Here is a 239,903-nt window from a genome sequence, read left to right on the forward strand (position 1 = left end):
AATGGCGCTGCGTTGCACTGCGAGTCGTCATGTGTGCATGAAGCACTCTCTGGTCTGACATGATTGACTTGACTGTCCATGATTCCACAAAGATGAGTTTCATTTTTATCCATTGCCAGATCAACTGCAGCTTCGTTTGTCTATTGAAAACAACTTAGACCAGGGGTCACCAAACTATGGCCCGCGGGCCGGATCAGGCCCACCTCCACATTTGGTCCGGCCCCCCTGAACAATACCAGAGAGTCTTTTGATTTATTTTTCATTTATGTATATTTGTATTTTATCATAAAATTTGGCTTTTGCAATAAAATATTCCTTAGTTATGAACTATTTTCATGATTAACTATTAGCTAGTAACAATTTCATAAACACATATAACGTGACATTTGTTCCATCCTTCTGCGGTCTGTGCCGTTATCTGGCAACCCCAGAAAAAAAAAATCCTAAACCCGTCCGTCTCAAAGAGTACATAATCATGGCGAAAAGGTGAGGTAAGAGAAAAAAAAATTCAAAATACAGGGAATTTAACCAAAAATTGAGAAACAATTTTTTTTTCAATGCAAAGAAAAGATTGTCTGTCTCATCTGTTGGTGGCAGTATTCAAAGAATACAATCTGCGGAGACACTATGAATCCCGTCACAACAAGTACGATTTTTTGCATGGGCAAATGAGCAGACAAAATGTCAACGCTAAAAAGAGGAACTTTAGCTCAGCAAAATACATTTGTACGCCAAGCTCAGCTGAACCAGCCATCTGTACGGGCTAGCTTTCTGTTTGCTCAACTGATAGCAAGCAGCGGTAAGGAGAGTTTGTCAAGAAATGCATGAATGCTGTCACGGAGGTGGTGTGTCCCGAGAAGAAAGATGTCTTTAATACCGCGAGTGTATCAAAAAAAGTTATTTGATTTTGTTCGGGTTTCTGGGAAACAATACATTTTTACGTCTAGGTACTCTTGCAGTCACACTTTCGCTGTTACAAAAGCAAAAGAGAAGCGAAAAGTTATGTGGCCCTCACAGGAAAACCACTGACTTAGACGAAGAGTAAACTGGGCGGTGGTGATTCAATGGTTAGCATTCCGGCCTCGACCTCGTGTAGAGGTGCTGGGTTCAATTCTGGCTCCGGCTTTCCCGTTTGCATGTTCTTACCGTGCCTGCGCGGGTTTTCTCCGGGTATTCCGGTTTCCTTCCACATTCCAAAAACATGCATGGCAGGCTATTGGAACACTCTAAATTGGCTACTCTGCAGTCTGTCTAGTCAGTCTGTATTGCAGTCTGATGCCCCACATTGTGATTATTGCCGTGACAGACTCTTAGTATGCATTTAACTGGTTAAAAAGCCAAGTAGTTTCACCTCTGCTTCCTCTGCAAAGTCTTTCAAGTGTCCATCCTTTATTGATCTATGCTGACTTTCCCCATTTGTTTCATCTTGCAATGTCCCCAGGTGAGGCGGGACAGATAACAGTCCTCTCTTATTCATGGACCTGTCGGACACGCTGACTGGTGACCTCGGTAGCTTGCCACAGGAACTGAAAAAGAAAACGGGCTGAGTCAAGCACACAAGATGGGACCTAGCCGTTTTCATTCCACTAGGCTCACCATTGCGTCAGTCTTTTCAAAAGCATATATTGTAACCTGTACAGCCCAAAAAATTAATATACCTTCACAATCAAATCATTTTGAATTTTAGAAGCATGTCATCCTCATGTGTTTAAATAAGACGGACATGACATAGAAGGACGGGGGGAATATTGTGAACACAATTTAGCAATAACACACACACAAAATGCTAACTTGTGACCACGAAATTTGTATAACGCGTGCACAAAATACTCATTTTTGGCAATCAATTCTACTTTCATTCCCACTCACACACGGCTCGAGCTCTGGACCCAGACTCGTGTCTCCGAGCGGCATGAATGTCTGGGCCGCTGCATCCTTCCACACCTCCATGTGAGGCCCAGATGACTTTGTCTATGATAGCGTGTGAGGTGAATGCAAATATCAATTTGCGCTTTCATGTTGTGGCTCTGAACTCTGCAGTGTGCGTGCAGGTGGTGTAATGAAGCCTCAGTGTGTGAGAGTGAATGTATTTTTGAAGACAGACTGGGTGAAAAACACAAACATAAGTGTGTGCAACAATATTATTGTGGACTTATGACATATTGAGCCATCTGCAAAAATTCTCCAATGGATTGCGTATTCTGCACCTTCCGAATGTACATCTTGTGTGTGTGCGCGCTCATCACTGGCTGGAACTAACTAACTAGTCACAGTTTCATCTTCTTCAGCATGTTCATAGTCCAACTGCCAACAGCTCAATAAGTTCCCAAATTCTGCATTCAAATCAACTTTCAATTTAATGGATAAAAAACACACAGGCGTTGTGCCTTTGGAGAAGATGGGCAGTCTTCTCCAAAACTATCCCAATTCTTCATTTTAGCTCCGCCCACCTAAGAGCGCAGCCTTACCGAAACGTGTTGGTATCTTTCTATATATGACTCCGTGGTCTGAACTGGTTTCAACTGGTAATGTGCAAGGGTGCAGATCTATAGGAATGACGGCAGGAGAAAGATGATGGCGACAACGACCTAGCTCAAGTCACCTAACTACTTATGTGCCAGAGAGATTTACTCTTACAGTGTTGACACATTTTCCGAATCGCAGACTTCGAAGAGTTACATAATCATACTAAATCGGCGCCATTGACCGTCAGTGCTGGACAGACCTGGGGCGCTTGTGTTTTTTGCGCCTGTAATGGGGAGCATTTTTCACTACCCCGTTTTGTTCAGTGGAGATGTCGGCGCTGTTGGACAGTCAGCGTTGGTGCGGCTGGATGGATGGTGATGGTGATGACTGCACGACTGTCCGTGTTTTATGTTATGTGTTGTGTTTATTATTTTACTTTATGTTAACTGTTTTGTTAAGCGCTTTGTTACAGCTGCCGCTGTTGTGAAAGCGCTATATAAATCAGCATGTATTGTATTGTATTGTAAAGACTTGCGCTAGCCACTTAAATACGGCCCTCTTCGTAAGTCTTTTGTCTTTGTCACTCACACATTTTGCTTTCCAAATGCCATTTTTGGATACAGTGGTTAAGAACAGATCTTGGGTGTGTGGGGGGGGGGGGACGTGTTCTGTAAAGTGACCATACAAATACATTTGGTGCGTTCTCATTATGAATTCAGTGTGGGCCACTCGCAGCTGTGTTCCCAGAGACATTTGGTGCTGAGGAGAGTGACCAGGCTTCCGTGAGTCCACACTGCGCTCTTCGGTGCCTGCTAATTATTCTTCACACCTAATCGGAGAAGGAGAGCAAGGCAGATGATGGAAGGAAGAGCAGAGCGGGAGATGGAGGAGTGATTTGTGGCCAATGCGGTTTTGAGCGTCCTTACAGGAACAATTAATCACATGTCACCACCACCTGTCTTGTGTTGTCCCTTCTGTTGCCCCCCGCATTGCCTACAGGATGACAGTGTTTGTACAGTATGCGGCCAGCTGGGTTACGAGTTGACTGGCATCTTCACTGGGCATCAGGTATGAATAATAAATTGAGAGGGCCGAAAGCAGAACGCCGTCTCCGTTGACTTTTTCTTGTTAGTTGTGATCTCGTTCTGGATAATCTTTAGGTTATTTCGATAATTGTAGTTTTGTAAATTTTTTTTTTATTCCACCTTCACATTTCACAGCGGTCCCTGTAAATTAAAGCAATTGCTGTTGTGGAGTTCCTGTTACCGTCATTAAACGTGGTTCAGTCCAAAATGGTAGTATAGAATTGTAAATGGTTATTTCACCCCCCCCCCCCCTTTTTGTCACACAACCTGTGCTTTAAAGGTGTAGCTTTAAAAAGGTACTTTTGGAACTACTTTTGGAAAGACATCGTCTCACCATCGTGTTCAGTATGTAAGTTGTGTAACTAGTTGAGAATTACACTGGAAAAAAAATGTGCTGCATTTATTCAATTTTATTGAGTGGTTGAACAAAATAAAATCATCTGAATCCAGATACATTTTTGAGTTGTTTTCTTCCAAACAGTATGGTTCAAGATGTGAAACAGAAAAAAAAAGCAAAAATTGCGATCCATGAACTGCATGGATTCAAATTTGGACATCAACTTTCTCTGTCAACTGAAGTTTGGAAAGTGGTTATGATTCTGACATTCAGTAAAAACGTGTGAGTGAGCGGAACAATGTGAATGCAAAACAATCGGATGGTCTCGCTCTGAAATGGGAGAGCGTTGGATTTATAATGATACTGTATGACCAAATAAGCGGCCCGGTAAGTCCAGTGGTTAGCACGTCGGCTTCACAGTGCAGAGGTACCGGGTTCGATTCCAGCTCCGGCCTCCCTGTGTGGAGTTTGCATGTTCTCCCCGGGCCTGCGTGGGTTTTCTCCGGGTGCTCCGGTTTCCTCCCACATTCCAAAAACATGCGTGGCAGGCTGATTGAACACTCTAAATTGTCCCTAGGTGTGAGTGTGAGTGCGAATGGTTGTTCGTCTCTGTGTGCCCTGCGATTGGCTGGCAACCGATTTAGGGTGTCCCCCGCCTGCTGCCCGGAGACAGCTGGGATAGGCTCCAGCACCCCCCGCGGCCCTAGTGAGGATCAAGCAGTTAGGAAGATGAATGAATGAATGAATGAATGTATGACCAAATCATTTGTGCTTGTTCGATTAGCGATGCCTGCCCACAGCGCACAGCGCTGCACTGAGCAGAAGTTGGATTGTTCAACAAACCCGTTCGCACAAAGTGTCACAGGTTTCACAGTAAATGAAGAAAAATGTGAAAAATAAGAGTTTTTGCAGTGACATTTTCACTCGAAATAACAACCGTATTAGAAGCCTGAACTCCAAAAGCTAGTCTATTAGCAGGATACGTTGGAACACGGGCGTATCTGTTTCCACAGCCTTTTATCTTCATCTAATGTCATTGAAAGTGGTATTGACTCAAACATAAAGCACCTTGTCACTTGATTCATTGAAGAAAATGTCAAGTGTGTTTTGGGAGGTCCAAATACTTAAATCCCCAACTCGTGACACATTCAAATGTCACCGGTTCGCTGTTGTTCCCATCTGAGGCATTAGCGCTACTGGGCAACGCGTATCATTGAGTGCTTAATGGGGTCCTCATATTTGTGTCGATAATTAGATGTGCTTGTGATTCAGGATGAGACAGAGTTATGTGATCCCTCCCACTTGTTTTTGTTTTTTTTTTCTTTCGCTCTTCTCAACCTTGGACAGCATCCTGAGGCATCAGCGCGACATGGCCAAGGTGAAAATTCCATTTGCAAATTCCCACCATCCCTGCAGCATATGGACACAGACTTGCACTCCGCCTTTCCCATCATCCCTCATTCTGCCCCATCCTCAATCAAAGCCCACACCCCTCTTACATCCATCCCGTGACTCTCGAGAAGGCGTCAAAGAGCGACTATAATTACAATCAAAGGCAAACCCTTTGTGTTGTCACTCTCCAACCTCTTCACAAAGCCAAATTCCCCATGCAGGCATCACCGTTCATTTCCTCGCTGCCTGAGATTGATCTTGACCTGCAGCACATTAAAAACTCAATAACATGCTCACCACATGCAGCCGTGCCAACGAGAACCGTATGTCAGGTAAAAAGCAACTCCAAAGAGGGAAAGAATGTGCATTGACATGAGAACCATTTCATTCTGTAAACATTTTTCAGGTCGTCACTATCAAATATTTTTAGAATCGATGCATCCATTTTCCCATTCCCATAATCGGCTGCAGTTTTATCTTGCATTAAAAAACATTTTTCTCAATTTTGGTTTGTTAACCATTAAAAAAAATGTAAAAAAGAAATATTCAATTTTGATGTGCGTATTCAAAAGTTTGCTAGGGAGCCACCGTATTAGCAGTTCCTTCTGTGATTTGAGGTCAACATTTCCTGGAAAAGTCTTGGAGAGCCTCGATTGCTTATTATAGCGTCACCATGTGCAGACCTGAGTCAACAGTTAAGCTGAATGACGTGAGCTGAATGAGATCAGACTATGAACAAGATATGGAAAAAAAACCCTACTTACAAGACTGTGGTTACATTCACGGTAAAACGAAAACAACTTGACACAGTGATCGGAAATTAATAACAGGCCAAAAGGCTTTGGCATTTATCAAACGTCATTTAAATTCCAATGGAGCCAGATGGTATGCACTTGAAGTCGGTGTGTATTTGTGTGTGTGTGTGTGTGTGCCATCTGAAATCTGTAAGGCTGTTACACTGTGCATCTGTGTGCATGCTTCCCACCCCTCGAGTCCGACTACGAGAGAGAAGGCGACAGATACAGTAACTTTTACTTTTCCAGTCTCGACAATAACCTTGTCTTCATGCAAAGCATGTACTTCTCACGGGCTTGCGGGATATGTTGCAATATTCAGTTAGCACCACATTCTATTTTGAAAAATTCTCGTTTCTTTCTCCGAGGGCTCTGTCTTACCATAACTTGCACAACTAGTGGCCGTGTGATTGATGCACAGCTGGCTTTGTGGATACGAGGTAGGAGTGCACACGTGAATCCAATCTCGTATACTGTAGATCAAACTGACATCACGCCTGCCCGAAGCGTTTAATATTGTTTCAGAGTTTCAGGTTGGAGAACAATTACAGGCAGGTTAAATATATCATTAAACTGCTGTTTCCTGATGTGACTCTTGCTCCCTGTCAAAATAACTTATGACACATTGACAGGATTTATTTTCAATGGAAGTGCCTGGAAAAACCTGGATGCAGGCATCTGTTTTCATCATGCATCACATCGAGTCCAGCGTATCTTTCTCCCTCCTTGGACGAAACCTCGGCTGATTGGTCATTGGGACTTTTTCCCTCTCATCGCTAATTATGTGCAGCGTATTACAGCGGTGACATTAGTATCTTGGTAGCATGCTATACGGGTGCAACGGATTGTGGACTCCCGTTCGTGTTTGGCAAAATTGTAGCGGATGGTTAAATAGAAGTCATAAGAAAAAACTCCCAGAGACAAACGTTTCGGACTATAAACTGTTCATGAAACCGGTTTATACTACAGTTAGATTCATTCAGCTAAATTCATTGCAATAAATACCCGTGAGCGGCCGTGTTCTTGAACAATTTAGTTGCTCCTTTTTTCTCCCGTTATGCAGTGCAGCTGAAATCATTCACTGTGCGTGGCAGTGCAGACTGGGAGCGGTTCTGATGGCAAACATTGATCCTTGACTGCGCGTATCTTAATGAATTCACGGAACAAAGTGACTGAGATTAGAGCGCGGAACAGAAGAGAACCAGAAAGACAGTAACAGGCGGACAAAAATGGGCGGGGGTGAGTCAGAGTGCAGAAAAAAATAGGGCTATTAAAGAGAGGGGATGAAATGGTATTGTTCCTCTTCGCCTTCCGGGAGTTTTCGTGTCTATGTGAAGCTTTGCCAGTTCGCTGAGCTCAACTGTGTGCTGCAGGGTGCGAGTGCAGCCTGGATGCTTATTTGTGTCTGTTGGGGGATTTAAAAAAAAAAAAAGACACAAAGAATGCATGCAGTAAAATGTGAGACATTTAGGGGATGAACAGTTTCCACAGTGTCAAAGACGAGCCTTAATTACAATTGCATAGCAGTTCAAGCAACAGACAAGCCATGCTTAACTAGACCGCACCAAGTTTGGACCAAGTCTGCTATAAGCCTCGGCTAATTGGGCCCAAGGAAAGGAAAATCCCCACCCCAACTGTGACGGGCACCGGATGGATGTGGAAAAAGAGAGAAGAGACAGAGGGAGATGAGTTCCATGAGCACTTGCTGGATCAATATCATTTTGGGTTCCATCTTTTTTGACAGCCTGTGCAACCTTCTTTATTGGCCGAGCCGTTGACCACCTCGGATGCCGCATTGGCCAGTTGAGTTAAAAGTGATGTTTGCACACGATCAACATCCAGGCAATCTGGCCGACTAAATGGGAGGACGGCGTGGAGAGGCTCCCACTGGTTATTGCAGCATGTATTTCTGCCAGTCTGACAATATAAGGACTGGAGTTCCCAAGTCCACCTCCCAGCTGCCTGGAGCAGTAGGGGGCTCCCCAAAAAGATGGCAGGGTATAAAATGATCAATAATTGCACGGCTGCCCTGCAGATCCAAAGATTTCATCGTCTTGTCGGCTGTTTGAATCAGTAGTTGGGCTTGATTAGTGATGTTTGAGCTTTGGCTATTAGACATTTTTCAGTTTTTATGCAGCTGTGCCATAATGTATGCTAACAGTGCACGGAAACCCAACCGGACTTGAACCCTAACCCCCAAACCCTAACCGACTAACCCTTACTGCTACCACTAACCCTCTAACCCCTAACCCCAACCCTAACCCTAAACACAACCATAACCTATTTCCTTACCCAGGGGTCACCAAACTACATTTGACCCGGCCCTCTAATTCTCCTCTTGTCCTCGGGTCAAAATGACCCGTCACTGTGTTAAAACGCCCAAAAACCCCCTAAATGATTTTTTTTTTAACTTGAAAATTTATGACTTTTCCTAGATTGTCCCCAACTGCAGAAAAATTGTTTTTATTCACATTTCCATGGAAGCTGTACAAATAAAAGTACAAAGGTGGTCTTCGGGGCAAAATGACCCATGACGTAAATAGGGTTGAAATCATGGTCACAAAGTTATTTACACACCATAGAATATTTCTGTGTTTTAGTTGTGTCTCATATCAATTAGTAGAACACGTGAACAAGACGGTAGCAGACATAATCAAGACAAGATAGGTGGCGTTCTCGTAGATGGCAGAACTCTTTTTGTGGATTTCAAGGGGCTATAAAGAGAGAGAGTTGTTTAGTTATTATTTATTTCCTGTTTTTTCTGTAAAGAACTCAGAGAGGGGTATTTAGTTGTTATTGATTTCATTAATAGTGTTATTATTTGTTTCATGACTTTTTTTTCCTGGAAATAACCTGGGAAAAAAAATGGAAAGGGTTATTTGGTTATGTGGGGCTTTCTGGGAAACAATCATTTTTTTTAAGCTCCCCTACGATCGTTGATGTTACAAACTGACACCGGCCCCCCATCAGAGAAGGGAAAAGTTATGTGGCCCTCACAGGAAAAAGTTTGAGGACCCCTGCCCTAACCCCTAAATCCTAACCATAACCCTAACCCTAAACCCTAACGCCTAACCCCTATCCCTAACCCCAACCCCCAACCCTAGCCCTAACCGATAGCATGAAGTGTGCATGGTTGTCGCCTCGAGGCTAATAGCAAAGACGCAGACACGCATGCATTTCACACAAAGCCACATATGTATTCCCCGCAGGCCCCGTGCATTTGGCTGGCTGAGTGACAGCATGACTACTGCATGCAGTTTCTCCATTATTCAACAGCATTAGCGGGCAGATGAGAAGCAATAGAAAAAGAGCCGAAGAATGGGCTGTTTGTGCTCACCCATTATGTCTGATGCCAGAAACGGTTTTCAAAAATAATGGAGTCTGTTGATGATGGCTGAAGATGTAATTTGCCCAGCAAAAAAACTCCAAAACAAAACAAAAAACAACAACAACAACAAACGAGAGCCGGCATTACAACACGAAATAAACAAGGATGAAGACACAACACAAAGATCAAAATAAGTCACAAAGATTATCAGTCAGACTTGACAGACCATATCAATATATGGTCCAGGAAGGTTTTGTTTGAATCTTTAAAAAGTGCAAGGTTTTAGTTATGTCAGACCATAACGCAGGATATTTTATTCGATCCGAAAAGCCGTGATGAAAAAAAATAGGTTGTATCTTTCTACCTTTTATATCCTGCCTCAAATGAAGGATGAGCTTAGGTGATATCCTCTGCTGCTGATCCGTGTGATTAAAAGGTCATTTTGATGAAACGCCTGGAGATAAACCTTTGCATTTCCAAGCCCAGGGCCAACATTGACCGTGTCGTTACGAGCATTGCCCAGGGCTGTTTTTTTTTGTTTGTAATGACTGATTGAAAGATGAAAAAGATCTGGCTGACCTGAACAAAGTCCAAATTCCAAAATGTTTCCAATTTCCATCATATACAAATCTCCCACCTCGACAAAGTTCGAGGGGTTGTGAAGGTGGGGCGGCTGGTCGAATTCTGTCACAACCCTGCACGTAACGCTCGCTTTAATCATAACAGATTAAAAGGGTGTCATAAAAATTGTGGACGCATTTCTAAGGGGATAAAATGTCACATCTACAAAAGCAATGCAACATTCAAGGAAAAAGTGACAAGCCGTGATGAAAACTTTTCTTAAAATGTTTCTTTTTTCGCTCAGTCTAAATTGCCGCCTTCACCATTCCCTTTGTTGCCAATGTTATTCTCCCGTTTAATATGATAAAAACAAGTGCAAATCATTTCTGGTGAAATGAAATCGGCTTTTGTGCCTCTGAAAGGCCAGACTGTGATTGTGAATAATTGAGAACATCGTACACAATACATTTGTGTGATTTCATATTGGTCGCCTCCACTAAACAATGCTTGCAGTCTGAGTGGGTTCGATTGGATCGCAACGTTAAGCCCCACGCAACAGTGCTGTAATTATGCAAATGTGATGCACGTTTCAATCGAATTGTGTTCATAAAGCTCGCTCATAATGACTTTAATTAATCACCGGGTATTTACAAAGTTGGAGAAATGATTGAGTGCAAAGAGGAATGGGACGCCATTGTGTTTTAGGACAATACTAACCAGCAGTCATTTTTTGCCATGGTTCGGTCCAGGTTGGGTTCGAACTGATCACCCGACGGGCCCTTTTAGTGTTCTTGGGAAGAAAAAAAAACGCACAAGCAACAAAGATAAATAAACACTTGCACAACTATTATTTGTCGTTCTTTGTATTTCTGTTCAACTTTATTCCTCGTGCAGTTCATTGTCAAGAATGTTGCATAACACTGTAATTTCTCATATGTAACTTATTGTTTGTATTATTAATACTTGGGCACTTGCATTTTTTCATCTTCTTTGGCTCATTTGTTTTTAAATCAACAATGTTTTGTTTTGTAGTAATTTTTTTATACGTTGATTTTTTTTTTTTTGTAAAATAAATTAACATGTGTTACCACATACAAGAGAAAAAAAGTACCGGTACTGAAACTTGGTCCCGTTGGTTAGCGGTCTCGATTCCCAAGTACTGGGGAATCGAGCAAAAACAGTCAGCAAAAACAGACAGGAATTGTCAGCAAAAACAATACTCTCTTTAGTTTATAGCACAAAAATGAAAAAGACCCCAAATTCACATTGGTGAGTATCGGGGGAGGAACCCAAAACAAAACGTGGCCTCCCAATCTTTCTATTTGCCTGTTGAAATGAAGGCCCCCGGTCCATCCCTGATATATTGCTTTTACATGTGCTGGTTTCATGTTCAGAACAAAATTTTTGGTAAATGGTTTATGAAGCACGACGTTCATTTCTTCTACCAGAGTAAAATGTATTCCCAATTTATTCATAAGTGCCTGAGTCACATTCATTCAATCCTAAAATAATGAAAAACCCAATCCAAACAAGTATTGAAGAGTGGATCCTTTGATGCATTTTCTTTTCTTTTGAGAGGATACCTTGAATTAACAAAGGGCACCGTACCACTCACAGGCCCCGTGCTGAGTATACAAAGAAGTGAACACAGCCGAGGATAGCCAGCTGTCGTTACAAATCCTCAGAGGAAACTGTAAATCACCTGCGTGGCCATTAAAGTGTGAGGATGAGGAATTCTGATCCAGAAGTCTCCTTTGTGGATGAGGCTAATATGCCTTCCCACAAGGGACCTCAGCAAAAAAAGATCAGGCTGATAAAAGATGCATTCATATTCATCTCTGGTAGATGTTATGGTGGCGGAGACCAGCTGCTGGGTTGCAAGTGTGTTTGGGTTTCTTGTAGTCCGCATAACTCATCAACTATAGAAGAGGAAATCATTGAATCCTTAATACTTGTCCCGTAAAGAAACAGAAACATACTTGATTTAACACACGGTGGTAAATCTAAAATTTATTTCAGTAGACGCGTGTCAAATTTGACCCCAATCAGACGCAATGCACACCAACTTTGTATCGCCTGTACAAAGGAATTTTAAAGTATTTGAGTGTTTGTGTATTTTGGGTCAATTTAGAAAAAGTAATGGCAATGGCTCTGGCTACGGAGACCACGGCTTATTGAAATCATTTGAAAATTCTTATTTTCAAATCCAGATTGCTCACTGAAGTATTCCACAGTTATTTTGCATGTGGCTCTGTCAAGTTTTACTTTGGCTAAATTTGTCACCGGCTAATTATACTTGATGATAATTAAATATGATTATAATATTTATCATTCATTATAACTAATGATATCTCACTCAAGCCCTATGATTGAGCGGCAATCACTCCAGGGTGTGCCCCATGGTATGCCCAAAATGTAAATGCAATAGGATCAAAACCTGCAGAAAAGCAGTATGGATATGTGATGTCAGGTTATTTTATTATATTTCTTTTTTCAGGGTTGGAACGCTGCGGTCTCTTTTGCTGGATAGGTGACACCGCGGCTCCATTTTCAACCACAAAATACGGCTTTGTCCGATTTCACGTACAGCGTGCAATGATAGAGTTCCTCTATTGAGGAGCAACTCGGTTGCACGTGGCTGTCTTTCACACATCTTATAGAAGGCAATTCCGATTTTTATGACAAGCTGTGTTAGTCGTAACATTTCCATGACTTTTGAATAACGTGATATGAGTAAACTCCTTTGAAGTTCGAATGCCATAAGAGCGTATCAGAAGTGGAGGAAACATGTCAATAAACGGCCCCGGACTGAATCCGCATTCTGGTCTTCTTAACTAATCACTGGTTTTCCACGCTAATTCCGTGGAGTTATCGCATTCGGTGTGATGGAAAATAACACCTGACATCATCGCAGAACATTCCATTTGAAATCACGTCGTGAAAAGAGCATCACCGTAATCATCGATAACGTATCTGTTGTTGGATGTTAAAGCTTCCAAGTCACAACTCGCACCGGCAAGGTTGGTTCGGCCTGTTCTGAATTCTCAGGCAAAAAGAAAAAAAAAAAACGTTAACAAAAAACTAAAGACTAGAATACGAATCCTGGCAGCCATTAATTCCTGTTTGTCTTTGTTCCTAATGAGAAGTACAGCAGTGCATTTAAACACCAATCCACCGATCAGCTAACACACCGAGTAAGTAAGCAGAATAAGGAATATGAGACGCAGAAATTCATTATCTATGTGCGGGATACATCCACAGAATTTTGGAAGGGAATATATTTTTTAAGACAAAATTCTGTCCATTCCGACAATTCTTTACCAAGTTTACCATGATGACCGATTATGCGCTGCTCAGTGCTTTTTAACAGTCACTGAAAAAGAAGCCATATGATGCATTGATTTTTCTTGGTACATATGTCAACAAGGGTGCTTTTGCTTTTTAATTAAGTCTCACGCGGAGTATTTCTTGTCGCCGTGGGAGAACATGTAATGAGAATAAGAGTTGGAGTCGAGCTACCCGACTGTGTTATTTATCTCCCCGTTGCTCACAGCCGGATCCATCTGGATGGAACCATTTAGCTTCAATTAAAGTCAGCACTTCAACACCCCGTTTTTATCATTCAACATTTGTCTCCGCCCATATTTGATAAGCACGCCACCCACGCAAACGTGTCCAACCCTTGGGACACATCTCAAGGTCCTCTCTGTGTTCCTCTGACTCCATGTCACCACAATTTCTCAATTCCAAGAAGCAGTTACCAGGCAACAACTCTTTTATTAACCTAACAGCCTCGACATATTACATTCCTCTATCGGAACCATGCCTGAGGACAATGTTGGCTTCGGTTTGACTTAATCCGGCACAGGAAACAGAACGCACCCTTGTAGACACGAACAGTTGAGCTCCCATGACCACACGCAGTTCGTAAATTTGCTAGTCGAAAAGCCTGACCTCCAAGGCGTCAGTGATGACAATTGGAAGGGTAATCTTGACATCATCAGTGCACGGCATCTCAGAGAGATTGAACCAGAGCAGCGGGGGAAATGGAAAGTGAAGACAATGGGTTAGTTATGGGTTATTATACTGAGGTCTTTTGGGGTTCAGGGGTCACTCCTTAAGACGTTCTATAACTCGGTGGTGGCCTCGGCCATCCATTATGGCATTGTCTGCTGGTCAGGCAGCATCTCGGCCCGGGACAGAAAGAGACTGGAGCGACTGGTCAGGAAGGCCAGTTCTGTCCTGGGTTGCTCCCTTGACACTCTGGAGGAGGTGGGCAACAGAAGGATGCTAACTAAGCTAAAAGCTATGATGGCCAGTCCCTCCCACCCCCTCCAGCCCGCCCTGACAGCACTTGGTAGCTCCTTCAGCCAGAGACTGTTACACCCGCGCTGCAAGAAGGAGAGATACCGACGCTCGTTCCTACCGACTGCTGTCAGGCTGATGAATAAAAAATAACAATCATAATAATAATAATAATTTTTATCCATTTGTGTTCATATTGTATTTAATTGAAAGATGTTTGTTGTTTTTTTTTCTCTTCCTCCTTTCTTCTTTCTACATACATTCTTGCTGCTGGAGGCTGTAAATTTCCCCAGTGTGGGACGAATAAAGGATATCTTATCTTATCTTATCTTATTTGGTGAAATTACCTACAAAAGAAAAAAAAGATAAACGGTTGTATCCCTGTTTTGGATTAAATTTGTTTGTCACCTTTTCACAAGTCCCGCTGAGATTCAGAATCTCTGTATTGGCCAAGACAGCAGCGGGTACTCCTGAATTTTAGTTGTGAACAGCTTTAAACGCGGAAGATAATCCAATTGAAGAAGACATGGAAAGAAATTGCGCGGTTCTGTTTGGTGCTGGTCATTGGGCTTGTTCGGTTAATTATGGTCTTTGCACAGTGCAGCGACAAATTCATTCATTTCAATGAATGAATTACAGTTTGAACAACGTGTTGGGAAAAAAAAAAAAAAAAACGAATGCATTTAGTTGAACTTTTCTACTTCCGTGTTCCAAGCAACACTGATGCACTTCAGTTTTAGAAGAGATGCCCGAGGGACTTAGAAATGTTGCAGAAGACTTTTTGCCTATCTATCGAGCTGCCGCCTACTTTACCTATCATACGAACCATGTAAGCGGTCTCAACAGGATTCTTTTCACTTCACACTTCAGCCTCGGTGTAATTTCAGCCTGCGATTTTCATTCGACAACGCTATTCTTTAATTTACACACGTGCTCACGCATGCACGCGTGCACAGCGGGAATCTCTTCATTATTAAAATGTCTCGGAGTGCCCTTCGGGCCATCAAATCAACTAGCAGCTCTCGTGCACCTCCAACACTCTGACAGCTACCGTTAGTTGGATTAATAGAATGCACATACGCACATAGAATAATGTCGAACGACTGCATATTGCACTAATGCCTCTGTGTACAACCTGCTGATTGATATGCTAACTGTTTTGCCGCTAAAAGCTCAGAGGCAGAACATTAATGACACCCAAGGGACCAATGTCCACATCATATTTCTTTGCATGGTCTGCCATGACATGACTGCTGTGTGGCTCAAAGTAGCTGACCGTCAAACAACATCAGCGTGCCGCACAAAGTTTGCGGACTCAAATGAGTCTTTGTATATTTTGTACTATTCCTTGTTCAAGAAGCACAAGATGATTTTAACTTGTCACGTGTCTATTGTTATTCAGTGTATCGATCAGCCTTTTTATGACTTCAACCTTTGTGCATGTGAGGATTTGGAAACGGGTCTGTTGGAGTCAACCAGCAGTTGCACCTCATGTCACCAATTAGCAACGGCCTGTCTTCGTTCGTTTGTGTCCTAATGTGCGCACTATTCCCTAAGTAGTGCACTAGTAAGCTGTTACGTTGCTTTGTAGGGGTGTCCAAACATCCAGGGAAAGAGAAATGTAGGGCACACAAAATTACCCACAATGCCCTTGGAAAGGTAATCAACATCAATGTTGACTCAACAGGTTACGAGCAGGGAAACGCTCATTATACACCACAGAAATAATGAATTCATTTGCTGGGATTGAAACTCTATACATTCATTCATTCATCTTCCGAGCCGCTTGATCCTCACTAGGGTCGCGGGGGGTGCTGGAGCCTATCCCAGCTGTCTTCGGGCAGTAGGCGGGGGACACCCTGAATCGGTTGCCAGCCAATCGCAGGGCACACAGAAACGAACAACCATTCGCACTGACACTCACACCTAGGGACAATTTAGAGTGTTCAATCAGCCTGCCACGCATGTTTTTGGAATGTGGGAGGAAACCGGAGCACCCGGAGAAAACCCACGCAGGCCCGGGGAGAACATGCAAACTCCACACAGGGAGGCCGGAGCTGGAATCGAACCCGGTACCTCTGCACTGTGAAGCCGACGTGCTAACCACTGGACTGCCGGGCCACCCAACTCTATACAATGAAAGAAATAAAATACAGTTTCAAAGAAATATTTTTTATTGACAATAAATAGTTAGGGACCTTTATGCGGTGGTGCATCATGATAGCGACAGCGCTCGCGTGATATGCGAGGAGTCGCGAATTGCTTGCTCGTCAAACAGAATTAGGCACGACGATATACTACTGTTCAACACAAACACTAAATAGTCGTCACGAAACGCAAACGTATGACAATGTTCGTCTGTAAAAAGCTCATTAAAAAAAAACACTTTACTTTATCATCTTCCGCAATACCTGCAGCGATCACATAAGTTTCAGTTGGCTCCCTCTCACACCCCTTTTGGCAAATTAGACCGTTTAATTAGGAAAACCTCATTTGTATCAAATCATTTACATAGATCAACCAGCCCTTGCCAGGATCTTCTAATTGATTATTGTTGCCCGAGGATTTGTGTGTGTGTGTGTGTGTGTGTGTGTGTGTGTGCGTGCACGCACCTGTGTAAATATTGCTTCATGGTGAATAAGGAATCTTTATCACTGTGCAAATTATGCACCCATGACAATGTTCACATCTTGTATTGCACTGTGTTTTACCCATTCAGGAAAATATTTGCAGTTTTTGCTGCCCATTCTGTTTTAAATCTCTCTTTTGATCAAAATCAAGGTTTTTGTGTGCTCTGAAGTGCCTCTTAGCACACTCTTGTGGCGACACACCATTCAAAAACCTCTGTGTGGCAGCGACAGGCAACAATGCTCCTTGATTCTTTTCATAAAGCTCCATTTAGGGATTTAAAAAAAAAATCTATTTTTGTATCCCATTTGAAACTACTAAATGACCATTTTATCGGGTCTCTCATTCAGCCTTTGCACAAAGCTAAGTGAACAAGAGTGAGCCGAGTATGTGGAGCTTTTGGAGGATATGTGATAAAGAGTGCAGAGAAAGAGACCGACGATTAGAGTTCACCCGGTGGTGCGACACCGAGCCTTTCAGCTGCAAGTTCCGCTTTCCGTTCCTAATCGCCAGCTGCTCAGCAAAAAAAAAAATACATTAAGTATTGTTTTGTGTTTTTTGTTATTGTAAAGTGTCCTTGGGTGTCTTGAAAGGCGCTTATAAATAAAATGTCTTATTAAAGACTTGATGGTTACCATGGCACCGCATGTGTAAATGTTTCCAATCACTTCTTTCATTGCACATCTGACGCCTGTTCACGGCCTTTTTAATAATCATGACAGAGAGCGTTTCAAAAGAAACTGATTTGTGAGAGGTGTGAATTCAAAGCAGACTTCAGCAGCCCTCCCAAAAACAAAAATATACATCAAGCCATTTCAATATAAGGCTTGAGCATCTGCACTATGCCAAGAAATGGATGAGCAGGCTTTTTATGTTTGCCTGGTTGGCCACCCCTGATCGATGTCTTGGACAATCTGTAAAATGAAATTGAAAGACTCAAGTTGTCATATTTAGCAAATACAGCTAGGTATCAAGTGGGTAACAAGCGTCATGGGTTCAAGTATTTTCTAGGAGAAAAGAGGAGCTAACTGACCACATAATCAGGATGCACTTTTTCAGATTCTCACTTGCACGTTGATGAAGTGGGCCTGAGGAGATCAGTGAAGCTGACAAGTCAGGCTCACCGGTTGGAAGAAGAGAAAGGAGCAAGTCAATAATGTCTCTGACTGCTCTGTGATCGCCCAGGGAAACAGAGCAGAAGTTAAGAAAAAAATAAACAGAATAGGAGATAGTAAAACACCTGCAGAGGCGTACATTCATGTACCGTACACTGCGGATGTCCAACACTCAGACTCAGACTGTGCTCAACCACAAACTGTTGCGGTTTTGGAGCATCTCTGCAAGATGATTCAAGAACTTGGAGAAACTGGAATCCGTGCTCAAATATTGACTGAAATCACGGTTTTGGCTGATCGATGCCACTAAAGAGACATAAGCCACGGACTCAAGGCTGTCTTAAATTCTCGGGCAGCCTGCTACCAAAACAACATCTGCTATCTCGACCTTCCCCTGATGAAAGTATGCACTGAAGCTATTTCCTCACCGTCACGCCCTCCCTCATTCCCTTGTTTCACCGTCTTCATTGTTTACGTCTTGTGACCTGTTGTAACTGTCATATGCTTGTGCAGGAGTTTTTTGCCTAACTCAAATGATCCTCAAAATGAGGGTAGTTCGAGCGTGTTTTTTTTCTCCCCCTCTCCCTCCCTTGTGGTTTCTTTCTGACTTGAGTGAACGCTGGCACGTTTTGGCTGTCGCTGCTCAACTCGTATTGTCTCATTTTTTTTGTTATTGTAAAGTGTCCTTGGGTGTCTTGAAAGGCGCTTATAAATATAAGGTATTATTATTATTCTTATTACTTTGACATGGCATACATAATCAATAATTGTGTCCAAATGAAACGCCGGTTTAAAACTGTACAGGACGTGCTATGGATGTAGTCACAATTGTACGCAAAATACCACACAAAATAAAATAATTTGGGTCCAGATACATTTTATATACTATAATAATACATTTTATTTATAAGCGCCTTTCAAGACACCCAAGGACACTTTACAATAACAAAAAACACAAATCAATACGGGTTGAGCAGCGGCAGCCAAAACTATATAGACTACTGTTCAATTTAAATAACCCAGATGCTTTTTATTGCATGCAGTCACTTCATGCAATAAAATTTAATAAATTCGACACCACTTTTTTGTCTGATCACATCATTAAAAACGTGTGTGCTCAATTTTGAGTAGTTTTGTGAAAAACATGACAGAGGCGCTTGAGTTGTGTTCACATTGGGCAGGATAAAATCCATTTCAGAATGCACATATGGCACATGGGCTTCCATCTTTTTTTTGTTTGTTACTGAGCCAACTATTTTCATACTATGTAGGGGTCCCAAAAATATAGGGCTGAGAAAACTGTCTAATCTGTCTGCGGTGATCGCCGTAATTAGTCCTTAAATTAATACAAATCACTTTATGAAAATGATTCATCAACATCATTTAAAATGTAAATGTGCGTGCTCTTTATTCAGAAAACCCACATCTCATTTACATTTCAGAATCCTATTGTAGACACAGATTAATTACTCTATTAAACATTTCAATCTTGATCATTACAGCAAAAGTACGACATATATTCATCGTGCGTGTGTGTGCGTGTGTGTGTGCATTGGTGAGAGAGCGGGAGGGTGGGGGAGCACAAAAAAAGTCAAGTCAACAGTATTTCTAGAGCACTTTCAAACAGCCATCGCTGCATACAAAGTGCTGTCCATGGAGCAATTTAACATGTACAATAAACAGTAAGACAAATCGGTAATAAAGGCGGTAGAAAGCACCAAACAGTAAAACCAAGAACAAAACTAAGTCAGGCTGAGTCGAATGCCAAAGAATACAAGTGAGTTTTGAGGATGGGCAGCGAGGAGGCTTGCCGAATGTTCAGTGGGAGGTCATTCCAGAGAGAGGGACCAGCAACAGAAAAGGCTCGATCCCCTCTGAGCCTCAGTTTAGTCCTTGGTACTTCTAATAATGTCTGGTCCACAGATCTGAGGCGCCTGGCAGGTGTGTAGGGGCGGATGAGCTCAGAGAGGTAAAGTGGCGCGAGATTATTTAGAGATTTGAAAACAAAGAGGAGGATCTTGAAAATAACTCTAAAAGGAATGGGGAGCCAATGAAGGTATGCCAGAGTAGGAGTTATATGCTCCCTCTTACGAGTACCAGTCAAGAGGCGAGCAGCGGCATTCTGGACCAGCTCAAGACCATTCTGCTGCAATAGGGGAGGCATCTCCTTTTATATGTCTATCTATACCTATCTATTTCATTCAATTAGATTGGGTTGTCAAAATCTAATAATTGACTCTTCATTTTATGTAGCAAAAGTGAAGACAAACACGTACGTATGTAATGTAATGTGAGCAGACTGTATTCCAGTCAGGACAAATGAGATTGGGAATAGTTTGTGGATTATTCATCTGTTCTTGACCTCGTCAATCATGTGACCTCAGCATGGCCCTAACAGTTCCCCCGTTTCTGGAGCTAACATGCAACAGGTGTGATTTCTCCGAATCTCTCTGTCACAATCTTCTGTCTTAGTCATTCGCTGACAGCGGGACAGGTGACAGACAGTCTCCTCATTGTCATTCAAGCAGTCAGATGCTCAATGAAGGTCAATACTATGAAGGAGGAGGGCATGAGAGGGACAAGCCAATAGGAAGGCAGAGATGAGACCAAACTGTGATTGATTGGCATCGTGGGGTGGAGGGGTAAGTATGTCTAATAGAATATGCATACCAATGAGGAGCCGAGAAAGGAAAGGTCTTTGTTGCCACAGCAACACACCTGCTGTTGCAGAGTATCGTTGCGCTTCATTGATTTGAGGACTTTGTGTTTTTTTTACGGTGAGGGTGAGGTGAGTGAATGCTTATCAAATATTTTCGGGGGGGTTTTTTTATCCATATTCGTGTCTCCAGTTTCATTTTTCATCCGAATTGCTGATCATTTACCTGATGTTGTCTGATGTGATCAGACAAGCCAATTTTATTTATATAGCAATTGTCACCGAGGACTCACAAAGTGCTTCACAAAGTTAAAATAGATATCAAATCCAAAAGCACCGTATTCCACAGCTGATAAAAGAAAACTGCAAAGCAATAATAAATAAATAAATAAATAAATAAATAAATAAATACCAGAAAACAAATGAACAAACTATACTGCAATGCCCGTTCTTGACTGCTTTAAAAAAAAAAAAGTCCACTTAAGAGGCAGGTCAATAGGAAGTGCAGTCTGCAATATGGTCAAGGATGTCGAACTTTCTTTCTTTACTCCTATTGCACTTCATGGCACGTAGAACCATAGCTACCAGGTCTCTCCATTCGGGTCTGTTATGGGCAACATGTTGAGCTTGTGTGAGGGTCACATTGCAGGCCCTAAGGTCCAGGGATATTATGTCCAGCCAGCGAGTGCGGGAAGGCACCTCTGGGTCGTCTCCAGCCAGTTTGCTGGGGGTTGAAGGCCAAGATTGTCCTAATTGGGTGTTCCTGGAGGAGGCGGATGATATGGCCATGTCATCGCACTCGCCGCATTGCTGCGAGACGGGAGGCTGGCGGCTGTTTGGTTTTGTCTCTTAAAAACTGTAGTATGTTGAACACACAGGGAATTCGTCTATGGTGTATAGGCTAGTATTGCAATAACAAGAAACTATGATCAAGGCATGACATACAAGTTTCAAAAGACTTTCCGTTATGTAAGGGTGCAATTGAGCAGTAGTCCCGCCCAATGACAGCTGTGCGACAATGTGCAGAGTCATCAAGTGATGAGTGGTGCAATACAATACTATGACGGTTGTGATAATTGTGACACCATTTTGCAGTAGCATTGTAGTACAACTTTAGGTCTGCAACTATACGGAGAGTCCTTGAGCACTTTCAAGTGTCTGGTGCTGTGGAATCTTGATCAGCGCCAATTGTTCAAGTATGAAGAGAGTTGGAGCTACAGTGATCAGTGCGCTAATACTGCTCCAAAAGTATTAACGTATTAAAAAAGAAGTTTAAAGTATTCCGTTACCTGCTTTGCATGAGAAAATATCCATATTTTGGGTCATGTTTGTCACAAAATTCTATTTTTATCCAATTCCAGTCTCTTGATGAAAGTATCAGCAGAAGTGATAGTGATCGTCTGGTCAGTCCTAATATAGATGGATAAAAAAATGTTTTAAAAAACTGAGGAAAGGGGTGGAAGGTTTTCGATTGCCAGGAGATAGAAACAGAGATATTAAGAAAAATACTCCCCTTGCACAAGCATATGGAGAAAAGGCCTCATCGTCCTGCTCCCCCGTTTGCGTCTCTTCTCCTCTCTTCGTCTCTCATTTATTTCAATTTGTCATGCTTTACTTTTCCCTCAAGAGAGCACGCTAGCTGGTGAGCGACCCCATATAGGCCGCGAAATTGTGTCTGCGCTCAGGCTGTAATGAAACATTTAGATGCAGCAGAGAGTGATGGTTACGCATTAATGCGAGCATTGGTGTCACCGATGGGGGGGAAAAAAAAAACAGCTCCAAGCAAACGACGTAGCTTGCCACTCCAAACAGCGTGCGGGAGTGAGAGGCTTCCCATCAACTCCCATCTTTTTGCGCCACCTTTGGGTCAAGTGGCTTCCACTGGTGCGTGATAAATGCTCATGAACATTTGTTGATGTCTAATGGCAACTCAAAACAGACATGGGAGGGAATAATAATATCTGTATAGTAAATATCAATTTTTTTAAAGTACAAACATGGCACTATGTGTGTATACATATAGTACGTATATAATGCCATTCACCTGTGTTACAAATTTTGAATAGCAGCATCACTTGTGGCTGAGTGTCAGCCACTCATAAAAACACGTTAACTTGAGTGACAGTGCAGTCACGTTCGGTCGCATCACTCTGTGCAACAGGCCTAAGACTGAGCTTCAGGAACAATCTTTTACTTCGGTGTTTAAAAGTGAAACACGGAATGCATGTTTTTGTAGAAGACTTCTCCATAATAAAGGAATGGTCGCGTAAATTGATTGTGAGGTAACATTATCAATGAAAATGCAGAGCACATTTTGCATCACACAGAGTTTCTATTTTGAGCCAATAGGTGTAGAATTAAATCAATGTGTTACATTGCACATGCTAAATACCGTATGGTGCTAGCTGTAGGTGTTTCAAAGCAATCCATAATTGGGACATAAATAGAAAGCAAGGCCCTTGCCTTAGGTTGCTCACGCAAAACAAAGAAAACGAAGGCACTCACTCACTCACATGGTGAGTGCAGTGTCGATTTTGCCATATGCAAATTGGCACCCGTGATGTGGATCAAAGGGAGCAGCACTGTCAATACATTAATTGAATTGTTAATTTGTTTTTCTTGCACATTAGAATAAATCCAACGCTGCAACTAGTAACATATTTAAACCTTGATTTTTGTACACTTGAACAGCTGCTAGGAAATCATTACGATTCATGTATTGAAATTCAGATTTGTGCACATTGTCATTCAGAGCTCCCTTTGAATCTATTCCAGTTTCCCCCTTTTGCTGTTCTTCATTCAACATGACTACCCGTCTCTTTTTTCTTCTTCTTTTTTTTTAATTCAGTGCCAGTTGTGGCTTCCGGCACGAGTGAGTGTGCATTTGTGTGTGTGTGTACTGTGCATGTGTGTCATTGAAAGACAAGGATACTTGCGATTTTGAGAGATCAAAGAAAGGCATGTCAAATGGCACTTTGCTATTGGGAGCAAAAGCAGACCGAAACGAGCACAAACTGGTTTAGTGTGTGTCACTTCTAAGTTTGCATGTGTGACACGAATGCTAAAGCAAACTTGAAGAACGGGTCATCGTGGCAAGGAATTTCTCAAAAAAGTTTTTTTTATTCTTGTTTTGTTGTTGGGAGGGTGTGGGGGGGTTCTTATATTTCGATCCCTGCCAAAACCTGCAGCCTCTGGTCTTCTGCAGGAAATATGTGTAGGAAGTTCTACATCACTGCAGTCCAATGAGAATCCACCAATATATATATACTAGCTGGTTCGCCGCCCTCCGGGCGGCTCATCAGCTAGTTCCTGCGGAAGGCTGGTAAAGTGGGCCTTCGGCCCACAAAAGTGTTGTTGCTTGGTTCAACTTTTTGTTCATCTTCATTGCTTATCGCGAAAATAAAGAGATGTTTAGCTCTACTAAATAACTATATAACTAATTTCATTGCAATGCTTGTGGGTAGACAACATTTTTTCGCTAAGATGCCCGCGCGATCGTAGTGAGCCACTGCCTGAGCGGCGCAGTGGCGGCGCGCAGCGGCGCGGTGAAGTAGGTACGTTTTGAAAAGGGACAGACGGAAGGACAGACCGCGTGCGGGACGACGCGCAATATATATATATATAAATATATATATATATATATAATTTGAGATATGCAGAATTATTTACATGGCTTTTGTCATGGATTGCTCCTGAATTTTTTTCAATTGCACCTCTCAGTGTAGCCATTGAGTGTAAACTGAATTTAGTGCAAGCAGGCAAAATTTCACCTGTGCAATTCCAAAAGGATAGGAGGCAAGAACAAAAAAAAAATCTTTGACTGTGGTTAAATTAGCATTTGATTAAAGACAGCAGAAATGAGCTTGTCAGACATTTTTCCACCCCAAATGACTAATGTCCGGCGAGTGACACCATCCTGCAGGATCATTGCTTGTGTCAGCACCATGACCTCGAGCTATTGTAGGAGCTCTGCTCCACAGCCTTATAAATTGCCTTCCCGCTTCGCCGAATCACTTTAAGTCCATTCATTTACACTATGCACCCAGCGCAGCAGTCTTATGACATCATGGCTAATATAATTAGTCTATAGTTATAAAAAGAAAGCCGGGAATGAATTGTTTAATTCCGGAGCGGGCGGAAAATCCAATTTTTACAACATCAAATGGTCTATTCTCTTATTGTATCGAGTAGTGATGTTACACTTGCATGTCAAGTACTGCAAGTGCGACGGACAAATCCGACATAAGCGCATGAGCTTGCTGCGGTAATGACAAGCGTGAGCACATCTGGAGATATAACTCTCTGTCCTGTTGGCCCTGTCAGTCTTCGCCGGCCCTCAGGCAGCCGGGGGAGCGCCGGTGTGGGTGGGAGCGCCTCGGGTCTTTCACTGAGGGGGCCCATATAGACTCTCCTGTCTGCTGGAGGGTGAAATGAGCCCAGGTAGAGCATACTGAGTAGTAGTTGATGTAGTGAGACCAGATGGAAACCTCTTCCACCTTAACCCCCGCTACATGTTTTCCTGATGATAAATTGTATATCTTGTATGGAAGCTAGGACAGCCTGTCTTTTTTGTAGTTGATTGGTCCTCAGTTTGTGAGTGTGTCAGAAGGCAACTGGAAATTTGCATGCGGTTGATTTGTGAGGCGGAGAGGATCCAAATTCATAACACTGGTCGACACACATTTTGGTGCCAAGAATGTTTCAACGGTTTCAGCATATTTTTACGGTGTTGAATCTATAAATGGATATTGTTTCTTTTCTGAGTTGGCTCCTTTATTGTTTTGAGAGTTTCTATATTTTCACGTAAAAATTGCTAGTAACACAGAAGTTATGATATTGGTATTCTTGTTATGCTACAACTTTGATAAGGCTGTATCTGTCTTTTCGAGCACAATATTCGTTTATTTTTAATGCAATTTGGTGATAGACAGCAATCATTATGGCAGTTATCATTTTTCATTTGAAAAATGAGGGGTAAACCCTGAACTGGTTGCCAGCCAATCGCAGGGCACATTTAGACAAACGGCCATTCACGCTCAAAATCACACCTCGGGCCAATTTAGAGTGTTCAATCAGCCTGCATGCATGTTTTTGGAATGTGGGAGGAAACCGGAGTACCCGGAGAAAACCCACATCAGCACGGGGAGAATAGCAAATTCAACACATGAAGGCCAGAGCCGGAATCGAACCCTGCATCTCTGCACTGTGAGGCAGACGTGCTAAGCAGTTGACCATCGTGCCACCACATATTTATTACTTTTCAATTAATTGTCAAAAATATCTATCTGAAAAAATGGCTTGGTGTGAATGGAACTTGTTTCTTACTTTCTTATTACTGTTCTCTGAATACAATGGCCCCATCGCTCCCACACTCTCCGACCAACACACACCAACACCCCCGCACCCCTCCAATGAGCGCTACTTTGCAAATTAAGCAGAGTGTTTGTGACAGCTTGATGCTAGCGGAAGCAACGGCGAGTGGAGCTTTAGATTGCAAATGTCCCCTGAGGGAGTCGACTCCGGTTTGATATACTTAATAAACTTCAAACCCAACAGACTGGCAGAGGCGGCGTGCTGATGCGATTTTTTTTTCCTTTCCCTTTCTCGCTATGAGATACAGAACCATGGAGAAATTGGCATGCCCAAAGTTGCGAGTTTGTTTTTATGACGTCACCTCTTGAATTGGACGACTAAAAGGAATAGACCCTGTTTTATTAAAACTTAGACACTTACATGAACCACTCGTCATAAAAATTTGAAAAAATATGTGTCAAAACTTTGCCTACGTGTGACAGACATAGTGGCGTGCATGAAGAAGCATCCGCGTTTCCTAACAGACATCCGGTTCAGCGTCGAGTATGTTGCCTTTTTCATCGCGCAGTATCAGCTCCGTTTGGCAAGTGAGGCTTCGCTATGGTTAGGGGGTGCTGTACATTTTATCTGCTACTAATACTAAAGTACAAAATTCTAGAACACAAACCAAAGATTGATTTATATTGCGGTGACCAGCACAGAGGATAGTCGACGTGGTTATTTACATGCTACTGTTGTACCATGTTGTTTTGGAGACTGAAAAGAAAAACTTTTGGCAACCTATATAAGTTAATATGCAGAAAATATTACAGATATTTTTGATTGAATTGCAAATGGACTGACCTTTAGAGAGTTCGACTTGCACCACAACTGTAGTGCTTGACCTTTTAATAGCTGTTAAGTTCAAGCTGGTCTCAATTGCCCCTGTAAGAAGACAAATTGCAATGAAGTCCTCCAGACTCACTATTGTGTTCTCATTAAGTCTCTGATAATTAGCGGCTCAAAGCATGGGGTCCGCAAGTGGAAATAAAATGGCTATTTGTAAAATCTCCCTTTGCAAATTAAAGTGAGAAATGGAATTAAAAGCCTTTCTTGGCCAACAATGAAGTATCTAATGGTGGGGGGGGGGGGCAGTAGGCTGGACTGTGATGACGTATGCTCATAATTCTCATCTCATACATGCTGTATATGCTATTTTTGATGTCCAATTAACCAGAATGCACACCAAATCCCATTATCCAGACAAGGGAAATGGCTTACAGTAACTAGGAACTTTACTGCCAAAATTCCCATGAGCTCCCCCCCCTGTGACGTCACCTTATTGTGGTGGCGGGTTTTATGTGTCCCAACGATCCCAGGAGCTAAACTGTCTGGGCCTTTATACCCCTGCCAAGATCGTCCATGGTAAACAGGTGTGAGATGAGGGACCAGACTAAGCATGATTCAATGACCGCTATTATGACAAAGAAAAGATTTGAATGGTGCCTGGATGCTGGTCATCATTGCTGCCTTCTGTTCTAAATGTATAAAGAAGGTGGGAAAAAAAGTTCTATCAATGCAGCCCACCGACCATTCGTAATTGCAAGCTAACAAGGTTAACAAAAGCATTTGTTACTTGTTCGGGGCTCTAAATTTACAGCGTACATATAATACATAACATTTTAAATCTTATTGATAATTCCTTTCTTTGAAATCTGTTTTTCACACAAACAGCACAGAATCTGCTGCAGAGCCACTGCGGTGTGTGTCTAAGGGAGGCAACACGAGCCTGGTAATTGTGAATTGCTCTCCCATTTTCTCCATTGGTTTTTATGTTGTATAGAAGGTATGGTAGTGTGCTGAGGTAGTAGGAAGTCAAACCATTCCCTCTAATAAGCCCCTGTGGGAGCACGATGAACGCTGCTCCAAGTAGATGCAAGCCGTCTGGAGAATGAGAGCACTACATACTTTGAGCAAGGTGCATATCAAGGCAAGTGTGAACAGTAACTGTTATAGAAGAAGCTCCTCTGTAGGAGCTTATTGCTCAACAGAGATGGGCACTTTACCCTATTTTGCCGGTCCCCTTCCGTCATTGTCCCTCCGCCATTATTCAGATGATAATCATCTTCCGTCCCCGTCCTTTTTTTTAGCACCGAGAGACATAGATCAAAGCCAATTTTCTTCACCGGCTGGATTGATTATTAGTGCAACGGGTGCCCCGTAGCTACTTCGTTATGTTCTCTGACTGTTGGTATTAAAATCCTGCGAAGATGAAAAACAGAAGGTTCTGTAAAGCTGACTAAGTGAGTCGTCCGAACTAGTGTTGTGCTGTTAAGAAAATACAGTGTTTGGCAACATTCTGGCCTTGTTATTGTGCCTTCCAACTCCATTTACATAACCCGGTTAGGGACGGACAAAAAACCTACTTGGGTCATTGCTTAGTCTGGCCTTTTTAAAAAAAAACTTATTGTCTTCTGCCCCCAAAATGGGCCCACGAACTGAACATTCCCTCCCAGGGTCGGAATGGCCATCTCTGTTGCTCAACACATCGAATGTTATTCTGGTATGAAGAGCAACACCTAATGTAAGACTTGACTGCTCAGAGCATTCTGAAACAGTGGCATTTTCATATGGAAAAGATTGTTATAATACAATCTACGAGGGTAACAGGTAACTACAGTTCAATCTCATTCTCTCAATGCTATCCATAATTCAATATTACGGAAGCATGCAACTGCCAATATGGAGTAAATGTGAAGTACAAAATGACTCGTCTCTTGTGAGGGTTTGCCGAGCACGCCTGGTAGAGGCCAAAGGCAGAAGGAGCTGGAATTTCCACCTCCATTGTTGTGGAGGGCTACCAGGACAGTTGCCATTAAGGTAGCTGCTGTCTGTTGTGGCAAAAATGCCCGAACTTGTCGGTGGACACGTGAGCCTTCAAGGTAAAGAAAGAGTCCTATGGGGCCTCTTTGGCATGAGCCACTGATGAGCACCGGCAGGCATTTTCCATTGTATTGAAGCGCTCCCATTGCAGTTACGTCATTTCTTCAAAACATGATGTCAGAGGGTAGCACATCAGCGTCAAGTTTATGGAGAGCAAAGGGACAAAGTGGTGTGAATAAAAGATGAAGAGGGATTTGCTGTGGCACCTTCTAACATGTGGCTTCTATTTAACCCTTTTTTGTTGACACACAACCCCTCTTGTCACAATCACCATCCAAGGATGTCCTCCGCTGCCGGGAAAGATGTAATACGGGCCTCGACGTGATTAATTTTCCTGGAGTCTTGGCCCCAGAGCTGCGGAACCTTTCATTTTCTATCAGGACCACAGATCTCCCACCTTTTATAGCTTGTGATTCTGCTTCTGGGGTCTCGGGTCTTATCTGTGTCCCAGTCTTATCTCCCAACTTATCCCTGCAACCTGACTGCAGGAGGATTAGCTCTGGACCTTTTGGTCATTTCAAAATTTCCCTTTAGTGAAGATGGAAAGGAGCCCAACGTAAGCCAAGATTAATCTGGTTCTGAGGGGGCTCTAACCATCTTTTTCCACCGCTGCGGTAGATATGGTAAAGGTCACTCCATTTTTTTTTTAATCCTTGTCATTTTACAAAGACAGGGAGTAAATTCCACTTTCAAAAGATACACAACTTTGACAATTAGTTTAGTCAATGTATAATACTTCAGTGTTTCAAATAAAAGGATGGAAAATGAATCGTGTTCAACTGGTTTGGATGACACACGCAGTGTATCAGGGTCAGTCAGTGGCTACACCAGCCGTGACCAGAAGAAGACAAAAGACGGAAAGTTGAAGACTAATGAGAAGATCTTCTGGGAAGAATCTCAAGCTCAGCCAATTAGCTACTGAAAGGCCAGTGTTGAACTCTGACCTTGTCTGCTCTCCGTCCATTCTACAGAGAGCACTAATTAAGTTTGACGTGGAATACTGTAGTTCCTCCTGTCGACAGCCGAGAATTATACACTCGCATCAGAGGCCACAAATGGTCCAATTTCTAAGCAGTACTTGGACATTTCTAAGAGAGAGGGAAGAAGAAGAGAGATGCTGCTGATATTGGAAGAGCCGAAGAGATGCAATGCATTGCCAGATATGAATTCAGACTGAGTGCAAACCTTTTCACCTCACTCTTCTGCACGAGAATAATTCCAAAGTTCACGAAAGAACGTTAAGTCTACAAATATATAGCTTTAACGTGATGAGGTTTAATTGTTTGAAGGTTCAGAGCAAAATGACGCTGAGAATGGGAATAGGTGCACACAGGTATCAGACAGTATATCCAAACGACAGTACCATCTACGAGGTGAACTGAAGAATCCGGTGCACACGCCGTCTCTCGCGCAAGTCGGCTGGGATAGGCTCGAGCGAGTGAGGATAAGCAGTATAGAAAATGGCTGGATGGAGGCATTTCTTTGAAATGCTTGACCATCTGCAGGTTCTTCTTTTGGCCTTCACTACAGACATTTGGACAGCACGGCAGAGTTTGCACAGGAGCACAGTTGGAAATCTGTCACAGATTCTGTTTGCGCGAGGCTGCTGCACTCGTGCCTCACCTCGCTCACAAGTGTGTGTCTCAGTCTGGACTTGTCCTGTTCTCATGGGAACTGAGTAAGACATCAGAACAAGAGTTAAGCACTGTATTATGTTGGGCAACATGAGAGTCATATGCTCGCCATCACAAATGGTAGAACACATAGAAGTTGCGTCTTGAAAATATTGTAATGTAGCATAACCTCAGAACAGCATAATGTTAGGGTGAATACATATTTTTACCAAATTTTCATTCAAAGTACAAATAATGACGCAGGTAACGACATCGGGATAAAACAAGAGAAACACCACCCCGCCCCCCCCCCCCCTCTCTCGAAGTTCAAGCTCAACGGAATTTGAAATACCCAGAATTATGCAAAATGCATCATTACAACCCCCTACTAAGTCTTCGATGCAATTTCTCAGTGTCAAAGTGATTAACCTAAATAAAAATGAACATAATTTATTGGTCATTTTTGCATGGCGGGTCAGTCGAGGCATGAGGTTCTATTTTGAGACACTGAGGCAAGAAAAAAAACATGATTGACAAGCAACAGCTGGGAAGGAGGATAATACAAGGGTGGAACGCAGAAACACAGGTGTCAGTCACGATGCTTCATTAAAACAAAGGCTGCATCTTCCTCAAGATGTGACACTCTCGTGTCTTCTGACAACTTTTTACCAAACTAAGAATTAGTTCAGTATGAAGAAGACAATAAAGTCAACAAACACACGCATGCACGCACACACACAGTGTTGTATTCGTGTACTTCACAACTGTATATTATTGACAGAAACGTCACATGGACTTGAATATACCCATGAGTTAAAGTTGACATGTGGAAAAATGACTTTTAAAAGGTTTGTACACGAATAGTTGGGATGCGATTTATGCACTACCCAATATCAAGAGTTCCTCCCGGGGGAGTTGAGGCAAAGAATAAGACAGCTGTCATATCTGCAGCCCATCAAAGGAAAATCTTATCATTCCTAATTAAAATTTCAATTGGGACGCATGATAAGGATACCATTGCCACTTGCATATAAATGGTTCCATGGGGGGGGGGGGGGGGGGAGAAGACTTCTGGGGCCATACCACATAATTTCATTAGGTCACATATATTGGTATTATAATGGCAATTGAGTGTTGTAGCTTTTGTATCAGGTCTCAGGAATTCTTGCCTAGGCGCAATGTTGTTGACTGCTGCTGAAAGATGTCCGTTAGTCCAAGAGAGCCTCCTTTGCCATCACACTAAGAGCTCAAAATCCTTTTTGCTGTGGAACGCACTGTGTAAGAAAGATGTTAAATCAGACTTGAACTCTAAGCGAAAGTGACATCAGCGATTGGTAATGGGAGTGGTGCTGTTGTAGCCTGACAAGTGACACTAACGAAATGAGACCGCTAAAAATAATATGATGACATTGGATTACGTGTGTTTAAAAGATCGACGTATATATGAAGACATTAAAATGTTACTTATGGCCAAGTGACTATCTACGCAGAAAAAAATAAATAAAAATCTGAAATAGACTCGCATACAGTGCATGAAAAAAGGAAAAAGAGAGGGGGGAAAAAATACCGCCATTCATGCAGACTGCGCTATTCCATATCACGCACGCTTGCACAAACATTCACATTCAATCACAAGAACAGGGAAGCACTCATCTGAAAAGGAACACGCCAAAGTCCACCTGCACTTACAGGGATTTTCATTTGTTTATATGGGCATGCACATGTAAGGACTTGGCATGTGAATAACATTCATAATTCGGAAGAGGAAAACTAAAGTCAATGGCGTTCATATATGTGGACGGCTCGTCTGCTAAGACTACTCTGAATGAAGTGCAAAACAAAAAGGGAGCAATGTAGGACGGTGTTGTCTTGATTGCGATGTAGCTTGCATCTCCCTTTAAAATAAAATGCTGGTGCGTGAATGACATCTTGTATTAGCGCTCATCTTAGCGGCATGGCGAGGGGAAAAACAACATCAAAGCACTTGTCAGTTTTGTGACAGTTCTTCAAATTATTGTGCAAAAGCAATGAAGGAGGGAATATGGTGTATGGGGGGAACAAAAAAAAACATGCAAGTCACAATGAGAAAGAGTGTGCATGGAACAGATGCACAATAAATCTGTTTATTCTGCACAATTTGGCATCAAACACAAGACTGCTGGGGGACATGCAAGTGATTGTGGTCCACCATTAAAACGGGATTTATTGCTGCCTTAAGAGCAAGCCCTCATTTGTGCTCCTTACTTTCTCCCAGACTGTAGTAATGGGCGTGCTATGAGCCCCCCCCCCTTCCCCCCCACACACACCACTACCACTACTTCTATCGGCAAGTGACACACACGTCGTCGGAAGCGCTCATTAAAAACCCAAATGGCCTCGCTTGTGTGCCCACATAGCCGTCAGCCATTCCTGGCATCGCTGCCATCTCTCCTGTCACCTGAAGGAACGGCGCCCAAACATCACATTTTAAAAGCCTGCTCTGCCTACGAACGCAGCGGTGGCATTTCACACAAGTGCCACTCACTTTGGAGCACAGCCGAAGTGATGTCAAAGGATTTTTTTGTGCTTTATTGTCCATCACTTCCCCCGCACAGGCCAGTAATTTTTGCTTCAGTTGGCTTTTGTCATCGCAAATAAATAAATAAAATTTGGGGCGTGTGAGGCCAGCCAATGCCATGGTGACACTCTGTAGAAAACATGAGATTTAAATATACAGCAAATTCTATGGTCAAAGTCCTTGGTAATGTGCTTTTTCCTAATTTATTCTAACCTGTCCTGTTTGACTGCTTGGGCATGCACAATGGATATGTAGGCCTACACCTTTTCATGATTAACCCTTTTTGTGTGCAACAAGGGAGTTTAATATAGTTCCTTCTTTGGTGATGTATAGTGTGGGTATTTTTTGGAAACCGCAGTTGCACAGGTTTGAGAGGGGGCAGAGAAATGGGAAAAATATGTTAGAAGACTTCAATATATTAGGAGTCACATTTTAATGTTTAAAACAATTCTTAGATCTTATTTAATATCATGTCTGTGATATACATTTATCAAGCCCAAAGTCTATCAAAACATAGTATACTTTATACATTACAGAACACCCTGCCACTGTGCTGACAACTAAGAATCAAGCGTATGCCGCTTTTCTGAAGCTATCGCTAATCTGTGTGTGCATCCAACTAAACTCAACGCAGCTTTGCTTACCATGATAACATGGGGACTTAGCCGTTTTCCGCATGGTGGTGTTTCAGATAGTGTAGTCTGGCATCCGAACAGTTGCTTCAAAATAGCTCTGGATCATTGTCACCAGGGTCCAAGAAACTGTGAGGGGAAGCCATGTGTGAAAGTGTTATGTAATCAGGGCAGGTGTGGAGAATTTTTTTTTTTTTTAGGAATGGGCAGATAAAAGATTTACTAGTTTAATTTCACACATGATGGGTGGGCATTCATGTCAGAGACCCAACTACAGTAAAGCCCCCTCTATTGTGGAGGTTATGTTCCAGTCCAACAATAAATTAAATCTGCTTGATAGAAATACGATATTCAAACACTCCCTCGGCATGTTCTTAGCATTTATTGCACTTATATTTTAAAAATATTTAATATATTCAGAGAGGAAAAGAGGAATGGATAAAATTAAAACATTGTACAAACATTACTGTCTCAATCCTCATAATTACAGGAAACAAATCATGTTTTTCAAAGTAACAAGTTTAAATTATCTCACAACAAACATCAAAAAGCATTCTCAAATATGTAAATTATAAAATGAACTTACACCCATTGATTTCTGTCGATGTCAAAAAGAGGACTGAAAGGGATTGATTCATTCGAAAATTTTCAAATCTCTTCAGCAAAAAAAAAAATTAGGCCAACTTCCTGTTTTCTCTTCTTCTTTCACAATGACAGTGTTCAACAGTCGTGTGCCTTTACCTAGCGGTCAAATGGGATATTACATCTTCGACGAAAGAACAAAGAGCACCCCCGCCCCCCTGCCCCCAAATTTAAAATACATAGAAATATTGTAAAGGGTTTTTTTTGTTTACTTGACTTTACTTTTAATACGTGCTATTCATTATTCATGTGTTAGCTAGTGTGGCCACATAAAATAAGTATATGACTGGAGGCGATAACAGCACGTGGCTCCCGGTCTACAGGGCTTCATTTCTTTACCCAGTAAAAATATTTGTTACTACAGTACTACGATACAATAGTAGTTAATATACCAGCTGGCCACATTACAATCATCCTAACAACCCAATACAGCGATTTTTGTTTCATATTCTGCCTTCAAGTGCCACATGTTGGGCCTAATGGTTAAAATGTCCGCCGCACAATTCTGACATTCGAATCTCAAGGTGTTCTCTTCGGTGCTTGTGTAGAATTTTCCCTCCCACATTCCGTATGTCAGCTGGGATAAGTTGGAACACATTGTTCTAGCATTGAAAAGATGGCATCATTTTACTTCCCTCATCAATTTTCAGTCCTGTTTTGGGCACACATCATGATCACCATGATGATCATGATGCGTTTCCCTTAGTTACTTATAGTTTACACTTGTAGCCAGAGAGCATCAACTCAAGGCCCCATAAATCTCATCAGCCAATGATAAATTCATATTTAATGACCATGGTCATTGTCTGGAAAGTAGGAACATTCTCTCATTATTGCCGCTGACGCCTGCTGCTTGGTCAAGATAATTGATTTCTCTGTGGTAACAAGGTATCGACCACGCATGGTAGCCGACTAAGATGGCAGTTTGATTCAAAGGCGTGGAGAAGGAGTGTTATGTGTTTTTGTTTTTGTGCGGGGGAGGGGGGGGGGGGGCAAGAGATTGTGAGAGAGTACTGAAAGGCAAACAAGCCACACATTTATTTGCAGTTAGCGTGTCAAGTATCGTTTGGTTTTTCAGCATTTTCTACATTTAACTCACCAAGTGGAAAGAGTATTGATTTCATAATTTACTGAAAGGAGAAAAATAAAATCTGCTGGAGCACTCTTCAGACACATGCCTCGCCTGCAAAGGATGCAACATCTTGGTAGTGCTGCTCATGTTTATACATACATGTGCGACTCATTTGAACTACATAGGCCACACATTTGAGTTGTAAGGTAGCGGTTGATACGTTTAACCGTGTCTTTTCTGCAAGAATTTCAAATCCAACACTTGGTGAACACAAAACGTTTGTCGTGTTCGTGTCTTAAAATGGCTTTTTGCTGTAGCAGACCACATTGGACCACACGGGCCTATAAGGTCTACAAAGCTGGAGGATGAAGAACGTGAACTCAATCTGCAAAACAGTCAATAAGCGAAGTTTAGGAATACAATCATGCAGCAATCGTGTTCATCTCAAAGAAACTGTAATCATACAGTGGCATCCTCCTACACCGCTTCTAATACTTCATTTTATAAATAGAGGACTTTGATACCGTTGTTGTTGTTGTTGTGTTTACAAGCTTACAATGTAATTTAGCTAAGCACTCTTAATTGGACTAGTTACTCATTTGGCCCCTGCAGTCCCACAGCAGTGTGGAACTCTAACAGTGCGCACTCTGGCTCGAAGGAGGGAGCTCCACGCACACATACACAGCCAGCTGTTTGATGCCTGCAGCAGGCGAGCTTATGCTGCACGGTACACCGTAAATAAACACAGCATTCCCACACGAGGGGGCACATTGACACACAGGAGGCCTCATTTCAGGCTAATGAACTATTAATGTTCATTTGAAATGCAAACATTTTGGAAGAGTCTCCTCCGCAAAGAACGAACATAAATAGATAAACTGGCACATATTTTCATATTTCTGCGGCCCAGCTGTCTCAAGGCCAGAAATGTAGTCTTCAATGAGATCTGAAAAAATGCCCATCAGGCTCAATCCATTTAATCACCTGAAATGAATGAGCACCAAGAAGAGAGAGGAAATGACATTTAATGCTTTGTTTCGACATCAACCGTGGACTGTTCTTTCTTGAGAGTTCCACTGGATTCCAGTTTGGGTTTGCAGAAATGGGTACAGATCAGATTTTTGACAAAAAAAGCAAAACCTGTTGGATGACCATTTCTCTCACGCGCTTTCCCAAATCTCCAAAGAATGACAACTCGTTTGAATCAAAGGTTTTGTTGTCGGTTGATTTTTTTTTTAGACTAAAAGATAAAAAAGGTACCACTGGCATTTAAATGTATTAAGCTTAAAATGCATATATGAATCCAGTAGTTAAGTTATTGGTACACAAAGCTTGGTTGGAGTTCTTTCGGTATTAAGAGCAAATATCCCGTGATACCTGGTGTGCTCTTATCAGTTCAAGGGCAATCACAGAAGTTAGTTACAATTGCACGAGCATAATGTAAGCATAATAGTAATACAATAGCAGCCTCTAGTGGTGCGTACAACCATTCTGTTTGTTGCATAGATACAGTGCAAAATACTGCATAATTCCCATTCAGTATCAGTGTTAGTAGTGTTATTTGGCCATATACAGTAGTCTGATTGCGAATCGGCCTTACCACACAACATAAACATAAAATACAGTGTTTAAAGCAAGCTTTAAAGTAGGCGTCAGCTCAATGCCACAAGATACTCAAACACAACTACCGGTAATCATTCTTTTTTTTTTTCCTCCCTTTGGCCCAGTTTCATATTCTGCTCCATCCCCCGACGCTGCGGTTATAACCACAGAGTGAGCAATGGATGATTGAACACCCAAAAGAAAAAGGTCCTTCAAACAGGTTAGCTGGAGTTGCTTGGTCATTAAAGCCTCGTAACCTCATTAGTACAGTTTTTGGTAAGTCAGGACGTACTTATAAATCAAAGATATAAAAATTCTTCATGTGTACGCTACTTCATCTGATTAGAAAGAAAATGAGATGTGGATAAAATGCATTCTTAAGATAAAACTGCACCTTAGTTTGACTCACATTCTTGTGGAAATGGAGCTTGTTATTGCAGCAAGTAATACAGAAGCCATTGTCTGCTTTTTTGTAAACTCCAGTGGGCCGTTACTTCAGATGTGGAGACTCGAAGAAGTTGACCCGGGGGCTAGCAGCTGCTTTGTTCTTGCCTGCAAATCTAAAGATGGTTGTGGATAGATGAAATAAACTTTAACACATACAAACTAAAATCCTGTTTCATAAAAATCCTGAAAGGCATTTAAACAAAGTTAGGTGTTGGGATTTGTATGATTCCAAATTTTGAATAATTTTCGTTGAATATCGATTCATATTTTCAACATTAAGAATAAAAAATGTAAAACTGGTGCAAAAAAATAATAAATTGGGCAATTCTTGATCACTTTGTGGACCCAGTCTGCAAACATTTTATTCCTAAATGTAACTAGTATACAAATACTTTGAAGTACAGAACATCAAGCTTACAGGGCCAAGTGAAAATTCGGATGCTTTAATATTTTTGTGGCGATTGATGCACCCTACAACACAAGCGAGCGTGTGCGTGGATGAACTTACATGGTGGTGCTGGAGAAGGTCTGCATCATCCGCTTCGACAGCGAGCTGGAGGAGGGCGTCTTTGCAATCAACTGGCGCTCAGGAGTGGTCAGTGGTCCAAGTATGCTGACTGCAAAAAAAAAAAACACACAATTGACAGAGGTGCAGTTTTGTTTCGTACATAATCATCACTGTCCTGTAGAACCTTGATGCTGCGATTTACCATTGTGACTAGGAGTCCCAGTGAAGTCAGCACTCTCCACGTCTATATTATCCGGATACGCATACTGACTCCAGTAGCTTGCCGGGATACTAAACAAGCGCTCAATTACCTGGGAGGAGAAAAAAAATGAATCAAACGATAACACTTATAGTAGGTAAATAATATACTTTACCCGTGGTTGTCTGCTTGTGTCACTCAGGACAGTCATAGTGTCTGGATTTGGAACAGCGTGGCCGACAAGGGTAGGGCCGAACACCCTGGCCAGGTTTGTCACATCCATCTTTGTATCCACGCTCTTTGACACTCTGGAGGAAAGTATGACATATGTGCTCACCATCCGGGCAAAATAGTTAAACTCAGGAAATCGTACAGCTGAAGATGTTACTCTTCAAAACTTTGTGAAAGTTACTTCTGCAAATGAATCATGACGCAGGCTAGAGTGTCTCGGTTGGGTTGAGGCAGCTCGCTGATGGTTTGGTACAACAATGCAAGACTGTTCCCCTCATCCTGGATTTCTACAACATTACCAGAGACAGATAACGTAAACTTTCTATTTTATTTTTTGGTGGGATTTTTTTTTTACACCCATTTTGTCTTTTGTAGATTAAGAGAGGAAACTGACCAGCTGCCTCCATAAAGGTTTTGTTGAGGCGGAAGGTGAGAATTGGCTCAGGAAGGTTCCTGAGAAAGTCTTTCAGAACACCAGTGATGACGTTGATGTCCTCAACTTTGTTTAGCGATGGCAGTGTCTTTCCTCGAATCAGCTTCTCCTTCAGTGCTTTGACCTGACGCTCCTGGCCAGAAATTCTGTACAGTCCAACCTGGGAAAAGATTAAGAAATACGGTGTTGTGATACAGTGAAACTGAGAATGGATCTAAATATGAATTAAAATTCACACACAACTTCTAGAAGGGTCACAAGAAAGAGGCTCACTCACCTCTTGCAGGCCTCTGTGTTCAATCTCCTTGATACAATAGATAACTAAAGCTGGGATCTTTGGAGAGGTTGTTGGCGCAAAGTCAGCCAGGGTGCTCTGCAAGCACACGTGAATCCAGATTATTTTTCTGAGTCATGTTATATGAAAAATGCCATGTAGAGGTATTGTGGGAATCAATGAGAAAGACATGCCGCACCTCTGCAGTCCTGATGGGAGTACTGATGGACACGGGGTTGCAGGGCAGTGGGCAGCAGTCACGGCACTCGGGATGAGTCACAATCCTGCAGTCCTGACAGCGAAGGTACATCTTGCCAAACTTTGTTCTTCTTCCACATGGTGCACAGAACTCGGATTTGATCACCTTTGTGAGAGTGTGGTGAAAAACAGCCATTACGCAAAGCTCGTGGTTACAACAGCCACAATACTATGACCACTTCCACAATGTGATTATTGCACATGTATTTAAATGGCATTTCCTTCCAATTTTATGCAGACAACATCCACATATCTACATAGCGCTGCCACCAAATGGCCAAAGTTGTGTATTACCTTCACTGATTGCCTGAATGACATTAAAGCCTGGCTGGGTCTGAGCTTTTTAAACACCGTGCTGTCTCTAAATCTCATCTCCTCTCAACCAAGGTTCCCTAATATTCCCTTTTAACAAACATATTTTAAATAATCTACGGTTAAAAGTAAATGTGATTTTTAAATGGATCAAACCTGGCATGAGTAGTAGTACGTATGACGCTGTACACTTCAGAGACAGTAATATTGATTGAATGGAACCAAAGCAATTAGCTTGGTGGAAACTAAGTTTGAGTAATGGCTCACTGTTTTGGGGACAAAGATATGCTGCTTTTCCCCTCCTCTCTTGAGTCTGGGAGTTTGGAGGTGAGGGGGAAAATCCGAGAGTGGTGTGCTGGGTGCTTCACTGTTGGTTTCGGACACCTCAATAGAGGTTGATTCGGCCCAGGACGGGGCAACTGTCAGCACAATAAAATCACATGATATTGATAAAATGACAATAATTTACAACAACAAACTGTATTTAAATTCACAGTTACCATGAGTGAAATTTGTCATTAAGAATTTCTCACCACTCTTCTTGCTACTGCGTGTCCCATAAGGGACAGCCTCGATAGTGGAGACAGCCTCCACAGCACAGCCATTTCCTGGCACGGTGATGGTGGTTTTGGCAACTATGGAGTCATTTATCTGTATGCAATGAGAGTTTCAGAAAATGTGTGCTCAAAGGATTGTTTCTGTTATCAAAGCATACTTACTCGATTAGATGTGCGGCCCGTGGAGCGAGGTTTCTTCATTGCTTGCGGAGGAACCTCAAGTTTTCGAGAAGAGCGCTGTGGATAACAAAGGAACTATGTTTCCTCATATCTACTTTTGGTACATTGCATACTTTCAAGGTTTACTATTTGCTTTATTTTGCATCTGTTAAGAGTAGAGTTTGGTTTTTAAACTGAATACCATATGAACAGTTTCAGTGTGTGTTGGTGTCATTTTGGTATTTTGATTTCAAATTAGAATAAATTTATGACTCACTCGTTTTGGACGTTTCCGCAGTCTCACTGTCTTCATGACAGAAGAATCACAGGCCTAAAGGAAATGGGATTAAGTTGCAGCATGTCAACTTTAAGGAGTGCAGAAGGGTGAAACAATATATAGAAAAATGTACCATGGAGTCATCTGTTTGATCAAAGCTGATGTCTGACATTATGGAGGTTGATTCATCAATGGCCATCAACCTGCACGAAAATGAGGGTCATTATTTTAAACTTCTTGTGGGAAGGACTTCATGCAATGCAACGGATATTGAACACATGAACACTTTTCATACATTGTGATACGTCTCGGCATTTAAAATGAAACACAAATTTGTCTCTTAAAAAAAAAACAACACTTAATGGCAAACCACAGATAGAAAATCAAACCTTCTGCTGGAGTTAAGGTTGGACTTAGCAGCCTGAGAGTGCGCACTGAGAAAGGCCAGGGCAGAGCGCTGCTCCTCACTTAGGTGCATGCTACTACTATTCTCTGTTATCAGCATGTCCCGGATCAGCTGTAGCTGACGCTCCTGGTGGCAAGACGATGATGGACAAAACCACATTTTTGTGATTAACTCATTTAATACCAGCCAATTCTGGATCAAGTGTGAAAATGTCTTTGGGAGTGAATGAGTTAACAGCAGCCAGTATCTGACTTTGGAGGTTCCACTGTAAATGAGCTTCATGAGAAAAAAAAGTCACAAACCAGCTTCTCATGTACGGCTTCAGCCTTCTGCCGCCGACGGATCTCCACGTCTACTTGATTGCGTGCATGCTTCAGTTTAACCTCCAAAGCTCCCTTCTCTGTTTCAGCTTTAGCCAGCATCTCTTTGCAGGATAGCAGCTCCTCGCCTGACTGAAGCCACTTCTTTCGGCAGTCCTCGAAGTTTATGGCCATCTGAAGAAATTCTAATGAAACAACAGAAGAAAATAGCTGCCGTCTGCGGTGATTGTCACAACCATTGTGCGAGAAGCAGTGGTTCTGATCGTGCTTTACTCATGTTATGTACATATTAAAAATGTAAAACTAAGAATGACATTATACAAATTTCCTGATTTATACATATAAGAAACTGTGGACAAATAGTTTGAAAGCAACCAAGTACATACCATTAAGACACTCTTCTTCAAGTGGTAATAACAGAAACCACAAGAGAATACTTCAGTAATATAGTGTAAAGTTAAAAATGTATAAATGACAAGCATACATGGACGTGTTAATACTATGTACTGTATTACGAATATTGAAAGTGTTTTTTTTGTTGTTGGTGGTGTTGCTACAAACACTGGAGAAGAGTGGGATCAACTTACGTGGTTCAACGCTCTCATTCAGACCGTCCACCAGGGTCCGTAAACTCAGGAACTGATTGTATAGATTCACCACGGCCGACTCCATTGTGTCGTTCTGGGGCTAGCAACGTCAGCGTACATGGAAATGAACGTTAGCTATGGAAGCTAAATTGGTCACTCGTTGATCACTTCACCAGAGGAGTGAAAAATCACTACACTGGCGTACATACATGAGGCAAAGTAAAACGTGCATTGTGTTAAGCACGAGATTCAGAAAAGTATGTATGGTATTCAGACAGTTTTGCACTATGAGCTAAATCACCTTCATGTTACCCGCAACGAAATTGTCGGTATGCCGTTGACTTGAACGTCGTCCATTTACAAAAATAAATAGATACATAAATCAAAGCGGTTACCTCTGCAACGTATTCCTTGTAGTGATGTGACTGACATGTAACGACACAGTCAACGCGAACACAAAATGATTAATTCCAACTCCGGCGCTGCGGAAACACACCCTCGCACATTCTTCTACAAAGTTCAAAACCAGCGCCGTTTATTTTTTTTCTACTTCGTTTTATAAACTCGAACTTGCACACTCTACTGCCACGTCAGGTTCATAAGTGTAACTGCAGAAAAAGGATCGCTTTGGACCAGTAACTCGTACGCATGCGCAAAAATCATCTCTGGGTGCTCTGGCTTCTTTCCGCATTCCACAAACATGAACGAATGTTTGATTGTTCGTTTTGTCGGATTCACTGGACTCTTGCCATGTGAAGTACCGCCTATGAAATATTTTTTAGCAAAGTACACCCGAATCAGCGCAAAGTATTTTTGGATGGGAAAATAAGACTTAAAAGAGTCTTCTGCCATCTGTGTCTGATTTATTACATTTTGGAACTCCATTTCTCGTGGTACCCTATCCCAACAACCATTTGGAAATAAAGTGGTACTATTAAAAAGAAAGAAAATAATAATTAACTAAAATATAAATAAAGTTTTGTGCAAACCAAAATAATTATCAACATAAAGTTTCTTCCTTTGGGATCATAGTGCAGATCTGTTCTCAAAAAATAAATCATTCACTTCCTTTTAAATAAAAACAGAAAGTCATTTACAAAAATTCTCTTCAAATAACTATAATTATAAAGAAGACTGAATGTGGTCAACATTAAACATAACTGCATTGTTGTTGAATTCGTTCAGCATTTAGTGAGACACTTGGACTTGTGCTTCGATGAGGATATTTGTTATTTTTGGTGGCAGTGAGGTAACTGCAGTGATCAAACTTTTTTAGTTTTTTTTGCATGGATGCTATTTTTAAAATATATTATAAAATCTCACATAACCCACGATGTGCCTTCACAGAGCCCGGGGGTACGCATACCCCCATTTGAGAATCACTGGTACAGACAATGGATGGATAGGGGTTGAATAAAATCTTTAATACATGTAGCCTTGTCTTTCATCACATTTGTTCTTTCAACAATGTTTTATTGTTCATATAAATCATCTCATTTAATGCTATGCAAAGGCATCGCCCCACTTTGCTGTTGTGAACGAATATGTGCCATTTTCACCAAGTGCTGCCACCCACTAACTTGTGCTGCAATATTCTATTTATCGTATTTTTCATTTACAAGAAGTGCCCATTTACCTGAGAATGCAACAACAATGTCTAAAATTCATGAAAGCATCTCAGGGGGAGAAAGGGTAATAAGAGGCTCTAATGCACACAAGTTTTAGAGAAAGCACCTGCATATTGTGCTGACTACACAGTTCGACTTCTTTAGTGGCAACATTGGTAATGGATCCACAAACACTCTCGTGAGGAACACACGGCAGATGTATATCCACTTAGGAGGATGCACTGAAGCAAAACACACTCTCATTAATACAATCTGTGTATATTTGTGCACTCAAGGCAAGAGGCAACTTTTTTAGGTCTGGAAAGAACGAACATGTTTTGGAAATGTAACCTCAGTGATTCTATCAAAAATATCAGAATTCAGAAAGGAAGCAAGTCCATTATATCAAATGATGAACATGGGGTGAACATACAGTATAATTCACATAACATTAATAATTGTAGATTTCATTGACTTTCTAAGAGTGAATGATGCAAAATAAGTCATACAAACACACATACCGCAGCTTCTAATCACAAAGCAATTAGAAAAGGTGTACTGTTATTAAAATCAGTTACACATGTATTTGCTGAACACATTTGACCACTATTAACAGCCTGGCACCAAAAGCCAGTCTATACCTCTTGGTTGAACAGGAACTTTTAACAAAATGGAATTTCACACCACAGTGGAAACCACATTCGTCACTGTGAGGGGAGGAGAAATGAAATTGTTATTGAGTCGACATGTTGGGTAAAACCTTGGCTGACTGAGTAGAGGGAAAAGCTAATGTTCTAGGATGCACTCCAAACAGCCCATCAATCGAATTACAAGTGGAAACTCCCTCTAAGAGAGAGTTTGCTGGATAATGTTTCCGCTTCCTTATCACCAACCTTAGCAGCAGCAAGACATTCTCTTCTTGAAAACCGACCCTAAAATGCAAATACATTCCTTGTGCAGATATACCACATGCATTCTGTAGTTTTGATAGCTGAGATGAGGTTTCAGAAGGCAAAAACAAAGAGAAAATTGTATATTTGAAACTCGTGCTGATGAGACATATACGGTATATGTCATATGTCATTTTTCAAGGGAAAGCCAAAACAATGATGATTACAGAGAGCCAGAGAGCTTTCGGGAGTGACTTGTCAAGGCATTTATATATCTGCGATAATGGCTCAGTTTTAAATAGCATTAAGTAGCATTCACAGATGGAGGCCCCAATTCCAAAGTTAAAGAGAGTATCTGAATTGAATTTGAATTTGACTTTGATTTGGTCTCCAATAGGAGAAACTTGACAGTAGATGTGCAAAATGTCACAAAGCAACCGCTCATGATCGAACGGTAAAAATGGGAATCACAATAATGAGAATGATAGCTAGTGCAACAGCAATGAGTGCCAACAACTTGCAAACTTTGGCCCGGCGGAGGTCGGCCTCTTTCCGTCTGAGTAGGGCGTCATAGCCCGGAGTGTAAATATCATCCATCCAGAACTCCACATTGTTAGGGTTCAGAGAATCACGGGCCTGCATGACACAATCATTTTATTTTACAAAACAGTCTAGAAACCGCGACAATTAAGAATCATTTCAATGTACCTGTAAATCAAAAGGGGAGACTCGTGCCTCTAGGTCGTCTACAGTCCAGACGGATCTTCCTCTCCCTTCAGCCAGTCTGGGGTCCATAATCTTCCCTGCAGTGAGGCCACCAGTCAGGCTGTTTTCTTTGTTGCCAAACAAGGACGAGCTAAACATTTGCTCCACCAAGCTGGACGACTTCTGGGAGAGAAGTTTTCCGGTTCTGCTTGATTGGTCTTCCTAGAAAGAGAAATATACAAAAAATAGATATACTAGAAGACTGCAGACTTGACAACTCGTAATTTCCAAATAATAATAACATGCAAGACCTTGCAAAGTCAGCAACAGACAATTAAATCTGAGCTAATCTTGTCTCCGTTTTTTGTTTTTTTAGCACTTTTAGTCAGTGCGACCAGGAGCTTCTTTGTCATAAAGCGGAAATTTCTGTTGTTTCTTACATTTTCAGAAGTCAATTTTTTAACACTTGTAAGAATGTTAAAATAATACTGTGGCCTAAAATACCTTCAAATTGCACCATTGTCATTACTACTTTATAGATGATAAATATTTACACTTGTAGGAATTAACAATGTTGCACTAAAACAAACAATCATTCAGGCTCACATTCACACCTATGAACAATTTAGAGTCTTCACTTCACTGATGATGCGTGTTTTGGGACCGTGGGAGGATGCGGCAGTAATCGAGGGGAACCGATAAAATCACAGGGAGAAAATGCAAGATTCACACAGGAAGGCCAAAGCCAACATTCTAACCCAGAATCTTTCAACTGTGAGGCAGACATGATACCCCCCCCCCCCCCGGCCCCTTACGACGTTTCTTTAAAATTACCCAATTTTACGCATGGAATATATCATAGTACATAACATATTAGATGCAGACCAGCATCCCTGAAAAACCTCTGAGGTTACTTTCTAATTCTCTGTGATCATGCACACCAAGTAGCGTAAGTTAGAGTAATACTCCACCTGCCCAGATTTTCCTTGTGAAGGCTTGCCACCTTTAATTTTGGAGAAAGACACCATCCAGTCTTTTGCCGTGCTTGACACGTTTGCTTGCTTAAATTCACATGGCCCTCTCTCCCCAGTCTCGTTTGTCGAGGTATGACGAGATTTTGTGTCTTTCACCATTTTTGGGTCACCTTGACATTTGCCACTTTCTGTTTGCTCCCCAGGAGTGTTCCATCGGTTCCAGTCCAGACTATCGGTGCTGGTTGCGGGATAGAGATGCTCTGATACAGAGAGAGGTTGAGGCTCAGATGACTCAGAGGGGGTAATAGGATGGCTCATGAAGGAGGAGATGCCGCTGAGGGGCTCCAGCCATCGTCCACCGCTGCTTTGTCCACTACCAACAGCAGGCTGCGGAATCTTTTCATCCAGTCGCTGCAAAGCCGATAACACCTGGGAAATCTCCGCTTTGACATCATTCAGTGATTCCAACTGTCGCTCAATCTGGCTCATACGGAGCAGCAGTTTACACACACTGGCTTTTAGTCCATCATCACTGCTTTCCAGAGAATGGAAAAGCCTCTGGAGTTGGCCGAGGCGGCCCCGTCTGGCTTCTGGGGTATCCTGGTTGAGACCCCCTGATCCATCGAGAGGATGCAGGACTCCTGTGGAGCCGCACATGCTTATGTCATCTAAAAAGCGGAAGATGGCACTAATGTCATCATCAGCAAAGTCTGGGTCATCTAAAGAAGTCATGAAGGACAGCCGGTCGGCGTGCACTAGGCTACGGAGACGCCTGGTGTCCGGAGGGTCAGTCTGGGTTCCTTGAGCCTTCATCCCATCATAATCAACGTCCCCAATCTCACCCCCCAAAGAACCGCCAAGTTTGCTTATCGCAGGCCTTGATCGCCTCGGCAGTTTTACACCACGGGTTTCAGGTCCCATACCGGCATGAGCCGGGCTGACCCGGTCCTCCAGACTGTGACTTTTGTTACTCCAGAGGGGTCGTTGACTTCTGGTAGGGTGCAAGTGTTTCGGGGACCGCTCTGGGATCGAACCAGGTCCGAAATAAGTGGAGTCCTGCAGGTCATCCTGACTCTCATGTTTTGTCTGCTGCTCCAGAGCCTGCTGGACTGTGGTGGGTGAAGGGTAAGGGTTAGGGATCGTTTCAAAGCTGTGATTGTCCAAGCCTTTCTCCCCCTTAGGACTAGGAGACTCACTGTTGACGGTCACCTGTGGTACGAGAGGCGGCTGATTGTGGAAGTCCTTCTTGAAGATGTTTCTCTTTTGGTCGATTGCCGATTCCTGTTCGGTTTCAAACACCTCAAGTGGAGCTGAATCGCCACTCGATTCACTGTCCGTTTCCAAAGGCAAGTAAATATCCTTCATGGCCTTGCCGGGGCTCTGCCCGCTGCAGTACAAAAGTGTGGTGTGAGGCAAGTCAAAAGATACCGCCCGTGTCCTGACGGGAAGGGGCGATACAAATGAGATAGGATCGGGAGGAAGACTGCCCCGCTTGCGTACTGAGTAATTGGAATGTGGAAAGAGCAAATGGTTGTCAATTAGGCTTGCACTGGAATCAGAGCGAGTGCGGGCTCTCTCCTTGCGAGGAACGTTCAGCTGGTGGATCCCGGGCAGACTGGGATGTGGGGACTGGTCCGCAGGCAGGACCGCCTGAGCTCTCATTGGTTGACTGTCGTCAGTGGCTCCACCCGTCATCTGAATAAGATTAAAGATTGTGACAATGTCAGCAGCGACACCTATTGGTGACAGCCCCTTTCCCCTGGTGGAAACCCGATCCCTAAAAAGAGTGGCTGGAAAACAGGGGTCCCGACTAGCTGCAGCAAACAACAAACTCCTGAGCTCTATGAGGTGTTCCAGGTCAAAGCGGGTGCTGACCATACGACAAAGGTCCTGAAAGGTCAACGACTGACGCAGGTTGTCCAGTTCTTCAAGGATCCCCAAGAGGACTCCGGGGTATTCCTGCTGCAGGTTAGCCATGGCTGCCCTCCTGAGAAGTAAATTGCAAGCATGGCATAGGCATTTAATCACAGCAATGTAAAAAAATAAAATAAAATAGTCCGACAAATGCAGTATTATCCACTACATTTATAGAATTATCCCTCTCTTAAAAATTATGATAGACTTTCCTTGGTGTGTACTAATTTTTGCAAAATTCATTTGTTAGCATGACAATACATGTTTGTATTGACAAATCTCATTTACAGTCTGTGAATATTTGCAGTTGGCTATTATGCCAAAGAAAATATTGATTGTGGAAGATGAGTCAAAATAGATTGATACGACTGTTCTGGAATTTAGTTGAGGAGCTGAGAAACTACAAAATAAAAAGACATAAATGAATAATTACTCATTTTATTATTATTTAAAATACAGGCAATTTTACATTATACTGTATATGGTAATGAAAGTATTGAGACACTGCTTTCGATTTTTGTTGTTTTTTTATTTGGAGGTGGGTGAGTGCAACAAACGGAAAAAAAAAGAATACTTCGAAGGTGAATTTAGAAAGCGACCTTATTTTGGGGTCCTAAAATAACTCGTTAGTGACGCGTTACTCCGTGCAGTCCCCTTTCATTTGACAATTATTTTAGTAACAGCTCGAGTATGGCAGCGAAATTATGTGCAGCAGTATCAGAAATGGTCCCACAGAGAATTCACATCGAGGCTACAGTGAAGGACACTGAGACTATATTCACTCACCTGAATGTTTTGAATACCAGCTTCAGCCACTCATGCCTCTTTCAAAAGTGGAAAATAAAATCCAATTAGATCCAGTCCAAATCATACTGCCATCCTTCTTTGCCGTGTCTCTTGTGTTTGTAGCTGTAGAAAAGAGTCCGCAGCTCAAGCAGGAGAGAAAATTAGAAATCAGGTCATCTATCCACAAGTCGCTGCAGTCCCCCCGGGGACCTCAGTATATATCCAAAATGGGTTCCCCCGCCCCGTCACTGTTGAGTGTCATTAACTACAAAGTCAGTGCAGCCACTCTGAACAACTGTGGATGACTTAATAGTGACACCCCCTCTGAATGGATGGATCTTACTAGACTCCTCGAAAGAATCTTTCTTCAAGGTGCCATACTGGTCATGCGAACAGTTTGCGAATGTGAAAAGACCAGACTCAAATTGCATGTCTGCTAATTGACACGCCTTGAAGGCCAAGCAACCATCAATCTGAGCTAGATTGCCTGCTGGATTGCAGTCTACTAACACAAGCGTCTGCCTTGCTCCAGCCCTCCCAGACTTCACCATTACTCTACATTATAAACCATAAAGTGTTGTACTTAAAAGCCCATTAAGACAAGGGAGGGTCAAGGTTTTTTTTTTTCCTCTGAGTGGCTGCACTCAGCTGGAATCAGAATTGACGTGTCTAATTTGCCTGGCAAGTCAAGAGAAGTACTGTGCCTCCATAGTGTAGTGGACCAGTGGTGGGGTAGTGGGGGAAACAATGCGGAAAACAAGCTGTGCAATAAGGCTAATGTTGATATGCAGTTGCAATGTGTAGTAAGTATATGTAAGTACATACAATATTTGATTCCTTTTGGATGAATACCAGTAACAAATAACTCCCCCAACCTACGTACTACCTCTGTCAGTGTCATTGAATGTAAGGGAACCCGACTTGAACACCAACATTTCCGGCCAGAGTGACTATAAATGAAGAATGTTTGTTGGCTTTGTCTCACAAAAAAACACATGGAAAAATACAGTGGTACCTCTACTTACGAAATTAATATGTTCTGGAAGAAATTTCTTCACTAGAAAATTTTTGTAAGTAGAGACGCGTTTACCATGTAAATGCCCTAATCTGTTCCAAGCTTCCCAAATTTCAGACATAAATGTTTTATGAAGCATAAACATGCATCAAAATATGTAACAAATACATGTTACAATTACTTCACAATAAATGAGACTTATGCAAATGATGGTCATTTAACGTTTAACTACGCCCTCGTAGTTTTTTGCCCTCTTTCGTTCATGTTCTCTCTCAGAAGTGGTTTTTGCCTGGTGTTTTGCAAAGAACTGATGCAAGGACGTTTGCTTTTGTCGGCTTGTAACAATCCTTCGAAAATATCCAAGGCAAACATCAGCATAGTGAGTGATCACTTGACTGGTGAACACTACTGGTGAATTAATGCACGGACTTTGTTTTTGTCACTCAATTTCAAAACAGCACTTAAAAGTAAGGTGGACCTTTTAGCCATCTATATTCACAGTATGTACACGTGAGGCAGAAACTTAGTGGTTAGCACATTTGCCTCAGTTCTAAAGTTTTTAGTCACAAACATTCCTCGTTGAAGACTCTAAATTGGCCACATTTGTGATTGTGAATGCCACTATATGAACACCTAAACAGTGAGGTAGAAAAAAAATAAAACATGGAAAAATACCCTCCAAAAATTAGTTCATCTTTTTTTTAAATATATAAAACCCTATATCTAGTCCCAAATGTATAAAAATATATTTGCATTCAACTGTTCTGAGCTTCTTGCCGTCTTCTTTTCTTTTTTGTCGGTTTTGATGTGGCTGGAGTGACAACTGTTGGAGTCAGTAAAGGATTCAAGGCTGGATCTAGAGCTGGGTTCCGAGCAAGGAGGTCCATTATCGAGGTCATCTCTTCCCCTGTGGAATATGAAATCATGAAAGCCAACCAAAGACAGAGCAGTATAAGCGTGCTTTCACCCACCAGAGAACACGGGCTTCCCTGCGTCGTCATCTTCATCGCCGTCTTCTGCATCCGGACTGTGGAGGGAAACCCGAGCCAATGCTGCCAAATCACTCATGAACTTTCTTTCAGCTTCCTAATGGACACAACAACACAGGGCTCACCGGAAACTGATGAACATCTTTTTACTGACCTGCTCTATATTGACTAACCTGCAGTCGAACATTGATCCTTTCAAAGTCCTGGTCCTGGGCTACTTTTCTTCGTCTCAGGTCCTCGCACTTCATCTCCTGTTCCAGATTACACTGCTCTAAAATCTTCCTTTTGTGGAATTCAACCCTGAAAAAGAAAAGAAGCCATCAAATCGACTTCAAGCACTTTCAAAAACAGTGTTTTGTGTTGTACCTCTGTTGCAACTTAGCAGAGGCGGGTTTCCTCCCCCAGTTATCCAGCTCCCTCAGCAAAGCTTTGTTCAACTGATTGCCACTCGAGTCTTCCAAAGTCACATCTGTATGGACGTTATATGACAAAAAAAGGTGATGTCAATTTGGTGTACTGCACATTTTTAATACGATTATTGAAATACGTGCTCAAAACTGAGCATTAATTTGTTAGTACAGACAATTGTGATTCGTTATGGATGGTGAGGGAATTGGGTCAATCGCAAGCATGAAACAATTGCTTTGGTCTCTGGCTTTGCTGGCGATTGCGGAGTGTAGCAAAATACATTTGAAACGTCTGTTGGTTCAACAACAACAGAGATACGGTTTGGAGTAAAAGAAACTAATACGGCGCATTCAAAAAAAACGTCCAATTATCTTGGTGTACAGCAAAGTTTCAACAAGCTCAGCACCAATTGCTGGGCAATGAAGTTGGCGGTGAGTCTGCAGAAATTGTGGAATGTTTTTTTTTTCCCACTATGACACATTTTTCTGTCACTAGAAATAAAGCTAATGTCGAATAATAGTAAGAGTGGCGTGATAGTCTCACCAAGGTTTGTGTTTGACTGATGTGGCCGTAGTTTTTGAGCGATATCTTGTAAATGAGAATAGTAGGTTTGGACGAGAGCAGTTAGAGAATCTTTGGTCACGTATACGCTCTCAGAAGCAGCCTCTGTGAGATGGCGCTAAAGGGAAAACAAGAGTGAGAAATTCACAGTTAGTATGACAGGACTGAAAAGAAAGAATATCTGCAGTTCCCTGAGACGCAACACCTTCGAGGCGTCATCACGCCTGGAGCAGCTTTGTGATTCAGACAGCCGACCTTCCATCAACCGTAAGACGGCGAAGCTGAGGGCGTTGCCGAGCACCAACTGCGAATGATTTATAAGAATCTCCGTCCCCGTTTCCAGCTCAGACAGGAACTCCTGATGGAAACTGTGGCTCACCAGCTGACTCTCTGGACCCAGATGCTTTTCTGCTAGGCTAGCGCTGCTTTCCTATATTGTTAGTCAGGTCACAAAAACAAAAATTCAAACAATTCAAGATGCCCAATGAGGAATAGGTAATTGATTTAATAACGCGCCCGCCACCTTGACAGCTGAATCAACGCACGGCGGGACTGTGGCGGGGTCTTGCATCAGCAGAGCTCGAAAGTCTCTCCGAGACAGAACCTTCAGTTTGGACAGCCTCATCTCTTTGAGCAAGTGCAGACAAAAGTGTCTGGCCATGAATTGGCGCTGCACGCTTGCCAGCAGATGCTCGTGTTTCTTGTCCAGCAACTTCCCAACATGACTGAGAAAAGGACAGATTTGACAATAACATGATCGAGGTGGAGTCTTTGATGAAACGTCAGGTATCACAAAATTGTCACTTATTTTTTGTTAATCGGTGTGATGGTTCTTATGGATGCAATTTAACCCCATTCATTCATTCATTCATCTTCCGAACCGCTTGATCCTCACTAGGGTCACGGGGGGTGCTGGAGCCTATCCCAGCTGTCTCCGGGCAGTAGGCGGGGGACACCCTGAATCCGTTGCCAGCCAATCACAGGGCACACAGAGACGAACAACCATCCACGTTCACACTCACACCTAGGGACAATTTAGAGTGTTCAATCAGCCTGCCACGCATATTTTTGGAATGTGGGAGGAAACCGGAGCACCCGGAGAAAACCCACGCAAGCCCAAGGAGAACATGCAAACTCCACACAGGGAGGCCGGAGCTGGCACCTCTGCACTGTGAAGCCGACGTGCTAACCACTGGACTACCGGGCCGCCCTTAACCCGATTCAGCATTCCAGATGATTAGCCGACATGATTGGAAGGATTGGCCCCCAGAACATGCCAAAATCACCTCTCTCTGTATCTTACTGATCACTCAGTGTCACCTGTTCAGTGTGTAGCTCTGACTGACCACCATGGCCCGCAGGATTTCCGTCTGCTGGTTCTTTAGATCCTTGAGGCTTGCATGCATCAGAGCTCGTGACTCAGTCCAGACCTAGAAGAAAGAAGAGTCGATGAAACCTATTTAGAACAGACTAGAGTACTTAAATGCTTTCAGGGACAGCGGTTACTACAGCGGACAGCTGATCGTGTGATCACGTTACAGGTTATTATGTTGAATTTCCCCCACAAAAGAGAGACCGAATGAAAGTACATTATGGTCTGTAACCTGCCGATCTTGTTCAATTTGAGTGTGTATCTGGTCCATTTGCAGTGCGATCGTTCTCTCCGCCTGCTGCTGCTGCGCGGCAAACTGCTGTTCTACGTCCAACCACAGCGTTTGACAGCGTTCGTGAGACAGCTTGCACTGGGTGGTAACGGACATGCAAAAGATGTCCTTGGCTCCTTCTTCAAGCCTCTTTGACCAGGTGCTGCGGAGTTTCTGAACAGAAGACATGTTGCGGTCAAAGTAATGGTTGTGTACATGAAACAGGGTGCATGAAGAGAAATACTGGAGCGTATTGAAAAGACCGACTGTCCAAACGTTGCAGAGGCTTTCAGCCATCCGGTCGTCCTGTTGTAGTTCCAGATCGTAAAGCTTTTGCCTTTGTTTTAACGATAGCTCTTGGTACTCCTACGGGTAATGAATAAAGAAGAGATATTTTTACAATTATTAGCCCCAGCTGAGGCACTGCAGACCTCCGCAGCCAGGCGCTTCGCATGCATATCATGTAGCAGTTAAGTGACATCCCAATATGTGCTCACCTTTGACAGCTGCTCTGGGTCACCGTGAGTTTGTCGTAGCTCCAGTAAACGACTCCTCTCTTTGTCCTGGCTCGTCCAAAGTTTTTTTCGCTTTGCCTCCATTTTGTTACACTTTTCAACCAGCAACTCCTTTGTTCTCCTCATGTAATCTGGATTGTGACCACAAAAAAAAAAAATTAAACTGAGCATGACTGTTTGTAAAGATGACTGTAAACCATTTCCGGTATTAATATTTGAATGGCAATGTATGATGGTTCAAAACACAAGTTAAACAGCCCGCCCCCCCTTTTTTTTGCAGGTAATTAAGGGAAAGCGTTTCTGGTTTTATTTTGTAATCCACAATGTTTTTTAAAAAACCTTTTGTTGGACTTATTTAGTTAAAATTTGTTATCTATGATAAATTTGGCTGTCACACATTTTTATGATAACACACGCTATTCATGACAAGCACACGAGACGATTCATCCCACCCTCTCTGCATTGTCGAAGGCCCTCTGCATGCGCATGCTGCACTTGCGAAAGTATCGTTTCCATGCAGCTGAAAGTCAAAACATTCTCGCTGTTCAGCTGCTCCAGGGCCGTAGCCATCAAGGCCTGCCTCAGAGACGCTTCCTGCTGTACTAGGGCCGGTTGGGATTGGAGAAGCCCCGTCAGCTCCTCCCACCATAAGAGCTTCTGGTGGATTTGCTTGAAAAGAAGGGCACCAAGGTGTTTATGTCAATCCAACCACTTGCTCCCCAAAAAAAAATTAAATTACACAATCGAGAAAGCCAACCAGCTAACCATAATTTGCGCCTCTTGAGCTTTCATGAGGTGATTCTCAACCAAGACAAGAGTCTGGTTGAGAGAGAGTGTACAATCATGTGCTTCATCCACAGTGAAACTGCTGGTTCTCTTCATCACATGCTGGCAGAGCTCCTCCACCATTTTGCTGAAACGTTTAGACTGCAAAGACGATTGCCTTTTACTTTCAGAATCGACAACCAATGTGGTTTTAATCAGAGGCTCTCAATGAATCCCTACCATTTGAAGGCTGCCTTCAAGAAAATCTTTTTGCGATCTTTCCATTTCCTCCAAAGTGCAAGGAGCATCAACACCGTCATCGCTGACAGCATGGCCCGTCGGCAGCTGTTTCGTTAGCTCTTCCACTTCCTAAAATAAAAGTGCATGCATTCATACAGATTTACGGTGTCATGCAAAAAATATAGATTTATAACTTTCCATCACCTTAATCAGTACATGAAGAAATATATTTTCCAAATACCAACAATTCTGAAATAATTACAGTATCGATGGACTTTACTTCAAATAAAAAGTTTACCTTTTGCTGCATTTGAAGAAGGCGCTTGGTGAACTCTGCATCTTTTTTGTCTCTTGGAAAATGGCTGCAAAATATTTTTTTCACCATTTGAAGGAAAATCTAAGGCAGGAACATGCAATAGATTAGAGAAAACAAAAACATTCTACCATACACTTAGCATCCGTAAAACATAATGTGGTGACCTGCCACTCCGGTATATCATGTTCTTATTGGACTGCATGTCTTGCGTTATATAATTGTGCAACATAAGTCCTGGCTCCCAAATTTACATTTGACAGATGCTTTTCCATGTATCACCCATACTGAGATTAGTTTGCGAAATGTGGTGGCGCCTCTTAATTGATGCAAGGGGAATAAAATGACAAACACTCACGAAATATTTTTCTTCCAGAAGTTGAGAGCAAAACTGTTGTACATCCTTCAGGGCTAAACAATGGAGGTTGATCTTTGCTTCAAAACTGCAGCAAAAACATTCACTTAGCAAGCTAAATGGATTCATACTCAAAGTTACATTCTGTAAATGTTAAGACTTTTTTTCTGAAAGCCCAGCAACACCTACCCTGTTTGTGTCAGAGTGTAAGAGTAATGGGAGACCCTGACAAAGCTCTGGTTCTGCAGGTTCTTGGGGACTGATGAGGAGGAGATGAACTGGCTGCCGTCATCGTTGTCCAGCTCTTGGCTTAAGGACTCTCCTTCTGTGAAGGAGGATGACGAATCGTCCTTTGGCATTGTTGGCAACTTGGAGCATTCATGAAGAGACGGGTTGGATGCTCCATCTGCTAAAGGCTGCCACAAACATTGGAGGAAGCATTACTGTGTCACTTCAATGCTTAACATTGCCACAATAAGACACTGTTGATGTGATTCGGACAGTTAAATTTCCGCTTGAGGGGATAATTATAATCAGTCAAAAATACGTTTAAAAACAAGAATAAAGGATGCAAATGATTTGTTACTTTTACAACATATACATTTGGGCTTTATTCTGCATTCCAGTAATAAACTTACTCTATATTTTTGGTTGATGGGGTACACCACTTTTGCTCTTGATGCAAATGCCGCAACGTCATTATTCGTGGGTTCCTGCTTCTTCTCCTGTTCCATATATCATGAGAAGAAAAAAACACACAAACACATGGTTAATCAAATGCCAGTCCACTGAAGAATAGAAGTAAAATACTTTGTCACTAGCTGTGGCAGGCGGAGCCTCTTTTCTGTCGTTGCGGGCATGATCGCTGGTGTTGTTTTCCAATTCTCCATCATGAGATTCAAGAAGCCTCCTTGCATTGTTCCCCTGACGGAAAACAACAAACGCGCAGAAAGTTGTAATCTGTTAAATAAATGTAAAAAGTAGTGTGCTGGCGGTTGCTTACCTGTCTGGTGAAAATTAAAGTCTTCAGGCAGAACACATACAAAAGGGCAGCAGCTAATATTCCCGACAGTCCACCACAAACTGTAGCCACTGTTAACAGCCCTGTGTAGACGTGCAGCGACTCAACATAATTGACTAAAACGTTAGCACTGCATTTAACGACTAAATCCTGGTCGGACATGTCTCGAGGGTCGCAGTTCCACACAAGTTTTCCCCAATAAAATCGGGATGTTGATGAAAACCTCACAACAAAGCGATGGTTACCATTGTTACCATGAACACATTCCTGAGATTATCTGTCTTTAACCGCACCCGGGCCTTGCTAAATCTTTACATGTTCGAACTAACATAAAATACAGTTCTTTTTTAATGAAAAATTTGACCAGTTTAAAGTTTTTGACCAATCGGCGACAACAACATTGTTGCCTTCAAAATAAAATCTTTTGGTTGGTTTCGCGTCAAAAGAAGACACTACCTCACGGGATAGCGCTAGTGTGAATAAAGAAAACAAGAAAGTTAAACTTTTACTTTTGTATGTAGACTGGTATTTATCCCTTTAAGCCTTAGTTAGCGCAGAATGTGGGTCGTGGCATTTTAATTTGAAAAAGACAACGGGAACAGATGCTGATCTCGATTGTTTTGAAAACACGTCCTTTACTTCCCAACTTTTGGAACAGTTTGGGAAATCGATGATTGGGAAATGGAGTGTCGCTGGATGTGCGGGGATTCCCTTAGCCTGGATGTTGACCAGCATGTATCATCTCTTCATCGGTTATCCGTTTAAGCCACCTAAAAATATGGATTTTTCTTGTTGTATTTCAACAGCAGAACCGACGCAATCACTGCCTTGCGGCTCTCCCGCGTGAGAGCCAAAACGGATGCTTCTGGTACAGTTGATGGCAGAAAAGGTGACAATATGGTCTATCTTAGTCAACCTCCAAGTGTCGTGTTTTTATCCGCCAAGTCCATCGTCAAGCGGGTGTCCCAACGCCATCCCAAGTCGGGGGCCAGGCGTTGCTTGCCCTGAACTTCTATGCAACGGAACACTTCACGATACATGCTGGTGCTCCTCATTGCCTACAAGAAATCCGTGCAACAAGTATGGAGTGAGTAGCCCCTTGCCGAATACTGTATTTGATTGTTTGTGTCTGAAAAACAACGTCGATCTAACTTGTCTAATTTGCATTATTTTTTGTGCCTTTTACATGGGGGCAGAGCATTTCCAGCTACTCTGAAACCAAACACATTGGAGGGAACCCACCAGGATTGCAGCTGCATGCACACTGTATGTAAACAAATGCTCAATAAATGTACAAAATGTATAACCTAGGTCATGTTTTGTGATCTGTCTATTTCTGAAAATGTGTCCGTGAGCGAGCTGGCATGTAGGTATTTTTACAAGCGCATCTTAAAAACATATTAAGACACCCGGTAACTGTTTCTCATTGCGGAAAGAAACAATTTATGCCTCCTTTTAATTGCTCAAGCACCTTAATGTTAAAAAAAAATCTTGCACAATGTGACATCATAGGTAAAATGGATTTCCAACATGCATATTCTGCTGAGAGGCCCGTTTTTTCATCTGCTTCTCCCGACCCGTGGGCGCACTCCGTCTACACACCCTTCAGCCACATGAAAGCCATTTTCCAACTTCGGGATCGCAGAAGCTCACTCACCAGATACGATCCTGGCCACACTCTACCTCAGGTGATGCTTTGTATCATTTCTCACTCAAGGCTGTTCCTGTCCATTCTAAAAGAAATTTGTATTGATCATAATTCTATGTTGTGAATGTTTCTGCAGCTTCAGAGTTTGACACCTCCAGCCTCCTTTAAGGTCAAGTTCCTCAAGTGTGCACAGGTATAAATGTATAATATATAACCGTACCAGTCTGCTCCTGAGAGTCTGCATCAACTCATGTGACAACACCCCAGGTGCTGGCTGAAGCGGACCCTCCACAGCTGACATTCTTCTTGCTGATTCACAACCTGAGCCCAGAGGGTGGCACCAACCTCTCTCAAGTGGCCATCCGGGACTCCATATTTGGGATAGTACCCCTAAAAACTGAAGGCCGGGTTGTGGAGAGAGGATACCAAGTGTTTGCTATTGATTCTTTATCTGGTATGTCTGACGTTTGGTTCAGAACTATACATACATGTCATTTTTAACATTTTATCGGTGCAGCAATTTTTTGAAGCTTATTATTTAAACTTTTCAGCTGGATCCCAAATGATTCTGAATTATACAGCTCAAATAAGAAGTCATAAGAGGGGAGTTCTGGACCTTCCAGCATTTCTCACCTTTTCAAATCTATCACAGGTAGTTTCGAGTGTGCCATTTCTGTTGCCGTATCGTGAGACAGTCCTGCTCTTCCGCAAATGATTATGGAATAACGACAATCACACTTTCTTTTGCCGCTCGTTCCACAGAACGATGTCAGCATGTTTGGCCCATTGACAGCCAATCTGACACTGCGGGTTAATTCCACAGACAGGGTAAATTGTACTCCTTCGTGGTAAATAAGCGGCTATTTTTATGATACAGTACAGTACATGCTGTATTTTAAACTTGCATGCACTGTTGTTTTGTCTTGTTTTAGATTTATCCGAACCATGGTGTGCACTTTGCTGGATTTATTGGTGGGTTTTTTGTTGCTTTGGTGCTGCTGTTGCTGGGCTTTCTAGCCATGAACCTGATTGGTCCAAGAACCAGACTGCACTTTCTTCAGCAAAGGGTGAGCATTGACAGTCCTCATAAAATGAGTAGAAACCATCAAAAGTACTTTTATTTTAACTTCCGTGAGCTTGCGTGATCGTATCCTTTGAGACAGCAAAGAGGAATTTCAAATCAAATTCACGTTTCTATAACAGACCCCTGAGAAGTCACGAATTAAGCCAGTAAATAACTATATTTTGATATCTTGGGTGTACTTAATATTTTTTAATTGTTTTTTTTGTATGATAATACATTTGCAAATTTATTGAACAGCCCTGTGATTGGCTGTCAACCAGTCATGGATGTGCAGCGCCAGTTGACCAAATTATATATATTTACCGGTACATGAAAAATGAATTTCGGTTAAAGTACTGTTGTCAATTTAACCGTTACAGAAGCATACAAAACGAGTTTGGTCATTTCTAATGCTGTTAATTTAGGGCATCTTACAATGGGTGGTGCTTTATTACATTTGTTAAACTATGTCTGAATCTAACATTTTCACAGAGTTAAAAAATATATATATATTTGTAACGTTCTGTGCATGAGTATTTGTTGTATTTTCGTACCTCAGAAAAACAGAGGTGATCCAGACCCGGAGTATGCAGACTGCGACATGACAGAGACCGTTAAAGATGAGGCAACTTTTGAAGACAGGATTGTTGACATTATGGTGCTGGAGGAACCGCAGAACATGAACCAGGCACTGGAAAAGTAAGGGAATAAATCATTCACATGTGTTTACATTTTAAAGCAATTTTCTCATAAAAATATGGAACTGGAATAAATGAAATAGGAGGTCACTTAAAAGATGTATTTGATCCCCTGATGTGACAAGCGTGTTGGCCACTGCTACCCAGGAGACAACCCATTTCCTTCAGGGAATCTGTGTCACCCCCCCACCCTTAATTTTTTGTGAAACATATTTTTCTGTTCATTTTACCCACGTTAGCCTGGAAATGTCCACACTCCTGCACGCCACCAACAACTTGGAGGCCACTCGGATTCAGATCTACAAAGACGTTCTGTCTCTCCTGTTGGGAGGCCTGCGGTACGGCGGCCAGGTCAGCCTCCAGGCTCAGCAGAGACTTCTCAGCGTGCTCCATGGGCAGTTGCTGGGTATGGAGGGTCGGCTGAAGGAGGAGCGAGGTGCCCGCATGGCTACGCTGGCGGCCAAATGTAACCTGGAGACCCGGGAGGAGATGGAATCAGAGCATCGCAGGGCAGCTGCAGAGAAGGCCCAGGCTGAGCTGCTATGTCAACATGCAGAACAACAGGTTGTGACAATGGATGCCGTAGTGTGTAGATGGTTCATTTGGTTTTAATTCATTTTATTGTTGACTTCACTAGGAGCTCCTACAATGTAGCGTCCTCCTGGAGAAGCTTCACAAGCTGAGCCAGGCTCACCTGCAGCGCAGCTTGTTGGTCCGCCACGAAGAAGCCTCGGCGAAGCTCCAGAGGCAGATCATTGAGTGGCGTCGGGTGGAGCTTCATAAAATCTTCTCTGAGGAGCTGGAGGAGGCCACAAAGATGGGCGAGTTGGAGAAGACCGCTGCCGGTAGTCTTCAGCACAGTTACTTTCAGTGTCAGGTGAGCAACCTATGTGTGTTCACTATGGTCATCGATAATCATACAATGTAGATCACAAACGGATTCATATTCTGGCCAAATATTTTCCATTGTATGTTCACTTTAACTGCATAACTCAAGGTTCAAAGAGACTAGTATGTTTTAGAATAGTCCAAACGATTACGTGAATTCCTAGAAGATGAGGCATACATGAATCATTTTCATCATGTAAAAAACAAAAAAAACAAAAACAATGTGCAGAACCATCGACTCAGACTTAATTGCAGATACTGTCACAGAATGAAATGTCAAATGCACAACATGAAATAAAAACCGAATAGATTCTAAAACGCAGATGAAAAAAAAACCCATATGTATAGTAAAATAAAAGCACTCAATTACATTACTTTTTACTTTAGTAAACGTATGGATTGTTTGTAGTCTGTTTTTAAAAATACATCTACATCATTAAAGCCTGCAGTAATTCTGGCTTTCATTTAAACACCAGTCTATGTTCATCTTTTGCAAGTACATGATCCATCTGTGTCCAGGATCTGTTGGAGGAGACTCTGGATGTGATCCTTGCCAATTGGCGTTTTGTGCTTGCTGAACGCCATGCACAGCGGAAGTTCCTGTTACACAGCCTGCACAGCCTCAACAGTCTCCTTTCTGACACCTTCGCCAGCACCTCCAGCAATTTGGACAGCATGTTCGCACACATCAGAAGGTCGGACGGATTATTACAATATTACCATCTGTTAAGACGCATAATTGTGTTGCGTTGAGATTGTGCCACGGTTAGCAGAAGCTAATGCATAATATTGAAAAAAAAAAACAAATTCCACCAGAGGGAGCACGGTGTCTGCTGAAAAGCTGACTCAGCTCCAGGAGAAAGCCCAGAAGGACCTGGTGATGGTGAGGCAAAGACTAGATGATGCCTTGAGCCAAGAGAAGCGAGCAATGCGCTGCGGACTTGTCAGGAAGCGGAGGGAGCTCATCTCTGACATGGTTTGGAACATTATGTTTTATTTTCATTCATCCCCTGTCTTGCAAGTACTACACTTTAGTGTCAGCGTCCACACGTATGCATTGTATTCTAAGGTGATCAAAGTAAAGATCTGTCCCAAAAAAATTTATATTATGTTATTTAGTTCCATGAGAGATCTTTTAACGTTACAGTGTACGGTATGCGGTGCACTTAGATGAGAAGACTTCACAATCTCACACTCAACATTATAAACTGCTGTTAGTGTGGCAACTGAATCACAAGTGACTATGAGAAGTTTTTAAATCCACACATCCACGTTTTCATTCCTGTTGGTTTGCGTTCATTTAATTTTGCGGCCGGTCAGTAGACAATAGCTTGGGACTGCTATTGCTTCCTTTCTGAGTATACTATACAGTTGTAATTTGGTGTTTGTTTTTTGTTTATTTGTTTGTTTGTTTTATTGAGCATATATAGTACACACAATAACAGGTTGACAAAGGTCAAACAAAAATTTTAAAAGGAAAATTAGAAATAGTTAAAAGGAAAAAAAACACACATCATCACAGTTGTATGCTCAAAAGAGTACAAAGAAGTACCGGTAAATAACTTATCGAGTCCTACCCCTTATTATGTAACTGAATTGTTCATTTTTCAAAACAAAGAAGAAATGAAAAACTACATATCATTAAATATTTTTACCCTTGTGTATACTATACTATTCTATTTCTACACCTTTTGCTTTGTGTGTATATGTATATATATATATATATATATATATATATATATATATATATATAGGTATTCTTTCTTCTTTTGTATTTCAATTTTCTGATATTCATTATAATTAGCATTCCTTGAATACAATTGTTAAATTGTCCTCCATTCTTCAGCTCAGGGTCCACATGCAGAGACAGAAGGATTTGTCTGCTCTGTCAAAGAATCAAGATGGCGGCATAGAAATAGCCCAGCATCTTCACTGTTGGCGGGATTTACTAACAACTCACAGCTTGGAGCTTGCTGAACTCATCAATAACTTAGACGAGGAGGCTGCAGCTGACATTCGCAAGGTACAGTAAAACTACGGTACTCGACGCGCACACAAAATCGTCCCAATAAAATATACAGTGGGCGCATTCAGTAGATTGTGGCTTACCCTGTGTCTGTTGTCAAGGTGACCATGCGTGTAATCCAGAGCTCCATGGCAGATGTCAAAGCCATTCAACCCTCGACGATGCAAGCCCTGCTCACAATCCTGCCGCCAAGCATGCAGCACTCACTGCTGCAAGTAGAACCGGAAGCAGGCCAAGGAGGCAGCACTCTCCTGCAAGGCCAAGAGATGCTGCACCAGGAAGGCAAAGTAGCCTTGCACACTCTCAGCACCACGAGGGAGAGTCTGAACAGAGCCATGGAGAGGGAGCTGCAAGAACAGAAGGAGCTCAGGGCTCACTGCAGAGAGTTCTTCAGGTTAGGGTCGCAAATGAGGCGATATGGCGCCAATTACGATGGAACGTTTCTGGAAAACCTGAATTTTGGGAACGTTCCATGAGAATTGTGGATAATGAAATGAGCTTTTGACCTGAAGTAGCTTACATTGCCCACATGTAGGGACATTACAGTAAATTTCTACTTCTGTCAATTGCAAGCACACGCATCATGCAGTGTACCGTAAATCCGGCCTTCATCACCTTTAGCCCGATTGTCCTCGTCTGTCTTCTTGTCAGATCTTTGTGCTCATCCCAGCTGACTCTCTCTGGCGACGAGCGACTGGCGATGAAACTTGAGTTCCAGAAGTGTCTCTCTGTGATGGATCGATGCCTAATGCTGCCTCATGCTGTGTCCAGAACCAAAATCCACACCTGGCTCGCAAATTGGAGGAAGGACAGTGAGCAACAAGTGGTGAGGACATCATAAGCACGATAAACTCGCTTCGGTGTGTTACTTCTGAAGTCCAGTAGTTTAGATTTGACATTTTCTCCTGTTTGCCCCCTTAAGTATGAGGTTGCTGGACAAAAGTGCACACAGAATGCTTTCATTTCTGACATCAGCCCAGGATTCCTTTCTAAACTGCAAGTTGGCCATTTTGTTCTTTTATTGCAGATAAATCCACATTTGAACGGGAAAGCCGGTAAGAAAAAACAAGACGCATCCAACCTAGTTCACTTCCGGAAAACGCTTCATGACCAGATCCAAATGTTGGAAAAGGAGATGGATAGCGGTATTATAAACAAGGTAAGAGAGAAAAGATTATTAATGTGCGCTTTCTTTGGTGTGGTGATGCTTTTATTTTATGACCCGTCAACACTGGCTCAAGCAGAGAGACAACTGGAACGCTACCATACGGACCAAAGTTCCAGAGGAAGTACCAGACCCGTTTGTACAGTTTTGGGAAACCTCTTGAGAAAATTTTGGAGTGTGACATCATTTGTGAGGTCCGCCTCGTTCACGATCTGCATTACTGTTCTGGTTACGTTGTCACATTCTCTCACGCCAAAGTGATCCGCATCAAGAGCAAAGCGTGGGTGATTATTAAGAAGTATGTCAAAATGTCTGTTAGTGTCGCATGGTGAGTGTTCTGAGATTTCTGGTCTGAATGGATCACGAGTTAATCTGAGGTGAAGCTTGCTGAACTGTACCCCGCAGGTAGAGGAGGAGATGAAAGAGGAGAGAGAGGACTACTTGCATTCTCAGGCCGACAGTCTGGCGATGCAGATGGCTGCCGTTCACTACCAAAAGGCCGAGAGGAGGAACAAAGTCTTGGAGACGTCCAGAGCGCTGCACGCACTGCACGGGCTGCTAATTCATCACCTTCGAGAGACGAAGAATCTGGCGAGACAAGAAATGGCCCAAAGTATACAGAAGCACTGCCTGGTAAGGGGGGGGTTGATGTCAAGTTTAATTGGGGGCATTTTATTGCTTTGGCCAGAGGCTTCCTCCGAAATTGTAGTTGGTTAACCGAAATATCAGAAACGGCATGATGCAGTGTACCAGTGAAAACATGTAAACGAATCTCTCTCGCCCTCTCTCGGTGAATATCCTGTTTCAATAAGATAAGATATCCTTTATTCGTCCCACAATGGGGAAATTTACAGCCTCCAGCAGCAAGAATGTATGTAGAAAGAAGAAAGGAGAAAGAGAAAAAAAAAATATCCTCCTTTCCCAATTACAAAACGTCCAAACATCTTACATTTTTGAGAATTTTTTTTTATGCAATTAGTTGACAATTAACAACAATTGAACATCCATCCATCCATTTTCCGGACCGCTTGATCCTCACTAGGGTCGCGGGGGGTGCTGGAGCCTATCCCAGCCGTCTTCGGGCAGTAGGCAGGGGACACCCTGAATCAGTTGCCAGCCAATCGCAGGGCACACAGAGACGAACAATCATCCACACCCACACTCACACCTTGGGACAATTTAGAGCATCCAATCAGCCTGCCACGCATGTTTTTGGAATGCGGGAGGAAACCAGAGCACCCAGAGAAAACCCACGCAAGCCCGGGGAGAACATGCAAACTCCACACAGGTAGGCCGGAGCTGGAATTGAACCCGGTACCTCTGCACTGTGAAGCCGACGTGCTAACCACTGGACTACCGGGCCGATTAAACAATTAATTAATTGAACAATTAACTCAATTGACTCTTTCAAACCGGGAGATTCTGTCGACAAAGTATTGGATGCGTGACGTGATTTATCTTTTGTTTTGCCTTTCAGCAGTTGCTATATTTAGCTCATATTGGAAATAAGAGCGTTATTATATTTACCATGACACCGTTTTAATACAGCCGTTTATGGGGTTGTTTCCTGAAGGGCCTTGAGGAAGCAGAACGTCGTCTCCAGGAGGAGACTGGTGAGCTGGACCGTCTGGAAACGGTTCATTGGTCAAATCAACCACACACAGAGGACGCCGATGCGACAGAGGAAGGCCGCGAGGAGGAGCAGGAGCTGTTCGGGCTGAAACAGGAGAGCCGGATGACATCCATCCTCCAGGAGGCTCTCGATAGGTGTGATCAAGTAATCGCAGCATTGACTCTCAGGTGGGTCTTCGGCGGTCTTCTGGGACACTACATCCTTTTGTTAATTCCGTTTTTAAACATTTTAAAAACGGATGTATCAGATTACAGGAGATGACGACAGGCAATCAGACGATGGAAGATCTGAGAGAGCAAATGGCGCTCAAGAGACTTTATTCCAACTGCGACCAGGTTCAAACGCTTTTCATAGGACGGCAGCAAAAAAGGGTGTGCGTTTAACGGCAAAGTTCTTCTCTGTGCTCACTTCTGTATTTCAGGACCTGCTTTTCGCATCCGAACTGGTAAAACAGTGTCGCGTGCCTGTTGAGGTTCTCCTTGAGCTCCTGCGCCTGCTGGTCCCCACCATCCCCGAGAGTGAACTTCTTTCTATCACCGATGCCCTCTGTCCAAAACAGAATCTTGGTTCCTCATCCTCAGAGCACGAGCATTCTGGGTGAGCATTAAGGATAATCATCAGAATCTGTTATTACACTCGCATTGAACTGATATTAGAACGCATTACATATCAATTGTGAATATTACTTTTGAATGCATGTCCGAAAATGTCAACACACGTTTTCGGCCGGTGCAACATAAATTCAAAAGGAAATAGGTCTGCGGTCAACTCTGCCCATTGGCTGAAATGCAAACAAAAAATGCTGTGTGTCATTTTCCGAGAACCAAGGTGAAGGGATGAACCAAGAGAAATTGTTTGAGTTGTCATTCGGTCAAGTTTGGCCCCCGCCTGAGTTGGGATTAAATTACTGCTGACTAATGTCTCGTGGATATTATGTTTTGGATCTGAGAAGTAAAAGCAATCAAGGGATGAATAAAAAAGCAGTCTAGTCTTTCCCACGCTTATACTTTTCACACGTCAGTTACTTTTTTGGAAGTGCTAACATTTTACGATAAAGTTGTAAAACCATTGTTTTGGTTATATTAAAGGGGAGTTTGTAAGTTTAAAAAAAACTTAAAACTCCCCTTTCCACTTTGGGGGAAAAAAAAAAATCGGCCATCTCTGGCCCCACCTTTTGCCACTTGACTTGATAGACAAGAACAACCAATCGGAGACACAAGACTTGATTCACAATGTGTCAATCATTTGTCACACCCCAGTGTCCTCAATCTGATGACATTTTGTGCTATATTAACACTCCATTACAAACAAGGCGCTTTTCTGGGGTAACAGGCCGGCAATGTAAAATGACCGGCAGTGTCATTCAAAAGCTAGCCACATTTAACATGGTGGCAAAATTGGTTAGAATGAATCGGCTTTATCCAGTTCCAGCGCATGACTGACATAATGACTCTCTGACCAGGGCTAATCTGCATCTTCCTGTCAGACTGAAGGAGGACCTTGTACACAGAAGTATGCCGAACATGCCACATGCGGAAAGGGAAAGGTGAGTAAGCAGCTGCCAGATTAAGACAGCTCCACATCAAGGCTAGTTATCAGCTCCGGGGGTCACGAACGCCGACATCCGTGATTCTTTTATGCGGCGAAATATGCATGTCGTCAAGCGGCGCCTATGTCCGAGTTGAACGCATGTACGCCGCACCCTTTAAAACAGCAGCTCCTTTGTACTCTAGATCTCAGAGACTCCAGGAAAAGAGGGAAAGCCTGATGGAAAGACTTCTGCCCAGATCTCGTCTGGCACTTGCGGAAAAAGGAAAAGAGGATAACTTTATGAAGGAAAAGCTGCCCGGGTATAAATCAGCCATCGGTGAAAACACACGGCGGCACAGTGAGGCTCCCAGCCAAGGCGACGCGGAGAAAGGGAATGAAACGCGCCACAGCTCAGCAGAAGAAGATGTGCTTCCAACCTCTGCAAATGGGGAAGTGATCTGTCAGGCCTCTGGTGAAAGGCTGTTTGTCTTTCGGGATCCACCTCAATCCCACATTAGTATTTGCTCTCCAAGGAGAAAAAAGAAAAGGAACTTTCTCAATTTGAAGAAAGGCTGTGTGGCTCCAACAACCCAAACTTGACATTTACTGGACAGTATGTCATCATTCATTGTAAGAATTAACATCATAATAAACCGTCCCAGCCAAAGGTTTTGGCACTACATTGAATTTGATTCACTGCCTTAGCATTTTTAAAGAAGACATTTTAAATGTTTTCTTTATTTGACTTGAACAGTGCTAATAAATAGATAACATTGGCACCTTTCTAAAGTAATGATCTAGATCATTTTGCCATCAAAATGATGCTGGCCAACTCTTTAAAACCCCTTCCATTATTTTTAGGAAGGTGTATGACGCGACGATATATTTTACAGAAACAAAAGTGTCATGGCAATTTCGGAAAAAAAAAACTCATTCCTCCAAAATGCAACCGATGTCACAATCCTTATAATTTGAAGTAGTACGGTTTGTGACAAACAAGATTAGAGTCATTTATGATGTTGCCATTTTGTATCTCGTGTACCATTGCTGTCTTATCACTCCACTTTGTATATCTTTTGTATAAAAGCAGATGATTTGAACCGTTTCCATCATCCAGTGGGTTTGTTTTGTATTTTTTTTTTTTTTTGCATTGTTAAAAGCAGCGTGATAAACAACAGACGGGTGAAACGTTGTAACTATCATTTCCAACGCCTTACAAATAGATCTCGAGTGAAAAGAACAAATTACCAACAGCCAAGTGGCAGGCCGATGCCAAATGCTCCAGTATAACAACGCTTGCCGACTTTAAATTTGAGGTTTTGTGGTTTGGGTGGAACACCTACGCAAGGGTGCCTGCATGTCTGCGAATCCAGACCCAAAAAAATTTGGAACTTAAAATAAAGAAATAAATAAATTCCTGGATCATAATAGTGTTTACTGTACTGTGATAGGTTAGAGGCATGCCACATGCAGATGTTCTCAAGAAATAAATCACTCCTTTAAAAACTTTGTGATTTAAAAAAATAATTTCAGAAAATTTGTTGATGGCTTGCCTCAACCATGATTAAAGTCTTCTTTTTTTATGTTGATTTAGCTTTGCTAGACTTTCACTGGCGCGTACTCATACAGTTCGAAGTCTTATCTGCTATCATTGGCACAAAGTATTACCAGAATTAAACACAGATCTGATCGGTCATCGGTTATAATATCGTAATTTCCTGATCGATCAATGACGTCATTGATCGATCCGCAAACCAGAGTAAGATGCTCCACTCAACACAATCTCGTTCACGATTCATATAAATGATTTTACATAACCTACATATTTTTCCCACCTCATCTCTGAATGACTTGGTTCATCTGTCCGTTTCAACAATCAAAGATGAAAGTTTATCCACTCCTAGACAGGAAACTTTTTCTCGGCACTGTAAAATGACTTTTTCATTTTTCAGTTTGACTTCTCTCAGTTTGCAGATGATATTATTTTTTTAAATAAATAAATAAATAACGAGCTGTTTTGGGGAATTGATGAACATGACTCCAAGCGTGTGTCCACTCCAAGTTAGACCATTTGCGTGCACTCGGTCAAAATATTTTCCTTGGCATCGCTACGCCTCTACGTCATACCCCACATCCTCTTTTTTTTCTCAATTCCGCCATTTAAAGTGCCGCAAGTCGCCCTCCGCTTTGTTACCGAGCGTCCAAGCGTTGCGCACACATTTGGAGCAACCAGCGAAAGTGCAAACGGAGTTAGATCGTGGCGAACATGAGAGCCGGATCGGCCATCGCGTTGTGTGTCTTCAGCTTTGTGTGTCTGTCTGACTGCGCGCCTCCGACATGTTACTCCAGGTCGCTGAGCCTGAGCAAGGAAGTGATGAACCTGTTGGATAAGATCCACACTTACCATCGAACGGTACGCGCACCCGACTGTGTGGCCTTGTCACTTTCTGTGTGTGTGTGTGTGTGTGTGTGTGTGTGTGGTTCTCATTTGTGTTGTCTTCGGTTGTTTTGCCAGAAAACTTGTGCTGAGGTGCTACCAACCATCTTCCTTGATGTTCATGTAAGTTGTATTACTTGTATGTACACCTGCGCCATCTCTTACAGAGGTTATCGAACTTTGTGGGTACAGCCACCTTTGCAAGGGAGAAAATAAATGCTGCCTTATATTGCCTAAAGCAAATTCAATCAAATTTTATTCTGTATTTATCGAGGCAGCGACCGGTTAGCACGTCCCCCTCACAATGCGGAGGTGCAGGGTTCGATTCCGACTCTGGCCTTCCAGTGTGGAGTTTGCATGTTCTCCCTGTCCCTGCGTGGGTTTTCTCCGGGTATTCCAGTTTCCTCCCACATTTCAAAAACATGCGTGGCATGTCAATGGAACACGCTAAATTCTCCCTAGACCACAGGTGTCAAATTCAAGGCCCGGGGGCCAGATCAGGCCCGCCAGATCATTTTATATGGCTCGCGAAAGCAAATCATGTGTGTCAACTTGCTAGAATCTGGACCAACATGTCAAATATTTATCTGTAATAACGTTGAGATTATGCAATAATTATAATACCCTCTTTACACTCACTTGAACAATAATTGAACAAACTATTACAGTGGACTTGACTGATTTCAAAACTAGTAATTTATTAATTTGTTGTGTACAAGTAATAATTTTGTGGTTTCACGGTCATAACATCCCTCTGATGCAACTCCAAATTGGCCCACGACTAAAATGAGTTTGATACCCCTCCCCTCGATGTCATTATGAGCGCGAATGGTTGTTCATATATGTGTGCCGTGCGATTGGCTGGCAACCAGTTCAGGGTGTCCCCCACCTACTACCCGAAGACAGCTGGTAATTTTGAAGTCTATTGTTTAGGTTTTACAATTTTGATGATTGTATGTTACAGCTGAATTTTCTTCTGTGAATCTGCATAATATTGAGTTTCACTTTTGGAATTGAACGACTGAAATAAGGAAAATGAACATTTTGTAAAATCATCTCATTTGAGTTGGGCCGGTCCAGTTTTTGTATTTTGGTGGTTATGGGTTCATAATTAAGTGAAGTCAAGTGTGAACATGCCTTAGTTGACACCATTGAAAGACTGCGCTGGCTTTATCCTTGTAGAACTCCTGCATCACAACCAAACTCCGCGACTTCCTCTATGTGCTTCTGAACCATCCCAGCCAGTATTGCAGAGAGCGACCCAGGATGGTGCTGCTGAAAACAAAAATCCAGAACTTGTATGCCATCATTACAAGAATTTGCTATCGGGTGAGAGCGTCTCAAACTTCTGCAGGAGACTCTTGACTCACCGCAAGACTGTTTTGCCGCTTGGACGCGACCTCACGTCTTTATTGCTTTTGGCAGGACTTGGTGTTTTTCACAGACGACTGCGAGGCCATCGACACTGGACACAGCAGGTCTCACTATGCCGAGGACAGACTTCAGCTTCTGCAGGAGGAGAGCTAAGCAACACGAGGAATCGCCCGAAAGCAGCCCCCCGGAAGAAGCGATTATGTACATAAACATCACGCCCTACATTGTATTCACTCGGAAGCGCCGCGGCACGCCGCGCTGACTCGCTCGCGCACACTCGCGTTTAGAAGAACATGCGTGCAGGTTACATTCCTGCAAGAACGGCAGAACTTTCCACAGGAAATTTGCCGAATGCCAACCGCGCCGACGCAAACCTTGAAATAATAAACCAGTAAGAGATGCTTGTGAGTGGGGCCCAAGCCTCTTGTTTACGTAGCGCGGCTGATCAAAGCTCTGTGTGTCATTAAACGAAATGGGCTGTGTTGCCATAACGCTCTTTCTGACTGAACACGTCTTGAACGAGCACGACCTGCAACATTTTGGCGACATTTGTAAAGTTGTCGCAGTCCAGCACTGCTTCAAAGCAAGCCACGACTCTTTGTACTTATTCAACTATCGCATAATATTGCAGATAATGACATCGTAGTTTATCCCAACGATTTTGTCTTTTGCCTTTGTGTTGAATATATACAGTATATCTCTTCTCCCATAAACAACAGAATAAACTTTTAGTTTTACCATTAAAGCCTGGTTGATTACCTACCTTAGCTAGCATTACATTTTGCGGGATGGAGGGCTAGAACTAAATCATCATGGCACATCTTCAGGGTTCCCACGGGTCCTTAAAGTTCATAAATATCCACAAAAAAGAAGTTGTAAAATTATTTTCTTAATTGTCCTACATTTTCAGGGAAAGTTTCTAAAATCCATAAAAATATATTTTTATTTGAAAATAAATTGAAGTTTTATATTTTCTAAATTAGGCATAAATAAGGCACCGAACGCCATACATGGCTCTCCCCATTGCTCCCTTGTTGCTCAACGATTAATTAAAAAAAAAATGCATGAAGGGTTACAGGCAAGAATCGTAAAATCACAATACCGTTACATGCCACAAGATGGTGATGCTTGTCAGCATTTGTCAACTGAGGTTTGGTCCAAATTGTGCTTTTCACTTTGACATGGACTTTCAAATCATCTCATGAATTAGTGGGATCCTAAGTCATTGCAGTTTCACAACATCTCCAAGAACTATTTTAAATAATGATGAAATTACACACGATGTTTTGAACGTTTATTAAAAACGCCGCTTCGTTTTTCTTATGAGTAATCTGCCACAATAAATCCAATCCCAATTTGATTCAGTGTGTGTAAAAAAAAAAACGTTCACACAACAACATTCACACCAGTTTTTTAAGAATGTGTTTAATGCTATGACACTTGTCTCTATAAATATTTCTCATGTAACTTGAAGTCCTGTTAACTGTCTGTGTCCTATGTGTTGTGTTATTTTGACTTCAAAATGGCGCGGCTAGAGTGGCTGCCTTTCCAGCAGCTCCTATATTTTGTTGTTCTGCTTCTTCCTTTCATAACTTTGCTGCTGTGAATTGGGAATTTCTCCATTGCGAGACTAATAAAGGTTCTTATCTTATCTTAAAACAGGCACGTGAGTTGCTCATAGTCTTACAAATCGGATTTAAATGTGCCTTTTAACCACATGAAACCGGTGAACTCCTCTAATGAAGGAACCCTGCTAACACCAAAATGTTAGTGAGAAGCATGAGGCTTGTGAAACAAAACCAAAAATAAATAAATAGCGGCAATAAAATGTAATTGCTGTACTTATTGATCATCATTACAGGGCTGCAGAACCCACATTGTTTTGTATCATTAGAGCAAAATGAGACTAAAACGTTCAGTCAGCGGGCGTCCGGATAACTTCCAAATTTAATGTTCTGTGACCCTGCACCAAAAATGTTAAACGCTGGATCATAAAACATTAAAAACTTTGCCCGGGGGGGGGGGAGGTCACAGTAATCATTCTCTACATTGTTGAAATAAATGAGCTTATAAAGTACAGATCAGAAACCTATTTACATTAAAGGATCAGTGATGCACTTTGTGATTCACTTGTGCTTTATAGGGCTTTCAGGCAATTTTCCATCACATTAGGCACTTTTTATTGCATCTTAAAAAAGACGCGTTGCCTCATTAGTCGACTTAAGAAAATATTTCCCCTTAAAAGAGATGTTTGGAAACGATGCACTCGAGTTATAATTACGTTGCACGGTAAAATGTTTAAACCACAGACGCTAGAGTAGTCGACTGAAGCTGTGCCTCCTGTCGACTGTAAAAGATGTCTCCCAAACGCTATAATAATCAACGGGAGAGCTCTGTTATTTGTATGTGTTTTTGTGTCAACTTGACATTCTGGCAGTCTTTAAATATTCTCACGGTGGTGACGGCCGTGGCTAGGAAAGTCAAGTGGAAATAAAAAGTCTACACACCCCTGTTCAAATGCCTGTTTTTTGTGCTACAAAAGAAATGAGATCATGATAATTCAGTTTTGAACGTTTTCCACCATTATACCTATAGCTTGATCAACTCAGTGTTTTATTGTTGGTTTGTTTGTTTTTTCAGCCTTCTTGAGAAAGGAAGTCAAAATAAACAACTGAGATAATGTTGCAAAAGTGTGTGAAATAGCAGTCCTTAATAGGTGGTATGCTCCCATTTAACATGATTTTAAAATGAATGTGATTGGTTAGTTTAAAAGACCGACCCTGCAGTTTTAAGAGGGTGTGCATACTTGTGCTATCTTTTCAAACTTTTAATTTTTTTCAAATCCAGTCGTACTGGTTGCAGGTGGCAAAAAAAAAAGTTATGAAATTACAAACACATTTGAAGAGGGGTGTGTAAACTTTTTTTTAAAATCCACTATGTTATACAGCAACGTGGTAAACAATTGAAGTTCAATCCAATCCGAACACTTCAGGCTTTTACTGCTCTCTTGTGGACACTATAGGCCACAGCAAAACAAAAAAGACCGGGGTGAAGGGGGGGGGGGGTCGTTTTCCACCTTCATTCCTCCAATACACCAATCAAAAGTAAGCTTGTGGTATTATTTTTATATTTAATGTACAGAGAATCAAGTTACTCACCGTTTGGAATATCTCATGCTGATGAATAAACATTGTGAAAGCATAGCTTTTATCAAGAGCAAATATTGATTATTCAATGCATTCATTCCATAACCATGTACAGACGAATCCATTTTTTGTTTTGAGTGCTGCATTACAACGTGATGTTTTGCTGCTGTCAATGAGAGTTAGGAACAGCTAATTTTCCTCAGCGTTGTGCTTTTTTTTAAGATGATATTTTAGAAATGTGCAGCAGCAAATCATACTCGCTGATGTCTTTATTAGCAGATAGCTAAAGAGTGATTTTGAACCTAACGGCATCATTAATAACGATAGTTTAGCCAAGTTTGATGTGACATGGCAGGGCTCAAGTGCAGGCCTGCCTGGGAAGGAAAAAAAAGAAAACATACGCCTCAAAGATTTGATTTATGGTCTTTAAGATATGTGATTATTTTTTTTAATGAACCGACATTGTGAAAGACAAATCCAAATAGGCTGTTTTAGTGCACCTCTTCTGCTTCATAATACAACATTATGAAGCCCTCGAAATAATGTAGTAAAATACAGTCCCTATGTGTCAGGCGAATGAATCATAAAATGTTATGCCGGTCAGAAAACTGTAGCTGTGTCACTTGAAACCAAAAATGCTAAACCACCATGATGCGCAGACAATTATTCATTTGGTGTTTTTTTTTTTAAACTAGAAATGTGGAATTTGCAAGTGCCATAGTAATTGAAAATGACATGTTTTCAAGTTTAAAGCTTTGAAATTGCAGATTTGCACGTGTCCACAATGTGTGTTCTATAGTTTAAACACTTGCCAACTTTGAAATGCAGTAAGAGTTGCATGATTGTGACTTTGAACTAAAAAATTGGCCGGCGGTTCAAATAAACAGCAGTTATTTGTGGCTTTTAGGATGATTGCTTACCTGAAGGTGTAAGGTCACTTAATTATAATCATAAGTACCTCACATACAGTATACACCAATACTGAATAACGGTGGGGAAAAATACAGTCAAATAAATGGAGAATGTTCCCACACGTCCTAAAAAAAAGTTTACCAAAGCTACTGTACATGCTACCGACTGCTGTCAGGCTGCTGAATAAAAATAATAATTAAATGATGTTAAAGACCATTGTAAATAGCACTGCGATTTATCCAATTTGTGTTTATATTGAACTTAATTGAACGATGTTTGTTTTTTTCCCCCTCTTCTTTCTACCTACATTCTTGCTGCTGGAGGCTGTAAATTTCCCCAGTGTGGGACTAATAAAGGATATCTCTCCCTCTCTCTCATAATAATTCTCTATATTAAAATGTTTTTTCCCCTCTCAGCTATTCATTTCCATGATGATAGCAAAATACGATAGTCTAAATATTCCTGCGTTACTAAATGAACGCACATACAACTGATCCACTGTTCATCACATTACCCGTCTGTGGCTCATTTCAGATTAGTCCATACCATTTGATGCACGACGCATCTACAATAGTTTGACGGGCACTTGTAGTTTCTAATCCAATCGTAGGTCGACATTTGACGGTTTTTCGAGCACGTCTCATAACCACGGATGATTTCCAACCTACCAGTCAGTCACAAGGAACGATTAATGACATCTAATGAGCACCTGTGACAAACAGCAGCCGGCTGTGATCGTTTAGCTGATTGTCATTACTGGTCGAGAAAGAGCGGGACAAAAGGGAGAGAGAGAGGGGAAAAAAAACAAGCATTTTACAAAATAGACGCATCCCGGTCACGTCGCGCCAATCCGTGTGATTAATTTACAATTAAAATGTGATTTTTTTTGGTGCAACAAGCAACGTTGCACCGTAGATTTAAAATAACTTAAATAATGTTTAGTTAAGATGCACAAGCAGAAAAACTTCCTGTTGCGCAAGCCTGCTTTCATGAACTCTTGTCATCGCGCAAGGGGAGGAGGAAATCACCGCAACGGAGCGTCCCAGTCCCTCGTTGATATTTTAGGAATGATAAAAGTTCCTTCTTGCCTGCAGCTACAGCCTCTCTGGAGCCGGGCCGGGCCTCCATCCGCCAGCGCTCATTACAAACAATTATTTTACTCCGTTCCTGTTCGGCTCAGGGGGGAGGGCAGGGTGTGTGTGTGTGTGGGGGGGGGGGGGGGGTGTATTGCGAGTACATGCTCTGTAATTTGCAACAATCCGATCACGCCGTTTTTTTTTTGGGGGGGGGGGCAAGGATGACTCCGTGAGAGGTTACCTTTTAGGTGCTGCACGAGGAATGCCCCCCCCCCCGTCCGCAAAACAAGATGTGCTACCCCTTAATGGCCCGTCATTTGGCCCGTTTTAAAACCCCTTAACCCGCGTTAATGACACACGTGGGCCAGTTAAAGCTCCATTATTTATCAGTGTGTTTTGAAGTGGGTTCGTCATCGTGCACCCCCGCCCACCTCCACCCCCCCCCCCCCCCCACATGATCCCCACCCCTAAACTCTGCTGGCGCCAAAAGAATCTAGGTTAGTCGTCTCAAAGCAATGGGCAACAGCTGTAGCAATACATTCCTGCAAATAACATGTGACAAGTTGACATTGCCTGCACAAAAGCAGACATTAAAGTTTAAAAAAAAGTGCGCTGCAAAAAACTTGCGCGCAAATCTAAAACATGCCAACGTCATCCTTTTCTTCCTGCTTGCCAATAATTATGACATCATGCCAATCAAGACAAATGGAATGAAAAAAGAATAAACAATTTATTAAGTTATGTCACAAATATATTCATAATATAAATGAGGATACTTTTCCAAATATACATTATTTTACAGTACACGTATCCCTTGCGAAGGGAATCATTCCAACAACAGACACTAGTGCTGTTTTTTTTAAATGCTGTTGTTTTTCATCTTTACAAAAGGCATTGACACTGTTATCCGGTTTAGAAAAAAAAATGCTTCCACAAAACTATTGCAGCAGGCCGACAATACTGCAACACAATTGTGTTTTGCGTCCATACTTGAGTGTCCTATTACGAGTAGTTGTCTTTTGTTTAAAAAAAATAAAATCTGATGCATCGCTATGAGCACAAGATTAAACATCTTTTTGTAGGACTTACTCATGGCGAGATCAGACATCGGGTCCTCGAAAGAAGAAAAACTGCAGGAAAAAAAACTCCTTCAACAAGGGGTCTTACCCCATGATAATGATTTTTTTTTTAAGCGTCCACGATCTTGAGTCCGTCATCAGGTGAGGTGGTACATGCTGTATCCGACGTGGGCGGCGTATAGTCCCACGGGGGACACCGGCAGCGAGTGCCTCTGGAAGGCGTGCGAGCCCGCGTAGGACCCCGCGACGTGGGCGCTTAGAGGGAAGGAAATCCCAAAGGCGGGAGGCAACATGGGTTTAGCTGCCATTTTCAGTTTCTCTAATTCTGCCTCCTGTAGTCGTTTGGCTTTGGCTCTCCTGTTCTGAAACCAGATCTTGACCTGGGTCTCTGTCAAGCTTAGGGAACTGGAGAACTCTGCGCGCTCTGCGATGGACAGGTACTGCTTCTGACGGAACTTTCTCTCCAAGGCCAGCAGCTGGGATGTCGTGAAAGGGGTCCGAGGCTTCCTGTTGGTCTTGTGTTTCCTCAGAGGACACGCTGGAGGACTCAGCCTCCCTAGATAAGAAAAAAAAGAAGCCACCACGCTTTATAATAGGACACGGACGACCCTTTTGGCCGCAAACCGTAGCCGATACTGCAGTGTGCCATTTCAAGTTCTCTTTTTTTTTCCGACCGGGTCTTGACAGCAATTCCTGTAGTAATAAATATTTACCTTTTTGTTTTATCCAGTCAATTTATTCGCACTATACGTAAACTAACAGTTTTAAATGTTAATTAGAATAAACACCATTGTACCCCAAATCGTATGATCCAATCCAATATCATAGATGTAAAAAAATGTTCGTGCTTTTCAACGGGTCAAAAGGCGCAACACTCGATCCAAAAACTAGTATTAGGTATAAACTGTGGGTCTGTATTTTATTCATAATTCAAAATAATAGAGAAAAAAAGTCACACCGGTTGGAGTTTCGTAATATTTGCATTCACACGGCTAAAATAGTTCAGTGGGGAAAAAAAATCAATTTGGACACAATTGTCTATCTATTGTTCATTTTATGACTGCGCATCGTGCGTCAAGGCGCATCAGGACGCGAAAACAAGAAAATCGACTTACGTGGAGGTGTGGGAGAAAAACGAGGACTCTGGATCCAGGAAGTTCTCTCTTGGCTGTCTGGACTCTCTGGTTTAATCAACACGTCCTCTTGCATGTTCATGAACTCGCCCACTGAAAAAGAGGAGCCCATCGGGATAGCAGGCACGGAAGTATCCAGACCTCCAAAAGGTCCCATCCGAACGCCCTTCCCCAGAGACTGGGACGTCCCGGCCACGGAGGGGCCATCGGGGGAAGAAGACGCCTCTCTGCTCGGTTTGCGATCAGCCATCAGAGCCTCGACGCTGAAGGGCAGGATGGCCACTTTGGGCTTCCCGGCGTCCTCTGTGGGGCTCAGGCTGGTCTGCATGTCGCCTCTCGTGACGAGCGCCGAGCGTGGGGGGAGATCTTCACTTTTTAAACCCGCGGCGGCGGCCAAAACTGACATCGACACCGACGATGGGGCCATACAGGTCCGACTGACACCGTGGGGCTGTGCTGGTGACTCTCGTGGTGAACTCTGACGGATTGTTAAAAAAAAAGAAGTTTAAAAAAAAGTTGCTGTGTCAAGGTGTCGACATCCTCATGTTTGTGCTAGCCGAGTGGAGAGCGGAGCTATAAAACAGGCGTGGAGTTGGATGCAACCAATCACAGACTACATGGGCTGGACAAAAAAAAAAAAGGAAAATTAACATTGTTGCCCCCCCCCCCCCCCACTACCACCCTATCCGCTACCCCGCGAAGCCGCTTCAAATAAACACAACAAACCGTTCATGGGCTATCTCGACCATGTACAACTCATATCTTTCCGTTGCGTCACTTGATGTGTTAATTTATTCCTGACATCAAATAGCGCTGATGAAAATAAGATGTTATTGATGCAAATGGTCCCGTTTCACAAAGTGAGTTGTAAATAAGAAAAACAGCAGCCCCCCCCCAAAAAAAAAACTCGACAGAAAAGGTGATACTGAACAGTTTTGATCACGTGATCACTTTTATTATCGCATCAATAATATTGTGGCACATCCTAACTTGATCATGCGTAATATCGGTTATAATTTTATCGTAAATATTACGGTAGGTGTAATATGTCATCGTGTTTAAAGAAAACACTTGACGATATGGTGACAAGCTCTGTGGTGCCTCAAAGTGCTGAGTGGCGTTTGTTGGCTTATTGCCTTATAAGGGCTTCCGGTCCCTCTGTTTTAATGGGGCCAGCCCCCTTGCAGCGTGCTGTTTATTGATAGCTGCAGGGCTCTAATCAGATTGCAGCACGCTGCCCTTTGCAGTCGTTTAGGGCTAATTATCGGCCTTGAGGGAGGCATCTCTGGGATTCTTTCCCTTTGACTATAAGTCCATTAAAATTGATGGCGAGTACAAAAGTGGGGGGAGGGGTGGGGAGGGTCAACCCGGGTTGTACATGAGTTTACCTGCCATACTCTCCTGTACAGTAAACGCATTCAACGTCATAGTTTGGACTAATAAGATGTGGCATTGGCAGAGAAAGCGAGTTCAGTTTTGAGTGACACGGTTACGTTTAACAATAAGTTATTGGTCATTTTAAAAACAAATGTATGTTGAAATGCATTGTGGAAACTCTTACTCAATGCAACAGGTACCACAATGCATATGGGATTCAAAACCATGCCAATGTGAGGTATTGATTTGACAAAACGTTTAATATTGTCTCTGTTGCATCATGCTGAAATGTATTTCTTCTTCTTCTTTTTGCATTTCACGTGACAATAAAATGATTAGAAACAGGAGACTATAATATATAATCATGATAATGAGCATTTTTGATGACATGCATTGAAATTCGCCACTGACTATTTCTGAGCTGTTGTATCGCCAGATTTTGTTTATATTTTACGCAACGTTTGTGCCGCTTTACATTTGAAATGGACTTGATATGATATCCTGAATATTTCGTTGCATTAAATGTTTTTTTTTTCATTTTGGGAAAAGTTTTCTTTCACATTGTCTGCAGCAAAGCGTCTGCGTCCTCACTAATTGCCAAGTCTAAACAATCTGTCACGATTTGTCAGTCACTCTAATGGGCAGACAAGTTATGTTGTTCTTAGGCGCCAGCAGGCCTGATCAAAGCGTTCGACTCAGCGAGACGCGTTCAAGCCGCACAGAGAGAGCAGCGCCTCCTCCTCCTCATCTCCATCTTCCTCTTTTCTCCTCCTCCTCCTCCTCCTCACGCCCAGGGACACTGAACCATTCAGGCTGAAAATTTTGCCTTTTCTCAGCCCATCGCACGCCACTTGAATCTATTCAAATACGCGCCTCAGAAGTGTCATATCGAGCGGCGGAAAGGAAAAAAAAACCCTCTCTCGCTCAGTTTCCCAAGAGGGACACGAACGGTTATATGATTATATAATGCAGTATACAGTACGTGTAAATGGCATATGTGCGTGATGGTGGCTCATGGGTGCAGTCGTCTCATTTGCACCTTTTTGAGGAATGCAGGCCTACGCTTCAAGTCGCTCCAACAGGGCTTAACGTGATTATGCATCGTGACGCCATGACTGGGAATCAGCAAAATGCCGCATAAAAATGACGCAACGTGTAAAAAAATTATATTAAATTACATTAATTTTGTTAAATTAATTGTATTTAATTAAATTAAATACAGTATTTTTTTATTTTTTATTTTTGCTCTGAGTTGATCATTTCCTGCTTGTGTGCATGCGTTTAAAACCCTTATTAAAGTCCCCTAAAAGGTGGGTCGTGGAGCAGCCTTTTGAAGCTTGTGGGCTCCCACGGCCGCCTGAAAGCTCTTTTGCGCTTCATGGAGTGTGCGTAAAAACAAACCGGAAAACGCATTCGAGTGATGACAAGGAGGAACAGACAAGAGAATGAGTTGAATTCATGTCTTTATTAAGACTATTTTTTCCCCCTAAATTATTTTTGAAGAATACAAAGGAGGTCGTAAACAACTGTTGCTGACAACGAGCATCCCAAACAGCGGTTCTTCAAGAAGCCCGATGCTCCATCCACGACAATAATATGCGTTTTAGTTCAATCCTCGGGGGCGAGGCACGAGGGAGAAAACAACTGTAAGGCTCATCGGGCTTTTATTTGACTTTATAAACTGGCTTTGATTTCCAGTCAAGAGGCAGGGCTCCACACAAAGGCCCATTGTTGCTTCCCCTCCGAGTTGTCTTAAGCCTCTTTCATGCAGCCGCTGTCGGTGCGCACGAGAAAAGAGGCAACCTCGGCCCTCAAAGGGCATCCGCAGGCTAAATGTTTGCACTTGGTGCAAGCCAAAGGCTTCCCTCCGCACACAATGACTGCCGGCCCCCACCGCTTGCATTGATGGAACAAACCGCGGCTATGCCGGAGGCAAATGCATCTGCTCGCTGCAGGATGGATCTTTTCATTTACTTGATTTAATGTTCCAGCTAAACTCGCTTTGTATATTCGAAACGAGGCTACTCTTGCTGTCTTTTAAAAGGAACGTAAATCACAGTTATAATTTAATTAGACTTCCCGTTTTTACGCTTTCTTTTACATCTTTCCAATGCTCACGGACGGGGTCTGTCTTGAATAAAATGACGCATTTCTCACATCTGCGCTCCCGAGCGATACATTTTAGCATCTCATCCCTCCAAACGATGATCGGTACGTTTTTTTCCCGTCATGAATAGAGTGACGATAGAGTAATCACAATAATAAAAATAATAATAATCATAATAATGTTTTACTTTTGGCAATGCCGTCGTTTCTCGACAGCTTGGTCACATGACAACGTCATTATAAACCAGCTGCACTAGCTTGCTAGCATAATATTAGTTCAAGTCGAACTTCATTCATTAAAAACGTCATTTTAAGGAAAACTGTCTTTTTTTCCTGCTCGATGGCACCAAAAGGCTTTTCATGAATGTAAAACAGTAAAAATGCAAATGCAAAAAAAAAGTAGTTTCTGCTCACATTGATGACAATGATAACTAAACAATGAATTTTGTAATTATTCTAATTATTATTATCGTCAATGTTAATGAATAAAATCGATAATTTCTGCTCAAGAGCGCGACACGCGATCACACACACGCGCGCGCTCACACACACACACACACACACTCCCACCCTGACCTCTGCATGACTCTATGAAATAATAATTAGAAAAATATCATGGCGTGAGAGGCTTTGGGAAGGGGGGGGGGGCTTCCTCTGTAAAGTGGCGAGATAAAAAAAGGGGGCACCTTTTACAAGATTTCCATCGAGAAGGGGCCGCCTTAGTTGCTGTGAATTTGAATGATCGCCCTCCCATTTGCTTGCATCATTAAACAAGAAGCAGACTCAAATCATTTGCTCATCGCCGGCCAATAAAAAGATATACAGGCTCTTCCGAGGGGATTGATTGTCCGATGATTTATGTCGATAAAAACATCATTTGCCTGAGTGGGCTTGTTGATTAGAAATGAAATGGAGTTGTGAATGAAATGCTTAATAAGCGCGTAACAAGCAATCATTTTGGTCACACATCATTTCAGTGAACAGGAGGCAATTAAGAGAAGACACAGAAGTGATCGAAGAAATTAATCACTAATAACACCATATTAATATCACAACAAAACCTCAATAATAATGACTAAGTATTAATTGGTGATATGTGACCAACCTATTTGAGTTATTGAACTATACCTGCTAATAATCGCATAAAAAACATTTGCTTTTTCTTTTTAGCAGAGACAATTTCTTCAAAATATACGAGAGTAAGGAATAATAAAGACATGAATTCACTGTAATGGTTATTTATTAGGTGGGAATTGTCTGGACAAGAAGGGATTTCTGCACTGCTGTGAGGCGGAGCCATTAAAAATATCATCCGAGACACATTTGCCTTGACCTTCCGATGACAATGCCCTTCCTTTTCTTTCCAATTTTAAGCCCATCATTTTCCATTCCTTGCCCCGCGTCTTTGTGACCCCAGCAAAGAAAAGCAAACCGAAGCCGCGAAAGAAGGGGGGAGACTGCGCTGTGGGAAGCCACTACATGCGCGGATGGCGAGCTGCTTCACATCCATGGATCGTGCTGGCTCCATGTTAATCTCGCCATGTCTACAGCCCAAGTTTATCCAAAGGGGGCTTCATACGGCTGTCCTCCTCCCGCCCAGAGCAACAGTCTGTCAGTGACCCTTGAATGACTCCGGCTGCCTAATCCTTTAACCGTTAGGCAAAGTCTGAAATGATGAGGAGCTACGGTTTTTATTATTTTTTTATTTTTATTATTATTTGAAGTAAATATACCTGATGCTCTTTCGTTTCTACCGTGTTCCCCGGTGGTAAGACGGACACCAACAGGGGCCCCGCATTGTTACGTTTGCGAGGTGGTGGTGGACCCCAAAAAGCAGGCAAGAGGGAGGAGCGGCAAATTGTATTAAAATACTAAGGAAACGAAATCCAGAACACACAAAGTCTGGAAAACAAAACAAATCCAAGGTAGCAAACAAAACCATGGCATAAGCAAAAAACATAGTGATAAACACAAAGCAACATAAAACCGTGACAGCAACTAACATGACAGAAGCAAACAATGACCCGACACCGAGTGGTCGTGCCGGGAGTCCTTTCAAAGAAATAACGACATAACGACCAACAGGTGTGCAGCTGCAGGGAGAGCCCTACAGTGCCACCTGTTGGTCACAAACCGAAACATGACAGGCATGCATCATGTGGACCGTGTTCTGACAGGATTTGACACCACAAAAATCCACTATAATTAGTATAGACAAAAAAAATAATAATAATCAAAATCAACGGATAACAAAAATATAAAATGGCCCGACACGAACCTTCTTTACTCTAAATCAGTGGTTCTTATCCTTGTTCGAGGTACCGAACCCAACCAGTTCATATGCACATTCACCGAACCCTTCATTAGTGAAAAATAAAAATATGATTTTTATTTATTTTTTTATTTATTTATGTTACAAATTCAAGACAAATTCAAAAGTAAACACAATTCATATAAGTATATTTCAATTGTGCACAAAATGAACCAGCCAGTAATGGCCAAGCGGGCGTGTCATAACTAATTGACATGTCGTAACCTCCATGGCAGAGGCTCTGTCGAACCCCTTCACTGAACCCCTGGGGTTCGATCGAACCCGGGTTAAGAACCAATGCTCTAAACTCTTTGAAATCACCACGCCAGATGTTTGTTGGGCCTATTTTTTTTAATAGTAAAAAAAATAGGCCCAAAAAAGGACTGTCCATAGTTTTGTGGATATACATACCCACGCACAGGTGGCCCGTTGCTACAGCGGTCAGTAATACAATGCGCAAGTGTATGGCATGACATCATCATCATCATGGTTTCTGACGTGAAGAAAGAATCTATTTAAAAGGACAGTGTGAGAATCCGCCTCCCCGTCATGACGTAAAGGCGCCGATTTCAGGCCAAAAAAAGGGTGTTGTCGAACCTGCCTGATGCGTTCGCTGCAGTGAGAGCGCCTCATACAGTGAGCTCACTTGAGCATCCGCGCATTTGCTCGCACCCACCCACATCTAACCAAAAGTCCAGCCCTTTCCTTTGGGAGACATATTTAATTTAATTAAGGCCTGTCAGCGCTATTGATTTTGGCACTTTCAATTATGGCCCAGCGGTTTATGGGCTCCAAGGCCTGTGGATCTACTGATCTGTGATGAGAGGGGGGGGGGCCCTATCAGCGCGGCAGCACATGGACGAGGAGCCTCTTTGTCTTCCTTATGGGCCTGTGCTGTCTGCGGGAGACGCAGACGTATGGCCCCAGCCTCAGCTCCGCTCCCCTCCCTCTCGCCATAATTAATCCCTCATTAGACAGCTCTTTATTGTTTAATTTGTGCACTTCATAATCAAATTGGGCAGATTAATTGCTACAGAATTCAGAAAACGGAGTGAAAAATAACCTTTTTTTAATTACCTTGAGGTTTTATGGCGCCCGGGGATATTTGGCGGGGAAATATTTCACAGCCTCAAGAATTTCCTCTATCACTTTTTGAATGATGAACTGCTCTCGGGATGCTCTCTTTAGACCGCGCGACTGCCAAGTGGAAGCTGATTAAAATGTTTCTTGCCGCTATATTTCCCCCCTCGCCGTCCTAATTGCAAAAGTCGACCTTACAAATTCTCGCGGTGGCCTTTTGCCTGCGCCCGTGTTAGTCACCACTCGTTGGTCAGTGCTGTAATTCAAGCAGTACTACAAGCGTGCATGAGACTGATAAAAAAAAAAAACAACGACAAAAAAAAACATTAAAAAAGTGGGAGTAATAGAAAGAAAGCCCATTCTTGTGTCTAGTATTTATTACCGCCTGCTTTTAAGTTTGTCCATGAGTGACCCAAAAGTGGTTTGGACGAAACGTGTCTGGTGTGACAATAAAACTGTAACAAGCGATTTGCTTAACACATTTTTTACTACTTATATTTAAGTGACGACTAAAACACTGGTAGCCTCTGACACTTACTAAAAAAATATCGTGTACGCTTCGCACGGGCACCTTGTAAATTGGCTTCCGAGCCAGATTTAAGTGGAAACAGAAATGACGACAGCAGTCACTTTCCATGGCTCGCAGGCAGCAAAGGAGACACGCTTCGCTTTATCAATGCCTTGCAATTTTTGAAGACAAATCAACCCAATTAAATGAAGGTGCTTTCTTCTTCTCTCTTATGGGCTGCATATGTGCATGAGCGAAAACAAAAAACCCAAGGCCGCCTTGGGTGTGAGCGCAATGAGTCACTTTTCAATTACATCATTTGAGGAGAGAATTGTTGTCAAAAGGAGGGTAATTGCGCTGACTGTCGTGTCACCGTACACCTTTGCAATTACCGCGTCACTCACCGATTAAGGCTCATTATCTTTCCGAGAGCCTGGCAGTCTAGCACACACACACACCCAGACCGACACACACACACACACACACACACAAAATGGATTCACACTAACCTTTATGCTAATTGCTAACAGGCACACTAGCGGCTGAAGTGCAATAGATGCAGCTTCTGTTGCGTGGATGGGAACGATGAGGGTGAGTTACACAAATATGATGATTGAGTTTCACTTGATGGACACATGAGCATAGTGAAAAGTACATTGAGCCATGGGCCGGGGCTGGTAAACGAAAGAGCGGCGGCGCAGGATTGGACGGCCGGTTGGAAAAATACAGAGCGCAACTTGAATGGCGGAATTAGGGGCAATTCAGTGTTGGAGATGGGCTTCGGCGTAGCCCCCTCTTGAGGGATCAAAAGGTGGAAAATTTGAAGCAACATTGGCTCTAATGTGACTCGTTAAATCTCGAGTATGACATGATGGAATTCGCGTGAGTTCGCCCACTCTCGCTGTAGTTTTCACATTCTTTTATGGAACCTGAGCAAAGATGAAGTGTCCCCCTCACTATCAACTTCTCTCTCCCGCCCTCCCCATTCACCTCCAGCTGCCTTATTTGGCAGCACGAATCCCTCTCGTCTTGAAGGCTTCATATTATCTCCACCATCTCTTATTCAATATTGCCGATGACTTTCTCTGTTGACACAAAGCCATGGCCGGCAGCCGCGGTCCTTTTATGAACAACTGGGACTCATTTTGTGCTTTTGATTTCAGAGTTTAACAGATTTCATTTGGCTTGTTTCCAACAGGTGATCCTAATTGACTCATTAATAAGATTCAAGTCATGTGTGAAGTAGCATACGGGAAGGACTTTATCCTACCAGCTAACATCACGTCAGACAATTTACTTCGCCTGAAATACTTGGGAAATACAATCATGCTTTTGCACTGAACTGTACCAAACACTTTAAATTCCATCAACCGTTAAAAATATATAATATTTAATATTTAATATTTAATATATAATATAGGGCGGCCCGGTAGTCCAGTGGTTAGCACGTCGGCTTCACAATGCAGAGGTACCAGGTTCGATTCCAGCTCCGGCCTCCCTGTGTGGAGTTTGCATGTTCTCCCCGGGCCTGCGTGGGTTTTCTCCGGGTGCTCCAGTTTCCTCCCACATTCCAAAAACATGCGTGGCAGGCTGATTGAACACTCTAAATTGTCCCTACGTGTGAGTGTGTGCGTGGATGGTTGTTCGTCTATGTGTGCCCTGCGATTGGCTGGCAACCGATTCAGGGTGTCCCCCGCCTACTGCCCGGAGACGGCTGGGATGGGCTCCAGCACCCCCCGCGACCCTAATGAGGATCAAGCGGTACGGAAGATGAATGAATGAATGAATATATAATATAATAATTACTTTTAGAAAGCTTAGAAAGCCTCAAAAGTGGATTCCTTGGGACGCCACCACAGAACGATACGAGAAATGGGAAAGAAGGAAAACAGTGATGATGACCATGCAACTGGAATTATTGCCATCGACAAAAGGACTGAAGCAAGCCCTTGTGTTAGGGAGGGGCCAGCCAGGCAGGCTCCTCAGCCAGGGTGCTCTACACCTCACACCTGAGACTCGTTAGCTCACCACCCACCTGTTGCCAATCTGCTGATTTGGACTGGTGTAAATTGACTCACAGACCATTCCTCAGTGCAAGTTTGTGCCGTCATCACACCGGTGGGCTCTGTTGGAATCACCTGCAGTTTTCTTGTTCCATGTGTGGAAATCCCCTTGTGGACTCCTTGTGCTCCCCCCCCCCCCCCCCCCCCCCCCCCGAGTGTTTAAGTAAGTCCCAGTTGTCTCCCTGAGTAAGGGTTTCGTTTCCTGTGGACATTTTCCCTGTGTCTTCTTCGTGCTTCTTCCTGAGTGACTATTCTAAGACTCTTTAATAAACTACACCAAGTGTTTAGTTCAACTATACCTGCCTGTTGTCGTGCTATTGGGGTCACATCCAAACCCTAACACCTTGACTTTTAATTTACTCCACCTTTCTCACAAATCATGAGGAATTTTAGGATTACTGTTCGCGTTTGTGGACTGTTATAGATGACCTCTATTTGATTTGCGGATGGTCGTTTTAAAATATTTTTGTTGAGGCTTTACTGCATCCTCATGAAATATGTAATTATAACAACTAATCCTGAAACAAATAAAAACTAAAATACAAATAAAATCTGAAAACTAATCAAACCAAAAAAAACCCCTCAAAATAAAAACTGAGGAAAATTCCTAAACCATTGTATTATAACCCCGATGCCTGAAATTTTAAATCATCAATAATTGGCCCATTTATTTTGAATGTCTATTAGCAGTTTTGAAATAATTTTTGCATAAAAAAAATTAAAGGCTTTTTTTTTCGCCAAAAAATTAACCAGAGTACTGTATAATCACCAGAATGTAGATTTGATCAGATTCTGCATTCACTTGGAAAAAACCAAGACGGTAGATGCGCAAGCGCCACCCAAAATTTAGTGAAAATCTTCTGTGTAGTATTAGCTGAAATGCACACACTATCTCTTGCCTTTTTCATTTGAGTCTGTCAGAGGGGGTACAAATTAACGACCGTAAAATCGTATTATTATCGCTGTAATGGTGTCGAAATTCTTGATAAGGAGGCTTGTGTATGTATACCTGTTTCAACTCCTTGATAAACATTGAAGAAAAAAAACGTGTGTGTGCTTGAGATTCATGATCAATTTTGGTCGCTTTGCTAATTACAAGAGCGTCCTGCTGCAGCGGTGTCCGCTCTCGCTGTGCGGTGGAGCCACGGAGGCTGCACAAACATCTCGGAGGCCCCTGCTTCTCGTTTAATGAAACATTGCAGGGGCCCGCTCAACGTGCAGAGAGCCAGCTCGCAATCTGACAGACAGTGTCACGGGGAGGGGGGAAGGCCAATTATGTTTTCAGCGAAAAGTTCACCAAGCCCACTCATGCCTCCTTCATCTAAAGCCCCCGCCCCATCCGCCCCCCTACTCCAAGCCTAGACATAGAATAACAGGACAGAGATATGATTACTAATCTGCCCCCTCCCCACCCCTCCAAGCCAAACACGAAAATGTTCGGATTTGTTAGTTCAGCCATCAAGAAGTGTTTCAAACTGAAGTGGGGGTCTTGGGCTATGATGGTTTAATGAGAGTTTGCCGCTTCAGATGTTTGTTTTTGTTCTGATTGCGCCGCGTAAAAGCTTGATGCGTCTCTGAGTGCTCTCTTGTCTTGTGCTCTGCAATCTACTTTAAACGGCCGTCATTTGTCGGGCCGTGCGCGACGTGGGTAAAAACACGAAGAGCGCGTTTACGTGCGTTGTTTGGACATAAATCCCACAAGGAGGGTTAGTGATGATCTGTCTTGGGAACTCTACACGCCGCTCCTTGCGAGTCTCTATTGAGACGCCGCTGCTCATTACCAATTAGGGACGGATGTGATGGAGCACCGTTTCTTGCGGGTGTATTCTGTTTCCGAGCGCAGGTACTGCATCCGCCAGACGCGGAGGGATGAAGTTTACATTTATCGACTTGCCAGACAATCACGTGGAGCTGAATAGGGAGCAAGAGGCAGGGGAATCGAGGAGAATAGAGGGAAGGCTGAAGGTACAGCTCTGATTGAGAGCATCATCAGAGGAATTAATGTCGAGCGTCGCCGTCTGACAAAACGCCTTCCGTCAGCGCCACTAATTGTCTTTCCTGATGAATGTTGTTACAAAGCAAGCCTTTTTGTTGTCTTTTCAGAAATAAATCATCTTTTTTTGGGGGTGAAGGGGGGGTTAGCCAAAGCACAAAAGAATAAAAATAGACCTTGTCCATTAAAGCTGGGTTCTCATCTGGAATTGGAGATCTCGATGCAGAAGCCATTCTTGCATACGTCCGAATGGTGTCATTAAGATTATGGATGGAAATGCTCAGAAAATCGGTCGACGGTTGTTTGGTGATTCACATTGCTGGGGATGGAGCCAGAAGAAGATGAGTTGGTATGATCGTGAATATGAATTGTTGTTTTGTTTGTGTGAATGACTGCCTTTATTCAAAGGTAAAGAAAATCATTTGATTCCTCCCTAGAGCATTCATTCATTCATCTTCCGAGCCGCTTGATCCTCACTAGGGTCGCGGGGGGTACTGGAGCCTATCCCAGCTGTCTTCGGGCAGTAGGCGGGGGACACCCTGAATCGGTTGCCAGCCAATCACAGGGCACACAGAGACGAACAACCATTCGCACTCACACTCACACCTAGGGACAATTTAGAGTGTTCAATCAGCCTGCCATGCATGTTTTTGGAATGTGGGAGGAAACCGGAGCACCCGGAGAAAACCCACGCAAGCCCGGGGAGAACATGCAAACTCCACACAGGGAGGCCGGAGCTGGAATCGAACCCGGTACCTCTGCACTGTGAAGCCCACGTGCTAACCACTGGGCTACCGGGCCGCCTCCTCCCTAGAGCAGTCTTCTCATTTTTTCCTATTCTTGAATATTTTTTTTCTACTTCCGCTCGATTGAAATCCAAATAAATCGAATAATCCAATCACAGAGATTAAATGTCGCTCTTGTAAAACGTGAACTGAACAGGCAATGCTTGAATAAAATGAAACGATTACTCAAATGTAAAAAAGTTAAGGAGCACACCTCAATGCGCTCGTTGAAAATGCTTCACTTCACAAGATGTGCATTGACACCGCCCGGTAGTTTCTGAGTATACGTTCCAAATTCGGCAATGAAAGGATGCCTTCTTCTGTCTTCCAATTCGGCAGGAGCCCCCCACTGAGGCAACAATGGCAGCCGGAGCTTCGTGTATACAAAGCCGGCACGGCCTGTAAAAGCAACAGCGTGAGATGCGGTCATGTCTTCATTTTGAGCGGTAAGAGGATTATGATGTCATTGTAAAGAGGCGGCATGCAAAGTGACACGGTTACGGGCGCGCTGGCTTTCCATTTACAGTTTGAAGAGTTTTTCGCAGTGTCAATCGCGTTCTGCCTCAACCTCGAAGAGGAGTTCGTCTCGGGAACCTTTTAAGAATGGCTCCGCCAAGCACCTCCCGCGCCCATGTACCACCCCCCGCAGCACAAATCTATTTGGGCATAAGGAATACAATTAAATTCAGCTAAAGCGAGACCCAGGCCTGCTCGGCTGCGGCCTAATAGGCTTAGGATTGGAAAATAAATGTAATTGCGTGTTATTGGTCTGAAGTTAATCCTCCATGCCTTGATAATAGTCCAGCTCAGTGAGATGGGTCGGGCAGCAAGAAAAGCCAAGGCGTGGGTTGCACTTGACTCTTTTGCACTTGACTCTTGACGAGCGCCCAAAACGCCTCCCAAGTGGTCCGTGACTCTTGTCAAGTGGATGCTCTTCTGTGAAGAGAGCGCCCTGGAGTGGCATGATGATTTCAGGACCACAGTGCGGAGTCATATCAGGTTTCATAAAAGTAACGGCGGCCGTGTGAGCGGAGCGATGATTATTTTGTAGCGAGTTCTGAGACGTATTAGACGGGATTAATATGCGATTACGCCGTCCGCCGATGACACCGGATCTGATTTCTAAGGTTGTGTTCAACTAGGCGAGGCGACTTAAAACACACCACTTGCCGTTTGCGAAAGGGCTTCCAGTTGCAAAGGCACCCTGTGAACAGATTGCATTTTCCCTCCTTTTCCCACCATAATATGAATCCCATTTTTTGCCCTTTTGTACATATTATTAAGTTGTTAGGGCAATCAAGTCAGAGGTTGGCCGTTCAACCGCATTCAGCCACACGCATTGTTAATCCATTGGCTGTTATTCCAAGTCGACAAGCTTTGGCCTCGCTCAAGGTTGTCCAATACCTTGCAGCTGTGCACATGGTCATGGATGTGCCGCTGCGAGATGGCTAAATTGCTCACGGTGTAAATAGGACCCAGATCATCCCGCCTCAAAGTGGATGGAAACGGTTTTCTAACTTATTTAGTTTGGAAGCGTCAGGGAAACCACGCACTCAATTTGAAGTCTCTCCTCTTAGCGAGATTTGAATCTGCCTTTAATTTAGCAAGCACTTACTTTTCCGACGCGCTTTTCCGAATGAGTACAAATAACCTCGGACGGAGGCGTCATTTGACGTCTGCGGCGTCGTGACTGCTTCCGTTGCTACACCTTTTGCTCCATGGCCTTCAGTTGTTCCGAAGCTTAGACACACAGGAATGGAACAGGAAATCCAATACACAACATAGGCAATCTGGCATTTAAAAAAATATTCGACATACAGTATGTTGAAAGCATTTGTTTTCTTTAAAGAAATATATATTTAAAACATCTTTTCATTGTTTTGACAGTTACTGGTGTTTGTCTGAACTCGATGGCGGGTTTTCTCCTGGGCCGCAATATGAAAAATTACACTGTTTATGCGCATTGCAACACCACCAACAAAAACAATAACATCTGAATGATTTCCAATAATTTTGGGAAAGCATTCCAAGGACTAATGAGATGAAAGTTGACGCACACCTTTTTGGAAGGCACGTGTCTCATTACAATTGGCGCGAAGGTAACGCACCATTTCAGAAATAGAAAATGATACCAACAGTCAAACATGGTGGCGGTAGTGTGGGGCTGCTTTGCAACTTCAGGACCTAGACGAATTGGAACCGTGAATTCAGCAAATTAAATTCAGAAAATCCTGTTGAATGATCGGCCATCAGGTCATGATCGTCATGGATTATGCAGCAGGACAACAATCTCAAACACACCTGCAAGTCAACTTTTGAAAGGCTTAAAATAATAATATTCATTCATTCATTCATCTTCCGAGCCGCTTGATCCTCACTAGGGTCGCGGGGGTGCTGGAGCCTATCCCAACTGTCTTCGGGCAGTAGGCGGGGGACACCATGAGTCGGTTGCCAGCCAATCGCAGGGTACACAGAAACGAACAACCATTCGCACTCACACTCACACCTAGAGACAATTTAGAGTGTTCAATCAGCCTGCTACGCATGTTTTTGGAATGTGGGAGGAAACCGGAGCACCCGGAGAAAAACCACGCAGGCCCAGGGAGAACATGCAAACTCCACACAGGGAGGCCGGAGCTGGAATCGAACCCGGTACCTTTGCACTGTGAAGCCGACGTGCTAACCACTGGACTACCGGGCCGCCTAAAATAATAATAATATAATAATAATAAAAATCACGATATATACACATTCCAAATAATAAATAAACCCCTCACATGTTTCTCTTGTCACCAATTACTTCTGTGAGGAATGCTGATACCATACTTTTTCTGAGAAGAGACAACGATTCCACTTGCTCGTACTGACCTATTCTTCAATAGGTGGACAGACAGGAAATGGATGGAAAATATGGAACGCGTTTTTCTGCTATGAAGTCAGTGCCGTTTGGAAAAACATCAGACAAGGCTTCAACTTCCTCAAAGATGTTTGACGTCAAAATAAGGGCTTGCTTATCTTGTTGAACGAGGGCTGGCAGACAGTAATTAGCGCAATCAGTTGTGTTGTTTTAAAGGGAAAGAATCTCCTTGGAAGCATTGTTGGCTCTTTGATCACATGCTGATCACCTGTCCACTTATCTGGAATGCTGCACACGCAAAGGCCTCTGTTTAGTGTTGAGATTGTGTGGTCAAGCGTGCAGCAGATGAGTCTGAAGAGCGAGAGAGGAGTCGAACGTCTAGAAAAACTGATAAAAGCCAGATTTAGTGGCACTCATAAAACACAAGGCGGGGGGGATCTAATTGTGCACTTATATCTACTGCAGACTCCGGTAATAGGACCACTAAATTTCCATCTCAAATACCACAGCCAAGTGACGGTGATTCTTTCTGCCCTTTTAACTCTGTATGCGGGGTGACATTTACATCTTTAATATTCTTTGCCGAGGTACAAAACCGTCGCGAGGATTTATGGAAAGGAGCAGAGCACCGAGTGACCCTATGGTAGGATATTCTCCTTCAATGTATTCAATTTATCCGTTTTAGAAGGACACCAAATATTTCCACAGCATGACGATAGACGATAATGCGTATTGCTGAAATACAGACGCGCTCACAAAAAGGATTCAGCAAGCGTAGTGGTCATTACATCATTAACTGGGTCAAAAGTACCTTTCAGCTCTTAAATTCGGCGGGGAAGTCCTTTCAAGTGTAAGTGACCTGAAAGTGAAAATAATTTTAAAGTAGAACAATCAAGTGCGCCACTTTTCTCATTATCTGGATGTGTGTGTGTGGGGGGGGGGGGGAATAAAAAAAACCACTTTGGTTGACTTGAATGTACTGACGTTAACGTGGTGTTTTGGTTGAACATTGCAATTGCACATTTTTTTCTTTATGTCCTGGTTATTTAAGTCGATAATTGCCGACAACCACTGCGCTTCGTCATGACCTTTTGAAAACGACTTTGATCGTAAAGCGTAGTCCGACGCACAATAATAAAATAAATGTCATTGTGGAAGTGTCCTTGTGCACGCATGGGAAGTGGAGAAATGAGAAAAGCACAGCAGACAGGTCTATCTAAATGATTACAATGAGTTCCTTTCAAGTCGGAGTGGCCAGCACTGTGACTTGATATGATTTTTATCAGATGCTGAAATGCCACATTACCAAGTGGGCAGTAAATTATGTCTAAACCAATTACATTGGGTCCCGGTGCAGCCCAGCGGTCACAGAAGGCCAAAATGAGGGGAGGGAAGATGGAAGAGGGGAGGGGATGGTTTGGAGGTTGGGGGGGGAGATGAGGGGGTTGGGACATGGCTGGAGTTTGTCTTGATTAGTGAGGTCTGGGGGCGCATGAGAGTCTGGCGATAAGCTCCATCATAACGACTGTGTACGTGTGTGTGTGTGTGTGTGTGTGTGTGTGTAGATGAAATAAACAATGGTATGTATGCATGTCTGACCAAATCCAAGGAGAGGAAAAATATGCTCGAAAGCTGCCCCCAATAGATGGTAAAGCTACAAATCACCCGTCCTCAGTTCGCAAATTCTCATTAAATGAAACGGCTGAACTGCTTTCATATCGCGGGCCAACAACGTTTTTCATTGTCAACGTTTATCTGAGGCAAGAAGCGATTGCAGTGCGTTGGAAAACGCTTCCAAGGGGTTATTTACTGGACAAGAATGAGATTTTCCTCACGACAAATGACTCTCGTTGACTGCAAAATCCCACTTCATTGAATACATTGAACCGCCGAGAAACGTGCGCGTCCGAGTGTGTGTGCGCCTTATCGTGTCCATCTGCTCTAATTTGTTTATTCCGGTGTCTTTTTACGCACCCCATTAGACTCTAAATTGGTGACTATAATCACATAATTAAGATAAAATGAAGAGCTCCGTTTTTAGACTCGTGGAATCGTTTTACCTTCCGTGAATTATGGATCGCCTGGATGTTTATTTCAATTCCCTTTCGGTGATGATAAAAGACTTAAAAACGAAGACAAATGAAATGTAACGATGAGGCTGTGATGATGAAAACATTTCCAATAATAACAGCAAATATATTTTGCCGACAGAGATCCTTTACTGTATCATAAAAACGGTCATACAATTGTCAAGTGATTGTCCGATAAATATCAAAACAATAAAACCTTGATGGGGGGGGCAAAAAGAAACAGTTGGCGCATGCTTCCTATCCCACTTTTTTAAAGTTTACAGAGGGGAGCCAAAGAAAAATGGAGGCTCTCGAATCCTTTTGATGTTGGCTGAGCAAGATCTGGTTTGAGTGACATAATGCACAACACCGGAGTCATTTTTCCAAGATCGGTTATTTGGCAGATCGGACAATTTGTGGCGCATTCCCCCGCATTCCACTGTATTGTCCTGACAACAAGAATAATCCAACCACCTAATCGACAACAACGTATCATCCAACTACTTCTGAATATCTTCTTTCCATTCGGGGCAACCTTTACAGTCATTGGAGAGGCTTTAAAAGTGATACCAAAATCCCCCTTCTCGTTAAGGGTGTTTATTTTGCCGATTCCCATATCCGTTTGTAGTCTCCCAGCCTCCAAGCCTTCCCCCCCCCTAGCCCATATTCCCGGATGCGAGCGACGTGGAGCCAGCAACAAACCGCAGATGAAAGCGGAGACTGGGGAGGAGGGAGATGGTAATGAAGTAGAGGGCAGAGACAAGAGGTCTCGGCGGGGACTCTGACGGCCCTCGGGACTTGTTTCGCTGTCAGACCGCGCTGGCCCCCACGTCCACAGCTCCCTGCGGAGAAGATGTGTCAGAGGATGTTGTGGGTCAAGCATGGGAAGAGGCCCAGCCTGCTCAGATAACGGCTTTCTGCTAAATTAGCCAATGGTACTTTTTGATGTTTGCAAGTAAATAAAAGGGGAGATTTCTCTATGGAACAGTTTCCGCTGGACTGTTTTGAAAGTCTTTTAGCCCACTTATTCACATGACGGCAGTTAGACTAAAACGCCACATTTTTTTGAAAATATCTCAAACTTGAGCTTTGTTTTTTTTTGTTCCTTTTAAGATTTTTTTTCAGTGAAGAGCAGACACATTCTACAGCTCAAGAAGGCACGCCAGATTTGTTTATATGTAGAATAAGACATTGTCACGTTCCAACTTATGTACAGTACAAATTCTGCGACTGTTCAACTGGACCTCCATCATAAACCGAGGACACTCTGTAGTCAAAAGACTGTTATGGATAATAAAAAAAAACAGCAAGGACAAGCAGTTCGTGCACATTCCACACAGTGATTCATAATCAAGTCAAGAGCAGTGGAAGTCATTTATGCTGCTCCGCATGAACGCCGATGTCGATGTTTTCGTCTCCATGTGTGACAAAAACAACATTGTCGCTGTGCAAATGTACAGCGAAATTATAGACCTGTCGCTCGCATTTACACACACACACACAAAGAAAAGGAGCTCACATGTACGCTCAAAAAGACATTGCAAATAAGGAAAAGGAAACCCATGCAATGATGTTAAACAATACAAAGATCCTTGAACGTCATTTGGCCTCCCCTCCCCCCAGTGGTGTGATCCCGACAGCTCCCATGAGTGGCAGGCGGGTCCATAGCGACATCATCCTGCATGCACTTCTGCTTTAGCTCAACAATTTACCACTTTAAAAGGCCCGATGGCCAATCTGCAGACAATCGTCCCCTGTAACACTATCTGGGCTCTGCTGATAAAATGCAGATGTGGCTCCTCTCAATGTGAATTTGCGACCCATTAAGAGGAGCCCCTCCTTTTTGCCTCACGACTCCATCCGTCGCCCTGGCACAGACTGCGGGCCGCCTTTTCAAATGCATCCCCCCCCCCCCACCCAAGCAGAGCAGGTATGTGGATAGTATCGGGCTAACTCGCCACAATGGTGAATTTGTTCAACAAGGAGCAGCGCATTACTTCAATCCAAGTGTGGCTCTCCCTCGCTCGGAGATCGGCGGGCTAGATTGGCGCTGCCTCCCCAGCGACTCGTTGAGGGCTGGACAAAAGGTGAATTCAAGCTCTCCCTTTGAGCTTCGGGAGACTTGAGCTGTCTATTGATGCCCCCTCACTCCCCCCCCCCCCCCCCCCCCCCATGTCTCCATCGGGCCGCTGACACCGTTGGGTCTTGGAACAACCATCGCGGGTGTTTCGCTGGACGGACTTTTTAATTTTAAAGCCGAGTCATCATGATCGAGTGATCCAGGCGTTATGTTCCCATGACTCATCATCTGAACTTTCCCACAGCAGTCGAGCGGCATTAATTTTATGGGGTGGTTGTTTTGGATAATGGCGCAGTTTTAATTGCGCAGCCGTTGGGGGCAAGTCACAGAACCAGTTCGTCAAGGTTATCAAATGAACAAGCTCCCATTATGTGCTGGCAGCAAAATTTGTGCTAATTTGCATTGCAAAATGTTAATCATTTGAACAATGTCGGGATTAATTGGTGCAGTACGATGCAGTAATAGGAAGAAGCCACACAGCACAGTTTTGATCTTTCGGTTTTGACACCGGATGGGTCAGCCACTGAGCTGTTTTTCTCTTTTGACAGTGGAAAATAACCGCATAATGTCGCTCATGTTCATGTCACCAGGAACTCGCTGAACTCTAACTCTTAATTCCTTCAAAGGAAAGACGAGTAAAAATAAATAATCGCTTCAATGAGATATTCGATGTCCCCCCCCAAGCTAGTCTCAACACGGCATTCTCGGAATAGCAACAAGTGCAGCTCTGGAGGGAACCCCCCCACCCCCACCCCCTCTACTTCTGCTTACAAAAAAAAGACCAAACAAAAAGGACAGGATCATGACACGAACCCCAAGATGAATAAAAGCGGTATTTTGCTGCTTGATTCATATTCCGGGCAAGTCTTGGTCTCGGGAAAGTGCGGTCTCGATCACAGCACGGCAAGTGATGCTAGGTGATATTGCAAATTGTTCTTGAGTGTGTATTTTTACCCATGCGGGTGGGTCTGGAACGTAATCCTGCAATAAACATAGGTTCACTGTTTACCAAATTGCACATGTGCAGGAAAGGAGAAACGGGAGAGTGACAGGGTTGCGCGGACATTGCCATTGGGGATCTGCTCAAGGGCACCTTGGCAATAATCACCCTGTGATGTTGACTGAGTTAATAGTGTTTTTTTTCCCTTCATCAGGCCCACAATCGTAACTGTTGATGAGGTTTATCATTTACGACTGTAAATTATTAGATGCATTCTAATATACATCAATAATTGATGCATGAGAAAAATGCAGACAGACATGTTTAGTCAAGTGAGCGGTGAGTTTCATGGGCACGTTACACGCTTAAAACATCGATACTCATGGCGAATTATAGTGTTTCACCTTGTGTAAAGTGACACACAACATGATTTATGCAAACCAAGTTAGCCATGACAACCCCCCCGAGATGATAAATCACTGTCAGCTGCACTTCTGCCTCTAAATTACGTGTATACTCGGGAGTAAACAACCTGGATTACCTATGCGTACCTACGCAGGTCAAAAGTTGAAGTCAGCCACATCAGTGAGAGGTTAATATTGTTTGACTACACTCTGTATATGTATTGACAAAACAAAATTCAACCCGTATCATTCGCGTTTCAAGGTCCAAGTCTGAAGCCATAACTACAAACGATGTAGCCTTTGAAGCCTTACAGAGTTGTTGGGGTTTATTTTTCGACAGTTTATTCATTAGAATACAGTCAGAATACAAGAAATGGTGAAGCTACACCAAAATAATATTTGGAGCATACATAGTAAAATTTGCATGCCGCAAAGTCATTTCGCAAACAGGAATGTTAGGTAAAAGGTAAAAATGTAAATAAATAAAAGAAGAGCAACTCAATGCTGGGTGGTTTTTTTTTTCACTACGTGCAATGCTGCCGACGATTCTTGCATACATTGCATGCATTCATTCATTCATCTTCCTAACCGCTTGATCCTCACTAGGGTCGCGGGAGGGTGCTGGAGCCTATCCCAGCTGTCTCCGGGCAGTAGGCGGGGGACAACCTGAATCGGTTGCCAACCAATCGCAGGGCACACAGAGACGAACAACCATCCACGCTCACACTCACACCTAGGGACAATTCAGAGTGACATTGCATGCATGCTTGAATTATTTATTCACGTGCAGTTTGACATCTACAAACTTAGCATTGTGTTTATGACTCCTGTACTGTTGCCACACGCTGTACTCCGCTCCCCTTGTTCTGTTCACTTCAACTGCCTCACGTTGTTTGTGCGTAGCGGTGGTCATTATCTGGTGCGGTCTTGCCTGAGGCTCCCGCGCACGTGAGCGCCGTTCCTCGGGTTAAGAGTCAGATGCACTCCAACTGGTGGGCTTAGCGCACGGGCCTCGACTCCAACAAGCAGCCTCTGTGAGGTTCATTTGCACAACGTGAGCTGGCACCAGTACATTTGCAAAAAGATATTTGGAGGTTTTGGTGATTAAGTGCTGTACGTTTTTACTGGTCAGAGCTGCTAGTATTGACTCGCTGCTGGAAAGTAAAAATAATTTGAACTGAATTTAAAAAAATAATAATAATTTAACCCGTTCCATTGTCTTGTATTGCAGGAGCCTCTCTGAAATGCAGGGGTGTCAAATTCATTTTTGTCCCGGGCCATTTTGGAGTTGTGTTCCCTCAGAGGGCTGTTCTATAACAGTTGAACCCGCAAACATGTTTAATCGTCTTATCGCATTATTATTTGTACACAACAAATTAATGGATGACTAGTTTTGTCATCAGTCAACAATAATAGTTTGCTCGGTTATTGTTCAACTGAGTGTAAACAGGAGAACAGAATGTTAGCTCATTTCTTATTTATTGCGTGTGACAATTTGACATTTTGGTGCACATTTTTAGCAAGGATCATGCAAGTTGACACACATGATTTGCTTATGCGGGCCACATAAAATGATGTGGTGGTCCAAGTCTGACCCTCGGGCCTTGTGTTTGACACCATGCTCTAACGAATGCAATTGAGAGCACCTGAACGTGTCTTACCATTTCCTGTTTTACGACAAAAAACGGCTACTGTGAAAAAAAAGGCCGTTAAAACAAGAACGTGAGGGGCGTCCCACGCGCTGTATCCACAATATAAAATGCATGAAGGGTGAAAAGATGCTATGCTGTGTCAATATGATGTCATTGTATTCAATAGTTTGGATTTGACTTTCATGGCTTTGACACCTCTTTTGATTTACGAGCAGTGAAGAGCGTCTTCAAGCATTTGGACGGACATTTTATGTTCCACTTGTATGGCTGTCCCTTCATTTGTGGCATGAGCCCAGCAGTGGCTCTGACTATGCTTTTACCTTCCCTGTGATCCCCGCTTCACTGTGAATGGAGTGAATTAAAGTCAAAGCCCGGGGCAACAGAGGCGAGCATTATGGATGAGCAGCCTGTGAAAAAGGCCCATTGAAAACAGGCCTGTGACAGTTTAATTGGTCGAATTAGTCACGATATTCAAATGGCCTCTGTTGACCAGCCAATGAGTGGAGTGTGTGCTACTGCGGCCTGGGCCCCGACCGCAAAACTATGCAAAGCGGGAGACGCATTAAGCTTTCCCTTTCTTTGCCAGCAAAACCCCCGAGTCCGGCGGCAAAGCGCTTTTTCCTGCAAACCGTTTCATGACCACTTTCTGGCGACATTGAAAACTTCTTTAGAATATCTGTCAGTTCGCTCCTTCTCCAACATAAACAGGTGTTACACCCAAAGCGCCGTGTTTGCTTATGTCAAGGCTACGCTTACATATACAGACACTCAACACACTTTTAACGTTCTCCTCAATGTTACAGTCGAGCGGAACTTGGCTGTTTCAAGAAGACAAATTAAAGCCATATAATTTTGCTGCTGAAAGACCCTCACTGTATCGCAGGTGTCGGCAGGCGTTCACGCCATCCGCGCGTACGTTGGGGACACGCACGCACGCACGCACGCGGGCGGGCGTGTGAGCCGACTGAGGTATACATGTGAGACGGCCACAAAACATACTTGATGGCGTCACTTCAGCACCAGGAGTGCACGGCTAGCGCGGTTGTAAAACACGCTGGCCCTGCACGTGGCCTGCAGCGTGTCATAACTGGTGATGACAGCAGTATGACTTTAGCTGAGCGTGTCTCCATGGAGATGGAGATGGCGTGTGTGTGTGTGTGTGTGAAGGAGCGGGGGGGGTGGAGACACTTGAAGACACTTTCAAGTGTCACAAATAATGCGCTTTTGTCTTTTTGTAGGAGCTAAATTTATACTCAAAAAGCAAATCGTGTGCATTTGAACTGATTTGTTCCGCCTCTGGCTTGGTCACGCCCATGGGAGTAAACCTGAAAGTCGATTCGGAGAGGATCTTGCTGCCCCGACGTCGCCTGAGGTGTCCAAGCCTCAAAGTGGGCATTTTAACTGGTGCCTCGATTTGAATTTTAGAAGGAGGATGGGGGGCAGTGAAGCAACAACGCGTTACCTGGATCAGTTTTGCCTTTAGTATCATAATGCACAAACAGAATTATTTTTTGGATGATTGAGATGATAATCTACTTTGAAAAAATGTTGATAGAAAATTATTGATGTTCAATCGTTTTCTATTGCCTCAACAAGTCTCCATCCATGTATTTTCTGTAGCGTTTTTCCTCATTAGGGTCACGGGAGAGCTGGAGTTTTTCGCAGTTAATCAGCAACGTGACCGGAACTAATCAATAAAAATGTAAGTCGGGAGATAGTGGCATGCCATCTGAAAGTGGAATGATTCTGTGACTCGTCAGTTTTGAAACCGCCAGAACTAAATAGATTGATGAATTTGCTTCATTGAGTCTTGTTCAGAAGTTCATACTTGTATTTTTATTTTTTGTGACTAATTAGGTTGTTGTTGTAAGTGTACATGGATGATACTGACATTTTAAAAAAACTGCTTCTGTGCAGTGAATGATTTTAATTTTTTTATTTTTTCATCATGAGCAATCTTCAGAGAGGGGCTTGAATATTAAAAAAAAAAAATGATGTCAACCTTCGGTGTCCAAAACTCACCTACTTCAAAACCTATTTGGTATAAAGTACCTCTCTGGACAAATATTTACTCTTATGTGTATATATATATATTTTTGCCTGTTACCTCAATTGTTCAAGTGTAAATACAGTACATGGTATATTCTGCAAATGGGAGGCGCCCATTCCAGGGTGTACTGCTTGCCCAAAGTCAGCTGGGCTCGGCTCCAGCTCACCTTTGACCCCAGTGAGAATAAGCTAAAATGGAAAATGCATGATTAGATTAAAACTGTTTTTCATGGTGCATTTTTTGCTGCTGTAGGAACCCTGTGGTTGCTATCTTTTCGTCTCACCCATAAAGTCAAGTAGCACACAACTAATGTTAAGCGAGTGTATTGACGAGGGACGCTGTAATAGAGACTGTAAGCTCTGGGGTGTCGGTATATATTGGTACATGTGTGACTTGGCCTCGAGCCACTTGACACAGTCCAAGCTCCTCCAGAGGAGAACAGAGGCTGTCCCGTCCACTTTCCTCCTCCCGCCCCTCTCCGACTCTCTCTATATAATGCTTGGCAGTTTTACGCATGGCTGGGAGCAATTTCCCACAATGTGTAAATTAGTCAATCTCCCAAGTCAGTAAAGTGGCCTTTGATGGGGAGGACATTAATGAAGTGTACCATTAGGCCTCACATTTGTATTCTTAGGGGCTCTCCGAGCTTTTGATGTCGCGGGGGCCCCACGGCTGATTATCCACATGCCAGCTCTGCATGCCTCTGTTACTTAGAAGGCGAGGCGGGAGGGGAGTCAGAGAGAGGGGAGAGAATGCAAAGGTGCTGGATGCTTAATGCCCTCGCTCTTCTTTCGCTGCCCCGCGGGACTGTCCGTGCTGGATATTAGCAATTGGCAGGCGTATGAAAGAAAGTTGGAAAGGGAGAGACGGAACACTCAAAAGAGTGTTCAGACGACTCTGAACCCGAGTTGGACTTCTCCCTGGCACTTCAAAGTGCTGTCTGGGCTAAATTGCTGTGGACCGCTTCATTCAGCGTCGAAAGTCTTTCCCTGCGCGGATGACAGTTGCATGGTGACAAAGTTCAATTGGCACTGGTCGGAGTGGAGTGGGAGGGGGGGTGGCTGGGCGAGATCAAAGAGGAACCATTGTAATGGTTTTGTTCCGTGGAAAATTGCTTTTTGTCCGAGGCCTTTTCAAGCCAACTCTTGGCTCCGGTCAGAGTAAATGGGATTTTCAACTCCCTTGTGTGGGTGGAAGAGCGGAGGGAGGGGCAATTCTTAGCCTTAGGCTGAGGAACTCAAGCACCCCACCACTCCTCCACACCCTTACTCACACACCCTCCAAAGATACCCCCCCACCCCCTCCTTCGCTCTCTCTGCCCCTGACAATACAAGTCCAACTAATGTTGATGTTATTGCGCCTTTCATCTGAACCCGGCATCAAATAATCTTCAGAGAGAACGTTTAGCTGAGTAATTGTGCAATTATGTTGATGCCGGTGACCAGAATAGTGTTCTGCTTATACGTCTGACAGGGGCGGTGCAATGTTTAAATCTGTTTGCACAAAGCCGTATCCACACTTTTCCTCTCTTCACGTGAGCTCCACCTCCTTTGGGACAATTGGAATCGCTAAGAGGGCTGAGTTTTGCCACTCGTGAACAAATAAACTCATGAATTCAATTTATTCTGCTAAATAATTGGAAGGCGTTTGCGTTTTTCCATTACAGTGGGATTACACAGTGAAGTTTTGATTGACTGCATCGTAAATGCGTGTCTGCCTTCATCAATACACACACAGACACACACACACCCGCGCACGCTCGCACAAACACTCGCAAACATTCACACATACACAGCGAGGCAAATTAAGTTACAAGTTACGGGAGTATTTTAGCAGCCAAGTGCGTCAGACAGAACTTGAGGTTGGACCCGTGTGATTGACTGTGCGAGCCGTGGGCCAAATGTCTCCTTTTTTTTTTTTGGTGTGTTTTTTTCCCCCTTGAGCTGAGGGAGAAAAGTGTTATTTCTTCAAAAGCCCCATTTGAGAAAGCCTGCAAGCCTGTAATTGCTAAGGAAAAGGCCGCGCAACCTGCCAAGCCAAACACTTGAGAGGGAATTTGAAATATTGTAAACAGTAGAGTAACCCACTCACTGTGGAGAGCGGGCTGGTGAGAGGACAGCTGGATGAAACGTGGAGTGTAAAAGAGACATCATTTTAGATTTAGAACCGTTTCACTAGTGCGAGAACGGTTTGGCAGCTCTTCTGAAATGGAATAGAATGAGCCTTTATGAGATCGGCAATGTGGATTTTTTTTATTTTTATTTTACAGCAGCCAAGTGCACAAGAATCACACCATAAAACAATGAAAGCTCTGAAAATAAAAATGCGATGGGAGTAAAGTCTCGATGAAGGCCTTTGACACTCCACGTTTACCTCATGTGATACGTTCACCTTGACAGCTTCAAGCGATATAGTGTAACCCCCATAATGTGCTGGTTAATATTTTTTTTGTGCTTTCAAATAAGATCTTTGTTTATTATTAATGATGCAAACAAACTAAGCACCCCGAGACTAGGGAAACATCAGATTCCAGTTTTGGAGCAACTTGGCAGTTTTGTGGGTTTAACCCCCTCCAACCTCACAGTCTCCTTAATGCTTTTTTTTGTAATGATTTAACTCCTCCTCCCCTTAAAAAAAACCCCAATCCCCCCAGTGCCAATTAGAAGGCAAAAAAAGGAAACCGTCAACCAAACATGACATTTACAGGCTCCAACATAACACTTGAACCCCCCCACACACACACACCCACCCCCTCTTCAGGACTTACTGTAGCCACGCATTTTCATTTCAGTACACATTTACGCACCCTTGCTTTAACTTTCATTGTTCCAGCAGTTGCAGTAGGTTGAAACCTCCTAACAAAGCCACCGGTAATACCTCCCGTTTCATTTCCCAACAGTTGTACAAATTAACTCTCCTTTCGCTCATTTCATGTCGTGTCAGACGGCCACCCTCCGCGTCCAACTGTGTCAGTCTCCGGCAAATGACTTCTGCATGCGTCTGAAGTCCGCCTCCGCTCGAAGCAGCGCGGACCGCAACATTAATTAAGATGGAAACACATCATTAACTCGGATCCCGTCTGCTCCCCGAATGGGGTCTGCTGTACCCAGTCCGCAGCAAAACTGCGGAGTAATCGCTGGCAATTAAACCGATTACAGAGCCCCGCTGCCTTGCCGGGACTGGTTGCTGGTGGCCAAGAAAGTTCAAATATTTGAACTGCAACAATCCAAATAGGTTTCGTACCCCCGAGTTGTTTTGCCTTCGGAGCAAGTCATGCGCTTTGGCGAGAGCAGGCGGTGTGGCCGCGTGGACAGCGCCGGCGGGCCACGATGAGCCGCTCACATTTAACGGTGAGGTAATTAGTTAGCTTTTCCGGCCTGCGGAAGAAGGTCAGCAAATGCATCCTTCAAACTGGTTTTGCACAACTGTGTGGAAAAAAAAAATCGCAATTAAATTGTTTTCGCTGGGGTTTTTTTCCACCCTCCCCAGATGATTATCTGGTGCTGTTGCGGTTATGGTTGACAGCAAAGAGATAAAATGGGCCATTTACTGCACTCATTTGGGGGCGGGCCACTGCAGACCAGAGGAGCCAGAGCAACAGGCTGCTTTGCAATACTTTCATAATCATACTCTAGTTCAAGTTGTGTTTTGGGCACTATTGTCTTTGGATGCTGCGGTGGCGATAGCTGCATCACAAAACGGAGGCCCGGTTAGTGATTTATCTTTTATCTTGTAACAAGTCAGGCAAGGTCAAGACTGTGGTGTTAGTGAAAGCAGCTTTTTAACACTTTAAACCGGTTCTGTGTGTGATGTGGGGCTGCAGTGGGAGTTGGGGAGAGGAGTGGGGGTGGGGGGGTCGAGGGAGTATTATCAGATGCAGATTTGCCGGCTAATGGGAGTGGTCCAGCTGTGCGGTTTTGATCAAATTTGAGATTTATGCTCCTCCAGCCTTTCTGGTGCTGGACCAATGCGGTAGCGGTGACTTGTGTCGCCACCTCTGTCTCGACAAGAAGTGCGGCCAACCTCTTTGGTCCCGCCTCTTCCGCGCTATCAACGCCATCACGCCGAGTTGTGACCGAGCTCCAATCGACTCTGGTGGCTTTGTGACTTTGGTCTCGTAGGGGCACATGAATAGCGACGGGGGTGATCATGATCATAATTTAATTTTGCCTTTACTTTTTTTTTTTTATTCTGTTACTTTTAATTCGTTTTTAGAGCAGGATTGTTACTTCTTACTTTTTTGACAATGATTTGTTATAGTTTAGTTTTTATTAGTATTAATTTTAGTTTTAGTATATTTTATATATATGGTATATCTGTGTTCGGTGGTTAGCGCGTCGACCTCAGAGTGCAGAGGTCAATCTTTTGTATGTTTGTATGTTCTCCCCGGGCCTGCATGGGTTTTCTCCGGGTACTCCGGTTTCCTCCCACATTCCAAAAACATGCTTGGTAGGCTGATTGAACACTCCAAATTGTCGCTCGGTGTGAGTGTGAGCGCGGATGGTTGTTCGTCTCTGTGTGGCCTGCAATTGGCTGGTTACCGGTTCAGAGTGTCCTCCGCCGACTGTCCAAAGACGGCTCGGATAGGCTCCAGCACGCCCTGTGGCCCTTGTGAGGATAAAGCGGCTCGGAAAAATGGAGTGTGTATTTAAATTTTTTTTAATTCGTCTTATTCACTTGAATTTACAGTAGGATTATTTTTTTGTATTGCTCATACTCTATTCAGAAGCCGGGTCGTGCTGGTCATTGAGAATTTGGGGATTTTCTCAAAAGGCTAGACTATTCCCGTGCTGTTGGAATACCCTCCCAGTAACCACCAAAGCTCCCAAACTCCCCTTCCTCACCCGACTCCCTTTGACGGTAACTTTGTGTTGATTGACAGATATTGCCCTCAGCTCCAATACACACACACACACACACACACACACAAAACTCACCGCAGTTGTAGTTGCCGCAAATGCGAGTGTGTGGAATAGTCAGTTTTCTTTGACATTTGAAGCACCAGAACAATTTGGTTGACCCCGCTACTTTTGGGGTGTTTAACTCGAGGCTCCACAAGTGGCCTCATGCCGAGTTTCCTTCGCCAAGGCCTTCCATACATTAGTCTGGACTGGAGGGCAAATCTGTGGTGGACTACTACACTTGTTGTCCACATGTGTGCAAAAAAGCTTTCCTGTGAATCAGAATCAGAGAGCTGGGCTAGCCCCGATACCATTTCTGCATTTTTTTGCAAATCATCATCTCATTTAGGGATGTGACAGTAATGCGACATGTGTTTGTGGTCAAAGCATAGAACTGGAGAGGAGCATCTGCGATCATGATTTCCTTGTTGGCGGACGCAGCTTCCACATTTGTTGCAGACGGTCCGCAGAGATTTCATTCGGAAGAGAGGGGGCTCACAAGGTAGTGGGGGTTGAGGGGGGTGGCGGGCGGCAGTGCCTCGTTGTTCCTGTCCCCTCTGGCTTATTGAATTACCTAAATGAGCAGAGGAGCCAAGGCTGGAGCTCTTTAGTCGTTTGAAGTTTACAAATCATCCTGGCTGCTAGGGGGCTCGGGGTGGGATGTTGGAAGGGATGGAGTGTGTGGGTTGCTGGTGGGGTGGGGGGGGGGGGGTAGAGGGTGGCGGGGTGTCTTTTGATGCCTTAAATAAAAACATCAGGGGCACAAACAAACAAGACAGGAAAAGATGAAAATGTGAAGAGGTGGTCAGCAGACACCATGTTACCCAAGCATGTCGACTCGGTATTGGTTGGGGGTTCGCAGATCACTTCCTGCGTATGTTGGGAAAATTGGGCTGGTGCACGGCGTCATGCACGACGTCACCATTCACTATTCCGGGGGCATTGCGGCGAATGTAAACAAAGGCTTATTGTCTTGCTGCTCGCAGCTGTGGATTTGTCGTGTTGCTTTGCGAGTCAAAAAGATTGCGAGAAAGGACTTGCCGCACATGACGCTTGACTCTTGAAGTTTGGTTTTCCCACAAGATTTTGGTTACATTTTTAAATTGATTGACTTCAGTCCACTTTGCTCCGGTTCACCCTTTTTAGTCGGTTGCTGCCGGGAATCAGACGCGCATTCTTCAGTTTTACGATTGATGCTTCCTGACGATTCAAAGCTCCTCCCAAGAAATTATCTAGTCAATTCCAAATAGTTGTCTGCGGAAATCAAAGACATTTCACCAAACCGCAACGTGAAATTTGTCTTCATGGTGACAACTCCAGCCATGTAATTTTTTTAGACAAGGAGAGGATTGTTTTGGCGACCAATCAGTAATTGATTGCGTGTGGATTTGATAGCTGCGTTACAGCATGTTGATGGTACAATCAAGGCCTTGCCAAGCTATTATGTGGAACAAATTAATTATGCCATGAAAATGGGTTAAAATGTCTCTCTCCTGCCGAAGACAACATTCATTTCGCAAACAGGAAAGCTTGAAATGTCATTAGTTACACAATCACAGCAAAAAGAGGGTTGCGTTTTATTCAAACCACATTGTCCCCCCAATCCCTAAAACCAACTTTGAATTGAGTTTAGAAATCCATCCGTGTTATTCTGGTCCGGCTCCGTAAAGCAGATGGACACACTCATGGCTCAATGAAAACAGAAATAAGTCTTTGATTGAATGAGTGGAGTAAACAGATGACCGAAAAGTCAATCAACAACTGTCTGTGGATGACAGGCCTCCATTTCCACTTGAACGTGAACATTGGCCGCGGAGGCACGAGACGGCGCTCTAATTGGACGACACAATGTCTGGGCTGTTGTGAGACTGGACAGGACCCATGGCAAATTACGGCTAACTTCCTGTTCAATCTGAGCAGCCACTCCGGTCGTCAAGGGAGCTGTTGGACTTTGAAATGTGTTTGCTTAGCTTGGCATCTCATGACCCTTTTATAATGAAGAATAATTTACCCCAAACTCCTTTTGGTGCATGCCTTATTTGCCACAGCTACACTTGAGTGGTTGTGTTGTTGGATTGGCTAGCTAGAACGGTAATTAGCATCTTACACGTCACATTTAAAAGGTAAAGGCTTTATAAAGGATTTAATTTTAGTTTTGTTTTTTAAAGGGGACCAATCCTGTACAAAACAAGTATCAACAAGGCACATCATCAGGTTATTGTTATTAGTTTGTGGCCGTGAATTCATCGAAGGAATACATTTTAAACTTGTAGTGCTGTACAAGTCAAGTTAATCCATTTCAATTAACTACAACGGCAAAAAGAAACAAATTGATGAATTACTATCAGTCAGTAATATTGTGGCATTTTTATTGTTGTCGTGGAAGCCGATTTCCTGTACGGCTCTTTCACTTGATTTCACGTGTTCCGTTTTTTTTTTGTTGAATTCACCGGCTGAAAAGTTCAGTTCAAAACAACAGTGATCCGAACGTGCTCGCTACAAGCCGTTGCTTGTTTAACATGCAAATGAAATGCAACGCGGTGCATGAAAGCGAGGCAGTGGACATCCATTTAGAATGTCAAGAAGTGCCATGCCGTGGCTGCCTGCTGAACGTAGCGTCCAGCGGAAAAGGATTGGAAATGACATCTGGCAGTTTGATAAAGTGGATTTGGTTTCTTAGGGCTGCTTTCCTTGGGCGCCAGGCCTTCTCCGCTTAGTATATGACTTACATGTGTAGGCCACTGAGAGAGAGAGAGAGAGAGGTGTGTGTGTGTTTTTGTGTGTGTGTGTGTGAGACAAGTCAGCGTGGACAGTATAAAGAACATTAGTGCAGGTATGTGTGCGTGAGTGTGCATGTCGTGCATGCTGAGAAAGAAAGCGATTTGAACAAATGAAAAACAGCAATGCCCTCCATGTACTTTCAGGCGAGTCTTTCATCACCAGTTGCCCTAAAGCTTGGCTTCTCCCACTTCTAATTGACTTTAAACACACACATTAGATTCATCAATGAACACCCAATGAACAGACCTCCACATCTCGTGTTTTCCAACGACGAGCCTCTAAATTTAATCCAATGAGGCAATAACAAAAACAACACTGGAAAGAGAAAACCTTTGCGTCGCCAATGTAACAATAACAAAACAAAACAAAAAGAACACCCCACCCCAAAAAAAAATCAATGTCACGTTTATTCATGCGATAATCAAAAGCAGAATCACAAATTATCCGTTAAGATGCGTTGCGGCGATAACTTTCGAGATGAAAGCCATTTTGAAGTGCATTTTGATGCACATATGTGCAAAAATGTGATTTAAACAGCAAAACATCTTACAGAATGTCCGTTTTCTGGCCCATATTTTATTCTTTATGTGGCTTTAAAACTGAACAATTATTTCTGCGTATGTAGTGAGCGTGTGATTTATGAGCATGTTGCGGCTTTTGCGGGCGGCTTTGGATGTGGCCACATGAAAGTGGAAGTCGGGGTCAATGGTGGGCTTGTGAGGCCATTTTCTCACGACAGCATTTTATGTCCACAATAACCTGTTGGTTATTAAAAAAATTATACAAATATATTCATATATAATTATTTTTAAAATTATATTATTATTAGCTTTTTTTTGTTGACAGTTCAATATCACGAGGCAGGTTGTGTGAATTAAAAATGGCTTGAATTTTGACAACCTTTGATGTGAGAATAAATATTTTGGTGATTTGGGTCATTACTGCATGAAACACAAAATCTATTATTAAAGAAATTGGAGGAAATCACATCGGTATTTTGTTTGAATTTAAATTTTTATATGTATAGCATTAGTCATCGATTTAAATACTCACTTGAATCCATACGTTGCTGTTTGCCTGTGTGTTTTAAATTGAAAGACAAATTGATTTCCATGAAAAATTGGTCCTCTCTCCAGTTTACGGTTGATACCGTCGATTATCGCACTTCATATACTCCATCCATCCTACTGCATTTGTCCTCCGTCTCCCTCGTGCTTCTCCCTGGCTTTTGTGTCCTTCTCTCGCCCTCACAGCGTTGCAGAGTCGGGCCTTACCTCACCCGCAGCATTGCAGCGGGAATTACGGAGCTTAGTTCTCTCAACTTGACCCCGCTCCTAATTACTTGTCGGCTAAGTCTTTCGACTCCTACAGGAGTGTTGTCCTAACCTCCACTTGTCTGCTGTGTGTCCAAACATGGAGAAAGGAAAACACGTTCTAGCGGAGCAGGGAGCTTAGCCTCCGTGCCGCGTTCTCACAGAGACCCCCGAATGGACCCTTCGCAGACGCTTGCTTACCTACGCGCTTAAAGTGGAAGACGGTGAAAGAACATGTTTCGTCCTCTGACGGAAAAATGATCTTCAAGGGAGTACGGTGGAACCTCTGTGGTCAAACGGGTCTTGCGTGGGACAGTGCAACTTGGGAAAACTGACGTCGTACGAACTGCTGTCACGCATGATGTCAATCAAGATGTCAGTTGAGTTAGTGGATGCTTTTGTTGTGCTTTTCTTTCTTTTTTTTGTAATACTTCTAAAAGAAAGGAGGAGCCTCACTAAAATCAGGAATCGTTGAAAGTGAAAAAGGTCACTTAAAACATGCAGGAGTTGACAAAACTTTTACGGCGCTAGGCTAATTTTCTTTCATTTTGGATCGGAAAATTTGTTTTGGGAGGTTGACTAAAAATTCAAACGGCAGCATCTTCCTCTGGTAGTCACAAATTTAAATAACGTCATAGCACAACGTTCTGTGCGGTTATTGTTGTAGATACAGTATGATATTTGCTCCATGTACAGCACTTTATATACAGTGATGGCTGTTTTAAAGTGCCCTATAGTTGAGTTGAGTACAGAGTGAAGAAAGGAGTCGAGTTACAGATAAGGTGCAGGTAGTTTAAAAAAAAAAAGAAAAAAAAGAAATAACAGGCTGGAGGGAACGAAGACTAATTTGTTTTCGTCAGAACATATTGTCTCAGATGCTTCTAAACCTTTCTTGGCAAGATCCCCTGTAATTATGGCCTCTTCCGAGACGATGATCAGTCCAACAACTTGGTGAGTAATAGACGTTAATGACGGATAATTGCTGCGGTGTTGCAAGAAAGACGGAACGCTCACAATCATCACGGCTTTAAAAACGTTTTTGATATGACTTTATTCTCAGCTGGGCCTTATTGTTTGCTTTTGATGGCAACCGTTGACCCACTTAGAAGTTAGTTTCCTTGAGGATTGAAACACAAACATGCGCCGCAAATACCATTTGATGAAGGAAGAGATGATTTTGAAGATATTTAATTAATTTATAATTACCCTCATAAATTAGCTGCAGATCATATTCCGTCCTTCCTGGTGCTTGTATTCTGGGAACGTTTTTTTTGCGGTGCGTGCCAGACTCGGGAGATGACCTTATAAATGCGAGCTCCCCAAAATTTTCAAGGTATCTCATTAATTTGGTCTCAGTGCTCGCAAATAAGGAACTCCAGTGAAAAGCGACGAGCCTCCAAGGAGCAAATAAGTTCAAGGGGAGAGTTTATTCCATTATTGCCTAATAGCTTCCATAACCGTCACCCTTTACCCCCAGTAAAGTCTCATTGGCCCGAGGATTGTGTCTGGATTACATGGTAGCTCTGCTAATAATGTCAAACACATGAAGCGACCTGACCCCGAAAGTCTGCCATCGCCGCACCAAGCTCTCGCTGAGTGAAGTGTAACATGATGTTTACACGTGATCGCAAAGGGCAAAAACGTTCGGCTTGGTGCCGGAACTCACATGATCCAACTTACTGTAAGTTATTAGTAACCATCATCATAATAAGCATTACTTTGCATGCATTTGAGTTTGTTTGTTGATTTTTTTAACAAGGACAACAGAAGGGTGTGTGTGTGTGTGTGTGTGTGCGTGAGCATGTGTGTGTGTGTGTGTGTGTGTGTGTGGTGTGCTTACATACCTCAGTTAGCAGGCTGCAGCACTGTACACCTCCCCTCAGGGCAGCATAGGGAGGCTGGTGCCAGAGAGTCTCACCTAGTCAGGTTCGCCTGGGAAAAAAACCACACGCATTTACTTCACTGACTCCCGCACGCACACACACACACATACACACATACACACACATACAGAGCCGCATACACACAATACGTGCCATGTGCTAATGCCCCATTAGATTGCCATTAGTGTTTGATTTGCACCACCCTGCCTCATGACTAAGAGACGGGGCCACTGCGGCATTGTGCGTGTGTGTTTGATTCCGCTCTTGTGCGCAATTGCTCGCTTTTGTGCAGCCGAGCCACTCGGTGATTGAAGACTTCTGTCTGTCTTTTCGGTCATTGTATTTAATTAAAAGCCACTCCAGAATAAATCTTGCAGCCCTGTGATCTCCTTTGTGAATCACACAGGCATCGGAGTCGACACACCACATATGATTGAAGTGGACTTTGTTTGGGAATGTTCTCTGCGCGGAACGTGTGTTTGTGCACAGATCGCGTCAATAACGCGCTGTTGTGTTTGCATCTTGATTAGATTTGGTGTGTTTGCACATATAAATGAGACGGCGAGGCTAAGACCTCCCAAGGAGAAAAACCACAAAAGACAGTAAATTGCAGTATTGTTCAAAATGGATTTTAAAAATGTCAGTATTGCACTGCTTAATTCAGAACAACGTCTCGTGAAAAAAAGTGATCTTGTTTTTTTTTCTCTATGCGCACATTAAGTAAGGGACGTTGCAACTGCCACATACCTTAATGACAACGTGAGGAAAATAAACACGGTGCAGCTCAGCTTCTGGCTAGATATACGTAAAAAAATAATAATAATAATAAAGCATTCAAACATAACAGCTTCTACATGACTCTGCCATTAAATTGTTTTGCTACAGGCACCAAACAGGAGCAGTTTTGCATTCGGTTCTCTGTCTGTATCCAATGTGAACTGAGCCATCATCGTAAAACCAACATACATACCCAGCATTCGTTTTTATCAGATTACATGTCGGGCAAACATCCACCAAAGTTGCTAAAGCGTTCGGAGAGACTCCCTGAGGGGATGTGGCCCGTGATGAAACGAGCTTTGATGGCCTTTTGGCTGCCCACCCACGTATTGGTGGCAGACGGGTCATAAATAAGGTCGTCAATATCGTATCTTATTATCTGTCTCTGCAGAAACATGACAACATGACACTAAAATGCTGACTCTATAACTTACAGCACCATAACTCATATACTAAATATTTTATGGTGAAGCAAAAAATAAGAACAGGAGTGGCTAACAAAGCCATTGTGTTTTGATTGATTTTTTTTAAATCTCACTCTTTAAAGCCTCTAGTTTCTAGATTTTACGCCCTATGAGGACGCCATAATTCCTGGTTTTATAAAACACTATGATCACTAATGATTGTGGGCTTCTGCAAACAGAGGGGGAGGGGCATCTAGAGGGCGGAGCCAACAGCCCTGGGCATCCACCCGGGGAACATCCACCGCACCCCAAAATAATAATCATATAATCATCACCACGAAATACTTTGCAACTTAATCAGTGTAGCATAGGCAAAAAAAAAATAAGAAATGCTGAGAGAGTGCAAGGATCCTCCACGCGGATGTCATGGCAAAATTGTGTTCAATTTTCTTTGAAATAGCTGATCAGAGAAATTACCCACCAGAGGACACTAACACAATATATATGAGAAAGAATGTGAATTTTAACCCGTGCCCAGCCCCCCCCCCACACACACACACACATTTGTGTCGCGAGAACAATGATGTGTCATCATGTGGAAGAGAATTCCAACAAGGAAATAACTCGATGATTAAGTGTGAAAATGAGCCTCTAAGTTAATTGTTGCTGATTGCTCACAATTAAAACCATTAAAAGGGTTTGACCTGGTAATTTAAGACTCATGTTTAAACAAACCACAATGTGGACGATGAGTGATGGAAAGCGGTGTCCATGTGCCAGGCAGTCACAAGTGAAGCAATACATAATCAATAATCACGCACACGGCATGCACAACTTTTTCAATGATCAACCTCCAAAATTGCATTCACTCAGAAAAACAATGCTCTAAATGAAATTCATTACTTTCGTTGGATTTATTTTATATTCAGTGGCCCCCCGCTATTTGCAGGGGATAAGGATCAGGCCAGCCAATGAATAATGAAAATTCATGTATAATTCACACCCTAATCCCCTAACCCTACACTGAACCCCAACTCTTAACCCCAGCCTTAACCTCCCAAACCCTAAACCTAACCCCAACACCACTAACTCCCCTAACCCCGCTAATCCTAAACATAGACCTCACCCTAACCCAACCTGAACCCTAACCCCTTGAAACCTAACCCTAACCCCTAACATAACATTCACGCTAAACCCTAAACCTTAAACCTTAACCCTAACCCTCTAACCCTAACACAGTAACCCAAACAACCTAACCCTAACCCCCTGTAACCCTCACCCTAACCCCAAATAAACATTAACACTAACCCTAACCCTCTAACATTAACCACCCTAACCCCCAACAGCAAGCCCCATCCCTAACCTTCTAACCATGATCCTAACGCCTAACTGTAACCCAAACCCTCTAAAGCAAGGTGACAAACTCAAGGCCCGGGGGCCAGATCTGGCCCGCCACATCATTTTATGTGGCCCGCGAATGCAGATAAAACATGTCAACTTCCATGATGCTTTCTAAAATGTCTACCAAATATTGTAATTCTCAGAAATTCTTCTCAGCATTTTCATGTTAACGAACCCCTTATGATAGTAACTTCAACAGGAGTTGAATCAACCATTATTCTTGACATTTCTCATCGATATGGTTTCAGTCATAACGGCCCTCCAAGGGAAACGGTAACTAAAATGTGGCCTGAGACAAAAGTTAGTTTGACACCCCTGCTCTAACGCTAACCCTAACCCCTAACCACAAATCACTAACTACAAACCCCTAACCCTAAACCCTAACCTTTAACCCCTGAAGCCGATCCAATCTGTCCCAGGGCAGTAAGGGGAGGTCGTGGTGATGTGTGTGGTGGGGGGGGGGGGGGGGGGACGGGGGGGGGTACAACCCAAACTGATTGACAGCCAATCACAGGGTACACAAAGACAACCAACCATGGCCACCCCTCGCCAGCTCTCACTGAGAATTTGTGTCACCCGAGCCACCCCACTCAAAAAATTCCTGGCTGTGAGGTGCTCTGAAATTTAACGTGTGCTTTATCTTTTTCACAGATTTCAATGACATGACGAGTTTCAGGAAAAACTTCATGTTATGCGATTTCCATATCGCCCCCCCTCCAGTATGGATCAGTCATGCCTCTTAAGGCTGCTTTCATTCACAACGAAAATGGTAAAGCCAGACCCCACAATCTAACGCGAAAATCAAAGCCTTTGAGAGTGCACCTCATACTTTCGGCTGGAATTAAACGGGAATCTTTTCTAACAACACGCCACAATACCTCCGAGTCCCCGTTCCATTTGGCACGAATATTAATGCAATTTACTAGCTGCATTGTACATTTTTTTTATCATACCACAAGAAAGCAAGAAACAATTTAAAAGGCATGTTTAAAAAAATAGACTGGAAAACGGCACACACTTATTTTAATTAGTTCTAAACCACAAGCATAGCAGCAAGTGTTCAACTTTTGCCTTGAGAACAGCGTAAAGCAGTTGTTTGAAGATCAATGTTTCATTTTAGTTTCTTAGTTGGGGGTTAACCTTTCATTAACTTTGCGAGGCACAAGAGTGTTGTTAAGCGGGACAGAATTGGGTTATGGTTTTTACTGTTTAAAAAAAAAAACAGGACAAAGTGTCTTGTTAAAAAAATATACTGGGTTTATACAGCAACCCCTCTGAAATATTTTATGAAGGCCTTTTACCGCTCATGGCCTTGCAAAAAAAATAAAAGATATATCTTTGGCATGGCTACTTAGTGAGTGTTGGAAAATTTAAAAAAAAAGGCCAGTCACTCCCCATGGGTTTGAACAATTATGGTTTGAATGCATGACAATGGTGTTCAAAGCGAATGTGAATAAAAATTCCCAAGCTAAGTGTTCTAACATCAAAATGCCAGGAGGAAAATGAAGGTAATTAGGCCAACAAATACCGCCGGCTGTCGTAACAAAGCTGTTTTATTGCTTTTCGCAGCATGCAAACGCTTTTCACATGAGCGTTGCGTGAAAAATCACTTCATTTGTTTGCGTACAATGGCGCCGGTTTGCTGTTGTTGTTGTGTGTGTGTGTTGTTGTTTTCCATGAAGAATTTGAGTGCACCGTTTTATCTTGATTGTTTGATGAGCAGCACATGATACTGGACAGAATGACTTTTTTTTTTATGATGGCGCCCCCTGAGTGGCTGCCTCTCCAGCAGCTCATATCTTATCTTAAAAAAAAAGGCTTCTGGTCATAGTGAAGGCAACGTCTTTAAGTGTCATCATTGTCAACCGACCAAAGAGAAAATTCCTGGATTTTATTAAATTTTTTTAATACCATGTTTTTGTGTCTTTGGTTGGAAGAATCTCTCTGTGAATGTTCTGAACTCCCTTTTCACAAAGCCAATGTTGTGTTGAAATTAAATTATACGACCAAAAGATTGTCAAAGCAATTTTTTTTTAAATCAATTTGGTGTAGGGGAATTAATGTGGTTTCAAGATCATAATTGCATATCTCGTGAGGACAATACTGTCTGAGTCCATGTAACAAATCCACCATGAATAAGTAATGTGTAGGCTTGTTTCCATTTCGGCTGAAATATTAAAAGCGTGGGTTTTTTTGCTTTTGGGTTTTTGTTTTTTTTGTAACTCCATGTGGACTAAGTTATCCTATCAAAGCCTGTCTAGTGTGTGTCTTCTGACGTGAGCTCGACATTTCCCCCATTTGAATGATCTTTATTGAGAGACATAAACACATTGTTAAATCCTACTTTTCCAAGGCTTGCGAGTTGACCATACGTCTTTGATGTCGCTTTCATATGCATCCTCCCCCTTGCCTACATGTGTCCCTCGTTACATCACGTCACGCCAATGAAACAATCGGCACGTCAAAAGAGATCTTCTGGCCCGCAGAGAGACAGAGCGAGAATCCGCACTATTATTAAAGCCGTAACAGATAGCCGCATTGAGCGTGCGAGGGCCTCGCGGCTCCGAGGCCTCGCCCCCTGGCGCCTCCTCCTTGATGTTCAAACCGGGTCACTGTGGGATCGGTGTGAGTGACAGCTTCAATAGGGCTAATTGCAGTGAGCTGCAGGGCCCCGGTTATGGTGTCTGAGGATTCCACCCACTGTGGAGCCACCGTGGCTCTGTTAGCCCGATGCTAAGCTAGGTCTCGGACAGTCGGTAAACGGAGATGTGATGGTACTCGCAGGAAAGAGAACACGTTATTGTTTCCAAAATATGTCTCTTTCTTCTTGGGATTCGGTGGGGGCGTCGACACATGGCAAGTATTCAGTGTGACCTCCTCCAAAGCAAAAACAACAGAAGGCCTCTTTCACAGCTAAATGGAATACGGCCCTAATACACCCGTGCGACTATTGGCGCGTACTGTTTACTGTCACAATAACGTCTGTGGAATAAGCAAACAGCTAAGCTAGTAATGGCTCACGGTGTTTGTGCTGTACGCTTAAAACTATGAAGCTGTAATTTTACAAATTCAGAAATTAATTGGTTCCAATTTTAAAATGCACTACTATTCGAATTGACGAAAAAGGTGATCCTTTCTCAGTCTCGTGGCATTTTACACCACATATGCATTAATATAATTCACATTTTAGTGCTCTACATAGTTATTATTATTATTGTTATTATTATTTCATAGCAAAAATCTGCAAACTGATTTAGCAAATTCGGGAAAACGTGACATTTGTGACATGAGTGTCTAAGTAAACATGTGTGTGTATGTGTGTGTGTGTGTGTGTGAGATGAAGGTTATTTAACAAATGTTACTTTCGTATTACATTAAAAAAAATGATTACAAAACAACCAGCAACTCCTGCATTGCCTGTTGGTGAGGAAAGTATACGCTTACGGTTACGTAAACAGAGTTATTGCGTTTTCTAGTACGGCCCACACAATCGTAATTAGCGACTGTGGGAGAGTGTTTTTCAACTGTACACAGTTTGACTTTGTGTAACCCTTCAAAAGACCGGGAACTTTATTTGCTAAATTTAACTTTAAAAGTACCACCTAGAACCAGACGATAGAATACTTTAATTGCTGTTCATAAATAAATATTATGAAAGCAAGCCATCTGATTCAGATATAGAATTATTATGAACGCATTTCTAAATAATCAACACGAGCGAGGTTAAGTAGATGAGTGAATGATTTTGTAGCAGACTTTTTTTTCGGGTTCCAATCACTAAATTCCGCCTCGATTTTCAAGCCTGTCTGAGGCGACCCTTTCCGCAGTGGAGACAGCACAGTTTAGAGCTTGTTGTGTCTGGAGCCTCCCGGGTCACTTTAATAGGAGCCCAAGGTCTTCCGTCGGCTCCCATGTTGCTTTACGCTCATTAACGGAGGATCGCCACTCGTCTCCTTATCCTTCCTTCTGCCCTCTGCCTCTTTTGTCAATATATTGTTCGGGCTATCACTGATTTTGCAGTCCTACTTACTTCCCGTCTGTGTACTTTTGTGTTTAGGCGTGCGCAAGCCATCGCCGATGGCTTGCATGTATACAATATTGCTCTGAGGGGGATTAGGGCCCTCGCTGGGCCTTTTAACTTCAGTCCAGGCTGCATCCTGATACCCCGGTGTGACTGGTTGGAGGGGGTAATTCCCTCAGCCAGATACACAAGCTTTTAGAGGTTCCACATGTGCGCTGGCACCAGACAGAAGAGAGGCCGGTAAGTTTCATTAATTGTGGCAACATTCCTTGTGCCGTTGTCAGAGGCTTTTATGAGTATTCGCCTTGCCCGTAGGTTGTCATTATGCCTCATTTGGAGGCTGAACCCTTCTCGTGGCTGTCAAGCTGTAAATGGGAGGTGGGGGGGGGGGGGGGGGGGGCTTGCCGGGAGATGAGCAACGCTCCAAAGTATAAACAACATATTATCTGTAATGAATTTGCATTGAATTGCATTCCTAATCCCGCCTGAATTAAATTGTCACATTTTAGAACAAACACGGTAGGTGTTTTTAACTTCTTAATATGTTCTTTTAACTGACTGGGAGGGACCCAAATATTTGCACTTTCCCCGGAGTCTCGACAGTCTGCCTGAATGGGGAAACTCATTGGGGTAGATTTAGTGCAGCAATCACTCTAATAACAGTAAATCCAAAGTAATTGACATGTCAAAATGTCTTGCGTGGGGGGGAGAAAAAAGAGACTTTGTTTTCTGACAGAGACCTTTAAACATGGAGAGATGATCCAGCAGGTTGAAAATGAGAAGCAGACTGATTGTCGCTGCAGGCATTAACCCTACCTCGGCTCGGGTCGGGCCGGGCCGAGCTACTGAAACACTTGTGCTCCCGTTGACGGGCTTGACGGGAACTTGCCGACAAGGTCAGCAGTACCTGGCTCGGATCACGTCAGGACTGACGGCACAAGCATCTCACTCATCGTTTGTCAGCCAAACACGGAGCTCCTAGTGCGGAAAAAAAAAAGGGTTTGAATTGAAATGGATAATGGAACGTGGGTTCGTGATAAATAAATGTCGTCGCATTTTCCAACAGATTATATCGGTCAACAGCAAATTATAAATTACAGATAGCTGGGTGTGTCCCTCGAGGTATTTTTGACTACCACAATTCGGATTTTACCATGCGTTGTAATTCATGCCCATGTCGTTTCAGTGAAAGAAATTGCACCTGTTGCTGAACTTAAGCCTTAATTCATGAATAACTGAATATATCACATATTTATATATTCTAGTATTATTTGTTAAGGAAAAAAAATCAGGATAAATTTGTGATCAGCGCAAAAAAAAATCTTAAAGTTTAACTGGCATCTCTGAGTAAAGAAAAAAAAGGGTAAGGCGTGTTGGTTTTTACTTCTGCCTTTGATCTTAGAATTGACTGCCATTTGTTTGTTGACTGGATTACACAAAAGGATTAATGAGAGGGGTGCGGTTCAGGATGAATTAACGGCTCCATTTTGTTCCCGCTGTAACCGCGCAATTATGAACTAATAATATCGAGGCCTGTAACGTGTAAGCTGAGGACTGCACTCTCGCCGACTATAGCTTAGAAATGGCCATTTCTCTTTTCAGTTCATTTTTTATTTCAATGTGTTAGTTATTGACTTTACATTCAACCCATTTTCTTCCAAGCATTGAAGAACTTTGGCCCAGATGGTCTGTGGCCGATCCAAGCTGGGAAATTTGTCACAATAGCCTGAGATGTCTGGATGTGATTTGTTTATGCCATTATAAATGCACACCAGTTGTTTGCTTTTTACTGGCCGTGCATGCTGTCCACCACGAGGGCATAAAATTTTAAGACCTTTTTCCACTTGAACTTTTCATTACAATCAGATGATGAGATCAAATGACATTCTATTACAAATTTGTTGAGTTGTTTCGGTCAGATGACGTTGAGCGAGGTGTTTCCGTGCACATTGCATGCAAACATATTCATGGTTCTTTTTTTTTTTTTTTTTTTTCCCACAAAGCCATAAAATGCTGCTTTGTCTCTCATTTGGTGAGTGGATGACCACAGCAAAGAAAAAGTCTGCTTCATCCTCCGAGTGCTCGTTAATTTACCAGTGCGTGCATGTGTGTCCTGCTCAGCCGGTGGTTTGCAGTCTCTCTGCGTGGAGCGGAGATGTGAAGAGTGAATAAGGGGCACGGCCGCCATTTCGACTGCAGATCAAAAACACATCGGGCGGCGCACGGATGACAAACAGTCAAAACAGAACCTGATCTCAGGGGTAATTACCAGTGTTTGTTTAATCTCTGCAATGAGCTGTCGAAGAAGCAAGACCGCTGATGCTGCCTGTCTTCTCCCTTTAGCTGAAGTGAGAAAAAGGATTATTACTCAAGTGTGTGTGTGTGTGTGTGCGTGTGTGTGGGTGTGCGCGTGTGTGTGTGTCCGTGTGGGCACCCTCAAATCTCACTCAAATGCATGACTGGCGAAAATCTAACTTATTGGATGAAGCAAAACTCAAAAGGATCTAAATCGGGACCGCTTACATCAGTCAACATTTTGTCATGAAAATTCTTGCACACTGAACCAAGGATTAAATAAAATGTCAAAGTGCCCTCCAGTGAAGGGTGAACCGTGAGAACCGGTCAGTGAAATACTGGATCTGACCTCCAAAGGAACCAACCCGTTTACCACCTCTACAAGTCAGGACATTTCGAGTGAAAAAGTCTTGTCGGAGTAAGATCAAAGAACAAAAGATAATACCAACATAATACCAACATAATAACGACACAATGAGTCATCCTCGTCAAGCCTTTTTGCGTATTTTGATGTGTGTTACATCAAGCCACAAACACCCACAGAACAATTAAGGTGGCATAAGACCTGATTTCACCTCTGGCTAATCTCATTTTGCATTTATATGACAACATGGATGATGCTTGAGGACCGTGTGGATTACTTGAGCATTTATAATTACCTCCAATTCCACCCATTCCTCAGGGTAAAGGTCCGGATTTCCTAAGCAATACAATACAATACAATACATGCTGATTTATATCGCGCTTTCACAACAGCGGCAGCTGTAACAAAGCGCTTTACAAAACAGTTAACATAAAGTAAAATAATAAACACAACACATAACATAAAACACGGACAGTCGTGCAGTCCTATCCACTTTTCTGTCACAAGCTTTGTTGTTTGAAGCAGTTTGAGATAATGCTATAACAATGCTATAAACCAAAATGAGATGGTGAGCATGACGTAATGTTCTTTGTGGAATGAAGACTACAAAATGATCAAAGGATGACAACGGCAAACCAACATCATTGAAAATTTTTTTTGATTTATACATTGGTTTGAAATATATTACTTTAGTATACAATGTCTACCTGTCATCGTCAGTAGACTTGATTATCGTAGTGGTCCTCTGTCTGACTGGACTCCCTAAAATGAGCATCAAATAGCTGCAGCTCATTTGGAATGTCACAGCTTGAGAACAAAGAGATCAGAATATAATTCGCCAGTCGTATGTTTTTTTTTTTTTTGTACACTGGCTCCCAGTCAGCTGTAGATTTTAAGATTCAGCTACTGTTCTATAAATCACTGAATGGTTGGTGTCCGGAATACATCAAGGAAATGCTCATTGCATATGAACCCAATAAATAATAAATCAATATATCAAATGAAAGTAATGGTCACATGGTAAATATTTTTGCGTGTAACGCAAAATGCCATACACAGGCGAACGGGATTTCACATTGTGATTTTTATGGACCATCAACAATTAGGGAGGTCATGATACAGAGAGAGTGAGAGAGAAAAGAGAGCGATATATTCTCTACTTAGAGCACAGGTGTCAAAGTCAAGGCCCGAGGGCCAGATCTGGCCCGCCACTTCATTTTATGTGGCCCGCAAAAGCAATTCAAGCATGTCAAGTTCCATGATGCTTGTTAAAGTCTGCATCAAAATTTCAAATGGTCAAATATCATGCAATAATTACAATGTTTGAACAACCCATTATTCTTGACTTCTGATGTCTAAACTAATTATTTGTTGTTTGTTGTGTTTGTAATATGTGGAGGTGGTTAAACATGGGGTTTCACAAAATTCACAGTCATAAAGGCCCTCCAAGGGAAACCGTAACTACAATGTGGCCCGTGACAAAAATTAGTTTGACACCCCTTGACTAAGAGGGGACATTTGCTTCCTCTTCTTCTCCCTTCTTGATTAGGCCGCAGAATGACAGAAATCAGTGGTGCCTGAGAACAAAATAAATGGTGGTACACAGAGTGCTCACAACACAAACTAAATGGGTTTCTAAAAATAAAGGCCAAGCTACAAATGGAGGACTCTACAGCTGACAATAACTTCATTCCGTCCCCAACGCCCTTGGCGACTATTTGCGGAAACACTGTATTTTTAATACATGTATAACAAATACACACAAGGCAATTTAGTCCAAACAGGCCCATGCTCTTGGCATTCTATCATAGAGCCGAATGATTACTTTCCCCTTTGGTCTATTGACTCCGTTTAGTTCCTCCTACATCGGAAACATCTTCTCCCATTCAGCCTCGAACTCCCCCGCACACACATCCACACGCACATACCCACATGAACAGCATTTTGTGGTCATGTAGTGACAAACCCGGGGGATGAGAAGAGCTTTCATGCTGACAGGATGTCGGAGCTCAGCGGGAGACGGCTAACTAGAGGGAGCATCAAAGAACAGCTAAATCAGCTCGCTTCCACCAGCACACTCTTCACATTCCTCTAAGGTGCACAGACGAGAGGGAGGGCCTGTTTTGGAAACTCTCAAACCCACAAAAAAAATAAAAATAAAAAACAACAGCAACATCTTGGACAAGGCTTTGTAGAAGATGTGTGGCATGCATTGTAGTTTCCTGTTTTTAAGCAGTTTGCTGTAGAGCTCGCACGCTCCGTTCCGCACTGGTGGTGTTTGCCGCTTCAATACGACGACGATCTGCGTTTAAAGCTCATTTGGGCCTGGCGTGGTTTTGTGAAAGACTACGATGGAAGAAAAGTAAACAAAGATTTGGAGTAAATGAAATCAAATGCCTTAAATCTGTTTTTCCCAACTTTGGTGTCAAAGTCGAGGGCTGGGGGCCATATCTGGCCCGCCACATCATTTTATGTGGCCCGCAAAAGCAAATCAAGCATGTCAAGTTCCTGGATGCTTGCTAAAGTCTGAACCAAAATTTCAAATTGTCATATGTAATCCACAATAACAGATGACTTCTGATTTTAATTTTGTATGTTATATGTGGAGATGATTAAACATTTATATGGTTTCCCAAAATTCACAACTGCCCTCCAAAGAAAATCGTAACTACAATGTGGCCCGCGACAAAAATGATTTTAACACCCCTGAATTAAGAGAATAATTTTATTTTTATCTCAATATACAGCTCAGTTTCCTTGTAATACAGAAACCGTTTTTGTCAAATCTTCGTGGAAATAGCTTACCGATCTTCAGCAAAATCCGTAGACTAACGAAACGCACCCGCCAACAATTTACAAATGAAGCATAAAAAAAGGTCGTGGTGGGGACTTAAGAATTAGAATATTGTGCAAATGTGGACAAAAACTGCTTTCTTTGGTTTCCCCCACTGTGCTCACAGGAGCGAAGAGGAGTCTGAGACGGGAGTCTGAGACGGACACCCAGTGGGGGTCTACTTCATCCATCTTCCTGCCTCACCCCCTCCTCACCCATCCTCACCCTTCTGTCTCCAACGTAACCTCCAGGCACCTGTCTTCCCCTTTGGGATTGTTTTGCCCCTGCTCGGTCCATCTCCCCCCCTTCCCCTTCTTACATCATATTCACTTTCCTTTCATCCTTTATTGTGAGCTGTCTGGTGACCCGTCCCTCCCTCTTCTGTGTTTTTTTGGATGGACAAATTGACAATGGCGCCGCCGCTCGGTCTGGCGTCGGGACCTTCCCATACTAGCAACATGCCTGGGATGCTTTGCGCGCGCTCGCATACTTTCACATGACGCCAAGGAAACTAGAATGATTTACATGCAAAGCATTTCTCCATTTACTGCATGCTCCCTTTTGTCATGCTACTGTCTAGTGATGAGCCTTTGTGATTGTGATGAAGCGCCCTCGTGCTTTTTACTTCTCACTTTGTCAGCAGGCAATAAAGTCAATTTACTCCGCAGGCAAACAATACCTTGACTAATAAATGTCGTAAATGGATTAGTGAAGATGCATTTGACAGTAATGACAGTAGGCTGTACTAACAGAGTTCACAATGCGCATTTATGCTACATTGCTAAAAGTAAAGTCAGATCTCTTCATTTCTTCCAGAGCAGTGAATGTAGGCACTCTATGAAACAGCCTCAATTTTGATTGACATGGTCTTGATCAATTGTCAGTGTTTTATTTTATAGTGGTTGCAGTTTTAGCTGGTGTGGTCAATTAGTCAGATCCTCCCTTGCGAGCTCATCTCGTGGAGCCACAACAACAATGATAAATACAAACGTTCACAAAAATCATTCAAGCAAACGTAGCGTATTTGGGGTTTCATCTGGTTTGATTAAAAACATGTTTGCAAGTATGTTTTCTTGTCGCAAGGAAATTTTGAACATCCCTGCGAATCCATGATGTCACCGACAGTGGCGTTTGCAAAACAATCGAACGCATTTGTGAACGGTTGTAATATTTATTGTTATATGTTATTTTGGTAAATATGTAATTTGGTCCAAAATAAATGGGTGGCTGTAAGTGACGACATTTCTAATGAAAGAAAAAAAAGGTACAATTCCTTAAAATAATCCCAATCTACAGAACACTCACAACAGATGTTGCGTATAACAACCAAACTCTAATGACTAACTAGGTCAGTTAGCTATAATCTGCCTTAGGGTTCATCAACCATTGTAGTATTCCTCTTTGTCTCGTACTTTGACAATTTGTGTGTGCATTTGGGTTTTTTTTGGAGGAGGGGGGGGGCAGTGGGGGTTTTCCATGTGTAAAGGACTAAAGCCAGGCTCTTCTGAATGACAATAAACTTTTGAATCACTTGGTATTTACTGCTGAAGAGGTGGAGTATATTAAGTCAAGAGGCTGATTGTTGTGTTTGCCTTTGCTAATTGGCTTGAAGGCAGTAAGCCTTAGATACAAATCAGAGGGAAAGTCGTGATCAGAGGGAAAGGAGGCTGGGGAAAAGTAAAGCTGCAGATTACCCAAAAAGAACGTTTGGTTGGCATTATAAAAACATGCGGCCCAGTGTTGTTTATTCAAAATGTGATTATATTTTGGGCATTCCCACAAGCTGATTGAGATTGTGTACAGTCCTAACGTCGGAACAACACATATGAACCACCGTGGCGAGGAATAATTAAAATCTTCCCTTGGAGATGATCAGTTGGAGACTTGAAGGAAGGGAAACGTCGCACCGTGGGTACTTGTCTACCTAGTAATCAGGACAAGCTGTGGGGAGACTTGGCATCAACTCTCAACCGCAATTTCTTCCTCCGCAGTGGAAGAGGACGCGGAGCAATAACAGAGGGGGGAAAATGTCGCTCTAGAATTTGTGCTGGACGAGCAGAAAACTAGCCATGCCTATGATGTGCTGTAAGCTACGATGGCAAACCACATGCCTAAAAGGGACTTATTCTATATGTGTGGGTCTGTGTGCATGTGCACATTTATGTGCATCACATAGTCACACATACCCCCCCACCAAAAAAAAACTGAGAGACTACTCATCCACTTTTTGGTTCGAGGAAGCACAAATTGTGTGTTCTCTATAAATTCAAGTGGTATAGTGAAGTAGGGGGCGGGTGGCAGGGGAGCTCGGTGGTTGACTTGCAGTGAATTTTAAAAGCCAAAAATTTGCGATCTGAAATGGTCATGGCTGTAACCAGTATTCACAGTGAATTTCCGGCCACGGTGGCATGCCTAAGTCCCCCTGATTATTTTCTGGTTCAGGGGTTGCTACATTTCAAAGCGGTGGGCCTGACCGCGTCTGTGGTTCAGTCTCGTTAAGGGGGCCTATATTTCTGCGGGGAAACACACAAAAAGCCTGAAGCTAAATTAGAAGTGACGATCAATCACACAGAGTTCCCATTCTTCCACCGGGGTGTGGTGTCGGCTCGGACGCACACACTGACTCCAAGTGGGCTGATATTTGTCCATGTGTTGGTTATAAAAGGCTGAACGTATAGTGAGGCATGGGAAAGTCTAGTGGAGCTTGGAGTGTTCAGGCAATGACTAAAGCTGTGTCCTGTGCGAAGACGTTTCAGTGGAAATATACCATCACCAAAATGCCATTCAAATGAATGGGAAGTGACAGCCGAGGATGCTGTTTGTGCGCATTTACATGATTCAGAATTTCATATATTACAAGTGTGACAAGGCAACATGACTGGCTTGATTTTTTTTTGTTTTTGTTTTGTGCACTACGACCTGTCATAAAAGTGAGGCTGTAGGTAAACAATATCTAGCTAGCTAGATAGCTAGCTAGTTAGATATGGATTCTGTTATCCTTGGAAAGAGCCTTCATCAGTTTGAAACAGAACCCTTGATGATGAGCTTCAAATGTATCATTTTTGAAAAGATGAAAAGTTTTCCTGTTTTTTTTTATAAATACAAACAGGCGACAGTCCTATTGCTACAGCCCTGCAAATATGAATAAGACACTGGAATATGCAAACCATTCATTGATTAATAAAGAAAAATGCTCATCGGCTGCTTATTATCCCGGCTATTCTCTAAAACCACATTTCAAAACGCCTCACACAACATATCCTGTCCGCGGTTCTTTAATATTTGACGTGTGTAAATAAGGCAACTCTGTCAGACACAGATGAAGTGTGCTAAATTGCTCGAGAAACATTATAATCAATGGCTCTGTGGTCTGCCACACACTTACACTCAATACTGAACACATGTGCATGTCCTCCGTTTTATCAGATGACCATTTTCTGTGTTTAGAGTTACGGTTATAACCGTATTATTAATTCTCCTCATTTAGGACCTGACACAAAAATGTGTCGAGTCATTTTCGGGCTCAATCACATTGTTTAATTGTCTAATTGCCCAAAGGTCCGATTCAACAAACAGTTGTGGTTTGACTTGTTCAGTTCAGTCCGTGACACACCTCATAACTCAATTGCCTGACATACAGTATATGAAATCCTTTTTTGTCCATTGAAATCCCATTCATTTGTTCCGGCACCCCCTACCAATACAGCAATTTTTGTATGTTTTTAAACAAAGAAAACTAACACTGCATTGTAAAATACAGAAATAAAATGTTTTTATAAAGTGGAAGGACACTGAAAGTATAGTATCGCTCTTGATATGTCTTGTCGTGTCCTCGTGATCAATGCGGTTGCAACTTCTGCACCATGCTCCTTGCGAGTGCTTTCATTTTTGTTTGCTATATTTTTCTGTTCCATAAATAGCTGCAACTGATGACGTGTCTCACTCACAAGTCAAACGCTCGCAACAGACGTCATGCAGCAAGCAACAGCCCCTAATTTGTGCAAGTCTGCACGGCATTATTATGCGTCAAATGATCATGCACAAGCATTGTGTCTTCATGACATGTAGGAAATTCTGGCTGGCCTCTCGGCTCAATAGTTGAAGGACATCGGAAGGTAGGAAGAATTTCTGCTGGACATGGTCTCTGTTGGGTTTGTGATGTTTTCCCCAGTCTGCTCTAGTCTGCTCAGTATGCTAATGGTCAAGACAAGCTCTTAACGGAATAAACCGTCTTCCAAGGTTGTGTGATTGTAATTACACGCTATTGAGTGTTTGCCATTAAAACCATTTCCTCTTCAAATCCTGCATGTACTTTTCTAATTCACCAATCACTTTGTTTTTGGCTGCAGCCATTGCTTTGACCTTCTCCTCTTGCAGCCTTTTGCTGCTCGAGACAGTCAGACTCAGGGGACCGGATGTTATTAACGGCTGGGAGTGTCGTGCTATGTTGTCTCAACTGTGAGCTCGTCTCTATTTCTCCCATGTGGCCTCAGTCATCTTTTTGGCCCAATGAAAAAAAAAAAATACAAGAAGTTGTTAACGATGCGCTGGCCTTGACGAGAACATGAGAAGCAGGGTGGGAGAAAATACCAAAGAGACACATTTGTTGAGGTTTAATTCCCAAGTCTATCTTGTAAACATGCCAAAGGATGCATAAGAGCGGCCATTGTTTGTGAGCCGCCTCTTTGCAAAGTCAACTAACGGGAACGAAAGAGCAGCATGTGTCACCCGTTTGGACACATAGCAAAATACAACATTCTGTGGAGAAAAAATGCTCCTTGACCATTTATTCCAACACATTACGTGTTCCGTCCCAGAGTCATGTCTCCGTGACATCTGTCCACTGGGGATGAGGCAATGGGAAGGCGTGCAACCTGCCCAGTCCACCCTTTTGTGTCAGTGTACATATATTTGTCAGCATCACATCTGTCAAACTGGAACTGGATGATTGCGCAGAGGTCACCAAGTGCAAATGTCCGAACGCATGTGATCGACTTGAGGAGAGAAACAAATTGTGTACCGGGGAATCATGGAGCACTCAACCTTCTTCTGAGCACTATTAATTGTAAATGTGTTGAGTTGAACCAACTAACTTTTAAATTGCTAGCAATAAAAACATGAAAGGTTGTCATAATGACTTTATTACCGTAGCAAGATGACACCAGTCAAAAGCAAAGTCATGACAGAAAAAGAAAAGGGCTGGATTCAATTTCATAGAAGCATTATAAAAAAAAGGGGGGGGGGTCTCCCCAGCCAAATAGTAAATGAGAATATCAAATTTTCAGTTTGTGGTTACAGTCAAGGTTGACAGTATACTATGGAAACCTTCTGATGTCAAACATGCTGGCCAGTGTAACATATGAGGACTTGGAGAGAGAGACTCCTGAAGGAAATGAAACGCCCCGCATTGCACTTTTTAACATTCGTAACTGTCATACGCATGCAAAACAATTTAGAAGCTGTATACCGTCATCCATTTAGTGTACCACTTATCTTCCTTTGGGTCAGGCCAGAGGCGGGGTATGCAATGGACTGCTTACCAGCCAATCACAGGGCACAAGCAACCAACCTTTCAGATTCACACGATTCATAGGTTAATCCAAACATACCAATTCTTTTTTTTTTAATGTGGGCGAAAACTGAAGTAACCAGGGAAAGCCTACTCGAGCACTGAGAGAACATGAACATGTCACAAATGAAAAGCGGAACCGAGATTTGAACCCCAAAACTCAGAGCTGTGAGGCAGTCGTGCTCACAACCACCTCACAGTGCACAAAAGAATAAAACTCCTGAATGTGCGCACTCACATTTAACTGATCATGATTGCGCAGAGGAAGGATTAAAGAAATATAGTGTACATTGAATGGTTTTTTTTTGTAGCGATTGAGCGGCCTAACTAGATACGTGTAGCGTCCATTCTACTTGTCCAAGAACTAAGCTGAATAGATTCCATTCAAGAGGTAAAGTCAGGAAGTAAAATGTTCCTATCATCTTCAAAAAATGCGCAAGCTATAATTGAGGACTTTGAATCGTACCATCACTGCTGTTTTATCTTGATAACACGGGCACACACACAACAAGGCATTGAAAATGTCAGCTCGCCATTTTTTTTAAGCGATTGACTGATGAAAGGTATAATTTTGGAAAGCAATTTAGCCCCTTCAAAAAGCTTCGAGTGCCATATTAGGTAGGAATGTGAAAGCTGTCCAGGCAAAAAATGATCCAATTTTCTCTGGCTTTAATTACAAAGAGGATCCCGTTTCATTGGCACAGCAATGGCTGACCCTTTTTTGAAGACCATTGTGGAAAATGATCAAGTCAGGCATATCCAGAATGTTCTAATCTGGGCTCCCTATTAGTGAGGCCATATGAAACGGTAACACACACTTCCACTTAAGGAATGTGGCAATCAATAAGAATTCATGAGAGGGAGAGAGAGAGAGATGACACTGCTGACCATATTTAAACATGACTATGCTTCAAATGTAGTCTTTAATCAATCATTTGTTTGTGGTTGTGGGTATGTTGAAATGGAAAAAAAGAGGCAAAAGTGACTCTGTCTTAAAAGAAAAATAATAATAAATCCTTTCTCAAATGTCCTTTTACCAACTAAATAAAAGCATCGGTTGTGGCTAATCCAAGGCGCAGACACATTTGTGCCTGAGGTCGTTTTAGTAATGGGCATTGCCCACTCTAATCTAAACAAATGTGAACATTTGCAGCAGCAGCTGCCTTATGGAAAGTCTAAATTTGTAATTGCAACATCTGTACTTAACCTATTGCTGCATGTGTTTTGCATTATTATTTTTCCGGGAAACTTGGATGCACATGACCTTGCATGCAATACTTACTGAGTCAGATCCAGAAAGTGGGTAGTGGCAAATATGGTGGTACAAAACAATTACACTAACCTATGACCGGCATGTAAAAAAAAACTCTAGGCTGTGTGTGTGTGTGTGTGTGTGTGTGCCATTTATGTTTTGTTCTTGCTTTAATTAAACCGGCATGATTTTATGACAATTATAAGATTTAGAGCCCAAGCAAACCAATTCCTGGAGAATTTCTTGAACGACAATTTCTTCAGAGCTCAAAGAGCCTTCGTCTGTTTGCTTTGTTGTCATCATGCCAACCAAAGCAGGCCAAATGAGTAAATTTCATGCCACGGCAAAGTCCACCAAGTGTCAGCTTTGGTCATATGTCATGGGAAGAGGGACATGAAGAAAAGCGCGCAGGGGAGGGACGTGTCTGGAGAGTCGTTTGTAAGCCCGACGGGTGTGACAGGTCGGCTCCCAACTCAAAGGCAACGACTCCCATGTCATGATGCTTCATCCAACCAGGCTGCAGGACATTCCTCTCCTGTTTCGAGAGTGTCATCAACTGCCCTGAGCAGTTTGTCTCACTGATGGGACATGTTTCACCCCCCACCCCCACCCCCCATCAAATAACTTATTATGAGAAAATAGAGCAGATGGCTTGTTTGTGGTAAACTCCATGACACTACCAAGAATACTCTACAAGCATGGGCGCAGCCCTTGGAAAACACGAAGGCCTGATGCTCACTTCAAATAAGCGCAACACTAGCCAGAGCAACTTTTGTTGTCCTTTTTTTGGGGGGGAGTCGCATCCTCAGGCGAAGATGAGATAAGAACCTTTGATAGAATTAAGACAACGTCAGATAGCCACTTGATGAGTCCTGTGAAGATAAAGCAGTCGTGACGGACATGTCTGATAATAGCGCAAACAAAGAGAAAGTGGAGATTAAGGGGTTTCTTTTGAGGCTCTTAAGTGGACTGCCCAGAGGACACTCCAGAACATGGCTCATCTGTCAGGAATGGGGGCAATGGATACTGTCACTGACACGTCATCCAGCAAGAGATAGCATCTAGGAATGCCAAAGAATGCCTAGGAAGTTCATTTTTTAAAATATAGAAATAAAGAGTAAAGAAATACTCTACCTTACCTTGAAATGAAGTTGTTTCTGTAGTTTTGAATACATTCATAGAAACCAAAACTCCAACTTATGCCCAGACAATGTTGATGGTTTGACAACTGAAATCAAATTTTACCCCAAAAATAAATAAAATGACGGGCGTATGAAAGTATGTATCATCTGAATCGTGGGTATTGTATCTGAAAATAAAAGTTGAAATGTTTATCTTGTGCAAGATTCATGCTTTGATGTCAAAGCCAAATGTTTCCAGGCTTCAGCCCTATAAAAAGCACTTTAGATACTTGCAACGGCTTGTCTCCTTAAGTAGCAGTGACAAAGCCAGTTGTACTGACGGGAACCAAGTTGAATTCTTCACAACACTGTTTGAATCAATGGATTCTACTGTGATGGAAATCGCATCACAGTAGCGTGTACAATAACTCAACAATGAAGTATTTGACACACGCAAATACTATCGGGAAACAAATTAGGCATAAGTTAGGAAGGTGTTAGTGAGTCCAGAAAGGGTTGCTTCAATTTCTTCTCCTACTCTATTAGATTTAAACTTCCAGTGGCCGGAATACATTCTGTATATCCCCCAGTTACGGGGCTTTCTATTCTTCAACAAGAGACGCTAGCCACTAGCTAGCTCAAGGGCTAACAAGCTACGGGAGGTTCATATTGCGGCAGGCTCATACATCACTGATCGCTTGGCATTATATGAATGTGTAAGTCAACCATTTATTAACAAAATGGCGGATGTCAATCAACTTGTGGCTCCAGGAAATAAAAGCCATATGAGCACGTATATACTTACTGCTAGTTACGGACCCATATTGCTTTGCGTAACATAAAACACATCACACTTGACAGTTCTGGAATGTGTGCCATCCAGGGATGATGCACAATTGGGGCAGAGGCATAAGTGACTCGCTAAAAGCAAACTGTAAGATTCATAATTATATACTGTACAGGTTGTGGCACAAGGAGACTCGTGATGGAGGCTCAAGTGCGTCACTGGGCAACACTCAAAACTCCCCAAAACTGAACGGGTGAAAAAACGTTTCATGCACAGTTAAATACTACATAAAGAACATCTCTGTGTTTTCAGCAATTATCTTCAAACATGTCCAATGTATTCATGTATAAACCTGTTGACAAGCGGCGCTTATTACATCACCTCTTGTCACACTTTGGTCTTAAGTAAGCTAATGAATAAAAACCCTAAGCCGAATGCGAGATTTTAAGAAAACATAGTGAAGGCCGCATCGAGAAAATTGTCATCAAGGAGCTTTTCTGCACATGCGTGTCAGCCAGTTTTCCAAAAACCAGTTACGACAGGCCATGGCTGCTTAAATGGTAATTTTATTGTGTTGAAAGAAAACTTGGACAGATTGTGTGTTGAAAGAAAACTTGGACAGACGGCTCACATTACCGCATTCAGTGTCATGAATTCAATCATGCTGGGCAGTTTTAACTCAAGTGGCTCTGCGATGAGCTGTTTATTTTTCACAGCAAAGCTAAAGATAAGATATCCTTTATTCGTCCCACACTGGGGAAATTTACAATGATTTTCTAATTCTAATTCTAAAAAGAATGTATGAAAAACAAAAGCTTTAAAAGCTGAAATGGCAGCAAGATACGGCATTCGGTTGAACATACACATGCATCAACACTTAACAAAGGGAATGAGCAAACCACACAGCAAATAGGAGGCTTTTATTTGAAGTCTGGCTACAGTGTTTACATTTCAGTGTAAGGCTCGGTCACTTACAAAGACACTGATTTATGAGAAATATTACGCACAAATTACTACATTTTTGTCTAGACTGAACATTATTTCCACCACGTTTATTTTGGCATGAACCGTTTTCAGGTTGGGGACTGCAAGTCAAGAGTAAATGCTACGAAGCAGCATGAAATCTATTTTCCACAGAAAAAAAACCCACACTGGTTGCTTTTTTGTTTCAAAATATGCAAAAGTAAATGATCATTTTAAAAACTACTTTGTAAATAGAACTCATCATACAGTACAGTATTTTTCATGTCATATTTCAGAATGTTTCAAGATCAGTGACTTTTTCCATTTTCTTTTTTAATTTTCACAGTCAGATTATGCAAGAAATGGCATGTAACACGCTGACCAATTATTAGACATTAACAGCTGGATCTAAAAAAAAAATCTATATCCAAATACGTAACACCAAATTTTGAGTCACAGCTCATATTCATATGATCACTATATGAGATACTGAATAATGCGGTGCAATATCACATCCGAAAATGTCTGCTTTTGATAAGCCTCAATATTATTTGATCATTCTTATTTTAAGACCCAAATGTCACACCCCAAAAAGATTTTTTTTTACCAGAAATTTCATTGTGCTAATCCCCAAGCGACATCAGTACCATTTGAAACAATGAAAGCCTTTTTTTATATATATTCTATGCATTTGGGTCCTCATTTGGAAGCCACAAGTTTTGTTTATGATGTGGACATTTAAAAAAATGGCTGATATGAGAGTAGCACAGTGGACGGCTGAATATTCACGTCTAAAAGAAAAAAAATAATAAAATGCCCCCCCCCCCCCCCCCAATGCATCTTAATGGGTGTCAATTACACCCAGATTTTCACTATTCGCGGGTCGACCTGGTCAAACACAAATGATGTTAACGTGTTGCGGGATCATAGTGTGGAGTACATTTATAGTAGGGGTTGAACTATGAATTTAGTTAATTCATTGTAGGGGTCGTTTCTCATTTTCACGACCGTAATTGCATCAGCGCTTGGTCCCTAAACCCTGTAAACAATGTTCAGTGTATTCGCAGAGGCAAAAATATGAAGTACATACTATACGTCTACATCAATTAGTGTCCAACCACAATAAAAGAATGAATCAGAGGACTCGAGACACAAGCAGATGCAACAGGTGAAAAGCCTTCAGTCCTGTAGGGACTTGGCCGTTTGCTTCTTCATCTGCTGAATTTTGAGTGTATAATACTCCTCTTGAAGCTTGAGGACTGCCTCCTGTCTTCTTAGCACCGACATTTCCAAATCCATTCTCTCTTGCGAAGGGGTGCAATGCGCTGCATGTGTGCAAGGACAGCAGTGGGAATTGGACTGCTCCCCGGAGGCTGCAGAAAAATGAGGGCTAAACTGCACAGCAAATTGTTTGGGAATGTTACAAAAAGGGTTAAATTTCTGTCCCGGCGTAGTCGTGGATGGATCTGCATTGTCAGCAGGGAGCACGAGATCCACCTCCTCGTGTTTAGCTTTAAATTGCTCGCCAGTGGAGAACATGCTTCCATCTTTGGTGCCACTGAAAGGGAAGAAGTGTTGGATTTGTCAACAACTAGCAACTTATTACAGAAGTACCTTGACCAACCTACAAGCTTTTTCAAGTTACAACTCATTGCTGTGTTGAGTTTTGGCTTTCTGTTGAGAGCCGTTGGTTGAGTGAAGAACGAGCTTCGGATAGGCCGCTGCTTGAGTGAATTGTTAAAAAAAAAAACACTTTAAGCTGTGTACTGAATAGGACAAACAATCACATATACAGATACAAAACAAAACACTCGCTGGAAGCGATTCATAGCATTTCAAGTCATTTCAATAGAGAAAATTCATATGATATACAAGCTAACTGAATTGAGATGTATGAATATGGAAAGAATTCGATTTGTAAGTCAAGGTACCACTGTACATCATATTATGAAATGGCCCAAAAAATATTGATGATCGATACATCACCTGTTTTGTTGACTTTCCGTCAGGTCAAAAGGTTGGGAGTCTTCATCTTGTTGTAGTACTGAAGGATTCATCACAGAAATCACAATCTGGGTCAAAGCACTGAACTGATCCAAAGATAGGTCATCATCTGTGAAAAGCAGCAATGCGTTATCTTTGGACACAGATTATGGTAGAGATGGCATTTAAAAAAACACAACCAAACTGAAGGGCTAACGCTGTGTTTCAAATTATTCCTTTTTATAACTTTTCATACATTTATTTGCTCATTATAAAGTATTCATTTTTCCATCTGCAGTTTTTGTTCATTTGACCCTATCATCTATGCATTTCACTGAATATTTTTAACTGGCAATCACTACTTTCACTACTAAAAATACAATACAAAATGGCATATGTTTCACATTATCAACTGCTAAATCTAATTTTAAAAAACTGCACAAGCCCATAACTAACCAACACGCAAGTTTTAAAGAAGTCTGAAGGAATATTTCGTTATATGGGAACAAGTTCAAAAAAGGTTTTAAAAGCCATTTTGACCAACAAAGGGATTTACTAATCAAGTTACATATTGGCATACACACATTAGATCCCATTTAAGACTGCAAGAATTTCATGTGAAAGTTGCTGTTTGCAGATGTATTGCTGTCTACCGTCTAAAGATTTTCCTTTCAAGGATGCTCAACAGGTTCTCATTAAGTGATGATGCTGGCGCACCCTGAGTTGACCTTGATTCCTGTAGCAGCCACAGCTTCAATGCTATTTTGTGCAGTGTGGAATGCTGTGTTGTCTTGCATGGCAATTATTTTGCTGCCCGGGGTAAGGTGCTTTTTTTTAATACCGTGGCAGGAAATGGTCAGTTAAAAACTTCTTGGCTCATGGCACATATTCACCAACCATCCATCAGGACATTACAAAGTAGTATGGTGATTTCACTGACTTCATGTATGCATAAAATGTTCGAACACAGTGTACAAGAGGCTGCAAATGTTACTCACCTGTACCCGTGTGCATCTTCTGTCTTTTAATCTCCTCCCTCGACTTTGCCAGGAGATTTTCCCACTTTTTGCTGCAGTCAGACACAGTCCGCTGCATCTGTGGAAAGGCTGAGTTGATGGTGTGTGTTATTTCGTCCCAGGCCTGCCGTTTATCATATAAACCGGTGGTGCACTTCCCTCTGATGACTTCTTTTCTTTCACGGACTAGCTGAGCAAGAAGATAACACTCCTGGTCAGTCCAATTGGGTCTGCGCTTCCTGCTTGACATCGCCTCAAGTTGGAGTGGCATGATTAATTGATTATGTTTTAGAGATTACTGGAATACAGCACAGGAAAGTAGAAATCAACCCAACTAAATCGGGAGTTCAAAGTGATTTGCTAAAAGTAAAGACCTCTCACAGGCTTTATCAATGTACGTAACACAGAGATATTAAAAGGTAAGCAGCCCGAATGAAGATCGAGTAAAGCGCATATTCACAACGGGCACAGTAGCTACAGATTGCAAAAGATAATGTCCTAAACACGCTGTAATTCGTTGTCCTCCGGTAAACCTTGAGGCGGACTTTGAGTCTTTCTGTTCCTCCTAAACGTCGTCGCGTTGAAACGACGTCACGTCCGGGTGACGTGTCAATTTGTTTACAGGAGGAAGTCCCCGAACTGCTGCTCGTCTCACAGACATGGCTGTGGACATAACGCTACTTTTCAAAGCCAGTGTCAAAACGGTCAAAACCAGAAACAAGGCGATAGGAATAGGTTTCGATTCCACCAAAGATGAGATTTTCAAGCGGAGCAGACCTAAGAATGGCTTCTCTCCTAAGGCGAAAGAAGTGGTAAGTCTTGGCCCCGAGCTAACTGCAGCTAACCACCATGCTAATTGCCGACGCGAAGTCTTTGATGACACGATAAACTTGTGATTTGTGAAAACGTGCCGCTGTTCATTTGGTGGAATGTTAACACGCGGTGTTGCAAAACTAAATTTCAGAACGTTATCGTTATTGCATGTTTAACTCGTGCTCACATGCTCGGATTAGCACTCTACACTTAACGCAGGCCCATTACTCATTTAGGCACACGAGTGATGCAAGTGATACAAAACTAATATTATTTTGTCTTATTGTTGACACTGTCATTAAAGGTAGTCCTCTCTTGTGTGCCGTACTGAAATTCGTTTTTTTGGGGGGGGGGGCGTATTCTTCTCAAATATTGTGCTGCTCTTTAAATCGCCATTTTGTAGAATAATTAATGGTCTAATAATGTAAAGCACAATTAGACATTGGAATATTTTCAAAGGCTAATGCTTCAAAAAGATATTGTCTTGCCTGACATTCGCTTGCAGGTAATATTTACATTTTATTAACCCTCTCAAAATACTTTTGGAGACCAATTTTCTTGATAATGTGGGGTTATCCATGGAACAGGCATTGCCATCCTGTTTGATGTCTGTTAGCTTCCATGTGGTTCTCAAAGGACTTGTGCTTGGTGCTCTTTTTTCCACGATGGATAAACCTAAAAGCTTTCAGTCAGTGGTGATTCCTAGCATGTGCATAATTTGTCGCACGGGCCGGCATTGCCTGGGGCAGCAACCTAATGGTTGTATTTTATAAATACAAATAACGAGAGCTGACAAATAACAAGAGTTGAAAAAGTATGCACCGTAGGCTGTAATGGGGTTTTATTATGCCGCTTTCCAACTGATGACAGTACGGCAAAGGATGGTGGATGCTTTTGGAAGCAGAAACGAAATGCATCTGGCCATTGTGTTCGTTTTGTTACTTTTTGCAGTGGCCATATAGCTGTAAGGTTTGTGTGTTTATTTTGAATATTGTCATAACCTCAGAAAGGCGCGAGCAAAGGTTTTGCACAGAGCACCTTTCAAGATTGCACCGCCACTGCTTGCAATATGGGACTGAATGATCAATCCGCTGATTTGGTGCATTTCTCAAAGGAAGTGGTCTGTAATCTATTTTGCACCATGGAGCGTTTCGTCAGGACATATTTTGACGGACTGCCGCAGCCACATCACAACGCTGAATCCACTGCCTCGTTTGCAGCCATTCTGCACTCAGCCGCTGTAGCAACCCCCCCCCCCAAACCCCCAACTCAAAAAGTTGGTTGGTTTCAACAATCCCAAACGATTCTAGCCCCATCTACCACTCCACTCTCCTACAGACACCAGTTAGCTGCACCCTTGGTTATCTTACTTTTCCTTTTGGCTGCGCCGTACAATGCTGTTATCAAACATGCCAACTTGAATAACCTTTAAAATGCAAAAAGATGCTTTACAGAGAGATTCAAACATGATCGTTGAATCTACTATCCAATGAGTCGTAAGTATGGTTCACAGACTGTGATTAGCAACCTTCTCCAAATGTATTGACCGTTGAAGGCGTGCTGTCTCCAGCGTAGATTTTGAATGGCTGTTCCTTATTTTTTAGTGAAGGGCCGTGGACTCACGTTTGCAGTGTTTGGCTGATGCCCACAGTGGTTCTTTTCTGAGATACAGCTTGTCCAGGAATGTCGATGTTTGCTTTTGTCAAGCCAGATCTGTTTAAGATGTCCGAGATTATCAAAGTGTCCAAAGTGGGCCAGTATGTACACTGGAGAGGTCAGCCCATCAGGGTCTGCAGTTGATATTATTAAGATTGGATCGGATTGTGCTATTGTAGCGTTCAACTTGCCCGAATTGTCCTGCTGGGAAGCTGCATAATGATTTCATGACCTGTGTTTGACACCTGAGACACCAAAATTCCCCTGCAATCCTACAGTTCGGTTTTCAAACCAAAATATGAAGAACGCTGTGCCTGTTTAATTGAAACTTAACAGTTCAAACCAGCGTCATGTGAGACGTCACATTTTCGTTGCCGGGTTGGACGTGCCTCCGGTGATCCGCAGCAACAAGTTCCGCAAAAAAAAAAGAAGTAAATTATTAATTGAAGTTTAACTACAGTCATACATTTTTGTGCAATTTTGGTCGTCGACACAACCGAATGGGTTGACTTTTTTTTTCTCCACCTGACTCTTTTCCGAGACGAAGTAAGAACGCTATAGTCGTTTGTTTCTTGTCTTGTAAAATCATCTTTACGTCATACTATATCCAAGTATTTGTAAATGACATGTTTATACTGTATCACGTGTTCATGTTACGTCAATAAATGTTGATCTTGTATTATACATCGTAGTTGGCGGCCATTTTATTGGAAATGGTTACGGATTTGTCATGTCCCCCGAGGTACGGTGTGACACGGTTGTAAAATCTGAAGACGCTACCCTAGGCCAGTGTCGTTTGATAGTTAAATGAACCTTCATTCAATGTTCCTGCAACGTCAGCGTAAGTGCAGCGAACTAATGCGCTCTTAAAAAGTCAGTCTTTTGTCATTGACTGAAAAACACGACAGAAAATGTGACAGAAACATTCTGTTGTGGGTGCCAACGAAGTGCAGGCATATATCAATGGTTGGCAAAGGACGGTTGGCACCCCCCCCTTCCCCACCCCCGCCTTCCCCCAAAAAGGTTTTTCTCGATGTCATGACGGCAGCAAGGAGTCCTTTGCCTAACATGAGCTCCATGAAAACAAACCTCTTCAAAGGGGCCTTGAAGAAGCACTTTACATTTCCCTCAGGGAGTCCGGACTTTAAGTTGGGCCTGATGTCAAGCATCAAACATGAGCCCGCTCGGCTCAGTCGCGCACAACCGCGTTTTTGTTCGCTTATGCTACATTGGTATTAGAAATGGTGGTTTAATAAAAAGCGGCGGTGCTGATTCAAAGAAACCCTATTCTATCCTGCGGTGCGGGTGTCCCCTGCTCTCTTCCCCCCCTACTGCTGTTTCACTCGCATTGCACATATCATCCGCAACCATCTCAGTGGAGAAATTTAAATTGCCAGTTTTGGAATGTCCTGACTGCTTACGGTCCGATTGCGGTTTTCTCCCACGTCAAGACGCGGCGGCCAAGCATTTTTCTTTGTGTGCGAGTCCTCTCTTCACATGCACGATTCCATAAACATACTGGAATAACATTTGCTTTCTGCTCTCGAACAATTTCTTGAGGAAAGCCGATCCTCCCAAGAGCCAGTGATTAAAGGTGGAAGATCAAAACAGAGAAAATATTAAATTAGGTCCCCAGCAACAATGTTGACGGCCGGCACCTAATGCGCAACAGATGTGGGTGCCCTTCCCCGAGACGTGCGGAACGCTCTTTGGAGCGTCACGAGAATCGAAACGAACATATTGAATTTGACAAATGCACAGTGCTTGTTCTCGACTAAAATCCAGCTCGTTTAAAAAGAAATTGTAAGCAAACAGCATTCCAAACTCGACTGGAGAGACTGTAGCCAAGCAGGCGATTCGGGTTTGGTCAAGGGGGAATCTTTGCCCTCAACGGGGTCGCTTGAGGGCACTGTGATCTTCATTTCACCGCTCACCTCGTCGCTCTCCACAGCATGCTTCCCTTCTCAAGTTTAAATGGCGGAGGTCACTCTGAAATTGTTAAATTGTGTGGAGAAAGGATTGCCTGGCTCCCCGCTGTGCCTTTCGTATCAGCATTCCAAAACTGGCTCTCTTTGACGTCTTTCAACGTGGCCGCCTCGATAGAACCGCCGTCACACTGGGAGAGTTTGCTTAGGATTTCAATAAGCTATCGTTAAAGTTTATGTTTCGAAAGAAATAGGACTTAATCTCTACCTTCGGAATGTTATTCCCCAACATATTTTGACGTGAGCTGCATTAAACATTCATTCTCGTGCGGTACAGAAAACGGATGACCCGAAAGCAGCCGTCCTATGCTCTTGACATTTACAAGCCCTTCGGTTTGCACTTGTTAACGCTAATGATCGTAAATCTTATTAACCCTTTCGTGCGCCCTGGAACCTGATAACACGATAAGCGGTCCACTGTCGTAAACGCTGCCCCCGAACGGGTTAAAGCTTCATTTTTATTTTCACGGACTCACGATACCTATTCATGAATAAAAGATTCCTACCAATGTCAACATAAAACTCGAAGGGCTTTTACGGCTCACGCTACGAAGATATTTCAGGTAAAAGCTGAGGCCAATGATCGTCCTCAACTTAAGAGTCGTGTATTGATCAAGATGTAGCAGTGACGGCAGTTGCCAGTTTTGTTTTTATGTTGTTGCTTCAACTGGTGTTGTTTTGCTATTTACAATCTGGGAAATGCCTCAATGACGAGCAGCAGATGTTTCTCCACCCTTACACCCCAATGTATGGGGGGGGGCCTTCACAATGAAACTGCAGCAGATGTTTGTCTCATCGACTGTCGCTGCATTTCATTATTGAAAATTTCACGTGAGAAACTTTTTGAAACAACAACAACAGAGGAGTTTCATTTCAAGCCAGAGTCGACAGGTTCTCGGCTTCTGTCTCGTCTCGTTCTTTGCGGCATTACTTTTGTATTCTCTCGCTGAGAATCAAAAGTGATCACAGAGATCGCTAAAACGGATTCATTATTTGTCGTGAAAACCTCATTTTCAGACGACTTACAGGAAGTGAAATTCGATCACTTGAAGATCTTTCGTGTGAGTGTTGGGAGCGCTGTCTCCATGACTTTGCCGAAATCTCATGCGGCGTCACTATGACAACCAGATTCTCGGAGGAGAATGTTCTAAAAGGAGAAGAGCTCGATCTACTCGATGTTGAAAGGGTGGGTGGTGGGGGGGGGGGGGGGGGTGTCCAAACCCCCATGGGAGATTTACTTGAACTTCAAAATAAAATCAACATGTTGTCATTGCCCAAGTCTCCTTCTGCATCAGACCTCCATAATTGAATCCAACATAGCACGGCGTCAGTATAAATAGCCTTCAGGATTTAAGCTGAATCGAGTTAGTCATCATCTAATTCTGTCAGTTACCTGGATTTAACAAAACAAAAGGGACATTCAAGCCATTTGCGGGGTGGAGGGAGGAAAAAAAATATCTGCTAACTAAGCCCTTTCTCTTGTCTTCCTCATAATAATCCCTCCTGATGGTTTGTTTGGGCTCAGTCAGCGCCGCAGGCCCAACGAGAAAGTGAGGAGGTAAAGTGGGGGTCTTTGATGATGTCGAGATTAGTTTGAGCCCGGCAGACTGTCTCCTTCTCGTCGAGTCGCGAGGTGTCCCCCCCCCGCGCTCACGCAAACGCGCACGATGATGCACGTTCATCCGTACACGTTTCACATGCGGGGGCCGGGCCGGGCCGTATGCCGCCGGGCCACCTCGTCGCTCATTGTCGAGGAATTACTTGCTCTTTATGGTCTTAAGTTACAAGAGCAATTGATCCCCCTGACCCCCTGCAAGCCCTTGAGCTTGCGCTGGGAATCCGAGCTCCAATGTATACACACTGGAGACAGCTCAACCCCCAGAGCAGCACTCTCGACACACCCCGCTGTGCCCCCTTCTACACGCCTTGCCTGGCATTTTCATTTCATTCCAGTTTGGGGGTTTAGCACGACCTGCTGGCCCAACGCTGCAGTACTACGCGGACGTCTGTGAAAATACGCAGAGGCTCTGGTCAAAAATAATCTGTTTTAAATTCAGATTGTAATCAATCAGTCAAGTCTTAATGTGACGATTAGCATCTCGGATTGTTATGTGCGCCTCATGCATCGCTTTGTTGTGTTTTATTTTTTTAAGATGAATGGATTGATTGGCCCCACGCATCAGTCTGAGCCAGGGAAAAAAGTAGAGAGAGATTGAAGGTGTTACATGTTGGCAATGGTAAAAGGCGAAACATTCTCACTTGCCCTTCAAACAGTAAAAGTATTGAACCAATAAAAACAAAGCGTTCTGCCTTAACTTGTTCATCAAATGAAAATAGGCCAAGTCGTAAGAATTAAGACCCCCCGCCGCAGTCTTGTGTCCTCGAACGCAATTCTGCTAACTTGATTTAATTTCCTGTTTATTCTCATTGTTATGTGTTTTTCCTTGAAGGCGCCTAGCCGAGGACCTCGCTTCAAATATGCCGAAACGAAATCAAACCACGCACCAAAAAATGTCTTTGATGCTTGCTGAGCTGAAGTCTCACGACATTTGCCGATGTCTTCCTCTGTGGTATTGTGCGTGGCGGTTGTTCAACACCCCCCCCCCAAAAAAAAAGTATCGTTTCATTTTCAGCAGTTGCACTGAACAGAAGAAATAACAGCCACTGGGAGGAAAACAAGGAATCGTGTAAGAGACCTTTGCTCTGTTAAGTAACTAAAAACCACCGCGAGAGCTTTCCTGGCGTGTAAATGGCAGTCTTGGCATCACGTCTGTTTTTTCTGATTCTTGTCGGCGGCATTGCAACACAGACCGTGTTTAGAAAAGTCTTTGAAGCAAAAGACCCTTCAATTCATCTCCCGAGCTTAACTGCTCCGAACAACAATTAACTCCTGACCCCAAATAATTTGTATTATTACAAGGGTCGGCTTGCCTGGGTTAGCGGACGGCCCGCAGCCGTGCCATTCATCACGCAAGCAAGAAAAGGACATCTATGTCTCCAACAACTTGCCCAAGCCTGTAAATTCGGACACCTTTTTTTTTTTCCTTCTCCCCCACCACATTTCCCGAGTCAGCTCAAATAAAACCTCACTTCAGGTCTCTGTGATGCTCGAATGGATGTTTAGAGATATTATTAGACAGCTGGTGCCAGATTACTGCTTACAGCCCGGGCAATTAGATAATTGGTGTTGTTAGAGTGGAAAGGTTGAAGGCCGAAGACATTATGCTATCATAATAATCCGCCGCGCTCGAGGCCTCCCGTCACAGTCAAATCCATTGTGTCATTTTTCAATCCTTCGCTTGTCCGAGTCACGTCTTGCGCGCTGTCCAACACAGCCCACGCTGTGTGAGGGTCTGCGCTGCCAACATAACTCTGCAGACGGGGGAAGCAATTGGATCTTTTTTTTCTTTAATATTTGACTGAATTACACGGGGCAAATATTGAATTGAAGCACGTTTCCTTTGGTTTCCCTGGACACATATACACTCGGCGATAAATAGAAACACATCCTGAATTTAAAGCTTATTTGCAATCACTCTGCCAGCCAGTGCTGTGTGTGCAGTCGCTTGCTCGCTCGCCTATTTTTTTATTTTATTTTTTTAATTTATAAGGGCAGCTTGACGGGGGCGAATGGCAAGTTTGAATTTAGTAGTGTGCCGCATGCTCAAAGGTAAATATTGTGAATTCACGGCCACGGGACGGACATTGGTCACCTGTCATCTTCAATAAGCGCAAGATGATCCATTTTAGCCGCGCTGCGCCTAAAAGTAAGCGGCGAGAAAATTGCCGCTTGCTCAAGTGACGCTTTGACATGTTTATAATGACACAACGTCTTTTTCCTAGATCATTAACATCACCAAGCTCAAAGACTTCTTGCTGCAACACAGGAAGGATTATGTGAGCGCCGGAAGGTAAGCCTCGGCTCGCCACTGTAGGAAATCTCACAAAAAGTGACAAAAACGCCGCTTTGATGCGAGTTGTCAAAAATACGCGCGAGCTTTCTGGTGAGCCAGATCGAGCGGTGTGGTCTGACGCAGCGGGCTCCAGCCTAGTTGTCGGCAATAATTGAAGTGCAACCAAGCAGAGAAGGATTAACGTCCCGGAAAAACTGTACGACTTCCTCTCTCCAAGTCGCAACCGCAACACATTAGCCAAACATCAAGATGTCTGTAGTTAGGCGGAGTCTGCTTTTCAAAAGCGCTGGGAAAACCCATCAACAATTCATTTGTACGCATTCGGATATCATCGACTTGAACGGTTTGCCGCAATCTGATTTTGCGCTTCCTTCTTATTCCGCCACTTTGGCTCTGTTTTGACTGGAATATTTTGGAGTTGGCCCCCCGTGACCTTCCTTTTTCAAAATGTAAAAAAAAACAAAAAAAACTCCTCCTTCTTCCATTTGGGTCAAGATATTTTCAGAATGAAAAGAATCAACATGCTGTTAAATGAAAAGATGGTTGCACAGCAGTTCAGTTTCATCTAAACTTCCCCTGAAGGTTTTTTTTTTTGGTCCAATTTACGTTAGCGAAGGTTGTTGTCGTGTATCTTACAGTCTCATCTCATCAGATCTCACCCGCATGACGGATAACGAACGTGATCAGATTGACCAGGATGCCCAAATCTTCATGAGGACGTGTTCCGACGCCATCAAACAGCTACGCATCGATGGTGTGTAGCATCTGCGCTGATTTGAGATGCGGCTCGCTCTTACCTTAACGTTTTTACACGACACTCTAATTTGCGTGCTTTCTAGCTGACAAGCCGGCGACATCAGCCCAGACCAAAGAGCACAGGGGGGCGGTCTTGGACCTCATTGAAATGTACTTGAAAGGTGAGTCCGAAGCAACTGAAAATCGGATGTTTGCTGCTCCGTAACTTTTGTACTGTTTGCATTGGCCTGAATGTGCGCCTGTTTGGAACGCTTTCAAAGGTGTATGCAAGCTGTACTCGGAGCAGAGGGCCATAAGAGTCAAGAGAATGGTGGACAAGAAGAGACTGTGAGTATTTGTTTCAATTGCTGTTGCTTGTCCCCGTTTCCTGATCGGAAACACGAGACTCCTGAATTCAGGTCGAGACTGGGATCCGAGCAGCACAGCCATGTGCAGAAAATCGTCGATGAGGAGTCCAAGGAGGAAGTGACGGCGAAGGAGCAAAGCTCTGGTATGGCAACGAGTTCTGCGTGCATCCTCGTTATCTTTGGCTGGTGATTGCAAATTCATCATAAAGAGGTTCAAAGTCAAAAATTGATTTGAGAAAGCTAATGCCCGTCCCGGGACGTATAGGCAGCAGACAAAGATTCACTTGATTGTTTCAATTCACATGTGATGATGGGCAGACAGTCCAGAGATGAAAAGCTACCGTATTTTCACGACTATAAGGCGCCATTAAAAGTCTTAAATTTTCTCCAAAATGGACAGGACGCCTTATGATGCGGAGCGTCTTGTGTATGCGCTGAGTTCCAAAACCTGACTGACAGCCGACACGCTGTTTATATAGAGAAAAGGCGGAAGTGACTGTGGACAGGCATGCGGCAGAGAAGTCGGCCAATCAGTGAAGGGTGGGCGTGTATGTATACACATATGGAGAGAGAGAGGGAGCAGACGTGAGAGAGTACAGGCATGCGGGGGAGAAGTCCGCCAATGAGTGAAGGGTGGGCGTGTAAGTGGACGCTAAAGGGACACCCCAAGCAGGTACCAACACCTGTATAGAGTGTGGCTATGTGCATTGTTGAAAAACAACTTCGGTTTTGGTTTAAGAACCCCCGCAAATAAATTCGACAAAGAGACACAGCATCATTTCTGCGGAGCCACGTGGCAATGAGAGTGACTCTTGACAACGAGAGGGAACGCGGCGTTTTTGATGGATTACCGGTACTTGCACAATTGTTCAATTCTGATACAGAGGATGAGGACTTTGATGGATTTCTGGGTGACGATTGATCGAAAAACGTGATTACATTTTACGATGGCTAAATAAAATACAACGGAACTCAGTTTTGTTTCCGTTGCCTTTTTAAAAACGTGTTTTTAGCTTGTGTCTGTATGTCTTGGCATGCTACCGTATGCTTCAAGCTAACGTGTTTTTAGCGTACGCGCATGCATGCCGTATGTTTAAGCTGTCGTATGTTTTACCACTATAAAAGTGCGCCCAACCATACAGTGCGCCGAATGGTCGTGAAAATACGGTATTTGTAGAGCAACTACAACGCGCCATCGTGACAGCGACGACCTTCCTAGTCACGGAATGAATCTTTGTGTGATTCAGACAAGAGTGCAACAGAAACGTCGGACCAAAGCGTCAACCTGTGGGAGGAAGGCAAAGTGGAGGATGAGCTCTCTCCTGAGGAGATCCAAATGGTTTGTGACTCTTGACACATCCCACCACTGATACCGTCGCTGTTGTTTATTTTTAGGGTGAATTTTGGTGTTGTGTCCAACATGGCTTTTTCTGCAATGTTTGGAGGTTTTAAATTCGTCATGGCCATCGGCTCGGAGTGTGGGAGGCCCTTTTGGGAATGTGGCTAGCACATCTGCCTGACAGTCAGGCCTTTCTTGGTTCCAACCTCGGTTCGGGTTTTCTGTGTGGGGTTTGGATGTTGTCCCTGTTCCCTCGTGGGTTTTTTCAGGCACTCGGAACGACCTACCACATTCCAAAATTGTGCAGTTTTGGTTTATTCCGTATTTTCCGCACTATATAGCACTTCCGAGTATATCAGGCGCAGCTTCAATGAATGGCCCTACTTTAAAACTGTTTTCATCTATAGGGCGCACCGCATCGTAAGGCACATAGAATAGAGGCTACAATAGTGGCTGCTGTTGCATTATGCATCCACTAGATGGAGCTACGCTCAAGGGAATGCAATAGAATACAGCTTTATTTATGTAGCGCTTTCACAACCGCTGCAGCTGTGACAAAGCGTTTTACAGAACATTTAAAGGAGTACGTCCAAGAAATCAGAATATTGATCCATATAGAAGGCGCATCGGATTATGAGGCGCACTTTTGAGAAAATGGAATGCTTTTAGGTGCGAGTTATAGTGCGGGAAATACATTACTTAAAATTTTGAGATGGGAGTGGACGTACAGGTTTGTCAAAATGGGCCCAGTGAGTGGCTGCCGACTAGTATGGGATGTCCAAAAATCCAAAGTCAACTAGGACATGATACATTGATAGATGGATAGCCTGAAGGGTTTACCAAAGTGTAGTTTACCAGATGATGATGATGAAGCAATTCAACTGTGACTTTGTGTGGCCGGTGGGATACACTCTGGTTGTCTCTGACCTTGCATTTCACATTATTTCTCTGTTGTGGCAAAACGGGACTGACTCCTGATTATTTGTTGCTTGTATGTGTGCAGTTTGAGCAGGAAAATCAGAGGCTGGTCAGTGAAATGAGCAACCTGGTTGATGAAGTGAGGTGAGTCATCAGAGGTCAACGATTGCTCCCTCTCAGAAATATCAACTTGGCCAGCAAGTACTCAGGAATGAATGCGAGGGGGGATTTTTATTTATTTATTTTTTCATTTTTCGGACTCAAGCCTTGCTTCTTGCGTCCTTCCACCAGGCAAATCGAGGGGAAGGTTGTGGAAATCTCAAGACTGCAGGAAATCTTTTCTGAGAAAGTCCTCCAACAAGTAAGATTTGGCTCTTAACTGGGTTTGACACGTGATTGATTTTTTTTATTGATTTTGAATAACCCGTCACTCCTCACTTGTCATGGCAGGAGACTGAAATTGATAACATACATCAGTTGGTGGTCGGCGCGACAGAGAATGTTAAAGAAGGCAATGAGGATATACGGGAGGTGAGCTTCAGCGAAACGCCGCACGGGCTCGACCGTCCTGCGCTTTCTGACGTCATTTTTTTGTTTATGTCACAAGGCCATCAAAAACAATGCCGGCTTCCGTGTCTGGATCCTCTTCTTCCTGGTGATGTGCTCTTTCTCGCTGCTCTTCCTGGACTGGTATGACAGCTAACAGGCACGCCATTTGGGAGCGCAGCATGTTGGGAGGCAATCTGGTTTCAGTCACATGGTGAAAAAGTGACGACAACACCAGACGGGAGGTTTTCCATTTAGCGTGCTGAACTTGAAAGACAAGAGACTATTTAGCAGATTCTTGTGGCCTCCTCTTCTAATAGAGTTATGTATCTGCTTCACACGAGTTGAAGGCCGCCTCTGTGGATGGAGCCAAACTTGGATTGTCAGCACGAGGCCCACTTTTGGATGGCGCGATGGTCTCGGCAAGTAAACGCTTGATAAAAGACAAACGTCATTGCACGAAATGATACATGTTCTATTGCGCCTCCTTTTGAACAACCTTGATGCATTTGAAGGTTTGCTCCGAGATGAAAATTGCTACCTTTGTTTTTTTATTTTATTTTAAAGGAACAACCGTGCATCTGTAAATTCAACTTCACTATAAGATTGAGAATGGTTTGTCTTCAGCAGCAGACCGTCGAACGAATAAAGGAGCTCATCACTCACATTATCATCTCCGAAGTACTTTGTTTACTTCCGGCTACAAGGTGAAAATGGACAGGTGATAGTTTCAAATACTGTATGTAGCTTCAGAATTGCCCGTAGATGCCACAAAATGGCAGAAGAAGCACTTCAAAATAGTTCCTTTGCATCAAGATGGTGCCAAAGTAAGACTTTTGTTTTCGTATGAGCACAAAAAGCAGCAATCATGTGTTTTTTCAGCAAATAACGGACACCTGTTTAAAAAAAAAAAGAAATCCGATTGGATGAATTTGCCTTTGCTGAACACGCAACCACGCAAAAGTTCTCTAGTTGTGTCACCTTTATTGTCATAAAGATTCCACAACATTGTTGGTGGGAAACATGGGCACTTTATTTCAATTCATTTAACATTTAATGTAGCAAATGCACTTCAATGGTACTTCATAACACTGTATGAAAATTGGGCATTTGTGACCATTTAACAGACATGTCCAAGAAAACAAAGCGTCAAGACAAGTGACTACTTTTGGATGACTCAAATAAAACAGTCAGCCAATCGATGGTTCCCGGTGGCTATCTGTTGACATTTATAAATCACAAAGAGTTGCACAATACAGCGTCATTACTACCAAAGCAAAAACATTCAGTAGAGCAGCATGAAAGTTACGCTGAGAAACGCAGCCTTTTCAATTCAATCTTGTGTCGCCTGCAAAAATGCACCATTGTGTTCACAAAATGGATGGCAATCTGTTCGAAATACACTTGATACATGAAAAAAATGACAGCAGTATGATGCAGAAAGCAGTTTGGGGCAAACTACACAACCTAAAATTGTGCAAAATACATTTGTTGCTGGTGCAGCCAGTGGACGTCGATCCTTTTGTCACAACAATTTAGTAGGCTTTGTACAAAAAAACAAAAGTGTCATTTTTAAAAGCAGTAATTTTGATGTCAAATACAATTATCGATGCAGCTTTGAACTAATAGCAGAGAGTAACATGATTTGCTTATGTGTAAGTGGCATAGCGTGTCCACGTTGCTCTTAAAATTCATATTACAACTGAATATAATACTTGGATTTCTTTTTCTACGTTTTTTCCTCCCCCCTACAGAATTAAGTTCCACACCGCAGTGGCATTGATGCTGCAAACATTGCTCCGTGATCACTACAGAGTTCAAAACAATAGTCTATTGAAAATGAAAAAAAAAAAAACTGCAAAATTGCCGTGCGTGCATCTCCATCTAAATGTGTCACAAACATGATAACTCACAGTCATTTCACTAAATTGAGCTCTAATGTGTGTATGTGTATGTACAATGTTAATATCAAGTGTGTGTGTGTGTGGTGGGAAGGGGGGCATTTCTACATGTATGTATCCCCCCACTCAACTGTGTATCAATAAATAACCGCATCTGCTATGCAAGCAAACCAGGAACCCAGCAGAAGTCTCATTCAGCCGACCTTGAAGGCGGCACAGCACCTCGGGCAAGACGAACACTCGGGTTTGCTTGAATGGCACAATCGTATTATTTATTATCGAGGCCCCGCCCAGTGTGGTTAGGCCAGCTTCTGTGCCGTCTCCGTCTCCTGCTGGGTGACCTTCTCCTCGGACATGATGGTCATCCACGGCGATACGGACCGAGTGATGGTCTGCTTGGCGATGTTGTAGTGGTTGATGAGGGTGAAGAGACGCCCGCGGCCCCCCGGGCCCTGATGGGGGAAGTTGCCGCCGTACATCCCAGCCGGCATGCAGCGACCTTGCTGCTCCACGCAGAGATGGTCGACGGACAGAAGAAGACAAATTAACCTCTTTATGTGTGGCGTATATCTCCTCAACATTCCGGTAGAATATCTCACCCCAGAAAACAACCGTATTTTCTGCACTATAAGGCGCTTCGGAGTATAAGACATACCTTTAAAGAATGGCCTTTTTAAAAACAGTTTTCATATAAGGCGCAGAGAATAGAAGCTACGATAGTGGCTGAGATTATGTTATGCATCCACTAGATGGAATAAAGGGAATGCCATACAACACGGGTTTATTTATATGGCGCTTTCACAACCGCTGCAGCTGCAAAGTGCTTAAAAAAAAAAAAACATTAAAAATAGTACGTCCATGAAATCAAAATATTGATCCATATATAGGGCACTTCGAATCATATGACGCAATTTTGGCTTTTGAGAAAATTGAATCCGCCTATATTTCCCGTCACTTGTACTTTCGGCCAGTTGGCTAAAGCTCTATGGTGAATTTGATGTCTTAATGGTTTAAGAAGTCGTCCCGTTGCTATTGTAGTAATACAGATTCTAAAGGGCCAGAGCAGATCAAATTGTCATGGCGACACATAAAGGCCAAAATCTAATTCCGGCATCGAGTCTAACATCCACATGGACATAGTGGAATTAGTCAAGGGAAACTGCCGTGGAATGAAGAGAGACTGCTGGGAAGAAAGGAATACAATTTCATGGAACCAATAATAGAATTTAGGTTGGAAATGTAGGTCAGCAGAAAAAGCCTGATGGTTCGCCACTGTGGATTTCACCTGGATTTGTTAAAATTGATCCTATGCAACTCATAGTATGATGAAATAGTTGTTGCACACTAATGATCAATCAGGAGGTTCATATAATTTTATCCATCCTTGTAAAATCACAAAGGTTCAATTCAATGCACTCATAATTGCAATCAAATGCACTACTATTACTATTTTGACGCATAGCGTGTCTGAGCTCAGATTTAGTACTTGCGTCATTGCAAAGTGAAGAAGAGACATTTTCCTTTTCATTCAATCAAAGTCGATTCAACAGCCGTGCATTCGGCAGACGGAATGATGACCATTGAAGACAACTTTCAGGAGCGGCAAACGCACAACCAAGCACGAAAATACATTTTTAACAAATCAAGCGTCTCCACCCACCGTGTACACAAAGCTGTCAGGGCATGGCTGCTCGTACTGGTAAACCTTGTAGACCACCAGGAACACCACACACACCAAGAAGGCCAGAGCACAGATCACCAACAAGGTCACCTGATGGAAAAACGGCAAACGATGAACAAAAGTAAAAAAATCAGTCCGTTAAGGCTTTAGGATTAGAAGCTTGTAAGGGCAATTTAAAAATGTTGCATCTGGCAAAGTCTGCAGTTGTGTGATCATCTGCGCGGTCCTGCTTGCGCCTCACGGGGAGGAGTTACGTAACACCTTGTGCTGTTTCTGGGGAGGGCAGGAGGAAAGTTGAAATACGGTTATTGGTTCTCCCTCAAAGCTGCGCATTCAGAAATTGATAAGCGCACTCATCTGTTGCTGCGAATGGCTTTTCGTCCTCCTTCAGCCAAAAATCTGAGTGGAGACTAGTCGATGTCACGCCCTGAACATCGTGATGAAGATGTAAAGTACATGAGTCGACTAGTCCATACGACCTCTAGTGCAGCGACTGGCACAACTGGTTCCTCATGCAAATAACCAGTAATTGACACCTCCCCCCTAAAGACGTCTGTAAGTGCCACAAGATGGCGACAAAGCACTGCTTTTGTCTAAATCAAGCTCCTCAACTCTCTTCAGTGGAGCTCTTTGGCACCAAGATGCTACTAAAGGTACAGAAGGTAACACTTTTATTGCTTCAGCTTGAGAACAAAAAGAGACGAGAAGTGATTTTTTTTTTCATCGAAAAACGGAAGATAACAGCCCCATAAAAATAATAATAAATTGCAAATTCACAAGTGGGCAAGGTTGGTGATGGAAAATAAATGAGCCCAGTGTCTATCCCGAGAAGACATTTCTTTTTAACGCCAGGTGTGGCCCGTCGGAGCGGTAAACACAAAGCAACGCAACAGGAGATTCTCGAAGATCTTTGAGGCGAGGACTCCCTGCGGTACTTCAAAGCTCATGTGATCTTAAAAGAGGTTTTGATCACACCTGACAATGACAAGCTCATCTGTTGGCTCGGGAAGAGCCAGGACTGTTTAATTCAAGGATATTTTCAAATGGTCCAAAGACCGGAGACGTTTGCCCGCCAGGGAGGTCGGACATAAGCGACCACTGGGAGGCCATCGCCATGGCAACAGCTGATTTCATGCCAGTGGGCCGAGGGAAGCGTAAAGTGAATCAGTGCTGAGCACGATGGGATCTTGTGTCAAGTTGCAGGACACGGAAAGTTGAAGTGGGTCAGAGCCACTTTGATTCGGTGAATGGAGAGGGGCTTCAAGTTGATCTGTCAGGCGTCTGTGATTCAATTTTTCGGAAAACCTTTACTTTTACGCCTTATTTTTAAAAACAGCTTTGTGTACCTTCTACTCCTTTGTGAAATTAGGCATGCTAAATTTTGTTTGTTTGTTTTATTCGCTTGCAGCTATTGTACAAATTTGTGGAGTAAAAATTAACGTTTTAATTTAGGATTTTTCAGAGAGCAGGAATCTTACTTTCAGTCGCTCAGACACGCCTTCGATGATGCTTATCGAGAACTCTGCGATTTTGGGGGATCTGATCTTGCCCTTCTTGCTCTCGCCGTCATAATCCGCCTTTGTCTTCACCACCACCTGGAAACGCGCGCGGACACACACACACACACACACACACACAGGTACAAGCAAGAATTTACTTAACTTGGAACTGCATGTGCTCAAATTTCACACATGAGCTGTCGCTTGGACAATAGATACTCTCACTGGCCATTTCATTAGGTACAACAAACTAATCTAAGGCAAGAGCTGCAGCAAGCATTCTGCCTTGACAGGTAGTTCAGAGTGGCAAGGTTAGGAATTGGGAGTTGGAATTGATCGAGTTTATTGTGATTAGTGTGGCCGTACATTTTTTTTAAGGTCGATAAGCGGTACAGAAAATAGGTTTCCCTGATTTTAAAAATATTTGAATAACAATAAGATATAATTCATACGATGCAACATCCATTTTATTGAAACATATATACTGTGTATATATATATATATATATATACATATATATATATATACTGTGTATATATATATATATATATATACATATATATATATATACTGTGTATATACTGTATATATATATATGCATATATATATATATTATTTTTTTTTAATTATTTTTTTTTAATTCCCTTACCTTGTCCGGTGGAGGGAAATGAAGCTGGCTGGCATCTAAAGGTGTGATGAGGGGGATTGTGTCAAATCCGTCTTCCGAGGCCACCTTCCCGTTGTTTTTCTCACTGAAATTATTCCCCAGTTTAACCATTTTGTGCACACACCAAACCTGGAGGAGAGAAGAGATGGAGAGGGGCTCATGCACCGGCCTTTATTATTCATATCAAGCATCATATGCTATTGTGCGGATATCAACCGTCGTTTGAATCTAAATTCGCTTCTTTTCTGATATACGAAGCATAAATAACACGTGCGGTGTAATTATGCGGTGTTGTGATGTGTCGCCTTTGTGGATTAGGGGGTGTGTGGGGGGTGGGGGGACAACAATCCCGTTCAACACCAAAATAACAAATATCGGAACACTCACCTTATCAGCCGAGTGTAATGTTTGGAAAAATGGATTCGATTTCTGTGGCTTTCCCTCCTTCAACTGCACCGTGTGTTGTTGATTGTGTCACACACGCCAAGCGCCTGAATTGTATGACGCAGCCGCTGTTGAGGAGGAGGAGAGAAGAGAGGAGAGGAGAGAAGAGAAGAGCTGGTGCACAATATGGCCAAGCTGCCCCAGTCCCCTCTATATGCTGCATGCTGCACTGCAAGTGATGTAACGTCCTCATTGCATCCGCTGAGCACGTTCTTCACTCGTATCCGGTTGGCTCGCCAGTCGCCACAATGGCGCTGATAGGGGCCAATTCCAAAATCATACCCACAATTTACCCAAAAAAACGTTTTCTCCCCCTCCCATTTTCTGAATTCGATGCAGTGCAATGTAAGAATCATAAATGCAAATCGCCACTTCATTAAAATATTGGCCTAAAAGTCACATTTTGACCCCCACCCCCAAGTATTTATTTTTTTATTCATTTATTTATTTATTACCGCATCTTTTCATGATGCTGGCGACTCTCTGCTAAAATCGACATCTTTAGTTAAACAGATCGATCAATTCTACTCCGGAAATGATTTTTTCCCGAAATAAATATAATTAATATTTTGTATAGAGGTTCATTTTTTTCTGAAGAAAGAATTAAATGTAAATAAAAAAAATGATTTTGACCACCCCCCCAATCCGCTTTTCTCCCAAAGAAGTCAGATTGCAGTTCTGCAATTCTGCATTCTGAGAGACAAACACTAGAGGGAGACCTCTGCTAGTTTAGTTTCCAAACTTTAATGATGGCCGCAGTAGAGGAAGTACAGTACATGCATTCCTGTATTGTCGTCTTTAATGAACAATATCAGAACACGCAACTGTGTTAAATTGTCTATCTAACTGTATATCGTTAGATTAAAACAACGTTTGTTTTTATTGACAGCTCTTGGGAAACAGCGTATCTATAAAAGTAAGTTAAACAAGCAAACGACCAAAACATAATGAGTGATACACATATATTAATGTTCTGAGCCTCGTATGTCGTTGTAAAACAGTTAAACAAATATACACCGCCCCGTTCATATGGAGGCATAGCATACTGTAAATGCATGGGAATTTAGAAATGTGCGCGCGTGTGATTTTTTTTCTTTTTGCACAATTAGGTGTGTTTGGGGTGTGACTGCTGTTTCTTTAAAATCCACTCTGTCTCTCAGTGCCTCATTTCCCATTTCCCGTGCAGCCGCATGGACCGAGCTCCACCACGCGCACACAAAGTTCAACCAACTCTGGCGGAAGCTCACACGGAGGACTTCATTCTTCCAAGACTAGACAACGTCTCAATTGATAAACCAAGGTAGGATCCATCCACTGAGCTCTGCTACAGTAGTATATGTGATGGCTTCTGCTCCATAACCTTTGGACATCAGCACTATCAACTTTCATGTACAGTTTGTTCTGATTTAGTGAGTGTTGGGGAGCTTTTCTGTGTGTTTTCTTACAAATCTTTTCCTTAAGCTATAATTCCCGTGACAAGTTGACCCGTCTAGTAGTGTGTGCGTGTGTGTCACACAAATCCTGTTGTTGAATGAACAGGCGAACTGTGACTGTATCATATGGGCGAGTGTGCTTCTGACGTTTCTGGAGGCTTTTTTGGGAGGATGAAGTCACAGGGAGACACACCCTGAGGCTGGGACACGCTCGCTTACTCACAGCAGCCAAGGCAAGGGTGGGAAGTTTTCCACAGTAGCCATTCATATACAGTACGCACACAGTTGCAAGAAGAGAAGGTGGCGTTCAAGCATGAAAATGCAAGATTTTATCGTTATGTGCCATGCTTTATTGTTTCACACTTATTTTCACCCTAAATAGATCATGGTTCCATGAATAAAAATTGGGCTTACGTAGGAATAAACAAAAGTTCTTACTGGAATGCAGCTGAGAGAAACGTTTCCCATCAGGCCAAAAAAAAAAGGGGGTTTGAGAGCATGTGACCGAAGAAGCTTTTCAGCCAACTCCTCCTCCACTTCCTCTCCACCCCATTCAAGTGCTGAATTCTCTGTAGACCTGATACTATTGACCAGAGATGGCCATCTGGCAACCAAAAAGCGGGGTTCTACTGTATGGTATTATTTTGTAATATAGCCATTCACCACTAGATGGCAGACACGGCCTTTAAATTTATGAATGCATTTTTATTTTGTGAAAGAAATGCCCAAATGGTGTCCTTGCACTTAATGTTGGTTTACTGTTCAGCGGTTTTGTGCCGTCCTTAATTGGTATTTTTTATGCAAGAGAATCCATCGCACAAGAAAAACAAATCTCACCCGAGGCTATTTTGTTGTGTGCTTGAAACTCTTTGTTGGTGAACAGTGGCTCCTTTATACTTGCACTGAGAAATATACTATGTCAACTGCATTATGTTAAGAGCATGTGCATGTATTTTGTCCATGTTTAAAAAGGGGTTCTAATGATAATTATTATTAGTAGTAGTATCATCATCATACTGTTTTTAGGACACTCCAAGATTATTTACATACAGTTTACATAACACAGAACATAATTCAGGATTTGGTTTTGCATTGACAGCAGAATATACCCCCCCCCCTCCCTGCCGCTTCTTTTTGTCAGCTTTTGTCATCGTTTGGTAGCTATGAGTGACCACATGACCAGTGTTGTGAGTCCACGCCGCTGACTGTGCTTTGTCATGCTTTTTTTTTTTTTTGATGGCTCCCTCCCATATTGTAACACAAACTGACCATGGTTAATGTCAGAGGTCATTTTCAGTTAGAATTTACCCATTGTGTTTTTTATTTTGAGTGTGCTGCTGCGGTCCATACCATGCAGAGTCTTTGGTCTGATGTGGAAATGAAGCTGCAGGGAAACTGTGATGATGATGATGACGACTAGGTTTTAGTCATTCATTCCTGAATCTGCTCATATGATCACTGTGGCCGCCTGGAGCAAAATGTCTTGGAAGAGACAAAATCAGCCGCCCAGCACTTGTTCGTTTGGGTTCATAATTTTAATCCAATGCGCATTGTTGAAATTGTGAGCGAATCAACATTTTTAGAATTAGATCGTGACCTCTTTTAATTTCTATTCATGGCCATCTTCAGGAAGAGGAATTGTTGCTTCCTGTCATTCACTCATTTGCATAAAAATACAGGAAGTGAAATCACAACTCTGGAGTTCACCAGCGGAGACGTGTTCACTTTTTCCTGTGACCACGCCTACCGTAGGCCTGCTTATGCTGCATTCCAGACTGCTCCCAAAAGGAAATAGCTTCTGACTGTTGACTTCAAAGAAAGTTCAATTCAGAAAATATTGCTGATGACCTCTGTAAGCATGCTGATTAACATCAGAAGTATATTATACTTGATTTTGCTGAAAACTGCTGGATATGTTGACAAGTCACCATCTTTGTTTTTGTTTTTTCCATTTCATGTGATTTTGTAAAGTCAGGCAGCATAGTGCCCGAGGTGTGTTTACTACTTTAAAAAAAAATCAATGTCTTTCAGCAGTGACGTTAATCAGTGCAGCGTCAACCTGATGACATACAGTCACTCTGTTATCTGGAAGACACCGTTTGCTTTGTTTCACACGACAACACAGCCAACTTGCCCTGTCGGGTGCGCGGACGTGACATATTGTGCGGTATGAGAGGGGATGACCCGACATGGTTTTTCTAGATGACTTATGAGCTGTTCCGTCCACAGAGCAATCGAACAAGGCCTCCTTTTTGTATGACGAAACAGTGCAAGAGATTTAGTAGGTTTGTAAAAGCCACGCAAGACGATATCATTGAAGCATGCCGATTTGTGGCTTTTTTTAACCTCCCGATTCTTTGCGTTTCAGTGGATATGGGAAGTTTCCGCAGGTGGTCTGACATTCTTCCTCTGAGAGATGTCGTGAATTTTCTTTACATTGTCAGTCATACTGCAAGGATTGCACAATAGCTTCGGGGATCAGGACAGACCTTCTCCGCCAACAAACTCACCATCAAACAGTTGCATTAGCTGATGTCGCCCTGAAGAAATCGCGTGATTCATTCTAAAGAGGCTGCAGTTGATAGAACAGGGACCTACTGTCGCGGGAAACTTGAGAAGTGTCTAAAACTGGTCAATCCAGATCCGACAAAAGACACAGGCCGCATTATCAAACAAGAAAAGAATTCCCTTTTAATTTTGTGAGTCACAATCAAGGTTCGTTATGCCATTTGGTTCCCTCCCATGTTTGACAATATGGTGAGCTGATTGTTTGCAGCGTATACAGCTGAGAGGAGGGAGGAGACTTGTGGAAGGCAATTGTTGTGAGGGAGGGACTGAGGGAAGTCACCTGTCAAGTATCAGAGAGTTCTGTGAACGGCATTGAGAGGCGTCAAGAAGCACGGAAGAGCGCGTCTGTCTCAAGTGAGGAAACCTGGAGGCTGCGTCCATGTTGGGTGGACGACTGCGAGATTAAAATGGGCGGCACAATAAGTCAGAAGAGCGTCGAGGGAACCGGCAGAGGGAGTCGCGCAGACAGTGTCACGTGAGTCGATTCGGTCACCTTGTTGACGTTGAATGCGCTGACATTCTTTGACACTGTTAACTCTTCGTTCTGCTTGTCTTACTTGGCATTATCAATTTATTTATTTCAACGAGAACCCCAATTATTCTTCTTTATAGACTGAAGTCACATTCACACACTTGATCAGTATAATCTGTTGCGTGAGTGTGACTGACTTGTTTTGAGTGTGCACGTGCAACTATTCACACGCCCTCAACATGAACTTAAAGATAAGACTGAAAACAGCCGACGTGATAAAGGATGTGTGTGTGTGTGTGTGTGTGATGTGCCCGAGCGCCGCACCAACAAAAAGTGTATGAGGAGAAGTTGAGGCAAACAACCAATCAAGTGATGGACGTTTTATCGACAACATGAAAAATAAAAGTAAGCATCAGTCATTCCTAATAATAAACATACACATTGTCATGGTCATGTTTTGGGACTTCTTGTTACGCTGTGCAACATCCCAGCATATCAGCAGTTATCTCCTCGCAGTATGAGCTCACTGTGAGAAATAGAACCTCGGTGTGTCAATATTTGCCGAGAGCAATCCATGGCGGCCACGGTGGCAGTACAGCACCGGAGCTGGGTGGACCCCGACACGGAGTTCTTCTCTCCACAGAATTGTGTATGATCGCAGAGGTTGGATTCATGTATTCCGAACATGGATGTTCTCATTAACTTTGAGTCTCTGGATCAACGTCGGCATGGGAGTCGGCAGCCTCGGGCTCCGCTTTGACCCAGGCTTTGGGGGACACGCACTGGGTTTTGGGCGAGGGCGTGTCAACCTGGCACGAGTCGGCAAATCGCTCACGAGCTTTCTCCCAGTTCTTTTGGGATTTGGATCTGGTCAGTGAGGCGTCGTCCACAGACATGGTCCCGCATGCTCCCAGACCTGATTGGGCCTTCCGGATTTGAGGCTGAATCTGAAAGGAGCAAAATAATAATAATTACAATGTGGCCAAAACGGGTAAGCCTCATGAAAAGTGGAAAAAAAAAAAGTTGTGACTGATGGGAACGTTGTCCTCACCAACGTGGCCGTCGCGTACCAACATTGGTCTATTGAGTCTCCTTATTCAGATCTGTGGTTAATGTTACACAGACAAGCCTAACGATAATGTTATCTTTTTACAACTCAAAGCGGGCAGCTTTACTCAAGTTGACATTAATATTAGCGGCTAACTAGCCAGATAGCTGACCAAGAGGATTTCCCGTTCAGAAATTGAAAATCAGCCAGAAAGTGCTCGCCTCCTAAATGCTCGGGTGTCGCTGTTGTGCTGCAATGAAAGGCAAGTTGCGTCTCGCAGGTTTTGCATCACATTGCATCTCGATTTTTTTTTTTGTGTCTATTTTTGTTTGAAAGCAAAATTGTGAGTGTGAATGGTCGTTTGTCCACGCCTGTCCTACAATTGGCCGGATAAGTAGTTCAGAAAATGAACGGGGTGGATAAATGACAGGTAGCTTGATCAATGGACCATGAACTGACTGAAATTTTTATGTGCGTCTCTTTAGGATTTGTATTTGAGTATCCCTGACATAGGCCATTGATGACCCATTTAGAGAAGCCTGATCTCTTTGAAAATATCTCACCGGATCTTTCATTCCGGTTCCCTCTTTCCCCAATCCTTCTCCTTTCTTCCAGCCCATCTTCTCCAGCATCTTCCTTCCTTTATTGACCTCGCTGATCTCCCTTTTGAGAGAGCACAAAATATCAAATGAGTCATGAAGCCTTATTTTGTCTTTCCTCACACATTAAGAGCGGCGAGTGTAAACTTACACATGAACAGAAGCTGGGGCATCATCTTGTTGGAAAAGTCCCTCGCTGCCCACGGTCTGACGCCGAGACTCGGCTCGGTCCCTGTACTTTGGGTTCCTCAGGGCTTTGCCTTCTTCAAACTCATTACTCTGTTGAGAGGAAAAGCAGCTTAAAATGCGGAAGGGGAGAGAGAGAGAGAGAAGGGCCGCGTACAGATGGAGCCATTTACCTGGAGGCCATACTTGGCCTTCATGGATTTCAGCTCCTTCTGCCTCAGTACTTCCTTATCTTCTTTGGTTAGCGTTGGCCCTGCAGAATATACGCTGATTAAGAGGAAATCGACGTGCGTCATGCTGGGCGACGAGGACGCCGATCTGAAACTGAAAAAAAACAAAAAACGCCTCCGAAACGCTCACCTGCCGTGTCCTCTCGCTTGTGCTTGCTGAGGTGAGCTATGATCTGGCCCGGCTCGCAGCCATCACAGGTGTCGGTCCCGGCGTGGATATGGAAAGACAGCACCGTGTCTCCCATCTTCACCTCGTCGCCGTGGGTCAGTGGGTGCGGCTCACACTTGGTTTTGGGCTATGGGACGAAAAATAACCCAAATCCATTTAGTCACATTGCAGGCCCACCTACCATAGGTTGAAAAGCTGCTAAATATGGGGAACATTTCCGATAGTTGTACCTATCCCACACATTTAAACTTGTCAAAATATACATTGTTAAACTATGCGAATACAACAAAAGTTGAGTGCATAGACATGATAGAAAATACTCTTGAATATTTTGCCATTCGGATATCCTGCGGAAAATTCAAAATCAACTAACTATCTGACTGCTTACGCAAGCATTTTTTTTTTAAACCGGGGTACTCAAATTACTTGAGGACCAGCTTCAGCCTGAGAAAAAACTGTTCGCATTTTAATGCCTACGTGTTAGATTGACGCCTTTCGAAAGCAGGCCCTGGTGGGATGTCGGCGCGTTTGTGTGCAGCTGTCTAAGGCCCGAGCCGTAGCAGACGGCGGCCCCTGCATGCGTGCTTGTTGTATTTGTGTGTCAACTGTTCTCTTGACATGTACTGCTGCTGGAAAAGTCACGGCGGTGACTGAAGCTTGCCACATGTGAGGACATTCAGTTCAATTCCAAATTTGCCTACTTGCGGATCTTTGGAGGGGTAAACAATCGTTTGACTTGAAAACTCACCAATTTGCTATAGTTTTGCTCAGGCCAGATCAGAGCCCACTATAAAACTTTTTTTTTTAATCCCACTTTGGTGCCGTCTTTGATGCCAAGCAACTGCATTGAACCGAGGTGGCATCGACATAATTCCAACCCCTTTGTGTGGAGGTCAATTACTCGCAGATTGTCACTTTTTGCTTAGTCTTTTCCCTGCAAATTACCCTCAAAGCCCACAAACCACAGATTTGTGCAATATTGCAAGGATAGAAACATTCAGTCTGCGAAAATAACCGAGCAATGCGGTGGTAGGCGAGACGTGATGTGGAGGAGGGAACACTGCACCTGCAAGATTCTGTTGCCGTTGATAACCGTTCCATTCTGACTTCCCTGATCCACCAGCATGTAGCTCTGCTGCTGCTGGTCAAAGTACACCTCGGCATGCAACTACAAACCAATCAAAGCAATTGTCAGACATCCTTTTCATCTCATTAATTCGAGTCGTTTCAAACGCAGCAGCATACCTTGCTAACTCCCATTTCCGGGATCCGAATTGCGTGGTCCATGTCTTTCTCTCTGCAACACAGACGGCAAAGATTCTTTTTATTTTTCTTTCCCCCCCCCACGAGGCACTCGCCTTTCCAGTGATTTGCTTGAAGTCCGAGTGATGATTATTTGTCTCTCGTTGACAAGACGAAACGCACCTGCCGATGGTGGCCGCAGCGTCGGCTGTGATGATAAACAAGGTGCCAACCTGCAGCACCGGGGATCGCACCACCGTCACTCTCACGCAGGGCGGCCACAACTCTGTGACAAAAGCAACATGAAAGGTCAAGTGCAGGATTTTAGAAGGATTTTAAAAAAAAACTCAACTGGTTAAGTGGTAAAAGCAGCCACTATGTATTATTCTCGCAACGTATTGCTCTGCGCATTTCCGCCGTGGTATAGCCGAGTTTCATTTTTTTCAGACATCACAAATTCATAAGTGAGCTGACTTATCAGGTCTTACTGGTTCTTAAAAGGTCCTGGAAAGTGCTGATGCAGCTTGTTGCCGGCTCACCTGACCGACACTGAGTCTCCATCTCGGACTCGGGGCTGTGGTTGCATGGAGAGCTCCGAGAAGGCGACACAGAAGGTGGAGACTCCCACTGCTCCTTCTCAGACTCTGTGAGCTCCCCTTCCTCGGCCTCACTGTTCCCCTCCAAGTCGCCGCCCCGAGTTGGCGAGCGGCGCTCCTTCTTGCGCGACGACGACTTGGAACCCTTCTTTTTCTTCTTTGACCTTCTCTTCTCGTCGTGGCTTGAGCCACTTTTGTGCTTTTTTCTCTTGGAGGAAGACTTGTCCCTCTCGCCCCGCCGTTTGGAGTCTCTTTCTCGCGACTCATGACTACGAGACCGTCGTCTAGTTTTTCGGGATTCTGTTGTGCGCTTTGATTGCTGTTCTTCTTCCTCCGACTTGACCTCATCAAACGTGTACTCCTGCCATTAAACAGTGAGCAATCAGATTCTCTTACGATGTTCGCCGACGGGGGCACGGCTGGCTTTGGAGATCCCAAGTGATTTGGCACGTTTTGAATATATTCGGTCTCAGTCTTCAAAGGCACTTTTCGACAGGCGGGCATTTATTAAAGTGTACAAAAGGATATTCTCACCTCTGAAACCAGATTTAAAAGCAAAGGTGTGTGGCACTTTTTTTTTTTACTTTTTTGTCATGAATCCCGGTTTTACGGAGGGCTATTTGTTCACGTTAATCCATCCATCCATTTTCTAATCCCCTTATCCGCACAAGGGTTGCGGGCTCACATGCTAATATGATTTGGAAGATCATGCAAATGAATTTATTTACCAGCTAGCACATCACTCTGTATTGCACTTTATATGCATTTTGGGATGTTTAAGTAGGTCATTGGGGATGAAAGATTTCTAATGGTCAGAGCGTGTTGGTCTAGTCTTGGTTACTCAAAATGTGTACCTCTGGGGGAAGCAGAGTTCCAGTTTGAGAAAATCTTCATATTAGCCAACGAGTTAGTCAGCTCGTGCACCTGGGTCGGAGGAATAGTCTTTTAGTCAGCTAGCCGCACATTTTTGACACACGGGGAAGACGACATGCATTTAAAGACTGTGACCAAAATTAATTCCTGAACGCTCTAAAGCCAGCAGTCAACTCGTAAATCACGTGCCCATTGGATAGATCTGTCCGTCGCTTACCTTATCGTTGTACCCTGAGGATTTCTTTGCGCCTCTTTTGAACCATCGGCCTTTCTTTTCAGTCACGCTATCATCTTGGTCGCCAGTGTGCACAGCAGAAACCTCGACCTTGGAGTGAAACTGGTAGCGTCCACTTTCTGCGTCGTAGTAGTAGTAAATGCCTGTGGTGCCATCGTAGTACAGCTGGCTGACCTGAGGCGAGAATCGCGCAGGACCAAATAAGTCGTACCAAAGGTGCAGGAATTTGTTAGCGGGGTCCGCTCGACTGACTGATGTTGTCCCGACGCGTTGTTTGTATAGGAGGAAAGGCGGTCGTAACTGAGGGCAGCATGCAGATGTGTGAAGGGTGGGCATACCCCGTGAATGCCTTTACGCCACGCTTGCATTACACACCAGATTTTGAGCCCCATTTTGAAGACGACCGATGTTGATCTTAATATATCCGATAAAGTGCCCCCCCCCACCATTTCCTTTGCCATGACGTTCAGTATGTCCCAACTTTGTCAATAATGTCAAAAAGCTTGGGCCATTTAAAGCATGAATTGTAAATCCTTGCAGAGAAAATATTCACAAACCGAGTCATAATAGAAGCCAGTGCTGTGGTCATAGTACATGCCGGTTGTCTCGTCAAAGACAAAGCCCGTCTGCGTCATGGCCTCCTCAGCGGTGGCTCTTAACATATCAGCAATGGATGCTGCATCACCCTGCTGGGAGAGAAATGGGAAGTACATTGTAAAAAATAATAACTTGCCCTTCACATTATATCAGACTGCTACAGTTGTTAATTGGATGGAGCTTTTTAACCGCAATGGGATTATTTGTTTCAAAATCTGTTCAATTAAAAATGAGTGAGCTTTCTTGAGGCACACATACCTCTGCGCTGGCTGCCACGCTGCTATCAGGTTGAGCAGACACATCTGCAGCCGTGGCCGCAGTCGCATCCGCTTGTTCAACTGTTGCAACCTCTGCCAAGTCACCTCCACCAGTTGCATCCGCCGCTTGAGTCGCCCCTTGACTTTCCTGGGAGTCCGTAGCCTCTGTGTTCTGATAGTAGTCACCGTAGTAGTAGTTATAATAGTCTGGAGAGAAAGAGAACACCATTAGAGACCATTTACTAACTCTTAGGGGGTTGGGCAATTACTAAGTAAAAACATAAGACACCTGTGTCAGTCCAAACATATTCTTCGGTTTGAGTTTCAGTGTGAACTTTGTCTTTAGTTTTTTTCTTCCACTCATGAATCTCTGCACTCAGTTGATCCACCTGGAATTGGATAGTAAATACAATCTGAGCCAACGATGTGGCTGTGATGGGCCACCAGAGGTTAAAAAAAATGTTTAAATCGTTGCAGTGGAAACAAAACTCAATTGTAAACCAAGGACCATTTGGACAAGTACAGTACTCATAAAAGGTTTGGACACACTTGGTATGGAATGAGATGTGTTCAAGCGTTTGAATGATAATCTGTAGTACAAAAATCAGTAAGGTGGGGTTGTACAGTCACAATAAAAAATATTGAAAATGTACAGTATCTCAGCGTCTATAACGACAGATTTTTGACAGCGTTTGAACTGAATATCAGGAGATTGGATTTGAAAAGTTCGAACCTGTTTCCTCAAATCCTCGTTGTAGCTCTCCGTGCTCCTCTGCAATCTCTCGGAATGACTCAGTTGTTTCTGCAACTTGGCCAGCTCAGCTTTGCACTCCTTAAGATCTTCCTTCAACGACTCCACCTGAAGACGGAGTTCGGCTACTTCACACCCGCTGACTTTGTCTCCTTCTTCGTCCTCCATGCTCAGCTGGAACGGACACGATTATAGTTGTACCGTGCACGACAACAAAAACAACTCACGAAGAATGTATGGATGCAACAAGACAGAAAGTAGCACGTAATCATGACGCAAACAACACATAATACTGTTTGCATATGACATGTGCCAAGTCTCACCGTTTACGTCGTTTTCGCCTCGCCTTAAACCGTGAATTTCCAAGCACCACGGCACATGAGCCAACCTGAAAGTTGAACATAAATATCGTGTAACTACCCCGCATTCCCAACACACCCGAGTACATGTTTGATTACAATTAGACAGTTACAATTAAAACCGTGAGGATGTTGACAGACAACGCTGTACGCGACCGCCATTAACTACCATAAAACAAACCACCCACACCGGAAACTACTCTTCTTTGGGTTTGGCGGACTTCCGTTTCCACCGCCATACTCTGATGTGTACTACAAGTGCTTTATCGCCATCTGTCCAGAAACGTTATTACTGCACTCTTTATTTTTTATTTTACGCACTAGTTACGTAATCTTGAATTGTTAAAATGCGTCTCAAATGTGATGAGTTAAAACGCGTATTGGGTTAGAAACTATCATCTTATGACGCTTTCTAGCTCTTTTTAGTAAACGGCGAGAGAGTAATCTCACGGCGGCTGATACTTATGGTAATGTTAACATTTTACCACTCGAGGGCACTATTGTACTCTTGCTTTTTGACTGCCTAGAAAAATAAAATTTTACATATACTGTACGTAGCTTGCTAAAATGAGCAGATATTAGTGTTGTATGACTTGAGAAGTCAGTATTTTTGGTATTTCAAGAACGATACCGCCTAATTTCTTTCACACACACATTCTTTGAATGTTGACTTTTTCAAATTTTCCGAAAATTATTATCCATGTTGTGACTCATTGACTGTCTTCTCCAAGATCATATTATTTGCGTGTGTCCAATTTTTCGTTTTACTTAAAGAGTGACTATTTTAATCAAAAAGTGAAAGTTTTACAGTGGGAGTGCTATGTAAATACTGTACAGGCCTATAATGATGCTTTGCAGATTTTGTGTTGAAGGCTGTCACTATGTAAACAATGCAAGCCTTAAAACAACTTAGTAAAAATACGCCATTTGTAACCATTATATGCATTAGGCAGAGTTTAAGTTGTTTCTACTGAAGACAACTTTACAATGGAGGGAAGGTCAGATTGTTTTTCTTTGCAGCTGCTGAGACTATTTTCTGAAGATACTGTGGGAGTTCTTCCCAAAGTAGTATCAGAATTTGAAATGTGAGCCTTTTTTGAGTTGTGTACAGCTCCAGACTTCTTGGCATATTTCAGCTGGCTGCAGAAGGGCTGGGAACACAGCCTTTAAATTCTTGTATTCAGAGGCACACACAGTTTCCGAATGCTACCTCCTACTCTTTATCGATGCCATTTTTAGACAAGACAAACACCCCAAAGGAAACTTTCCTCCGTTATGACTATCCCAGACACAAAAGAGGAATTGGCCCCAAAATTAAGTCACAAAGTCATCTTTACTTTTACAGTTCAAGTGATTTCTTGTTACAAAACAATAATTGCAACCTCCGGGTGACCACCTTGAAACCATCTGCATGCCTCGGCTTACCCACACAGTAAATAAAGACAAACTCCCCCCTTTGTGCTCCAATGCGGAGCCTCTAAATGAGCCACGTGTTCCTCTGCTCAGTGATGGAAACTTGTGCGCAGATGCCATATGTGAAAATCATGAAAATTTGATTAATCATTCCCAGATTCAAATTGTCGCTATTATGTTGCCTCTACAATTCGCACATGCAATGTGTTATGTAAGTGCTCTATAAATACAGTTGAGTTGAGAATAATTGAACATTTGGAATAGTCATTCAACAGTAACAAGTTTTGTAATATAGCCCATAGGTGAGAGAGGGACAATAAATCAATAGATTCTGCACAGATCCACTTGTGGATCTCCCGTTCCATCCTTCCCTCACTCATGAACAAAACCCCCAAGATATTTGAACTCCTTCACTTGAGGCAGAATCTCATTCCAAACCCAGAGAGGGCAGTTCGGTACCCCATATTCTCGAGGCACCCCACACAGAACCCCCAGTAGGACACGGTCCAATGCCTTCTCCAAGTCCACAAAACACTTGTAGAATGGATGGGCAAACTCTCATGCTCACTCAAGAACCGGGCAGAGGGTGTAGAGCTGGTCTATCGTTCCACAGCCAGGATGAAATCCACACTGCTCCTCCTGAATGTGACATTCAGTTTCCTGATGGACCCTTCGCTCGAGCATCCCCAGATTGGTTTTCTGGGGAGCCTGAGGAGTGGGATTCAGTTGGAACAGTCCAACTTCGGTCCATGGCATATAAATGTAATATATGCCATATATTTTGCTCTTCATAGAAAGTCTTCCATCTTGACTACGGCGCAACTAGTTATGATGTTCGATTAAGACAAAAACACATCCCAACCTGCATTGTGCATTGAAGATGATGGCTCCCTCCGTCAAAAATAAAAGTTGCAGACTAACTGAATCCAGTCAAATGTATTTTTTGAGGTGATGCTAAAACTGGTTGCCCCGGTCTGTCATATGACAGCAAAACCAGTTAACTGTTAACCCGCTTGGGGGGGTTAAAAAACTGTTTTTAGGTGCAGCCCCACATTCCTAACGGAGCGAGGAGGCCCTGCTTTAAAGCTCCTCCTATTCCTCCGCCACCCTCACTGTTTGTTTTCCGACTCCCTCCTCCTTCGGCTTCAGATAGAAATGGCTCACCGATGGGTTGTACCATTCTCCAACCACAGGGGGACACGCGGAGCTCAGGAACGAACAGCTACGTCAACGCCCGCACAGCGTACTCGCTGGCTCCCCCGCCCGAGTTTAGAGTCAATGGAGCAGCCTGCTGCGCTGGCGGGAGGGGGTTAGCAGGAGGAGAGACGGTGAGCAGTTAGAGGACCAGCTGATCAGAGAAGCACAGGGAGTGGAGGGGAAGAGCTTTCAGGTTTGTTTGTTTGTTTGTTTTTTTTTGGGTAAAGATGGTTCCTTCCACCAGTTGGGGGTTCTTGTGAGTAAAATAATTTTCATAGGATGATGAGAGAGTACGCGAAAGAAGCAAAAGGGATCGCTGCCAAGTGAGCGAATCGACATCCAGCACCGAGTCGACACGCGCCACGCTGGGGGAAGAGGAGAGATGTCTTGGTTGTCACCTGTGTCATGGGCCAAATGGACGTGGACGGCGGTGCGAGGAACAGAGGAAGAGGGGGGCGAGCAGGGGGTGCATCGAGAGCATGAGGAGGAGGAGGAATCTCAATGCTGCAGGCAAGTGTTCTTTTGGAGTCTAGTGACAGGGAGGGAAGTGGCGTCGACACGTGTGCGTGTGCATGATGAGCATGTGCTGTCAAGAAAAAAAAAGCAAAATGATGAAGGAATTCCTCAGAAAGAGAAAAACAATTAAATGGACCCTGTATGTTTCTTACAAAGGTTTGTTTTATTTTGCTGATCCGTTTTCTGGCGTGATTGTGGTTTGGGGCCAATGTGTTCTCTGTAGTCATCTGTGCAACAAGAGTAAGCGGTGCTGATAGGTGTGATGCTTCACGCACACTCATGACTCACGCTTTGGGCGTTATGCCATTTTTTCTCAGTTTGAAGAAAACAAACAAAGCAAGGAGGTCCAATGTGGGAATGGCAGAACAGCCTCACGTGTAGCGGTTATTTCGGTCGTGACATCAACCGGTCTTCTTACATTGTGATGGTGATCATATCAAATCTGTCAAGTTGATCAGGGCCTCGCATCTTACTGTGTCAAAACTAGACTGAAAGACTCATGAAAGCGGAGTGTCAAATGCGGTTTGACAGGAAGACAGCAGGTCAGCCTGTTTCCTCTTTCTGTCTGTACTGCATTTACTTCCTGCCCTCCATGCTTGTGTGTGTACAGTACTTTCAAGGGGGGGCAATGTTTTGTCACTGAGCTGGCACTGCTTTTGTTTCATTGCAGATTTTACAACTGGGGAATATAAATAGTATCTCTATTTTTAGACACTGAAAAAGGTGGCAAGCATTGACCCTGAAGAGTCCAATAATTAGCCAGCAGGGCTACATTGGGGGCAGGCTTGATGATTGGCAACAGTCTTTTGTTATCAAAGTTGTAGATAGATGGTACAGTGAGACGTAGATGTGTATTGGTACAGAATGGAACTATTATAAACGTGTAGATTTCGACAAGAACACGAGGGTTCAACCGGTCAAAAGTGGCCACTAAAAGCTAGCTGTGTCTGCCAAGAAGCAGTAGCAATGTTGCAGATGTTGTGGCCAATTGGTTTCTAGTTTTAAGGCCGTCTGATACTCGTTTCTCAGTTATGCATTTCAGATGGGTGCAGAAAGCAGAGTGCATCCTTTAAATTTTTTTTTTGTTTCAAGTTTCTGTTAGACAGGGGGACATGGTCGCTAAGATAAGTACAGTCGTCGGGTAGAGAGAGAGCATGGGGGAGGGGGGATGAGAGGGTTCAATTCTTTACTGTTGTTAAGTGAAATCACAGTTGTGTCATTCTCTCTCTCTTGATTGTTTTCATTTTTGTCAGATTTGGAATGAGTCTAAAGTCATTGCACTGTCCCCCCCACCCCACCCCACCCCCTTTGACTCCATCAGCTCGGACTCAGACGGTCATTTCGACACTCCCGAGGCAGCGACTCCTGTCCGCGGCCCACCATTCGTCCCGGGGGAGCTGGAAAGTAACAACGCTGACAACAAAGCAGGTGAGGGAATGAACAGGCTGGAAGGGGAACAAAGGAGTCGGTTGTAGGTTAGTATGAAAGAGGTCAACATAGAAGCCCATTGGACAAATGTCATCATTATTTTTTGACACACATGGTCTTGAATCAGATTCAAGGTAGTGTCTGAACCCACACGCATACATGGTAGATCAAGTTCTGTGTAATTGGATCCACCTGGCTACTGCATTCCAGCTCCCATTAAGGATTTACCTTTTACCTGCCGTTCTTTTGTCCCCAAAATTGCCCAGTGCAATAGCTTTTTGCTATGTTTGTTTGTTTATTTTAACAGAGTTGTATTTTAGTTCAGGTTGGCAGAAGTGTCATCTTTTTAACATGAAAGGCCAAGAGGCGCAGCCTGTGACAAGGCTGCGGGACATTGCCTTTGCGGTGGAATTCAAACGGGTTCAACAAAAGCTTTAGTTCAACCCTGTTTTGTGTTGGTCACTGGTGTTGGAGGGCTTCCGTCACAGAGTTTGCCTTTTGAAGCAGCTGTGTAAAGTACTTTGAAACAACACACTCATATTTTGTGCTCGGTGTATGCCAAAGACGTTTGTTTTTTTTAAAAGAGTGATCCAGTCAAACGGCATTTCTTCGTAAGAGGACATTGCAAAGCTCGGATAGTGAGGAGAGTCAGCGTTACGGGAGAATTTCCTCATGAGTCAATAACCTCCTCTCTGACATCACACGAGTTTGTGTATGTATTCTCTTAGACGGGCGCTAACGCTAACTCAAGATGTTTGTGTCATGTTGGTGACTTATTGTCTTATCCCCTGAGGTCCAGACTTGACCATTGTGCATTCTTTTTTTCGAGACAGCTCAACATTAAAATTCATACTTTTAGAATTTCGATTTTTAATAGTTGTAATTCAATATTCATTGTTGGATTGTGCATCTTTGAAGTAGCAATACTAATTAAATAGTAAAAACCCACCAAAATATGGTAAAAATATAATATAAAAATATATATTTTTAAATGCTCACAAAAAATGGACACTTTTTTAAATTACTTAATGTAATAAATAATTAAATTCATCATGAATCTTTAAAATAACATTTGTTATAATTAATAATTCTGGTAGTTAGCAGGGGTTTAGAATTTGACCGCATCACACTGAGAACCCTTTTTTTAACATTATAAGCCACAATATTAAACATTCAAATTCAATAGCTTTCCAGCAACACATTATTTGTGTATTTTTTTTAATGGAAAACAGGCAAATCCCCGTCTCGGGATAACCCAAAAAAAAATCTTATATTTGACTGTGACTGATCGTGACATGAGTTTTGATGAGAATTGGAAAAAAAATATTCTGGCAAGCTGGGTAGAAGAAACCCAGTAGGCTGTTGTCTCCTAGCAACATAACATTACACACGGCCACCATGACAGGCACACTAAAATATGTTGACGTGCGTCTTTGGGGTCAGAGACTCCATCAAAGTGGTTGCTCACGCTCCTGTCGTTGTTTTGTGCGATATGATGCGTGGTGTCTTATCAATGATCGCCCCGAGCAGGTGATTTAAATGTCAGAGCGCTCATTTCCGAGCAAGATATTACCATAGCAACAGCCGCAGATGGGACCGTCGGCAGCATAGTAATTTGTTTTCAGGGAACCAATCGGATATCACTTACATTCGAGGTCTGATCTGATTGGAGAAACTAGCACGTGCGGCCGTCGTTTACATAACTATGATTTCAATATCGTCACCCGGCCCCCCAGAAAACTAATTAAGAATTTCATTTCGGGGTTTGAATTGGATGATCTGTTGGAGGATGCGGTCAACATCATGAGCTTTTTAAGGGAGAAAACTTTTTTTTTTTTAATAATTTTGGCCATTATTCATTTCTTTGTTCTTTTTCAGGTGCGGATCAGGATGAGCACCTGATGGTTACAGCTCCAATCGGGGATCACAAAAATGTGCTTTTCCACAACATGGGTCAGGATGAACCAGCCGTCCCCATGCAAGATCCTCTGGAAATGAACAGCAAACACCTCCAAGCGCCACAAAATGCTCGCCTGACAAAGCCGATGGATTATGAGCCTGTTCCTGAGTCATTCCCAGTGACATCGATCCCGCAAATGGTTAAATGCACAGTTCCACCACCGGAACCCCTCCCAGAAGAGACATTGCTTCCTGAGGTGATGAAATGCCAATTTCCACCACCAGAACCTTCCCAAGAGCAGATATTGCTTCCTCAAGTGGGGAAATGCACAGTTACACCACCAGAACCCCCCCGAGAAGAGATCTCGCTTCCTGAAGTGACGAAAAGCACAGTTCCAAGACTCGAACCCCAACGAGAAGAAATATTGCTTCCTGAAGTGATGAAATGCCAATTTCCACCACCAGAACCCCCCCAAGAAGAGATATTTCTTCCTGAAATGCCGAAATGCACAGTTCCAACACTCGAACCCCCCCGAGAAGAACTATTGGTTCCTGAAATGATGAAATGCACAGTTCCATCGCCAGAGCCACCCCAAGACCCAATTCCCGTCTTGGTTAATGAACCATATCTGGCTCTCGCTCCATCTCCATCTCCATCGCCATCTTCCGCTCCCGCAACAAACTCGATCCAAAGCTATGAAGCTGTTCCAAATCCCGCTCTGGAGCCCACACAGGAGAAGCCTCTTGTTGATTCTGAAGCACAATGCAGCGGCGCCCTCCCAAAATCTGCTTCCGGCTCCCAAAATAAAACCCGCAAATCCAAGCCTCCATCCTTGTCAATAAAGCAGACGCCGAGGGAGGATGCGCAGTCAAATGAGGAAGAAGAGCTTCCCGTTCCCAAGGCCTCCTACAAATTTGACCCGGACCAGCTCGACGACAGTTTCAACCCTTTCACGAGTGGCGGATCCAAAATCCAGAACTCTCCACCGCCATGCGGTACAATAACTTTCCCCAGGCCCGAGCTGCTCGGGAGCTCTCGGATCGAAGACAGTGCGGCAACGCCAAGTGAAGAATCGCACTCGGAGGCAAAAGCTGCGATGCCGGAGTTCGGTCCAGACGAGGGGGCGGTGAGCAAAGCGCCTCCAAAGAAATTAGGATGTAGAAAAACCGCCAGCAAAGTCAAGAAGCAAGTCAGGCCCAAAGCGTCAGAGATTCCCTGCGAACCAGCACCAGAACCCGCAACGTCCGAATCGGTGATTGAGAAAGCACCAGAGACGAGCGTGCAAGTTTCCGACACCGCTGCGCCTCTAAACCTGGATGACGTTCCCATTCCGAGCAAAGGAACGTATAACTTTGATCCCAGTCAGTGGGATGACCCCAACTTCAATCCATTTGGGAGCAACAGCACTTTGAGCAATTCTCCAGTGCTCCCCAAAGGCTCCTACACCTTCAACCCGGACAAGTTTGACGACTCCGCGGACCCTTTCAAGCCCTCCAACAGCTTGAGCAACGACGATTCGTCCGGTTGCTCCACTCGGCCCGAGAAAAAAACCAAAGAGGGAAGCACACAGAAAGCAGAGCAACTGGTGGGAGAGAAGAAAATTCGGCAGATTCGCAAGAAAAGCAAAGACAGGGCAGCCAAGTAAGTACCGCTGCGAAATGACACGCACCCCGGTCTAAATGGGCGGAGTCACGGAATCACGGCGAAGCTAAATGTTGAACTTGACCGCCACTGAGCTTTCCCTTTCAGACTGAATGTGTTGTTGACATCCCCATCACGGGAAGGTTGCAGAGCAGAAAATGCTTTGAGCACATGCCAAACACTTTGCGCCGCATCGCGGCCATTGCTGCGATTCCTCATTCGGTTTATATTTAGTCTGTAAGGAAGTGTTTGTGGCGGCGGTTGTTAGGAAGCCTTGAGCTTTTGCACGCGGCATGTTTTGCTTCTGTTATTAGCCAAGCCAAGATAAACACCTACAGTCGCTCACGCATTCTTCCCCCCCCCCCCCTCCTCCCTCTGAGCTCTCATTAACCATCCTTCATCCTTCTGTCTCTCTTCTGTTGCGCAACCCCCTCCCGCCCCCAAATCTCCACTTTTCATCTACTTCTGTCGGCCTCACGACATCTGAACAAGCCAAGTTTCTCTGTTTTCTGTTGTAAGTACGATCGCTATTAATGCCCGCTTTGTTTGAAGCATGCCCGCGGCCTATCAAAATATCATCGGGCTCGGTGCTGTCAGTCGGTGACTCTAAAAGAAGCATGTGAAGCAGCTACCGTCGGATTTACAACTGGCCACACTTCAATAGCATCTTTGAGTTACATTGAAGTCTCAAGGCTTCAAACATATATTTTTATTTTATTTTTTTGTCTCACAGGAACCCCTGTAAAGTCGAGAAACATGACGAGAGCCAAACGCAGGACGTGTGCAAGCCGGTAATTTGATCATTTGAGCGTGCGGCTGAACTCTTTCAACAAGAATGTTTTTTTTTTTTTCATTCATTCATCTTCCGAGCCGCTTGATCCTCACTAGGGTCGCGGGGGTGCTGGAGCCTATCCCAGCTGTCTTCGGGGGGGGGGCACCCTGAATCGGTTGCCAGTCAATCGCAGGGCACACAGAAACGAACAACCATTCGCACTCACACTCACGCCTAGGGACAATTTAGAGTGTTCAATCAGCCTGCCACGCATATTTTTGGAATGTGGGAGGAAACCGGAGCACCCGGAGAAAACCCACGCAGGCCCGGGGAGAACATGCAAACTCCACACAGGGAGGCCGGAGCTGGAACCGAACCCGGTACCTCTGCACTGTGAAGCCGACGTGCTAACCACTGGACTACCGGGCTGCCTTGTTCTTTTTTTTTTTTTTTTTTAGCAGCTGTCCAACCTCGAAACACTCCCAAAACGCACCCCACACTCAAAGTTTGTTGCCTTGAATTTTTGAGTTCACCCAACGTTTTTTTTTTCTTTTCACACTGTGTGAACTCATTGTCAGACAATAATTGTCTCCCCTCCATGGCCAGGAGGAGAACGAGGTGGTGGTTACCTCGCCGGAGATCTCACAACGAGTTCATCACGCCACTGACGAGGAGAAGCTGGCGTCCACGGGCATTACGGGGCAGACAACGCAAGACGAGCCCCAGCCGAAAGGAGAGTCGGAATCTGAGAAAACATGCGGCAAAAAACAGACTCTTGATGACATCATACCCGTCACAGATGGTAAGTTTACAAGGCCTTTTTTTTTACTTTTTTTTTTTTTGCGTGTTTGCCAATACCTTTCTCCATAATTTACTCTTGCTGACACAAAAGTCTTACCGCGGGTACACATTTTCAAATAAGACTTGTTTACAACTGTGCTCTGTTTCCATTCATAGCTCCAGAGACGGTGGATCATGAAGATGATAAGGACGCCTGCATTGTGAAGGATGACACGGTCAGTGAACTGTAGTCATTATTTAATCATGTTTTCTTTTCATGTTTGTCGCCGAGAGACAGACCACAGTGAGATGTTTCACTTTTTTTTTTTATGCTCGTAGCAATGACTCCCTACACCCCTTTCAGTATTTGTTCCAGACAAACACGCTTACATACGGCAGCTCTGAAAAATATTTGGTTATGCAAATGTGAGCACCATTATATTGCAGATGTATCACAAACAGTCCTGGAATGTTGATCTGGAACAGGAACCTGAATGGCACAGGAGTGCTTCATAACAGTCACTGACAGTGTGGCGGTTTCCTGGCCTAACTTTGGTGCAGGTCGCGTATGCTCACTTCCAACTTAGTGGTGGCGTGAATGAGAGTTTGAATGCTCACCTGTGTACAAGATAAGAGGGAAAGAGAAACTGGTCTTTGGAAACAATTGATTGTAAACAGTCAGAGGTGTGGCTAACCCTTCGGACAGCTTCCAACTATTTATGACAGTGTGGATGTGCCGCAAAGGCTCCGAAAAGGGGAGCACCAAAGAAATGTGCTGTCGTGCTTGGACTGAGATTCATTTCGAATGAAGAAGCATTGAAGTCAAACTCGTGTGTTTTCCCAACGTTTTACAGCGCGAGAATCCCACAATGTGCAGCGGCGACGCCGACGCGGAGGTCCCGTCCCAAGACAAAATTTCCCTGACCGAGATTGACAAGGCAGCGGTGCTGACCCTCATCAGAGAGGAGGTACGTCGCCCCTCATCTGAGTCGGATCCCGAATCGCGCGCGTCTTCATCTCCCTTTGTTGCCGCCATCAGATCATCACAAAAGAGATTGAGGTGAACGAGTGGAAGACAAAGTACGAGGAGAGCAGAGCTGAAGTTTTAGAGATGAGGTACACCAAGCACAAATCCACTCACATATTTAAAAATGACTTGCGCTGCTCATACTGTGTTCTCGTGCTGGCAGGAAAATAGTTGCCGAGTATGAGAAGACGGTTGCTCAGATGATTGGTGAGTCGCTGCCCCCTGGTGGCTGCTTCTGTGTATTGCTCCTGTCAGCGCGGCAGGCCCCTCACGCCTCTCTGTGACGTCATCGTTGTCGTCAGCGCATCCACACGGTCAACAACAACATCATTTTTGTTATAGAGGATGAGCAGGAGCAGAAGACGCTGTCCTGTAGTAAATCGGTCAGACAGCTGACGATGGAGAGGGACCAGGCCCTGTCTGACCTCAATTCTGTGGAGCGCTCCTTCGCTGACCTCTTCAGGAGGTATGAAAACATGAAGGGGGTCCTGGAGGGCTTCAAGAAGGTCAGTCGAGCTTTGGACATCACGATAGGTTGAGTCGGGCACCGCTCGCATCAGCATATCTCTTCCCCCCCCACCCCCCCTGCATGCGTCTCCAGAATGAGGAGGTCCTGAAGAAATGCGCACAAGACTACCTGACGCGCATCAAGCAGGAGGAACAGCGTTACCAAACCCTCAAAGTGCACGCGGAGGAGAAACTGGATCGGTGAGATTGGTGTCGAATATTTGTGCAATTTGTGATCCCGGACGCACTTAAGCCGTAAAAATGTCCAAATGTTGACGCTGGAGTTTTCAGGTGGCCATATGTAGGAGCACGAGGCCCACCCAGTGTTAACAATAACAACACAAGTACATCGCGTTCCAAATGTTTATGCAAATGATACGGTTTGCTGATTTGGTGCTCGGCGTAATTTTCAGGTCAGCACCTGTTGGAGAACAAATGGAATGTTTTGGAAGAAGGCTTGCAAAGTCCCGCAATTCAAATGCAACTTGACCTGTTGAGGTGCTTTTGATTGAAATCGCATTTGGGGAAATACAACGTCCTAATGCTGCGCATTCAGCAAAGGACTATTTTCAATTCTTTGCAGGGCATAAAATGGCTTGAAATTGCTTTGCGTTATCATTCAGAACGGTGCGTTTTCTCTGTCTCAGCTGATGCCTTGAAAATTATGCCTTTGGCCTATTTGTAAAAACCAGAAATCGTCACTTTAATGATCATTTAGAACGCGGTGTATTTTCAAACTTTGTATGAGTAGCAGTAATAACAAAACAGACTCTTTTAGGCTGATACTTTGACCTAGACAAAGTAATTTGCTCAAATTCAGTCTTGATGTGTGTCAGATAATCTTTTTTTTTTAGCACAAATCTGTCATTTCTACCTACTGTGACAGGGCCAATGAGGAGATAGCGCAGGTACGTTCCAAGGCCAATGCGGAGGGGCTTGCGCTCAATGCCAGCCTGAGGAAGGAACAGATGAAGGTGGACTCGCTTGAAAGGGCCGTCCTTCAGAAGGTACGGTGCACAAAATACCGCATTTGGCTGTCAACTTGATACGGTGTTGAGAGAAGAGCATCGACTGACGGTGGGGAAAATAGATTCTTTTTTAAATCATTTTTAATGGGTCAGGGGGCCTGTTTTGGAGACGGGGGGTGGGGGCACTGAAAAACAGTCTGTATACGGGCTCTCGAGAACCGGACTGAGGCACCCCAGATACTGAAAGGAAATATTTCCGTACTTGATGGCATTAGCACGGAAGGGTCCTTTGTTTTTCACGACACTTTTTTCAAAACATTTTATGACGCGATTCCTGTAGTAATTGCACTTTTACTCATGAAAACATTGCCTCTTATTCGGAATTTGCGGAGCTGGAGACTTGCATAGCCACTTTGGAAAACTACAAAAAGGATGCATGCCTCTCACACAAGGGGGCAGCATTTAATTTAAGAAATAGCACGGTGCCGGCAGTCTAATGACATGTCTATTACACTGGGCAACATTTTGGAGGGGGAAAAAATGGATTAAAATTAAAATTGGGATGCTTATTCCAAAATTGCTGTCAGTTTTCTTTCTCGTACATTGAGGGTTTTTTTTTCTCCATAGCTTAGCAGATGAGCAAAATTTCACTGATTAGCTGTCGTAAGACTTGCCACCTTATTAAACAGACAGCTTGCAAATTATGAGGATTCGTGCTGGCTTTTCTCTCAACATTGAAACCATTGGAACATTTTTTGGTGTTGTTTTGTGCTGTTTTTTTAGGGAGTGTGTGGTCAAAGCTTATCACCTTTCCATCGATTTATTTCATATTTTTTGAAGATAATGGGGATGCCACAGCTCAAAAAGTTGCTGTGATAAGAGAAAAATTGAGATACGTTTTGGATTTTGCACCCAAAAACAGCCGTTTCCCAGCGTTACTATGAACATTCTTTTTGTCTACACAGAATCAAGAGATTGAGGAGCTCACAAAGATCTGCGATGAGCTGATCGCCAAATTGGGAACGGAGTAAAAACGTGAAGTTTTCTTTTAAGAGAGCACGCAAAGCATTGGATGTGCACATCAACGTACTTCAAGTATCTGGAGTGAATCTTGTACATGTTTGCATACCTCATATGGAAATAATGAACTCGAGCAGTGTTCAAGCACAAAAGTGAGGCATCGTTTGACAATATGGAAAGATTTTTTTTGTATTTTGTCTTCATTTATTGACCTTGTGGGAGGGGGGGTTCTATCATCATAGTGTCATTCATTCATTCATCTGCACTGTGAAGCCGACGTGCTAACCACTGGACTACCGGGCCGCCCATCATAGTGTCATTTACATACAAATAATTGGAAGTCATGCCAGTGAGTGCCTGAGCTGAAGTGGGATTTTAGTTTCTTCCTGAGTTTTCATCTACAAAATGACTATTTTGAATACGATCAATTTTTAAACACGTTTACTTTTATTGGATTCCCCATCACAGCGCATCTCCGTAAATTACAACATTGGAGATAACTAAAATTTGGAAATCATACATTAATACAGAAAAGAGGTAGGAATTTGAATCCCGCAAAAACATTTTCCTGCGTGTTTAATGAATGGTAAATGAGTTGACTTTTTTAATTGAACTACAATTGTATTTAAAATCTTCATAATTCAAAGCATTTTATAAAAAAATATGCTGCTTGTTTTATTAAGACCTTTAAGTCATTTGATGGTCTTCAGAGTGTATATTACAGATATGCATAGCAGTGACATCATGAGCTTTACAATCCCGACATGTGTGGGATCATTTAAAAAGAAGAGCACTCCTTGGGACAACTGAATCACGCGTTCAGTCAAACAACCTCTTTCGGACGAGTTTTTGGAAGCACAGCCGTAATTGTCATTACCTTGTGCCATGTATCGGAAGATTTTTGTCACGACCGTGTTTTCCCAAAATTCATCTGTTCTCCAAATAAGGTGTGCCTTGATTGTGTCCATTTTGTGAATAGAGAAAAATGTGTTTCCTGTCAGTCCCTCATGAAATCGTCTCTTGTGGCCAAAGTGATCGTCTCGCACGTCCATCCCACGCTGCGATCGCACACAATGTGCATTTGCAGTTTGAACATGTTCCAGCGTTGATGGCATTCTCAGGTCGGATTGAACCCGAGGGAAGATGCAGGTGCTGCAATGTGATGGATGGTCTGCTCTTCCATGGAAGGCTCCGTTCAGCACAATCTTTGCCAAAATAATGACGAATTATGTTGCGTTGTGGCGGAGTTTCATTTGTTTCGAACGTAAAAATCCAGCATGTACATTTTATACTTTATGAGAAGGCTTAATATTTGTATATGGAATTGGTACTGCCGTGTACTCAAATTGTATGGTATATTTTGTGCATTCCCGAAATAAAAAGTTCATGTTTGCTGTTTCACTGCCAGCTAATTGTTGCACACTTGAGTGATTACAAACTCCCACAACATACCATCGGTGCTTCTGTGTTCCTGCAGACTCTACAACTTTGGCTTGAAGGGAAAAACTACTGACCACTCGTGGGTTTTTGCTTCTCAGCGTACAACTTGTTCAACCGCAAACGTCTGAGCTATTTGAATCTGGAAAGCGTCACGACAGGGTTAGCCGATCCGCAACCTCTGTAAGGTTGAAGTTAGGTGCTTAAATAAAATGCATGACTAAATTAACTTACAAGATTTGCCCCTACTACTCCATTGGGGACTTGATGGAACTTGGCAAAAGTGCACAAATGGCTCAAACATGTTTTTAAACTCTGCTGCGTTTGGAAAGTCATCATTTTTGATCGGTGGGGAACTCGCGTGCAGCACAATTTTAACATAGAAAGAAATGCCAAATGTGTGCTTACTTCTCATATGGTGTGTGGTGTCGACATAGTATGACGACGTGATAATCTCGACTGAGACAAGCTTTAAATGTCCGATTGAAGATTAATTCAACCTGCGCTGTTAGTGAGTTACATGATCTCAATAAAATTGTTTCCGGGTTGCTTCCTAATTGGACATCGTTTCATTTGACGTCACGATCACGGAATCCACGACCGGAATGAAATCCGCGTTGACTACACATCAGGATTTACAATTGAAAATATTCAACAGGTTTAACATTTACGATTATTGGCCCTGAGCGTTTTCTGAGTAGATTGGGGATGGGGAAAAGAGAGCCTTTGCCGTCACTGATCGAAAAAGAATGCTCAAATTGGGCCAATTTCTGGGTAGTATGCATTCTATTGCTGAAAACATAATGACTCAACCTCTATAATGTAGACAAGTCCGATGTTTACCTGCATACCATTTTGAAGAGTTAATTGCATGTTTGTCTGTACCGATCGTTATCAACGCTGAAAAGTTCTGAGACCTCGTCTTTTCTTTGTAGTCGAGTAGCAACAGGACGGCAACGGCGGTAGCAGCAGATTTTAATCTTTTGAACAGTGCTAAAAACTTGCATAACTGACGTCATGGTTGTCAGTTTATTCTCATTCTTACCGCTAGCGGGCGTCTTGAAGTCACGTGCGGTGCAAAGGGGACCTTTCAAGATTCAAACGCATTAGCGCATGAGTTACACAAACGCAGAACGACCCCATTTAACCTACTCAGGATTGCCTCTATATTGTATATTAATTACTGTTTTATTGTGACTGTAGTAAAACCAAGAGAGGAAGTTACATAAATGAATTAATTGTTCATAGAAAATGAAGGGATCGAACAATTATACATGAGACTGTCATACACTGTATGTATTGGACAGCTTTCCTTATATTTAAGCCATTGTCCCACGCTGAAACTCAATTCGAGTTGAGTGAGTGTGCCCTTTCACTTATAAATCATTTTACAATAGAAATAGCCAGAATTGAAATTCAAACCCCACATCTCAGAATAGCGTTGTCCATCGTACAATAGTCAATCCTTACAAAGCTTGACGAAAACTTTAAGCTATACAAAAGCACAGCAGTCCCTATAATGGATGCAGGTCCATGTTATAGTGTGTTTGTGTAACCCCAGTGGTGCTGAGAGCAGGGGTGGGGTGAAGGGGCGTGGTCAGGATGCTGAGGCCGTTGCTGATTGGCCGCCGTGTGCCTGAGGAGTGGGACGGGAGCGCGCTGCCAGCTGTGAGGGGAGCTGCGAGAAGAGCCAGCAAAAGTACAAAAAGGAACGAAGGAACACCGCCTAACACCTATAACCCTCACACAGGTTGAACACGTCAAGTCTAACTTTTGGGAAGGACTCTTCGCCTGCAGGAGTAAGATTGATCTTTCTTTCTTTTAATATTTAAGGCTCTAGGTCAATTTCGTATGTCTCACGTCATTTGACACTCGATTTTTTTTCTACTCCGCGAAGCTGCTTCCATTGTTTGATAAAGTTGACATAATTTATTCTAATTAGTATGTACTGTTAACTGAGGCCCATGACACTTGCATTGATAGTGACACCTGGTGAAACTGGACTCCTTGCTGTCCAAAAACTAGATGACTTATTATCATATAATGGACAACACACTGCAATTCCTCATTTTATTCACAGGTAGATAACATTTCACTGTAATTATAGAACATGTTTCACATTTCCTTTACGCATATATTCTCAGTTGACAAGTTCAGGTTTGTCACTGCAATATGTGAATGGATAAGTTCATGATGGTGTACAATTGCATGCAGAGAGCTACAGTATTTTCAATATACTGTCCTGTTGATATTGATAATGTATTGTAATGTATGCAAACGATGTTTGGAATATCTCTCTGTATGATGCAGTGCTTTTCTACAGCTCTGCATACTACTCGCATACAACGGTAAAGAGTGTGAAAGTGATACCTCATTGTTGCTTTGTGTGAGGAAACTCTTTGCTATCAGGGGCCATTTGCGTGTTTGTCCTGTCAGCCCTGCGAGGGTCATACAAAATTCATGAAACGCTCTCACAGTCCATAAATGGCAGAAAGGAGTATGAGTCCATCCTTAAGCAGATGATGAAGCCAGAGAAAGCACTCCTGCAGCCAAACTATTTTTTTTTTGGGGTGGGGGGTGGTCTTCTCCAGGTTACCCTCCTTGTGCGTGCGCCCACTGCAGTTGATTTTGCCAGTTAGCTTGACGTCAACTGCAAAACTCTCTCCTCCCCCTCGCTCAAAAGTGACGTGGAGATCTTCCTCTGCGCCTCCCACGTTCACTGCCTGCCTTCCTTCATCTTAGTCCTGAAACATTCCTCCCCGAAGGGATCTTGGTCCCTCGGCTGACAGTTGCATGGTTGCTCATGAAATATCGAGGTCGAGTAGACTTTCCCCCCCCGAGTCCCAGTGGCGGAACCTCCGGGCGTAGTTAAGATGAATGACAAAGGGCGGCACTTTTCCTGCAGGAGCCAACATTTGCTCCTCAGGCGGCTGTCACTGAGAGCGAGCGAGAAAGAGAGATTACTGATCTCAAATCAGAACTTTCTCTCTTACCTAATGTCAAATGTTTGGCAGACGCATCTGTTTGGCAGTCACATCTGGACACATTGAAATAAAAATCTGCTCGTGATTCTCGAGGCGCTTTTGAGGCCAGATGAGGAGGCCAAACTGTTGCAAAACCGTTTTTTTTTCCTTGACACTGCTCTCTCTTCATCCCTATCCTCATATCCGTTCCAGCCCTCGGTTTTAACTGAAAAGCATTCATATTCAAACATCCCCTCAAATTGAGCATTAGCTTTAGCTTTTTCTGTCAAGCTTGTGTCGATAAAAGCAGAACTAATAGCGTGCCGGTCCCATTTTTGACAGCAAGCAGCGAGCCATTTTTACGTATTTATTAGAGCCATTAAATGATTTTCATATAAATATTACCATAATTTTGAGTTTTGAAACTACAATACATGTTAAACATAGGTTAGTGATAAACTGGCACATTCCAACCCATGTAAAAAAAAACGTTTTTTGCTTACAATGCAGCTTGTATGGTTAATAGGCTTCCTTGTGGTGACTGTTTGACCTTGAAAATGAATTTTCCTGATTCCCATTATTTCTGATGTGGAAATTTGTTTCAACCCGTTCATGCGCCCTGCAACCTGATGACATGATAAGCCGTCCGCTGTCGTACACCGCTGTCCCTGAAAGGATTAAAATACACACAGAGGAAGCCAACTAGCGTCTTGTAATAGACTGCGATCAAACTCAGAGTTTCCACTGTACCGGTAATTCCATGCTTACAGAATTTGATGTGGAGCCATACTTTTGGATTGGTGTCAATTACTCGCAGATTTTTTTCAATCCAATATGAGCGAAAAAAAAAGGGGTACATCATACTTAATTGATGGGTTGGTTAATTTTCACAAGGAATGTCATTCGTTCATTCATTCATTCATCTTCCGAGCCGCTTGATCCTCACTAGGGTCGCGGGGGGTGCTGGAGCCTATCCCAGCTGTCTTCGGGCAGTAGGCGAGGGACACCCTGAATCGGTTGCCAGCCAATCGCAGGGCACACAGAAACGAACAACCATTCGCACTCACACTCACACCTAGGGACAATTTAGAGTGTTCAATCAGCCTGCCATGCATGTTTTTGGAATGTGGGAGGAAACCAGAGCACCTGGAGAAAAGCCACGCAGGCCCGGGCAGAACATGCAAACTCCACACAGGGAGGCCGGAGCCGGAATCGAACCCAGTACCTCTGCAATGTGAAGCCGACGTGCTAACCACTGGCCTACCGGGCCGCCCAAGGAATGTCATATATGTCCAAAAAAAAAAAACCCATCTTACTCACACTCATTATTTTTTCTACCATCAGACTGCATCATGTTGCGCCCAGCAATAACCTCTTCGGACCTCTGGCTCTCATGCATCATGCTCGTATGCACGTGGCTACTGTGCAATGCCCAAAGGGAGTCCGGCACTCCGGCCATACAGCTACGTCTGGTTGGAGAGAAACTGAAGAAACACGAAGGCAGGGTGGAAGTTCTCTACAACGGCGAGTGGGGGACGGTCTGCGATGATGACTTCTCCATCTACGCCGCCCAGGTGGTGTGCAGAGAGCTCGGCTTTGTGGACGCTGAGTCATGGTCACCCTCGGCCAAGTACGGCAGGGGGCAAGGTAAGAAAAATAGCTGCAAATCTTTTCGCGTGCATTGGATTCAGTATCCTCCAATCAAAAGGACGCAGCAGGGAGCCAAGAGACAGCATGACTTAGGGCTGCAAATTTTGTCTTCCGTGTCTCGTCGGTGAAGCGAACGATTGATGCATTTCACTGTTTTCCATATGAAACGAGTCACGGTGATCTGCATCGACCGTGTGTGTGTGTGTGTGTTGTGTATGCACGTGTTTTGAGGTGGTGGGGAATTCCTGCATTCATGTAGGAGAAAAAAAAACACCCCACTGATGACATTACTGCTGAATGTCAGTGGGCAGTCACGCTCAAGTGTTGAAAATGACGTTCTTGAATGGATACACCCGATACGTGTCACGCCGCATGCGAAATATTTGACATGAGCTAAACAAGAGCAGGCCTGATTATGAAAACAATTGCAGTTCTGATGACGTACTTGCTTACACGTTGGCTCTGCTGTGGCATAACTGCTTGTAATTGATCAAGTTTTGTGTGGAAAAGATGGAAGGCAATTGTTTGGAGCCAAATCATATGCCTGACAATCCTTTTTTTTAAAAAAAGGGCTGGCTGTTAACTCATTCAGTACCAGCCAATTCTAGACCAAGTCTGAAAAGACGTTTCAAAACGTCTTTGGGAGTGAATGAGTTAATTGTCATGCGTCCATTTGGACTTTTTTGCATTCTTATCTCACCCAAATTGCTGACCTCACTGTCGCGCCGTTGTATGATAAAACGGAAGTTACATATGACATATTGGAAGCTACATCATTAGCTGCCGGAGTCTCGCCAAAAAGAAAAAAAAAATCCTCCCCATTTTTTTCATTATAAGTAGGTTGAGGTTTTTTTTTTTTTTTTAGATTTATTTGTCTATTTTTTTTTTTTTTTAAATTCTCCGCAGGGTGTCCAGGCTCTCCCTTAGAGATAAGGTGAGAAGCTCGGTCATCCGGGAGGGGCTCAGAGTCGAGCCGCTTCTCCTCCACATCGAGAGGAGCCAGATGAGGTGGCTTGGGCATCTGATTTGGATGCCTCCTGAGCGCCTCCCTGGTGAGGTGTTCCGGGCATGTCCCACCGGGAGGAGACCCCGAGGAAGACCCAGGACACGCTGGAGAGACTATGTCACCCAGCTTGCCTGGGAACGACTCGGGATCCCCCGGGGAGAGCTGGACGAAGTAGCAAGGGAGAGGGAAGTCTGGGCTTCCCTGCTAAAGCTGTTGCCCCCGCGACCCGGCCCCGGATAAGCGGTAGATGATGGATGGATGGATGGATGTCTATTTATTTTTTTTGTAAGGATTCAAGATGATTTTAGATACTGGAGTTCAAAAAAATGTTTTTTTTTACATCCATTTTTACAAAAATGACATCCTAACTGACATCACAAATTAGTTTAACTTCAACACCGGAGGGCGTTATAGTTAAGGTGGGTAGAGGAGAGGAGGTGTGTACAAAAACACCATGCAAGTGGGGGTGGGGCGGGTTGGTTTGTTGTTGTTGTTTTTTGTTTTATGTGTCCGCACGGAAACAATGATGCCGTTTCCTTACTGGTGTTGGAGATAAAAAGCCATAAAAGTAATTCAGGGGAATTTCAACATCATCCTATCATCATGACTAATGTGTCGGGAACCCGATGCTTGAAAATAAATCAACTCAAGAAAGTACACAGCCACAGTTTTATTCTTTTCCTCCTTGTCAAACTGTTTACAAGCTTCTCGGCTGCCAACAACAATACAACATTTGCAACCTTAACGTGTAAAACAAATGGACAGGTCCTTGCAAAAGCAAGTTGCAATAAAGTTTGGACGTTGCTCCACTGCTACTGCACAAAAAAACAATTGTCATTCGGATGTTTCTGGGAACGCTTTGCACAGTGCAACTGAGAACCGCCGTAAAAGCTGACGGCTCGCTAAACTCCGCTAAAAACGGCAAATAAGATAAGATATCCTTTATTCGTCCCACACTGGGGAAATTAACAGCCTCCAGCAGCAAGAATGTATGTAGAAAGAAGAAAGGAGAAAGAGAAAAAAAAAACAACAAACATCTTTCAATTAAATACAATATGAACACAATGGATAAATCTCAGTACTATTTACAATTTTCCTTCACATACTTTAATTATTATTATTATTATGATTGTTATTTTTATTCATCAGCCTGACAGCAGTCGGTAGGAACGAGCGTCAAATATCATTGAATGGGCTAATGCAGGTTTATCACAACCGGCAGTGCTGCTATTGTTCGGGAAAACTGGGGAACGGACATGTTTTAAAGACTTTGGTTCCAAGAAAGGTTCCAGGTAGCTAAGTGACAGGCAGTCTCACATGCGGTCACGTTTTTTACAAAAAAAAAAATGTGTGGTTCAATCAGGATGTTTGTCGATGTCTTGCTGGCTCAGAATGACCAGCAGTCTGGTGGTTTGCACGCTTTAAATCATTGTGCGGTTGATTCAGATGAATCAGCTGCCCGGCATGATCCGCCACTTAGCTTGACTGGATTTGTTGTCCAAGTGAGTTAGTTTCCCGTGAATAGAGATAAAAAGTGAGGCCAGGCCGCCTTTCCCCTAAACTCTATTATTCATGTAAGCCATGTCATTCTTTCTTTGCTGGTGTCCGTTTGCAGGCCGCATTTGGCTCGACAACGTGGACTGCAACGGTCGAGAAAACAGCCTCGCCGCGTGTCGCTCCAACGGCTTCGGAGTGAGCGACTGCAAACATTCAGAAGATGTCGGGGTGGTGTGCTCCCCGCAGCGCATTCCAGGCTTCAAGTTTATCCGGACTCAGGGCAACAGCGACAAGGTAGGATGTCGCATCGTGTAATGCATTGCGCATTTGCTTCCAGATCGTTGCGCGTGAACTTGGAAGATGGGATATGCCAAGCCTACCGTGGATGTAGCCTAGCTTAAATCGAGCTATCACGCTGTGTTAGCTTTTGACGAGCGGGTCAGGATACTGTAGCCGACATACGGCCGGTTGTTTTTGAGTTGTAATCATTATTTCAACATCCAAATCTGTAAAATATGCCAGTGAAGAATGAGCAAACACCGCGGTATGAAAACCTCGAATGATCTCGCACGTGCAGGTCAGATTTTCTGCCAAAGTAAAGTAATGACTTTGTCAGGCCCGTTTCTTTGCCCACACGCTCATCTCCTCTCACCCCCCCCTGCCCCCCCTTCCCTCGGAGACACTGAAACGGCTTCCCACCCCGTGAGCAGGGGAAGCTCATTACGTCTGGCTGCCGTCAACACCTCCATACCAGTTGGAAAGTCGACGTAGGCGTGATAGAAGACAGGCAGGAAGCAAAAAAAAAATGTCTGAAACGCTCTCTGACGCATTTGAGCCAGACTAAAGCCGATGAAGCAACACCGGAAGATGGTCGATGACCTAAGAATTTGTCGTGGCAGGAGGAGAATGAAATACCTGTCTGGAACGGCGGCTGCCACTGTGTCCGTTAAGAAAAGCAAATCTGTGTCTTTTAAAAGGCTCATAATGTCGATAATTCCCAATTTTTTTTTTACAGGAGGTCTTTTTATGTAGCACCCACTGGTTGCTTATTTGTTGTGTGTTTACAGTCCCAGGGGGTGTTGTCGGCATTTAGTCCCCCCCGCCCTGCAAATATTTCCTCCGTCTGGGTGAGGCCTTTCAAGTGGAAACGAGAAAGAAATGAGGGCCGAGTGAAGCCGCCATCGCTGTACTTCTTTGACCACGCACCGGCCCAGGCAACAGGCAGTCATGTTTATTCACTGCATGAATTGGCGTTTTGTGCTCAAGTCAGGGAAAGTGGGCGGCGACGTTGTGTACGTTCAAGTTAAAACAGAGGTCAATGCAAACAGCGAGAAGTCCATTCACTTGGTCACGCCATCAGGTGCATATGTAAGCTAGCTCGAGCCATCCGCTACGAGAGCCGCTCAAAAAGGAGAATTATGCTTTGTGTTGATTGAATCGGTGAGTTGAGTGTGATGTAGCGCAGTAGGACACAACTGTCGATAACCACAGGAATAATACACGTGTTGTTAAATAATTCTATTTAGCGCCTAATTCCGTCAGAGCGAAAAATTGGTAACTTGCCACAGGTTTGTATTTTTTTTTTTGTTAACAGTTGGATTACAACTGCGACGAATTGCTATGTTGGCTATCTGAAGGGTAGAATTGTTTAGCTTTTGCATTGTATGTTTGGGGATTTGGCTTGGGTGTTCCGGTCAGGGAAGCACGGTGACAGCACGTCCGCCTCACAGTTTTTGATCGTTACAATATTAGACTTGACAGGCTGGCGAAGCTTCACGAAGCATCGTTATTCTTGAGTGGAGACGGATTGGATTACCAAATCAGCATGATTTTAGATATTTCTTTCATCAGAGCTGCCGTTTCAACTCCTTCCTTTCCCGATTACTTCAAAGTTGTGCATCTTTCCTCAAGACCTCAGTGGAGGAAAAAGCCGTACTTCCCGGCTCAGCGAGCTCAGTCTGTCAGGCGACGCTCGGCTACATAGCGTTGGCGAGGTGCGGAATCACGGCCGATGATTTTGACACGCAGCACGACACTCGACTTGTGATCTGGTTACACAAAGTTTAGTGTCTCCAGATGTTGGGAGAGTGGAACAGATGAAGTCTATGAATCAAACGCCGAGATGGAAGGAAACTCATGTTTGCTTGTCCAAGTGGTCGTAATGGCACGGCGGCGCGATTCATCGCACCGTCGTTGCATCTTAAACTTCTGTCACAACTACATGGACTGAAAACCACATGTGCCATTTGAGGAAAATGAGATTGGAGTTCTTCATTTTGTTCTCCAGAAAGTTGCTCCCTGTCTGCCAATAACTTATTTGAACGGTGGCTTAGTACAGCGCTCTTCTTAAAGTTTTTTTTTTTTAAAGTATTTTCCAGATTGACTCGAGTTCCGATTAGCTCATCCTCTGATAAGATGTCTGGCTGAGAGAAATAAACATGTAAAGTGGTTTGCATGTTTCCCACCGTCACTCTCATGGCATTCAATCCCACCCAACGCACACCCGCGCCAAACACAAAAGCATCTGAAGCTCACTGAAAATTAATAGGACAAAAAGGAGCATTAAACGCTTTGTCTTAAAGAGGTGAAAGGTTGCATGCCAGCCTGAGCTGCACCGGTGTCCGCTTTCAACATTTTGCAATCCCCACATAACTCTATCGTTCCAAAAAAATAAACAAATGAAAAAACAATCACTGAAATCTGAGACAAAGCTCAACTTGCCTCCGACAAGTCCGATGTATGTGCGAGACTTGTAACGTAGAAGGAGCGTCCCCACGGGAGGGAAAAGGTCGTTTCTTGCCAATTTTTTTCTTATGGATTGAAACACAGACGGAATCAGCACATGTTCAACAGATGTTTCCCCCATCCTGCCCTGAACGATTTGGCGATCCAAAGTCCCCTTTTTCCTGACATGCATAACTGCACGTTATGTTTTGCCACAACGCTAATAGCCTCAAAGGTGTCGATGAACCTCCGAGAAATCATATTAGGCAGCAAACGTACAAGAGTCAAGTTATACGCGAGCCATAATCGTGGGTTGGAAATGCTGTACCGCCGGATTTTCCTTTGGACATAAAGAAGAAACAAATTCTTGAAAAACAACAATTGTGCACATTTTTTAAAGTGTATTCAGAAGCTCCAGATGACTCCGGAACTTTTCAAATAAAATATATTGTCCATTGTATCTACCCCGGTCAAGGATGACGCCTCGTACTGATGTCCAAAACGTTTAATCGTGGAACACCGTGAAAACTAAAACTCATTTCAAACAACAATCAAAATTTCAATATCTTGAACAGGACATTAAATAAATAAACACAAAATGACATACCGTGTGCACCTTGGTAAACCGAAAGTAGATCAAATTACAGTAAATCAAGTAGACCACACAGTATCGTAGTTCTGTATGAGACTCACTCTCTCTCCGGTTGTCTTCTCGATCTTTCTCTCATTCCTCGCTAGTATCCACGGCACGTGACCCGGAAGTGATTTTTAACAAAACATTCCAAATAACATATTCAGTGGATTTAAAGAAAAAAAAACAAATATGAAAGTTCACATAGAAATATGAAATACTTTTGGAAAACAACAAGCCTAAAATAAATTGTATTTTTGTTGTCATGGCAACCAACAACTCAGTCTTGGCGCCAGTTACAGCCATCGATGTGAACTGAGCTGCTCAGTGTCTTTTTACACTGCTCTTATGCAAAGTGATACATTGTGAAATTCAACTCGGAGTGCTTTTCAGCTTTTCACTGGAGCATGATGCCGGTCCTTATTCGCCATGTTTAAGCAAGGTGGGCTAAAAGTGAGTAAGTGAGGGGGGCGTGCGTGCGGGTGGTGGAAGGAGCGGTGATGGGAGGTCACGTGCGGAAAAACGTGACGTTTGGACCGAAGGATGAAAACAAGTGGAAGAAATGCACAGTAGTGGAAGTCTGAGCGAGATGCTGGCTAGACCAGAGTCTCATGTTCACGCATCGACTTGCTGGGCGGTGGTGGTGGTGGTGGGGGGGGGGGGGGGGGGGTCAACGCGGAGAGTGCGGAGCAGTTAAAATAACAAGTTTGCTCTACTGTTTGGAAACATTTCAGTCATGGTTTCATAGAGAGACACAAGCTGGCTGGCACTAGAAAAAAACATGTGGCCAAAGTAAACTGGGAATGTATTTGAGGAAAAAAATGAGTATTTTGGGAATGAATGATTCAAAGTAACAGTCGGAGAGTTACAAAGATGACTATTGAGACTGATGATAGGATCGCAAAACGCATTGCTGATTTTTCTCTCCTGATCAACGCATGTCTTGGTCAACGTCATATAATTTTACATGAGTGCTGAGATATTATTATTATTATTATTATTATTTATTATTATTTGCTGAAAAAGAATAAATGCATAAACTGCATCGGTCTGATTGGATGCCGAGTCAGCAATTTCAATTCCCACAAGATCACGCATTGACATCAGTGCTGCGTCGTCGCCTCCGGGCGGAACATGCGACAGCGAATCGCAAGCCTTCGGATGGGCATCAAATGTGTGAATACCGCAAATGTCAAATGACCACGACCTCTTTTGCTCATTTTGTTTTTCAATCCGCAATCACTTGCGATGAAAAAGGAGCAGTGCAATGATGACATCAGTTTTTCGGAAGACACGTGGCGTCATTGCTGTGTCACTGCTCTTCTGTTCCATGCACTCATCTTTGAGTTTTTTTTTTGTGATCGATGCAAGGGAGGGGGGACGCAGTGGAAAACCCATGGGTCTTAATATTTTGGGATGCATAACAGCATTGGTGTGAATGCTCGTCTCTCAGCATTCATGGAGCGAGGAGTGAACACGGGATGTGTGGAGATTTGGGATTCTTCCAAACAGGATTAGGCGGAGTTTATGTCTGCTGGTCTGCTCTTTTTTTTCTGAACTGGATCCAGCTGTGGTTATCTGTCCTTCTCGCTTCCTCTTGATTCGTGTTTCAAACAACCAGTTTCCTGCCTCCTGAGCCAAAAGTAACACCGGAAACACACGTCTGAACCTCAAAATTGGACGTTCTGGCCATGATTTTAGCCCTCACACCGAACACCACCGAGCACAACGTTTGAGCACAACGATTCTCATTATGCTGTTACATTTGACGAGACAATTTGATTATCCTAATCAATCATCGGTCTGTTTGACTTCTGGCAAGTGGTCGCGGCCCCCGGGTGAGCATTTACAATGATACCCTCCTATCTATTCTGAGCTCATGTCTTCACCTTTTCGTCCAGACTTGGGATGGAAAAGCTTATATCACGCCATGGTCAGCAGGAAACCCCTGATGAAAGAACCGTTTCTCCCACTGAAACCGCAGCAGTCAGGAGGGTCAAGATCACGGTTTGACTTAATTGCCCCCCTCAAGCTCTCCATTCGCTTTGGGGTTACAGAACATTCCCAAAAGCTGACGCCATCTCAGGAAACCACCATATGGACAAACATTTGATACGTCTGGAAGACGAGCCTGCATGTCGGGGTTTCGCTAAAGCTAAAATGACTCATATTTAGTAAGATCAGCACTTCGCAGAGTCGCTAAAAATCTGAAGCCGCTATTCGGCTTAACCTCGCTTGGCTCAAGGAAGGAAATGAACAATGATTAAGCTGTTGTTTTTTTTTTCTCATAAGGTCAGAAGTCAAAAGTTTGTAGCTTGATTTAGAGGAGCTCAGGACACATGGTAGTGATCCTACCAACTGATTCTACAGCTTTTTTTGTTTGCTCGGAGACCACCCGCAGATCGTCACTCGACAGCAGTTACTTCTGTCTTCTCCCAATACCGTCTGGATAAACTATGACCATCGATTATGTCTTTAAAACGAAACAATTGTTCAATGCTGACCTAGGGGCAGGCATATTAATTGAATGTTTGATCATTTTAAAAAATCGACGGTGTGAAATCGAGTGTTGACGAATCACGGCATGAAATAATTGAGGCAAAATGGAGTGCAGTATTTGGTTGCAACCAGCAGTGGCGCTATTGATTCTGTCCCTTTGTTTGCAACATAAAGAAGAAGTTCACACTGGCGGTGTTCGTCGATTAAGATACTTTAATCGGATGCGTATTCTTGTGCTTTCCGTTTGTACCTTATTTATGGGGAGAAAAATGCCAGTTATTCATCAAAGTAAGTTTAAAGATAATATTTGTCAACCCGACTCAGTGATATGGTGAGGTGCAAAGGGTTCAAATGCGTTCGACTATTATGTCCATTAGTTCGACTGGCTCATTCTTTTCTCTACTGTGTCATTTCGCAACTTTTAATTTACAACTACAAAACGATGGTAAAATTTGGGCAATTCTTTTTTGGGGTTTTTTGTTTTCTTTAGCAACCTATTAGTAATATCCGTGACTAATGTAATATCCCCTTTGTACATCAGGGCTTGCCGGTGAGTGTGGAGGACGTGCGAATAAGGGCCACGTATTCTCACAGAAAAAGGGTCCCCATCACCGAGGGCTTTTTGGAAGTGAAAGACGGAGGAAAATGGAAGCAGATCTGCAACGTAGACTGGACGGAGATGAACAGCAGGGTCATCTGCGGCATGTACGGCTTCCCTGCGGACAAGCGCTTCAACAACAAGCCCTACAAGTACGTCTTCGTGAGCCAACGGGAAATATATTTAGAACACGTCGCCGCTTAGAAAAGCTGCAGCACAGCCAACTGATTTGATTGTGTCTTGCATAACCGCTTGGTTTTCTGGCAGTGGCCACTTAACCTCTTCACTGCTTTTCTCACTGAGATTGAGCTGATTCGAGTGTGGGGAATCTTGAAACAAAGCCAGAAACAAATCCTAGCGGATAGAGGAGAGGCTGGGGTTGGTGTGCAGGGGAACGTTTGTGCAATGCTCTGTGGGAAAGTGTCTCACTCTGCCCTGCATCTTATTGTTGCTCTATTTGAGTGGGCCCATGCTGGCATTCTGAAACATTACAACAAGGCAGTACCAGTCTGGACTGACTCACAAACAAGTTTTTGACAGATGTGTCTAATTATGTTCCAAAGTTAAAAGTGACTATGACAGACTTTTTTAACACGGACTGAAATATTAATGGTGATTATAATTGAATTTAAGTTAATAACGTGACTGGTCATAAATTCACCCTTCATGCCATTTTTCATACTGTAACTTAGTCACAATTTTCTCAAACCTCAACTACACTCAACTAAAATGCGAGAGGAGTCAATGTCCGAAATTCATTTTTTCAGGGAGGAAAAACAAAGCAGTGCTATGTCATGTTTGTTTTCAACTTCAGATATTTGGTGCTTCAAGGAGTGGCTTTGGGGGAGGGTGGGGGGTGGGGGGGTCACAAAATATGTGACAAACACTGCACATATTCCGCACATTCCACCAACTCAATTCTGTGAACAATATTTCGAGGAAAGTTAAAATTGTACTTCGAGGTTGGCCGCAGTTGGTTTCCTTCGAGTTGACCGTGGGGTCGTGTTCTCACCACAAAACTCTTTTTGTGCTCCTAGCTTGAACATGACTGTTGTTTCTTCAGACTCGGAATGATCTTCATTGGCCAAGTGTGTTAAAACACACAAGGAAATTGTTGCCAGTGACGGGAGTCAAGCTGCTGTAGTATTATAGCAACAAAACAAAACAAAAAGCATTTACTCATTTATTTTAAGATTTTTGGGGGGAACCTGCCAAAAAATCATCTGTTTCTGGGGTATGCTGAGGACAAAGCTTTGCATCCAAATAATATAAAAGTCATTTTTTACCAAGAAATTGTTGAAGTCAAGGAGCTACATGAGTCGTTTCTTCTTCCGGTGACTTCTTGGTGCCAAAGAACTATTTTGAAGTGACTTTAGGAGCTTTGTTAGCGTTTTGCTGCCATCTTGGCCCATTATTAGGCAGTATGGACCTCTTTTTGGGACGTTTATTTTGGCTATTTGAGGCAGGGCTCTGCCCCTATCCCACAAAATATACATTTAGGACATGAGGAATGCTGATTGCACAACAACGATCATTTACTGCACAACCATTTCTGATGTCAGTGTTGATAGCGTACGGGCATCATCTCATCATTTGACCTTAGCCCGAACATCTGGCTTAGAAATGTTGATTGTTTTATACGCGCTAGCAATGATGAAATGTAAATACACTTTAGAATAGTTTAGATGATGAATTGTTGCCCGACCTGCTGCTGTTTGGATGTCAGTTCGTTCAAGAATGAGAGATCAGCCGGGTGTTTAAACGTGTCTAAAAGGCTTTGGAGTAAATGAATGTGAAGTTAATGGCTTCAATCCGTCCGTGTCTCCGACAAATCGAATGATTTATTGCTTCCCATCCCAGATTGCTGGCCAAGAAGCGCAAGAAGAACTTCTGGGGTTTCTCCGTCAACTGCACCGGCAACGAGGCCGACCTGTCCGATTGCAAACTGGGCAGGGAAATACAGCTGAAGGGCAACAGCACCTGTGAGCGAGGCATGCCCGTGGTGGTCAGCTGCGTTCCCGGGCGTACATTTGCTCCCAGTCTCAGCACGGGTTACAGGAAGGCATACAGAGTGGAGGTAAACTTGACATGGAAGAAAAAAAAAAAACAAAGGTCTAATTAAATTCACAGCATTTAAGGCTGTGATCCCAAATTCCATTTTTTTTTCCATTCTCACGAACCACCATAGCAACCCCTGGTGCGACTAAAAGGCGGAGCCATGATCGGGGAGGGTCGCGTGGAGGTGTTGCGGAACGGCGAGTGGGGCACGGTGTGCGAGGACAACTGGAACATTCGAGCTGCCACCGTGGTTTGTCGGGAGCTGGGCTTCGGCAGCGCCAAAGAGGCCTTGACCGGTGCCAGTATGGGACAAGGTAGACTGAAACACAACCTTTTTTTTTTGCAGAGACTGATTGTTCTCTTATTTAAATAATTCATGAAGAAAAAAACAAAAATTTACGAAACGCATACGAGTTGCACTCAACCCGAGTCCAGCTGTAAAAATGAAACTTTTGGACAAAAGAGTCAAATCTCCACCTGCTATTTTTTTTTTAAATGAAATCTCACTCAGTCTAGACCTGAAGTCAGCAAAAGAGGCCAACAAACGACTCTATGGACAATACATAATTATGTTCCAGAAGCCGATTCTGTGAAATGCAATATCCCACTACAGGAATTACATTTGCTGAAGCAGTTCGTTGTTCACATGTTCTCAGAGTGAACGGATAGAAGATGAGAGTACAAAATGTTCCGGCAAAGAAAAACAGCTGTTCTGAAATCCACAGGAGGAATTTGATCTGTTCTTTTTCATGAATTGAGCTCTGCTCGCAAAAAGCGTCCCACACACACCGACTCGAAATAGATGGTGATGATTTTGGGAAACCATATGCTTAAAAAAAAAGATAAGCTATTTTATTATGCAACTGATTAGCTTTACTTGCTACTCTGGTGTCTGAAAGTACACACCGAAGACATTTTGTTTGACGGGGTTTCTTTTAACAGCCACCAAAATCTTTTGTAATCTCAACAAAATGTGATCATGTAACAGTTACGACAGGCTGGAGGGAATTTAATTAGTAAGTGCTGCAGTTTCAGGCTCGGTGTTCTGCTTGTTGATTTATTCCCTCCGGTGGCGAGCACATTTCTGGCCGCACACCACCAAGGACATTCCTCCTCAGTAGCTCAGGAAGAAAGCTGAGAGTACTCAGACATACTTTTGTGGAGTACGTGCTTCACTGAAATTGCTTTATTTTGTTTCTACTTGAAAATAAGAATGTTGTTTACCGTCATCTATTTTCCTCTTGAAAACAACGAGTGAGCGAGAAGTCGAACATTTGTCTCGGAGTTGACTCCAACATGGCAGTCGGTCATGCAAAGTCACCGCCGTTTTAATTGTTGTAGGATTTTGTCATTGTAATTGATGCTATGATGTATGAATAAAAAAGGTTTTTCGCGTGCTTGCTTTTGTAGGCATCGGGCCAGTGCACATGAATGAGGTGGAGTGTTCTGGCTTTGAGAAATCTCTGACCGAGTGTCACTTCAATGGGGATTCTGTGGGCTGCAGCCACGAGGAAGACGTCGCAGTCAAGTGTAACGTTCCTGCCATGGGCTTTCAGAACAGAGTGAGTGGCTCCTCCCACACTAACGATGACAACATTTGACATTTTTTGCTGTTATCGATACTTTTACACACAAAGCACACGGATCTGTATTTTATTTTATTTTTTTAACTGAAATGTCTGAAATGTCTCTACTTAAGCGCAGACTATGAATACATCTCAGGACACACGTGCCTGTCTGTCCTCATCACAGGTTCGTTTGTCCGGCGGACGTAATCCCTACGAGGGCCGCGTGGAAGTTCTTACGGACAGGAACGGCTCTCTGGTGTGGGGTACGGTATGCAGTGAGAGCTGGGGGACCATGGAGGCCATGGTGGTGTGCAGGCAGCTGGGCTTGGGATTTGCCAGTCACGCCTTTCAGGTAGCACTTGTTTGCCACTCAAAGTCATTCTTGACGAGGCCAAATTGATATGATTGGGAATTGCAGGTCGCCCTTTGACTCCAAACGTGCCTTTTCAAAATCGGCTTTGACTAAACAAAAGCAACCTCTACTGACACTCATCAGTTTCATAACGCTGGGTGGGAACATTTCATTTTCTCACAAACATATTTTGGTTACATTATGACTCATTAGCTCAGTACTTGCGCCCAAACGAAAGAGAGCCAATGTCATAGCTGTGCCAAACATTCTGCCTTGACAAAGCTAATATTGCTCATATTTTGACAAGCGTCAAGAGCTATTCGATTAACATCATTTCAATTATGGTGCTTGTTGTTGCTGTCAAAATGCGGCGCCTTGCTGCATCATACCTCTCACTAAATAAGTTACATAAATAAATATTAGAACCAACTCAGACTAGCAACCTGAGCTTTGTTGATTCCTGAGGGCAAAATCAAGACACCGCTGTCTTGTAAACAGGCAGCAAAAGCCTTGACAGACAGGGGCTTGTTTACTCCCTCAGCAGGAGCATCGCGGCTGCCACGGCATCTGGTTTGAAGTTCAGGAGAGCCTCTCCCACCTCAACAGAGTGTACAACACTGCCGAACAGTGACATCCATGTATACTAAGGAGTTTTTAGCCGAAAAAAACAACCATGTATAGTAAGGCGTTTTTAGCCGAAAAAAAACGACCGTGTGTAGTAAGGCGTTTTTAGCCAGAAAAAAAAATGACCATGTATAGTAAGATGTTTTTAGCCGAAAAAACCCACCATGTATAGTAAGGCGTTTTTAGACGAAAAAACCGACCATGTATCGTAAGGCGTTTTTAGCAGAAAAAAAACGACCATGTATATTAAACCGTGTTTGGATGAAATTTTTAGCCGAAAAAAACGACCATGTATAGTAAGGCGTTTTTGGATGAAATTTTTAGCCGAAAAAAACGACCATGTAAACCATGTAAGGCGTTTTTAGCCGAAAAAAACGACCATGTATAGTAAGGCGTTTTTAGCCGAAAAAATCGACCATGTATAGTAAGGCGTTTTTAGCCGAAAAAATCGACCATGTATAGTAAGGCGTTTTTAGCCGAAAATAACGACCATGAATAGTAAGGCATTTTTGGACGAAATTTTTAGCCAAAAAAAATGACCATGATAGTAAGGCGTTTTTAGCCCAAAAAAACGACCATGAATAGTAAGGCGTTTTTAGCCGAAAAGAACGACCATGTACAGTAAGACATTTTGGACAAAATTTTTAGCTGAAAAAAACGACCATGTATAGTAAGGCATTTTTAGCCCCCCAAAAAACGACCATGTATAGTAAGGAGTTTTTAGCCGAAAAAAAACAGACCCTGTACAATAAGGTGTATTTAGCCGAAAAAAAAAACAACCGTGTGTAGTAAGGCGTTTTTAGCCAGAAAAAAAATGACCATGTATATTAAGCCGTGTTTGGACGAAATTTTTAGCCGAAAAAAACGACCATGTATATAGTAAGGCGTTTTTAGCCGAAAAAAAACCGACCATGTATATAGTAAGGCGTTTTTAGCCGAAAAAAAACGACCATGTATAGCAAGACGTTTTTGGATGAAATTTTTAGCCGAAAAAAACAACCATCTGTATATAGTAAGGCGTTTTTAGCAGAAAAAAAATGACCATTAAGCTGTTTTTGAACGAAATTTTTAGCCGAAAAAAACTACTATGTACAGTAAGCCATTTTTAGACGATTTAAAACAATATGTCTTTCCTTTGTTTTGGTATAAAGAAGCACAAGAACATTTGGAAAATGTTGAAATTTAAAGAACGTATCTTTTACAAAACATTTCATGAAGCACCTTACATTTTCAAAAGCAATTTACTTTTATCATTCACATATATGCATTGCAACTGATCCCATTTACTGTACAAACTTTAACAAGTAATTGGTATTGAAAAATATAGTAATGCAGGCCGTGTTCGACCCACATGCATTATGCCAGTGCCGACTCAAGGCCAGCTGTGCCAGCTTCATGCCGAATCGGGCCAGATGCCTTTGCTGACTGGGTTGCTAACAAACAGCACTTAACGGTTTGATAAACAAGGCAACCCATTGCCCTCAAAACAACACCATTTGCCTGATTGTGATAATGACGCTCAATTTTGGCTGTCTGGACTTTAAACGCTGCAGCGTGCACACGCCAGATGGAATAAATGACACCAAACGACTGTCCTATTCCTTCACTCACGTGCAAAATGACATGTCTTTTCCATCAGACGTCGTAAATCCTCCTCATCAGTCATGTCGGAAAGTTGACTTTTATAAGGCGCTTTCCATATGGTCGAGGAAAGAGGCCGAGTCGGCACTTTGAGGACAACAGATCCCCCCCCCACTAGCCGGGTGTCATTTATTTTGTGATGAGTTTTGCCTCATGGCAGAACATTTATCAGAGAGGTAATCGTAAGGCTGACAATGTTTCCACACATGACTCATTTAGGGGAAAATAAATGTCTGGCCAGGTGAGTCCGGCTTTATTGTGTAGTATGTGGCCATTTACAAATAAACATTTTAACAACTAAGCTTATTTGAAGAACAAAATCTGGATGATTGCTGCAACTAACTAAGGGCTCATCACATCTTTTATTTCGTTCATATTTTTAATCATCCTCACGCTTTTTGGGCGGCCTCCCAAGAGGCTTGAGGCCCCCAAGCAGCTGCTTAATACGCTTATGTCTCTGGTCGACGCTGATCAGCAATAATGCGAAATGATATTTCCACCTGTGCCATTTATAGTTTGTGGCTATAAAAAAATGCACTGGACCATTTCAATTTAAATTTAAAGGCAATGACAGTCATTGCCGGACCGCAAAACTGGTTTTTATACTCTCTTGTGGTTTCTACAGTTGAAAAATGTGAGTTTTTTTTTTAAACATACACTCACTGAAGAAATTAAAGTTGTGACACCAAACAACAAAATCCGATGTACATGTATAAAGCTTTTACTGGTAAAGTCAAGCAAAGGTGACGCCGTGAAATTGAGACGGGGCCCTCCCTCATTTCTTGGGCCTGCACTGCTAAGAACCGTCATGTCAGAAATATTCTGACATGCAGCGCTAAGGCAAAACGGTGTGTGAGTTTCATCCATTAGTGTTATGGATCACTAGAATAAGTGAACGGGGTTCGCCGTGCCATCACAGAGAGCCTATATTCCTTTTCAAAGTTTTTAAAATGAAGTTGAAGTTATTAATGCTGTGTCAAAAACACATTTCTGCCCGGGGGCTGATCCATTTCGGGTGTCTTCTGTGCTCCTGTCGTTATCAGGAAACTTGGTACTGGCAGAGCGACTCTTCAGCTGATCATATTGTGATGAGTGGAGTGAGATGTTCAGGGACTGAGCTGACTCTGGATCAGTGCCTGCATCATGGCAAACACATTCAATGTCCCAAAGGTGGTGGACGCTTTGCTGCTGGGGTGGCCTGTACTCTGAGTAAGGAGAGAAGCATGCATTATTCTTGAATATACTTTTCACTACTACATCCAAAAAATCAAACCTGGCTAAATGTGGCGTATGTGGAACACGTTGCTAGTACGTATTGCCAACCCCACCGAGTTCATGGTGTGTCCTATCCAGCGGCTCCTGACCTGGTCCTGAACGCCCAGGAAGTGGAGCACACCGCCTACCTGGAGGACAGACCGATGTATGCCCTGCAGTGTGCCCAGGAGGAGAAGTGCCTGTCCAGCAGTGCCGACAAGGCCGACCAGAACTCTTACCGCCGCCTGCTGCGCTTCTCCTCGCAGATCCACAACAATGGCCAGACAGACTTCAGGCCGCGGGCAGGGCATCAATCGTGGACTTGGCACGAATGCCACAGGTGATGCCAAAACATCCGCTGCTGTTCAGTTCTGATACACGGCGTCCTTTTACAAAATTATTTCCTATCTATATCCAGACATTTCCACAGCATGGAGGTGTTCACCCACTATGACTTGATGAATGTGAATGGAACGAAAGTGGCAGAGGGTCACAAAGCCAGCTTCTGTCTGGAGGACACGCGTTGTAAAGAAGGTACATCCATTTGTTGCCTTCATTCAAGGGGAACTTTAGCCCCCAAATTTCACTCCCGATATGTTTTACGCGCACCCACGAGTCGAAACGCGGCATTCTGATTAATATTACCTCTGTGGAATATGAATTAAGCAGCAAAATCCACCTGCTGTCATCCATCTCGGGACGGCCATTTTAAAAGTAGCTGTCAGCTGAAAATGACATCACGGTGTCTTTATCCACAAACACCGATGACCGTATCAGTTTAGCAACTTACGATGACCGGTCTTAACGCTGACAGGCATCGAGAAGAAATACGAATGCGCCAACTTTGGAGCGCAGGGCATCACGGTGGGCTGCTCCGACACCTACAGACATGACATTGACTGCCAGTGGATCGACATCACAGATGTTCCGCCTGGCGACTACATCCTCCAGGTAAAACGGCTTTCACCGGCGTCGTCTCGAGGCTACCAAAATACCGATAATTCATGTTCATACGTGTCACAAATAGTGTGCAATAAATAAATGACCTTGAGCGCTATTGCAGGTTGTGATAAACCCAAACTACGAGGTCGCAGAGTCCGACTACACCAACAACATCATGAAGTGCCGCAGCCGCTACGACGGAAATCGCGTCTGGATGTACAACTGTCAAATAGGTGAGCATGAGGAGGAAGACGGGCAGCGCTCGAGAAAAATGTTCATCTATTCATCGACGATGTTTCCGCATTCACAGGTGGCTCCCGGAGTTCGGAAACTGAAGAAACATATCCCGGGCTGCTGACCAATCAGCTTTCGCACAGGTAGACAGACGGACAGATGGTCGGACATTCACGAAGAGCAGAGGAGGAATGTTTGCCCAACCACTAAAGGAGAAGGAGGCCATAGTTGAGGAAGCGGGAAGCCGAATAAAACTACAAACGGACACTTTTGGCACGTTTGAACATTTTTGAATGTGCAGCGTGTAGTATTACAGTCGTAAGTTCACAGAAAGACCGTTTTACAAAATGTGTTGGAAAGATGTCAAAGTCTGTCAAATCCTGTTTCGTTGTCGAAAAGCTGACAATGTGGTAGAAAGCAACCATCTATATAAATATTTTTTGTTTGTTTCAAACTGACTGTGAGGAAAATGATACCGTAAATTATTCAATCTATAGACCACAAGCAGTACAGCTCTTATTTTGTGGTGTCTTTGTCGAAATGTACATTTTTATTTGTGGTGTTTTTTTTAATGAATATGTCAGGGAACTTCGCAGCCAAATATTGTTGCAAATGAAATTGACTAACAATTGCCTTTTGAATGGTCAGCACAAGAAACCCGCACGCTCATTTTGTCCAGGAAAAACATTTTGGTGCTACATCATGTTTGGAAGTTCAGTGGAAGACTGTTAAATGGATACATCGCATTGCTTCTGCTGTTTCCAAAATTGATTTTTTAAAAATTTGATTTGAATTGACATTCTACATCAACCGAAAATCAAAATGGCAAAAAGTAATAATTCAACACGATGCCATTTGATTTTTTTATTTTATGACTTTAGGACGATGCAATGTAAAGTATTTGCGTCTTCTGCCGAGGAGTCTGAATTGCAAATACTTGAACTCACCTTCGAAAAGGTTTTATTTATTGACTTTTTGCTTCTAGCTTCCACACGCTCTCCATGATCCGTGTATTATCCCCTCATCTTCCATTAAATTATTGCTATCAGGGACCGTTGCAAAGCCTCAAATGTGCCTTGTGTGAGAATGCCTCTTTGTTGTTGTCATTTTTGTAAATGCGACTCATTCCCTTCATTTTATAAGGGCGTCAGTCACATACTGCCTCGTGGATTTGATTGATATGTGGGAATGGATGACATCCTCTGCAATAAAGGTAGACGGTGAAAGCACAACCCAGTTTCTGTGATAAAAGCTTTGTGATGAATGCTTTTTAATTTGCTGAATAGATTTTTTTTGTCACATGAGACTTATGGCTTTTCTCGGTTCAATCACCTGCATTGGCCAACACTTTCTGTCAGAAGCTCTGCCCTCGTCCACACCCTCGTCTGCGCCCTCGTCCATTCAGGCCCAGAGCTCGGGCCACCATCCGCCTAGCAACAGCGCTGTCTGTCTTTGGACGCTCCTTCACCGGCTGGATGAACTCTGCACAACACAGTCAGTAGCTTACTCAATAATTCTATAGCCGCTTAAAGAAAGGGGAATGGTGCAACATTTGAAAAGACGACTATCTCGTAAAGAGAGATGACAGACAGGAAAGATTTAAGAAATATAGTTGTACCTGCTCGTTGAATGGCTTTGCCTTTGGCCTTTTTGCTGCCTTCAGTCAGCGTTCGAGTCTTCAGCTGAGGGTTGCAGATGGAGAGGGCATGCAGAGCTGTATTAAAACACATACACAAACAAATGTAACCTTAAATTTTATGACAATTAAGGAATATTCCTACTCGGCAGATTCAAGTCACTTATTATAAGCGTTACAGCTCACTTTCTGGTGCAGCTTCTATTCATATTTATTGTTGGTGTTTGCTTAACCACTACCGTAATATCTGTTCGTGATCTCACCTGCCGTTTGTGTGGCGAAAACACCCAAGGCGTGCGTGTCGTCCACCCACGTGATCTTCATTCCGCCATCGCTGATACAAAACAGGAAAATATTGCTTTAAAGGAGCCCCGGGCTCACTGGTGAACGTTCAGACTTAAGAACAGGTGAAGGATACCTCACCTGTACTCAGTGAAGGCACCCAAGAGATCATCTGTTTTGAACACGGCAGGGAAGTCATAGATCTCGATAACGTGGCCAAATTCCTCAGGGGTGATGAGCACATTCTCGTAAACGGAGTAGTCATTGTATACACGCTGCACGGTGAAAGTCACAGCTTCCAGCAGGTGTGTCTTGATCTGAGCGGTGAAATGCACAAAAACACATTGAAGCAAAAATGTCACCAAAAGCATTACGGGTGGTCCAACCTCTTCAATCAGGTCACATGTGGCAGATTCATTCCCGTCATCCTGAAGGCTCATTTCACTCAAGCGAGAAAGTGTCTCGTCATCCTGATGAACGCTCAAGTTAGCTTTCCCTTCCGTTAATGTGTCAGCAGTGCCATCTGCTCCAGTGGGAAGGGATTCTTCTTTTAATACAAGTGACGACTTTCCCTCAGACGAGGAACAGGAGTTCGATAGACTGGTGATGAAGGCTGAACAGGTCGACTCCTGGACTCCTTGGGAGACTTGTGAGTTTTTGCTCTGGAGACTCTGCCGAGCAGCTCTTGGGGTGTAAAGCGCCTTGTCTGGCCTCCTGGATGATCTGATTCGAGTTGATTTGGTAGATTGACTTTCAGGACTTTGAACAGGCTGTTCATCCAGGCTTGAGTTGCAGTCTGCATCATTGTGTTCTTCCTGTGCCTCGCCTCTACAAAACAAATGTCCTTACATAGGCTGAAAAAGAAAACCACTAACGGCCAAAGTGCACACATGATAACTATATTTTAGGTTTCCCAATGAAATAAAAATTGTAAAAAATATTCTAAAGTAGGAAAACATTATGAAAAATACAATTTTCTATTTTGTTTTTTTAATGTTGAATATTACATCAACTACATCAAAACAAAGCCTTATTATCTTTGTAAATTGTTGGGAGTTTTTGCGGGGGGTTGGTAAAGTGCTTATCCTGGATCTCATAACAAATGTGGTGACGGGCTGCTTTGTGATCAGCTAGTGGAGTACAAATAAAATACTGTTGTTGTCATGATTTCATGCAATGGCGAATGACGTCGGAACACATCCCATTGATCTCCTGCGGTTTGTGCATACCTGAGCTCCGAGGAGCAGACGACCACCTGACGACACCAGCTCTCGCCCACAGAGAAGGTGGTGAGCTCCGGCAGCTCTTCGACGGTCTTGTGGATCAGGTATCGTAGTCTGCTGGGTAGAGGTGGGAACAGGAGTACACTGGAGGTGGGGACACACAGGAGCCAGGGGGATAATACAGAGGCAGTCGAACATCATTAACGTTTTGACACGACACTAAACACAGCTCCCATCCATTTTGAACTAATGTTAATTTGTAATTCTTGGTTAATGGTATGCTTTACTTATTTGTCACACAGTATATCCATGTCAGAATGCGTACTAAAGATGTCATAACCAATACATTTACCTTTTGGGGCTACTCTTCTGGTATGTTTCCAGCTCATCCAAGACCTGGTGCACAAATTCATGCTCTTCCTTTGAGAGATAAACTCCGTCGTAGCTGGGGAACGCCAGTGTGGCCAGAAAATCGAAGTGAATGTTATTGATCCAGCTCAAAGGAGGTAACGAAACGCTAATGACTGACCTGAGAGCATGCTAAGCTAGCAATTGGATTTGAAAACGGTACTTAATCAGTCTAAAAGGAAGTAGTCTTAAGCGTAACTCCCGCACAATTCAATTAAATTGCCTCAATATATAAATACATAAGTAATTTAAAAAGTTTGAAAATGTTATGTCCGTGAAATTCACCATTGGTAATGTTGGTTTCGTCTCTCACTGTAGTTCCGGGACGGGTGTCGAGAGCAGCCAAAATTCATCCGAGTGGAAAAGAAAATGAAATTCCATACATATGAAAAAACAATCTAAACTTGTGCGACCGTTGCATTTTATTAACGACACATACATAGGTATTAAGCCAAGAGTTCAATATATTTGCCGTCTACTACAGCAATGTTCAAAAGTATGGTGCGTTCTAGTGGTGTCTTGCAGCAGTAAAGTTAACTCAAAAAGGAATAAACAATTAAAATGCTACGTGTACATGTACTGTTTATTCACGTAACATTCATTAAATGCTGAACTGACTAAAAAGGTTAACAGTAAAGGCCATTAACTGAAATCAAGGTTTCACAAACAAACCTCGAATGTGGATCCCATGATTAGTGTATAGGTACAGTGAATAAATTTTATGGCAATACATACATGATGTATTTTGTGAGTAAGTTCCATGGAGGAACTCAGTTCTTTGACTCCTGAACTGAAGGAATCCCAGATTTAAATAGATGTGGTTTAATAAGAAAAGCACGACCCCACAACAGAAAGCATGTGTGGAATGTGGAGTGATTCTGTGGTGATCATAAAAACATTCACTAAGACTCAGACAACTTACAAGTCACTTATAAATGGTCTTCTTATAAAAATGTAAAAATATCAAATCATGATAGACAAAATCTACATTTTAAAAATTAGCCCATTAACTCATTTCCTGATGACAAATTACATCCTCACACTTCTGATTTCACAGCAACTCTTGCCATTAACATATTACACACACAAAAATATTCGAGGAACTGCTGTTAATGTTAAACAAATGGCACAAGTTTAAAGGCCCTGTCCTGATCAGCATTATAGATCACCTAGTGTACAATAAGAAAGTCACCACGTGTACGAAGAAAAGGAGACGCAGTTTGTGGAATATACAGCATATAAATAAGAAAACTGAGCAAAGAAACTGTTATATACATTGATTCAGGAGAAGCAGACGTCTGAGTGTCTGTTTGGACACACGATTCGTCGGTCAGCAGTCTGCACACAAGAAATACATGATTGTGTTAGCACAATCAATAAGCAAAATGTAGTTTTTTATTTGCACCATACCCATCTAATCTCATTGCATCTAAGGAGGGAACATCACACACTATATGATATATGATCGAATCTCCACAGTCAAATGCAGTTTCTGAAAATATACTTCAAAGCCAAACAATATGGATTAAACAAACAATATACAGTACATAATACAAAAAAATAAAGCAATACCCTGGGGAGTGGGGTCTTAACTTGTTGGGACAAATCCTCTGTCTTCAAAAACTGTAATTTCAATCTGAAAGATGGTCAATTAAGGACAATATTTAATGTGATTTACAAGTGGATTTTCATGCGATTGTTACACCCAAAATCGCCAAACACGACAAGCACCTTCTGTCTTGCTCCAATGAAATACAAGCTTTTCTAAACAATGAGAAAAAAAATATGTCTTAATAAGAAGTATCTAAGTCCTGTCATTGAGCAAAAATGATTTGAGATAAACACAGGATACGACTCTGAGGCCTCTCTCAATGGGGTCAGTCAGCAGGAGGCTCCTGGGAATGTAGACCTTCTCATTCTGCTCTTTAATGTACCTGGCGACCTTCCTTAACACCTGCACGCACACAGACACACACATCCATCGAGTGGAGCAGTGGTGATTTATCATAATTACAGTTCTATACATAATAAAGTTAGTATATGGGCCACACTGAAAAGAAAAAAATATTACACAATGAGATATAAGATGGGTTGTTATGAAAATAAAGCTAAACATTTGAAGCAATCTCTTGGACCACTCCAGTGACTGGGGTAAGAGATCTGTCTATAACTCACCCGCCGCGACCTCAAAAAAAGAACCAAACTTACCTTTTCATACTGGGTCTCCATACAGAGGAATATGGTGTAGGCAGTGAGGCAGGCCAGGCAGCCCTCTAGGTAAGATTTCCCCCCTAGCTTCTCTGCTTCAGCATACAGGTTGTTTAAAGTCTGTATGGTCTCCTCGAAATGCTGCCTGTCCAGCTAAAGAGCAACAAAAACAAGTGAGGATTGATTCAGTACGGACTGCACACAGCTCCACCAGCCAAGAACGTACCCTGGATTCAAGTTCCGCGGGAAACTTGTTCTGGAACTTGCAAAGAGTTCCTGAGCTGTAGTCCCTCTGGATGAACACCTTGGTGCTGACAACGGGATGTTGGAGTTCCTGTAAACTGTGAGTCTTCACAAACAAATGACAACTTCAATTTTCAAACAAGCAGCGAAATCGACATTCACGTTTTCATAAACGTCGTCATTGTTTTACGATAGCTCAATGACAGCTAAATTAGCTCGTTTGCTTCGTTTTCATTGACTGCTATACAGAGAGATCGCAGATACACTAATTGAGTATTGACACCTCACCCTTGCTAACGAGACTTAGCTTACACTTAGTGTAGCAATTTGGTCGTTGTGAAATACACTACAGTTTAAGTCCGTTGTTGCCATCGCGAACAACAGTTGACAATGTGTCGTTCCCTTACAAGGATATCTAAGACCACTCGGTGTGTTTCCAGTCAGGGATAAATACCAAAATGTCGTACCTCAGCCATAGTGAACGTTTTCCTCCTGTGTTGCTGCGCATCTGTACTGCGCAATCACAGCATCGTAGGCGAGACGTCACTTCCGGTATGCGTCTTCAATTTAAAAGACTCGTTTGATTTAAAGTAGTTCGCATACGCCGGCATTCTTGCATCAGTTTCAGGTCTGTGACGGGATAACAGCATTATTTTGCACCTCTGATGAGTTGAGGTTCAGGTGTCGCAATCCTGTGCGGACTTTCCCCTCCCTGCACTTTAACAAATCACTAACAAATCTGGGTAGTTGGACTAGTTGACTTTAAATTCTCCACTCCCAGGACATTTGTCATTGGTGGTGTACTGACCTTGGGGCTCCTAAATTGCATTTTGCCCCCGAAATTTGAGATAACGCCAAATAAATTGGATCTACATGCACAAGGAGTATTTTTGTTTATCAATTTCAAGTGATTCAGCCCCGTCCTGCCCCCCCCCCCCCCCCAAATCAAATACAAGACATGCCATTTCAAGGATGTGCCCAATTCAGGCTTGGCAAGTCACTGTTCAACTGAGCAAGGCAGACCACAGCCAGCTCAGGCTTTCAGACATTGCTCCCTTCACACATACCTTCATGTACGATTTGGTTTTACGCAAAGAATTTACAGCTAGGGTGGGTAAATCACCTTGAGCAATAATTCATTTGAGAAGACATTCAATCACAAGCTATGTGCTCCCAACAAGCCAAGCGAGTCTAATGTTATGTCAGCGACAGAAAAACCGAAAAGCTCTGTTTGACATTTTATTGAAATCGTGGTGTTGATTTATTGTAGGTGTAGTCTTAGTCAAACAGCCCGAAGCCCATGTCATCATCAGATTCCTCAGACTCCTCTTTGACTTCTTCCTTCGCGGCAGCTGGAGCTGCTGCAGTTTCAGCTGCAGCTGGCGCTGCCACTGCAGCAAAGGCAGATGGGTCAGCAAGGAAGGCTTTGACCTGTGGGACAAGAGAATTTAACCTTAGTAATTCAATATGAATCAGCATCAAAAGATGCATCCATTATGCCTAACGACATGTCTTTGTGACCAAACTCACTCATTGACTGGCACACTTTTTAAAATACCAACCTTGTCTGCAAGGGGGAAGGAGTAGTCCGTCTCCACGGCGATGGCAAGGACTCTCTTGTAGCCATTGATGACGGTGTGGGGCACAGAGGCAAGAGTGGGATAGCCAATCTCAAGAGACACACTGGCAATGTTCCTCACACCCTATACAGAAACAATATTTTACATTGAATAGAATTCCATCTGTAGAACACTTGAGCTGACGCAAGCCTTCCTTTTACCTCCAGGAACCTGGCATGAAGGGAGGCCTCAGTGATGTCAAGCACATCGGGACTGTAGACGCTGCCATTGTCATACACTTGTTGGATGATGAGTCCAAAGGAGAAGGGGGAGATGTTCAGCATGTTGAGCAGCGTGGCCTCACTGGCACCGACCTTGTCGCCAGTACTGATCAGACCGACATCACTCTGCGGGAAATGATAGTTAATACTTGCACACGACTTGGCGTAGTTTTGATTGCACTGTACGCTTTTAGTCAGTTCTTTTTAAACTATACTTTCAAACGTCAGAATCATTAGCAAATGCTTTTAATTCCACCAAGCACATAAAGCTAGTTTGTCTTTGAAATACAGTATACAAATAATGCTTGCCTTAGCCAAAGTACTTTTAAAGCTTACCAAAATTTCAATGGTTCCCCTGGAAATCTTAGTTGTGATGCCCAGAGCCTGAAAGAAGGAGGTCTTCTCAGGACCCAGACCAGTATTCTGGGCAGGCACAGTCACATCACAGGGGGCAATGGCTCCAGCACGGGCAGCAGCTGGCACCTAAATCATTCCAGAAGCATTACAGTTTTGCTCTAACAATTGTTACAGTTCAACCACAACTCTACTACAATATGTCTGAAATCTTGCGTCCCGTGGCCATCAGTAGGTTTGGACAGACAGGGATAGCTGAAAACAGTTTTTTGTTCGCAGGGGGAACGACAACACAGCACCAAACTAGCCGTATTGTAACCTATCCTGCGTACTGATATCCAAAATGCTTATTACAATGGCCCGTTTTAAGGAGGAAAAAAACTTAGCTTGCAAATGCTTTCAAAATACTATCAACAAGCTTAGTAGTACTATTTAGTAACAAATGTGTACAAGCATCTGTATTACCTTGTTGGCCACCAACAAGTCCCTGACCTCTGCCAGATCTTCCTTGGTGAAGACAAACCCCACATTTCCTTTAATGTGGGGAAGGAGCCTGTTAAAAGCATACTTTGCTGTCAAAGTGCCAATGTCAGCATTTTTCACATTTTGAGAAACCGGTGTCTGAAACCGTGCGTCTCTGGCTGTCAGGTTTGGACAAACAGAGATGGGGGTGAAACAGTTTTCTGTTTGCAGGGGGAACGACAATACAGCACTACACAGGCTGTATTAAAACTGACCTGCAAATAACTTTTCACATTTTGAGAAACTGGTGTCTGAAACCGTGCATCTCTGGCTGTCAGGAGGTTTGGACAAACAGCGATGGGGGGGGGGGGGGGGGGGGACAGTTTTCTGTTTGCAGGGGGAACGACAATACAGCACCACACAGGCTGTATTAAAACTGACCTGCAAATAACTTTTCACATTTTGAGAAACTGGTGTCTGAAACCGTGCGTCTCTGGCCGTCAGGAGGTTTGGACAAACAGAGATAGCGTGGAAACAGTTTTCTGTTTGCAGGGGGAACGACAATACAGCACTACACAGGCTGTATTAAAACTGACCTGCAAATGACATTTAAAAACTGGTAAAGTGATAATACTCACTTCTCCAAAGCAGGGTTGTTCTCCAGGTGACCACGAATAGCCTTGCGCATCATGGTGTTTTTACCCATTAGCACCACAGCTTTGCCACGCAGAGAACAGCGGATGGTCTGCATTTGCTTGGAGCCCACATTGTCGGCTCCGACGATGAAGCATTTTGGATAGTCATCCAGGAGTTGCTAGAGGGTTTTTTTCAGAAGACAGTCCGTAATGAATAGGAAAGGCGTAAAAACGCATGAAAAGTCGGAATGCTTACTAGTGGGTACCTACGATGATTTTCAGGAAATAGTTTGACTTCCACGTGGCCCTGTCTTCCCTGGGCATCTTTGCAGTGCTTCCAAGGATTCGCTTAAGAGCTGTTTTAAAGACAAGGTTGTACCTGCGGCCAAAGAGGTATTGTTTTAAAACCTGAATCATCACATCATTAACACAGCGCTGTTTATGTTCGGACTAGTTACGTCTTCCGTACGATATGTACTCACACAGCGCCCCCTAAATGTTTAGAATGTGACATTGCACTTCTTACATACTTTGTGTTACAAGCTACATTAGGCTGGAATATGCGGCGTGACTCTTTAAAACAAGCAAACCTAACATGTCGGTCGTAAGTTATTACCTTTACATGTTTTAGATTTGAGTAAGACCAACGTGACACGTGCTCGACTGCTAGCGCTCGCTAAGGTTAGCCAGCGGTTAGCACGCTAGCGGTGTCCAACAGGACTAACTACGTTGCCGTACTACTCAACACGCAGTTGAAAACACGCAAATGCTCTCGAGACATTGAAACAGAGACTACAACTATTTCTAGATAAACTTTGTTTATCTAGATCAGGACGTTTTTTTTCGATGGCTTGACTGTCAGCAGGACATGGCTTACCGCGTTTAGGGCTGCGTAGAAGAAAGAGGAAGTCGACTCACACAGGCGGGTTTTATAACAAAGACTTTGACCAATCGTGTTGGGCGTTGTAGGCATGACATGGTTATTATTGGGCAATACAAATGTCAATCATTTGTGAGGCAAAAGGCATTTAAAAAAATAATCTTTATTGAACAAGTCAGAATACAATTCTCAGTAAACAGAAAACAAAACGAACATGTTATTAATACATACACATATTACAAACGTTGAAACAAAAAGAAGGCAACTTTTGAGGCTGATCCAAAATTTAAAGTAAAAAAACTATATCAAAAGGTTTTTTAAATGTGATTTTTTTTGGGTAATTTTTTTTTATTAACTTCCTATACAATACAGTACAGAGCAGGATGCTCTATACTACCGCCCGATAAGTGGCGGTAACGCACCAATCGTTCGGTGTTTTGGAAACCACAAAATAAACTACACAAGAAGAAGAAAACGTTTCGCCCGATGCTGAAGAACAGATGAATTTCGGAACTCATGGCAGCACGATGAGAAGTACTTCACGCGAGTTTCCCAAGATATCAATATTCTTGTTGATCCAACGTTCAGCTAATGAATTGATCATTCGTCGACCTAATAATGCCGCTGCGCCAACTTCCAGGAGAAGTGTGGCTGCATGTATTGTCATATCTCAGCGTGGCAGACAAGCACAGCGTCCGGGCGACATGCAAATACTTTAAGCAATTTGTTGACTGCGGATTGCTGTGGAAAGATTGGACTATAATTCTGAGTTTCCCGAAAGGTTCTTACAGCCGTCAGTTTTGGGAGACGCTGCGTCGTAGGAAAATCAATCGCGTGGTGGTGAGGAGCACCAAGGAAAAGGACTTGAAGCAGTTAGCTCGTGGTCTCCCGTCTATCACCTCCTTGGTTGTGGACATAAACTCTCAAGAGAGTTTGGGCTATTTGAAGTACTTTCCCAAATTGACGCATCTGACTGTGAGGTACAGTTCCAACTCTCTTCTGCTGGACGCCTCCACAGTGTGTGAAGCGGAAAAGATGACGCATCTCAGCATCTGTCGAGTTGAGTTCCCCTCGAAATCCAGGCAACGCTTGGATTTTGTTTTCCAAGACTTTGTAAATCTGACATCTCTGGTGTGTCATGGCACAGGGATCAGTGCGCCATATATTTTAACGGAGATACTTTGCCGCCTTCCTCGACTGAAACATCTGTCATTGACCTGTGGATGTGGTGTGAAAGGACAACGAGTCCCCACACCTTTCCCAGGAGAGGCGACACTCGGACTATCCAGTTTGGAGCTCATTCACTGTGATCATTTATTACTGCGTGAGACAATGGCGCTACTGCCCAACTTGCAGACACTGGTTCTCGTCTATATGTATTCTGTTTACGACGTTCCGTCTGAGCTGCGGCTTACTGCCAGTGAGGACATGAAAACATGGCTAGGCGGCCTCCATCATCTGTCAACCTTGGTCATCAAGTTGGGTCCGCGCGTTCACAGTTACGTCCGCTTCATCCCAGCTTCGGTGAGCAGGCTCACGCTGCGTGTTCCAGGACTAAACTCGGGGGAGTTTGCGTCCGTTGCGTCGCAGGTACCCAAACTCCTTCACCTCCACGTCGACACCTGGCCCACACATTTGGGAACACTAGCTGCTCAAATCCCTCAGCGATTTCCAAAACTCCAAAGTCTTAAAGTCCGAGGTGAGCATGTGTCAGAAGAGGACTTTTTAGGCTTTCAGAAGATGGCGGACCTGAGGTATGTGGAGATGTTGGACAGCTCGCCTCAATCCTCGAAGGTAGCTGCAAAACTCCAAATGCTCACCAACTACAGGCTCCGCGTCACAATGTCACGTCAAAGAGATATTTTGGAATGTCACTGCAGCTATTAGTCACGTTTTTAACGCCGAAAAAAACACTTGACACGTGCATACGAACTGCATGACTAAAATATGTATTTAAAATAAAGCGACCACACCTCCACTTGTACTGGATCATGTCGTTATTTATAATTGCATCGTTTGTAATTGCACCCAGACGCAGTTTTGCCGACTACGCGCTGATAATTTCTTACTTTCTCCTAAAACAGTGCTGGAATCACGAAGAAGGGTGTCCTAGCACCGTTTGTCCGCTAGATGGGGCCCTGACTATTCAATTCAGTTACGATCTGTGGAGAAAAGAGCGGATGAATTATAATGAAGATAATTAGCAAGCTTATCGATAGCATGTTGATAGGACACCTGTGACGTTGGTGGATTATCTCATATATAATTGCTAAAATATCTATTTTTAGACACGTTAATGAACAACGTTTGGCGCTACAATTGTATAATGCCTGACATTTCTTTAACGTCATGTTGACAAACGGGCATATGAACAACCAAAAGTCACAAAGCAATGCCAGAAATAGAACTCAATTTATTTGCATTGGTTGAATTCATCAATTTGTAATCAGGCCCCACATAAGCGTACATAGCACCCAAGCAAGCCAAAGCTCCTTTGAAAATAAAATTCGTAAGCATCACAAAATGCTCTTACATATTTCGCTTAATCTCATTTAAAAGTAGAAAGCTCGTTTACCTCGACAGGCGGAAACTAGGAGGTAACTGTATAATCAATTCCTGTTCATATTTGTAGGCAAATCGTCTAACTGAAGGTGCAACATGGGGAAAAGCTGTGGACTTTTAAATCAGCAGGATGTGTCCAGTCATTGCCAGTTAAAATATTCACCAAGGGGCTTTCCCACGCCATCCTCTTCTGCTAAAGTGTACTTTTGCGCATTTGGAAAGTAGATGCAGCACAGCAGACAAAAGTCTCCCTGAATTCACACCAGAAAGGCTCACATCACAGGAAAGACCCACACAGTGTATTCGACCTTATTGCATTGACACATTTGGCACGTTGCTTCCTCCGATTTACAACTACAAAACGTACATTAAACACCTTGCACAGTCTGTGATGAAAAGTCAGCACGTGGGCGGAAATTAATATAAAGCGAGTAGCCCACAAAAACCTGCTACCGTTTGGCACTTGTAGCAACCACATAGAGTTTTGTTGGTTGAGAGAAGAAAAAAAAAAACAGCACTAGGTTTTTTTTTAACAACAAGCTAGCAAGTGTGTTTGTGTGTGCATGGCAGAGAACAGGCTGGACTACCATCAGCCTGCATGCCAGTAGAGCCAGCTCTCTCCGCAGCAATGTGAGTTACAAATATAGTGCACTCCGCTTAATAGAACACCATTGGGCCGAAGCGCTTCTGTTCTACTAAGCGGGGTTTCTATTAACCGGAGACACTTTATTAGGTACACCTTCAGACACGTCGACGACCAAGTTATGCACGCAGAAAAACCCCTGCTGACGAGTTAGAAGAGATATTTCGACTGTGGACGTCCATATCTTTAATCAAACAACAAAACAACAACTTTAATCAACTTCAGTCAAACATCTCAAATCACGAGAAAAATTTCGTTACTTTTGTCTGGAAACAGGAGTCCGTAACTTTGCGGTTGACTTCCCTCTCAATGCGCTGGATAAGAGGGAAGTCCTGGAAACCGCGGGCGTACCTTCTGAGAATCCGGCAATGCATCGTATCGTCTGAGTATGTCCTTCTTATCCGCAGGTGATAGCCCTCGTCTCTTGAATGAAGTTGAAGCCATTGTGACGTGCGTGTGTCTATGTGTGGAGTGAGCGTGCTACCTGTTACTGTATACGGCTAGAACTACCGCGTTTTCTCGCGATAGTGGTACAGTATCGCGATAGCTACACTTCTCGCGATAGCTACACTTCGAAAACCACTAGTTTACAATGTTCATTGCTTACGGCCTGTTCTATTAAGCGGAGATCTGTTCTACTAAGCGGAGTATCTTTATAGGAAATTGCATTAGGCAAATCGGTTCCAGAGCCTTTTGCTCTATTAAGCGGATTACTCTATTAACCGGTGTTCTATTAAGCGGAGTGCACTGTATTTTCATCAAAACAGCGACAAAACACAGTTCTGTCAAAGGATCGAGATATCAATTTACTGTCGATTCTCTTTGTGATGTCTGGTTGTTAGTGCTTATAAAACTATAAATGACATTGGCATGCACTCGCATGAACCATTTCTTCTTTTTTTTTGTATTCAATGGTGATCAATTCAAAATTGTAAAAATCTGAAGCGATGCATTCTTTGTCCTGATAAGAATTTGTTGCAATTCTAGAAATTGTGCATGAATGCAGATGTAAAATATCTGCATTTCCTTTTTTTAATTTAAATTGCCTCACTCAATAGTCAAACATCATAAAGCGTGACCTATTTCAAAGTGAATGGCACAATAATAAGGGGAAAAAAATAGGGGCGATAAGGGGCGGTGGTATAAAATAACCCATGTACAAGAGTCACCAGTAGGTTATCAACTTACATAGATTACACCTTAAGTTGTAAAAAGGTACCTAAGCACCTCAAGCCAGTAAACATAGGATCTCTTTTCTTTTTGACATTAGAGTAGAAAAATTATTTGGAAAAAACACACTAGATAGTAAAATTCACCATGTGACAATCCCATCAAGAGATCTGTGTTTGGAGAGTGCAAAGACAACAACTGCTTGGAGGTTTTGTTGATGTCATTCACACCAATTGGCCACACAAATTGCCCTAACAGCTCTGCACACTCCATTCAGTTAAGCGGCTGACTCAAACTTCCAAAAGACTGTTTGAACACAGGCGGATCATGTGGTTTAAAGTCTCGTTCTGTACTTGGGGGAATCCAACCGTTAATACGGCGACATTCACCCTTCGACGCGTATTAAACTTACACGACACACGAGCGGGACCATGTGTTCTTTTGTTGCGTGACACGATTATGACTTTAAAAAAAAATCTCTTTGGGCTGGCTCATCAAACACCCTTAGCCAAATTCCTGAGTTTGGACAGGCAAGAAAATCCTTTCGGTGTCAGAAGTCGCAAACAGGAAATTGTAATCATGTGACCCACCGTGTCTCAGACTCATGCGTGTGGTAGAAAAACAATTGTGTGCGTTGTAGAAGAGCGAGGAAAGGTGCACAGTCTAGCTGAAGAGTTTGATAAAGCAACTGTGGCAGTAGGGCTTGTCATTCTGCTCCTTGAAGGTGCCCTTGTTGAGCTGCTTGAGGCAGAAAGCGCACACAAAATGTTCCGGGTGAAACTTTTTGCCCATGGCTGTGATGCAGCGGCCCGTGATGGCCTTCTGGCAGCCCGAGCACAGCGAGCCGCGGCGCTCGTGGTAGTGCGCCTCGCAGTACGGCTGACCCTCGTGGTCAAAGAAGCTGCCGTTTATGAACGGCGTGAAGCACTCCTGCAAACGACAGCGTGCAATCAAATGACCGGGCTTTATTTATACGTCAAGTGGACGGGGTGAGTCGAGGCTCTCACCCTGCAGACGAAGCATTCGGGGTGCCACAGCGAGTTGAGTGCGGAGATGTAATTGTCCAGAATGGCTCGGGCGCAGCCTCCGCACTTAGGAGCAAATATGTCAAAGTAGTCCTTCCTGCAGAAGGCCTTGCCATCCTTCTCGTGAAACCCTGCACGGAAGCAATGATTCACACTGACGATCCCGCATGTTTTTTTCATAACTCCAACCTGAATCTATTCATAGAGTGCTCGAGTACCTTCTGGCCCAAAGAAGTCTCCACACTGGGCACAGAAGAAGTGCTCGGGATGCCAAGTCTTGTCCAAAGCAGTCACCACTTTCTGTGAGACAACAACAACAACAACCTTGGTCAGTTTGTCCAATTTTGGAAACCAGTAAGGGATCTTTTATCTTGTGAAAACAGTCCGATGGGTAAACTAACACATTACCTCAGCACATAGAGTATAAATAATGTGCATATTATAACCTCACCACTAGGGGGGGCATGGTTACAAAAGACCAACTGCTGTACTCCTACACGAAACAAATCAGAGGAAACCCACTAATGTACAATTAGGCAAATTATGCGTGTGTGTGTGTACACACTCTCTCCAATAACATCAGAATACACTTGCATAATATATTGTGGCTGTACAGTGAAAAACACATGAGTCCATTTTTGTCATTTTTTTAACCTTCATTTCACAATATTAATCCAAAGATTTTGATCTAGCTTTTGCATTGGGGCTCACTGGATTGAACATTCTAGATTTGTACGGCTATAGATTCATGCCAGTTGCTTTTGAAAGACGTCAACTGTGGATGTGTCAAACAATCTCTGAGGCGGCGGATTGGAAAATCTTGGGAGTGACTAATGTTGGGCATTCCCTGGTTAAAGTCCGCTGACTACTTCCACTCCCATGGGCACTGGAGCACTCGTGTATTGTGTGTGTGTGTGTGTGCGCTAATCATGGAAAAAAAAAAGACATGAATGCGTCTGTCTATACCACACAAGAAGTCACTCATCCATGAATGGCCATGTTCCATTAGCCTCGGAATAAATAACTAAACAATATCCACGCAGTCTACAGTAGGTTATGGCATGAGTGCGTCCATGAATGCATTACTAACATCCAGGATGGGCCCGTTACAGTAGTGGCATCGCGGCGAGAAAAGACTGTGATAGTCTTTCTCGCAGTAAGGTTGCCCCTCGCGCTCAAAGAAGTTCCTGGAGCCGATCTCGTCCTGGCAGTGGGTGCACACAAAGTGCTCGGGGTGCCACGTTCTTCCCATGGCAGTCACCACCTGAGGGATTAAGCGCACAAAAGATTTCATGACGATGAGCTGTAAGGGAGAATGCCCTGATAGGAGAGAAAATGTTAACTTACAAAGCCCTAAAGCGGGCATGTCCAAAGTCCGGCCCGCGGGCCAAATCCGGCCCGCGGTCGAATTTCATCCGGCCCTCGGCCCCTGTCATAAAATCAGTGCCGTCTGGCCCGCAGGTTGGGCGCAATGGAACACGTGTTGCATTGACTGAGATCTCGTAGACTGGTGAGTGATGTTTCATAGAGTACTGCTTCCCTCTAGTGGCTAAATGAGTAATAGCATTCACTAAATGAGTAATAGCATTTAGACACTAGAGGGCATCACTCACGAGTTAACAAGACATCACTCCGTGTTTATATTGACTGATATGTCATATTTCAAATGATCCTTGCAGTTGTGGATATGTGTATTGCTTGTTCATTTCCCTGTTGTTCAGATAATCGGCAACTTCAAATAATCCTCATTGGCATCCGAGAGCATTTAATGATTATGACCTAATCACATTTTATGGAGAATTTATTTTCGCCTTGGGTACATTTAGCGTGTAGTCAAGCTGGTGTACTGCAGTCGTACATGAATGTAGTTACATCAGACGGGTTGCTATTGACGGTGTGCAAGTTTGACGCGTTTGTACATCAGTGTATATGGAATCACCGACCTGTCCAACTATGGGCTTCTTGCAGGCACCACAGACGCCTTTAGCCACAGTCTGGACTCCCAGTCTGTTCAGGTCGGATTGCAGGCTCCCCAGCATGTTGTCCAGTTTATTGGCGGGCTTCGGTGGTCCGGTGGGAGAAGTCATTCCCTGGGACTGGATCTGACGGACATTGTAGAGATTTAGTATGCGGGGTTAAAAAAAAAAATTGGCAAGAAAAGGGCAAACTCTCTTTTCTGCGTTTGTTGGCTGTATCCCGAAACGAAATAAATAACTAACATTCGCGTGAAGTCCTCCTCCTTGAAAACCTTGAATTTCCAATTTCATAAAAATCTAAGATATAAAACGTAAGGGCGGCATGGTCTCCGACCGCTTAGCACATTCACCTTATAGTCCGGAGGGTTCGATTTCGGTGCTCCTGTGTGGAGTTTACATGTTCGCCCCCTCCCTGCGTGGGTTTTGTCTGGGTACTCGGGTTTTCTCTCACGTTCCAAAAATGCGCACGGTAGGTTAATGGAACAATCTAAAATGTCCTTCGGTGTGAGTGTGAGTATGAATGCTTGTTTGTCTTGATTTGTCTATGGTAGACCTCGCACGAAGACGGCTGGGATCGGCTCCAGCACACCCGCGTCCCTCGTGAGGATAAACAGATCGGATAATGGATTACGTGTGGCTTTTTTGGACTGAGGTTACTGAAGCTAATATTATGATGATACAAATGTACACTGTTCTGACCGTCTTTAAGCTATGGCATCGTTTAATGAGTGTTCAGTGAGAATGGCTTTACGTGGAGCGGTAAATGCGGCCTCATATTGCAGATGAGGTTTCAGTCGCACCGCAAACCAACCCATTCCTGCACATGGCCAGTAGGTGGAACGCTCAACTTGCCTCTAAGCTCTTAAAACTCCACTCAGAACACAGCAGTCTGGGCGCGGTCATACATCAGAATTAGAAAAAGGGTCTCGGTAATCTGGAGCCTGGGTGTCAGCGCCACTCATAACCTGGACTGACTGGGTTTCGGGTTATCGGTTTTCAGCTTGCTGCCAAAAACAGACCTAAGGATCAAACGACCCCTTGGCTGCCATAAATACCGAAAGTATAAACTTGCGATGTCACGAGCAAGCAAATTTGAGTACTTTTAAGGGACACTAAATGGAATGACTTTAGCAAAAAGGTGAAGAGAGGGGCAACCATGCCTGCATAGGTGGGAAGAGGGCGTCATACTCGGTCTGACAGGTCACCGATACAAAAACCTTGGGGGGTAGAGGTGGTGTGATGGGCTTGGGTGGGGGGCTTGGCGATGGAGGGGCCTGCACGGGAGGAGGCGTGGACTCCCATGGGGGAGGAGTAGGCTCCTCGGGAGGCGTCGGAGGGGGTGGGGGTAGCGGCGGCGGGGTCTGTTTTACTGGAGGTATCTTTTTGGGAGTTGCGGGGGACTTCGGAGGGGAGAGGACTTTTCTCTGAGGGACAGGAGACTCGGGAGGGATGATGATCTGGAAGAGGGGGGTGAGAAAGGAAATGGCAAAGAAGAGCGAGGAAAGGAAAGCACAGCAAATAAGGAGGAAGAAGAAGAAACGGTAGAAAATGGCAGTGACAAAGTAAAAAGTTGCCACTAAATCAGGTGAAAGGTCACAAAGGAATCTTTTCCACTTATTTCCCAGATCATTCAGCCATTTTAGATTTGAACTGGATGTCATCATGCCGCTCTGCGTTTCTAACGTCTACCTTATCCACCGGTGGCAGGGCCCTTTCTTTGCGTATTCGCTGCGGGTTTGACATCACGACGACTCCTTCCGTCAGCCACTCCTCCGGCGGTTGTTTACGCCGGCGTCGCACCCGGCCGATCCCCAATTTCCCCTCCAGCTCCTCGATGAGCCGATCTTGCGACTGACTCTTATTCACGATGACCGGTCCCATTTTACGCCGCACGACTCCGTCCTTGTACATGGGATGCACGTTGGACGTCTCTTTGGTGCGACGTATAACCGACTTGAGCTGGAAGAGTAGATGGTAGCGGTGGAGGTCGTGCCGAATTCCAAGTTGGGTTTCAAGCACAGGAAGAACAATCAAGCGCACCCGAATTATGCCGCTTTCAAAATGCTCTGCATGTATCCCCAATTGAATTTCTTGCCGCAGAAAACGTCACTCTCTTCCGTCATTGCAAAAAACCAAGCCGCTCGCCACGGTTAAGTGAGGCATGGCATGCCGAAGACTCAAGACAATAGCGATGCATCACAAAGCGCTTTCGCAAGCCAAGGCCAGGCTGAGCATGAAGGGCAATGTATCCTGTTATCTAAAAAAAAAATTTTCACTGGCAAAAGTTACAATCTTGACGTTTGCATCATTGCGTAAAGGTCACAGGCGAGGTCCCGCGGCAAACAGAATTGTTGACTCAGGCGAGTGGGAGCATGCAGTCATCCTATTAGTAATTCTTTCGACATCAGCCACAAGAAACCCGTCCCTTGGGAGCCTGTTGCAATTCTTTTGCATTGACACTCCATGCATCACACCACACTGGTTCTACTTCGACAAAGCCTGTGTCGAACTGCAGGAACGTTCCCGGATATTTTCCGACTGTTGCTTATTGATTTACTTCATGCCATCTTATTTTTGGAGCCGATTTGATGCGTGTCCTACTTGGCCAGAAGCTGACAAACGCTCGATGGCAGACGGCTGCAGCGTTGGCAGATCCAACGTTGCATCTGGTGTCCCCGGGCTGGTGGAGGGGGTGAAACACTCATCGATCCAACTGGCTTCAGTCATTGGTGTCAGGGTCCCCTCTCGGCTCGCATCCAGGTAAGTGGCGTCATCTTCATCCCATGGTCCGCTCTCATCCCCGGGCGAAAGACAACTGGGCGGTTGCTTTTCATCTGGTTGAGTCAAGTCGAGTGCTAGAAGTTGATCTAAGGCATTATCCAATACAGGCTCCCGGCACGGCCACGAGAGCTCCATTATTTCACTCGGCTGATATGTGGTTGTAGGGGAAGATGAACTACTCCTCGTATCTGCAAGTGCGTAGGTCCTTTTGATGACTAAAGCAGGACTCCTTGGAGCTGTACTTTGGCTTTTTCGAACTGTTGCTGGACTCGAAATCTTTGGACGTATTACTGGCTGTGCAGTCTGAGGGACGAATTCTGGAGTACAACTTTTGGTATCGGTTTGTGAGACATCGAGGACAGTCACTGGACTCGCAAGCTTTGGGACTGGACTAGAGAGCCTTGGAATTGAGACTGGACTCTTGGGAACATGGCTTGAAACCTGTCCTGATAGTTTTGGAACAGTGACTGGGCCGTTCGATATTGGCGATGATTCTGGAGTTGTTGCCGTGACTGGACGTTCTTTCTTTTCAAGTACCTCTTGGCCAGGGTGTGCAGGTTCTGGACTGTAATCTTTAGGACTGGAGCTTAGACTCGAAGTTAGACTAGACTGTTTGGACAAACTAAGTGTAATTGGGATAGAAACATCAACTGAACAGGGTTTCCGAGCAGCAGGGCCTGAACTGAAACTGCGTGAATTCTTTCCAAGTGAACTTGAGGCTTCATTAGCAGAGACTTGATTGACCGATGGACTGGATGAGCAACCGAGTTCGGTTTCAATGAGTTGCTCTGGCGTACTCGAACCACGGAAGCTCTCAAAACAGGAGATCTCTGAAGTGACAACGCCGCCAACTTCTTTTCTGGACGTTGCAACCGTGACAGTCGAACCAGCGGTCAAGGTAGGGCTTGAACAACCGTCTTCATCTATGTGGAGTTCCAATGGATGAGGAGTACAGGGGGGTGTGGTGCAACAAGATAACGTATCAATATCCACACACGAGTCGATTTGGGTAACTGTGGACCGAGAGTCAGGAGTTATCATCGGTGAGTCCGCAGGGTATGAAGGGTCTACCACTTCCTGGTTCATTGACAGTTGAGAGCCAGATTGCCCATAACACATACATACGTACACACAAAGACACACACAGTGATAGAGAAAAGAAAAACAGATCAAGAAAAATGGACTGAGATGAAGGGAACAGAAGGTGAAGTCAAACAAACACGTAAATCAAGTGCGGGCATACAGTCGTTAACGTTTTCCATTTTAACTCATATGGCGATTCGATTTAGAATTGTATCTCGAGTTTTCAAATCATGAGCTTCAATAATATCATTGCAATGCATGATATCATTGTTCTCAAACGAATACATTCAAACGTATTTTTTAAAAAAAATGCTCACATTGCTTTGGACTTTGAAGTCCGACAGGGAGGCCATCAGCTCGTCGAGCTCCCGTGTGGCCGAGGACGCGGACATTCTCGCTTGTTGTTGTCCTTGTGTTTCCTGTCCATCAATCTGCCCATCCGATACCAACAAGGGAGTCGGACTAAAGGAAGAACGGTTCCCATTCAATTGTTGACCTTTCACAACAATGTTTCACGTCATTTCTCTCACCTGGTTGAGGGCACGGAGCTCTCCAGCTCATCCAGAAGACTCTCCACGCTTGGCCGTACATCTTCTATTCCCCGAACCGCAGCACCGCGTTTGGGCTTTTCCAACAGCGGTGGCGAGTCCTGGGATGGAACGGACACTCCGTTCTCCTGAATACTTTGGACCACGATGCCAGCAGGCAGTGGCGGGGGTGCCTCTTCTATTGACCAAAATAAGATATTGACGCTTAAATTGCTGTCATTTGAAATCGTGAAGAGTTGGATAAAAACGGTGAACGGGCACACCTTCAGTAGGGAAGGCGGTGGTGCTTTGCTGGACGGAGTTGAGTTCCAGCAGCAGGCGGTCCAGCTCTGACAGGTTGTTGCCAAATGACTGGTTAATGGCAGGTGAAGATTCACTGCTCTTCTGCTTATTAGGAAAACTGCACATAAAGCGGAGACCTTCAACATGGATTCACAATGTCACAATGGCCAGAACATCATCATCAAAAACAATGTATCCGAAGTTCAAATTTGAACACCGTTTTTGCGGTTTATGTTCCAACCAGGGCGGCCCGGTAGTCCAGTGGTTAGCACGTTGGCTTCACAGTGCAGAGGTACCGGGTTCGATTCCAGGTTTGGCCTCCCTGTGTGGAGTTTTTGCATGTTCTCCCCGGGTCTGCGTGGGTTTTCTCCGGGTGCTCCGGTTTCCTCCCACATTCCAAAAACATGCGTGGCAGGCTGATTGAACACTCTAAATTGTCCCTAGGTGTGAGTGTGAGTGCGAATGGTTGTTTGTTTCTGTGTGCCCTGCGATTGGCTGGCAACCGATTCAGGGTGTCCCCCGCCTACTGCCCGGAGACAGCTGGGATCGGCTCCAGCACCCCCCGCAACCCTAGTGAGGATCAAGCGGTTCGGAAGATGAATGAATGAATGTTCCAACCAAGTGTTTTACCTGTACACGTGGTCCTCTTCTCCAGGGTGTTGAGGTGGACTGCCGGTTTCTCTGGACTGAAGCGAGAGAGTCACACATGAATTAGTCCGTTGACTTTAGTCCATTTAAATGAAGGTACACTCTTTCACCGTGACCGACCTCAGTTCATCTTGAGAGTTAAAATACTTACGAGAGCATTTGCGTCTGCTTCCTGGATTCCATTGAGTGTTTTCTCAGAGGGATTGGGTAGGCCTTGGGGTGAAAAGCCAACGTCTTGCTGGGCCTGACCTCCGACAGGGAGGGAGTAGGCCGTCTCATCAGACAGGAAAAGTGGACCTTTGGAAATGTGGGATGTCGTGGATTCGAGGTCTGCCAACAAAGCATCTACGGAAACACAGAATGAAGATTTTGTATTTTAGTTAATACAACAAAATACTCTAGAGTGTCCATGATTTATTTTTGAACATTTTTTTTTTGCACACTCAAACACAACAGATACACACTTGTGGGGAAGATGAGTGTAAGCTCTCAACTTTGAAGCATTCACACTGTCATTTACACTTGAGTTATTCATTGACCCTCATCTGTTTGGAGTCTTTTCAATGTGCCTACCGGTAAAGTGTCTTCTCCGCTCCATTATAGCAAGCACGTGCCGCAATGTAAAAACTTGGAGGCAATGACGATGCACAGAAAAAGAAAGTAAATCATTCGCAGATGATACAGTAAACTGTGATACTACACTCTATACCTGGGCTTATTATAGCATACCCCTTCAACCACAGCGGTGTTTTATTTCTCTTGCAAGATTTCATAAAGGCTTTCAAAAAAAAAAGTCCAATATTTAAGAAATGAGGTCACAAAGTCTCACACGAAACATGTATTTAAGTATAAATAAAGCACAACAGATGAGTTAATGAAACATTTTGGGGAAGGGTGTTTACAAAACAGATACAGTATAAAGGGGGGGAAGGCACTCAATTTAATGGTAGGGCCATCTTGGGTTCACCTCACAGCACTGGCATGCCAGTACAAACTTAGCTACTCGTCCCAAGTGAGAACGCCAAGCCCGCAAAAGACAACTGACAGAAGTCTTCCAACTTTGGCACATTACTCACGGGAGAGATGATGAGGGAACTTAAGTCGAATAGAGAAAAGTGGTCCTCACGTGGGAACCTGAACGATCATTTGGCTGAGCCTGATCACATTAGAAGAGTTATAATGCATGTAAGTAAGCTCTACAACCATGAATTGTCACCGTTGCTGGTTTTATTTTTTTCAAAATTTAGTTTTCACATTAAAACAAAGCCAATTACACACAACTTCAAGTCCATGAAATACCAATGAATTAAAAGCAAGTGAACAATTAAAGATCCACCATTTGTCGATTCGTGACCTTTGGCATAGAGTAAGCCAAGCAATGACAAAAAATAAATACAAAAATTAACAGCCCTATCAATCCCTCTTTCCACCATGACTCCGTTCTAGTAAAACTTTGAACAATTGCTGTTTGGCCTTCTATGGGATCCTGGCAGGCCACTCGGCATCAAACTCGGTCTTTAAATACAACAGCAAGATCACAAACTGTAACATTAGGAACATCTGACGACCTGGAAACCAACGCTCAGAATAGCACTGTGTCATCAGACGGTAAGGAGCGGAGCCATAGCGTATCCACTCGGACCGAGCGAGCACTCGCATGTATGGCGTGGCTCACATGTCACTAAACTACAGAGGGATGCAGAGCAGAGATTCCACTGTGGACAGTCACACCGCCCACTGTGACATTGCGGACTGCAAAATTGTGTTACGCTGCCGAAGCCAAACCTTTGTGAGTGGTGGGGAAAAAAAAACAATACAATCGCCTCTCACATCAAGATCTGTACCCATCATGCATCAGTACGAGGGGAAGTCAACGTTGTTGTAGTATTGGTTTTAGACAAGATGCGTTTGTGTGGTTTCCCCGTGTTCAAACAAGACAAAGATAAAAATATCGATTCTTCAATACACTGCAATACTTTCCCACGCGATACACTGTCGATTCAGCAACTCTGGTCAGTGGAGGACACTTGCAATGTCATTTACGTTGTACGGACGAAAGCAGCGTTTGACCTCAACAATGCCTAGCCCGAGTTTGATCCATTTTGACATCGGCCACTAATTTGTGAGATGTGCAAAAATTGTGACACTGCAATATCGACATGGGGCCGAAAAAGATCTTTAAGGTGGTGTCATCGAAAACGATGCAACATAAATGTGACTGGAAAAGGCCATAAAAACTCCTGCTGCTGTCAGAACAAAGCTGAACCGCAGCCGCCGAAGATCTCAGTCAACAGATGTTAGTCCAGATGGTTTGCACTGGGGATGCTAATCAAATTAGCTGCGCATCTGAACTGGCTTTACCCTTCGCTGAAAACAATTTTCAGCTGCAAAATAAGTTAGTGCTGAAAGATTAACCCTTAGGCAACACACAATTTTAATTGCCCGACATGACAATGTGGGTGGTGGATGAAATGTGCAGATTATCCATAAAGTGGCATGAATAACATGGTAAACAAAAATCAAATGGAGCAGTTTGGACGGAGTGATGAGTATGTTTTGAAGCGTGTCTCTTCACTGAACGGCGTGCTCCGGCCCATCCACCAACTACACAAATACAGAGGTGTGCCAGTTTCCTCTGCCAAGAGGACAAACGCGTATTCTCCTGTGGCCCAAAAAATTTACCTCCAGTAAAGAGAGAAAAATCACAAGAGCCCTCAAAAATCATCAGGTTCCAAAAAAAATAATCGAAGAAAAACTAAAGAGAACATGAACTAAAGAACACCAAAAATGATGAGGACGCAGTTAAAAGTTAAATGACCAACATTTTTATTCTTTATTCTTTGCTTTTTACATGATGCACAACTCTCATTTATTGTGCAATAATCTAATGGCAACGTGTTTGTTACATATTTTGATGCATTTTTATGCTTCATAAAACATTTATGTCTGAATTTTGAGGGGCTTGGAACGAATTAGGGCATTTACATGGAAAACGCGTCTACTTACATTTTTTTTTTATTTTTTTTTAGGTGAAGAAATTTCTTCCAGAACATTAATTTCGTAAGTAGAGGTACCACTATATATTGTTATTTTACTTTGTAACTAACCGAATCTCTGATTGTTCTTTTAAGTGACATTTAAAGTTGAGTTGAATAAATGCTACATGTTTAATTAAATCAATGAATAACTTTTTTAAACATTATGACTTCAAAATGATCTCGATTGTACATTTTTTAATCGGCCGATCAGAATCTGCTCATGTTTAAAATGTAATCACAACCGCACAACGGGCTTGGCACAATGACGCGCGGCAATGAGACGGTGAGTGAAACTGCGAAAGTGTCTACGGGCACAGCTCTCAGGGCTACAACGTGAGTTGATGCAGAACCGAGGAGACTCCCTTCCTCTCAGATGAACGGTATGCATTTTAATTACACGGACATTGCTTCATGCGGGCGATCATCACGGGAGAGCAAAAGAGGAAGTGAGGGGAAGATAAAATGGGACTGACGAGATCTGAGCAGCAGGAGAGCGGATGAAAAGGAACAGGATTTTTTAAAAAAGGAGGGAGGGGGTGGGCGGGGGAACTGCAGGAAAGAAGGGTATGGAAAGAGAACCATATAAGGAGTCGACTGTGAACAATGCTGTGGCGAACTACAGTAAGAGCAGCTCAAAAGACAGAATATGAAGGTTAATTGCAGATATTAAGTCCGGACAAGGACGGCAAAAGAGACGCGACGCCCGGTGTCATCTTGACATCGTACATGACACGCATCTCAGCTAATGCGAGCACGCAACAGATTTGATAAAGTCAAGATTGTGGCTGATAGTGGTTTGTTTGGGGTGGGGGTGAAGGTGTTACCAAGAGAAACATGTTGTTGAAAACTGCACAGGAGTGATGTTGAGTTTCGGGCTGAAACTAAAATAGGGCTGCCTTTCTTGCTCAAGGCAAACAAGAAAAAAATGGCTTCATCTTGGAAGTTTCTAAATGTCATGACATTTAAAGTAAGACTGCTCTAATATCAAACCCTCTTTCCGTTTGCGCTTGACTCATTCCTTTGATTCTTCTCTGCATGTTCGACGCGGCTAATAGAAATTCCTGACATGCCGCGGCTCGTCGTCGAGTGCCGAACAACCGAACGAGATAGCTTCAAGGGGCAGCGCCAGACGTGTGTTAAAACAAAGCGGGTGAGCGTATAATGCGATAGGACAGCCTTTCGTGTTATGTTGTGAGTGACACGGCCTGTTGGTGCTAACACACAATGAATACCAACGCCAGGGTTTGGACCACAACAGGAGCTTGTGAGTCGTGCACTTGATGCCCCCCCGCGCGACTGACAGTAGACAGGACTTTTTCCCCCTTACTATAAAACACAAGTGCAACAATGAGACAACAAAAATATGTTGAGGAGCCTCATCGCTTGCAACCCCCCCCCCCCATCATTTCCATCCCAAATTAATTTCCAAACAGGACACCACACCATTCCCACTTCCCTTACAGTTTCAGCCGTGCAACCGAAGGGCCACACTCGGTTGTTCTTGAATAGTTGACTTTGAAGCGTACGTTTGACAGACATGCACTCACACTCCCCACCGATAAGACGCAACAGGTGACGCGTGGACGACGCCCTTCAGGAAGTCCAAACGACGGCGTAGTTTATGAGCTGCTGAAATGAGGATTTTTCCTACAATTCAGAGGTCAGGTGACTAGATTTTCGTGTTTTTTGAAATGACATGTTGACCACTAGTTACGAGCGGATAATGTGGTACTTACATGATTTATGCATATGATATTGATACTTAATTCTGCTTAAAATGACAAATCTACATCAGTAACTTGCTATGATGTCAATGAAATGATTAGGAAATTTGGTCGGAAAGTCTCATGGGAGCAGAACCACCAAAAAAAAAATTTAAAAAATTGGAGGGCCTAACTTATCTTTGAGATTTTGGCCAACGCTGAATTGGCAGGGAATGAAATCATCATGATGTGTGGGTGGGGCATGGCAGTGAAAGTTTGTTGATTTGGCACGAAACACAAAACTCGAATAAGTCCGAGGCACAAGGTCCGACCGAACGTCTTGTGTGTGTTGACAGAGCCCGCCCTTTGCGAGACTGATAGGCACTCCCCTCGATGCAATAACTCTGCTTCTGACACTCTAATATCCTTCAAAGCTTACATCGTCTGTCTGGCACACGGCCCAATGACGGACGGGTATGGGGGGGTGCCCCGAGGGCTCTTCTTTAGATGATAAGCAAGCAGGAGGTTTAAATCACTGACGCCTGCCAATAAAGGACGTCACCACCCCAAGGGCCGATAAATTGTAGAGTGTGAGATTTTAATAAGAAAAGCGTTTTGAACGAATACTGGACAAGAGGAAAATTGATACATGAACGCAATTTTGGTCTGCGATGGGAAACTACAAATGTCATTGTGTCAGATGTATTTCAATGAAAAATATAGTTTGAGAAATTAAGAATTTTGTTTTGTTTTGTGGTGAGACTTGTGTGGAAGCTGGAGTGCATAAAACAATGGGGTGGAAAGATGGCCTGATATTTCTTTTTTCCCCTCCGACATCCAATCAGTTGAGTCTGGTTATGCATTTCCTCCAGTAAAGTAGGTCAGAGGCTCGGAAACAAGCTGCTCTCTGTCCCCTCCAGGAGGACAAGGACACAGGGAAGTGAAGTGAGAGGACAGTGACGGCAAAGCAGAAGCAAAGCACTCCCCTGGAAAACAATCAGCCGTGTGCGAAGCTGCGCCGTATCTGCCTGTAGGTGAAGGCGAATAATCTTCACGGGACTGCAAAAATCTTGATCGATATTCAATGATACATTTGGAGCTCAAGCCTATGTCGGCAATCAATAATTTCGACAATTAGGAACAGCCGCCAATAAAAATGCGACACAACAAGCGGCAAACAGGTGGGAAAACAATAGCCCTCGTCTTTGCTCGTCCCACTTGGCAGAGGGAATCTTTTATCTTTCCCCCATTAATCAAAGGCCTTTATCGCGGTGCCTTGATTAAACCTGCTGCCAACATTTTCTGATATAAGAGCCGCGGCTTATCTCACCCCGCACACCACAATGAACATAAACTCTCAGAACGTGCTGAAGACAAATTGTCAAGAGGAGTCACTGAATCATGGGGTCGACGCTAAAGGTTTTCCTTTGCGCAGCACGCCTGTTGGCGCGACCAATCTACTTCTAACCGGTGCCAGCTTGACACCGGAAGACTGATAAGGTGATACCGTTCAGAGTTCAACCATAATTTATGTGGCAATTGGAAAGGGGTGGGGGGGGGGGGGAGATCAAAAAGGAGAAATATGATGATGACTGTAGGGCAGGAAGAGGAACTGACAGTTGCTGCCGTCTCCTCTTCTAGCGCACGAAACAAACATCGCCAAAGACACAAACAAACGGTGTTGATAACTTAGCAGAACATTGTCAGAAACTATTGCTGGAAACACCTTGCAGTACCTAATGCTAATCGAAGGTAAAACTGCAGCTTTGCTTACATTTTGCCTTAGACCACTGGTGTCAAATGCAAGGCCCGGGGGCCAGATCTGGCCCACCACATCATTTTCTGTGGCCCGCGAAAGCAAATCAAAGATGTCAACATTCATGATGCTTGCTGAAAACCGGACCAAAATTTCAAATTCTTATATGTAATCAAGAGTGAGACTAAGTACAGTATTTTCTTGTTTCCAACCCCCTCATTACAGTAATACAATAGGTGAATAAATCGCTATTCTTGACTTCTTCATATGGTCATCACGGCCCTACAAGGGAAACTGGAACTAAAATCTGTCCGGCGACAAAAATGAGTTTGACACCCCTGCCTTAGACAAAGAGTTCTTTGATGGCCACCCCTTGAAAAATATTTTTGCTTTTTTATTCTCTCAAATTAGCCCTACTGTTTTGTAATGGACACATTTTCAGAAATATGCAGAAAACGAAATTTTTTCGGGGGGAGGTGTTATAATGCCATGCTTGAAAGGTAGACAAGCACTTTAAAAACCCAACGAGTCATCTAAAAACAATAAAGTCAATATGGCATTATATGTCCCATTTGAGTCTTCAAATACAACACGTATGTGTTAAGCATTAAAAATGTAAAAACTGTTTTTGTTTAAATACAAAATGCCTGTACAGTTAATATGCAGAAAAGCGACCCTGGAACGGTACAATTTCCATTATTTGTAACGGGGAACACAGACTCTGAATCTAAACAGGTCAAAGAGTCCCCTTTTTGAAATGAGAGGTTTTGCCGACTACATAAAAACTACCACACTCATGTGTGGTACACTCATCGAAGACTCCTTTTTTTTCCTTCGAGCTGTTTTTATTTATTGATTCTTGAAATGTAACATTAGCTTCAAAATCTGGTAGCCTGGAGGCACACGAGGGAAGCAGAGCACACATTTAGACACATTTTCGGATATGAGGATTTGCCCCTGTGGGCTCAGATACCTCACTGAGGAAGTCTACCGAAAAAGGGAGGGAGTGACTCACAGCATTTGTAACCTGCAGTGTTGGTTCGCGGCACACAATGCACTTGACTGCCACCACGGTACGGAGCTCTCTCATGGCACTTCCTGTCACAGATCATGCCCTTCGCAAGTCGAGGAGCAGCCACAACAAACAAGAGCTTACTAAAATCTGCCATGTACCCACAATGCAGCTAACAGATGTTAGCTTTTCCACATCACAGCCTGAATATGTGATTTATTATTTTACTGGTTTTGTTCCTACATCAAGCCACTAAGTACCAGGACCCACATGGCTGGCTGACGAGCTGTCACTGCTCACTAAGATTGTCCACACAAGCTAACTGTGATCTCAAGAGCATATGTGTGCGTGTGCGTGTGTGTGTGTGTGTGTGTGTGTGTGTGTGTGTGTGTTAAACAGATGGAGAAAACTCCGCAGGAATGAATGAAAGGGATTCCTGCAAAAAGTCACAAGTTACATTCATCCAGTGTGGGCTCGTACATAGAAGGGCAACGTTACTTGAAGTCCAACTCCAAAGAGGAAGTCAAGTTGTTTGATGGCAGACTTACAATATTACTGTCAGAAAATCTGACAAAATGGAGAGCAGAAATGAGGAAAAAACTTCCTTTTCATGCATTTAAAAAGTTTTTAAAAATGCTCTCAATATCATTATTATCTTTCCAAAATTCCTTTCACATTCCATAATCGGGTCTCATTTCTGCACATTTTGCCAAACGACCACCTATTAAAACAATAACTCCTACCTTTACATTTTTACACTTGGCAGGGCTATAAAAAGGAAAGCAAAAGTGAGTAAAACAATTCTCAAGTCACCACATGTCACTTCTGCAGCTTTTCTGTTGGCGTAAACAATTTGCCAACCTAAATTTAGAGACAAGACTTTCTAGGCTACATCAGTACTCATGTAAGAAGTACTCTATGAGAGACATTTCCAACGCTGCGGCGGCTGAGCTCTGGGGAGTTGCCTCACATCAAAACGCTGCCACTACAATGACAGTGTGGCAAATCACAATGACGAGTTAAAGATGAGAAGTAGTACACATCACACTCCGAGAAAGGAGTCCATTTGACAGCCGTGCCTTGTGCATCGCCTGAGTTTGACTTTGGCAGAAGAAAAGTGCGGAGGCGAGGTCAATGTAAGTTTGCCTTGAGCAATGTCACGGCATCACGAGAAGATTAAACACATCTGTGTCAACAACAAAGCAATTCAAATCATCGCTCCGCTCGATGGTTCCAGTTTCCCCGTCTTGAGAGAAAGCCGACGACCCAAATTTACAATCTGCATTGATCTACTCTGCCAGCTTTTAAACTGTCAATAGACAGTGGCCCGTGTGGCTGGCCACCTGGAGGCTTGAATGGAGAGAGGGTGCGTGAAGCAAGGAGGAGCATGAATTATGGCTGTGGCACAATGCTTTCATGTGGCTTGACTCCTCGCTCCCACGGCTGGGTCATACGACACATTCCAACAAATCCAGCGTGTACTCCTGTGCAGCCTGTTTAGGAGAATGCAAAGCTGCCTAGTGGGATCCGAGACCAAAGTGAAAGAGAGCAAAGAGAGGTGTCTTCGGGCCATTGGAAGGTTTCAGGTTGCTGCTGGCTCATCACTTGAAAAGAGGGACTCTTCTTGTCTGCTAAAAATACATAAAGGGGCTCTCATCTGGGTGGCGGTATGACATTTTCACCTCCCAAAGTGCAGTTTGGATAATTACAACCAGACAGCAGACAAAACACTAAGCCTGATACATACTACTACTCCATGTGAAACTATAACTTTTGAGACCGCGAGGCAAAAGCATTTTATTATTTACAACGCTGTGACGCGGACGTTTTACTGGGTTGCGTGAGACACTTTTTTTCTTTTTCTTTTTTAAGCAGCCACTTCAAGGAGAGCCATGTAAGCCAAAGGAGCTATCCGTGAACATGGAATGGATATAGAATGACTAATATTCTTTGTAAAGTCTCACTCCCACCACGTTAGCAACGACAGGCGTGGCCCTATCTGAATAGTAGCTCTGCTTTTGGACAGGAATGTCCAAATTATTTGAGTAAAACACTTGATGAAATGTCCATTTATATTGATTATCTTCATGCCAATGCAAAGGAAAACAAAATCCCTTCAGAAATTCCCTCTAAACATATCTTTAAGCAGCAGACTTTTAAATACACATTACAACAGCGTGGCAAAAAAGTCCCAACGTGCTGGTGGCTTAATTAGCCTACTTCCGAGGTTTTTAATTACAGCACAGTTTTTCCCGTTAACACAAGGGAGTAATTGACTTAAAATATTTACAGAGATCACACAAGTTACGGTCTGATCCTAAATAGAAATACAGTAACTGTTAACATGCGGTGCGAGTAACGGACTAAAAAGGAAATGTGGACGGCAGCATTCAACTCCAGCTGGGCTTGAACAGAAACGCACCACTGCCGTGACAATGTAGTTAATTATTGACTTTAAACACGTCTGGTTGTTTTCGTAGCCTGTGAATGCCAATCTTGCTCTCAATTTGTCGTCCACCTCCAGTCGAACCCCCAACACGAACAGCTTCTAATCAAATGTTACAATCAAATTACTAGCTGTACGCATTAAAAGTTCGAGGACCTGAAGTGGCGACTGTTTGTGAACACAAGAGAGCAACGGTGTGTAAAAATCCGTGGACTTTTCGTCACGTACCTGAAGGGAACATTTAATTAAATGTCCACACGGGGCCTTTTCTCAGCTTCGTACACAAACTTGGGACATATATACGTTTTATCACACAAACAAGGCCGCTTAACCAGGTATTTGGGTACACGAAGGCTGCTAAAGCGCCAGCGCACGCACGCATGTTATTGAAATGTTGCGTTAGGCTAGATTTACCTAAATCATCCATGTTGGCCGGAAATCAACGCTGTTGAAAGAAACCCCGCGACGTTCCCGCTCCGTCGAGCACCGTTTTGGGCTGGCCGCTCCTCCGATGTAGCGTCCGCTGGCTCAAATGTGCTGCACGGACGCAGCGAAGTTTTCAAGTTGCCCCTTCAGCACACTCCCTAACAGCACTCATCGCCAGATTGCCCCGGAGACGAGAATCTCCCGAGCAGTCAGAGCAGGAGCCAGCCCCCCTGCCTGCCAGACCGGCAGCCGCCCTGTAGCCCATCAGCTCAACACATAGGAGATTGCGCCATCTAGCGGCACACAAGGGAAATGGTGACCGTTGCTACCGTTGTCAACGAACACGGTTTTTGTCATTAATTGGTGAAGCAATACATTTGCATTTTTTTTACAAATTCACTTTGTACTGTATTAGAGACCTCTTAGAGCAGCGTTGGGCAACCTAAGACCCGTGGAGACTGACTCACCATGCAATCCTAAAATATCTCCATTTTAGCAATAGCCAGCCTGTATTACTGATTCATTGTTTTAAAAATTCCCATGCCATGCTTTTTTTCCTAACTGTAATTTCGACTATAATTACATTTTGATTATGTATGTCCATGCAGAAGAAGTAAGGTCACGCAGTTGTGTGAGCATTGTAGTTTATTTTACCTTACACATTAAGTATAATGAGCTTTTAAAAAAAAATATATATTGCACTGGACAAAAACTTCCAGATTAAAAAAACCCTATACAAATACAAAAACTAATAAAAATAAACAAAAATAAAAACGAACATTTTTTTTCGAAAAGCTAATGAAAAGTAACTGAATTATAAAAATAAAACTCAAAACAAAGTAAAAACTGACTACAATAGAAAATGTTGGTTCTGGCATTGCTGAATCGCCTTATAAACACCCGTGTCGTGGCTCTGAAACTACCTTAGAAGTTCGAAAAAGAACAACGTGAGGAAAAAGAAAAAAAAACATCCTTTAAAAATGCATTTTCTTTTTGAGTATGGCAGGTAAATTGTGACACGGATGAGTGGGTGGTATCCCATTGTGAGATTTCGCACCAGTGCTTTTAGTATAACGTTACCCTCCTCACATCACTGCACTAAAATAACAACAGGCTTTTGTCTCGCCAAAGCCCCTCTGCGTCAGGAGACGAATATTTTGATGCCAGCATGTAACACACACACACACACACACAGGCACACAATGTCAATGAAGGCATGAAGGTTTCATCTTGATCTCTGTGGAATTTCTCCAACCCCACGCACATTCA

General features: G+C 43.4%; 16 protein-coding genes and 2 long non-coding RNA genes across 33 annotated transcripts; 6 read left to right on the forward strand and 12 right to left on the reverse strand.

Annotated features, from left to right (window-relative positions):
- Window positions 1-18,296: 18,296 nt before the first annotated feature.
- On the forward strand, window positions 18,297-183,078 carry LOC127607452 (transforming acidic coiled-coil-containing protein 1-like). Of its 8 annotated transcripts, XM_052075786.1 has the most exons (16): window positions 158,089-158,202; window positions 172,965-173,071; window positions 174,950-175,258; window positions 175,319-176,612; window positions 177,091-177,126; window positions 177,346-177,403; window positions 177,991-178,186; window positions 178,342-178,400; window positions 179,019-179,132; window positions 179,204-179,280; window positions 179,355-179,398; window positions 179,534-179,697; window positions 179,793-179,899; window positions 180,585-180,705; window positions 181,632-181,929; window positions 182,001-183,078. In XM_052075786.1, exons 1-15 carry the CDS (start codon window positions 158,093-158,095, stop codon window positions 181,695-181,697), a joined length of 2,862 nt encoding a protein of 953 aa, XP_051931746.1. In that variant the 5' UTR covers window positions 158,089-158,092; the 3' UTR covers window positions 181,698-181,929; window positions 182,001-183,078. The 8 variants fall into 8 exon arrangements, with proteins under 8 accessions (XP_051931747.1, XP_051931750.1, XP_051931746.1 ...); XM_052075787.1 differs by lacking the exon at window positions 158,089-158,202 and adding an exon at window positions 18,297-18,349 and having other exon boundaries at window positions 172,962-173,071; window positions 174,950-176,612; XM_052075783.1 differs by having other exon boundaries at window positions 174,950-176,612.
- On the reverse strand, window positions 36,424-42,932 carry LOC127607457 (rac GTPase-activating protein 1-like). Its single transcript, XM_052075796.1, has 17 exons — window positions 42,384-42,932; window positions 41,989-42,088; window positions 41,384-41,586; window positions 41,065-41,207; window positions 40,809-40,878; window positions 40,676-40,729; window positions 40,402-40,476; window positions 40,216-40,333; window positions 39,950-40,101; window positions 39,312-39,476; window positions 39,116-39,211; window positions 38,800-38,998; window positions 38,587-38,692; window positions 38,350-38,482; window positions 38,178-38,286; window positions 37,976-38,084; window positions 36,424-37,580 (listed from the first exon to the last, which is right to left on the reverse strand). Exons 2-17 carry the CDS (start codon window positions 42,071-42,073, stop codon window positions 37,511-37,513), a joined length of 1,887 nt encoding a protein of 628 aa, XP_051931756.1. The 5' UTR covers window positions 42,074-42,088; window positions 42,384-42,932; the 3' UTR covers window positions 36,424-37,510.
- On the reverse strand, window positions 43,130-49,518 carry minar1 (membrane integral NOTCH2 associated receptor 1). Its single transcript, XM_052075791.1, has 4 exons — window positions 48,865-49,518; window positions 46,162-48,151; window positions 45,194-45,412; window positions 43,130-45,121 (listed from the first exon to the last, which is right to left on the reverse strand). The coding sequence occupies exons 2-4, from the start codon at window positions 48,139-48,141 to the stop codon at window positions 44,927-44,929; spliced, it is 2,394 nt and encodes a 797-aa protein (XP_051931751.1). The 5' UTR covers window positions 48,142-48,151; window positions 48,865-49,518; the 3' UTR covers window positions 43,130-44,926.
- On the reverse strand, window positions 49,656-57,096 carry LOC127607451 (evC complex member EVC). 2 transcript variants are annotated; one of them, XM_052075782.1, is made up of 20 exons: window positions 56,672-57,096; window positions 56,479-56,592; window positions 56,307-56,393; window positions 55,858-56,084; window positions 55,672-55,756; window positions 55,299-55,397; window positions 55,001-55,129; window positions 54,761-54,922; window positions 54,448-54,664; window positions 53,978-54,126; window positions 53,748-53,846; window positions 53,442-53,654; window positions 53,158-53,267; window positions 52,361-52,562; window positions 52,043-52,267; window positions 51,820-51,955; window positions 51,235-51,337; window positions 51,042-51,168; window positions 50,851-50,965; window positions 49,656-50,786 (listed from the first exon to the last, which is right to left on the reverse strand). In XM_052075782.1, the coding sequence occupies exons 1-20, from the start codon at window positions 56,849-56,851 to the stop codon at window positions 50,635-50,637; spliced, it is 2,931 nt and encodes a 976-aa protein (XP_051931742.1). In that variant the 5' UTR covers window positions 56,852-57,096; the 3' UTR covers window positions 49,656-50,634. The 2 variants fall into 2 exon arrangements, with proteins under 2 accessions (XP_051931742.1, XP_051931741.1); XM_052075781.1 differs by having other exon boundaries at window positions 53,442-53,846.
- On the forward strand, window positions 57,266-68,445 carry LOC127607449 (limbin-like). 2 transcript variants are annotated; one of them, XM_052075778.1, is made up of 24 exons: window positions 57,266-57,776; window positions 57,886-57,955; window positions 58,202-58,377; window positions 58,474-58,530; window positions 58,605-58,791; window positions 58,889-58,989; window positions 59,100-59,165; window positions 59,270-59,404; window positions 59,960-60,099; window positions 60,338-60,662; window positions 60,736-60,975; window positions 61,506-61,681; window positions 61,803-61,962; window positions 62,833-63,009; window positions 63,114-63,406; window positions 63,664-63,838; window positions 64,040-64,171; window positions 64,583-64,810; window positions 65,751-65,790; window positions 65,860-65,977; window positions 66,058-66,145; window positions 66,232-66,407; window positions 67,273-67,356; window positions 67,544-68,445. In XM_052075778.1, the coding sequence occupies exons 1-24, from the start codon at window positions 57,549-57,551 to the stop codon at window positions 67,938-67,940; spliced, it is 3,969 nt and encodes a 1,322-aa protein (XP_051931738.1). In that variant the 5' UTR covers window positions 57,266-57,548; the 3' UTR covers window positions 67,941-68,445. The 2 variants fall into 2 exon arrangements, with proteins under 2 accessions (XP_051931738.1, XP_051931737.1); XM_052075777.1 differs by having other exon boundaries at window positions 65,751-65,977.
- On the reverse strand, window positions 66,097-71,016 carry LOC127607472 (uncharacterized). Its single transcript, XR_007964084.1, has 2 exons — window positions 70,927-71,016; window positions 66,097-66,403 (listed from the first exon to the last, which is right to left on the reverse strand). It is a non-coding gene; the product is annotated as an uncharacterized LOC127607472 (long non-coding RNA).
- On the forward strand, window positions 69,462-71,896 carry LOC127607469 (cytokine-like protein 1). Its single transcript, XM_052075817.1, has 4 exons — window positions 69,462-69,753; window positions 69,856-69,900; window positions 70,960-71,106; window positions 71,203-71,896. The coding sequence occupies exons 1-4, from the start codon at window positions 69,607-69,609 to the stop codon at window positions 71,302-71,304; spliced, it is 441 nt and encodes a 146-aa protein (XP_051931777.1). The 5' UTR covers window positions 69,462-69,606; the 3' UTR covers window positions 71,305-71,896.
- Window positions 77,000-79,080, reverse strand: msx1a (muscle segment homeobox 1a). The gene is made up of 2 exons (XM_052075802.1): window positions 78,480-79,080; window positions 77,000-77,920 (listed from the first exon to the last, which is right to left on the reverse strand). The coding sequence occupies exons 1-2, from the start codon at window positions 78,922-78,924 to the stop codon at window positions 77,502-77,504; spliced, it is 864 nt and encodes a 287-aa protein (XP_051931762.1). The 5' UTR covers window positions 78,925-79,080; the 3' UTR covers window positions 77,000-77,501.
- si:dkey-6e2.2 (uncharacterized) lies at window positions 135,380-138,710 on the reverse strand. The gene is made up of 3 exons (XM_052075807.1): window positions 138,419-138,710; window positions 137,424-137,550; window positions 135,380-136,995 (listed from the first exon to the last, which is right to left on the reverse strand). Exons 1-3 carry the CDS (start codon window positions 138,705-138,707, stop codon window positions 136,617-136,619), a joined length of 795 nt encoding a protein of 264 aa, XP_051931767.1. The 5' UTR covers window positions 138,708-138,710; the 3' UTR covers window positions 135,380-136,616.
- Window positions 139,034-151,377, forward strand: stx18 (syntaxin 18). Of its 3 annotated transcripts, XM_052075800.1 has the most exons (12): window positions 139,034-139,248; window positions 146,734-146,801; window positions 147,443-147,558; window positions 147,644-147,721; window positions 147,821-147,887; window positions 147,959-148,050; window positions 149,155-149,246; window positions 150,250-150,308; window positions 150,456-150,525; window positions 150,615-150,695; window positions 150,772-150,875; window positions 150,945-151,377. In XM_052075800.1, the coding sequence occupies exons 1-11, from the start codon at window positions 139,096-139,098 to the stop codon at window positions 150,865-150,867; spliced, it is 972 nt and encodes a 323-aa protein (XP_051931760.1). In that variant the 5' UTR covers window positions 139,034-139,095; the 3' UTR covers window positions 150,868-150,875; window positions 150,945-151,377. The 3 variants fall into 3 exon arrangements, with proteins under 3 accessions (XP_051931760.1, XP_051931759.1, XP_051931761.1); XM_052075799.1 differs by having other exon boundaries at window positions 150,772-151,377; XM_052075801.1 differs by lacking the exon at window positions 146,734-146,801 and having other exon boundaries at window positions 139,101-139,248; window positions 150,772-151,377.
- Window positions 151,719-157,059, reverse strand: LOC127607466 (neuronal vesicle trafficking-associated protein 1-like). The gene is made up of 5 exons (XM_052075812.1): window positions 156,846-157,059; window positions 156,441-156,587; window positions 155,771-155,887; window positions 154,272-154,382; window positions 151,719-153,114 (listed from the first exon to the last, which is right to left on the reverse strand). Exons 2-5 carry the CDS (start codon window positions 156,567-156,569, stop codon window positions 152,911-152,913), a joined length of 561 nt encoding a protein of 186 aa, XP_051931772.1. The 5' UTR covers window positions 156,570-156,587; window positions 156,846-157,059; the 3' UTR covers window positions 151,719-152,910.
- On the reverse strand, window positions 161,741-168,711 carry aggf1 (angiogenic factor with G patch and FHA domains 1). 3 transcript variants are annotated; one of them, XM_052075794.1, is made up of 15 exons: window positions 168,482-168,711; window positions 168,141-168,332; window positions 167,697-167,796; window positions 167,409-167,614; window positions 167,111-167,239; window positions 166,536-166,727; window positions 165,389-165,806; window positions 165,033-165,135; window positions 164,853-164,904; window positions 164,674-164,775; window positions 163,569-163,734; window positions 163,382-163,461; window positions 163,174-163,301; window positions 162,987-163,086; window positions 161,741-162,322 (listed from the first exon to the last, which is right to left on the reverse strand). In XM_052075794.1, exons 2-15 carry the CDS (start codon window positions 168,324-168,326, stop codon window positions 162,074-162,076), a joined length of 2,211 nt encoding a protein of 736 aa, XP_051931754.1. In that variant the 5' UTR covers window positions 168,327-168,332; window positions 168,482-168,711; the 3' UTR covers window positions 161,741-162,073. The 3 variants fall into 3 exon arrangements, with proteins under 3 accessions (XP_051931754.1, XP_051931753.1, XP_051931755.1); XM_052075793.1 differs by having other exon boundaries at window positions 167,111-167,242; XM_052075795.1 differs by lacking the exon at window positions 165,389-165,806 and adding an exon at window positions 166,300-166,369 and having other exon boundaries at window positions 167,111-167,242.
- A 1,676-nt stretch (window positions 183,079-184,754) lies between the features above and the next one.
- LOC127607454 (lysyl oxidase homolog 2A-like) lies at window positions 184,755-206,596 on the forward strand. The gene is made up of 14 exons (XM_052075792.1): window positions 184,755-184,922; window positions 187,431-187,733; window positions 190,358-190,533; window positions 196,635-196,843; window positions 198,552-198,768; window positions 198,880-199,063; window positions 200,160-200,311; window positions 200,502-200,669; window positions 203,978-204,143; window positions 204,288-204,528; window positions 204,607-204,722; window positions 205,003-205,139; window positions 205,252-205,363; window positions 205,441-206,596. The coding sequence occupies exons 2-14, from the start codon at window positions 187,439-187,441 to the stop codon at window positions 205,509-205,511; spliced, it is 2,244 nt and encodes a 747-aa protein (XP_051931752.1). The 5' UTR covers window positions 184,755-184,922; window positions 187,431-187,438; the 3' UTR covers window positions 205,512-206,596.
- Window positions 206,597-206,617: 21 nt separating this feature from the next.
- r3hcc1 (R3H domain and coiled-coil containing 1) lies at window positions 206,618-209,603 on the reverse strand. The gene is made up of 8 exons (XM_052076798.1): window positions 209,586-209,603; window positions 208,858-209,045; window positions 208,512-208,649; window positions 207,669-208,110; window positions 207,424-207,599; window positions 207,264-207,334; window positions 206,983-207,078; window positions 206,618-206,846 (listed from the first exon to the last, which is right to left on the reverse strand). Exons 1-8 carry the CDS (start codon window positions 209,601-209,603, stop codon window positions 206,719-206,721), a joined length of 1,257 nt encoding a protein of 418 aa, XP_051932758.1. The 3' UTR covers window positions 206,618-206,718.
- LOC127607468 (golgin subfamily A member 7-like) lies at window positions 209,479-211,929 on the reverse strand. Of its 2 annotated transcripts, none has more exons than XM_052075815.1 (6): window positions 211,832-211,929; window positions 211,348-211,470; window positions 211,122-211,274; window positions 210,766-210,867; window positions 210,486-210,549; window positions 209,479-210,251 (listed from the first exon to the last, which is right to left on the reverse strand). In XM_052075815.1, the coding sequence occupies exons 1-5, from the start codon at window positions 211,838-211,840 to the stop codon at window positions 210,502-210,504; spliced, it is 435 nt and encodes a 144-aa protein (XP_051931775.1). In that variant the 5' UTR covers window positions 211,841-211,929; the 3' UTR covers window positions 209,479-210,251; window positions 210,486-210,501. The 2 variants fall into 2 exon arrangements, with proteins under 2 accessions (XP_051931775.1, XP_051931774.1); XM_052075814.1 differs by lacking the exon at window positions 211,832-211,929 and adding an exon at window positions 211,677-211,803.
- Window positions 211,930-212,590: 661 nt separating this feature from the next.
- On the reverse strand, window positions 212,591-215,091 carry rplp0 (ribosomal protein, large, P0). Its single transcript, XM_052075797.1, has 7 exons — window positions 214,926-215,091; window positions 214,659-214,834; window positions 214,024-214,111; window positions 213,541-213,687; window positions 213,145-213,330; window positions 212,927-213,067; window positions 212,591-212,795 (listed from the first exon to the last, which is right to left on the reverse strand). The coding sequence occupies exons 1-7, from the start codon at window positions 215,070-215,072 to the stop codon at window positions 212,643-212,645; spliced, it is 1,038 nt and encodes a 345-aa protein (XP_051931757.1). The 5' UTR covers window positions 215,073-215,091; the 3' UTR covers window positions 212,591-212,642.
- On the forward strand, window positions 214,065-214,781 carry LOC127607470 (uncharacterized). The gene is made up of 2 exons (XR_007964082.1): window positions 214,065-214,206; window positions 214,525-214,781. It is a non-coding gene; the product is annotated as an uncharacterized LOC127607470 (long non-coding RNA).
- Window positions 215,092-219,711: 4,620 nt separating the features above from the next.
- Window positions 219,712-238,896, reverse strand: LOC127607450 (paxillin-like). 2 transcript variants are annotated; one of them, XM_052075779.1, is made up of 14 exons: window positions 238,623-238,896; window positions 228,405-228,598; window positions 228,236-228,291; window positions 227,587-227,723; window positions 227,306-227,501; window positions 227,093-227,237; window positions 225,513-226,769; window positions 224,601-224,870; window positions 224,072-224,368; window positions 222,879-223,037; window positions 222,026-222,199; window positions 221,154-221,235; window positions 220,918-221,066; window positions 219,712-220,840 (listed from the first exon to the last, which is right to left on the reverse strand). In XM_052075779.1, the coding sequence occupies exons 1-14, from the start codon at window positions 238,633-238,635 to the stop codon at window positions 220,574-220,576; spliced, it is 3,396 nt and encodes a 1,131-aa protein (XP_051931739.1). In that variant the 5' UTR covers window positions 238,636-238,896; the 3' UTR covers window positions 219,712-220,573. The 2 variants fall into 2 exon arrangements, with proteins under 2 accessions (XP_051931739.1, XP_051931740.1); XM_052075780.1 differs by lacking the exons at window positions 224,072-224,368; window positions 224,601-224,870; window positions 225,513-226,769 and having other exon boundaries at window positions 238,623-238,881.
- Between the last annotated feature and the right edge of the window lie 1,007 nt (window positions 238,897-239,903).

The sequence above is a fragment of the Hippocampus zosterae genome, chromosome 9 (genome assembly GCF_025434085.1).
Source record: "Hippocampus zosterae strain Florida chromosome 9, ASM2543408v3, whole genome shotgun sequence".
Lineage (NCBI taxonomy): Eukaryota > Metazoa > Chordata > Actinopteri > Syngnathiformes > Syngnathidae > Hippocampus > Hippocampus zosterae.

What these genes read in the sequence shown, in the direction of transcription:
- si:dkey-6e2.2 (XM_052075807.1), bottom strand. Translation starts at nt 138,707, where the DNA reads ATGCCACTCCAACTTGAGGCGATGTCAAGCAGGAAGCGCAGACCCAAT. An exon ending in GAAGATGCACACGGGTACAG is followed by an intron (nt 137,551 to 138,418) that starts GTGAGTAACATT and finishes TGCTTTTCACAG; the next exon opens with ATGATGACCTATCTTTGGAT. An exon ending in ACGGAAAGTCAACAAAACAG is followed by an intron (nt 136,996 to 137,423) that starts GTGATGTATCGA and finishes CTTCCCTTTCAG; the next exon opens with TGGCACCAAAGATGGAAGCA.
- LOC127607452 (XM_052075783.1), top strand. Translation starts at nt 158,093, where the DNA reads ATGGACCGAGCTCCACCACGCGCACACAAAGTTCAACCAACTCTGGCG. An exon ending in CGCAGGACGTGTGCAAGCCG is followed by an intron (nt 177,404 to 177,990) that starts GTAATTTGATCA and finishes CTCCATGGCCAG; the next exon opens with GAGGAGAACGAGGTGGTGGT. An exon ending in TGACCCTCATCAGAGAGGAG is followed by an intron (nt 179,133 to 179,203) that starts GTACGTCGCCCC and finishes TGCCGCCATCAG; the next exon opens with ATCATCACAAAAGAGATTGA.
- rplp0 (XM_052075797.1), bottom strand. Translation starts at nt 215,072, where the DNA reads ATGATTCAGGTTTTAAAACAATACCTCTTTGGCCGCAGGTACAACCTT. An exon ending in ACTATTTCCTGAAAATCATC is followed by an intron (nt 214,835 to 214,925) that starts GTAGGTACCCAC and finishes AAAACCCTCTAG; the next exon opens with CAACTCCTGGATGACTATCC. An exon ending in ACTTGTTGGTGGCCAACAAG is followed by an intron (nt 213,688 to 214,023) that starts GTAATACAGATG and finishes GGAATGATTTAG; the next exon opens with GTGCCAGCTGCTGCCCGTGC.
- aggf1 (XM_052075793.1), bottom strand. Translation starts at nt 168,326, where the DNA reads ATGGAGGACGAAGAAGGAGACAAAGTCAGCGGGTGTGAAGTAGCCGAA. An exon ending in GCGTGGCAGCCAGCGCAGAG is followed by an intron (nt 167,243 to 167,408) that starts GTATGTGTGCCT and finishes TTTCTCTCCCAG; the next exon opens with CAGGGTGATGCAGCATCCAT. An exon ending in GCCCCAGCTTCTGTTCATGT is followed by an intron (nt 163,087 to 163,173) that starts GTAAGTTTACAC and finishes CTCTCTCAAAAG; the next exon opens with GGAGATCAGCGAGGTCAATA.
- LOC127607469 (XM_052075817.1), top strand. Translation starts at nt 69,607, where the DNA reads ATGAGAGCCGGATCGGCCATCGCGTTGTGTGTCTTCAGCTTTGTGTGT. An exon ending in TCCACACTTACCATCGAACG is followed by an intron (nt 69,754 to 69,855) that starts GTACGCGCACCC and finishes TTGTTTTGCCAG; the next exon opens with AAAACTTGTGCTGAGGTGCT. An exon ending in CCATCTTCCTTGATGTTCAT is followed by an intron (nt 69,901 to 70,959) that starts GTAAGTTGTATT and finishes TTATCCTTGTAG; the next exon opens with AACTCCTGCATCACAACCAA.
- msx1a (XM_052075802.1), bottom strand. Translation starts at nt 78,924, where the DNA reads ATGGCCCCATCGTCGGTGTCGATGTCAGTTTTGGCCGCCGCCGCGGGT. An exon ending in TTTTTCTCCCACACCTCCAC is followed by an intron (nt 77,921 to 78,479) that starts GTAAGTCGATTT and finishes TTTCTTATCTAG; the next exon opens with GGAGGCTGAGTCCTCCAGCG.
- LOC127607454 (XM_052075792.1), top strand. Translation starts at nt 187,439, where the DNA reads ATGTTGCGCCCAGCAATAACCTCTTCGGACCTCTGGCTCTCATGCATC. An exon ending in GGAAGGCATACAGAGTGGAG is followed by an intron (nt 198,769 to 198,879) that starts GTAAACTTGACA and finishes GAACCACCATAG; the next exon opens with CAACCCCTGGTGCGACTAAA. An exon ending in CTGGCGACTACATCCTCCAG is followed by an intron (nt 205,140 to 205,251) that starts GTAAAACGGCTT and finishes GCGCTATTGCAG; the next exon opens with GTTGTGATAAACCCAAACTA.
- minar1 (XM_052075791.1), bottom strand. Translation starts at nt 48,141, where the DNA reads ATGGCTAACCTGCAGCAGGAATACCCCGGAGTCCTCTTGGGGATCCTT. An exon ending in CACAAGGAAAATCTGGGCAG is followed by an intron (nt 45,413 to 46,161) that starts GTGGAGTATTAC and finishes TTCTCTTTCTAG; the next exon opens with GAAGACCAATCAAGCAGAAC. An exon ending in TCTCCCCTTTTGATTTACAG is followed by an intron (nt 45,122 to 45,193) that starts GTACATTGAAAT and finishes TGTGTCATGCAG; the next exon opens with GCCCGTGATTCTCTGAACCC.
- LOC127607468 (XM_052075814.1), bottom strand. Translation starts at nt 211,736, where the DNA reads ATGGCAACAACGGACTTAAACTGTAGTGTATTTCACAACGACCAAATT. An exon ending in TGGAGACCCAGTATGAAAAG is followed by an intron (nt 210,868 to 211,121) that starts GTAAGTTTGGTT and finishes GTGTGCGTGCAG; the next exon opens with GTGTTAAGGAAGGTCGCCAG. An exon ending in TTGAGAGAGGCCTCAGAGTC is followed by an intron (nt 210,550 to 210,765) that starts GTATCCTGTGTT and finishes ACCATCTTTCAG; the next exon opens with ATTGAAATTACAGTTTTTGA.
- LOC127607449 (XM_052075777.1), top strand. Translation starts at nt 57,549, where the DNA reads ATGCTTCTGGTACAGTTGATGGCAGAAAAGGTGACAATATGGTCTATC. An exon ending in CCTTTTCAAATCTATCACAG is followed by an intron (nt 58,990 to 59,099) that starts GTAGTTTCGAGT and finishes CTCGTTCCACAG; the next exon opens with AACGATGTCAGCATGTTTGG. An exon ending in ATGTTCGCACACATCAGAAG is followed by an intron (nt 61,682 to 61,802) that starts GTCGGACGGATT and finishes AAATTCCACCAG; the next exon opens with AGGGAGCACGGTGTCTGCTG.
- LOC127607451 (XM_052075781.1), bottom strand. Translation starts at nt 56,851, where the DNA reads ATGTCCGACCAGGATTTAGTCGTTAAATGCAGTGCTAACGTTTTAGTC. An exon ending in CCATCAACCAAAAATATAGA is followed by an intron (nt 56,085 to 56,306) that starts GTAAGTTTATTA and finishes TGTTTGTGGCAG; the next exon opens with CCTTTAGCAGATGGAGCATC. An exon ending in TCAGTCAAACACAAACCTTG is followed by an intron (nt 51,338 to 51,819) that starts GTGAGACTATCA and finishes ACGTCCATACAG; the next exon opens with ATGTGACTTTGGAAGACTCG.
- r3hcc1 (XM_052076798.1), bottom strand. An exon ending in GTCTGCTCCTCGGAGCTCAG is followed by an intron (nt 208,111 to 208,511) that starts GTATGCACAAAC and finishes TTTGTTTTGTAG; the next exon opens with AGGCGAGGCACAGGAAGAAC. An exon ending in TTTCGCCACACAAACGGCAG is followed by an intron (nt 207,079 to 207,263) that starts GTGAGATCACGA and finishes GTTTTAATACAG; the next exon opens with CTCTGCATGCCCTCTCCATC.
- LOC127607466 (XM_052075812.1), bottom strand. Translation starts at nt 156,569, where the DNA reads ATGGTTAAACTGGGGAATAATTTCAGTGAGAAAAACAACGGGAAGGTG. An exon ending in GCGTGTCTGAGCGACTGAAA is followed by an intron (nt 154,383 to 155,770) that starts GTAAGATTCCTG and finishes TTTTTCCATCAG; the next exon opens with GTGACCTTGTTGGTGATCTG. An exon ending in CTGACAGCTTTGTGTACACG is followed by an intron (nt 153,115 to 154,271) that starts GTGGGTGGAGAC and finishes TGCGTGGAGCAG; the next exon opens with CAAGGTCGCTGCATGCCGGC.
- stx18 (XM_052075799.1), top strand. Translation starts at nt 139,096, where the DNA reads ATGGCTGTGGACATAACGCTACTTTTCAAAGCCAGTGTCAAAACGGTC. An exon ending in CATTGAAATGTACTTGAAAG is followed by an intron (nt 147,722 to 147,820) that starts GTGAGTCCGAAG and finishes ACGCTTTCAAAG; the next exon opens with GTGTATGCAAGCTGTACTCG. An exon ending in CTCCTGAGGAGATCCAAATG is followed by an intron (nt 149,247 to 150,249) that starts GTTTGTGACTCT and finishes GTATGTGTGCAG; the next exon opens with TTTGAGCAGGAAAATCAGAG.
- LOC127607457 (XM_052075796.1), bottom strand. Translation starts at nt 42,073, where the DNA reads ATGGAGTCGGCCGTGGTGAATCTATACAATCAGTTCCTGAGTTTACGG. An exon ending in AACCTTAACTCCAGCAGAAG is followed by an intron (nt 40,879 to 41,064) that starts GTTTGATTTTCT and finishes ATTTTCGTGCAG; the next exon opens with GTTGATGGCCATTGATGAAT. An exon ending in TGCGGAAACGTCCAAAACGA is followed by an intron (nt 40,477 to 40,675) that starts GTGAGTCATAAA and finishes TGTTATCCACAG; the next exon opens with CGCTCTTCTCGAAAACTTGA.
- LOC127607450 (XM_052075779.1), bottom strand. An exon ending in GTTTGTCAGCTTCTGGCCAA is followed by an intron (nt 224,871 to 225,512) that starts GTAGGACACGCA and finishes CTACTCTTCCAG; the next exon opens with CTCAAGTCGGTTATACGTCG. An exon ending in CCCTCTTCCCACCTATGCAG is followed by an intron (nt 223,038 to 224,071) that starts GCATGGTTGCCC and finishes AATGTCCGTCAG; the next exon opens with ATCCAGTCCCAGGGAATGAC.